We start from the raw sequence: 288,358 nt of genomic DNA on the forward strand, positions 1-288,358 counted from the left end.
GGTGATCAGCTGCTGCTTCAGCTGTAGAAATCTGAGCCTCTGTAGCTCCTGAGCAGAAAGAGGGCAGATGAGCCCCAAGGAAACTTATAAAGTCACATCAAAGGTGATAAGAGGTCAGTGTTTACGAAACAAGAGCAACTGTGTACATTTTCCATTGATATTCAATGGAAAAGTGAATCCCATCCAATATTTAATCAAAAGCTTGCAAGCAGTGGAGGGGAGCTTAGTGTGGAATACCAAGGGAGCTCCGGGGACTAACCCCTTGAGCGACTGATGTAGTGATTCTGGTGCATTATCTGCCCACCCTCTATAAACGTGCTGGGATTAAGAAAAAAAAAAACAGAAGAAAACCAAACAAACTTGGTCCTGAAAGAGTAGGAGTTAAATGTTGGGGCCAGCTCTGCAGAAGGGAATGTTCCTGATGAGTGAGTGGAATTTAAAACCAGGCTCTACCAGGTAAGGAGATGAGAGGGACAGGGAGGCTAGCGAGGACAGGCCCCAGCCTGCAGAATAGCTTTCTTTGTTGAGAGAATGTACCTGAGGCGAGCCACTTTGCTCCTCCTCCCATTCCAGTCCAATGGGAAGGGACTCAGGTTAAGTCCTTCCAGGTGCCCAGTGTAATCAAACGTCCAACATTAATTCATAGACTCCCACACGGGAATCAAAGCTTTGTCCAGGTTCTTTCACTAAGAAAAGAAAGAGATGAAATGGATGCTGCCCGCAGAGGGGCCAGACCCAGGCTACATGAACATGTTTTGATTCCTGAGACACAAAAATCATTTATTTTTTGTTCACTTCAGTATTTAAAGCAGCGCACATATAACACATTTCCATCCACATGAATAGTTCCCGATTGTTGGAGCAAATTAATCTTCTACAAGCCACTCAGCAGTGAGGTAAGAAGATAAACAGTAGGTGAAATTGTACACTTTCCCCTGTACGTGAACCTACTGTTGACAATCAGCCCCTCCATTTGAGCTCTCCACATCCAGGGACGGCCACTTTCTCTGTTCATGTGGCGGCCCCAGCTGCCCCCTGCCATCTCTGCCCTGCGAAGGTCGTTCTCTGAACAACCACCTGGGTGGGGCATGCTGCCATTTTCAGTTTGGAAGGAAAAGCCTGTAAATCTGCTTCCTGGGAAGAGAGAGACATTGCTGAATTGTCATTTGCCTCCAGAATGCAGAAAACATCAATTTCATTGTAGCTCATCAGAGTTGGAAACACCTGCCACTTCCTGTCTCAGTTGCAATTAACGTGCTGCATCTCGGCATTGATTGATTCCAAGCAGCCTAACACTGCCCAAGTCAAGGTTTAAATGAAACAGTACAACCTGATATTATTTTTCACAGTTTTAGAAACACAAGCTTATTTTTATTGCCAAAGAAGCACTACAATAGTGGTGGATGTAAACCCTTTTTTTTTTTTTTTTTTTTGAGATACATATGTGTAGACAGATTGGTGCTTATAAAAAAAAATAGTTCTTTGTATTTGGGGGTGGTAGATATTTCCTGATCTTTGTATTTATTTGGAGGTAGAGAGGGGGATTAATATTTTTTTTGTATCTTTGCATTTAGCACAGGGCTGCAGAACCCCATGGGCATTCATTCAGAGAATGTTAAATAAGTTGGTCAATAAATGAATGGTTTGGGAGTCCGAGGTGTAGCTCAGTCATAGAGCACTAGGCTAGTATGTGTCTGGCCTTGGGTTTGATTCCTAGCACCACAAAGAATTTTTAAAAATTAAAAATAAATAAATGAGTGTTTTGGAAGAGTATAACTAAAAACTGTCTTCTTGATCCAACTTACATAAAATTCTGAGCTTGTAACTATTGTAGAGTCTTTGGCTTAATTTAGAAGCTGTGGGAGATTGACTGTGAAATATATCCTAAGGCTGGGGCTTGACTGTTCAGCCCTGACATCTCCACCAGTGCTCTTTTATAGGGCAGTGAGTTCTGTGCATTTTCAAAATGACCCTGCTCATGTTACATTAAAGACACTGCCTTCACAATGTACAACACTTTACATTTTTAGGGTCTTAGAACATTCTCTTTTGTGAGTAAGGAATGGAATTACTTTAAGTAGTTCAACAGCCACAATAGTTGTGTCCTTTTGGAAATGGAATTGGAATGGAGAGAGGCAGCCTAAGTAGAAAACTGTTTGCTATGAGTTTTGTGTCTTAAACTGGGCCGGATAAGATTAAGCCATAAACCACAGAACGTGGGAGTCTGTGGAAAAAAGTGAACAACTTGCTGTTTCCATGATTGGACCAGGAACCACCTTTGCTAGCTCTCTTGGGAGAATCTTGCTTTAAGATGGAACTATAGCAAATTAAAATACTTAATTCTTTTGTATAACAACACATTTGGGTGCTCTCTGTTACATGTATGCAGGCATCAAATTGTACATTTTTATCTAACTGACAGAAAAGATGTTACTTGAGTATTTCTGCACATTCTAGAATGAAAACAGAAAGTAGACATTTTTCTTAAAATGAGTAAACATTCCTGTGCATCCATATTCTTATCTCTAAATGCCTAATGGCTGAAAATATTATTTTGATGATCTCCTCATGCCTTTAATACTATACAACTCATTGCCCCAAATATCTGGGTTATTTGTATATTAAGTAGCTTATATACTAATAGCTTAGTACTAATAGGTCTTCTCCAAATTATAACACAAGAAAACCATAATTATGAGGAAATTATATTATGTTTTAACTAAATATATAAATAAATACAATAGATAAATAGCCAGAAGTAATACAGTTTTGATAGGAATAGTATATAGAAAGATAACTCCACATATTTCCTAATAATAGAATTCAAGACACTAGAAGACCTGATTCTTAAAAAAAAAAAGAAAGAAAGAAAAGAAAAAATAGAAAAAGAAAGGAAGGAAAGAAGAAGAAAGAACTACAGCATTTGGAATTTGGTATACCATGGAAAAATTGCATTTAAATACCACCCAAAATGTTGGCTGACTCAGGAAGTCTGCACACATTTCATTTATGGTTGTCAGCTGGCCAGATTGGTGTGCACAGACAGCAACTCAGACAGAAGTGGTTCGAGGGTCAGCTTATGTTGAGAAGAATCTGGTCTCGAGACAGAGCCAACTATTGCAAAGCACCTTGCGTCTAATGACACCTTAAACACTCCAGAAGCCAGTGGCTAGAAATATAACAGTTTCTCAGTCTCTGTCTTGTCAATAGCAGTCTAAATCTTTAAAGAGTTCCACTGAGGGAAAACAACCAAATATTTCATGACACATTACCATTTTAAGCCTCCCCTTCTTTGGTTCCCATATGTACTGTCAAAATGCCCCAGGAATTCCAGCATGGTGGTGCATAAACCACCTACCAGCTTTTTGAAAATGTTTTATATATATATAAATATATATTTTTTAAAATATATATATATTTAAAAATCCATGACCCAATTTGGGATTGGATAAATGAAGTCACTGCCCTCAGTTCTACCTGGAAGTATCTGGAAGAGCTCTTGGGCAATCCCTGAGAGAATCAAAAACACTCTACTGTTTGGGCCCAAGACAGCCCCCATTGAGAAGCATGCCTATCCTGCTACCACTACTAGTGTATATTTAGTAGCAGTACCAACTTCACCAATGTTTTATCAGCAAACGGGTTCTCCTGTTTGCCATTACCAACCCTTATTTAAAAGGCACTTCAAAAATCACCCATTTCCTAAAAGTGCTTATCATTATGTCCCAGGGGCCATGAGCAGAGAGGACTGGGGGAATGAAAAGCTTTTCTAAGCCAACAGGATTTGGTGAAAACTGACCATCTTGCTGGCATGAAGTTAAAGTTCTATTTCCTTTTATAAAAAATAAAATTAAAGCTCAAATGTTCTATTAAACTCTCATTGCTTATGTATATTATATTAAGGCTTATAAATATACCTGGTAAATTAAATTCGCCCTGGATTGAATTAATACCTGCTATATGAGTTATTTGCTTTTTGTAATCAGTAATCTCAAGGTTTCTTCTCCTTCTCTGGAAACACAATTTAAATATTAACCTAATCTTTAAACTGCTGCTGCTTCTTTCTGACATTTGGAAACCAGTCATCCATGCAAAAAAGGGCAAATATGGACGTATTAATGAAGGGCAGCTTCTTAAAAGTCTTACAACATGTAACTCAATGAATTGGGAGAAAAATGATAAAAGCAGCTAGAAACTCAGGTCTTTGTGTCACTTTTTAGGGAAAACAATACTGGTCATCTGCCAAGAATACCTCCAGTCAGAGCCTGGCTGACGCTGACTGCCAGTTTCAAAAGTCTGTTTTGTTTTGTTTTCCATTATCGTCTCTGGAAAAGCCTTGGGAAGCTGTAGTTCATATGAGAGAATTTTAATTAAAAGAAAAAAAAATGTAGTAGACTTTTAACTTTGAATCCAGGATGAGAAAGTGTGGTGGTCTGGGCTGGCTTTAGGGAGAGAGGTTTGGTGCCTCACGTCCTGCTCAGCTGACAGCCCCTGGAGGAGATGAAGCTTTCAAAGTGCTGGTCTTCCGCCTTCTCTTTGACACGCTGTTCCTCTAAGGAGTCCACGAGTTTGTCCCTTTGCTCAATCACTTGCATCATCTCGGTGAGTATTTTTTGTTCCTCATTGCGATCATTCTCATCTTTCTGGCTCTCTACAGAAAAAAAGAAAACAGTCGGGCCTCAGGTAAGATTGGACTCTGGAGAGCTCTTGGCATGAACATTCTCGATTGTTATAGACTTGTTCTGCCCTTTCATTTCAATAATGGAGAAAACAAGGAAACAAATTTAATACCAAAAAACTGCCCTTAAAGCCACAGATTAGAAAGACTGGTGCTTTGTGCAAGGTAGCCAGCTCAGATTTCATCTTGAGGGTATATTCGTGGCCCAGGGAAATACCCTTTGTGAAAAAAAAGCAGTTAATGTGCCTTGCCCCATCAAGTCCCCAAACTTCCTCTCCTGCCTAAAAAAGAAACCAACAAAACAATGACAGGTCTGTTTTTCATAAACATATCTGAGCCACAGCAAGGAAATCTGTGAGAGAAGTCTCTTCATGAACAGTGTGTGTCAGTGTCTGCTGTTTCTTTCAGAGATGACAATCCTTTTGTCCTTTGCACTTTATGACAAGTTGCAGCCTTTTGAGCAGACACCACACAGAAGCCAAGTAAGATTTGACTGTCCTGACTGTCCTAGGATCAGGTTTCCAGATGGACTCTGCTTTCTCCTGCAGCCTTTCCGAGTGACAACCTTGTCCCTAATTGGCACGAAGCATCCAATCCCCAGGGGAGACAGGATTGTTAGAGAAGAGAGCAAGTTAAGAAGCAGGTGGTAATGACTTTCTGACACTCAACAGAGGATTTTAAAGCCAGATTTAAAACTTGCCAACTAGATTATTGCCACAGGAGAAGCCTTTCTAAATTCCTTCAGCCCTTCCCACTTATGCATTTAGGACGAGGAGGAGTCCCATCTCAGGTGGAGAAAGTGCCACTGTCTCTCGTGGGGCTTAGTGCTGGGTCAGGGAGCAGGCAGATGCAATGAGAGGGAAGTAGAGAAGTACTATTCCCTTGTGCCTCATGTTCTAAGGGAAGGAGAAGAGACAGAAAAGGCGGAAGGTGAGAGCTCTGTGTCCCCATCTCTCCATTCTGGGACCTGGAAGCCCCACGGGGGGCAGAGAATGTCTTTTGCTGGAACACTGGGGTGGAAGGACTCTTGTCCTGCCCCTCGGTCCACTCTGCTCAGAAGGTGCCGCTGTGGATAAACACAGGGCACAGGAAGTGTCTGAGTGTGGCTCCCAGATCTCTATCTGCTATGTGTGGTGTAAGCAGAGTGGTGGAGCAGAGAAGCAACTGCGTACCCTAAAGTGGCCCAAGATAGCCGGCCAGTGGGTCTGCCACAGGTTCCCCCAGCAGAGAGAAAAGTGACTTGACAAAGAGACTATGGGAGGCTGTCTGACCACCCTGGATGGAGGATATGCCCAGGTGAGGCCCAGTGAGCCAGGGAATTCCCCCAAATTCCAGAGCATACCCAGAGAATGGCCAGGCTGCGGGTGACAACAGCCCTACAGCTTAACTGCAAGTGCCAGCAGGAGAGCGGCACCTGATGACAGGACACAGCTCTGTGAGGACTTAGAGCACCCCACACAGATGCTTATGACACCAGGGCACAAAGCTGCCTCTCCCTTAATGACAGCACTGACCCTGCGGAGAAACCCAGGAGGAAGGGGAAGCCATCGGAAGACTTAGCATTTCATCCCAGAGAGACTGAGCATTTTCTACAAGGATCGTTTAAAGACTCCATCAGACCTAGTTTATCAGAGAGGGATAAGAGCTCTCATTTCATTTCTTTTGTGGAAAATGAGTCAGCTATGGACAAAATCAAGAGTCTACTTTTTGGGGGGTATAAGTAAATATCAGAGGAGTGAGAAAATGCCTGACTTTCACTTCTTTTTTAAAATGTTTCATTTTGAGAGAGGGTCTCACTAAGTTACTGAGGCTGTCTCAGATTTGCCATCCTCTTGCTTCTCCTCCTGAGTCGTGGGGATTATGACCTTCATTTCTTTTCTTTTTTAAATTTTTTTTTTAGTTATAGTTGGACACAATGCCTTTATTTTATTTATTTTTATGTGGTGCTGAGGATCGAACCCAGCACCTCACACATGCTAGGCGAGCGCTCTGCCACTGAGCCACAACCCCAGCCCCCTCTGACCTTCATTTCTTAGTAAGATAAATAAAAAGGCATCAAAGGTGGCTAATGAGGCTTTGGCAGTATTTGTTTTACTAGCCTGAAACAGAAAAATCAAAAAATTTTAGCAGATGTATAAATCAGATTCACTCTGGCATGTTAACTTAGTATTTCATGTGTTGATATTCCTTTTTTAAGAAACAACATAGAAAAATAAAATAATTCCTCTCAGCTGAAGCTTGTCTTGGACATATCTGAGCTCTTGTGACAAAAAAAGATAGTATATACATTTTTTTTTTTTTTTGCTGTGTATCATGTCAATTGAGTTTATTTCAACTCCCCCTCCTTCAGGGTAGAATGGTTTCCTCACGGGCAATGCCTTAGCCTGGCCCATGCTGAGGGATTGTTTCCTTTACCATTTCTAGGCCCTGGCAGGACAAGTCCCACCTTCCTCTGTGCTCCCAAAGCACCTGCTGTGGCTCCTTCTGCATTATCCTGCACAGTAGTAATGGGTCTGGACATTGGCCTCCCCAGTGAGCTCACAAACTCCTAGAGTATGGGAGTTGCTCTCACCATGTGCCAGGTCCACACGAGGTTCTCAGTACATGTTTGCTAAGTGGGTGGGTGGACATGTGAACAAAGAGGTGAATGAATGACTTTGTTCCTATAGGCATGTGGCATGGGGAAATGCCTCCTTCTCAGCCTAGCTGGATGAAGCCCAATGGGGATTTGCTCTGGGGGGTGTGGGGTGGACACAAGGTGGGGCTGGTTTTGCACTCTCCTCTGCCTCTCAGGCTGCATGGTCATGCAGGACAGGGAGAGCACTCTACTCTGGGGATTGCAGTGTTCTTGGTGTACTTGATGTCCTTCAAGGGACAAAATGTCTTTAATAAGGGCCCAAAACATATCACCATACTCACCCTCCTTGAACATTTTCTCTCTTAGTTTCTGCTCCAGTCTGCTTTGGTGATCTTCTAATTCCAGTTCTTGGGCCCTGGGTAGGTATGAAAAAAATGTTCAGGTAGTAAAGACAGGGAATTTGTGTATAAAAACTGACTAAAACACTCATTGACAACAGCTACTGCAATTAACCTTATTAAAATGGGGGTCTCTGAATATCTCTAAATTGGAATTCTGGCTGCTGCTAGGATCACCAGAGGTGTTCAGAAGGGTTTAGAGATATGCTGGACCCAAGAGACACAGGGAGTAGCTGAAAGCTGTGATAGATTCTCAGGATGCTCTTGGAAGGCCATCAGTCTACCCTGTAGGAAGGACAGGAGACAGAACAGTGAAACGGTGCCTAGAAGAGTCCAGGGGAGGAGCGGTGACTATTGGGAACTCTTTGTCTTCTTTAGGTGTAATATGTTTTCAAGAATCACCTCCAACAACTTTCAAGTCTCTGACTGTGGTCAACAAGAAAACCAAAAGAAGTAAGCAGTGAGATATTGGGTCCAGGTGGAGGAGATCAAACTTAGGCATCTAAAGAAGAGTCAGTGAGGCTTTGGAGTGGCCATGCTAGAGTGCTGGGAACTCAGTCTCTCCACTGCAACAACAGCAAAACCCAGCAGCTGACAGTGTCTTGGTGAAGCCAGTTGGGATTTTTCAGTGCCTGGGATCACCCTACTGATAGCAGAGTGGTTGTGAAGGTCCCCACATATGAGAGAGGCTGCTGCTGCTCTAGAGCTCTCAGGAGAATTGAGGACCCAGACAGATGTGGCAATGCTAACAGATCCTAGTTGAAGTCATATGATCCCTAGAGACTATAGAGAAAGAAGAGTTGAGGGTTCTCAGTTCTCTTTTAAGCTCAGCCTGTTCAGCAAACATGTGTTCTCAGTTTCTCTGAGCCTTGCAACTTTCTCAACCTTGACACTATTGACATTGTAGGATGGATAATTCTTTGTTGGTAGGGGGACGGGCTGTCTTGTGCCTTGTAGGGTGTTTAGCATCCTTGTCTTCTACTCACACGGTATCAGTAACAACCTCCAGCAGTGACAACCAAAAATGTCTCCAGACATTGTCTTTGGAGATAAATCACCCCTGGTTGAGATCCCAGGGTCAAGGATAAAAGCCTTCCCCCTAAGGAGTAAACAAGTCCACTGACTTTTGTGATCAGGTAGATAGATATGTCTAATGCTGGAGTTTGGTTAGTATAATGGGTTGAATGGGGGACCCCCCCCCCAAAGATGTATTCATATCCTGAACCCTGAAAGCTCTGAATGTGCCCTTGTTTGACACACGGTCTTTGCAGATGTACTTAAAATGAGGACCCTCTGGATTATCCCAGTGAGTCCCAAACCTAAGGACAATTCTCCCTTTAAGAGGCAGAAGAGAAGACCCAGACACACCAAGAAGGCCTTGTGAAGACAGAAACAGATAGTGTGGAGGTGCAGCCACAGGCTAGGAATGCCTGGAGCTGCAAGAGGTGAGAAAGGCAAGGAAGAGTTCTCTCCTAGAGGCTTTGGAGGGAACATGGCCCCATCAATGCCTCCATTTGGACTTGTGGCTTCCAGAACGGTGAGAGAATTAGTTTCTATTGTTGTCAGCCCTCTGCTTTGTGAGAATTTACTACTGTGGCCCTAATAAAGTTACAAACTCATCTGGGCTCTCGTGCTTAGCCACACTAGCCATTGATAGAAGGTGATATTTTGATGTTCCATCCATTGACTCTATTGTTTATTTCTCACCTGGTTCAGAACGCAGGCAGGGAAGAGTGGTAGTGCTTATTAGGCCCCCCAAGAAGTCCCCCTAGTGACCTCTCAGCGTAGAGGTAAAAATGAAACCAGATGGCACAGATGAAAGCTCCTATGCCACTTGTGGTGCTCCAGCACAGGTGTGTGACAGCTCTTTTAACTTAGGTGTGGGGGACAGGGCTGGAGTGAATGACCTCCAGCTCCTTACTGGAGGAAGAAATCTATTTCAGTCATAGGACGCCACAGGAAGAACAGACAACGGAAGATTCTTTACACTAATGCCAGCATGATATGCAAGACATAAAATATCAATTTGCCTCAATCACTACTCTTTATGCACAAAGAGAAAAAATCCCGGGACTTCCACTAAGGAGAGTGAGCCACCCCCCAGCCCTCTGCTTTTCGGACTCGCTGTTATCAATGTTGCCTTACTTACATGATCAGCAGCTCCGACTCATATCGCATTAATTTATTCTTCTCCAGAACCAGCTTAAACCATTCCTGCAAAAGCTGTGCTTCATCCTGTGTCCCTGAATCTGCTTAAGAAATCAATGGCAAATGGGTTAGATTGGCGTTTCTCTCCCCATGAGCAAACTGCTTTGGAGCCACTTTAGCGGGCCATGTTTGTAGTAAGAAGGGCTCTGCAGGTAGCAAGCTCCCTGGCACCCTGTTGATGCCTCGAGGTCATGGGCATAACAAATAAAACCCACTTGTGCAGGCTCTGGGGGGAGGTCCCCTGAACATTAGGGCATGACCACTTTAGCTTCCAAGGTCATGTCCTTGATAAGGTCTTACCACAAAGGACACTTCTCCTGCCTACTCTCCCGTCCTCCCTAAAACTGATGTATGTGTGTACATCACACCTCCACTAGAGACCCCTAGTGCCGGTTGCTGTCTGCTCTTCTCTTCTTCCCCCAAATCAACTGCCTTCTGAGTGCCCAGGTGGTGTGTGGCTCCCTTCACGAGGCAGGGAAACTCACATCACGTTTAATTGTTGAAATGGTGATTGGCATTTTGATTTTTTTTTGTCCAAAGAAAAGCTAATGATGAAAAAATATTAATTTTGATTCTTTTTTTTTTTTTTTTTTTTTTTTTTTTAAATTTTAATATTTATTTTAATTTTCGGCGGACACAACATCTTTGTTGGTATGTGGTGCTGAGGATCGAACCTGGGCCGCACGCATGCCAGGTGAGCGCGCTACCACTTGAGCCACATCCCCAGCCCTAATTTTGATTCTTATATGGAGAAAATTAGATCCATACATTCTGACCACTTAAACTATGACCTATGACCTTCCTTCAACAGAAGAATAATTAGGTCAGCATTGCTTCTTAGACTCTCAATGTTGGATACTAAATGTTGAGATATTGCAGTGTTAGAAGCTGACCAGGGTTGACAAGTAGCTTTTCAATCTTGCTCCCTGAAATGAGGACACACACTGTATGGCAAAACTCATGGCTATTCTAGGATTTATAATGGAGGGTCCCATTGGCTGAGGGGAAAACAATGCAGATGGAGGGTTTGAGCGTGTTGTTCCACATCTTGGAGCCTCTGCTTCTCCCTTAGCTAAACTGGAATAATAAGATGCATGTGTAGTTTAATAATAATGAGCTGCTATTTATCCTGTACCGAGAATGGCCACCTTACTGGCAGCATCTCATTCAACCCTCCTGATGAACTCAGCAGTGGAGACTCTCAGCATCACCATTTGGATAGCCAAAGAAACAGAGATTCAGAAGACTAAGGCAAGCTGCCCAAGTTCATAGTCAGTAGGTGACAGAGCTAGGTCTTGTACATAAATGAATCTTAACCTAAGCCCAGGCTTTTCACTGCTATGTATGTCCCTGTCTCCTTCCCCCGAAGTCATGTGCCCCTAGCACACTGCCCTGTCCACAGCAAGCAATTCATGAAAAATGGTTCCCTTTTCTCCTTGTCTTTTTGACCACTTTCTTACTGATAAGGACACTGGGGCCCCAAGAGATTTATATGCGATACTCGAAGCCTCAAATTATTCATTTTATGGACAAACTGGAACTAGGATGCAAAACTTGATTTCTGGTCTGTCCATCCATCCATCCATCCATCCACCCACCCATCCATCCATCTACACCTGTTTGTCAGGTATCTTCTATATGTCAGGTTCTGTCTTGAGGACTGGGGATTCAGTGATATGCTACGTGTCACAAGAAGTTTGGAGCCACTAAGGCATAATGCCTACCAAAAAACACTTGTTAGATAATCTTTTGGACCAGATGACCTCAAAGAACTAGAATAAAGTAGAATACTAGGAAACAGTCACAACAAAGCAATAAAAGGCATTCTGAACATATAGGCAGGGCCATCCTAGTCAGGGGATGAGCTGGGGTCTCAACTGGCATTACTTTGGGGAGGAAATAATGAGGATAGAAGACAGCATTTTCAAGAAGAGGGAACAGCGTGGGGAAAGACAAGGGGGAAAAGAAAGAAGATGGAGAAGATGTGGATCGGGGAGGGTAAGACAGTTTTATGGTGGTCTGTAGTACACCAAGGGACACTGAAGGTGGTGGAGTAAAAGAATGTTGTGTGGAGCTTTATCCAGGAAGGATTAAAGGGGAGAAAGAGAGGAGGGACGGAAATATGATGTTATTCTTTCTAAGGTATCTTGAGTGAATGAACAAAATTCGACACATAGTGAATACCAATATCTCCTGGGCATTATTTGTGGTACTTGGAGATAAGAATGAATAAATATTGGATCCAGATCTTTGGAAAATGGAGAGCTTTCAGTTCACGGAGAAAACTAACACTACATATCCAAGTCAATGTCACCTGCTCCTTGCTATGGGAACATAGGGGGAAGTGGTATCTTGTATGGAAGAAGTGAGAGAAGGCTTCAGAGAGGACATAGCCAGTAGGCTCAGTCTAAATGAGTAAAAATTTACCAGATAAAGAAGAAGATGGTGAACAGGGCATTCAAGGGTAGTGTCAATCAAAGAATGAAGTGCACAAAGCAGAGATCATATATAACCTAAAAGTAAGAGCATTTACTTTTAGACTCAGATGTGGGGTCAAACTTTTATTCTCCTACCTACCACTGTGTGGACTTGAGTAATTATTATAGCCTCCCTGAGTCTCAGTTTGTGAAGCAGCAGCAGGATTATGCACACAAAGCCCTTGACCCAGTTCTGGCATGTACAATAAGCTCAATAAATGGCAACAGAAATTATTCAATCATAAAATGCACATAGTAAAAGAACCCTCAGGTTCAGGTGGTCCAGCCAAGGAAGTAATATCTATTTCCTTCTACCCACTTCCTGGAAGGTGATCACTTCATTGTCTACTATGGTTCTCCATATGACGAGGGAGTTGCAGGCTATCCAGGGAGCTCACTGCATGACTATGTAGGTAAGTGCTGAAAGCTTCCTTCTACTGGCCTTTAATGGGTTGGCTCCTAGTTACTGATCCCAGTTTTTCCATTTGGAGAACTATACAGACACAAAACTACATATTTTACATGAAAGACCTTCAGTTATTTGAACACAGGTCTCACAATTCACTGAAGTTGGCTTTGTTTCATAGCTGGTACCTCTGGATTATTATTTTGTCATTTGAGGATAGCCCACATAATTTTCCTTCTAATTTTGTAGGATATATCTTTTAAATGTGTGTGTGTGTGTGTGTGTGTATTTTCGTTGTTGATGGACCTTCATTTTATTTATTTATTTATTTATTGGGAATACCTTCATTTTTTAAAAAATTCTACATAGAAAATGAAATGACATTTGCTTCTCATAGCTTCTCTGTAAATTACCATGGTTCCAAATAATCTCTAATTTTTTTCTAAAGCCTCACAAATTTCTTTAATAATCTTTTCTAGAATTTTGATAAGGAACAGAGTTCATTTTTTTTTTGACATGAAAAGTAGAAAATGTACTTATCTCTAGTCTTTTGGTTTTGGGATTCTCTATAAGTTTGAAAATCTTAGGCTACATCTGTAATTTATTTCCATAGCAGGAGCTAAATTTGGTTTATCCAGAAAATTCTAATTGGACAATACTACATCTAGACACTTGTCTACATGAACCATCATTTACCTGGGCTTGGGGACCCAAATTCAGAGGTCTCCGGTTTCATCATCTATCCAAATTCAATTCCTTCTTCTAGATATTTGTTTAATGTTTCTAGATTAAGAACCATTTTCTTTGACAGAGAAAACAGAAAAGCTGAGAAGTGAAAATTCTGCCTTTTCTCATCGTCTAACATGATACCATCTGCCACAATCCTGAGCCTATACTTTTCCTTGTGCTCAATCCAAAAGAAACAGCTTTAAAGGACTATTTTACCATCTTTAGAGTACTTTTTGTTGTTATTTTTCACATTCAGCCTCTTTGCGGCATTATACCCACGAGTTCTAGCCAGACTTTTTATCCTGGATTACACAGTCCCTTTTTCAATCTTATGCATCCTTCTAAAATCTGGTGCATTAGAAAGTGCCCTGTACTGCTCACCGACTTCCATTGACACTGTACTGAACAAACCCAAGTTGAATTGAATCGCTCAAATTAATTTTCCTTTATCAATAGAATAGTTTGCAATTTTATTGGCTGTACTTCATTTTTTAGCGTTTTCCTTTCTTCAGTAGTCAAAATCACTGAGAGATCTTTGGACATGGAATCCTGTGCAGGACTCCAGGGAATCTGCCTTCCCAACGCACTAGATACGGGAGGGTCTTGCTCTTAATTCCAACAAAGCACAGAGCCATCCCTCCATGATTTCCTTCAACTCATTGTCACCCATCGGGTTCCGTCCTTGTGAGTCCTGATGAAGTCTAGATAGCATTGCCTCTCGCTAGAGATACAGTAGAGTGAGGAGGCCATGGGCTTTGAGATCAGTTAGGCCTGGTCCTGCCACTTAGGAATGTGTGACATTGGGCAAAGAACCTCATACCTCTTGGCCTTGGTCTCCCCTGGTGGAAAATGAGCATGTTGATAGTACTATCTCATACTTTGGTTAGGAGTATTAAATGACGTAATATATGCAAAATGTTTAGCATAGTGCTGCTTGGCACATAGTAAACCTTCAGCCAATTGTGCCATTGTTATTACCACCTTGTTATTTCTTCCAGTTTTGTAGTTCCATAAAAATTACTTTCTGTTCACCTTTATAACTCAGCTAGAAGGCAGCCCTTTATTTGGTAATACATGGCTAAACCTTGTCTTGTGACAACTTGAGGTTAACAAAAAAAATCTTAAATAATAACCTGGGACAGTGGTGCATGCCTATAATCTCAGTGACTCAGGAGGCTGAAGCAGGAGGATTACAAATTTGAGGCAGCCTCAGCAACTCAGCAAGAACCTCAGCAACATAACGCGACCCTGTCTCAAAATAAAAAATAAAAAGGCCTGGGGATGTAGCTCAGTGGTAAAGTACCTAGGGTTAGATTTCTAGTACCAAAATAATGATGATGATGATGATGATGATGATGATGATGATAACAATGATGTTTTTGGCCTCATGTAAATGAAAAGGTCACATGACTGAGTAGACCATCAACACTGCTGGACAAGGCTTCAGTCCCCTGTGCCCATGCAGATTCCTTTCTCACCCATATTTCCAACTGGTCCCATGGCTGCTATTGTGGCATTGAGAGTCCTTTCAGAGCAGGACTATGACTCCTTCATCAAGGAATCAGGTTGCAGCTCTAACAGTGTCACCAGAAGGCAAGTGGCCTCTGGCTAAGAATAAGATGGCCCAGGGATCCAACCCTTCCTCTTGCCCTCTGATCTCCAGTGCAGGGTGCTGCTAACTGTCCACCTGCTGTTCATTTGCTCCTGGGCCCTCATGTCATGTCTCTTCCTGGACAAAATGTCAGTATTCTATTTCGTATGGCAAAATAATCAAAACTCAACACAAAACCATTTTTTATTATTAGTAGAGTCATTTAGATTGATCCACTTTTGCCCAAGAGTGCTCTCAAAAATGCAAAGCAAATCATGTCACTCCCTACTGAAAATTTTCTCCAATAACTCTCCACAATCAAGTTAAATCACCAAGCCTGGCACTTCTCAGTCCCTGCTTACGTTAGGTGATTGGCATGAATGATCAATAACTTTTTTCCTGAATGAATAATACCAGAACAGATGGGCAATCTAGTCTTTAAAGTCATGATTTTTAAAACCATTTTCTTTCATAGGTATTGCTGAGTATTTCTCTGATTGGGTGTTGGTATGTGGTTTTCCAAATTGAATCTTGTTTGCTGTCTGGTTTGTAACTCTCAAATTCTTTGGAAGTGATTTGTCTACCTCCTTAGCATCTATGAGAAGTTCTAATTCAGTGTTTACTGCAATTTTGTTATAATGCACCTGGCATTCTTACTGAAGATGGGAAGCAGGAAGTGGGAGGCAGGGTGCACTGGAGTCATAGTAGCCAGGACCCTCAGTCACCTGATCAGGGCATTTCCCTCGAGACTGGCTGGGGTTCAGCCCCTGCCTTTTGGTCAGCTCTTAGCTCATCTGAGGGCTTATTTTATTGAAATCTGCAATGGACTTCAGGACCCAGAGCTCTGGGAACATCTGCCCTGCAGGCTCCTTACATATAATGATAACCCCAGGAAGCCAGGTTGTGGGTCTGGTCTGATTTAGTCTTGACAAACCCAAGAAGCTACTACATAGCTCATGATTCCACTCTTGGGGCTTTCAGTGAAAAACAATTCTAATCCTCCCTCCTTAAACTACTTTTTAGGGTTTTTTTTTTTAAATTTTTAAACTATATTTCTTTTTTTTTATTGTTGATTGTTCAAAACATTACATAGTTCTTGATATATCATCTTTCACACTTTGCTTCAAGTGGGTTATGAACTCCCATTTTTAGCCCATATACAGATTGCAGAATCACATCAATTACACATCCATTGATTTACATATTGCCATACTAGTGACTGTCATGTTCTGCTACCTTTCCTATCCTCTACTATCCCCCCTCCCCTCCCCTCCCCACCCCTCTTCTCTCTCTACCCCCTCTACTGACCTTCATTTCTCCCCCTTGTATTATTTTTCCCTTTCCCCTCATTTCCTCTTGTATGTTCTTTTTTTTTTTAATTTTTTATTGTGGGTTGTTCAAAACATTACAAATTTCTTGACATATCATATTCCACACTTTGATTCAAGTTTGTATGTTCTTTTGTATAACCCTGAGGGTCTCCTTCCATTTCCATGCAATTTCCCTTTTCTCTCCCTTTCCCTCCCACCTCTCATCTCTGTTTAATGTTAATCTTCTTCTCATGCTCTTCGTCCCTACTCTGTTCTTAGTTACTCTCCTTATATCAAAGAAGACATTTGGCATTTGTTTTTTAGGGATTGGCTAGCTTCACTTAGCATAATCTGCTCTAGTGCCATCCATTTCCCTGCAAATTCTATGATTTTGTCATTTTTTAATGCAGAGTAATACTCCATTGTGTATAAATGCCACATTTTTTTAATCCATTCGTCTATTGAAGGGCATCTGGGTTGGTTCCACAGTCTTGCTATTGTGAATTGAGCTGCTATGAACATCGAAGTAGCAGTGTCCCTGTAGCATGCTCTTTTTAGGTCTTTAGGGAATAGACCAAGAAGGGGAATAGCTGGGTCAAATGGTGGCTCCATTCCCAGCTTTCCAAGAAATCTCCATATTGCTTTCCAAATTGGCTGCACCAATTTGCAGTCCCACCAGCAATGTACAAGTGTACCCTTTTCCCCACATCCTCGCCAGCACTTGTTGTTGTTTGACTTCATAATGGCTGCCAATCTTACTGGAGTGAGATGGTATCTTAGGGTGGTTTTGATTTGCATTTCTCTGACTGCTAGAGATGGTGAGCATTTTTTCATGTACTTGTTGATTGATTGTATGTCCTCCTCTGAGAAGTGTCTGTTCAGGTCCTTGGCCCATTTGTTGATTGGGTTGTTTGTTATCTTATTGTCTAATTTTTGGAGTTCTTTGTATACTCTGGATATTAGGGCTCTATCTGAAGTGTGAGGAGTAAAGATTTGTTCCCAGGATGTAGGCTCTCTATTTACCTCTCTTATTGTATCTTTTGCTGAGAAAAAACTTTTTAGTTTGAGTAAGTCCCATTTGTTGATTCTAGTTATTAACTTTTGTGCTATGGGTGTCCTATTGAGGAATTTGGAGCCCGACCCCACAGTATGTAGATCGTAGCCAACTTTTTCTTCTATCAGACGGCGTGTCTCTGATTTGATATCAAGCTCCTTGATCCATTTTGAATTCACTTTTGTGCATGGCGAGAGAAAGGGATTCAGTTTCATTTTGTTGCATATGGATTTCCAGTTTTCCCAGCACCGTTTGTTGAAGATGCTATCCTTCCTCCATTGCATGCTTTTAGCCCCTTTATCAAATATAAGATAGTTGTAGTTTTGTGGATTGGTTTCTGTGTCCTCTATTCTGTACCATTGGTCCACCCGCCTGTTTTGGTACCAGTACCATGCTGTTTTTGTTACTATTGCTCTGTAGTATAGTTTGAAGTCTGGTATCGCTATACCGCCTGATTCACACTTCCTGCTTAGCATTGTTTTTGCTATTCTAGGTCTTTTATTTTTCCATATGAATTTCATGATTGCTTTCTCTATTTCTACAAGAAATGCCTTTGGGATTTTGATTGGCATTGCATTAAACCTACAGAGAACTTTTGGTAATATCGCCATTTTGATGATGTTAGTTCTGCCTATCCATGGACAGGGTATATTTTTCCATCTTCTAAGATCTTCTTCTATTTCTCTCTTTAGGGTTCTGTAGTTTTCATTGTATAAGTCTTTCACCTCTTTTGTTAGGTTGATTCCCAAGTATTTTATTTTTTTTGAAGATATTGTGAATGGAGTGGTTGTCCTCATTTCCATTTCAGAGGATTTGTCGCTGATATACAGGAATGCCTTTGATTTATGCGTGTTGATTTTATATCCTGCCACTTTGCTGAATTCATTTATTAGCTCTAATAGTTTCTTTGTAGAGCCTTTTGGGTCTGCTAGGTATAGAATCATATCATCTGCAAATAGTGATAATTTAAGTTCTTCTTTTCCTATTTTTATGCCTTTAATTTCTTTCGTCTGTCTAATTGCTGTGGCCAGTGTTTCGAGAACTATTAAACTATATTTCAATTTATCATTTTAAAATGTAGTTTTTCTTGCTACTAATCATGAAATGATACCACACTATATGTAGTCTTCTCTACCTTGCCCATTTTTTTTTTCTTTTTTGGGGATGTACTAGGAATTGAACTCAGGGGCACTCAGCCACAGAGCCATATCCCCAGCCCTATTTTGTATTTTATTTAGAGACAGAGTCTCACTGAGTTGCTTAATGCCTCGCCATTGCTGAGGCTGATTTTGAACTCGCAATCCTCCTGTCTCAGCCTCACGAGCTGCTGGGATTATAGGTGTGTGCCACCACCACCACCGCTGACCAATTTGCTCATTTTAAATTCAATATTACTTTGCACAAATGTACCTATGTTGTTCATTCATTTTTACTGCTCTATGTATACTGTTCACACAATGCCACAAATGATCCATTTCCCTGTTAATAGATATGTAGGTTGCCCTTAGACTTCTGCTCCTAGGAATGATGTCACTATGAATATTTGTACATATCTTCTGGTCCATGTGGCAAGAGTTTCTCTGGAAGACGCACTTAGGAATGAAATTCTGGAATTGTAGGGTATGCACATGTTCAGCTTAACAGCACAAAGCTGACTCATCTTCCAAAATGTGACAATTTATGCTGACATTGAATAAAAGCATCTTTATGCCTCATCTTTTTCTAATTTCAATATCATCAGATTTTTTTAAGTTGGATACTTTATTAGTTTAAAATAGTTTATTGTAGACTGAATTTGTATTTTCCTAAATACTTACAATATCTGCGTCTTTTTCTTGTGTTTATTGCCCATTAACTGTTCTTCTGTTGTGAAATGTATATTTATATCATTTGTCTATTTTCATGTTGGGTTGTGTGCCTATTTCTTATTGATATGCAAGAACTTGAGAATTGGGTTAGTTAACTTTTGGTCGCTATGACCAAAATACCTGACAAGAAAAATAACTTTGAAAAGGAAAAGTTAATTTTGGCTCATGGTTTCAGAGGTCGGCTGACTCCATTGCTCTGGCCCTGAGATGGGGAAGAACATGATAGTGAAAGGGTGTGGCGGATCAAAGCTGCTCAGCTCATGGCAGCCAGAAAACAGAGAAAGAGAGAGAGAGAGAGAGAGAGAGAGAGAGAGAGAGAGAGAGAGAGAGAGAGAGACCACACAAGCACGCACACATGCAAGGAGCAGGGACAAAATATAATTCCCAAAGGCACACCCCCTCAACAGTGACCTACTTCCTTCAGCCACACCCCATCTGCCTAGAGTTACTACTCAGTGAGCCATTCAAATGATTGATCCATCAAATGGATCAACCCACTGATTGGGTTGCAGCTCTCATAATCTAATCATTTCACCTCTGAACATCACTTCATGGTCTATCATGTGAGGTTATTGGGGGATACCTCCTATCCAAACCATAACAAGAATATACTAGAATACTAATTTTTTCCCTTTGGTTTAAATATGTTTGGCTGCAAACATATTTTCTGCATTAGTGGTTTTTCTTTCATTTCCTTTATAGTGTCTATTAACTACCAGTGTGAGGTCAAGAGAGATTTTTCTTAACTTCTCAAATTTCATTTTCAAATTAAAGTTATAATCTATATGGAATTGATATGCATATATGATATAAGACCTAATTTCAATTTTTTTTCCTATATGGAAAACCAATTGTCTTAGAGTCATTTGTTTCTTGTAATGTCCAACCCCACTGCTGGTTTATATCAAGTTTTTAGATATGTGGGATTATGTTTGGTTCCTTTGGTGACTTTCAGTAAAGCATTAAAATTGGCTCCATAAAGGTGGTACACATTTTTTGTTGGATTTATTCCCAAGTACCTTATTGTTTTTGATGTTACTGTAATTGATCTCATCTTTGTTATTTCATTTTTTTTAGGTGCTTGATGAGGAGATATAGAAATGCAATTGATCTTACCAGTTTGATCTTATATCTATGGACTATGATATTGGATCTTATTATTTTTAATAATTTCTTTGGTATGCCCATTTGGGTTTTCCATGTGGGCAATCTGAAAACAATAAAAATGTGTCTCTTCCTTTCCAAACTTTATGTTGCCCCCACCCCCCACCCCTTGCCTTACTGAACTGGCTAGAAAAGCATGTACCAAGCTGAATAGAAGATGTCATGGTAGGCAACCTCATCTATTACTGATTTTGAAAAGAATGCTCCTATTCAACAATGTTGCTGCAGGGGTTTGGAAGAGACTCTTCAAATTAAGAAAGTTCTATTGCTTCTTTTGCCAAAAGTTATTTTTTTTTTGTATCCCAAATAGATGTTCAATTTTGTCATATGATTTTCCTTATTGTATTGAAAAGCTCATATAGCTTTTCTCTTTAATCTTTAAATATGGAGACTGTCAAATCACACTTAGATTGCCAGAATTTAAAATTAATGGGATTAGTGTTCATGGGATTCTTTTGTCTCTTTGAATTTTTACTGTATCTTTGGTCTAGTCTGTCCTTTTTGTTCTTTATTTCTGTCAATTATTTTTAAAAAATCAGTTTAAGAGGGTTGTCTTTGGTCTTTACAGTCAACTTTTGGCCTATAAAGAGGACACTGACTTTTTCCAGGGCCCACCCAATAGATGGATTGTGGATATTTGTCGAGCAGGGCAGTCTTCCATGGACTGTGAACATCCTTGCACGTCTTCACTGAGTGTGTCAAACTGCAAGGTCTAGCCAGCCTCTGACCTTGAGCCATTCCTGAAACTAGCCAGGTAGATAATTCTGAGAAGTAGGTAGGCACGCCCTAGGATGACCACTGCACAATGACCTGCTTCCTGGAAAAGAGCTACAGGCCCACTTAGCATTTGCTCCAGAGTTGTTGAGTTCTTCACCCGGGGATCCTTAGCTGTGGTACACACCTTGGTGTGCACAGGTGCCATCCAGGCCTATTATGTCATACCCTGGGACTTGGCACAGGCCACTTGTGCCACCATGCTGATGCTCCTGCTGTACATTGTGCTATGGATAATAAACTCCCTTCCTGTGATTCACTAAATTTCACTGGAAGGATCCAGAACCTATAAAGCTAAGGCAAACCAACTCAAATTCCTTGCTTCATTAACTCTGGATTCTTGTTACTCTTACATTCTCAATAGTTTGAGTCCTTTTTCTGACCATATCCTATTTTATTCTGGGGTGAAATATTATCTGTGGTTCCATTTTTATGCTTACCTCTATTCAAACAGTCAGACTCCTTGAACATGGAGGGTCCTCAACACTTCCCTGTTCTGCTGACCTTTACAAGCACAGTAACCGGACATGTGTATAACCTTGAGTTGACCGCCTTTGGGTACATTTAGAGAACAAATAGTTCTGGAAGGTTTCCTAAACGATATCCGGTCCCCAGATCCATTCCCAAGTGATGGCTGGCTATCAGAGAGGCAGGCTTTAGAACCACAGTGTTCTGCTCTCATTGTTGAACTGCTTTTATGGAATCAGTGGTGTTTTGTTGGGGCACAACAATGAATCTGCAATGAGATTCTCACTTGGACAAAACATGTGAACTGCATGTATTTTTTTGTATTTATAGAAACCAGCTTAAATCTCTTCTAGGGAATATAGTTATAAGTGAACAGAGTGAATAAATAAGCAAATGAACACAATTTGAGAAAACTGCATTTTCAAGTGATGGGGATATAAAAGGAAGGAGAAGGAATGAATCTTTTTGGAACACCCATTATATGCCAGGCTCCTTTTCAGATGATTTACCAACATCATATTATTTAATGTTTTCTTTTTACAACCCCAGTAGGTGGAGATTATTAGTCCCATTTTACAGAGGAGAAAATTTGTCAGAGAGGTATTTGCTTTATAATGGCAACACCAAGATTCAAACTCAGGAGCGTCTAATACCTGTTTTGTTTTTTTCCCCCCATCAGGACTCATGTTTAAATTATTTAGGAAAATATTATTCCTTCTTTTCCTCAGCTGTAGTCAAGATGAAAACCACAGAGTATAAACCAAACTACTTCCCTCTTCCTGTCTAAATCGTCCTTGAAGTTTCTCCTTATAATGTGTGCTCCTGCTGCCACCTGCTGGCAGCCTCACTCATCATACTTGTCTTTGTGAACCCCTTAATAAAGGAGAAACCATCTGAAAACCATCCAAAAAAGGCAAGAAGCCGAATGCAGACAACCAGCTGATAAAGTGAGTTAAACAATAAGGGAGGAATAAATTGTCCACTTTCCCTTCAGATAAATCCTTTCTCCTTTGAAGCTGCTCAGTTTTCCTCAGATTTCACCTCTTTCCAGATATGGAGAGAAAGCTCAGATTCAGACATCTGGGCCACTTAGGTTTGAAGGGTGGTCTCTTGATAAATGGGGGTATCCAGGGGCCCCTGTGGGCAACACTGACCACCATGTTGGCCACCAACAAACCAGTGGATAGCAAACAGTGCCTCCACCGAGAAGGGGCTTAGTGGCCGGCCGAGTCAGGGTGGCCTTCCCACCGAGGGCAGCCCCCAGGAATGAGGGCACCGCTAGTCCTGTCCACCACCTGTGCAGATAGGACCATGGGGGGATGCCATCGCCTTTGTCAAAGACAGACAGACACAGACATGTCCTGCAAATCATCATGATTTGTCATCTAGGGTGGATGGGTCAGATTTCTGTTTTTCTTTGTTTCCCTTTTCTCCACAAAATGGGGAAAAATCCATCCCGGGGGAGCGGAGGAGCTCATTTCTGATTGATGGGGAAGAAGAAAGCAGGAATTGTTGTCAGGACAATTAGGAGCTCATCAAAGCCTCATTTTGCTCATCAGCCATCATGGCCCTTGTCCTGTACCCCCGCACGGTCCTCTAATTCAACGCCCCCCTAATGAATAACTCCCAGGAACAAAAGGCCCTTTCAGGCTGCCGCACATAATTATTAGAGGAGCCTGGCCTGACTGTCGCAGGGTACTCCTGTTTTCAGGCCTGTCTCTAAATTTGGTTATTCACAACCTTTACAGCTCAATATTATTGCCTAACTGTGATCATTTTCTAATTATCCTAATAATACCTATTAAATAATTCCCATTAAATCACTTGAACCGGAGCAGCAGAGGCCAGCTCAAATACAACTTAACCTAATAAGCATTGGTCATTCATTAAGCAACAGGGCAATCTCTTAAAGGGACTGGATAGAATATTGAACTGCAAAGGAATATTATTATTACACAAATGTTATTATGAGTTACAGTGTATTAATTCTGATGGCCTGGCTTACAACTCTTCCTGTGGGTCTCCAGGAAGGCCATACTCCATGACTTGACTCTTTTTTGTCTCCACCCCCCCCCCCTTGTTGATCTGTATCTGTCACCCCCACAAGGATATTCAAGGACAAAAAGGCCCATAAACTTAACAGGGGAATTAAATTAACAAGGACATAGAGGGAATGAATGGAATCCATCTTCTGACGGGCTTGGCACGCCTTTGAAAACACTATCCACTGGCAGGATTTCTTTAGGTGAAATTCAAAATAGCTAGCTAGCTAGCTTGCTTTGCTTTTTCTTTTTCTTTCTTTCTTTTCTTTTCTTTTTTTTTTTTTTTTTACAACTGGTATGAGGGAAATTTTCAAAAGAAGCTTTAGAAATTTGGTATCTATGATTTAAATTTCAAACAGTCAAGATTAGAAAGACAGTTCTTTAAACGTATATGTGTGTGGAGACTTAATATTTTGCAAAATAAGATTAGGTAGTGTTTGTTGGATGCCAGCACTCTAGTAGACACCCTGGTAGATGTTTGCCCATCAACTTCTTAATTCTCAAAATGACTTGACAATACAGGAATTATCATCTCCATCTTTCAGATAGGAATCTGGGGCCAGAGACATTAAGCAACTTTCCCAATTCTGCCCAGCCTAATGGGAGCAGAACCATGTCACATGTTGACCTGTGTTCCTACTGGCAAACGGACACAGGCCCCAGCTCTGCTGGTGTGTCCTTTTCACTTCCCAGGCTTTTTGCTGCAACCAAGAGATTCCTACAGATAAGTACTGATGAGGAGGTTCTCTTTACAAGGAAATCCAGTGTAAATTAGTAAGAAAAGGAAAAAAAAAACTTGATTAATCATTCACTGGATGCCAGGCCCTGAGCGAGGGGTTTTGTGTGAGCTGTTTTAGCTAATCCTTGGTGCAAGCTCAAGAAGCAAGTCTGGTCATCACTCCCACTTAAGGAAACTGAGCCCTCACTGGTGAATTCCTGTTCTTCCTCCCGATTCTCATCTTGCACACCACCTTTCCCAAGGAGCCTGGCCTGATCACTCTCTCCCTCTAAGATCTTGGTTCACTGGCACGGCCCCCTCATGCTATTATAGCTCTCATACTGTACTGTGCTCCACCTGTTCACCTGTCTCTGTCTCTCAGTGGACAAATGGACTATAAACTTCTCAAGGCAGAAACGTTGTCATACCCATCACCGTAGTGTGATGGGTATGTGCCTTCATGTCCAGCACGTGGCAGGAGTTCAGGGATGGGCTCGATTTGAATGTAGGAGTCTGAAGCTCCGTGGGCCATTCCCATTTATTGCTTTTACCTAAGTCCAGGCAAGGGCTGATTCAATTCAGCATCATGTATAATTTCTTCTTTAATCATCATTTCAGTTTATAAGGCAGAAAAGCACTCGCATGTCAGTTTTCGATGAGAAAAAATGAAAGTTTATAAAGGTTTACAACGTGACTAGCCCCAGGTGATACAGAAGGAAAAGAGAGAAACCAGGACTTTAACTGAGCTTGGAATCACTTCCAAAAATTGCTCAAATTCCCAAATATTTCCCCTGCATGTATCTTAAACCCTGAATTGCAAAGGACATTTATGCTAGCCAGAATAGAGGCTGCATGTCTCAAAGAGCAGTGACAAGGTCCACCAGCTGACCAATGCCCAGAGGAACTTCATATTGAACCACCAGGTAGGTTTTTCTTCCCCCCCCGGTGCTTGCTTTCTTTTTTTAATTCTGAAATGGTCTTGCTAAGTTTCTCAGCATCTCACTAAGTTGTTGAGACTGTCCTCAAATTTGGAATCCTCCTGCCAAGTTGCTGGGATTATAGGCATGCACCTCCAAGCACAGCCACTATGGGATTTTTAAAGTGTGAAGCAGGAATGTGAACTTAGGATATAGAAAAACTAGACAAAAGGAGGGAAGTTAGTGTAAACGATATATACCTTTAGGTATTAGTAAGAGAAATAAATTTAGCCTTTTGTTTTCTATTTTCTAGTCAGGCATGCAAAGGAAAAATATTAGTGTAAAATGGGATGATTTCCAGCATACCCTAGTGACACAGCCACATGAATGTTGATAGCAGCTCAATTCACAATAGCTAAGCTATGGAACCAACCTAGGTGCCCTTCAACAGAGGAATGGACTTAAAAAATGCGGTATATACACACAATGGAATATTACTCAGCTATAGAGAAGAATGAAATTATGGCATTTAACAGTAAATGGATGGAACTGGAGATTATCATGATATGTAAAATAAACCAATCCCCCCCAAACCAAAGGTTAAATTTCTCTCTGATATTCGGATGCAAACATACAATAAGAGAAGGAGGGAAGAACAGAAGTTCATTGGCTTCAACAAAGAGAAATGAAGGGAAGGGACGGGGAATGAGTATAGGAAAGACAGTAGAATGAATCAGACATAAATTTTCCATGTTCCTATATGAATACACGACCAGTATAACTCCATACCATGTACAACCACAAGAATGGGAAGTTATACTTCATTATGTAAAAATGTCAAAATGCATTCTATTGTCATGTATACAAATAAAAATAAGTTATTTAAAAAAAAAAAAAAAGCTTAAAAAAAAGTGTGAAGCAGATGTGGACTCAGCACTACTTGTCCACGTTGACAGATCTCTGGGGGGACGGGACATGTTCTTTGTTTTGCCCCTAGGATAGGACCAGCACCATTCTCAAACCGTAGACTAAGACCCGCACCCCGTTGCTTGGGTGCCGTACCTGCTTCTCCTCGCAGTGCCTTCTCCAGCCTCACGCCCTGGATCTCGGAAGCCCTCTGCCGCTCCTCTACCTCCTCCAGCTGCCTCTGGATGGCCTGCAACACCAGGATCACACATTACGAGGGAGCACTGGACACATATCAAGGGGGCTGATTGTGCCACTGGCTCTCCAGGAGGAAGAGGCGCTGTCGCGAGTGACCTTACTGCCTTCATGTCCTGGCCAAGGGCCTCGGAATTCCCAGACCAGCAGACCTTAATGTTCCCTGTGTTTTCCATCTGCTGCCAAGTACATTATCAAAACAGTCCCCTGATAAGGTCAGGCACACTGGAGTCCTCCAGGATGGGACTGCAGGGATTGTAGGTGGTGCTCGTGGTTCCTGGGTTCCTTGGAGCCCATAGCCTCTGACTATGGCCATAGCATAATGATCCGGACTGCAGAATACGAGCTCAGAGAAGTATGTCCAGGTTCTATTTTCTCAAGGAGAGCCAGCAGACACTTCTCCAGAATATGATATGGGCAGGAGACCTGCTCAGCTTCTGGGGTTCAGGATTATCCTGCTACTGTCCTTAGCCACAAATGGCACCTACGCTTTTCTTGCACCTCAGGCTGATGCCCAGGGTTCTGTCACTGTAGAAGTGTACTGTGGCTTTGTGACAAGCAAGTTATTAAGACAAGACACATGATGTTTATTTAACACATTAAGGGACAACTCATACTCTCCTTAGACTCTCCATAGCACCTATTAAGGTTTGGGGTCACGACTGGGCTGGCATTAATACATTTATTTTCCCTGCTAGCTATTATTCCTTGAAGTCTGTTGGGAAGGAGAGCTAGGGAAAGCCTTTCCTATATAATTTTCTTTATCCTCATCAATTTTCTCTGCTACCTCACACCAGACCCATGCTGCCCAAAGGGACATCCTTTGGCAAAATGGATTTTGCACCTGTCAGAAGAGAAACGTTGAAGGAACTGTCAGCTGTCTGGGCAGGCAGGACACCTGCATTCTTTTTCTATTGGACTTCTGCACTGTCTCATTCCTTCCTCCTTAACCCACATGCTTTTCCTTCTCCCCTGGAACCACGGGCACAGTAGCCAAGGCATCATTGATCCCGTGAAGAGACCCAACCAGGGGGTGGGTTCTGAGCAGCCCCCTGGCTCTCTTGTCCCAGCTAAGAGTATTCAAGTTCAAAACATAAAGTCTGACATAGACAGAGATTCTGTCTATAATTACTTATAATTTCATGCCCTCTTCCTTTCTGTCTGTCCTTTAATGACATTATTGTACCTTTATAAATCCATCTCTTGCAAGTGTGCTGTAGAATTACTAAGAAGGGAAGCTGTTAAATGACTTTACTACTGATGCCTGTGCAGTACAGCTATATGATTGTTAGGGACTAAATTCTGTTTTCCCCAAATTCATAGTTGAGGCCCTAAGTCCCAGTGGGGCTGTATTTGGAGACAGGGTCTAGAAGGAGCCAGTAATGGTCACGTGAGGTCACAAGGATGGGGCCCTGATCTGATAGGTCTGTCCTTATAAGAAGAGGAAGAGACAACAGAGGTCTCTCTCTCCACATGTGCACTTGCAGAAGATCATGTGCGGACCCAGCCAGGGCAGCTGTCTGCCAGCCAGGAAGAGACTTCACCACTCTCCAAGCTGAATGGCACCTTGATGTTAGACTTGCAGCCTCCAGAAGGGTGGGAAGACCCATGTCTGTTGTTTAAGCCCCACCAGTCTGTGGCATTTGGTGATGGCAGCCCAAGCAGACCTACGCAGTGGTGAGTCTTTAAAAAGAAGGGTGAACTCAGAGATCAAAGAGGGCCACCACGGGTGCTAGCAGGTTAGGACTCAAAAGACCATTGTAATTCTTCTTACTGCCTGAAGTGAGAAATTGCAAGACCTGCCAATCAGTGTCATATAGACATGTCTTGCTCTTAGAAGGACAAGTGGAAACATTTTTAAGGAAACCTGTTTTAGAAGTTGAGAGCGGAAAGAGGGGAATTTATAGAGTCATTCCTGTCCAGGATGTGGAAGTGGCCCTGAGTCAGTTACTGAGAAAGATCATGGAAGCTGGTAAAAGGACTCATTCTTGGCAGGAGCTATTTAAGGATGCTGTAGTTTGGATCTGTAATGTTCCCCAAAGGCCTACATATTAAAGGCTTGGTCCCCAGCCCCCCAGCCCATGGTGCTATTTGGAGGTGGTGAAACCTCTAGGAGGTGGGGCCTACTGGAAGGAAGTTATATCATTGAGATGTGCCCTTGAAGGGGATATTGGGATTCCAGCTCCTCTTCTGTCTCTCTCTTTGCTTCCCAGCCACCATGAGGTGAGCAGGTTGCTCCAGTACACATTCCCACCATGACGGCTGTGTCACCACAGGCTCAAAGGAACAGGACCACTAATCATGAACTAGGCTCTCTGAAACTATGAACCAAAATAAACCCTTTTTCTTTTTCAGTTGATTATGTCAGGTATTTTGTTACAGTAATGGGAAGCTGACTAACACACAGGGTTACATGACTAGATAAAAGGAAAAAGGGAGGGAAGGGTACATGAATTAACATGAGTGGTCATTCTAAGTCCTTATATCCTCAAATCCAGCTATTCTTCAAGACATGGCTTGGGGTCTTCAGGAAGATGGAGGATGCCTAGATTTTCTGTTTTATTTTGCCTGTTGGCAATGACCTTGGGCAGAAATGTTTGGAGTAAACCATCAGGCCAGGAAATCTGTATTGGAGTGCTGGATACAGATGCTTTCAACAAATCCTGAAATAGAGACAGCTCCCATTAGCTGTCATCTTAGCAAAGACATTCAGGGAGTTGATGGAAGATATGTGTCCTCAGAGGACAAAGCCAAGGTCACTGTTATAAGGCAGTCAGGGTTCAGGGTGATTCCCAAGGCCATATGCAGATTCTTGTCTCAGCTTTGCTTTGCAGAACACACGTCTGCAGATGGAAAGGTGGCTGGGAGTAGGCCAGCTCAGCACCTGGCCCAAAGTCCCACTAGGGACTGGGCCAAGGCCTTTAGAAAGCCACACACCTGGTCCCTCAGAGAAGAGACGGGCCTTTCCCAGAAAGCCCACCTCCCCAACACAGCACAGACCCCGAGGGGCCTTCCCATGCAGCCCCAGGCCCACTTGCTCATCTCATGTCTATCTTCTGACCTGAGCTTTATAAAGTCTTTTCAACTCTTCTTGCTTAACCAATTGCCTTGTTGCTTTTTCCAGTTTCCTCCTTCTTCTGAGTATCTTCTCTTCCTAAGGGAAACAATAGAGAAGGAAAAATAAGACTGCTAAAAGCAGGACTGAAATTTACAAATTGTCTTCACAGTCTTCCGCCCTTCCACAGCTCCCAGCCATTGGCTTAGCTTCTAGGATGATGGCATCCTCTATCACTTCCGGCAGAGATGGAAATAAGCTGTATCCGTGCTGTATAAAATATGGCCCTCTGTGCCTATCAGACACTGGAAATGAGACGAATGTGAAGAAGAAATTGAATTTTAAATTTAATTTTAATGAATTTAAGTGGCCACACATGGCTAGTGGGTGTCAGAATGTAAGTGTGTGTGTGTGTGTGTGGGGGGGAGGATAGGTGGGAGAGGCTTTAATCAAGTACTAACTAGGTTTAGCTCAGTTGAAGAATGAAATAATAGAATAATTAGACTTATATGGGTGCTTCCACCCTGCCCAGGGATGATGGCCCCAGGCAGGCAGGCATACACACACACACACACACACACACACAATGAACACCAGTTGAAAACTTTAAACAGTACTAAAGTTGGGTCTACAATATATAAATAAACTTATAAACAGGAGAATGTATCTACATAATTCAAAGTAAAGTGTTTCTTGGTTTTGAAACATTTGGCATAAGGCTACTTCCCATCCGTACCTCACTTTGCTTGTACAAATACAGCATTATCATCATGGGTTTTGTGTATGCCTGGACTTGTTCAAAGACAGAAAGAGGGGGAAAAAAGAATATCCAGTACTGATCCATGTAAAACAGATGTCTGGCTCTCGATGGTGCCACTCCCAAGGTTTTAGATACCAAGGAAAGAAGAAGTGGTGGTGTGGCACTTCTACCAATTGGAGATTTTCCTGATCAGAGAAGCAGCAGAGCAATGGCCCCGACCTGGGCCAAGAAAAGCTGCCATCAATTCCCAGAGGAGCTGTGTGAACTTCAGAAGATTCCTCAGCTTTCTGAATGCCAGAGTCCTCTTCCAAGTGATGAGGAGGATTCAATGCCCACCTCGAAGGGATACAACAAGGGCAAAGCGAGATGATGTGGGCAAGCGCTTTGCAGAAGGCTCAGAAAAAGAGATCAGACTATAATCAATAACATGATTTTCACTACCAACATATTATTTTGTATTATAAATCAACATGACTATGTTCTACTAAAATCTATTACTTTTTGGGTGTAGGAGTATGTTTTAAACCACACACACACACACCCGGTATAGTTAAGATAAATGTTCAAATTGGGCTAGTTTTACTGTGAGTTTACCTTCTCTGAACAAACACATCAACTTTATACATATTAGAATGAGGATTATAACATGCTAGACCTTACTTTTCAATACTGGAAGAAACAAATATGGAACTTATTTTTTATATTTTAATTGACATGTAGTGACTATACATATTTATGGGGTCTAGTGAGATACTTTAATGCATTTATAAAATGTGCAATGATCATATCAGGGGAACTGGCATATCTATTATCTCAGAAAACAAATAGGGAATTTAAAAATTGCTGCAACTAGCTTCATATCCGGGCACTCAAAGACTGTGATGATTATTTTCTCATTCAATGATTGTCAATCCATAAATGGGGAATAGAGATTTAAAGACCTACTGCCAGGGCAATCTGGGTCCAAACCAGAGGTCAGAGACTATTCTTTGAAAGCACTTATGCTTCAGGGCCTTGTGGTTCTCTCTGTCACCTCCTTGGCTACGGATGGAGAAACCATCACGAGCATCCAGTTTGAAGCCTCCGGAAGCTTTGCCCATTATCAGTGGAAACATTCACTTTAAAAATGAGATTTGATTTTCTTGAATTCTCCTTAGGACCTAAATCCTGAAGCTATTCATGCTGGGAAAAAATATTTTGGCTCTCAGAACCCAATTTTTCTTATATTACATCATCTTTGTTTCTTTGGGAATCCTTCCAGATGACTATCAATCAGCCTGAAGAGGGGTTTCAGGCCTTTTGCATGGGGAACCCTTCAGTTGGTAGCTAGGATCTTTGAGGAGAGGCTGGTGCAGGGAGAGAGGTGGTAGGGATCAACAAGCTGCGATCCAGAGAAGACCAACTCAACCTGTATGGAAAATAAATTCATTGACTTAACAAGTATCTCTGGAGTGGCCATCCTACTGACCAACATGATAAATCCTAACAGGTATTGAGTGCTACATGCCATACTGAACTCATTACTTCACATGTATCATCTCATTTATTCCTCAGATTGTATTTATTCTGTAAATGTAGAAATAAAAAAATCAGAGTGGTTAAATAATTTCCCCAAACTGACACAATTAGTAATGGGGAGAGGTAGGAGTTAAGCCTAGACAGGCTGAATCCAATATCTTCATTTCCATCCAGTCTACATTGCCTTTCCTCTTGCCATAAACTGTTGGGGCACATCAAGGACCCCTGCTCTATGGTGGATCTTATAGAAATTAAGTGCCAATATTTCCCTTTAAAGGGAGACCATTAATCCAACTCCTGGGAAAGGCAGAGCAGTGGGGATGGGGGTGTGGCCTCAACAACCCCGTGTGGTCTTAGTGTTTCCCAGCAGTAAAACATCAAGCCCTGACTGCTTTATCGAGAGTCACCAAACAGAACCTGGGAGAGGAAATAGTTAGTGATTATCTCTTACCAAAAAGGTATTGAGCCAGGCTCAGTGGCGCATGCCTATAATCTCAGCGGCTCAGGAGTCTGAGGCAGGAGGATTGCGAGTTCAAAGCCAGCCTCAGCAACTTAGCAAGGCGCTAAGCAACTTGGTGAGACCCTGTCTCTAAATAAAATACAAAATTGGGATGGGGGTGTGGCTCAGTGGTTAAGCACTCCTGGGTTCAATTCTTGGTATCAAAAAAAAAAAAAAAAGATGATGTTGATGTAGAAAGGAAGTCTGCTTTAAGAACAAGCATTCCCATGGCTTTATTATATGCCAGGCTCAGTTTTTCTATTCTCAATAGAGAGACAATGCAGAGAGGCGAGGGGAGAGGCTGAGGGCTAGGGAAGGAAAGAGACAGTAGAGGAAAAGGGAGAAAGCTGGCCGAACCACATGGTTTCCTGTCTGTCTCAGATCCAGGTGTGGGTCTGGGCGGAAAGGCAAAGGTGGGGCAGGTGGGAGCAAAAGGAAGAGGCAGAGGGGACATATCCAGTCTCCAGTTTCCTGTACAGAGGGTCATTTGAGCTGCCTGGGCTTTATACCACCTGGCTGGGGACACACCGACACGGGACAGAAGAAATGAGGAAACTAGAAGACAAACACTTCCCCTTGTTCCTTCAGTGTGAGTGAGTCCTTATGAGTAAGGGATCCTGCTGCCAGTTTCCCTTCCTGTAAGAGCAGGATGCCTCAGAAGCCAGGCAAAGCAGGCATGCTTTTGCCACCCGGCCAGCATAAGTGACAACTAGCTCTGTGCTGGGCCAGCAGGAGGACAAGGAACTATTTGTAAGGCTGGCCCTTAAAAACATCATCTTGCTACTTCCATGTGTTTTGGCCACTCCAATCTTTTATTCTCCTTGAGTGTGGAAGCCGTCAAAGCTGGGATTTCTGTCTCATTTGAACACAGAATTAACTTAGGGTCCCTCAAGGGGATAATGGGGCAGAAAGGAAACTCCAGAATCACAATGCACAATCCATTGTGTTGAGCATTAAGCTAATCAGAGAAGCCGCACGTTTAAAAATGAGAAATCCATACACGCTCTCTCTCCATCTCCCCTCCCCCCCGCCCGTCTCTCTCTCTCTCTCTCTCTCTCTCTCTCTCTTGTCCCAGCCCCCTTCTGACTGTTCCAAGCTAAACCATGGGGAATTGGAACCCCCGAGTGACTTGAGGTGATGCCAAAGCTCCCAATGCCAGATATGGAAAAGTTGAGTCTCAGTAAATAAATTTGGGTCTCTCCCTCCCTCCCCAACACTGCTCCAAAAAATAAATACCACCAGAGCAGTGAACTGCTTCTCTGTCCACCCGGGAAACATTTTAGGTCCAGATATCTATCACCCCTCCCTGGTCCCAGTGGAAAGGCTCCAGCCCCAGTGGATAAAGAAAACACCAGTGGGTTTTGGTTTTGGATGCTTGTCCCTGAGTCTGTGACAGACAGAAACATCTACAGCTTTCTCTATGGGCACGAGAGTTGTTTAAAGTATTCTCTAGAAGTATTAATGTTCCCTAAATGAAGAAGACTGCTGCCTCCCCCGCAGGCACATGGCTAGCCCCTTCTGTTGTAGGATCCTCAGAGTGTCCATGTCTAGATGCATTTCATAGTTCTGATTAGAATAAACATCACATTTTCCATGCAATCTGCCTCTAGTGCTTCTTAAATGAAGTTGTGCTTCCCTCGGGGAAATATGCATCTGCTTGGTGTAATTTTTTCAATGGTTTGCTTGTTGGACCACATATTAAACCAGCTTTTAAGAGCTGCAGTTACCAAATGGTTTCAAGTAAATATGCCTCTTTTTTTCCCTTTCCCAATTAGAGTCCCTGAGAAAGGTTGTTTTTTTTTCTTTTTTTCTTTTTTATGGAGGTAGTTTTTGGGGTATTCCAAGTAAAAAGAAGGGCTGCTTCGGAGGCAAAGCACCATGGTCCTCCTAATGGATTCACTGCTGCTAAGAGCCCACACTGGGTCTGAAACCTGAGGCTGACCAACACCTTGTTTGGTTTTCCAAATGAAGTTACCTTTGACCTCCAGGAAAATGGGGAATCGTATTCTTCATCTGCTGAAGAGGAGGAGGTGGCCGAGGAAGATGGAGAGGCAGCCTCTGTCACCTGGGCTCCAACAGGGATGTGCTTGGAGCCTGAAATGGGAAGAGAAGAACTTACTGAACTGTTAGCTTCTTTTTTTTTTTTTTGCTCTGTGCACCAAAGCTGCCTCTCCCTCCTTGCACTTACCCCATGTCCTCCCTCCCTGCCTTTCCCGAGCTGCACCTGCCAGGAGCTTGGGGAAGCAGTACCTAAGGGCAACTAAAAATTTGGCCCTCTACATTAATTACATTTCTGGATCCCTGCCAAGAGTTTTGCAGCTCTCTTCTCATATTAAAAAAAAAAAGCCAAGAAAACCAAAAAGCAAGGTATTATGCAGAAATCAATTAATTCCTTAAACACCATTTATACGGTATGTTGCTTACAATGCATTCAGAGATGAGATCTATTATTAAAATGCATGTCTGAAGTTAGCTGAGTTACCTAAACACTTGTGTAAGGTTCTTTCTACAGAGTAATTGAATGCAAAAAAGTCGGAGCCAGCTCTTAAACAAATCGCCCTTCTGCGGCTCACAGCATCTGGCACCCATTTTTACTACATGACATCTGCTCAGTGTAAAAGAGCTGGCGTCAGAATGTCTGGTCACAGAAAAAAAAATCCCAAATGTAATCAGAAGCACAAGGACTCTAAGCCTAAGGTTTTATCACATAGTCTCATGCAACATAAATATTTCATTAATTATAGCTAAACAAATGCCACTTTTATTTTCCCAACTTGCAGATATTATCACATCATCGAAGTGATGATTCAAATGCCAGGAAAGGCAGTTCAAGATAGGGATGGCTCAACAACACAGGGCCCACGGACAGCCCAAGCCACGGGCCACGCCAGCCTCTGCACAAGAGGTTGGCAGCCACCATGTGCCCGTGTTAACCAGAATCTCTTTGTGACCCTGCTGGGCACCAGGTGTGATAAGGGTTTCCAGGTACAACAGGAAGCTTTCATTCTTCTCAGCAAGAACATCTGCCCCTACGTATCAACCTGGGACACAGGCATTAATATTTGGATTAACCCGCTCTGGAAACCAAACATCAGAACCAGCTAGTACTCCACGATGGGAAACTTCTCTTCACTCTGCTAATGGCAGCTTGTGTCTGAACACGACTATGTACGGGTGGGCAGAAAGGAGGAAAAGCAATTCCAAGCCAGTTAACATTCTCTCCAGCCTGCCTTCTCCTCCCCATAATTTCCAACTATTCACCCTAGTGGAATAGGCCAAGTTTTACAAAATAAGGGTAATTTTAATCTCCAGGAGCACATTTACATATGCTGTTATTCAGAGCAAAATAATGCAAAACATGTATATAATAACACAGCCTCTCTGGGGAGGGAGTTCACTGTTTTCCACTTTAATTTGCCAGATGGGAAAGCTCAGGTAAAGATAGAATCAGAGAGCAGCATGATACGAAGGAGGCATTGTTAGAGGTGAGCAGAGATTGTTTCCCAGTTCCAGCCACTAATTTACCATGGAGTAATTCAGTCACTGGGCATTTAGTTCTTAGCGTGTGAACTTGAGGAACTAACTTAACTTCCTTGAGTCTCTCAAGAGTAAAATTAATCAATGCAAAGTGCCCCAACACAGTGCCTGGTACTGACTGGAGGTGCTTAAGTTAATGTAGTCAGTATTATAAGCAGCAGCAGCTGCCCCTTCATCATCACTGATCCAAATTAACAATACTTCGGTATTTGCAAAACTGCCTAATTAATAGTCATTTATGGGAAGAGCATAAATTTAAAGTTGGAACTTTTTCTAACTTGCAAAAAATAAGTATTTCCATTAAATTCCATTTTGAAATGGAGGCAAAAATGCTTCCAAATAAAATGCATTTCTTAAACTCTAGCAAGAAAGAAGCTATAGAGTTGTCTCCGAGTCTCCCTCTTCACCCCCTCCATCCATTGTAGAAGGAGGCATTCTGGAGTTCACTTATCATTTGCAGAGTTTTAAAATCTTTGCAGCATTGTTCCACTCTGGCTGTGTTAGAGTAAGCGACTCTGGAATTGATTTCTCACCGCAAAGCACTAGAAATCAGGACAAAATACATGAAGCATCTGTTTCCAAAAATTGGACAACAAGTAGTGCAGAATTATGTTAAAGGCAAGGACAGATGCAAATGAGGAAAGTCCTGCTATCACAGCAGCTTTCTGCCTAAAGGTCCTTTCCAAATTACAGTGCAGATAGGAAGAGCCTAAACTCATACACTTAATGAGTTGAAAAGACAGAAATCAGAGTCTGGACAGATTGAGGCAGCTGGAATGTACAGGACAGAGCACTAGAGAGAGGGAGATAAGGAAAAAAAAAAGACTTCAGCAATAAGCACAGATGTCCCTTTGATCAATTGCTTAATAATGAACTATAGATGCATAGAGAGAAACTGCATGAGTTTGGGCAAATAGCTGCTAGAACTTTGTAGGCTAAGCAGTCTCTGGAGCTTTTATAGGAGAAACATGTTCAAGTTCTAACTAGCCAAGGTTGCACAGACCTTTGAGACATTTAGAGACCATAGATGTCACAATTATTAATAGAAATAAATTAGCCTAAAGTAAATGTTATTATAGACTCACTTGAGCAAAGCTTAAAAACAAGTCTTGGTGGGAAAAAAGTGATCTGCAAGTTACTTTACTGCCCACCACACATTCTTTACTCCCTATTTAATATTATTTAACTAAAAAAAATCTAGACACTCTACAAAGCAATATTCATAATGTTTAGCAGCTGGTAAACAATTACTAGGTATGTAAAAAAGCAGGGTAAATCAGATAAGAGAAAAATCAATCAATAAAAGCAGACCCAGAAATGACAGGTCTGCTGGAATCAAGAAACTATTATGATAAAATAGCTATTATGAAGGTGCTCAAGAATTTAAAAAAATAATTCTACCCCCCCAAAAGCTAATAAATCAATTTATCAAAATTGTAGGATACAAAATTTACAAATGAAAATCTATGAATTTTTAAAATATATCAACATCAAACTATCTGAAAAAGGAATTGTAGAAGCAGGGAGTAGAATGGTGAACACATACTAGAAGACAGGGAATAGGAGATATTGGTCAAAGGATTTAAATTTTCAGTTAAATTGAATAATTTTAAGAGATCTATCATCCAACACAGTGATAATAGTTAAATGTTTTATATTCTTGAAAATTGCTAAAAGAATAGATTTAAAGTATTCTCGCAAAATATTATAAGCATGTGAGATAATTCATACATTAATTAGTTCTATCAAGTCATTCCATAATGTGTGCATTGTAAAGCATCATGCTATACTGGACAAATCTATACAGATTTTGCCCATTAAAATAAACAATTAAGCTGGGCATGGTGGCACATGCCTGTAATCCCAGTGGCTCAGGAGGCTGAGGCAGGAGCATTGCGAGTTCAAAGCCAGCCTCAGAAAGAGTAAGGCGCTAAGCAACTCAGTGAGAATAAATACAAAATACCTATTTTGTATTTATTTAGAGACATGTGTATTTTGTATTTATTTAGAGACATGTGGCTCAGTGGTTGAGTACCCCTGAATTCAATCCCCAGTACTCCCTCCCCCCAAATTATAATAATCAACTAATTAATTTTTTTTAAATCTAAATGTAGCAAATGAATTCAATGAGAACAGAAGTTGAATGTATAAAAAAGAACCAAACAGAACCTATAAAATGAAAAATACAAAACTGAAATGAAAATTTCACTGGATCATTTTCACAGAAGATTAAGCATTGCAAAGAAAAAAAAATCAGTGGAATTAACAACAGCAACAAAAACTATTCAAAATGAAGCACAAGGGAGAAAATTAACAAAATGAACTAAAAAGATGACCAAGAACCTCAGTGACAAAATCGAGTAGTCTAAAATACATGTTTACAGTGCCAGGAAATGGGAGAAATGGGAACCAAAAAGGTAGTTGATGCAATATTGTTGAAAACCATCCAAACTCAATGAAAACTATGAATCTACAGTTCCAAGAAGCTCAATAAACCACAATCAGGATAAACAGAAAGAAAATCACAGTAAGGTTCATGATAATAAAATTACTGAAAATCAGAGAGAGAGAAACCCTTAAAAGCACACAAAGAAAAATGTTACATTGCACACAGAGAAACAAGGATAAGGATGTTCACGTACATCCCATCAGGACCTAAACAGGTTGAAAGACAATACAACAATATCATTAAAGAGCTGAAAGAAGAGGGCGGGGGTGCAGAACCTATCAATGAAGGCAAAGCTAAGGTTTTTAAAAAATCTTATTTCTTTTTTGAAGACAAAAGCTGGGATTTGTTGTTAGCAGATATGCATATAAAATGTGAAAAAATCTAGATGTTATATGAAATGAATAATTCCAGAAATAGTAAACATAAAGTTTTTTTTTTCTCTCTCTCTTTTTTTTTTTTTTTACTATTTCAGGTAACTTAGATGGAAATATAGATAATAAGAAAGAAAGAAAGAAAGAAAGAAGATCCTTTTTAAAACATGCATTGAAGCAAAATGTAATACAAAAATAATAAAAATGGGGCTGGGATCACAGCTCAGTGATAGAGTGCTTGCCTCGCATATGGAGAGCACTGAGTTCAATCCCTAGCACCACATAAAAATAAAATAAAAGTACTGTGTCTATCTACAACTAAAATAAAAAAAATATTTAAAAACAACAAAAATGTTGAAAGAAAAAACTATACAGTTGTCGTATACTATACCTGTAGTGGCATAGTATTATTTTAGGTAGGCTATGATAAATCAGTAATTCAAATTATAAACCATAAACTACCTACTATAAATACACATATACCTCCCTTAAGCATATATAGATATAATTAATAAGCCAGTATCAGAAGCAAAATAATATGTTAGAAATCTCGATTGAACCAAAAGAAGGAATGGAAAGGAAATAAAATTACATGACACATATAAGAACAAATAGCAAAATAGTAGATTGAAAATCAACTATATTAGATATTCACTAAATGTAGATGGTCTAAGCTTTATTATTTTAAAAGTAGAGATTATCCGATTAGATTTTAATAAAGCAAGAACTTACTATATACTACTTACAGTAAATCTATCTTAAATATAAGGAGAAGCTAAAAGACAAAAGATAGAAAAACTGTAGTATGAAAACACTAATCGTAACAAAGCTCATGTGGTTATATCAAAGTAGTTTTAGGACAAGAAATAAGAACAGAAATAATATTCCATAATAAAAATGTAAATATGTCAAAAAGATAAGATATTAAATGCAGATGCACTAAATTACAGAGCTTCAAAATATATGAAGCAAAAATTGATTGTACTGAAAGGATAAATATATAATTCCAAAATTACAGTTAGGAGTATTAACTCTCCTCTCAGTAATTGATAGCGTAAGTAACATTAGAGTACATGGCTTGGGAGCACTACTGAACAACTTAACCTACTTCATATCGTGGAACACTACACCAAACAGCAGCAGATTCTTTACAAATGTACATGAAACATTCCCTAAGACAGACCTATGTTGAGCTATCACACCATCTCGATAAAGGAAATTGAAGTCACGAAAAATTCTCTTGACCACAAAGGAATTAAATTAGAAATTAGATCATCCATGAATCCACCAATTTAATATATGAGAAATTCTTGCTGGACTGCAATTACATACTTCTTAAGAGCATCATCCGGCCTATACCAGACTTACCATGGCCTACCACAGAGGTCAAGGGAGGTTAATGGAACACTGAAAATCAAACACACGTCTGTATCAACATCGCCACCCTAACCTAACTAGAATGAGGGTGGGATTTTAAAAAGTAAAACACAGAAACAAAAGAGAAGGAACAGAGAGAAAAGGAGTGAAGACAACAGTTGATAAGATTTATTGTAAAATTTGGAAAATGGAGAGAGGATAGATATGGGTTGAGAAAAGTGGAAGTAGGGGTGCTTACAGAGTAGAATTGCCTTGAGTGGGCCATATCCCAGAAAAACTCAGGAACAGACACTTCAGCACTAAGGAATCAACAAATTAAGTGTGAGAATGAGGTATCATACTGAATATAGAGAAGAAACACAAAACCAAACCAAACAAAAAGATAGAAATAAATAATTAAAAGATACCTGGGAAAATCCCTAAGTATTTTTAAATTAGAGAACACTTTTATAATTAACTCATAGATCAAAGAAAAAAATCACAAAGAAAATTAAGAGCAATTTGAACTAAACAAAAATATCAAAATTTGTAGGATGCAGCTAAAGATGGGCTTAGAGGGAAATGTATGACTTTAAATATTTGTATTAAAAGAAAAGAAAGGCTGAAAGTCAATGACAAACTTATGTTGTAAGTGGCTCTGGAGGCTGAATCATGAGGCTGAGAGTTGAAAGCCAACCTCAGCATTGGCAAGACACTTAGCAACTCAGTGAGACCCTGTCTCTAAATAAAATACAAAAATAGGGCTGGGGATGTGCCTCAGTGGTTGAGTGCCCCTGAGTTCAATCCCCAGTACCAAAAAAAAAAAAAAAAGTTGGAAAATATGACTATGTTCCCTAAAAACCTAGTGAAAGGTCTTTAGGTAAACAGAGCATGCCCTTGAAGGGAGATAGCAGGACCTCAGTTCCTTCCTCAACTCTTTTGTTCCCTGGTCTCATGATGAGCAGTTATCTCCCTGAACTGTCACCATGATACGCTGCTGTGCTGTAGGGCCAAAAGCAATGAGATCAGTCAATCATGGACTGAAACCTTAAAAACTTGAGTCAAAATAAACCTTATCTCTTTGTAACTCAATTATCTCAGGTATTTTGTTTTACAGTAATGGAAGGCTGACTAACACAAGGATATTATTTACAAATATAGAAATAATAACTGGAAATAATAATAATAAGCTGAAGTAATTAAAAGCAAGTACCTGTAGAGGATGGTTGGGCCAGTGAGGAGAATGAGAGCAGGATCTCAGGTTTCATTATAAATCATTAGTAATATTTGATTTTTAATATTATTTAATATTTGACTTTGATAATTTGAAAATTTTAGAGCATAATTTGTTATAGCAGGTATCCTGCCCAAATTTGTAAAAGAAAATATTAATAATGAGCATGCATACAAACCTTCCATTTGTTCTCACCCCTGAAATAACCACACTGTTGTACCAGCACTTGTTTTTGCATACATTTCTCTGTATCTATTCAAATAAAAATTCACATAGAAAATATACACCTTATGTTCAAAGAAGGACAGATGATTATAAAACTGGCTTTCCATATAAACAATGGAATAATAGTATTAAATAATGAAAGATACTAACTCCCCCCCACCAAAAAAAGATACTGACTTCCAATTTGTAATCTATATTCTGAAGAAATATCCTTTAGAAATAAAGGCAAAAGTTCAGAGAAATGAAACCTAAGAGTATTTCTCTTCACACTAAAAGAAATCCTAAAAGGGGGTTCTTTTGGGTGGCAGGGCTGGGTATACAAACAGGGTCTCACTGAGTTGTTTAGTGCCTCACCATTGCCGAGGCTGGCTTTGAACTTGAGATCCTCCTGCCTAAGCCTCCCAAGCCACTGGGACTACAGGCATGCATCACTGCACCCAGCTAAAAAGGGGTTCTTTAAGAAAAGAAAATTCACTGTGTGTGTGTGTGTGTGTGTGAGAGAGAGAGAGAGAGAGAGAGAGAGAGAGAGAGAGAGAGAGAGATCTCCTTCCCAAAGAGAAAATAGGAACACTGATTGTTTAAAATTTAATTATAATCTCCATGGCCTTAAGATAGGTATAAAATTAAAATATGTGACAGCAACATCATAAAAGTTGGAAGAAGATAAATGGAGTTTAAAGTTTTCTAAAGTTCTTAGGCTATTCAGGAACAGATAAGAAAATTAATTTAACATAGATTCATTTTAGTCATCAATTAACATTATAACCTCCTGGGTAACCACCAAAATATTAATAAACAAACTATGTATAATTATATGTACTATATATTATGATTACCATAACTATTAAATAAAAAAGAAACTGCATTCAAAAATGCAAAGAAAAGCAAAAGAAGCAAGAAAATATGAGATCAAATTAATGAAAACCAAATAGTAAGCTGAGATTTAAATCCACATATATCATAATAATGCTAACTGCAAGTGGACTAAATAACAAAATAAAAGGGAAAGACTATCAAATCAGATTGTAAAAAACTCAAACTATATGCTGCTTATAAGAAACTTTCAGAACAAAGTAAGTTTACAATGAGAGAAAAAGATATCATGTAAAAAAAAATTACAAGAAAGCTAGCATAGCTACATTAAAAATCAGACAAAGACTTCAAGGCCGAAAAATATTGCAAAAATAAGAGATGATGATCCCAGTGTCAATGTAAAAGTATACTATAGCAGTCAAATATGGATGCAGCTAATAGAATAGCCTCAAAATATATAAAGCAATAATCTATTGAACTAAAACTAGAAAATAATCAAAACCTCAATCATTTTCAGATATTTTAAACATAGCTCTCTGATCAGGTGATAGAAAAATCAGACCAAAATATCAGTAAGGATATAAAGGATAGGAGCAAACACTACCATAAATTTGACCTAATTTCTAAGTACAGAGAACATCACATCCAAAAAGTAGAGAATATACATTTTTTTCCAAGCACATGCAGAACATTTACCAAGTTGACTTGATAAGCCAAATCATAAAGCAAGTATCAACAAATCTCAAAAGATTAATCCATATGTAGTATGTATTATGACAATTGTGAAATTAAGCTAGAAATCATAAAATGATGTAGAAATTAAACAATACTATTACACTAAAATTGACTGATGATAAAAGCAAGTCATAATGAAACAACTCTGATTCAGTTAAAGCAGTGACTAAAGGGAAATTCAGGGCTTTTAAGAAGGCATGTATTAAGCAGACGAAAATTTGAGACTGAATGCTCTAAGATCCATCTCAAGAAGGTAAAAAGAGCCACGAATTGAACTTCAAGATAAAAGTAAGAAAACAATTAACAGAATTAATTGTGAAAGATAAACTAATAAAGCTCCTCTAAGTGTCTTGTCCAGTAGAAATATAAGCCGTGTATGTAATTTATACATTAAAAATGTAAAAAGAAATAGATGAACATAATTTTACCCCAAATTTCAAAAATATTATCATTTCAATTTGCAATTTATGCAAAAACTATGAATAAGTTATTTTACATTACTTCTTTCATACTAAATCTTCAAGAGTCGATGAATATTTTACATCTATAGCATATCGTAGTTCAGGTGCTAAGTTTTTAATGGCTAATATGAAATACAATCCTATCAAAACTAAAGGTGTATTTAACAGAAAAACATTATACACCACTTCCATTTTTTAAAAAATTCATTAAAATTAAAAAACTTAAAAATACACTTCCTCACTCACTCTAGCCATGTCTCAATTGTGAAATAGGGATTGCTGTATTCGTTTAGTACATTTCTAGAAGGTGATGTAGAACATTAACATGACCTTGGAGTAGGGAAAGATTTCATAAACAAAAATGCAAAAATTAATAATAAAGGAAGATACTATAAATTTCACTTTATTAAAGTAGGTACTTCCAGTTTATCAAAAGATACATTTAGGGGCTGGGATTGTAGCTTAATGGCAGAGTGCTTGCCTAGCAAATGTGAAGCACTGGGTTTGATCCTCAACACAACATAAAAAAGTGAATCAAAAAATGAGAGAAGATATTTGCAATACAGATATCTGACAAAGGACTGATTAACCAGAATCAACACAGATTAGGAATCAATAAAGAAAAGACTGACAACACATAAGAATATGAGCCAAAGATTTAAAGACTTCATACAAGAGAATACTTAAATAAACCTATGAAAAATACGCAACACCATTATCAGGTAAATGCAAATCAAAGTAATGAGATGCTATCACACACCTACAAATACAGCAATATCAACAGGAAAACAAAACAAAACTGAGATTACCAAGTATGTGGAGCGAGGGGAGGTCTCCTGTCTGCTGGAGGGCCTATAGATTGTAACAACCACTTGGAGAAACTGACTATACTGCATCAATTAAATCAACTCTTCCACCTACTCCATGACCTAGCAATTCCACTGCTAGGTGGATGCTCACAAAGCTTCTCTCCTTGGCTGAACTCTGACCAGGATCCTCTGAACCCTCTTCTCCATTGGTCTTCAATCTCAGCCTATAAAAAGTTATAGACTCTCAACACAAATGATCGTTCACCCCCCCCACCCCCCCCCCCACACACATATTAAAATACTTATATACTAATGTAGTTTCTGACAGCTCAAGATCATACCCTTAGGGATGATCCTTAGGTACCTAAGAAAGCTCAGTTGCCAAAAGACTTTCCTGTTTATTTTAGCCAACACCCAATGATATCCCCTGCCCTGTTCTTAGACTACTTACTAAAAAGGGTTCCCAAATGTAAATCCTTCCTCTGTCCCTTTGAGATGTCTATGTGTCTCCTTTAACTCAAGAGCATCTTTCTCAAGGACATGAAAGCCATTCTCTTAAAGTATAATCACCACAAAGGATAGGGTCACTGTCTCCCAGTCTCTGTTGGAAGACAGATTCTTTAACTGCCAGTTAATAGACACAGCTAGCTTAATCTGTCTTTATACAGATTAGCCTTTGTAAATTTTTACTTCCTTGACTCTACTGAGCCCCTTCCACCCTGCCTCATTCTCCCTGTAAGGCACCCCATTGACTTCTATAGAAATCAAAGTTGATTTCATATCATACTGGAACTTCTTCCTACTGCAATAGTATATTACTGATTAAAATTTGTCCTTACTACTTTAGTGTCTAGCTTCATTTATCTTTGGCAACATCTAACAGAAATGAGCACATGCATGCACCAAAGGTATGTATAAGCTTGCTTGAAGCAGCATCATTCATAATAAAAACAACTGAAAACAGCCTCAATACCTAGAAACAGAATGCACAAATAAATTGTGAAATATTCATACAATGGGATGAAATACAGAAACTAAAAAGAATAAACCAATTCTGCACATAACAACATGGATAAATCCACCACCCCCATAATGTTCAGTGAAGATAGCCAGGCACAAAAGAGTACATACTTGTCTGGCTTCCTACTGCACAACCAATTACCTAGCTTTACAATTACCTAGGTTTTATTATTTAAGGCTCAGTAGGTCAGAAGTCCAGGCATAACTCCACCAATACTTTGCCCAGAGTCTTACAAGGCTGACATCAAGGTGTCAGCTGAGCTGCAGTTCTCATCTGTAGCTCAATGTCCTCTTTCAAGCTCATTCAGTCTGTTGTCAAAATTCAGTTCCTATTGGTTGTAGGGCACAGGGTCCTTTTTCTCTGTGGCTGTCAATCTTAACTCCTAAAGGCCATCTGTTCATGGCCTTCTCACAATGTGACAGTTTACTGCTTCTTCTAGGCCAGCAAAATCATGTCTTTCAGGCTTAGAATCCAGTCTCTGACCTTGGAAAGTCCTTGTTAAGGGATTGCCTGATTAAGTTAGGCCTGCCCAGGATGATCTCCCTTTTGATTAACTCCAAGTTGATTGTTTTGGGACTTAATTATGTCCTTAAAATCCCCTAACCTAATCACAGGATGGAGTGAAATGTTCCCACCATACTCTAGGGGACAAGATTGTGCATAATTCTTCCTACTACAATATCAAATTATTTTATTTTTTAAAGTGAAAAAATTAAAATGCTGCAAAAATAATCTAAGCTGATAGGAGTCAGGTGGCAATCCTTTTGTTGGGTGGGGTATACAGAGGGAGTAATGAATGAGGAGGCATCTGTGTTCGGCGAATGTTCTGTAGCTTAACCTCAGAGACAAAAACATAGTGGTGTACTTTGTAAAAACTCATCAGTTGTAGACATAATATTTAAAGACTTTAAAGGTGTTATACTGCAATAAGTTTATATAAACATAAAAAGGTTTTCAGGGGGCTTTCTTTAATTATACACAAGAATGATAGCTAGCATTAAAATTGTGTAAGATGGGCATTGGTAAGTACTTGAAATTAGTTTATGCCCCTAAGCCATTTAAATATCCAGATAAGTTTACATGTATCTTTAATTTGCTTAGAAAGTTTTCTTGTAAAAATAAGATAAATGCAGAGACAGCAGTGTCACTGTATGCATTTGCTGGAATGGACAGGAAATAGAAGACTGATGGGCCTAATCTGATGGGATTGATAAAATCTTTACATCCTTAGCATATAATCTAGGAACACCTTTAAGAAACACAAGGATCTTCTAAGAGAGAGGCCCAGGCATTATTTGCAGAGCTGGCCAGTCCAGATCTAATTCCCTTCTCTACACTCCCATTCTGTTCTAAGCCAAGGAAGTCACACAATTTCATGTTGAATATACAGGAATACATCTCTCCATAAAAATCAGGAAAATATATTACCCAACTTATTGTAATCAACACATACAGAAGTCACATAAATGTGATGTCAGTGAACTGTAGACCAATCTTAACTATATTAATGAAAAAATTAATAAAATTCAATGCTTTATTTAAGAATAAAACATTACTAAACAGACTTGGAAAGTATATTAAAATAAGAACTTAAGATTAAGTGGTTCACCAATGCAAAGATGGTTCAATAGCCCTAAATCTATTATCTAATTTATGATATCAAACTAAGGAGAAAAAAATCATACAAATATCTTAAAAGGTGCTGAAAGACATTTGATAGAATTCACCATTTATGTATGATTGAAAATATTTTTATTAGAATAGGAAGGTTTTGTCCATAAAAGGATAAGATATATCTCAGTCAACCCAGAAGCCAGTATCATGTTTAAATGGGAAAATACTAGTAGCATTTTCATTGAATTTAGGAATGTCATAAGGTTATCATTATTAATACTTTAATATTATTCTGGAGATTCTGTAACAAAAGAAACTAGGGGAACAAAATAAGAGATACATAATTTAAAAGCAGAAGGTAAAATGATTATTTGCTGATGTTGAGTGTAGATATAGAAATAACCTAGAGAAATCTTGACACAAGAAAAGAGAATGTAGTAAGATGAATGGGTATGAAATTAGTATACAGAAATCAATAACTTTTGTATAAACAAGAAGTAGGAATATAAACTGGAAAGATCTTGTTTACAGTAATAGCAAGAACAAATGTACCTAACAGTAAACTTAATAAATACTCAAGATTTATTTGATACAAAGATTAAAATGTTCCTGGAGGTCATGAAAAAGAAATGAACAGCTGAAAAGACAATTCATATCGTAAGTTTGTGATTTTTTATCAAAGTAAGTAGTTTATGAATTTAGCTCAATCGCATAAAAGCACTAACAGATTTTTTTTTGATACATAGACAAGCTGAAGTTAAATTCATAGAGACTATCAGATAAGCATGAAAAGTCAGAATATTGTAGAAAAAGAAGATCAGAATACTCTTCCTACTAATAGTAAAATATGTAAAAAATTATTAAGCACACAAATAAAGTGAGATAATTAAAATAGTGTGGTATTGATACATGAAAGAACAACTCAAGGGAATATAGTAGGATGAAAATAAATACAAGTGCAGAATCCAATATTTGATAAATAGTTGCTGAGGATGGCCTAAAACCAGCAATCTTCTTGCCTTACATAAGAGAGGAAAAGATGGATTATTCACTAAATTATTTCGGATAAGTAGGGAGACATCTAAAAAAAATAAGGTTGGAGCCATAATTGATATTTTACAGTAGTATAATTTCTTGATGTAAATATTTAAATGCAAAAAAAAAGATCAAACAAAAATACTCAATGAAACTGTAAGAAAATTCTATAAACTTTAAAGAAGCTCTTTCTTCTTCCATAAAATAAAAAGTTATAATCACTATATAAAAATAAAAATTGAATGCAACAAAACCCATCATAAACGCTGGGTGTGGTGGTGCATGCCTGTAATCCCAGCATCTAGGGAGGAGGATGGGGAGTTCAAAGCCAGATTCAGCAACAGCAAGATGCTAAGCAACTCAGTGAGACCCTGCCTCTAAATAAAATACAAAATAGGGATGGGGATGTGGCTCAGTGGTTGAGTGCCCCTGAGTTTAATTCCTAGCAATCCCTCTGCTCCGCCCCCCTCAAAAAAAAACATAAAAAAATTTAAGCACAAACAAGAAATTGGAAAAAGCATATTTGTAACAACATAAGAAATGTTCTTTCCTTTTAAATAGAGTTCCTACCTGTCATTAAGAAAATACTAACAAACCAACAAAAAACTGGACAAAGGACAGAACCAACAATACAAGGAAAAGAAACATGAACATCTCTTTAACATATGAAAAGAGGCCCAATTACTTCATTGAAATTTCAACTTTTCTGAGTTTATTGGGTTGGGAAAGGTTAAAATTAGGAAGGCAGGGAACACATTGGTTACTCCACCTTGGTTGTTGGGAATGTGATCTGCACACCAGGATGGGGAATAACCGGGCAATCAATATGAAAGTTCCCAATTTACACATCCTTTGCTCAGGCATTTCCATTTCTGGAATTTATTATCCTACAGATAAATTCATGCATATGCCAAATGGATTAAGTTCTCAGTTAATCAATGTAGCACTGCTGGTGATAACAAGATGTGAAATAACAATCCTTGCATCCTTGGGGACTGGCTGCATAAATTAAGGTACCCTGGAATACAGGGCAGCAATAAAACAAAGGAGAAAACTCTCCCCACCCCACCCCCCGGGGAACTACCACCAAACTACATCCCCAGACACTGAACTACATCCCCAGACCTTTTTATTTATTTATTTATTTTTCATTTTCAGACAAGGTCTCACTTAGTTGTGGAGGCTGGCCTCAAACCAGCGGTCTTCTTGCCTCAGCTTCCTGATTACAGGAGTGCACCAGCTTCACCTGACAGAGAAAGTTCTTTATGTACTAATATGGAATGATCTCCAAGATAAAATTAAAAGTACAAAAAGAAAAAAGAAATGTGTGTGCAGCATGCTACCATGCTACTACTTGTGTAAGAAAAAGAAAGCATATGTAAATTTTCTCTTAATGCATAAACTCTGCCTGGAAGAATGGTCAAGAAACTGATAATAATATCTATCATCAAGATAGAGTCCAGATGCCTTACCGACAAGGATGGGAGGGAGGACTTTCACCTTGTGCCTTTTGTACCCTTTGATTTTAAACCATGTGACTATATTATCTACAAAATATTTGTGACACATGAACTTTTGATAGATGATGTAAAGGATAGAGTGATACCCTAACCTGATCTATGCTTATCCCAAACTTGACTTCAAATAAAGCCTCTTGTTAATATTATAGATATTTGATTGGGAAACAAAAGAAGATAAGTAATTTTGTTTTTACTTGAAAACTAAAGTTCCAAAATAAAAATTGTATAAGAAAATAAAAAAGTAAAAAAAAGAATAAAGAAAAACAGTTGCTTGACAATAGAAATAGTAAGATCATCATTTGTTTCAAGCAATCAACCAACAACTAAATTGTTGCTAAAGGAATATACTAAATCTTTGGCAAGTACAGAAGTGATGAGATAATAAATATAGTTTTTTTTTTTTAGATATTTCCATGTTGTTTGATTATAGTCCTTGATATATTAATTTATAATTTTAAAAAATCAGATTTAAACATAAAAAGTCTACATTTCCATTGGTAACCAAATATATAGAAAAGTGTTTAACCTAGTAATTCAAAAGAAACAAAAAGCTCTATGCATAAAAATTCATTCAACACCATACATGACATATAAATATATTCATCTATAATTTATATATTCATGTATACCTATAAACAAAAGAAAATAATTCATTAAATGACAAGGTATCCACAAAACATTCTAGTCTATTCAATTACATTTATGTAAATCAGATGGTAATTGGCATAATACCTATGGCATAATGCTAATTTTTAAAAAGTTATATTTTATGTACAACTTAGTAAAAACAGTCAATGAGCAAGAAAGGGATGGAATTCTAGTTAACACTTTCAATGTCCTAATTTCAAAATTTTATTTTTTTAAAAAAATTTCAATTTCAAGTTTCTCTATTTTTGTGTTTAATTTGAGAAGCAAGTTTAGAATTTAATTTGAGAAACAAACCAGAGTGATGATGCCTGTTTGCTAACCCAAGCAAGGATAACTAACTGACCATCAGGAACTGTCGACTTCTATACGGAAAGAGCCACTTACTTGCGTCTCCTCCTGGAGAAGGAAGATGGGCCACCTGTTCCAGGGAGGTGCTTCTGAAAGGCTGTGCCAGCTTCTCCAGGGATAGGACATTGTCCCTGTGCAGCACCTTCCCATCAGGGCTGCTAAAGAGGTCCCTGATGTCCTTCCTTTGTTTAGATTCTTGAAGGAAACTTTCAAAAGATTTGTCTTTGAATTTGAGGGAGGAAAAAAGTGAGGCTCCTTTCTTTGGAACCCTAGCAGCATCTGGTAAGGTCTCTTGCAAACTCACTTTCTCCAGGAGTATGGGGACATCTTCCATCTTGCTGCAGGGTGGGGACGCTAGTGCAGGAAATCTCTTAGATGGCCGATTGGGCAAACTATGGGCGCAGAGGGCAGGGTCCGAAGGGCTAAGCCTCGAGAACTGAGCAGCCTCGGAACCCAGGGAGAAGAAAGCAGAGGCCCTGCTTGCCACATGTGTCCCACTGGACTGCTGGTCCCCCTCCTTGTTGGAACTGGTTTTCCGAAGGCTGAATGAGCGAGTACAGGTGTGTGGCTGATCGGTGGGCAAAGTTTTGGATTCTGACTTGGCCCAGGCCTTCTTTCCACCTTCGGAGTTGGGAAAGAAGTTTCCCAGGGACTTTCGGAGGGCATTGGCTATGAGCCGCAGGGGAGACTTAGGTGGGGCACCTTGCTCTGCCGGAGTCCGTACAGCTGGGGCCCGTGTCTCCTCCTGGGCCTCTCTCTGGGCTGGCAGTGTCTGTTTCCATGCCCGAGGGAGGGTCAAGGGGTGGACTGGCTTCAGCACACGGCCTGGTCTATCACCCCCAGGACTGTCCTGGGAAAGTGGTTCCTCAGCCCTGAGGTGCACAGTCTCAGGGATGGAGTCATTCCAATCCAGCAGCATGGTCTTCTGTTCCTGAGTGAGGACTAACTTCTTCAAACCCGACTTCCTCTCCTCTGCCAGCTCTGACCTGCCCTCCTGCTGCCTCCTGGGTCTGATCCTCTCCTCTCTTGGTTCTTTTCCATCCACGAGAGATTGCTCTTGATGTGTGAGGCACCTGTCCTTCTGCCCAATGGGGTATGGGTCTTTGTGGAGGCTCTTGGTACCTCCAAGAGGGGCCTCTGCTTCCTCACAGTCCTCAGAAGCCATCTCCACAGGGCTTGTGACACTGTCTCCTCCGGGGCTCACCAGGCAGTATTCTGCCCGCTCCAGCACGGCACCATGAGGCAGATAGAGGGGAGTTTCCATGGGTGTTCCTTGGGCTCTGGCTCGTCTCAGAAAGATTGGGGTAGATGGACTGGAGTGACCTCTGGAGACCTGTGAATGGGGATTGTAAGCTGCCACCTAGAGGGGATGGGCAGAAATGGCAGTTAGCTAATAATTTACAGCATTTATTTATATGGAGGAGGCAAATCCCAACCCACACTCTACTTCCTTTTTTTTCTCCAGATCTCAGATACCAAAGTCAAAAATGGTTTTGCCTCAGAGGATTTCATGGGGCTGCTCTTTGTTCTAAGAGGGTTCTTGGAACCTGTTGAGATCTACCTGGAGCCCCTAAATCCATACTGATTAAAGGCCATTCTGGGTCCTAGATTGGGTGGGTAGGAAGCCAGAAGGGAAGACCAATGTGTGTCTGCTGCCCTTGATGAGCTCCTAGGCCAGTGAGCACAGGGATGGCTGGCCCCAAGGATGGCCAGGCACATGGCAGAAGGCGAGAACCCCGTCATCTCCAAAGGAGATGCCCAAACGTGGTCCTACCGAATGGCCTCCTTTACCCAGGTATGTTCCTCTAACAATCACAAGACCAAGGTTTCTTTGTTGGAGGCTTTTGAGGTGAGAAAGTGACAGTTACCTTTCTGCTGTGGTGGCAAAAGTGTGAGCTTTAGTACCTTTCAGTGACCCTTCTAAATTTCACACCTTGTACCACGGAGAAAAGTAGCCACTTCCAGCATGGAGGAACTTGGCCCTTGGCAAAGGGAGAATATAAGTAGACTCTGCAATGAGTGGCTGTGCCTTGCAGTTCAGAGAACTGGGGCCTTCACAAGAGCATTCATTATTTCTGTCTTGTGCACTTGACTTCCTAGAACCTACAACAGGGCTGGCAGGCACAGAGGCTTGACAATTGCCTATGGAAAGAAAGAGTCCAGCCATGCTTGTCAAAAATGACATTTCCTATACAAGAAGGATGTTGCTTCCAAGGTCCTTAGATGCTAGCAAAGGCTCCCTCTGTGTCTGTTCCTTTAGTTGTGAGCTCCTTAATACCCTCTGTGAGTTCTCAAGGGCAGAGCACCCGTCCCAGCATCTCTGCATCCCATGGTGCAATGCTTGGTACAAAGTCCACCCCTCAAGAGGTTTCTGAGGGAGGGTGTCTGTGTCCTTGGAGTGGATGAGCTTTCATGAAAGGCACTTGTGAAGAAGGCCTGGAGTGGACCGTTGACAAGTTTTTCTCTGGCCCTGGCCTTGCACTAGGGGGCACTTAAGAGCACACAGCATCCAGAGTCAAGTGTGGAAGGCGGGAGGAGCTCACCTTCCTAGGCCTGTGCGGGGGGGCCCTTGGCTGTACTCACCTGAGATGGGGAGGAGTCATCTGGGGTATGCCCAGGGACACTGGCTGAAGAAGAAGACGATGGTGGGGAAGATGAAGGAGAAGACCAGGAAGAAAGAGGAAGAGGAGAAGGCTCCTTTGGAGATGACAGGGTTCTTTTGTTCATTGGCTGCAAATCTACCGAGGAAAGAACATTCTCTGTTACAGAGCTGTTGTGAAAGAGCTTGCAAAAAGACGAGGCTTGCAGTGAGGCTCCTGTTCTACAGGCAGAGCCAAGAAGAGGAAGGGTTGGAGACTGACTCAGAGGTTCCTGGTGGCCACATCTTGGGAATTGGAGGAATGGGACCCAGAAAGGCAGAGGAGCCCTGGGGACAAAGGGAACCCCAAGATGAAAAGTCAAAGGACCACCGTGTTTCAAACTCCTGAGGTTGTTCCCGAGGCAGGTGACCTAGACTTTTCAGAGTGCTTATTGGAAATAGACATCTACCCTTAAGTTTCCCTAAAGCTCTGTTGGTTAAGAGCTGGGGCTACATTAAGTCATTCATCAATAAACCATCTGAGGTTTCTGCCCACGAGGTGCTGAAGCATTAGCCGTGGCACACACGGGGTAGACATTCACGACTAATGGAAGAGCACCCAAGGGGCTCTCAGACAGGTGGCCAGGCTGTGCCATCAAGGGAACACAAGGGAGGGAGGTTACAGCCATATCAAATCATCTGAAGCACACAGAGTGAGATCTATGCCAAGCTTCTGTTGGTCAGGGAACAAACAGGAAAGCAGTGTATCTGCTCAGAGATGCGTGAGAAAGGAGCATGGCTGGGCCCGGGGAGGAGCTTAATTCCCACTGTGGACAGCTGACATCATCTGGTCTCATGAGAGCAGATGGTGACAGTTGTAGCCTAGAAGTTCTTCCACGCTCACATGTGCTTCTCTCCCCCGCTACCCCCTTGAGGATAGTAGTCTTAAATCTGAAATCTCAAGTATTTTATCTCCATATTGAACTATTTCAGACAAGCTGCACTCAAATAGTTTCTGAATGCCACGCAGTCTGCCGATGTGCCCCTCATTACTGGGTTCTTACACACCCAGCTCTCCCATGAACCGTGGGAGCACATATGGGTGTCCCCCAGACACCCCCCAGGACTGCTGCCTACTGGTCACTCCCATGTCTCGCTGCCTGCTTATGGCTGCTCAGATGACCCATGGAGATTTCCCTCTGAGGTGTCCAGGCTTTGGATTTTAGCTCCCTTCTTAGCTCAACCCAAGGCCCAGTTTCCTCAAAGCTCTGGGTGAGAAGCTCCTCCTCAGGGACCCACACAGCCCAGGTCATACCTAACCATCCCCATGAGTTCCAGCCAGTCCCATTCTTACAGCGGAAGTGGCCACGGGGCTGAACGTTCAGTAATCTGCCCTTCTTTCCTCACACGCGAACGCAAGCATGTCAGATGGCGTACCCCAGATTTGGGTTCTGAAAAGATGGCTACCCCCCACACACGGTCGACAAGCCCCCAAAGGGGAGGCTTCCAAAAAGCTTCCAAGGGAACAGGTAACCCCAGGGGAGAGAGCTGATGTGAGGGTGGGCAAGAAGGAGCTGTTGGGAGACAGGCCATGGGCTTCCAGGAGCTGGCGCAGGGCAGGCGGCTGGCCTGCCTCCCTTCACCGGCACCCCCACCTCAGCCCACAACGAGATGGTTCGAGCCTAAAAAGGCAAAAGTCGTGAGTCAGTTGTTGCCTTGCTTCCTGTCCTCAGCTTGCCAAATTCCTGCCAGATTCCTTCTCCCCCTCTCCCTCGCCCCCTCACTCTCCTCTCCCTGCCATCTTCTGAATCCAACTCCTTAATTTGTTTCAAAAGTTGTCTTGGCTCCACACACTGCCTTTTTGTTCCTCCATGGAGTCTCAGGGGACCTTATGACACACAGTCAGGGACACCTGGGGACACGAGCCCAGCAGAAAAGCCTTGGGGTTCACAAGGTCGTGACCTGGAAGCTGCTCCCCGCTCCTTTCTCTAATTCCCAGCCCACCTGGCCAGTGGGGTCTCTCTCCATTCATGGTCCTCACGCCCTGTATTAGAGGTAGAGCTTGGGGAGGGCTTGAGGAGTTGGGGAGCAGGGCTCCCGTGTAGGCCAACCCTGGTCCCTGGGCTGCCATTCAAGCCAAGCTGAGTGATGATGGGAAATGTCACCTGCTGGAGACTGGTTATGCCTTTGAGTTCACTCAGAACATGGTCAAGGGGAGCCTGGGACCTCACCCCTTCACACTCACAGCAGCTGCTGGACACTGACCCCCAGCTTCCTCAAGTCTAGCACTGCTTCAGGGGATGGTTGAGGGAATAAATGGGTCACAAAAAAGTGCCGGGCAGTATAGGACACAAATGCTTCATGTTAGCTACATATGAGTTCCATCCCTGTCCCCTTCTCTCATGCCTCAGATGGTGTCTTGTAAAGACATGGCTGAAGCCCTGGCCCTTTCCAGAGGGAGCCATGCACCCATCCCAGCCACAATTTCTCCAGCTCTTCATGTTTCCTCATTTGCCAATTCAGACCCCCCTCTCTGGTTCTTTCCTGGAATCTTGGCTCCCTTGCCCTCTGCAGATTCTTGGTCCTGGGTGCTACTGCCCCTTAGGGTCCCTTTGTGCAAAAGGGGTTGTTGAGCAAGCCAGAGCCTGAATCACAGCTTCTGATACCCTGGATCAAAAGCCACGTTACCTCCTCTTGAGCCCTCTGACCAGAGTGACCTTTTTCCGGAATCCTAGAGGACATTCTGGCATCATGGTCATTTGGAGAGAGTGTCCTATGTTTTTTTCCTATTACAAAAAAGATGGCTCTAGTGGCTTTCAGCTTGGGATTTTTTTTTTTTTTTTTTTTTTTTATGAGGACTGAGATTTCAGGGTGCAGCTTCCCAGAATTTGGAGGCTATGAATGCCTCAAATCCCTCTCAAAGTCTGGGAGCGCCCTCTAGGGGCTTCAGCCGGAAAAACCTGAAGCCCTGTGCTTTGCACTGAGTCTCACCAGCTCCATGGTTCATTCATTCATTCAGCAGGGCTGAGGGCATGGCTCAGTGGTGGGGTGCTTGCCTAGCATGTGCAAGGCCCTGGATTCCATCCCCAGAATCTTCCCCATGCAAAAAAAGCATCCATTCACTGAGAAAACAAGGAACAGGTATCTCTTCTGGGCCAGACCATATAATATATATACGCCCACCTAATAATTCCAACTCAAGTGCTTCCCTCAAACCAGCTTTTCTGTACATGAAAATCAGCACTTGATACTCTTCGGTTACTGACGATTGAGTCCCTAGGTCCATGCCAGGCACCTCGCTGCTGTGTGTCAGTCCTTTCTCTGTCCTGTGCCTCCTCCAGCACCTTGACACTGCTGTGTCTCCACCAGTCCCCTGGCTCTCACCCAGGCTAGGAACTCCCTGAGGGCACAACTGAGCCCCTCATAGTGGTGGCACTCAGAAGCATTGGAATGGACTCTACACCCATGTGGACCTGCCCAAGAGAAGGATCCCAGTGCCCTCCGAGGGGTTGGGGGCCAGGAATGAGAGGAGGACATGTGGAAGGCTTTAATTCCCTCCACCCTCTTGCTCTCACTGCCTTGGGCACTGTCAGTAATTCAAGCGTCATTTTAGATTGTCCCCAGATGAAGCAGCTTGCACAAATGTGTAGTCCTGGTCTAGCTCCAAAGGTGGCCCCTGTCCCAGTCTGACCCAGTGAGGTCTGGTGGGTCTTGGGGTTGCTGGAGAGTGACTCACTGGCTAGGAGTCAGTATTGACTCAGAAGGAAGGAGCTAGGGCTCCCTTCCAAGTACGATGTTTCATTATGTAAACCTTGCCAGACCCAAGGCCTTCCTGCACCTCCTCTCCTAGGCGAGCCTGGAGAGGGAATGTGGCACAGGGGGAGAGGAAGGCAGCAATGGAATGGATGAGTCCCAGCCTCTTGCTCAGGGCCTCTGAAGGGAGTTCCTGCTTTGTCCCTGCTGTGGCTGGGATTGTGGGCCAGCTTGCGATGCAACTGTGTGTGTGGCCACTGCGCCCCCTGGTGGGGTCCCTCGCCTTCATCCATCTCTGCTCTTCCTTGGGACCAAGATGCTCAGAAAAAGGAGTAGGGCTGTGTGTGTGTGTGTGTGTGTGTGTGTGTGTGTGTGTCTGTGTTGCTTCCTTTCTTGCTCTGCCCACAATTTGCCTGGAGTCAAAATGCTGACAACTCCCATGCACAGAATCAAATCATATAACATCCGTGGGCCTCAGTATCTCCACTAAGCCTGCTTCTGGGTGAAATTTTGGAATCTCAAGTCTCCCTGATTCTAGAGTAGGGGGCAGAGAGGGATAGGGCCAGTCCCAAATCCCTTGGAGAATTCTTCCTTTAGTCCACAGTGGAAATCAGGTCAACTTCATGTTGTTTTTTTGCCCCTCACGTCCTGGAGGCCATGGCAGAGAAGACAGGCACCATGTAAGGAAAGAGAGAGAGCCACTGCCTGGGAATCAACCCCTGCCCAGCCCAGTCCAGCCCACCCAACCCACAGAGAGCTTTCGATATGACTCACTGGACTGGAATCTTCTTCTCCAGTTCTGGTGTTTGCTTGGAGTTGGAGCCTGGAAGCTATTGGCCCGTTGCAAAGCTGTGGTGAGAAAGAAAAAGAGAGCAAGAGTCCATCAGATGTGTAGAGGGGATACTCCTCTAGCCCATTTACCCCAAATTAGCAGACAGGTGGCTCTAACTGACGGAAACTTTCCTTTCCCCACACCACACTTCCCTGCCCCCAAACCCCATTTGTCATTCATCCACTCATTACATATTCATTGAGAACCGGCTTCAGGGCAGGCACTGCCCCCTGTCAGAGAATGCCTCCAAATATGAGCCATCTTTCTGTGTCACTGATGGTTAATAAGCCCTCTTTAATGCATGTGTAGAAACATATACACAAAAACATGCCTCCCCGTGTGTGGATGAGCACACCTACATTCATTCATTTATATCAGAGCTGGCCTTTACAGCTGAGGCCTCACGTCAATGTTCCGTAGATGTAATAGGACACTGGAGCTCCTCTGCAACCAGGAAGCTGCAGAAAGTTCTAGCCCCTGCCTTCCCTTTTCTCCCAGAGCCCCCCAAGTCCAGGAAACCAGTTTTAATGGAACCTCTGGGCAAGCCATTGCCGTGACCCCTTGACCCCCTTCTTGTGGCATGGTTCCAATGGAAACACGTCTGCAGTACACGGTGTCCTTCCTACTGAAGACCTACTGCTTAGCTGGGCCTTGAGAACCAGCTGAGAAAAATGAACACTGCATGCAGAAGGAAAGGGGTCTTGGCCATTTGGGGCATGAAAGTGGGCAGAGGGGATCTAAGTGGACCCAGTTCCCACATAGGACCTCCAGATTCTGTCTCAGGTATTTCCATCACAGCCAAAGAGAAAGAATGGGCTCAATGCCCATCCAGAGACTCACAAAGCTGGTCTTTGGGCATGAGAGGAAAGGAAGGGGGTGGAAAGGATTTGGGGATGGGAAGATGGCGGCAGGGAAAGTTTGAATATAGACCTTTCTGGATCCAAGGCCCAGCCAGTATGTGGGCATGTGTGTGCTTTGCCCACAATTGCCTGGAGTCAAAAAACTGACAACTCCCATGCACAGAATCAAATCATATAACATCTGTGGGCCTCAGTTTCCTTATTCATGTTCCAACAAGCTTGGAATCCATCACTGCTAAGCCAATGATGGACAGTCATCATCTCTCCAGTCTTAGACATTCTACTCCCTACCAGTTCAGGGTTGGACCTCAGCGCTTTCTTACAAGCCAGGTTGTGGAGCACAGGTGTGAGCCACTACCTTGGGGCTTCCTTTTCTCAGGTCAAGTTCCTTGGGCTCCTTAGACCCTTGGCTCCTCTCCCTCCCTTTCCCCATTTGGAAATGCTTTGTGTCTCCTCTCTCTAGTAGGATTCCAATCCCACAGGCTTGCCCTCAAAATCAAATCCATGGATCTGAGGTGGAGCCAGTGTGGATGGATGGTGAATAACCCCCACACCCCATTACCAGATGGTACTCAAAGTGCAGCCACTTAGTTTGCCAGATTGGATGTTTTACATGAGGAGCAAGCAAGTTAAGCACAGTTGCATCCTGCAGACCCCTAACCAAGAGACCACCCAAGAAAAATATAAGACTTCTTATGTTAGCCCTTCATTGTTGTGACCAAAATGCCTGACAAGAACAGCTTAGAGGAGGAGAGATTTATTTTGGCTCATAATCAGCTGGCTGCAAGACAGAAACACAATGGCAGAAGGGCATGGTGAAGAAAGCTGTTCAGTTCATGGCAACTAGGAAGGAGAGAGAGGCCAAAGGCACACCCCCTGTGACTTACTTCCTCCAAACATACCCTATCTGCTTACAGTTCCTATCTAGCAGTCCATTCAAATTATTAAATCTTCAAGTGGATTAATCCACCAATGAGGTTAGAATCCATCATTACCTAAAGCCCCACTTGTGGACCTTGCTGCAATTCCTTCAACACATGAGCTGTTCGGGGACATTCCCAGCCACGACTTAAAAGCTCTGACTGCTTCTCTTCTACTATTAACATTGTGGAATGGAACCTATTGGAGATGACTAAAATTAGGGGATGTAGCTCAGTGGTAGAGCAATTGTCTAGCAATTGTCTTGAGTTCAATCCCTAGAACTGAATACTAAAAAGGAAAAAAAAAAGGAAAGGGATAAGATTAATGAGAGATTTCCCAACACTACTATTTATGAGACAAACATGCACATATTTTTTACCACAATGGAAACAATGAGTGTGAATGGCATTGACTAGTTCTAGTAGCTCTAAGCAGCATAAAGAACGGCTAGTTCTCTTCTTTTTAGCTTATGTTTTATGTGTGCTTAATGTTTGCATATAGTTCTTATTTTAAAGGAGCACTTTAATTTGGGGGATTTCAGTGTATGATCTGCAAAAGGAGTAAGAGGGTGAGAATTTTGCCATATGGTGCTGATGATCTCATTATTGTTACAAACTAGTGGTGTCCTCCATATGCCATTGGACCATCCTGTTATCAGATTATTGCCAGGAAAAAAAATGGATAAATACCAATTCTTCTATGCCAAAATAATTTGGGGGCAGATTGCCCTCCTAAATCAACTTGGTTTCTATCCAAAAATCCAATGCACTAGATCCATCCGTTGAGTTGCTTGGGCATGCATTTCCCAATTAATTTATCCAGGCAGGCCCCCAGGAAGCCGCTTTTCTGTGATTCCCAAAGTATGGGTCAGGCCCACCTGCATCCATGTACCTGGGTTGCTTATACCAAATGCAGATACTGTCCCATTTTAGACCCATGGAATTTGATTTTCTGATGGTGAGGATCCAGGGATATGCCTTCTAGACAAAATTTATATGAATCACTGGACTAAATTATTATAGTTTGGATTTTAAATGGCCCCCCAAAGTCCAATATGTTTAAGGCTTGGTCCCCAGGCTGTGGTGCTATTGGGAGGTGGTGGAATGTTTAGGAGATGGTGCCTAATGGAAGGAGGTCAGGTTACTGGGGGGGTGTGCCCTTGAAGGAGTTATTGGGACTGTGGCTTCTTCCTCTTTTTCATTTTGCTTCCCAGTTGCCACTAGGTGAGCATTTTCCTCTGCCATGTGCTCTCGCCATGATGTTCTGCCTTACCACAGGACCAAAAGCAACAGGGCCAAGCAACAAGTCACCTCAGAAACCATGAGCCCAAATCAATCTTTTCTCTTTTTAAGTTGTTTATCTCAGGTATTTCGTCACAGCAATGGAAATCAGATTAATACCACAGATGTTTTAGGGGAATGTTTTCTATGGTTTTCATAACACAGGGTGTATGTAAGTTGTGTTTCACGCCATCTCCTTGGGCAGGCCCTGTAAAAGAACTTGGTGGGTATGAGAGCTTCCTTGACCAGCTGAGGTGATCCTGGAAATCTCTTGTTAAATGGCGGCAAAATGTACATAACATAAAAAATACCAATTCTTAAACATTTACTAATGTGTTGTACAACTCAGGAACAACCAAATGGAAGTGATACTTCAACAAAGGGATGGGGAAGGCTTACATGCCCCCTCAGGCCCACCACTCTCCCAGGACCTCTATTTGTTCATCAATCCCAAAGCTCTTCCAAGCTGTTTTGCTGTTTAGTTAAAAAAAAAGTAGATAGCATATAATTCAGTGGCATTAAGTACATCTACATTCCGAACAACCATCACCACTATCCATTTCCAAAACTTTTCTCTCACCCCAAACAAACCCTTTTTTATGACTGGCTTATTGCACTTAGTGTATGTCCTCAGGGATTATCCATATTGTACTATATATCAGATTTTTGTTCCCTTTTCAGGTTGAATAACATTGCTTTGAATGGATGTGCTGCGTTTTGTTTATCCATTCATCTGGAGATGGCTCTTGGTTTATTTCTCTCTTTTGGCTTTGAGCATGAGTGCACAAACCAGGAATCTTTCAAAAGCAATATCCTGGTCTTGTCTGGTCTTCTCTGAATCCGACTTAAAGGCATTTATCCAGGGGAGAATCCAGGTGAGTTCAATAACATCCACTCATGATGTCAACCCTACATTATCTGGGAAAGTGTTGAGCTTCTTATATCAGCATTAAGAGTAACGTTAGAGATGCTAACCTTAACCATTGCGTCCGGCCTATCGGTGATCGAAACCATAATTGATGAAAACGAAGTCAACAAAGGATTGTCTAACATTCCTCTATCCACCCCTCTGTGTTCTTGGTATTTTATTCTAGAGTTAAGTTAGACTGTCAGAAACAAAATGCTTTGGCCAACTGCCTTAGTCTCTTAAACCAAAGTCCATGACTCACTGTCTTACCCTAACCTGCCAGCAGGGGGAACTATGAGAAACAACCTTAAGAAAACTATGGCTAAATTTTCTGAGGACTCATTAAGATATGAGCTAAAACAGTTCTTGATATCATCTATTTGACATGAGCAGAAACTTTCTATAGAGTTCAACATTAATAAAAGTTGTGTCTACTCTTGATAACTATGTAAACCAGTATATATTTTTCTCTTGGACAAGGAGAACAATTGTGTGTGTTCCCTTTTTAATACTGTCTGTTTAGAACTATGTTCTCTCTCTCTGGAAAATTTTACTTTCTAAATTGGCTTTGTTATGCTTGACTCTGAGGCTTCGTTTGTCATGTATAGAGTCATAACTTTGTATTACGTCTTTCTCATAAGTGGCCTAAAATCCCATGACTGTTGAGGAGAGAGGAGAAACAAAAGGAAAAAAAAAAAAGAAAGACAGGCAGGCTCTGGATCTGCAAGTGGGAGGCTGGAGCCCAGGGAGACGGAAGGGGTGGGGAGTTAGTGGTAACCAGAGGCAAGGCAGGACGCTCTGGGTACAGGACAGTACTCAGTTCAATGCCTGTGCTCAGCTTTTCATACTACAAATGGTACTTTAAAAATGTATTTTGGTGACAACATCCATTTTTCTTAAAAAAAAAAAAGAGATCCACATGGAAGGGGAAGTTCAAAGTTAAAAATATCTGCATCTATTCTCTTTGGCTCCAATCCTTCTTCCTGGGAAACCAGGGCTTCTGAGGACCAGGTGGAAATTTTACTCTTGGCCACCAGAGGGCGGTGCAAGTCAAGTTTGGTGTCCAGCAGAAAAGGCTATTTATTGGTCCTAAAGGAAGGAGGCAAGTTTGTTGGCCTGTTTCTTCCTTGGCTCTCCTTCCTGCAAGTCAGATGACTTGGTCACAGGTTGATGTTGACTGAACCAAAACACTCAATTCTGGGTCACCTTTATGAATTAAAACAAACTGGGTTGCTAAAGACAACTTGTTCTAAGTAGGCCAGAGTTTGGAGGGTGGTCCCCCATCACCTGTTCTCAATCCTCTGGAGAGGAGACCAGGGGAGAGCTCCTGGTCTTTTTCTACCTGAAAACTGGGCTTTATATAATTTACCTACATACAGGGCCCACCTAGGATAAAATGGGGCCATGGGTAGGAAAATTCCAGGTGCTCACTGAAGATTCACTTATTATTGTGTAGGCACAGTTTGGGTGCATTTCATGAGCCCCATGCCCCAGGAATGGCCCCTGTGGTGTCCCACAGCAGCTGGTCCCACGTCCTTTCCTTTAGGGGTTAAAGGTTGTTGGAGGAACCTCTGAGGCAATATCCACACAGGTTACAGCAGAGAAGCTGTTCCAGGTAGGAGGGAACTGGGTCCCCCTTATCTCTGCCAGCCGGTGACATCCAACAGGGGATCAGGCCCCTCTGATGTTTTCCCACTTGGGACTTCAAAGCTGGAGAAGCACGCCAGCCCTGGTGCAGACCCCCCAGCCTCACTCGAACCTCCCTCCTCAAAGCTCCCACCCTGTGAGTGCCACAGTCACCTGGCCTCCAGGAGGAAAGGCAGGCCATGAGGGTCCCACTCCCTCCCAGGGTTCCAGAGTGAAGCACGGTGCACCCTTTGCTCACCGTGTGCAGCTTGCAGCTCCTCCAGGCACTGCGGAGAGTCTGCCCTGGTCAGAGGCTCCCTCAGGGAGATGTGCCGGGTAAGGGGCTTCTGTAGAGGTGGGGATTCTGGCTGCCAGGCTCTCCCTTCACAGGGCTTCGCACTGGAGGCCTCGCTGCTGCCATAGTCAGATTCTGCATCGGAGCTGGAAGGAGGAGGGAGGGAGTGGGTGAGCTGGAAGCCCTGGAACCCACCCCCTGCACACACCCACACCGCGCCCTTCCCATCCCTGCCTCCTGCAGACCTTGCAATCAATAGGGGGTTTAGTTCATCTGTGCCCAGTCCCCAGCCTTGGACTGCACCACAGTCTGAGGTCTGAAATCCCCGATTCCTCTGTTGAATTCTTAACCTCCAGAACCTCAGAATGTGACTGCATTTAGAGACAGGGTCATTAAAGAGGTAACTAAGTTAAAATGGGGTTATTAGGTAGGCCCCCATCCTATATGACTGGTGGCCTCATAAGAACAGGGAATTTGGGCATAGAACGTGTGTGCACTAGGAAAACGCCACCATGTGATCAGGAGATGGCCATCAACGAGCCCAGGAGAGAGGCCTGGAACAGATGCGTCCCTCCAGCCCTAATTGGAGCCAACCCTGCCAGCGCCTTGATCTCAGACCTCCATCCCACAGAACTGTGAGAAGGGAAGTTTCTATTGCTTAAGTCACCTGGGCTGTGGTACTTTGTGACACAAAGCTGACTGATATAAGCTTGGATCAGAGCAGGAGAAGGCTCCCAGCAAATGGCTGACCCACAACTCACATAAAGTAGGGGGTGTCTCACCGTCTCCCAGCCCTGAGCACAGCTCCTGAGCTCTCGGGGCCAAAGGAGCTCGTCTACAGGAACTTGATCCTAAAACTTCAGACCCTGAAATGCTGCTTTCCTTCCCCCAGAATGGGGGGGTGGGGGTGGGGAGTAGAAAAGCCTCTCTGGCATTTGGGGACGTGGTATTTAACGTGGCAGGAATTTAAGTGGTAGAGAAGTGGAGGCAAAGTGTTGTGGGCAGAGGAGACAGCCAGAGCCCAAGCCTGGGGTGGGGAGGGCATGAGACATTTTAGTGAAGCTAAATATCCTTCCTGTCTATCTATCTATGGATCTATATGAATCTATTGTCCATCCATCCATCCAGCATGGTTCTTCCACTAGGTCACTGCCCATTGTCTACCTGTGTGCCTAGTGGACCCTTCCTAGTGCCCAGGCCTGCCTAGGCCTGGCACCCCATCCTGTGCACTGGTCAGTCCCAGAGGTGGGTGTATGACCTGGGTAACACCAAGTGGGGGCTTCCCTGGATCCTGTTCTGTGACATTATTTATGGATATGGGCTGAAGCCCTCTGTAGTGAGGGTTGCACAGGTGGGGACAGCCTCTCTGTGGATTGCTGCAGGGCTGACCTGTGAAGAGGCAGCAAGGGACAGCTACTGTGAGTCTCTGGCTTCAACATCACCTCCTCAAGGTGGCCTGAAGTGAGGACCACCCTTGGACTTCCTGGCCCACACCAGCCAATACGTCTGCCTTTGTTACCAAAGCTGCCTTGAACCGGGTGTCTGCCTCTTACCATGGGGATGGTCCTAGGTGAGCCTAGAGGACTAGAAGGCTGTGTGACCTTGGGCAGGTGCCTTCTCCCCTCTGGGCCCTGGTTTTCTATCTTAATGACTACTAAGGGCACTCTCGGGGAGTGGTTTTCACGCAGATGTGCACATCAGAATCAACTGTGACACTTGCTGAAGCGTGGGCAGGCCCCTTTCCAGAGTCTAAATGATCAAGACTTAATAAGTTAGATGTCCGTGACCATTGCCTCCATTTTTTTCCCTCCTGTTGTCCCCCCCACGTTCTTCAATTAGGCCTCTGCCCACTGATTCCACGGAGACCACGTTGTGGATGTTAATGAGGACTTTCCTGTTGGAAAGCCCCAAACTCCCTTCTCTGTGCTGTTGACTGGACTCCACAGCTTCCCAAGGTAGCAAACCACGCCGTCCTTCAGGGCCCGTGCTCTGCCACTGAGCCACCCTTGTCCTCAGATCCCTTTTTGAAACACTCTCTCCTCTTGCACTCCTTAACTGCCCCATCTTGGTTTCCCTCCTCTCCAGTGGGCTTTGCTCACTCTTTCCCTGCTTGCTTTCTGAATGGGCAAATGCCCTGGGGCTCTATTCCAGGCCCTGCTCCCCTTTATCAACAGGAGGATAATCTTACTCCATTCAGGACCCCTCAAGTCCTTTGGTTTAGTGGATTCTGAACTCCCCATCTTCAGTCCTGTTTCCCTGAAAGTTCAGATGTTAGACTGGCATGCTGGACTGCTAACTTGATATCTGCACAAAGATGTGGGCAACTCAAACCCTAGGGGTCCAGGATTGAACTCTTGGTTTTCCCCATGACCTATATCCCCTGAAATCCTTCTCACCTCAGGAGATGATCATACTATCCGTTCAGTGATGGAGTCAAAACCTGGGAGTTGCCCTTGAACTCTTCTTCCCTCAGGTTCAGCCAATCAGCAAACCCATCCCGCTGTTCCACCAGTCCCTGATCTCCCTGCCTTTGCTCTGCTCCACCTGACCATCCACTCCCCGCACCAGGGCCTGCCGATTTTCAAGAATTGTGACTGAGACGTCACTCTTCAACTTGAAAACTCTCTTTCAATTATCTCTGGCTTAGAATGCAACCCTTCCCAGGCTCCCTGCGCCCCACTCCTGCCTTCCTTCCAAGACCTCTCCTCCATCAGGCTCACTCCCACCCCAGGGCCTGTGCACTAGCTGTTGTCATGGCTGGACTGCCCTTCTTCCTTGACCATTCCTTCCTAACCCCTTTTCAGCTTCAATGTCACCTCCTCAAGCAGGCCATGGTAGGTGCTCTGCAAAAATGGCTGCCATCCTTCTCTTTGGAGCCACACTCCTCTGCAATAGGACTTTGCAGCTCTTCTTATAAAGGGTGAAACCTACTTCCTGGCTCCTTGAATCTGGGCTGACCATGTGACTTGCGGTAGCCAATCAGATGCCATGGGAACAGTACTGGGCAGGGCCAAACCTGGGTCTCCAGAAACCTTGTGCTGCTCTCCTTTTGAGCTAACCTCACTTGCTGGATGGAGGATGAAGACTCTGGGCACAGTCACCCTCTGTCACCACAGCTGACAGCCAACTCTACTGTAGAAGAATTCTGCTGGGCCAGGTCACCAAGGCCAGGGCTGTCCCCAGGGCCTGCTGAGCTGCTGGCCCCCACAGTCGAGGATGTAATAAACGGGGTTAAGTCACTCACTCAGGGCTGGCTTGTTACCAAGCATGATTTGGGCAGTCAGTAAGGACACAGAGGTCTTATCTGGCCGCCCAATCTAAAAGCTGACTCGTGGCTCTCTACCATGTGCTCCTACTTTGCTTCTCTACCTGGTGCATGTTTTATTTTCCCCATTAATGCTTCCTTGTTTGCTGGCTATCTGCCCAACCTGAAAAAAGAGGTGAGAGCAAGGATTTTGCATGGGGTTGGTCACTGCCCTGTGCTGGGTCTAGTAGATGACAGGCAGCCGATACTTCTTGTTGCTTGAGCTCCTGAATGATGTGGGTGTGTCTGTGGGTGTGTCTGTGGGCAAGGCCTGGAGTCTGCACTTCTCATTACCACTCTGGGTGGGGATCTGATGCAGGAGGTGAGATGACACCCTCAGAAACAGTCATCAAGTCACCAGGCTTCATTTCCCCTGCTGGCTTCCCCATCACCATGCACTGTGCTCTCAGGGTGGGAGGGCCCCAGGAGCCCCTCCCTGTGACAGGTAATGCCCATCTGCAGCCCTTGCTGCAGATCATGTGACAGTCACCTCCTGGGAGACAACTGTGATGCCAGGGCCTTTCCCTTCCCCGAGAAAATAATTGCTGACATTTTCAGGGTTTTTTACACCCTGAGCCTTGTTCCATACACTTCCACATGCTAATGTTTTGATCCTTACAACTCCTTCTGAGACAGGCGCTATGATTGTCCCCATTTGACTGATGAGGAAACTGATGCCCAGAGAAGTCCTTCTGCAAGTGAGTGGAGAGGCCAGATCCCAAATGTTGCTCCTCCTCCAACCCTGGTGTGGTCCCCATCCTGCAGCCGCCTGGGCATACCTGCTGTCCTCGCTGGTGACCAGGACACGCACGGCCAACACGTCCTGCCCAACCCCGTCCTCCCCAGGGCTGATCCTCACAGAGGTCCACTCGGAGGGCAGGGGAGAGGTGGCTCCTCCTCCTGTATCACCGGGCTCTGGCTCAGGGACACTCTTCGGCTTCTTGGGGGAGATGGGCTCATCTGCTGAGAGAACAGGCTCTAGAGAGATGGTGGCATGGTGACTCTAGAAGGGCACCCGCTCCTCAGGGGTCTGGGCGGGATTCTGGAAGGGTGCAGGCCTCGGTCTACACAGGAGCTCTGAGACCCACCTCTGAGAGCGGCTCTGCCTTTGCTGGAGCCCATCCCTCTGCCCAGCAGATGTACAGCATTTCGGGCATGGACACATTCCTCATCCCATTTAATGGTAGGGAGGGTCCTAACATGTTCAGAGGGTCCACCTCAGGCTCACCAGCCTCTGGCTGCTGGTGTCCAAATCACAAGGCCCAACCTATTGCTAAACCCAGGGGTGACGTCTCAGTTCTCATCTTATTGACCCAGCCCATCAAGCTCCCCTTCAGACACAGCCCTCCTCTCAGCCCCGGTATCTCCTTTCTGGTCTCCTTTGCTGGTCCCACCTTCTCTCCTTGGTGTCAGAATGCTGAAGGGCCACAGGGCTCAGGCTCTGAACCTCTTTGTCTACCCTCATGTCCCTGAGGATCTCATGGTTTTAAATAACCCTAGACAACAATGGCTCCCAGGCTTACTCTCCAGCCTGGCCCTCTCCCTGAATCCTGACACACATACGGCGCTTACTCGGCACTTCCACATGGACATCTAACATGCACATCAAACTCAACCTCTCCAAACTGAATGCTTCATCTCGCCCACCAACCTGCCGCACCCACAGCCATTGCCATCTTGGCAGGTGACAGCATTAGCCCCCGTTGGTCAGGTAGCTTCTCTGACTTCTTTCTTCCTCTCATCCTTCACTCAAGCCATCAGCCAGTCGTGGTGGCTGTCCCTTTAAAATCCATCAGGGATGCAGCCCTGCTTTCTATCACCTGGTCCCTGCCTCATCACCTCTGGCCTGGATGACAGAAACAGCTCAACCTGGGCTCCCAGCTCCCCCCTGCCATGTCCCACCCTCTCAGCCTTTCCCAGCAGCCAGAGTGACCCTGCGGAAGCACAAGTCAGACATCGCCATTCTCTGCTCAAATCCCATGGGCTCCTCTTTTCACAGGGAAATAAAGCTGAAGAGTCTTACCTACTGTGGCCCCCAGTGGCTCTGTATCCTTGTTCCTCTACTGCCCCCTGGTTCGCTTGGCTCTGACCTCCTTGCTGTTCCCCACCCCAGGCCCCTTGCACTGCTCTCACTTCGGCTAGAAGATGCTCTTCCTGGGGATACTTGCATGCAGGGCTGGCTCCTTCGCCACCTTCTCAGAGATCCTGCACCAGCCATCCTGTTGAACGCGCCCTGAAGTTTCACTCGCCACACATCTCAACTCCCAATCAACTATACAATTTTCTTATTTTGTTTATTGTCTCTCTCCCAGGACTAGAATCTAAGCGGTGATTTTTGCCCATGTTGTTTGTGGCTGGAGTTTACCTAACAGTGGGTGCTCAGGGGCTGCCTGTTGAGTGAGTGGACGAATCCCTCTTGGTTCCTGATCTGATGGGTAACCCTTCTCTGGTCACCGTGGAGTACTTGTCCTATTCCCTTTCCAAGGGAAAGACCTAAACTGATCTTGGCTGGATCTCACCCATTGTCCCCAAATAGGAGCCATTGTCTTTTCTTTCCCAGGCTCTTAACTTTTTTTGCCTACGGGATTTTTTTCCACTGGGATTTACATACACTGAAGGCTCCAGTTTTAGGAAACCACTTTTTAACCTCAGACCCCACCTGGCAGCCCTTTCTCTCTTCTTCCTCCTTTCTAGCCTGTCTTCTCGGAAGACTTGGCTGCACTCATGTTCTCCACTTCTTTATCAGTCCCCTTTCATCCTGCTTATGCCCCACCCCAAACTACCCCCAGCAAAGTCCCCCATAGTGGGAGCTCCACTATTGTGAAATCCAACTTACAGGGCTTTGGGGTCCTCCCTGGCTCCTCACTGCTCCAAGGGACACTTCCTCTCCCTGCCCCTCCACCTGTTCCATCTCGGCCATCCAGTATTCTAGCAGCTATTTTGAGGGGTGCTCAATATAAACCACAAATCATTTGGCACTTGAGCATTCTACATGTGCTAAACCTGTTAAGCTCACATGATCCTCTGAGCCAAGCAGTATTATTGGCCCCCATTTTTCTGAGGAGAAAACTGAAGACTACAGAGATTAAGTTGCAAGCACGTGGCCACACATTGCATCAGAGGATGGGGACCAGTCTGTGTGTCCATGAGCACAACAGATCCCCAGATAGATATCCAGGCTTGTGGCTTTTATTCTGCAAATTTGGACTCGGAATATGCCCACAGTTCTTCACTTGCTCTCTGTGACAGGGGACTGTGCGTTTATAGTCCTTCTCACCAGAGTAGGTGGGGCACCCCTGCCTGTCCCATTGATGGAGGTTTGGCCGTGAGACTTGCTTGGACCAGTGGAAACACTTGAATGTGTTGCGAGCAGAGGGTTCAGGTGGACTTGCAGGTTTGGCCTGTCACTCATGCTAGATTGCCATGAAAGGAATTATTTCAGATGGTGCTGCCCCTTCAGCCCGAGTCCCTGGTTGAGGGCACATGGAACACACCTGGAGCCAACCTATAGCCTGGAGCCCAGCCTGGCCAATCCCATGGGAGCCCAGCCCACCTTAAACCTGCAGGGCCCAGCCAACCCATAGGCTCATGAGCAAGAAAGTAGAGGCCACAGGCCACTAAGATCTGAAAGGTTTGTTATACAGAATTATTGTGGCTGAGATCCTGCTCTATACCTGACTATATCTGAGAACAGGTGTTTGTGTGCCTGTGAACCACATGCCCAATACTCATGCACCTAGCAGGTGCTACTGTACCCTCCTCTGACCAGGGCCTATGCTAGGGATTAGGAAATGTATCAGTCACCACGGTCTCTGCCTTCAATGACCTCTTTTTGTCTCAGAGAAGAAGAGACACATTCATAGATGTCTACATTATAAGGCAAACTATCTAGAGGCAGGCAGTGAACAGGTGGAAGGTGTGGGAGGTCTGACTTTCATGCAGCAGACACTAGGTCAAAGGTGCCATTTTAACTAGGCTGGAGCATGGGATGGGCAAGAGTTGACCCACGGAAGGGGAGATGGTACTTCTAGGGGCCTCTGGAGCAAGAGCAAGGTGGGAGAGAGCTGCCATATGCATGGGAGTGGAAAATAAGTCCATGTGGCTGGAGGACATGAGGGCATGTTAAAAAAAAGCCAGAAATGAGTCCTTTGACATCCAACCATGAAAGGGCTTGAGTGGCAGGTTCAGGGTGGATTTTACTACAAGCGCCTCCACTGCAGAGTTGTGAGCTGGGGACTGGGATCATCAGATTAGTGGCATAGAAAGACCACTCTGTGTCAGAGTGGAAGGTGGACTGGGGGACCCACAGAGGGGAGGAGACTCAGGGAGGTGCTGGTGACCTGGTAGCATGAGGTGGCAGCAGGTAGCTGAGTCAGGCTGTGGTGGCACCAGACCCAAACTGCAGGGATACCCAGGGTTCTGCTTTTCTTTCATCCTCCCAGAGAGTTTTGGCTTTGCCAGTGGGACTCAGGAGTAGAATAGTTGCTCCCTGGAGACCAGGAGGGGTGGAGGGCACGGCTGACCAATGGTGCCTCAGTACTGCAGAGCCAGGGCCAGTGTGTCTCATAGTGGAGCCTGGTGATTAGTGAAGGGGCCACGGGTGGGCCCTGGGATGCAGAGACTGCAGACAAGAAGATAGTGTTTCCGTTGCACCCCCACCAGCTAGCCAAGGCAAACCCCGAAGGGAGGACATGCCCCTCCTGTTTCCATCCAGCCACAGGTACTTTGGGTTCTGGGGCTCATTTCCATGCCAGAATTTTTGCTTCCAGAGACCTTGGGTTCTTGTCCTCACAAACCTAGGGGTCACGGAAGGACTGGTCGAACTGGTGTCAGTGGCGGGGGTACTATTAACCATCCTGAGGCCACACAACTCATTGTCCAGCACCCATGCTTGTTCAGCACTCTGTGTCCACTGTCTCTGACATCCCAACAGCCCTAAGAGGAGGGTACCATCATTGCACCAGTGGAAGAGTGGAGGAAAGCAGAACCCAGAGAGCACTTCACCCAGGCAGCACAGGAGTGTACAGTGTCAGACCTGCTGCAGCTGATGGCCTGCCACTCACCAGGCAGCCATGTCTGCAGCCTGCCTAGGTGAGGGGACAGGGCGCTCACCTGTGCTGCATGAGGCCAGCCCCTCACTCCCTCCCCTAAGCAGACTGCTCTTCACTTTAGACTCTGCCTGAAGTCCTCTCAGATCAGGGAGAATCCAGGACTATATAAGGGCGGGGTGTGTGGTATGGGGGGACCAGGATGGCAGGTGGGGAGTGGGTTGGGGGAGAAGGATCTGCACCTCCCAGAGTAGCAGCCAGCAGGGCCTCCTGGCGGGAAGCAGGTCAGCTCAGAACCAAGCTATCTCATGCTCCTCTCAGTACTCGGACCAGATTCCTGCTCCTGGTGACAGAGGCGACTCAGGAATTCTAGTTCTTGGGGAAGGCATTGCCATCAACATCCTGGGAATGTCTGACCTCACACACCACCCCAGCAGCAGCCAAGTCCCAAGGCCCTTTCCTGCCTGGGCCTGGCACAGGGTCCTGGGCTGCCCTGGTTCCGCAGTGGAAGGCACTCCTGTTTTCCACCCGTCTCGAGACTCTTCCAACTCACCCCAGAACCCAGGAAGATAACAGAGCAGCACACGATCCCCGTGATTGTTATTAACTCCATTTTACAGGAAAGAAAACTGAGGTTCAGAGGAGTTGTCCAGGGCCACTACAGAGCCATGGTCCTAATTGCCAGTCATTTCTGGCTCTAGGCTTGGAGGAACCTCCCCTGCTGTTGTGTCCCCTGTTCTCTTGGAAGATAAAAATTGAGAAATAAAGTGGTGTAATCAGGAAAATGGAGCTGAAACCAGGGAGTTCAACAGAGGAAAAGGTAAGGAGTCAAAAGGTGTTAGAGCAGCTGAATGGCCAGATGGGGACGGTGCAGGAACTCAGAGATGAACACAGTGGGAAGCCACCAGAGAGTGGGGTGGGGGAAGGGTGGGGGCTACCAAAGCCCAGGGACCACAGCCACAGCTGCAAGGCAGAGAGGCAGGAAGAGCACCCTGGTTTCTCCCTTGATCTTGCCCTCAGCCTCCCACCAGTGCATCCAGCAGTGACACCTAACAGGAAGTCAGCTGCAAGGAACACTGGGTGATGTACTGTGTGGAGGCCGTGCCTCTCCAATACAGAGCAGAGCAGGGGCAGGGGCTGCTACAGTGTCTCTGAGCATGAATAGGTAGATGGCTGGGACACTAGGCACAAGGTACTTGTAAGGTGGACCATGATGGCTGAGGGGACACTGAAAAGATCCCAGCAGAATGGGGAGGGTCATGAGAAGGGGTCTGAGCTGGCAGTCCCTCTGTCTACCTCAGGGGATGCCACAAGTGCTCTGGGAGGAAGATTCGTCCACAGCAGCACTAACATCCTGTGCAGTGTGGGGTCTTCTAAGATAAAGGTGCATATGTCCAAAGACAGCCACTGCCATCCTGGGGTCTTTGGAGCATGACTCCTCTGGGCATACTCAGGGAGCACCCATGGAGCTTCAGGAAAGAATCAGTTGACTGTAGTGCTGGGCCTCTGGGCCCTCCCCTGACCCTGGGACTTGGCTACTGGGCTTTGCTGTACTCTCACAAGGTGTCCCAGGTCCAACCAATGGGCCTGGTTGTTGACACACAGGCACACCCTCCACTGTCCTGAAGCCAGGGCAGGTAGTGTTACTCGGAGGGCCCCGCCTGGCCTTAGCAACGGCCTCTGTGCAGAGACCAGTACATTAGACTAATGCAAACAAGAGGAAGCCACAAAATTTGATTGGCGGAAGGGGCTGAGGCCAGGTCCTTCCCTGGAAACCCAGGGGTGACCAGCTCCTACCCGAGAACCCTCATCCTGGACACTGGGCCGAGCACTGGGGAAATGGCAGCCATAGGAGGGCCTACAATAGGCCCCAGTCTTCAGAGGAGGCTCCCCCTGAACCACCCTCCTTTGGTGCAAGTGTTGGGAGTTCGTGTGTGTCTTCCCATTGGCTCTGTAGGCTACAGAGCAGCAAGGGAGCTAGATTGTTTGGCCAACAGCAGCAGGTTTAGGGCCTCAGTTCTGGGACCCTGACTCTTCTTCCCACCCCACCCCACCCCACCCCCGCCACCACTAGGCACTAGCCTGCAGCTCAGAGGACAGCTGATCTTCTGGTGCTCTAGGGCCCCCCCCCCCCCCACGCACACACACACTTGAGGAGTTGCTACTGGACAGCAGCCTCCCTTGGCCTTGGTTACAGGTACAGGACGACTAGGCTTATAAGGTCAAAGCCAAGTTGAACCACCCACATGTCTTGATGTAGGGGCTCCAGTGGCAGCTTTCGCTCCACCCTGGTCCAGGTGCTGGTAGCATCTCCCCTTGTTTTTATCCTGTCATCTGGATTTCTGTGTCAGGACCCCAGAGCAGGGGACAGCAAGGAGGTGGGAGGACGTGTATGGCCTGGTGTCATGGGCTACCATGCCCCAAAGTGGAACACGCTATTCCAGTTGCCCCTGGAACTGCTCTCTACCGCCAACCTCTGGCCTAGCCCTGCTAGAAGCCACCCAAGCCCACCTGTCACTTTGTGACAAGAGAACTGTGTGGGGATGATTCCCCTCAGAAGGCAAAAACAAGGCTCCTGTCAAAATCAAAGGGTCTGCAGAGGCAGCAGGATGCACAATGTCCTCCTCCTCCTCCGGTCCTCCCTCCTGAGCTGTGGTGGATGCCAGCAAGAACTTCCCTGGCCCCGACAGGCTCCCAGCCTGAGGCCCAGACCAGACAGCCTATAATCCACGAGCATTTCCTGAGGGCCCCTGTGTGTTCTACCTGTTGGGGTTACGTAAGCACTCAAAAGAACCAGAGATCCCAGACTTAGGGAGCTTATGCCCTAGCACAGAGCAAAACATAAACAATACACAACTCGAATGATTGAGTTGCACGGCAGAGCTGAAGGTGATATATGTGGAAAAAAAACCCTAGTAGGTAAGGTGAGTAGGATCGCCTAGGGGTGCAGCCTACAGTGCTACAAGGACACCTCCCTGAGAGTGACAGCCTGAACAGACTTGAGCAAAGGACAGGAGCAGCCATATGGATACTGGGAAGGGTATTCTTGGCAGAGGGAACAGCCAGTGCAAAGGCTTTAAGGCAGAATGCACAGGTGTAGGAGGTCGGTGTGTCTGGAATAGTGTGTGAAGGAGATGAATAGGTCAGAGTGCAAGGCCAGGCTGGATAGAGACCCTTGAGCCAATGTTTGCCTTTGGAGTTTACAAGGTAGGAGCTGGGGAGCTGGGGGTGGGGAGGATCTCTGAGCAGGAGACCTGACTTAGAGGATCCCTCCATATGAGTGTTGAAAATAGACTGAAGGGTACAGGAGCCTCCTAGGAGGCACTGCCATAATCCAGGAAGGAACAATAGTGGATAAGGCCAGCTAGTGTGAAGGTGGCGAGGAGGCAACATATTCTGCTGCTGTTGGGATTTGCTGATGGGTTGGATGTGGGGCCAAAGTAGAATCAAGAATGCCCCCCAGCATTGGGGGATGAGCAACAGGAAGAGGGGAATCGCTGTTTGCAGCAATGGGGGCAGCCAAGGGCGGAGCCCATTTCAGGGGGAAATCAGGATTGGAGGTGGTCTGAGCTGGACGCCCTGGTAGAGCGCAGGTGTAGGGGTACGTAGGGAGGTGGTGGGTAGATGGCTGGAAACAGAGCCAGGACTGTGCTCCCTCTTATTGTGACTTGGGCACTCTCTAAAGCAAACTCAAGTCCTGTTGGCAGTGGAGGGAGGGAAGGGGGCTCTAGAACTGAGGTCTGGGGATCGGTAGGTGGGTGGCTGGGGAAGCTAGAGAACTAGAAAGAAATAAATGGGGTTGCCCAGTGAGCACTGGGCCTCTGCCTAGTCCTCAACCTGAAGATGTTCTGCCAGGTGTTCTAAGCCCCAGCTGATCTAGAGTGTCTGCAGAAAGTCTTCCTGGGCTCATTACCAAGTGCTATCCAGGACTCAGCAGAGCACTGTAGCTCAGGCTGAGTGCTCGGCTCATGGGTTTCACCTTCACAAAATGCTATGCTGAGGTTTTGTTTGGTCCCGGTTTGCAGAGGGAACTTGGCCAATGTCGCCAAATCAGAACAAAATGCCAGGAGTCAAAGCCAGGGCTTGGCCAAGTCCAGGGCCCTTATCATACACCAAGGACCCTTAGATCAGGCGCCTGGCTCTGAGCCGGGGCCCTGGTGGCCTCTCTTGAGCCTTCACAGTTGAAGAGGTCGCTATGGACTCGCCTCTGGTACCAGTGAGCTACTTTAACAGGGTCTTCTTACCATTAGCGCTGACCTCAAGGTTTTCACCAGGAGGTGAAGTGCTAATGAGCAGCTGTGTATTAAGTCCTTGGCCCAGTGCTGCACAGAGAAAATGCTCGCCATGTAATAGCTGGGCCAGTGGAGGAGGCAGAAACTTTCTTTTACTTATTTAAGGAATTGAAAACAAAAGTTATAAAAATGAATGAGTTCACAGAAATAAAGGAGAGCAGCTCCCCCACTCTGGTTGACCTACTTAACTCTACTTAGTATTCAAGCAGCACAGATTTATTCCTTCTGTTGGGTTATTTCTTTAGAATACATTCCCTGGGGTAGGATTATTGGGCTGAGAGGTCATAGCCCTTTTCTGAATCTATTTTTTTTTTGGTACTGGAGATTGAACCCAGGGGTGCTTAATCACTGAGCCACATCTCCAGCCCTTTTAAAAATATTTTATTTAGAGACAAGGTCTTGTTAAGTTGCTGAGGCTGCCCTTGAACCTGAGATCCTCCTGCCTCAGCCTCCAGAGTTGCTGGGATTACAGGTATGCACCACTGAGCCCGGCTTCTCGATCTTAATAATAATTGCCATATTGCTTTCCAGTAAAAGACTGTCCCAGAGTATGTTTAACTCAATACTAAGTTCTTATTTTCTCTTGCAATCTACTTTACTTTTTTCTTTTGCTAAGTCAGTGGTACAGCATAAGTAATTTACATTCCTTTGGAAGGCAAGAAAGAACTTTTCTGTAAATGCTTTCTTTTTTCTTCTTAGTGTTTAGCTTTTTAATCTGCTTAAGTGAAATTATTTGTTTGCAGCCTTTGTGCATTTATCTTCTGGTCATAAATAAATACGAATGGATCACTTCCACTGGGGGAGGGACCTGGGAAGGCCAGCAGTCAAGGAACTCTTTAAATACCATGGCATTTGACTTTTTAACCTTATTAATTCATATTTTTCCTCAGTTTGCCTAAAAGATTTTAAATTTTACTATTATATGCTGTTTTAAAAAATGCATAGTCAGATTTGTCTCATGTTTTGTCTACATATTTTTTTTTCTTTTACAGGTATTAAAACTTAGAGAATTGTCACTCCATGAGCTGATGTTTAATTCTATTGTATGTATACACAAACACACACACATATGTACACATACACAAATATATATATGTGTGTGAATTGAGTCTGTGGTGGTGGGAAATTATAATTTAATATTTAATTATATTATTTTACTTTTAGAATGTAAGTCTTTAATGTGGTTAAAGAATATTCTACCAAATGCTATTTCTGTAGATTGTAATATCCAAACCAAATCAACAACAAAATTTCCAAGTAAGAATGGGAAGCCAATATGAACAATTAATTTAGCTTGTTCACCAGAGGACTCCTAGGGAGACCTTTAACATGCTAATGAATCTTGTGCATCTCAAGGTTCAGAAGGACTGGCAAGATCAGTATAAAACATTTCTCAAACTTTGTGACTATGGAACTCTCTATTTGTGAAGCAACTCTTGGGGTACCACACTTGGAAGAATGTTGCTTTAATCCAACTCTAAAGAAAAATCAAAACCAAACCCTGAGCTCTACAGAGTGGAAGATTCTTGTCTGTTTCATTCCCTGCTGCATTCCCAGCACACAGTAGATGCTCAGTAATGATCAATTGAGTAAATGAACAAACACAGGTAAACAAATAAGATGAATCAGATCTAGGACAGCAGTTCTGAGACACATATCTCTAAAATGCAGGGAGATATAGGGATTTTGGGTCGTCCCCTGCTGTATCCCCAGAATCTAGAGTAATGGCTAGGATAGGTAAGTAAAGGAATGAGACACTTGCCAAACCTGCTAGCTGGCTTCCGGTCCCTCACGTCTTTCCTTGGATGGAAGGAAAGGAGTACAAGACCCTTGGTCATGACCTGAGTTGGCTCTGAAGGCAGATCCAGGCACCAGCAGGTAAGCTGGAGACCAGGGCCCCAAATCTGCTCCTTTGGAGGTGCGGAGCCCTCATGAAGTTCACAGGTGGCTTGTCATATCAGTGTCGGAAACCCCGCTACATCAGGCCTGGCGATGGCAGGCCTCTGCCCAGGGGCACTATGTAGCCTAGCAGAGTGAAGCTCCAAATCCTTCCCCTGAACACAGCCTGCAGTTGGGTGGAGCCTGCCCTGGGAGCTGGACTCAGAAGGTGCTGAATGACCGGAACTTTTGTGGGTAGGGGATGGTGAACGGCTTTCCATGTGATGAGAGCACACCTGCTGTGTTCACTGCCATCCTGACGGGTATCCCTCTTTCCTCTTTACCTTCCACCCACCACTCAGCTGGAGCAGTGTAAAATGTTCAAGACCCAACCTTTGCTCTCTAGGGGCCTAAATCCTGAAAGTTCATTGGCAAAGCTCATCAGGGCTCTGGCTTGGAAGTGTGGGGGAAATGGGTGCAGGGAGCAGTCTACAGTCTGTTCCTAAGAGCAGAAGTCACACTGACCCTCACCCACTCTGCCCAGCATTTAGAATAGCAGAGTACCATGAGTTTTCAAGGAAGAGATCCCAAAGCTTGGCCCCGGAGTGTTGGTGACATTTTCCAAATATTACCCCTGGGTAATATTTTGGAGTGTCCCAGCGCAGCCCCAGAGAATCCCATGTCACCACAAGTGCAAGTCCCACCAGCGGTTTAGGGAAGACAGACTCCCTAAACCTATCCCTGTATTTGAGTTTTTAGGAGTTTCCATGGCAAAGAAGAGAGGAAACAATGAGCTTTATAAAGAACCATATTTATTTTCATTTACAGCATCAAATACCATAAATAAAGCTAAACATTGTTTGCTGTGTGCAAAATACAGGGTTCCACGTGGCACTGTAAATGATCACCAAAGGTCACAGACATGCCTTGCAATGAGAGAGGGAGGCTAGCTAAAGAGAGGCTGAGAGGGAGGAAGGCTCTCTTTGGTAGACATTCTAGAAAGGGAGGGAGACTCTGCAAGAGAAGATAAGACAAGAGCAACGACTTCGTACTGGCCAGGCTCTACACCAATGCAGCGAGGGATGCGGCATGCAGGGCTGGGCAGAGGCTCAGAGGTCAGGGTGGTTCTGGCTCCATGCAGGACAGACACCAACTGCAGCCTGAGACTGCGAGGCCTGGCCTCAACAGCTCCACAGCACATGATATGCTGGTTCTTTGAGGAGCACTTTGATTGTCCTGCTGCTCCAGGTCAATGAGGCTGCAGGAATATGTGCTTTAAGACAAGTCACAGGAGCATTTAAACTTGGTGCTCCAGGCCTGGGGTTGACCTCGGTCATTTCTCAAAGCCATTTCTCTCCTGTGACAGTGACTACCTTGTTTAAAGCTCCTGAATTATTGGGGCTTTAGGAGCCACGGGGGATAAGAAGAGCACCCGCCAACCCCTTGAATCTATGGTGCAGGCTGCCATAGAGGAAGGATTTGCTAGAATAGTGTGATGACATGTTCACAATACACAGCAAGGGTCAAACTTGTGATGAAGCCTGAGAGCAAATATTTTTAAAAATCCCTACAAAATGAATCGCCTGTGATTTGGGTCAATGGCATTTAGTAATTATGTTAGAACCAAAATAAAAAGACACTACTGTACTGGACAGTTTTCAGAGGTTGTTAGACAAAAGCATTCTTTTCAAGGGTGACAGAGCCCTCCCTATAAGGTACTGTCTCAGGGTTAACCCTCCCAAGAAGGCAAGTGGCTTTGCAGGTGCCATTGGAAAACATGCACTCAAACTGGCCCAGGGAACAGAGGAGAGGTGGGGCATGCACTTGGTGTGGAACAGGCTGCTGGCTCCAGGGGAAGTGAAATTAGAACACGGCTTTTGAGCTGAACACCACCCCACGCTGTTAACTATCCATGCCACCAAATGAGTCCGTTAGTATGCAAGACACTCACAATTAGCACAACCAGTACTGCGGGCGGGGAGGACGGGGTACGGAAAGCAGGTTAGGGGTTAGCACCACTCTCTGAAAATTGCCAAGAAAATCAGTCACCTTAGAGCAGAAGTGTGTCAGCCAAGAAGTGGGTGTAGCACTGGAAGGCTGAAATGAACTGACGGCCACAGTGTAAGGTTGGAAAGAGAAAGACAGAAAAGAGATCTTAGCTGGGTGGCAAAGAAGAAATGAATGACAATAGGAGAAGGCACTGAAGTTGAAAGTCAGGAAACCGTTAAAAAAAAAAAAGGAAAACTTCTCCCAAGAAGTCACCTCAATTAGGAGAGATGAACCTTTCTGGTGGTGACCAGCTGCTGATTGACAGGAGTGGACACATGTGGTCTGCATATTGTCAATGCTCTGCTCTACCCGACTGAGAGACCTCCCATCTCCATATTCTCTTTGTCCCACTTTTACTCTGGTGCCTTATATTTATCCTTGAATACGTAGCAGAGGCCTCGAGGTGTCTGCCCCCATCCCAGGATCCACCCATGTGTGGGTGCTGCTCACCAGGAAGGTTCACGGTCTCAGAACATACAAATATCTCAGGCTTATGACAGGCACAACCCCCTCTATTACAGTAATTCAAACCAGTCTCCTTATGACCAGAAACCCCGGCTTCACAAAGGGGATCAGCCCACCCTGAGCTGGTGGCAATCACAGTAACACGGCTGTCCACATCGTGACCTCAAGAATTTAAATCAAACATAAAAGGAACCAACAGCTCCTCCATCATGCATAACATTGAAATCCCAGCAACACATGAGAAAAATACAATGCGAGTCAGAGGAGCCGGTTCCCACAGACTTGGCCACAGTCGGGCTGCTGTTTTCCCCCAAGGATTTCAGGGAAGTGATTGTCGAAATTTTGCAACCCCTATTTCCTCCCCCACCCCCCATAGAAACCTGTCATCTCATGCCCTCGAGAACTCTGGCTCCTCACATGCACCAGGTTCCAGCCCTGGATCTAGAGGAATCTCTAGAGGTAGTATTTACTCAGAGGCCTCGTGAGCCTAAAGACTGTGGGTACACTGAACCCCTAGAGGGTCTTTCTCTATCAGCTCCTCAGTTGCTCAACCAGATCCTGCAGCTGTGCATGTCCAGGCAGAGTCGGGGTGGGGACAGCTGAGGGCTCTGCCAGACACCCTGAGTAAAACATGCAGGTGGGCCTCATACTCATTTTTTGCTCTGACAGGACCCATTTCATTGAATTGGTCCATTCCTAGCCCTCTCTGCCGGTCAAGATGCCGCAGAGATCCCCCTGGAGTGCAAACACCCTTTTTGTTAGGGTCACATGAACCTGGACCCTAAACGTTAGGACCATGTGGCTGGGCACCTGTAGACAAGGACCACTAGGCAGGCCATGCTTCCCAAGGGCTCACAAGCACCCTCAGGCTCAGCTAACACCAAGGGAGGGGGTGACTTCTTCCTCTCCCTGAGCGGCCTTATCTTTTAGAGGCCCAAATGCCACCAACTGAAATAGCTTGTCCTCAGTATGGCATCAGCTTGATGGATCTCTGGGGTCAAGTGCCATTGGGCTTTCCCTGCAGTGCCCATTAGTGGGAAGGAAAAATGTAGGTTTGCAACAATCTGAAACCCTGTGGTTCTGCAACACTGGCTTATGATTTGGTGTGGGAAAAAGCCCTTAAGTTTCTTTTATATCAAAACAAAAGAGAAAATGGTCCTCCCTCTGGAGGACAGAGTCAACTACACATTGCTATGTGCTTTTGTAAAAACGCATTCATTCTATTATTCTTTTCTTCCAAAATCATTATGCTTTCATATTGAAAAAAAAAAACCCCAAAACAACAACAAAAAAAACATGCCCACTGTTGACAAGGGGCATCCAGTTACAAAAGTCGAAAGGCACTTGTCAGAAGATCGCACATTCACTTTTGTGTATATAAATCCCAAACTTTGCAGGTAGCGATTATTACGACTCACTAGAATGTGGAAGGGGCTTGTACAACCGATTATAAACTTCAAACCCATGTTTAGAAAAACTGACACTTTAGAAAAAAAAATGTTTTTTCTTGGCTTAGTGAAAGTTAAAAAATTGAAATGTAAACCCAGAAATATGGCTCGCTTTGGTATAAAAAACAGTACAAAGTTATAAAACACATCCTTCATGTCATCCCTGGCCCTAGCACCATGGCTAGATGTTCATCCTGTCAAGGCCAGTCATAGGTGGCCAATGTGAAACTCTTTGGCTTGGAGCTAATTGGTTATAGACACTAGACTTCCTGGCCAGAGCCTTTGCAAACTACAAACACACTGCCATCTAAACTATGGAAATGTTAAGGCACTTTGGGACAGCCAGGGGCTTCACTGGAGCTTGATGGGGATGCACCTGAGCACCCAGCTTCGAATGCTCTCGAGGGAATCCTCAGACTCCCGGTACATGGTTGCCAGGACCTCAGCGAAGGCCCAGAGAAGTGGCAGCCCAAGGCTCAGAAGCTCGTACATGTAGCAGTAGTTGTAAGCATTGTCCCTGAAATGGAGGCCGGCAGCTTGCAGGAGTCCCTGCATCCAGTTAAGCAGGCCCCAGGGGAGGTGGAGCAGGTCCCTCTGCAGCCTGAGAGGCCAGCTCAGGGCTCTCCTAAAGAAGGAGGTGGAGATACCTGGGGGGCTACCTTCTGGTGTGCCAATGGCAGCCACTGCACAAGAACTTTCCGTGGGAGTGTCTCGCTGAGGGACTTCTTGCTCCTGCCACGTCCCCTCCTTCTGAGAAAGAGACCAAAATGAGGGCATTTAGTCCATGACTCTCACAGAGGACTCCTCCAACAAAGCAGACTGAGAGGGCCAGAGAAACTCTAACTTGGCAAACTGTGGGTTCACCCCCTCAAATAGTCTCAGGCCCCACTCATGATGCTGAATATGGGCACAACTTTTGGGGGGATAAACTGACCATATAGTTCATGAGGCTTCAAAATAAATGGTTGCCCTTTGACCAGCAACCCAACTTGTAGTGATTTATACTAAGATAATATTTTGAAACACAGGTGAAGATTTGCATATAAAGACATTTATTGTAAAAAAAAAAACATTTGTAAGATAAAAATACCAAAGTGTAAGTCCAAACGTGGGGCTAGTGAAATAGGTTATTGATCATGCATAAAATAGGATCTATTATAGGCATTAAAAATTAGAATCCCAAAGAATTTTTAACATCATGGAAAACTGTTATTGATACACTGTTGATTAAAAAAAGAAAAAAGGAAAAGGAGGAAATGAAACTGTGGAGATAGATAGGATTCTAACTGGGTTAAGGTACACTCACCTAGGAAAAAAGTCTGGACGGGGTAGTTTTTTCAGAATACAGTGATTAACTTTTCTTTTTTATATGTTTTAAAATCCACCACCCCCATTTTTTTACATTGAGCCTACATTACTTGTATTATTAGAAAAAAGTTTTAGGTTGTGGGGTTTTATGGCGGTGGGTGAGTCATTAATCCAGAGAAAAGGTATTTGCTAAGAGCTGCCAGAGGGGGCGCTGCCTCATCTATAAACTCAGTGGGCTGGGCTTTACGCTGACATTGAAGGGCCTGGGGAAGGACCAGGAAGGGTAAAAAGCTGACCTTATATCAGGTGTTCCTCCTGCAAACAGCACCTTGTGGCCAGGTGGGCCCCAGGCACAGAGTGACCATGTGGCTTTTATGTGGCTGAGCAAATACTGTCCTTGGCTTCAGGAGAAGCCAGAAAACCACTTACCTGGGAACTGGCATCTGGAATGGGGCAAACCCCAGAGGCTGGCTCAACAGACCACACACAGGAACCACACACCAGGAAGTGGAGTCTCTCTTTATTATCTGAGGGTAGTTTTTGTCCACCCAGGGCCATAAAAGTTGGTCTAACATTGAGGAATGCTTGACCTTCTCCTCTTAAGGGGTTTCCCTGTCCCACCAACACTCAGGATAGAACATACCTCTCTTTGCTGCTTCAGCTCTGCCCGCCTCTTCCGTTGTTTGCTATTGGTTTTATAGTGACTGAAATGAGGCTTGCAGTAAAATTTGCCTGTAAAAAGACAAAGAGACACACATACACACACAATTTTTTTCCCCCTGTAAAACGGCCACAGTAGACATAAGCCAAGGTCCCATGGCTATCCAACTTAGAATACATCATTAATAAAAATCAGCCCAGATCCACTCAAACTTGAGAAATGGCATCTGTCACCTGCCCTAAAAATGTGGCCCTGAGATGAGACAGCTGCACTCTTTGTTGCTTTAGAGAAAGCTCCAGCAATGGGGGGGCTCCCAGGGAGCAAAATGGTAGCTCTGAGTATCAGCACTCTTGGTCCTTCTTTCCGGAATCCCTCGGGAGTAGGGAAGGCTGAGAACAAGGGAAAGCTGTGTCAGGCAAGAAAAGATGCCGACGGGGGACATGCTGGGTAACTGGCCACTGCCCAGGACCACTGGGTACCTTCCAGAAAAAGTTTTCCTGCTCTCTGCTACAATAGTAAAAACAGTGATGGCAACAAGAACAATAGTGAAGAACTTGGTGTGGGACTTCCTGCGCGTCAGGCGCTAGTCTAAACGCTTCACGTAAATAACTCACAACAATCTCCTGAGCTAAGTACTATTATCATCCTTACTTTACAGACAAGGAAACTGAGAGACCAAGAGGTTGAATCACAGGCCTAGGTTATATGGCTAGCAGGTGTAATCTGAATTTGAAGCTGGCATGTAAGTTGGAGGGTATGTCATCCCAAGCACTATGCTACACTCGACGGTGCAATGGAAAGTGCTGGAAATTACAAACCCATCACCACTGCGCTGAGCAGAGCTCCTTCCTTGATGATCTCTGGTAGGCCACTTATCAGAGGAGATATTATTATTAAAGGTCATTTTTAATAACTCATATTTTATAAATACTACCAATAGGCCATCATGTAGTACACCCTGTTATCAGGGTTGATTTTCTTGGGTACTCAGGGACCATGGAAGGTGGTGTGGCTAAATGAGAAGATTTATATAGAGCCCTCAGAACCTGGGTGCCACCAGAGCACGGCATACTGTGGTGGTGGCCATGGCTTCCCAGTCCCTCACAATACAGGTGGCCTCTGTAGCTGGAGCTCCCAGGTTCTCTAAACAGCTTTCTTGACAACTCACACTCCCCCCTGGGAAGGGTTGGGTGTCCTAGAACCTCCTCAGGGCTGGGAAGGTCACAGCTGAGGCCAGAGCCAGTGCCCTCCTGGCTGCGGGGGTTTACCTTCATCACAGTCGAAGGTGTAGGCGGCCAGGTGCAGGGTGGTGGCACAGACGCTGCAGCGGAAGCACTCGCGGTGGAAGAAGTGGCCCTCGGCGCTCAGCCGCTCCATCACGTACACTCGCTTCTTACAGAAGTAGCAGGTGTCGCTGCCACCCAGGTTCAGTGGGAACACCTTCCGTACAGACTCCTGGGGCGGAACAGAGGAGCAGTGCGTGAGGTCCAGAGAGTCTTCGGGGGCCAGGCCTGGGTGCTGAGAAACTCCAAACTGAACTACGGGGACATCTTGGACTCTGGTTTGCCGCTGGCATCTTTGCTGCAAAGATAGAGGTTCCTGATATCTGTCCCTGGGGAGAGACAGGGCTTCTTCCCCAGACTGGCTGCTCTGGCTCTGGGTGGGAGGGTCCGATGGAGCAGGTGTCATGACGCCAGCTTTCTTGACAACTCACACTTCCCCCTGGGAAGGGTTGGGTGTCTGCCCAGTGGTATTCTCTATAGGAGATAAACATCACTGGCTCCAGAGGGGGTTACTGACACGATCCTGCTGAGGATGTTCTACATGTCCTTGCTCTCTGCAGTGACTAGGTCAGACAAGCAAAGCTGGTGGCCTCAAGTCTGCTCAAGAGAGTGTCAATAAGGGAGAACTTGAGTCTGACAAACCATCACAGGCAAGGGTAGAGGGGAGACGTGGGCCAGGACAGCCCAGCTCTGGGCAGTTCCAAGACAATGTGCCAAGGGGAGACAAACTGTCAATGCACGTGGCTGGTGGTGGCAGCGAGCAGCCTCATGTGAGGAAGGAGAACGAGAGGGAAGCTCTTGTGTTCTCTCCACTACTCGGTTCCCCATCCAACACACAGGGCCATTCAGGTCGGCACCAAACACTGACAACATGGACCCTCCTTCTCCAGAGCCACAGACAGTCCCACAGAGGACCTGAGTGAAGTTCGTCTTTAAGGAAACGCGGCTTCCCTGGCGCCTCTGCTCAGGCCCAGCCCGTTTCTCTTGTTCCCAGAGAAGGGGAGCTTTCAGGGGGCTGGGCCGTCGTCCTCTCCACCGCCCATGCTCCCCCCTAGGAGGCCAGGGCCAGTGTCTGCAGGTGAAGGCTGAGAGCGCATGTCCTTACCAGGTCTGGAGAGGTGGCCTGGGTCTTACGTCTGTGATCATTCAAGTACAGATTGACCAGGACTTCAGCTGCAGCCCCTATTCCGCTGGACACTTTCCCTACCGTCAGCTAACCAATAGCAGAGTCGGAGGGGACAGAGACAAAAGAGAGGCCAGTTAGCACCCAGAAGGAAAATGCAGCAAGGCTGGAGGTGGGAGAGTGCTCCGAACCCACATGCCAACAGCACCCAATGTCCCAGAGAGGCAAGCCATCCAGGAGGAGGAGGTGAGCATCCGGAGATGGAGAGAGGAAAGAAGACACAGACACACACACACACACACACACACACACACACAGACTCCACTTCTCTGAGGTACCTGGAGTCATCAGAATCACAGAGACAGAATAGTGGTCGCCAGGGGAAACTTTTTTTTTATAATTATTTTTTAGTTGGGTTGGACTTTTATTTATTTATATGTGGTGCTGAGAATGAAACCCAGTGCCTCACACATGCCAGGCAAATGCTCCACCACTGAGCCACAACCCCAGGCCCCAGGGGAAACATTTTTTATGGGTGCAGTTTTAGTTTTATAAGATCAAAAGAGTTCTGGAGATGGAGGGTCATGAAGGTTACACAACAGTATAAGTATACTTAGTATCACTGAAGTGTACAATGAAAAATGGTTAAGATGGCTTTATGCTAAGTGTATTTTAACACAATAAAAAAATTGGAAAAAATATTAAGAAAACCTCCCCAAAACGTTGGGTGAGCCTAGTGACTGGCAGAACCACATCCATTGGGGGTGCCAGGCCTTCAGGGGTTCACTGAGCCTCTGCCCTAATTGGGCAAATGAATCTCAAGAGTAGTTTTAGTTTGCAGTTTTCTAATTACTAGAGATGTTGACCATTTATTCATGTATTTATTGACCATTCGTATTTATTCTTTTAAGATGTGTTTGTTTAGTAGTACCTTTGCCCATTTATTGATTGGGTTTGTTTGTTTGTTTGTTTGTTTAGTGTTAAGTTTTTTTGAGTTCTTTGTATAACTTGGAAATGAATGCCCTAAGTTGCAGGTGGCAAAGATTTTCTCCCATTCTGTAGACTCTCTCTTAACATTCTTTTTTTTTTTTTTTTTGTACCAGGGATTGAACCCAGGGGATTAAACTGCTGAGACACACCTCCAGCCCTTTTAAAATATTTTATTTAGAGACAGGGTGTCGCTGAATTTCTTAGGGCCTCACTAAGTTGCTGAGGCTGGCTTTGTACTGGTGATCCTCTTGCCTCAGCCTCCCCAGTTGCTGGGATCACAGGCATGCAACACTAAGCCCAGCTCCTCATATTCTTGATTATTTCCTTTGCTGTGAAGAAGCTTTTTAGTTTGATGTCATCCCATTTATTGATTTTCGATTTTACTTCTTGCGCTTTAGGAGTCTTGTTAAGAAAGTCAGTTTCTAAGCCCATATGTTGTAATATTGGGCCTAGATGTTCTCCCAGTATGTGCAAGGTTTCTGGTCTAATTCCTAGGTCTTTGATCCACTTTGAGTTGATTAAAGATGAGAGATAGGGGTTAAATATTATTCTACTACACATGGATTTCCAGTTTTCCCAGCACCATTTGTTGAAGAGGCTATCTTTTCTTATTTCATCTCACTCTAGTTAGAATGGCAATTATCAAGAATACAAGTAACAATGCATGTTGGCAAGGATGTGTGGTGGGGGAAATACACTCACGCATTGCTGGTGGGACTGCAAACTGGTGCAAACACTCTGGAAAGAATTATGGAAATACCTTGCGAAACTAGGAATGGAACCACTATTTGACCCAGCTATCCCACTCCTTGGTATATAGCCAAAGGATTTAAAATCAGCATATAATATGTGACACAGCCACATCAATGTTTATAGCAGCTCCATTTACAATAGCTAAGTTATGGAGCCAACCTAGGTGCTCGTCAACTGATGAATGGATAAAGAAAACGTCTCTCTCTCTCTCTCTCTCTCTCTCTCTCTCTCTCTCTCACACACACACACACACACACACACACACACACACACACAAAATGGAATATTAGCCATAAAAAATGACTTTATAATATTTGCCAGTAAATGGATGGATCTGGAGATGATCAGGCTAAGTGAAACAAGCTAATCCTCAAAAGCAAAAGGTTGGATATTTTCAGTGATATGTGGAAGCTAACCTATAATAAGGGTGGGGACCAGAATAGAAGTTCAGTAGATTAGACAAAGGGAAATAAAAGGAAGGAAAGGGGAATAGGAAAAGGAAAGACAGCAGAATGAACCTGACATAATTTTTCTATGAACATATATGAATACACCACAGTGAATTTCACCATTGTGTACATCAACAAGAAAGTGGTCCTAATTAGAAGAAGCTATATTCCATGCTCGAACAATTATATCAAAATGAATTCCACTGTCATGCATAACTTAAAAGACACTCAAATCAATGTGCCTTCAACATATTAATTATATTTTCCCATCTTTTGATATTGTCAAATCATCTCAAAAGGAATAATGTCAATTATTAAACAAAATGGATTCCAGAGAGGGGAAGGGATCTCCTTGAGATCATTTATCATATAAGTGCAAGATTCAGAACTATTCTCAGGACTCCTGACCCCAGCTCTGGCCGTCAAGCCTGTCTCATTAGGGGCAGGGGGAATTGAACTCTTTGGGGCTAATAATTACCCATAGGCCTGTGTTGCACCTGTGTGTGTGTGCAAAAGTCTGTGCAAAAGTTTGTAAGACAGAGAAGCCAAGCTAAGGAGAGAAGGAAACCAGGAACCACTCTCTCACAGACAGAAGGCAAATCTGCAGTCCTCCTGCTCCAGAGAGCCCATCACCTGGGAGGGCTGTGGCTGCAGCTAAGTGGCCACGGGGACAGGCAGGGCCCAATTTCACCTCTGACAGGTTCTGAGCTATTTTCTCGTTTAGTAAAATGAGGGCAGTTGCACCTGCCCCATGGATTTGTGAGAAGGACTGAGTGCATGGTGCATGGCAGGGCTGGGCCAAGATAAGCTTGATCCTCCCTCCTCCCTCCTCTGGATTCAGCCCTCCACTCTTGGGTACCTACAGAGCTGCACCCATGTCTGAGTCCCTCCCGGCAGGACCATGGAACAGTTTGCCAACAAGCAGTGGCTGGAGTGAAGGGGTGGCTGGGCTACTCTGGGCTGTTTGGAGAGCACAGTGGAGGGCTCAATGGCAGTGCCACACGGGTCCCAGAGCTGGTGCAGGGCAAAGCCAGCCCAGAGTGGGAGAGGCAGCAGCTCCACATGGGTCTGAACACCCCTCATCTGAGTGTCGTGCTCCTGAACCTACAAACGTCTGGATCCCACCAGTGTGTTGAGGAGCTGGGGAAGGGGAGAGGCTGGCAGCTGGAGCAGGACCAGGCACTATCACGCATCCAGCCCTCAGCAAACCCCAACTTGTTCTCCCTCTCCAGGAGAGAACGCAGCAGAACGCTGTCCTCTGCTTAGGGGAATCAAGCATGCAAAACCTGTGATTTGGGAAATACTCTTTCTGAGCATAAGACTCTGGAGGAAGAGGGGCTCCATATCCTGCCTAGTCTCCAAATCCAGCTTCTGGGAGGAAAGGCCAGGTCAAGCAGCACCACAGGCTGCAGGAGGACCTCCGGGCAAAGGTTGATAGCTTTGAGGACCACAAGTAACAGTGACTCAAATGTGGGTGAAATGATACTCTCCATCTAAACCCTAGTCTGCTCTTGGGAGGCCATATCTAATCCCATAATAGGAAGCCTCAAATACAAAGCATGAGGGTCTAGAATCAGAGAAGCAAAGGACAGGAATCTGCACAGCTCCCCAGTTCCTGGCTGAGGAGCCCCCTCTGCACCTCATGCTAACTCTTTGGATTCAAGCAAAAGCAGAGGTGCTCTCAGGATGAATAGGAGAGGGATGCCAAGCAGGTTGGCGAGAATGACAAGGCCCAGGAGACTTTCCTCCCGTCCTGATTAAGGGAGTCAACACTAAGAGCAACTTTGGAGCAGTCACTCCATGATGCATTTGTGCAGCTCTTGGGAACTGCCCAGAAGTGGCTGCGGGCCTGGGGGTGGAGTGGGGAGGGGTGTCTGATCCCTCAGGCTTCCGCAGATGGGGTATCATCAGACTTACAAAGCCTGCTACTTCTCAGGAGCAGCAGCTGCCAGGCCATCCCAGCCCTGCCCCCATCATGCCGGCCTGGCCTGAGGGAGATTAGGATTTTGCTCGAAGCATTGCTTTCTGCCATTTTCAGAAGGCTAAAAAATGCCAAGCTACTTGACTCCTGCTTCCAGGAAAGTTCAGGTGTGTTGGCTCAGGACAATAAGCCATTGTTGGCCTGAGGTTCGATCCCCAGATGGGGCCCCCAACTCTGCCACTCAGATAGAGGCTGAGAATACAGCCCTGATCAAAATAAAGAGGGAAGGCAGAGGGGGTCCCATTCAGCCTTGCCCACCCAGCCCCATGGGTGGCTGTCTCCACTAGCCCAGTGTGTGAACTGCTCCAGGGTACTGTCCCAGAAAGGCACCAGGCGATGCCAAGACACCCACGCACCCCGATCGCACCCTTCACCCACCATGTGGCAGAGGTTGAGACTATACTTTCTAAGGCTTTAAATGCAAATCCCTAATGAGACCTTATTAACTACTTAGCTAATAAGCACTTTGTATCACTGAGCTTCTGAGCAATCCTGACTTAGGAAGCAATTACCAAAGCATGCAGGGGGCTGGGAGGTTGCTGGGGGTGTCACCAAAATGTGCCTTTGCAATCACAGTCTGCTCAATTGTTCTATCAGCACACTGTCCAGATCACTGCCAAGGGGATCCAGAGTGAAGGCCACACCCAGTCCTTCCTTTTATTGAGGGCCAAATGGCTTCTTTCTCCCAGTGGCATCCACACACATGCACTCTGAGAGGGACATTATAAAAAGACTGGAGAGGAACGCATCCTTAGGGAAACTGGCATTGGGTCTCCCATTTGTCCTTCCTACCCTGCTGCAACCCATTCCAGAATCACCAAGATGTCGCCTAGGAGTGGTCACAAGGAAACCAGTTGTTAGAGAACTTGTCTCAAGGGATGACAGGGGATCTAGAAGCCCAACCCAAGACTACTGTGAAGGTGGACTTTGCCCCAAGGACCGAGGGCTGTCTTCTTCCTGGATGTCTTTCTTGGTTCCATGGGGGTGGGGATACAGCTCTCTGGCTTCTGCTAGCTCAATGCTCCTCAAACTATTTGTACATGCTCACCAGTTGTTTTTTTTTTTTAAATCTCTGATTCATTGTGGTTAGATCCTTCTGGTTAACATAAAAATAAATTACTAAAAGTATGATCATACATTTGCATATGTGGCAAGGCCAAGTTGCTCTATGAGTCTCTAATGGTTACTCTTACTTGATGGACTCCCTGGATCACAGACCCGTCTCTGCCTACGGACCACACTTTGAGTAGTCCTGCTCTAGTCGGCTGGGGAATTGCCAGGTTGTCTGTTTTCCGAGACATAAAGAAATGCTTAACTTGCAGAGAAACTTCTAGAGAACTCATCCTGGTGTTGACCTCAGAGTAAGAGTCACATGTTCTCAGCAAGGAGATTACCACATTGAGTGGGGAGCCACATATGTTCCCACGGAGGGCTGGTCAGGGCGAACTTAAATTTGCCTGGGAACAATTTCTAAATGTGAAATTGGGCAATCTGATGATTTAGCTAAAAAATGACCTTCTTCCAATCACTAGTTTTTTTTTTGTTGTTGTTGTTTTGTTTTTTAAGAATTAGCAATTTTAAAGTCTCATGGGACTGCTTTTGCAATTTATGAGGATTTGAATATTTTTTTGTCACTTTTTTCCCCTTTTCAATTCAATTTATTTTTCAGCTGATTAATCAGAACAATCTAGACTGATCAGGCATTTCATGCAGGCCCTCGTCTCACATTATATTAGGTTAGACTCACATATGCCATTTCCCTTCTGCAAGCCCAAACTTCCTCATATGTAAAATGGGGAGAGCACCACCAACCCCACAGGGTGGCAAAAGAGTCTGTGCTTCGCATGCTGCTGGGTGCCAGAGGCCCTTGGTGGCTCAAAGGGAGTCCAAAGCACCGCGATTGTGCAGCTTTGCATTTCTATGACCTGGGACTCCTTTCTTTTCCCTAAAAGATTCTCCTCTGCACAAACGAGAATGATGTGCCTAGCCAGGTCGAGCAAGCTGCCTTCCTTTTGAGCCAACCTGGATTAATTCATGGTGACATAACCGTGTCACATGTGCCAATGCCAGAGGCTGCAGAAGAAGGCTGGACGTCCACCTTGAGGCAATCCTGTGACCCCAGTTCAGAGCCCGCCAGTCCCTGCCTGGATGTGGGACACTTCTCACACTGTCCCAGAAGGCCCTTCTCTCCCCCAGTCTGTACTCCCTGATGTTGGCAGCGCTGCCTTGTTCATTTCTACACTCCTGGCACAGGGGAGCTACTCGGTAAGAGGGAGGAAGCAGGCTCCTGGGTCCTTTGTGTCCAAATAATGGCAACTTCCCTCCTTAGGCCAGGAACTCAGCCAAGAATACCAGGTGTCCAGGCTGCCTCCCCACAGAGTTGACTCCCTGTGGCTGTGTGGGTGTTGTGCGCACCAGGCAAGCCCACCCGGGTCAGGCAGGGATGGGGGTAGAGCTGTCAGGGCCCAGGAGCTGAGAACTTGTGGGAAGGAGAGGATTCCACAAGTAGGGCCAGAAGAGGGCTCCTGGGCCACTGGGCAAGGACATCCTCACTGAGGAGTCATTGGAAGAGAAAACATCTGAGGACAGGCTGCTGGACCTGATTCCTCTGCTATCCGACCAAGGGCAGGGGAGAGCAAGAAACCAAAACTGTTTTGTTTTTTTTAAGGGGTTTAGAAATTACAGCCTTTGGGGCCATGATCTCCCAGGGGGAGCCCCACCTCTGCCACCTTCATCCCTGGTGCCAGGCACAGTGCTGCTGGTCATATGCATTGAGCTCTCCCAGCCTTTGATGGGGAGGCAGCTGAGGCTCAGGGAGGCTAAATTACCTAAGGTGGCACTGCTCTTAAGTGGCTGGCACGGAAATGAAAACCAGAAGGTAAGTTCTCTTCCTTTAGAAAGGAGGAATTGACATGCAGTTTAGATAAATGAGCTTTCTTCTAGAAGTTTCTTCTAGAAGAGAACATTTACTTCTGGCATTTTACACGTCAGGTCACTGAAGTATTCCAAAAATCACCCTCTGGAGTAACTGTTGATGTCTCCACTTTATGGGTTTGGGAACTAAGGCTCAGAGAGGAACACTGCCTCGTCCAAAGTCACACAGTGAGTAACTGGTACTTTAAGCTCAAGCTGATTCTAAACTCATATATGTCCCTCCTGGACACATACCAGGTACTCAGCAAATTCAAATTCATCCCTCAGGCTGGGATGCACACTAAAGATCTCCAAAAGTTGCCTAGCTCTGTGCCCAGGATAGAGAGACAGTGAGGTTGAAGGCAGCTTTGATTTATCCCTGCATCCGATGCAATAATGTCAGACTGCCCAGCCAAAACTGGCTCAGCAATTCCATTTCCCTCTAGTATGCAAATCTCTAGAGTAAACTTGCAAATCCAGTTGAAAAACAAACATCCTTAAGGTAGAGAAAGCTCTTTCTGCAATGCTCATTGATCTCCTGACATAAGAGGACTGAACCACAGTTTCTAGCTCATTGAAGGGGTCCCCTGCTTAGCTGTGCAAATGCTTGGCTACTATCTTATTTTTGCAAGAGCTCAGCAGCCTTGGGCAAATGGCAGCAGCATGCAGCAGGTTAAGTCAGCACAGTCTCTTCTCTAAGAAAGAAATGAATGGTTGGTAGAGAGCGGAGACCACTAGAGGAAGCTGGTTTGATGGATGGGTGAGAAAAATGATGCTGGGGACATAAGACTGGACATGGCCCATAGCCCAAGGCTTTGAAAGTCAGGTTCTGGAAAAGGTCTGGGTCCTATATGAGAGGACCTCAGGACTCTCTGTGGCTGTTTGGGTCAGAAAACCAAAAGGACCACTCTGAGTTTTAAAGCAGAGCATCAGCTGGGAGTGCAAGTGCAGTCTGCAGGCAGACCCTGGCTGGCTCTCCTGGAGCTGGTGGCTCGAGTTCACATCCCTGGGGAACACCTGTTCCTCATGGTGGGTTTGGCCAAGTCTGCGCCCACTAATCCCAAGGAGGGATTAGTCCTGGATCCTCAGAGCTGGGGTGTGGGCTCCGAGGCAGGAACACAACATACTGCCTGCCAGGAGGTTGCCAAGGACTAAGCATCAGCTTCAAGTGCATTTTTCTTCTTTGGGCTTTCCGGAATGGAGGCAGCCTGGGGTTACTGGGCAATCACAGCAGCCCCTGGTCTCTTTGGAAGAAGCATGAAGACTCCAGGCCCTCTCCTGGGGAGAGATGCCCTGAGCTCCATCAAGATGAAATAAAGACGTTTGTCACCAAGTCATTGTCTACTTTAAGGGGCAGCCGGTTCTCTCTTCAGAGGGGGTTGGATTCTGCCACACTCAGCATGTGCAAAGCCCGGTGTTGAATCAATGGTGAAGGAGGGTTGGGAGAGGCAGAAAATAAAGTGTGGACATGGTGGTGGGGGTGCTGGCAAGACCCTTCCCGAGACTGCTTGCCACTAAAGCTTCCTACTCCATCCCTGGCTGCCTACCATGGACCTGCAGGGACCGTGAGTGTGGGCACTTGGAGAAACTAAGGCACGGAGAGATTCTGTGACTTGCCCCCCCCTAGAGGAGCCCCTTCTAAGAGTCCCTGATCACTCCCTGCCACACATGAAAGGTACATCAGCTTCTAATTAATAAGGTGGGAGCTGTTAAAACAGCCTAATTATACCATCATCTGATGGCCAAGGTTGGGTTGGGAGATAGGATAAGAAAAAAGAGGGGATAATTACTACAACCCGGGAGACATAAGAACAAAGCTGCAGAGATGGGGGCCAGAGGACCTGGGGTTGGCCGCCCCAAAGGGAGTCTCATTGGTACCCTCCCTGCCCCAGGGTAGAGGGCTTCATATGGACACAGTATGGGGCTGGTCCCTCTAACAAGGCCTCCATTCACACTTGGCCCTGTGGTTCAGAGGGATCGCAGGACTGGGTCCTGGTATCATCCCTGAACCTTTGTTATCTTCTCCTGTTCAGTCGTCACAGGCACAGGAAGACCCCTGCTGCCCACCCCATTTCAAAGTGGACCTTTCCCCCAGAGCTCCGGGCCCCTGCTACTGGCTCTCACATCACCATAGAAAGTCTTGTCTTATCTTCTGACATATTATTATAGAATTTGCTTTTATGTCATATTATTTTTGGTTGTTTACTTCCCCCTACTAGAATGAAAGCCTCATCAGGGCAGGAATTTACTCTGATTCATTAGTACCTCTCCCAAGAGCCCCAAGTCCCCAACACTATGTTGCCATTTGATAAATGGTTGTTGAATGGATAAACGTCCACTTATTGGCTTAAGGAGTGACACTGGTTTAGAGCTGTCTCCAGAGCTCCCTGTGGGAGACCTTGGCAGGGCTTGACCAGGATGTATTGGGAGAAAAGCTTATTCACAGTGAGTATCTGCTGCTCCTCTCGTTCCTAGCAGGCTGCCTCCTGCCACCACTTAGAGAAGCCAGTGCCACTGGGAACCAAGGCAGGAGCTTGAGAAGAAAGGGGGCTGCTCTTGACCAGATCTGCCATCAGCTGTGAAAGACCAAGCCAGGCCTTCCTGGGGTGGGGGGAGAAAGGCAGGGGTGAGAGTGGCCCTAGACAGTCTCTACTCAGAAGGGCCCAGGTAGCCAGAGGGACGGAGCCAGGGAGAAGTAAGGTGTGGGCTGGCGGAGCAGCTGGGAGAACAAGCCACGCCCCAGCGTGTGGCCAGGTGTCCTCACCTGTCCTATATTGTCAAGGGTGCCAATGACCTCTCCTATATTAGGAAGTATTCTCTAGGTCACACTCCTCTCCCTAGCTGGACAAAAAAGCTATCCTGAAACCTTGCTGGTGATAACAGCAAGGTTATATGTCTCCATCCATATAGCTCACCATCATGACAGTCAGGACCACTCTTATATTGAGGAGAAATGGAGGGAGACTTAGAGCCACACAGCTGACCCGGGGCTACCCTGGAACAGGCTGCTGGGCATCTTGACCATGGCTACTAAGACGTGAAGTGTTTGTGTTTCTTCTCCATGTCACCTCCTACTGTTCTCCTCGGGGGGAGGGGGTGCTTCACACTCACACTGGGGACCTTTCAGCTAGTCTAGCAAGTCACACTCTTTCCCCTTTCTTGGGGATCCTACCTTCTCTCCACAGAGGGGGGTCACTGGGGTGGAACCCCCAGCTACACATGAAGAAGTGGCCTCTCATTCTTCCTTTATGCAACAGCACAAATTGGCTTGTGCCTGACAGAACAGAAGTAAACCAGCAGTACCCCGGACAAGGGGACATTCTGTGCTGCACATTGAGCCTCTGTGGGAACTGGACAGCTTGGGTGTGTTCAGGGGAGCACAGTCCAGCTGAGGACACATCATCCCAGAGGTGAAATAGTGTCTCAGACCCAAATGTGATCGTTGCTCACAGATAATGGGTTCCATTGCATACTTAACCAAAGTCAGCTCCGTGCCTCCTGCCTTCCTCCAAGCCCACCTGTGCGTGACTACCTAAACAGAGCAGGTCCTTCCCTGGCTGACTGTAACCCAGGGGGGGAAATGAGATTCCTTAACATAGAGCATGCTCATCTTCCCCTTTGCTCCCCACAGCCCCCAAAATACTTTCAGTCCCAAATTCAGGCCACATCAAACATTCTGTCGTTCCACTTCTTGCCAGTCCTGCCTGCCCACCTTTGCACAGGCTCACTCCGCTCTAGAACACCCTAGCCCTACACTTTTCTATAGCAAAATCCTCCTGTGTGACCTTTAGCACCCAGTTTCCATAGTATGTTCTCTGTGAATCTTTCCAAGGCTTCTCTCTGTTTCCACAATCTTGCCCTTTATACCTCTTACAGAATTAATAGTAAAAGGTTTACCACTAGGAACTGTCATTTTGTTAGTTTAAACCAACCAAATATTAGCAATTGTATGTAGTGAAATGTGACTTCTGGGCTAGGGATGCAGCTCAGTGGTAGAACCCTTACCCAGCAGGCACAAGGCCCTGGGTTCAATCCCCAGCACTGCAAAAGCAGAAATAAGGGAAAAGGAAAGTAATGACTGATTTCTATGATAATGTGCTATTTTCATCCAAACTAGTCAGGGAACTAGACCTCCCCCTTTTTTGTTTTCTTAGCATCTGACATAGTGCTTGGCATCTCATGGGTCCCTGGCTAAGTCCTGGAAGAGCGAGCCCTGTTTGGCAGGTGCTCTGCACACTGACTGTACTCAGTGTTGCATGCTCTAACACAAAACCAAAACCTAATCCAGGACTCTAGCAAAACAGCCTACAAGTTTTCACGGCAGCCAAGCCAAGCTCCAGATGTTTGTCTGTGCCGGCCAAGCAGAGCATGAGAGCATGCAAGGGGGTGGGCAGCACATGGTTCAGGACAACTACCTTTCTGGCAGGAGAAGCAGAGTCAACAGTCGGTGGAGAGGAAGTAGCAGTTGGATCAGGAGACGGAAGGCAAGAGGGAGAAGACGGAGGATGAGTATGAGACAGGCCTTTAGAGAGCAGTTTGTTCTGCACAGAACAGAGATAGAGGAAACTAGGATTATCCAGGGGCGTGCACAGCCCTGCAGGCCTTGACCAGACAGCCCTATCTGTGCCTCGTGTGGGGGAGATGTTGGGCCTGTCTCTCGAGTCTCTCAAGACTAAACAGAAACCTGTCTTTGGAGCCAAGCAGGATTATGTGGCTCCTGGTTTACACTGCATTCGGCTACAACTACTCCAGCTCTTTTTTCACATTAAAATAGCTCAAGCAGATCCGTTTGGTGCCTGCCTACATCTGCTCCAGAGGCCAGCTAATTCTGATGTAAAGGAGCAGCTGCTGCAAGCTTAGGAGGGGAAACCCTGGCCCTCTCTGGGACAGATGATCACAGCGGGACCTCTGCAGCTGTGGGCAGACAACTGTGCTGGCCTCCCGGAAGCCATGGGGAACCCTAAAAATGAACTACATGTGAAGTATCTATCCCAAGTAGCAGAGGTGAGGAGACTGAGTGAAAGTGGCAGAGGAGAAACGTTCTACAGACAGGCTGATTGTCACCCATGTATCCACCACGGGCCTCATTACCCGCTCTTCCAGCTCCCTTCTTTTCCAAATAAGTAACTGGCTTGGAGGGGGCTGTGTAATCCTATGTAATGCAGGGATTTCCATTCTAGCTTGATGTTGCCCTTTGCAAAGGAGACCCCAGGTTATGGCATGTCTGTGGCCTTATCATTCAGTGCCTCCCTGATCAGGGCCCTCAAACAGAAGGAGCACCTGGTGTGCTTCCACCTTAAAGGCCACTGTGAGTCTTGCAACTGAACAGCATTCCCTTTTTGCAGTGGCCCTTAGGAAACCCACAGCCCATTTCAAAACTCTCTAGGGTGTATCAGCTTGTGTTCCTGCTTGGTAACATTTTCCTTAGACTTGGGCTTACTTTCCTGCCTTGACTTTCTCCTTGTCATGATGTACTGACTTATTTTGAATCTTTGCATTTGGGTCTTTTTTAGATGCCAGCTCAGACTCTTTAGTAGCTTGAAAAATGAATAGTCACTGTGCTACCAGAAAGAGAAAGGAGGATATCAAGCTCCAGAGTCTGGTTCATGGTCGCCTGGCTGGATGTCCAGCACCTGGGTTCCTGGGGGCTCTGCAAGCCCTGGGTTTACCTGTGAGGAATCCTCGTGTCCAAACATGGAGGCGAGGTGAGCGGCCTTCTCCTTAATGTTCTTTTTGTGAAACTCTCTGTTGGCCAAGTTCTGAGCCCTCTTCTGCAGTCAAGGTGGGAAAGGAGAGAGAAAAGAGAGAGTGACCGAGACTTTGAGGGTGGCCTCCTGGGGAGAGGTGAGGGAGGCTCTCCACACTAGGCAGGACAGGAGACAGGGAGTGATCAGGCCAGGGCGGAGGGAGGACAGGAAGTCAACAGACAGGGAGGGACACAGGCAGAAAGGAGTGATCTTTCACCTGGAGAATCTTTTCTTCCACTTGTTGTAGCCGCCTTAGCACCCCGGAAAGGGCCAGCGCTCCCTGGCAGGTAGGAGGCAGGGTGCCGAGATTTTCTGGCCCGCCCAGCTCCAGGTCAGACTTGGCCCTGGCCCTCCATGGCCTGCTAGGATATTCCCCACCAGCAGGCACTTGCTTGAGCTCTCTGAGCACCTGCCCCATCAAAAGTACAGAGAAGAACTGGGAGAGAGGGAAGATGAAATTCCCTTCCCTCCTGTGACCTTTCTACAGACCCTGGTGCAAGGAACCCCGTGAGCACCAGAGACAGGACACACCAGGCACACCCTAAGAAAGATTCCCAACTGGTCTTGGGGTGGCTCAGCTGCCACCTGCATCAGAATTACCTGATGCCCTCATGAATAAAACACATCCTGGACCTCACCCTAGACCCCGGAGCCAAACCTGGTTCTTAGCCCTAGCTGTACACTGAAATCATCTAGAGTACTTTAAAAAAATACCCAAATCTGGGGTAGGTTGGTTACTCCAGGAGGGGCATGGTCCACACCAAGACCAAGAGGCTGATTGCCTCTGATGCTAATTACCCAGTGCCCAGAGATGCCGAGTGATTGTTCTGAGTGAGCGTTGGTATTTTTTAAAAATAAAAGCTCCCCAGGTGGATCTTATGGCACAGATGTAAAATTGTAGAGTCAGATTCACACTTGCTCCACTCCAAATCTACCACCAGAAGCAACATAAAATGCCTAATGCTGACCAGATGTCTTTGGAATCTGTGGTCACTCATAGTGGTTCTGTTCTATCACTAACAGAGGTCCTGCGTGGAGAAGGGCCTCACCACGCTCCAGCCTCATGCCTTCAATGGGTGCAGCCGCATGGCCACCCAAGCCCATTCCAACCATGACTCATTGATGTGGAAATCGCCTGTTTGCTGGGTCAGGCTGAGCAGACAGCTCAGTGCCACTGGGCATCCATAAAATGCTCACATGGTGCTGTTCGTTTTCCTTTAAGCAGCAACACCAAGAGTTGGTCAGTCAATACCCTTGACTGACCGAGGAATCAACGACATCTATTTCAAGTGCTGCATTCATAGTTAATCTTATAGATAAGGGTGGTCACCTCAAGCTGTGTCGGCTTGGCCAGAGAATCTATGATCAGCCCTTGTGGGGGATGGAGGGAGCCACTGATCCCACCCCCAAAGTCTCCCTTGGCTTCAGCAAAATAGCATCTGCAGGAAGGAGCCCTACCTGCCTTTTCAGAGGAGGTGATGGGCTGCGAGGGGGCTCCTCTGGCTTGGGGCAGCGGGAGTTTACAGGCGGGTCGGAGGAAGAGCATGGGACAGGCTTACCTAGCCCTGAAACACGGCGTTCCTGGGAGGAATAAGGTGAGTCCGAAAAAACAGCCACAGGAGACATGGAGGAAAAGGTGAATCAGAATAAGACACTTGGAGGGAGAAGAGAAGGTGAGCAGGCAGGTGCAGTTTGCAAGGGCAGAGAGACAACTAGCCAGGCTCCTACAAGCCAGGCCTGGCTGGGAAACTGGAGGCCTGGCTCTCTGTCCACAGGAACACAGAGCCTAGAGTCCCCTCCTCTTGGACAATGTGTGAATCCCACAGGCCTTGCTTCTGGCTCAGACACTGGGCTCTGGTCCTGCACTGCCAGAGGCAGAGCCCGCATCAGGCCAAAGTCAGTCCAGGAGTCCTGGAGACGGGAAAGCTTCCCACCCTTTCTGGGATAGGGACACTCCAGTCCTTCTGGAGGAATCAAGCATTCATCAACACCTGGGGATTCTAGGAGGCCAAGCCCCCAGCAGGGGCGATCAAGAGCAGTTGTAGAGAATTAGAGGTCTCAGAGAAATGCCCCCTTATAATAATGTCTGTTCTTGGGAGTGTTGGTTAGTCTAGGAGTGGCATGGTCCACACCAAGGCCAAGAGGCTGATTGCTTCTAATTCTAATTAGCCAAGAGTCTGTCCTCCCAAAAGGAGCCTCATTCTGTCATGGCACAAGTATTCTCCATAGACAACTGAAGCTCCTTCCCCAAAGTTTTTGAAATGTGACAATATCCCTAGTCAAAACTGGTGGTGGGGGCGGGGGTGGGTGGTGGACTGAACCATGAGCAAAGACCTGGAGCTAGAGTCACAAGGAGGCCTGCAGTCTGACCCACAGCTTTCAACCTGCTCTCGTCGCAGACTAATCCTGGACAGATGCAGTGGCCCTGCATGGCTGGCTGGGAGAGGGAACACTTTGAGGCTGGCTCAGATCCCTGCAGGTGTCTGAGTCAGCTTCCTTTGGTTTGGACGAACTGTCTCACCATGGACTTAGACAGCGCTCTCCCACACACCAGCATCTCCAAAGTTCCCTCAAGCTATACCATCTCAAAACTGGCTGTAAATCAAGTCATGGTTTTAAAGCGACACCAAATTAGGGAATGGATTTCTTTAATGCAAAACGGGTATTGGCAAACTATGGCCCACAGGCTAAATCTGGCTGGTTGTCTGTTTTTGTAAATAAAGTTTTATTGAAACATGGTCATGCTCATTTGTTTAGGCATCCTGTGTAGTGGTTTCATGCTGCAATGGCAGAGCTGCATCACTACAATGGGATAGCATGATCTTCAAAGTGGAGAACAGTTGGCCTCATGGAAAAGTCTGTGGCCTGTTGACCGGGCAGCTCATGATTCCTTTGCACCAGGCCGGGCTGGCATAGCTCAGTCCATCCCTAGCCTGAACACTGTGGCTGGCTTCCCAGCAGGTTAATGGTTACCAGGAAGGCAGGTCTAGTGACATGACTCACCTGCTTCAGGACCGAGGGGTTCCGAGTACTCTCCTCAAACTTGGCCAGCAGCTGATTTGCCATGGACTTGACTTTGTTCTGATTTCCACCTTCCTTAGTGCTGCTGCACTCTTGATTGGAGCCCAATCTACGGCTGGAGAAGGTTGATGGCTGTAAAAATCAAAAGAGCATATTGGAGGTTGGATCCTGGAACCTTGGTATCTGTGCCTGGGGACTCAGGACAGGCCACTGGTTTCCCAAAGCAGAGCCTGCTTCATGGGTGAGGAAGCAAGGCAGAGGCAGTTGGCAAACCTCAGAGACAACTCTCATGGGAATTTCCTCTGAATGAACACATCTTCATTAAGAAGAAAGGGGGCAGCCATGCTTAGAGTTAGAAAGTTAGGGTTTGAATTCTGACTTTCCCATCCCATGACCTTGGCAATCTACTTAACTTCTCTGAAGTTTCCTCATCTATAAAATGGGAGGGATAACTCAATTCAAGCAGTTACTGCAAAAATCAGTTATAACAAAGAAGTATCACATAAGATATTTTTCAAAAATACACTATGTGGCTGAGAAGAGGTGAAGAGTAGTGGGGATGAAGGAAGCAAGAGGGGGTGTCAGTCTGGCTAAGCACAGCTTCTTTCTCCTCTCTTTTCTGTACCTGCTTCCCCACTTCAACCAGGACTGCTCAGTGTTTGCAGTCTTTAAAAAACGTTTAATTTAGAAATGATTTTAGGTTTACATAAAAGTTGCACAGACCACACAGCTTGATCCTCGGTATCCATCACCCAGCTGCCTTTAAAGCAACATCTGGAACAATCACAGTACTGTTATCAAAACTAAGAAATTAACATGGGCATGATACTGTTAATGAAACCGTAGGCGTTATTTGGATCGCATCAGTTTTTCCATTAATGTCTGTTTTTCTGTTCCAGGCTTCAGTCCAGGATCCCACGCTGCATGTGGTCATCACGTCTCCTTAGTCTCCTCCAAGCTGTGATAATTTCTCCATCTTTCCTGATCATTCATGGCCTTCATACTTTTGAAGGGTATTGGGCAGCTATTTATAGAAAGCCCCTCAATCGAGTTGGTCTGATGTTTTCTGGTGGTTAGACTGGGGCTATGGGTTTAGGGGAAGGATGCCTCTGTGGCATCCACAGGGCTGTCCTTATCCTATCCTTTTGGAGTGTATGACTCACAAATGATGATGTAGCCCTCAACTGCTTAGTTAAGCTCTTTTGTAACATAGAGTTCCATGTAAGGTCATCTCTTACCAATAAAAATTGGAAAATTACCAGCTGCTCCCCCTTCCTGAAGGATCCCCTCCCACACACCCAGGAAACATAAATGCACTGCCATGCCAGCGGGCAGTGGGTGAGCTTTCTCAAGGAGACAATGGGTCTTCCCCACAGCAGTAGCATTCTCATGAAAAATGAAGATGTGTTCATTTAGAAGAAATTCATAGGAAGAAGTAAGCTAGGCTCAATTGCTTTTTAGAAGGATCCCTAGGAGGGACAGCCTCATGGGAAACCATGTGGGCACGCCCCACTTCAAATTGCGAAATGTGACCCTGCACATCAGTATAAGTGGGAGCAGGGAAGAAGAGTGTTTACTGGGAAATCACTATTTGTAGAAGATCAAAGTCAGACAACACAGTGGACACAGGCCAGCACTTTCAGACATCAATATTCAACAAATGACCCAAGATGGACCTTCAAAAGCAGATGTGATTCCAGGTCTGGGTTGTGCCCCAGAGCCTGCCTTTCTAACCCAAGAGATGCTGCTGCTGCTGCTGGATCTTGGGACCACAATTTGAGTAGGAAGAATTTAGAGAGAATTATTGATTTGATAAAACTGACTTTAAACAAAACAGCTGCCTCTGAAAACAGACCAGAGCCGTCTCAGAGGGACAGATGCAAAGCAGGTTTCTTCCCACTCCAGAAATTTTGCTGCCAGTAGCAGAAGCAGTGTAAACAGCCCCTCAAGAGGTCAAGAGTGAAAGGCAGGAAAAGACTCCTGAAGACAAAGTGAACCTGGGAGGCTTCTGGGGAGCAGGAAAGGGCCAGCAGCACGGGCAGGAAGGTGGAGAGCCACCTGCGACCTGGGAGGAGTGCACTTTAGCCCCGTGAACAGCTCAGCTCCTCCTCCTGGTTACCTCCCTACAGGTTGGCTTCTCAGTCACACTGCAGCTGAGAGTGGGAAGCCACAGCCGGGAGAAGCCCTGGAAAGGCTTCAGACAGAGGTGATTTGAACATCTGTGGACAGATCTTTCAGATGGGAACTGAACTCCAGGCTTTTTTTGTGTGTGTGAGAAAATGAGGGGAGTAGCAGGCAGCTGCACTTCCCAGAGGTGAGCCTCCTGGCTCTATTCGTTATACAGAGCTCACTGTCCTGAGATGGGGCAAGTCACAGACATGAACAACAATGTCCTAAAAAATACAGCAACAAAAACTCTTCAACCATATAAAAAAGTCTCTCTAAGTCATATAAATCAGGAATCAATGTATTATTCAAATTATCCCCTGTGCCTCTAGCCATGGCTTTGACATTGGCCAGTAAGTAGGCTTGCTAATGGTGGCACCCTACATTTTGCTGACATTTGCATGCTTGCTTTCCTGGAATAAGAACGACCTTCTAAAAAATGAAGTCTTATAGCTCAGCTCTCTTTAAGTTGCTGCCTGAGGAGCAGGAACTGGTACTCTTCCCACTGACCCATTTTTCAGAAGCAGGTGAGAAATTAAGAGACTGTCTTTTTAAAATGGCCTGCAATTTTCCCTTTCACCAGAAGGTGGCACTAGTGGCCTCCAGGACTTTTGTATGTAAGATTAAAAGTGCAGAAAACAAAAGAAGACAAAGACTGAGAGCTAAATTAAGCCAGCTGGTGCCTCCTCCCTACTTATTCATAGTGATTGAATATTGGTTAACATATAGGTATATACATGTTCAGATCTATCTATACCTCTTATTAGTCTTTAAAAATACTGCAAAGCTTCATACATTTCAGATGTATCATCACATTTTACAGTCAGGACCCACACCCTGGGAAGTTATGTTTCTCAAGGTTATGTAGCCAGTAAGGGCAAATCGAGGAGCAGAACCCCAGCTGTTATTCCATCAAGCCAAGCCTGGAACCCAGTGGTTCATGACAAAGAAAAAATGCCAGGGCTGCTGACACAGTGGGTCAGGCCTGAGCCACTGGTTATCAGGAAACAGGCCTTTGTTTAAACTAACCCTGCACACACAAACCTCTTCCAGGTTATTGAAGCCTCTCCGCCTCCGCTTGTTCATGTCATTCTCTTCGGTTTGTCCATCTACCTGCAAAGTCCAAGAAAGCACAGTGAGCTCAGGGCTGTCAAGGGTTTGGGTTCCATTAATATCCTTGAGGCCATGTGCTGGCCTTGAACTAAAAGCACACATGAAAGCATCCCTGCCTGACAGCAGACACAGCAATAAGTGACCTTGATCCATAACAAATGCTGTCACAGAGGTATGTTCGGGCATGATGGAGGGAGCATTACCCACCCCCACTCCCACCTAAGGAAGCAGGTTTGCTCAGAAGGGCTGGGAATTACCTTCTAAAGGCTCATGATGAAACATCCTCAGGCAAACAGAATCCTTGTGACAGATAGCACAGGGACTGTTCCTATTGCAACGTGACCTTGGGGTCACAGCCCTTGGGCCTCAGTGTGCTGCCTTATGGAGACAGCCTAGGGTAATTTTCTGCTCCTTAGGAGCTTCTCCTACAAGAAGGCGACACTGGTTTGCCTTGTTGGGATTATTCTCAGGACTCGAATGAACTGTCCATGGATTTGGTAGCAAATTAAGCCTGCAATTCAGTCTCTAACATGATATTTTTAAATTTCAAATAAGCATTAGATACAGCCTGAGGATTAGAGTGGCTATGTAGCCCTGTTTTCCTGGGACCGTTGTAATTTGCTTCCCCTCTTCAGCATAATTGTTAATAGAGCCTCTTCACTCTCACAAGAATCCCTGGATTGCAAGATACAGTGCATGGTTGCCCAACTGAGAACCCCTCGCAACTGCTGCCTGAATCTAAACCTTTAAATCTGCAAAACCGTGTTTACTGACCCTGCAAGGCCACCCAAAGGCACAGCACTATCAGCTGTCTGCTGAGGGAATGAGGAGGATCACACAGGGCGAGGGCCAGCTGGGTGGAGAGGTTGAGGGCAGCACCTCCTCTGCATCTGGCTGGGAAGCCCATCTTCCACATGGGGCCTCCCGGATCTGGACCTCTCCACCCTGACTCTCCAGTCTCTGGAGCCATCTCTCAGTGGCTACCTCCCTCAGGACCACACAGCCATGCCCCAGTGACTGACTGTCCCTTTCTGCAGAAAGTCCCCTACACTTTTGCAGAATCCTTCATTGTAGGCCCAGATCACATCCTAGTCTTCCCACCATGACAGATGTAGGAGGAAGGGCTGGCTGTAGGCCACCTGCTCACCTCGAATCCAGGTACATGCCCAGCCAGCCCTAAAAGAGTAATAACTAGCACCCAGGCACTATGTACCCACTGGCTTCCAACAAACATTCCCCTCTGGCCCTCCCCTCCCCTTGTTTACATCATTTTTTTTTCTTTTAGAAAGAAAAGATCAACCACAGTTTAGTAGTTGATATTAGTTCAAAAATTTGACCCAGGCAGCATAAAATAACAGATCAAAGAGCTCTGCCTTCCCTTCAACATTTTGCTCAGCTTCTCATAAATCATTATTCTGTGAATGGAAATAATTTCAACCCAAACCTTTGGGTGAACACCAAGAGAAACAGATGACCTTATTTGCAACAGTGTTGGGTCTTAGAGGCACTGGCTGGCTGGGTCTCCAGCTCCATAGCCTGCAAAAGTCACTCTGGCCTGACATTGGAGTCCCTGAAAGTACAGAACGTTCTCCAACAAGAACCCTTTATAATCTTGAGAATTTCTGCCCCCCCCCCCCTTAAATGAAAAGCTGGCTTCCTTTATACTCAACAGCCCAGGGTGGGATTGTTCCATCTACCAGAACCTTGTGCAGATCTGATCCAACTTTGTTATCTACAGGTTCACCAAAGGCATTCCTGGAAGAGAATGCCCAGCCAGCAGCTCCAGAAAGACCCTAAATTCTTCCGGGGTTGGGGGGAAGTGGAGAGCAGCAGCCTCTACTTCTTTAGACCTATCCATCCTGATCTTGGGACAATAAAATGAGTTTACATGGAAAGCTTAGCAACACACATGCCCAAAGTGTGCCTAGTTCCATAATGGATTTATCATTGAAGTATGGATTTTCAACTAAGGCCTAAGTTAAAACATATAAAAGTTAAGAAAATAAAACCCAGAGATTTATCTAATTTTGTTCTTACCTATCTAATTTGGAAAGTCACATTCTACAAAGTACTGGAAGTACCAGGAGGAAGTGAACACTTATCATGCCAGCCAGAGAGTGTGAGAATAAACTAACAGCCTACTTTCTTTTCTTATTAATTTGTCCAGAACTCTCACTCTAAGAACATTTTCTTATCATGGTTTCCCAAGGATTCAAAAGAGTCTATATGCCAAAAGGCATTTATTAAACTAATTGCTTTCCCTCTTTAAAAAAAAAATTAAAGGCATATATTTGCCAATCTGATCATTTGTTTGATTAGCATGAGATAGCCATGTTCTCATACTGCCTGTGTGAATGTGATTTTAGCTTAAAGCAAGCAAACTATATATTTAGTTAGCTAGTGTAGGCTAAACATGGAGAAAGTTAGATCTGGATCAAAGGAACAGAGATTGGCCATTGCAGACTATGGCCTGGTGGAGTCGGACAACAGTTATGATGCTTACAAAGGTGGGCAGTAGTACTAGCAAGAGAGCTCTTTTGAGTTTTGGAACTAATTGCTTCCTGGCTGCGTGATCTTAGAAAAATCACCTAACTATAAGAACTATAAGAAGGAATCTTATAGTATCTAGCACATAAACTATTATGAGGATGAATGAGTCACAGATGTAAAATAATTCTTAAACTATACAGCTTTGGATGTAGCTCAGTGATAGAGCTCCTGCCTAGCATGTGTGAGGACCTGGGTTCTATCCCCAGTATTTCAAAACAGAACACTGGTCTTAGACTGGTGTTAGTGCAGTTTAGTTTTAGTAAAAGGATTTTCAACATCTGAATTCTAGTTCTGGCCTTGACATTTACAATCTATATGATTTATTAAAATTTATTCTCCCCCAAGTCCAAGTTTCCCCACCTACAAAATTGGGATGAGAATATAATCCCAGCTTTCCTTGAAAACTCACACGAGGGGCAAAGAAAATACATATGAAAATGCTTGTCTGCTATCAAGGGTTGCAGTACAGAACCAAGGGTTCGATCCAAACAGTTTTGTTCACCTTTTCAGAAAATAAGCATCTTTATTTAATCAGGATCCCTAAAGGAGGGGAAATGTCATCGACGGAGCCTCTTCCCTAGGCTGGACCTGCGCACGCACTTGCTCACAGCATCTTTGCAACAATGCTATGATGTCTCTATTATTACCTCACTTTGCAGATGCACATGGGAGCTTGTTGAGAGGTTGGAATACTGGCTGAGTCCTCAGAATGTCTAAATATGTGTTTGCCTGCCTGGCTTCAAATTGCATTCTCAATCTGTAAATTAGCTCAGAACCCCAGGCTGCCAGTGTGCAGAGGAAAGCAGCCTGGACACTGGTGTCCTGACATGCACAAGCTTTCAAATGTTGGAAACAAGAAGGACTAGAAACCTAGTAGGGGTTCTGGCTGCTGGGTGGGTGGGTGGGTGGACTTTGTGGGAGAATTGGGGGAAGGGGATTGATGACATTTCAAGTCCCACTAGAAGGTACTCCCTAGGGCAGGATCCTAGCTTGTCTTGTTCACTGCTCTATCTCTAGGGCAGAGAAGACAACTCAGGTGCTCTGAGATGTTAATGGGTGGACAGATGGATGAAGAGAAGAGGTACTTTCTTAAATAACATCTGTGGTTCTTTGGAAAGTGCCAGTGCAGGAGGGTCAAGAAGAGGAGGGCTGGGAAGGGCAACAGGATCACGCAGACCAGATGTGGATATATGAGAGAATCGTGCTGCATGAACTTCTCTGTACACGGGGCCAGTGCTGGAGAAAGAAGACCTGACTGAGCAGAATAAGCCCCCAGGGCTATATGCCTGGCTTCTGGGATGGGCCAACTTTTTATGTTGTCCTCCAAAGAGTGGGTTCAAAATGGTACAAGACCTAGGTACCCTGCATAGGCATTTAATATACTACATACTGACTGTAGTGGCCATAAATACATGCATCAGCCATGTGTAATTAGGTCTGAGAGCGTACCAAGTAGACAGCATGAGTGTGTGCGTATGTACATGATATTTGACCACGGGAAGGACAGAGGCCAAGGATGTATATCCAGGTGTTACCTACACACATGGTGACTATAGCCCTGAAGACCTCAGAATTGGTCCATGCTAAGTAGCCTTGAAATGCTGACCAGGATCACAGGCAGCTTTACAGAAGCAGACCAAAAGCTTTTAAAGAGAAAAAGAAACTCCCCAAGATCCTCTCCTTTTCCCAGCTGTGGCCAGCCAATCTTCAGAACCAGTCAACCCCATGGGTACCACTTGCCCTGGGATGGAGAAGTTACTCCCCTAAATGTAACAAGATCCTTAATGGAGAAAATCTCTTACTTTATGAAGTTGGTAAGTCTTGCTGGGATTTGGATGTTATCAGGAAGATAAGATTAGGGAAGAAAGAAGAATTTAATATCAACTGTGAAAATCAGGAGGGAGAGAGAGTCTTAAGACTGGCTCAGCAGGCAACAGTGAATCCTCTTCAGAATAAGACGCCACATGGTAAATAGATGTGTACACGCTGCTTAATTCCCATGTCAGGGTGTTCCTCTGCAGGGTGGTGAGAAGGACAGGGAGGGTGGCTAAACAAAGATGTACTTTTATGTACTATGGTGGGGGTGGAGGGGACTAATGGCACGGAATCACGCAGATGTGACCTATTCTACATTTCTATTCCACTAAGGCATGTGCTCTGCATGTCTAACTACACCAACAGCTTGGAGCACCGACTCACAGACACAGATGCACGTGTGGATTTCAGAGTGTGCACGTGTGCTGACATAGCTCTGCCTGTTCAGGATCATTCTGGGGTAGACTCAGCATCTTCAGGAAAATGTTAAGGCCAAAGATCACTGTAAATAGGTTCCCCTACCAGTAATGTATCCAGATACACGAAGATGACACCTGGTAGGACAGGGAGAAGGTACTTCTTCAGTGTGTGGGAAACATGTTAGGGTGTTTCAGTGGTGACCCAGGCACAGTGTGACCCTGGGAGACTTGCCCATCCACCTAGTCACCTAGTAGCAGTCCACTGATCTGAGAGGGAACAGATAAAGCCCAGGCCAGCACTTACTTCAATAGCCAAATTTCTCAAACTATCCAAAAAGTGAAGCAAGTTTCAGGCATTAAATGTGGCCGTGGGATCAGACATGTGGGGCTTGACCCTTCTCCAGCTGGGCAGCCAAAGGACACACCCTGCAGGTGGACACAGTCCACAATGAGCCGGGGCTGGGCTGGGCAGAGGCCCCAGCTTCCCCAGGGATTCCGAGCAGAGTCAGAAGGAGGTGGAATGAGGCTCCAACAGCCATCCAGGGCTTGGCTGGTCGCCTTGTGACCACCCCCAACCCCCTGAGCCAGCGCCAGGCCGGCTGTTCAATTGTGTCACTCTGCAAACAAAGGTGTGGTGACTGAAAGGTTTGAGAGGTCTCAGGAAGATCACCCTGGCTTGCTGGGAAAGTCCTTGGGCTTCCAAGGAAAATGGGCTGAGCAGATTTTCAGAGCGGGGCACTGTGCTGGCTCAGTGGGACACACGGGGGTGGGGGTGGCAGCACAGCCCTCACAGAGAGCCGTGAGTCAGGGCAGTCCAAGCAGTGGGCAGAGAGCAGCTGGTGCAGCTCACCATTTCCCCCCAGAATCCTCAATGCCTCAATCCTCCCTTCAGCAGCCCTGGCCTCGCTGGCCCGTCCTTCCCCAGAGCCAGGGAAGGGCAGAGGCATGAAGCCTCCTGCTCCTCAGGTCATCCAAAACAGTTGCTGCAGCATTCCATGGAGCAGGAGATGGGCCTCAGTGGGAAAGTGACCACTACTCACATAACAGAGAAAGAAAGGCTGGGCTGCCTCACTGTACCCTGGGCACGGGCTGGCAGGAGGAGGCAGGATGGACCTGGAGAGCAGGGAGACATGTGGAGGCCTGCAGCCTGCTGGAGAGATGGTGAGCTCTGGGCGGGGAGCTTTCAACCACCCTGCCCCCAGCACCCCTGCGACAGCCAGGGGCCTCCCTCTGGCCCATTCCCCATGGCTCATCTCCCCTCCTCTTTCCACAGCCATCCCATAAACTCCACAATCCAGTCCTAGTCCTCTGACATGTGCCTTCTGCCCCAACACGTCCAGATTCTGTCGCCTGCCCTCTGTCCTCACATTGCCTGGCTTCTCTGTCCCGACACTGTCTTCTGGGGCCTCTTTTGTAGAAACACTCTCCTCCCTGGGCTTCCTGACCCCTTTCCCAGTCCCTTAAATACTCTTGCTCCCGGAGGTTCTGACCTTGGTCTTGGACTTCTTCTGAACTCCCCAGCTGGACTCTAAGGTCAAGCGTCACATCACTTCTGCATGTCCTACCACTGGATACATGATAAATGTCTCTTAATGAATGAGCTAATGAGTGGCAAAGGACATGTGGCACAGGGGCAAAGCAATGAAGTACAGCTAAGCAGTGTGTGACCTTGGTCAGGGCATCGGACCTCCCGAGGTCCTTATTTGTATCTGTAAAATGATCACATTAAGCAAGAAAACTTGTATTCTATCTCCCATGGAGATGCTATCATTCAATTAACATGGCAACTGCCCATTAGGCCTGTGGTTCCCAGACTGTGTACCAAGGCACCTGTGACACCACAGTGAACTCACAGAGGAGCCACAGGATATTTTAAATTTTCTAGAGAAACATGATGATACCTGTCAGACCTCTTGTAAAATACTCTGATTTACCTGGACTCACCATATAAGCAGAACCATTAGAATTTCTTTTGAAAGATTAAAAACTACCCAGGGTGGTCGGCATCTAGTAGAGTTGAATATTTGTTGAATGGATGAACAAAATAAAATGAATGGAAGCGTCGTGTACCTGTAGCATCCCTGCCACACTTCTACCATCAGGTCCCTGATGGACAAAGTGAGAAATCACCTCACCCCCACCCCTAGAAGATGCCCGAGTCATTAATCTGGTTTACTTTAAAAAATATTCACCAAAGCCTGGCAGAGCAGTGCACACCTGTTATCCCAGGAACTGAGGCAGGCGGCTCACAAGTTCCAAGCCAGCCTGGGCAATTTAGGGAGACCTTGTCTCAAACTAAGAAAAAGGCTAGGGGTGTAGCTCAGTGGTAGAGCACCCCTGGGTTCCATGCCACCACTGTCCAAAGCAAACAACAAAACTCTTCACCAACATGTCCTCTCTGCTCCCCACCAACCCATTCCTGTAACTACTAAGTCCATGAAACGGATTGGCAGAGAGAACTTCCAGAAACACTCACTTATCCAACTGAGTTTTATGCACATCTTCTGTGAGTGCTTGATCTGCACAATTTGTTAGCACAAATAGACCAAGGGCTTGAAATTCTCCATCCTCTTAACCTCACCCATGTGCAATGAGAAATAAGATAAAAACCAGGCCAGAACTTACCCGTGGAGTCCTCTTCCTTGGAAACGTGAGGTTGAGATAGTTATTCGAAATGGAGCATTTGGTCAAGCTGAGGTCTGTATTTTCTCCATAGTTTTTGCGCCAAGATTCTGTTGGGAAATACAAGCAAAACTGAGATTTGGAGCCTGGGCCCAGGAGGTATTATAACCAGGGGGTGTGGTCATATCAAGGTCCTTTTAAAAGAGTTACCTTACCCTGGACTAAAGTCTGAGAAGGGGGTGGTTCCTATGGTGACCTCCCATAATGGAAATGGTGCCTATTATGCAGATTCCCTGATACATACAGGGTCCCCAAACTGAGGTCACCCTTGCTGGCCTCAGAGTCAAAGGGAAGGCAGCAGGCAGCTCCGAAGCAGAAGACAGAAGTGTTAGGAGAAGGCAGACTCGGGCTCTAGGGTAGAGGTGGCCCAAGGGGCTGGGCAACATCCTGTGCAGGTGCTTACCCATGGGCCTCAGCGGGGAGCCCTGGAAGAGCTCGAAGAACTTGGAAAGGTACATGACCATGCTCAGCTTGTCTGGCTCCTGAGCTGATGCCATCTCTTTTCCGGTGGTCACTGGAGGGATCCCAAATTCACGTTCAGCCACGTCAAATGCCAGCTGGTTGTTCTCTACAGCGTCATCTTCATTCAGAGAGTCAAAATTGCTGGAGAATCATTACAAGGTGAAGAAGCTCAGGGAGAGGTGAGAAGATGTCTAACCTGTGAGGAGCACTGTGGGCTGATGCTCTGCCAGGTTCCAGAGACCCCAGCCCGTGTCCCAGAGTCCCAACCACCACCCCAGACCTGAAGAGGCTGGCCCCACCCTTCTCAGTCTGGGAGGAACCAAATCAGACAGGCGCCATGATCATGCATTGAGCCTGAGCTGCTACCCTAAGAAAAAGGAAAATTAATAAGCTACTTATTATCATTTCCCTTCTGTTTCTACTTTTTAATTAAAAAAGCATTTAGGGTTTTTTTTTTTTAAGAAACCAAGTTATATATACCACATAAAGTAAAAAGTGGGATTCCCATTTCCTCCTCATGGCAATCTTGATTCCTAAAGGTATGGACCAATGCCATTCGGTAATTTCCATCAGCCTCTTCGGACGGATTTGCATTGGTTGTGAGGCTATTCTGCTGTCAATATAAACATGTCCTGCTTTGGATATCACAAAGTGTTTCCTCAATGTAATCTTGTCTTCCCAATGACTTTGCCATCATTCTACCCTTATCATTCTACAAGGAATCTAGAGCTCCCAGAAACAAAGTGGCTGCCCATCTACACTCAGCTAATGGATCTGGGTGTAAGCCCCTCATACTGGTTCCCAGAGTTAGGTCTTGCCCTACTTCGTCTCTTGGGGATAGAGCTCTGATTGTTCACATTGCCAGTGTCTGCTAACTGGGGTGAGGGCAGGGGGAGAAGGCAATCATTGAGCCTGAGCCAATTTTTGTCCTTATGTATTAGGGTCACAGATCAAACCCATTACCGATGAAACAGTCCGTGCAAAGGGAAAACAGCAAGTTTAAGGAAAATCTCAAATGGAAAACATGCAGAGAACTATTGATCCAGGTGTGGGGTGTCTGCATTCAGCCAAGCAACCTTGGTGTCTCTCATCTCCATGGCCCAGCATGGGCCCCAGACTCACATCAGATCTGGCCGGAATCGGTGGATGATGGCACACAGGGCCAGGCCACTGCGCCAGGATGTGGTCAGGTTGGTGACATTGACGTGCCGGTAACCCTCGGTTTGCTGCTGGCACCAGGTTAAGAGCTTGCTGGGCCGGATGTCTGACTCTGCAGGGAGGGAGCACAGGCAGTGAGACCTGGGGTGACCTCAGGAGCTTGCACCAGGGCTGAGAAGCAGGAAGAGCTGCAGAAAGGGAAGGGGCTGGACGTGGGTGCAATTCCCCGTGGGCTGCTGCTTAGGGGCCTGATCAAGAGGATAGCTGGAGGGCAAGATCCTGGGACAGGAAGTTATTCCCCAGTAGAGTCCCTAAGGCCCACTGTTGCCAGGTCCCAGACTGGCGGCTGGAATGCAGATCCTGTCAACAACACGGTCATCTTCTAGGGGAGGATGACGTGGTGCTACAATAGAGGGAGATGCATGGGGGTGTGGGAACATGTGAGGGGGTGGGCCCCGTGGTGGCCCAGCAAGGAGAACTCTGCAAAGAAAGGGTCCAGGGATATGCATTTGAGCTGGGTCCTGGAGAATGTCTAGGAATTCATCGGACAGAAGAAGTCATTCTAAGAAAACGGGACCCTGTCATGGCAAAGAACCTGGAAAACCCTGCTGTGTTTGTGGAACAGTAAAAGAGTTTATTTGAGTCAACAGTCTATTGGCAGCAGGGCGCGGGGTCTGTGGAGAGCTGGGTTTGCCTAGTGAAGGAGAGGCAGCAAGGCCTGGACAGGCAGAGGCCGCGAGTGTCTCTAGGCAGGAGGGACCTGAGGGAAGCTGGATGCTGGGGAAGTTCCTCACTGAATCACCCTTCCCCTGACATTAAGCACCCGCCCCTGCACTGTGTCAGGCCCAGGAAGATCAGAACTACGAAGCACTTGACACTTAGGGAGATAAGACCCTACTTGGAAATGAGGGAAGAAAAATAAGACCTGTGAAATGATCCCCCAGGCCATCTTCCTGTGCTAAGGGTTCCACGCCCATGAACCCTAACTCTCCAATGGTCCTGCCCCTCCTGCTCTTGGTCAACCTGATGAAGAAGCTGAAGGACAGAGAGGAGAGGTGCCTGCCCAAGGTTTCACAAGCACAGGTTGACAGAGGCACAGTTTGTCACCATAGACACTGAGCAGGTCTCCTTCTCCCCCCAAAGCCCATCCTGGTGACCTGGTCAGGGCTGCTTACCCCGCCTGGAGAGGCTGATGGACCTCCTCACTGAGTCCACTCTCTTGAGAGGGTAGCTGTCCAGCTCCTTGGTGATGTACAGATGCTTCACCTATGAGCAAAAGAGGCTGCACGCTTTCCCACCATCTCCCCCAAGTCCCCATCTCGGGGCCTCTGCGTACAGCCCAGCCCTGCTCACTTCCTGCCCATCCTTGCTTCCCTCCAATGCTGAATGGCAGGACTTTTAGCAAGGGAACCCAGGCCACCTGAGTTCTAGACAGGGACCTCAGTTATCCCCCAAATGGTGGGGGGTAGGTGAACATAGCTAATTGGCTGATTTTAAAAATCCACACCATTCTTAGTCCTATTGACTGAAGAGGTTGGGGGTTGTGTGGCTCTGAATCAATGGGGGAATAGTGGACTCCAGAATCCCGGGTGGTGAAGAAGAGAAGATATTTGGCCTGGTAAATTATTTGAGAAAATCATGATCAGTATTGCATGTGCACAGTGACAAATTAACACATGTAAATATATGCACATACATGAATAAATATGTATACACACAGTACATTTTTCCAGTTCTCTTCTGTGGGGTAGAAAAAATGCTGTCTATATCGCTCTCTTGTGTCTCCTAAGGAGAAGAACTGGTTCCACCCTTGGGCAAAGAGGCCTTACTGGCCTCAGTCCCAGGAATGTGCTAAGATTTTTATGAGACCCTCTCCTCCCTTCCCCAATCGGACCCAGACAGGGACCAGGAATGGACTTACCTGATGGGGCCTGACACAGTGGGAGTTGAGGTTTGGGTACCGCGTCCCTGGGTCCAATGTGTACTGCTCAAAGTTCTTGTTGATGTTCTCTGGGGTGGTTTGAGGTAATAGCCGGTACAGACTTTCTCTGAAGAGAGGCAGAACCCAGAGGTCAGGGATTACTCTGGCCCCCTCAGGCACTTGTCCCCACCTTCTCCCACCTCTCCCATCCCCCTATCCTAGGGCTTCCAGATGAGAATGTGTAACTCTTCCCTGAAATGCCTGGCACTCCCAGTTTTGAGATCTGCCACATAGGAGGGCCAAAGGGGCCAAGAGGAAGGGATGTGTGGGTGGCAGGAATGCTGGCCTCCTCCCTGAGAAGGCTGGGAACTCAGGGCTGGAAGCGCAGCAACCTGTGGTTTAGCTGTGACCACCACTTAGTCCTGCTGCCTGTGGTGGCCTGTTCCCCAAGGCCACAGACTTCCACACCCAAGACCATCAGCAGCCTGTCTTCCTGCCAGCTCTGCCTTCTCCCAGTTCACCAGCTGTCACAGCCACGTGGCCAGCACTGGGGTCTGGGAGGAAGCCCAATATCTCAGCCATGGGAGAGGGAGGTCAGAGAACCCCAACACTGTTCTGGAAGATGCCCTTAAATAAACCTCTCTGGGTGTTGGGTGAATGAGCAATGTCAGGGAGCCCCAAGTTTATGGTTGCCCTAGATGAAGATTTTTCTTTGGCATCCAGGGCCTAAGACCTTGGCCACCAGGAAAAGTCACTGAAGAAGGGAGATGATGATGGATAAAGTGTCCTTGGGGACCTTGATGATTAAATCAGGCCACACATGGGAAGGCAAATGAGCATGAGACGGAGTTCCTAGGTACAGCCAATCTTGCTCTGTCTCCTGCCTGATCCTCTGACCCCCTGACCCCCCCCAGCTAGGAGTTCTGCTCTAAACCTCACCTTTCTGCCAGCAGCTCCAGGGGAGGGGTGCCCTGGTCCCAGCTCTTCACCATCCATGCTGTGTCAAAGGCTGCCAGGAAGCCACGGGCGCAGCCTGTGCCCATGGGCCAAAATGGCTGCAAGAGAACACATGCAAGATTCTGGTTGATACCCATGACTGCCAGCTTCCATCCCATTGTCAGCCTGAGAAAGGCAATGGTGGGACAATGAGGGGACACAGCAGCAGCCCTGCTGACTGTACAAGGCTGCCCTAATTACAGAGGGCTGTAGCGCAAACTCAACTGCAAAGGGCGCTAGGACATGAGCCAGCAAAACTGCTCAAGGGCTAGGAGAGAAGGACACGTCATGGAAGAGTGGCCCATATGCAGGGAGTCTGATCACGGTCCCTCTGGAAACAGTGTGGACAAAACTCAGGGGCTGATGAAGGAAGAGCCCATCTGGTTTGGGTGTAGCACAGAGCACGGCAGGAAGGAAGGCTGGGAGGGACATTAGGGACAGTGGGTGTTGGATGCTCAAATATAGAGCCAAGGAGAGTGTCCACGCACAATGGTGAGTGAGGACCAGTTCAGCCAAGCTGAGCCCAGCGAATTTGTCATGAGCACCTAAAGCATGTTTTGGACTCTGACTCTGTACCTGGGATCAACACATAAACGTGGTTTGATCCGTGCTTACATGAAGATAAAATTTTATCCCTTCTGAAAACATCCATTCAAGCTAAGGATTCTGATACTGGCAGGTTTGATCAGGGAAGTCATGGCTGGGAAACCACACTGGGGCTCCCAGGCTTCTCTTGCACCCTAAAAGATCTCCACATTGAAAGGTCACAAAGGGCCACTCACATGAGTGAGGAGTCTTTGCCTGGCTCAGGGTACGCATGCTCTGAGAACAGCCCAACGGTCCAGACCAGGCTGCCTAATTTTGTACTTCAACAAAGAAGTCAGCCTAGCTGGGCTTGGTGGCGCATGCCTTTAATCCCAGCAGCTTGGGAGGCTGAGGCAGGAGGATCACGAGTTCAAGGCCAGCCTCAGCAATTTAGTGAGGCCCTAAGCAATTTAGTGAGACCCTGTCTCTAAATAAAATATAAAACAGCTGGGGATGTGGCTCTGTGGTTAGTGCCCATGGGTTCAATTCCCAGTACCAAAAAAAAAAAAAAAAAAAATCTGGAGATGGGAGAGAAAGTGCTCCCACCCACATGCAGGCAGGAGGGTTCTTTCGGATTCAGTGAAAGGGCAGGCTTGGGGCCAGGTTGGCCTTGGCAGAGTCCTGACACTGGCTGAGCCTGTCCTTCCCAGAGCTGTGTGACAGCAGATGCTGCCAGCTGGAGTTAAATGCAGGGATCTGTCTCTTTGCAGGAATGAGAGGCTCCTCCCCACACAAGCGTTACCTCGAGCAAGCTGTCACCCACGAGGGCCACCAGCAGCTGGTGCGACTGACGTTCACGCACCAGGGCTGCGTTCTCGGATGCGTACATGGAGGTGAAGTCGAACATGGCCACATCGGGCTGCCCATAGTGGTTCATGGCAAAGTCTAAGGATGGCAGCTGGTAATTGGTGGCAAAGTCTGCAGCTTCCCTGGCGTAGGAGAGCAGGTTTTCCTGGTTCACGTTCTCGGCACACAGCAGCATCTCTGTGTCGATGTAGTCCTAGGGAAGATCAGAACAGTGCAGCAGCCTGCCCCTCTGCAGGGTAGGAGTCACATCCTCTCTAGGCAAAAGGACTTGGCCTGGGCCTACACAGTGAGGCTAATCAAAACAGAAATAGACAACCAGCATCGAGGGAAGAGGGAGGAAGCCAATCAGCCAGCTGTGAGGGTTAACACGGTTGTGATTAAGCATCAAATTTGGCTTGGAGCTTCCTGGCATCCAAGGCAAAAGGGAAATGTGATATGTTACAGGGCTTTCCTTATCAGAAAGAAGGAAGCATAGCTATTCCTCGGGGGAGGTCATTTTTTCCTGGCACTAAATTCTAAAAGATCTGTCTCACGTAGGAATTTTGACAGCAAGCACCGAGAGTTGTAATGAACAGTGTACTTGATAATGGTCTTACAGCAAATAAGAAACACATTCCTCATGACTGGTTCTTGCGATAACTTCTAACACAATTAAAAGACAAAGGAGCAAGTCAGTAAGTGTGATTTAATAATGGACTCAGCTAAGCTAATGTGATCCAGATACGTTGCATTGAGTAGTCAAAAAGACGGGGGGGTGGGGTGGGGTGCTCAGCATAACACTCAAACTTTCTTTCCAGAATCAGATACTCCTTTCCTGAGAGGCTGAGGGCTGCTCATGGCTTGGCTTTGCTCTTAGGGTGTTCATTATTCTACTTCCCCGCGTGGGGTGGAGCACCCTGAGCTTAGAGGACGAGGAGGTCCAACCATCCTGGTGGTGCACCATAGGATGTGAGAGAAGGAAGAAAGCAGTGTAGACCAGACCCAGAGACTAATCTGCTCATCAGGTGGCAAACTAAAAGGCCATGTTCCAAAGATGACACAAAAAAAACATGGCAGGGCATGGTGGAACACACCTGTAATCCCAGTGGCTTGGGAGGCTGAGGCAGGAGGATTACAAGTTCAAAGCCAGCCTCAGCAACTTAGTGAGGCCCTAAGCAACTCAGTGAGACCCTCTCTCTAAGTAAAACATAAAAAAGGTCTGGAGGTATGGCTCAATAGTTAAGCGCCCCTGGGTTCAATCCTGAGTACCCGCCCCCCTCCTGCAAAAAAAAAAAAAAAAGGAAAAAGAAAAAAAAATCTCATATTGCCTCATAGAGTGAAGAACTGGCCCATAGGATGGACACAGGCTTTGCAGTCAGCAAGGGCAATGGGTCAAATTCCACCTCTGTGTTCATTAACTATATTGGGCAAGTCATTTAACTTGGTGCTGAGCCTCTGTTTTCTCATTCTAAAATGCGAGTAATGAAATCTACAACACAGAGCCACGTGAAGACTGACTGAGACTACATACGTGAAATCTCAGGCCCATGCTTGGTATGTGGGAAGAGAATGGAAATGGATGAAAATGCCTGTCCCCAGTAATTCATGGGGACATGAAAAGTGGCATGTGGTGAAATGCAACCCCTATCAGCCCAAGGTGCTGGCATGAGCTTTTGCAGGTCCTAAGAGGCTCAGCCTCACCTGCACCCACAGTGACCTCCTGTTTCGGTTTTCAGAAGAGCCATCATTCGAACACCTTGTTGGAGAACTTCTAATATTTCCACACCCATACCACCATTCCCCAATTGTTCCTAGCACTGGTCTGAGAGTCCTTTGTCGGTCCTGGTGTTGAGATGGAGTTGTAGTTAGTTGGGGTTTTTTTTTTTTTTTGACACCTATTCTTGGGTCCCATGTTCACTGGCCTCCCTGGAAGGAGTGGTGATGAGAATCAGGAGGACGGCATGGAGGGGGCGCACGCACACCTCCCCTCAGAACATGCCCGGGCCCCCTCAGGGGGACCATGAGCTACATGTGGTGCCACACTACAGTGAAGATACTGCTTGGTGCAGACCCCAGTCAGGAATGTGGGGACGTGACAGAGGGAGCAGACCTGGGCTTGGACCTGGGTCAGAGCCCCCCTGGTGCTGCTGTGGGGAGTCCTGGGCAAGGGAGTTGGAGGCAGAACCCTCAAGAGGAGGTGAGAACAAGGACAATAGGAAAATCAGGGCAGAAGGGCAGGGAACGGGGTTTTAGATGAAGTGGGCGGGCCTGGGGTGATTGTTCTAAAATACGGTAAAAGTGGGGCAGGAGGACACATTTGGGCCTGATTTTCCATGGCCTGTAGTACTGAAGGGAGACTGGATGCTAAATTAGAGAGATGGGACAGTGGGGGAGGGAAGCCACAAAAAATGAGTGAAGGGTGAGGGATCCAATAGGAAGAAGAGCTGCCCCATTGCTGAGCTGGATGGAAGAGAAGGTGGGCAAGGCCCACCCAACCCTTCACAGGAGGCAGGGCACAGTACAGAGACAGCCCAGATGGGGACCCATGCCACACTGTAGTGAGAATTGCCTGTGGTGACCACAGCCTGAGTGGGCATGGGCCAGGGAAGAGGGGCCTGGGGAGGCTCTTGCTCTTGGGGCAAGAGAAAGCTCAACACAGCTGGGAGCCCAGAGGCAGGGTTTCTAGAGGAGAAATTTTACTCTCCCTTTAAGAACCATGAAGGGAAGCCCAGGGATCAGCTGGAATAAACAGGGACTCAGGTAAGGGAGATCTCTTGTCCAGAGGGCAGTCAGTCATTCAACAGACACTTATGCAGCACCTGTGGCACCAGTAGGACGACGCTGACCTACATAGGGAGAGGATAATGAGGACGACTTGTCCTTTCTCTGGGGGCAAGAGAAGAATGCCAATGTAAGTGGCTGGGTAGATGGGCCACACATACGCTGTAGAGTTGGCCGGACACCGGAAACTCAGGCCAGAGCTCCTAATCCCAAGCAGAGTCCTGTTCTCCCATGTCTAGCCTATGGCCCTCCAATTTCTAGATATGAGTTTGTGCTGTGGCCCTTGAGGCCCTTGGCACCATCTCAGGAGGTTGAGGAGTCCTCTGGGGGAGGAGAGGCCTTGGTGAGGTCATCACAGGCCTGGGATCCACTCCCAGCTCCCCAAAGCCACTGTGCAAGCAGAGCAGATCATACTCTGGGACCTGCACCATGAAACAGAGCCCAAGATGGGAACATGGAGGGGCTGTGATGACTGCCAAGGAATCCAGCCACCTTGAGCAACATGTCATTGCCTGGACAAATGCCCTGGGATGACCTGAAGGTGACCTTAGCATCCCAGGAGTGTGGAGCACCCGGACAGTGAAACGCAAAACCCCAGTCACACTTTTCCTGGAGCCCAGGCCCTCTCCGGCAAAGGTACCTACTGCACCTGCACCCTGCACGCTGGCCCTGCCCTGCACTGCTTCTGACAGCCAGTGCCAGACTCAAGGGGCAATCAGGAGGGCCAGCAGGAAGGGGTTATGCTGCCTCCCCAGAATGACCCCTGGGCAGTGGACACCAGCTGTTGAAGCCCGGCGCTCACACCTCTGAGGGTATGCTCAGCCAGCCTCACCCAGCAGCCGCCATCTGCAGCCTCCATCCACAACCCTGGCTCTCAGCAAAGACCTGAGCCAATGTGGAGGAGACCCAGGGGAGGGCTGGGTTACAAATGCCACCCGGCCAGCTGCCAGCACAGGCTGGCGAGAAGAGAGGCACATTCTTCTCTGACAAGCAGCAATGAATAGTCACCATGCTGCTTGGGCTGTAGGCCAGCATCAGGGAGCAGGCTGACCTGGGGCTGCACGATGCTTATCTTGAGCATGCAGTGGTGGCGGTGCAGGTGAGAACAGGGGCTCTGGGAGGGCTGAAACCTGACCAGAGGAGCTACCAGTCTAGGGCCCACCACTCCATGTCCCTCTTCCCTCCAACCCTGTTACTTGAAGATGCAAAGCCACAAAGCAGAAGCCAGGAAGCCAGCAGGACAAAAGAGTGGGTGTCCAAACAAGACTGAGAAGTTATGGAGGGAATCTGCAAATCCATCACAAGCTAGGTGCTCCGTGTGTGCGTATGTATGTGTACATGTGTGTATGTATACATACTCCACTCAAGAACCCTTTCAGATAGAAATCATTCCTATTTTGTAGACAGGATGACTGAGTTTCAGAAAATAAAAAATGAACAGTTGATTATGAGTTAGTATGTGGCAAATAGTGAGCTTTCCCCCATTCTATAACAAGGGGACACAGCATGAAATTTTCAAGTGAAAGCATCTCTGTGTTCTACCAGGACAATCAGCCCCCATCTGTCTCCATGTGACCTCCCAGAGAAGGACCAGGGTAGGTGAAGACTTGGCTGATCCACACTAACACCAGCACACAGCTCTGCAGAAGCCCTCTCCAGGCCTGGGCGTGGCTCCTTTACCCAGAACTCAAGCAACACAAAGGGCGAGGAATGGGGGAAGTGGGAGGCCCCTTCTGTCTCCTCCCTGTGCTCAGTTCCTGGCAGGAGAGTGTCTTCTCCCACACCTGCTGGTGCTGCCAGCCCAGGTCACAAAGGGAAAGACAGGTGAGAAATGAGCCAAGGTACATACATTAATGATGACACCTTTGTCCAGCAGACTCTGCTTCTTGGCAGTCATGACAAAATAGTGGGTGCTGTCCTTGTAGTAAACAATGTTCTCAAGATCGATCCCTGAAAAGAGAAGTGTTCAGACCCAGGTTACTTCCCCAAAGCCGGCTGAGTGCCGGGAACTGTGTTTTGCCTCATTGCAGGTCTCATTATTATTATTATTATTATTTATGTAAACAAGAAAATTTATTTTCATACCATTCTAAGGCTATAAGTCCAAGATCCTAGACTTAAGAGATCTCAGGGTTGGTTTCTACTGACACCCATCCTTAATTTGCCATGGCCACCAAGGATGGCCTTTACCCTGTGCAGATGTATTTTTTTAATTGGTTTTATTATTTGTTTAAACACACCACACAGTGGAATGGATTACAATCCTTATTACACATATAGAGCACAATTTTTTTGTATCTGTGTATATAAAGTATGTTCACATCAACTTATGGCAGGGCTCATTATTTATCTGTAGAATCTTCATGCTAGACCAAGTTTAAGACACAAGACTGAGAAGATGAGAGAGAACCCAAAGTTACCTGAGTTTTACAGCTAGCATTTATAATCACAGAAGGACATTGTTGTTGTTGTTTTAATTCACAATGTGCACGGGGGTTGTGAGCCAGTATTTCTAGGGTGGAGCTGAGCAAGATGTTGCAGAAACTGCTGGACCTGGCCATGGAAGCTAAACAGCAACACAGCCAGGATTTGAATCTGAGCCTGTATGGCTCTGAGCACTATCCACTGTGCCCTCCATGTGGCTAGAGCTGTGGAAATTCTCCTCAGGCTACAATAAGGGATGCTCCTACCATTTCCCTCCTTGTAAGTGAAAACCCAGGTGCAGCAGTAGGAACAACTCAGATTAGAGGCCAGGAGAATATTTATTTTGCACTTTGGGTTTCTGCAAAAACCACACTGAGAAATGAGAGCTTAGTCAGTTGTTCTCAAAGTGTGGTCCCTAAAAACACAGCTTATCAGCAGCTTATCCAAGACCTACTGCATCAGAAACTCTGGGGATGGGGCCAGCACCCAGGGTTTTAACAAGCTGTCGGGGTGATTCTGATGCATACTTGAGTGGGAGAACCATTGCACTAGTTTATTTGAAGGGAGAGAAAGGAACAGACACCTGGAGACCCATCCGCACGCCACACAAGGGAGTTGGGCTGGGCAACTGCAGGGACCTTTACTACAGAGGAGTAGGGAACAGCCATGAATGCAGAGGACCCCCAAGAGAACCAGAGGAAATGTCGCTGTCTCTGTGTGAGGGCACTTTGTGAAACAACGGCCCAAGGCGACAACCTCAGCAAAGTTTAAAGGAAGCACATTGAAACATTCAATGTCCCGTCAGAATTTATTACTTGGTGGTTTAAATATCTGTTTTCTTGGCTTTGAGGGAAAGGAAGTGTTGGAGAATTTTTAAATAATCCAAAAGGATGCAAATGCTGGAAGGAAATATTAAAACTCAATAAAGTTATGCAACGGTGGGGAAACTCAAAGGGTCACTGGATGCATTTCATTGTGAACAGCGAGAGGCAGTCTGGTTCCAAAATTAATCTCATTCCTAGAAAATAAGTTTAAAGATAGATTCAACAGAAACAGTCTTATCTGCAACAGTAAATCGTGAAAGGTTTAAATCAGACGTCAGCAAATATTTTTCAAAGGGCCCGATGGTAAACATTTTTGACTATGTGATCCATATGGTCCCTGTTGTAAGAACTCATGGAACAAGCACGGTTGTGTTGTCACCAACTTTTACTTAGGGACATCAAAACTTAAATTTCATGTATCAAAAAATATTATACTTGTGATTTTTTTTCTTTAGCAACTTTCAAAATACAAGGTCATTCTTTGCTCAAAGACAATATAAAAACATGCGGCCAGCCATGGTTTGCCAATCTGGGGCTTAAAAGCAGTGGCACCTACTTGGTGAGATGTTCCACTGCCCCCAAAACTGACCATCAGGAGGACTATGTTGAAAATGTGACATCGAATGAGAAATATGGGTGGTATCTTAAATGTGACTCTGAGTGAGAAAAGCAGAAAAGCAGTGAAGGTGCTGTACCGGGGGTCAAAAAGCACATGGCTTACCTCCAGCAGAAGATAGTATTTAACATTGTTATCACACTGCCTTTTGAAGGGAAAATACACATTGTTAGTCAACTTAAAAAAAAAAGCAAGAGCTGGGGATGTGGCTCAAGCGGTAGCGTGCTTGCCTGGCATGCACGCCTGACATGCACGCGGCGCTGGGTTCGATCCTCAGCACCACATACAAACAAAGGTGTTGTGTCTGCCAAAAACTAAAGAAAATAAATAAATATTAAAAAATTCTCTCTCTCTCTCTTAAAAAAAAAAAGAAGAGAAAAGAAAGAAAGAAAGCCGGGTGTGGTAGCACACACCTGTAACCTCAGCGACTCAGGAGGCTGAGGCAGGAGGACTGCAAGTTCAAAACCAGCCTCAGCAACTTAGTGAGGCCCTAAGTAATTTAGCAAGTCCCTGTCTGAAAAAAAAAAAAAAAAAAATATATATATATATATATATATATATATATATATATATATATGACTGGGGATGTGGCTCAGTGGCTAAGCATCCCTGGGTTCAATCCCTAGTACTTACCCCCCCACCCCCCCAAAAAAAAAAAGAAAAAATCTGGAATTTATTTAATTGGGAACAGGTGGTTCATCCCTTGCTTTCCCCTCACTTTGTTTTCTCCGCCATCCTTACGGCTGCCCGACCTGTCACTTTATCTGTTTATTGATTATCTCCCTCCATAGCACGAATACAGGTCCTGGGAGGGAGGGATTTGGTCTCCTTCATTGGTCTAACTCAGGCTCCAAAGCAGTATCTGGCATGTAGCAGCCACTGAGTGAATGAATCAGCGCCTCTGTTCTCCAGGCCCGTGGCTGGATGTCAAATGCTGCCAGTGAGTGGCATCCCTGGACATCCCTTGGAGTGTGGCAGCTGGCGTGCAGCATGTGTGCTTCTTCAGGTGCCACCTGCAGGTTCCTGGCTCCCAGAGCACCCCTGAGTCTCACACTGGCCCGGGTGCAGCGCTGACCATCTTGCATTAGGGCACTTTATGTGGATCCTTGATGGTCAGGGAGCTATGTTGGGGTGGGGGAGGATCATGCCGACTTTGATCTTGCACTCCACAATACTGAGCACTGGCACACAGTAGGCCCACAGTAAATGTCGACAGAGTTAGTGCTTTGTTATCCATTTTCAGGTAAAACATCCAGAATCTTCCATCAAGAACCCCTTGAAGGAACACTGCCCACTTATTACCATAAGGAGAAATCTCCGCTTTCACCCTCTCAGTATGAGTCTTCCAGTCCCAGGAGCCCGTGAAGCCACCGTGCCCCTCTAGATACCCCAGAAAATATGGACAAGAGCTGGTTGGGACAGAGGAGAAGGTCTCACCTGTTTCTTCTTTCAGGTCCTGAAAAAATTTCTGGTTGAAGATGAAGGCCACTCCGCTGATCTCTTCCACCTTGGCCTCCGCTGTGCTGTTTCTGTTTATGAAGTTGGCTGTGATGGCAATAGCCAGCTTCCCCCGGAACTCCTTTCTCCTGAACCCTGTGGGGGAAGGAGACAGCAAAGTCAGCCTTCTGGGTTGGGCACCAACACTGAAAACCATCTCGGAGAAAGCCCTCCTCAGTGCCCACGGGCCAGCGAAACCAGACCTCTAGGCCTCTGGAGGACAGGAGAAATGACAGGTTTGCTCCCAAGAGGAAACAACATGTCATGAGAGGCTTGCAAAGTCAGTGGGACTCTGTCCTTCCCTAAACCTGATTAATTAGGCTTGGCAATGGCCCAAGTGATCTTCTCCAGCAGGTAACTAGTCCCAGAGCTCACCCTTTTACAGAGGAGCCCCCTACTCCAGTATGATTGACGTTCTCATAGACAGGGGAAAGAAGGACACACATGTGCCCAGAGGGAGACAGACCATCCTGTGAAGATAAAGATCATAACCCAAGGGACACCAAGACTGCAGCAAACACCAGCAGCCAGGAGAGGGGCAGGGGACCCATTCTTCTCACAGCCCTCAAAAGGAATTAACCCCGAGGGCAACTTGGTTGTGGACTTCCAGCCTCCATGACTAGGCCACAATAGCACTCAGTTTGTGGTACTTCCTTAGAGCGTCCCCGGGAAACTAATATAATAATTCCCAGTGACAGGCACTTAGTACACAGCCAATAAATATATTATGAACACAAATTAATTTAGCACTCTAATTCCTTATGGCTCTTCTTAAATTTTTATTTTTTGTTTAAATTGACACAAGATAATTGTGCATGCTTATGGCATACAATGTGATACTTGATACATGTATGTAATAAGCAATAATCAAATCAGGGTAATTAGCTCATCTCCTCAAACCTTCATTATTTCTTTAGGTGGAGGCCATTCAACATTCACTCTTGTAGCTCTCTTGAAATGTCTAGTACATTTGATTATGTAGGACTACATAGGACTACATCCTTAGGGATCTTGGTTCTCAATGGTTTATATGAAAACTTGTGTTGAAAGGCGGTGATGCAGGATCACAGCAGGTGGTCACAGCTCAGTGGAACCTTCTCCTCCTCTTCCTTTTCCATCTAGTTTTCCTGTGGTCCTGAATCCTCCCACTCCCACCCCAGACATGCTGCTTAGCTGCTTGATTCCAGGGCCCAGTAGCTATGGTTTGAATGTGTCCCCTGCATTCCTGTGTTGGAAGCTTAATCCCCCCATTTATATGTCATGGTAGCTGGAGAGGGGCCTTAGGGAAGCGATTGTGTCAAAAGGCTCTGCCCTCAAGATTGGATTCATTCATGCATGAATTCGTGAGTTGACAGGCCATCCTGGGGGCTCTCTTGGTCAGCTGGTTCTGTCTTGCCATGGGATGCCCCCTGTCATGTAATGATGTGGCACAAAAGCCCTTGCCAGACTCTGGTGCCAGGCTCTTGGTCTTTCAGCTGCCAGAATCATGAGCTAAATAAAGCTCTATTTTTAATAAATTTCCCAGACTCATGAATTCTATAATAGCACCAGAAAACAGACTAAGACCTGACCCAGCATCACCTTGGGAATTCCCTGCACATCCTCTCACCATGTACTCCGGCCTCATGCTGGTGCCTAATCCTCTGCCCAAAATTCCTTTGACTGAAACTTTGGGTTTCTACTTGGAACCTCTCCTTCAAGTTGTTCCTCATTAGACCTTTGTCAAAGTTACAGGAATAGTTATTCACCAAACCACCAAAACAACATAGGAAATCCAAAGAGTACCACATCCAGATTGGAAGCTAGAATTGCCTAAGATGTCCTGTCAGATATTGGGTACTGATTGTGAGGGAACAGAAGTGACGTCAGAAGGTGGCGGTGGTGGTAAAGAACACCCAGGGAAGGGCCTGAATCAGAAGGACTAGACATCCTGAAATTTTTGACAGCTATTTCAGGGCATGTGTCCTGTGCTCAGGGGGTGCCCTCCCAGTTAGACACTGGCAACTTGTGGCCCTCAAGGGGGGCAAGCTCAAAAAGCAGTGTTGTCCCTAGTCTAAGAGATGCCATTGGGGGCCGTATTCGTTACGACTTGTGGTTTTAAATCAGTACTGCTACTATAAATCAGGACACCCAGGAGCCTAATTGATTCGGGGTCTGGGATGGACGTGACTGCTGCATCTCCTACTATTAGGGTTTCTCTCTCACCCAAACTGGATCTCACCCCAGGAAAGCACACTGTGCATCCAACTCTAGGACCCAGCGAAGCATGGTTTTGTACGGTGACAGTTTGGCAGACCTTATCTAACTGCCCAGCAGTGGGTGTGCTTAAGCGTTGTGGAAAGAGGAGGGGGAGACTCTTTCTCTAACTCCTTCCGTTAGCAGAGCACTTGAATGTGAACAAACACCATTAACCGCATGAAGTGTTTGTCCCAGATGAAGTACTTATTAAAGTGCTCGGCACCCTGGCTTGCACATCAGGAGGTGCTCAATAAATGCATGTTGATTTTTCCCACAGCACTTAACCTTTATAAAGCATTTTTACATATCAGTGAGTCTGGGAATCGCAGAATAATCGCAGAATAGGTGAGTGTCTCCAATCCTCAGCAAAGTGCTCTGAATGGGTTCTGCTACCCTCAGTTTAGAGCTGGGAAAACCAAGGTCCAGAGAGCATGAAATGGTTGCCCTCTCACTCCCGGCCTCTTGGAGCCCTGCCCACCTACCTCAGGCAGGATGGGACACCTGCCCTCTGAGAAGCTCCCCCAGCTTTGGCACCTGGCATCTCACCCACTGTCTCCAATCCCTCCCACTCTCCCCACCCCCATCCCAAGAGGAAGAGCCTTCACCTTCCAGGGTGTTCCTGCGGCCATCAGCACCAATGATGACGTCAAACTCGAACTCCGACAGGGCGTGGTCTGCAGGCAGGAATTCTGCCCGCCAGCCAATTTCTGCAGGACACAAAGGGGAGATGAGCGACAGGGAGCGGTGGGAGGAAGGTGGTGACAGCTCTGTGTGTTGGCCATGAGAAATGAACAATGCTGCCCAGGCAGAGCCTTCAGGGGAAGGGACAAGGCAGTCCAAGGTCACGCTCTACTTGGCATCTCCTGGCTTTAGTGTCAGTGCAGCACGGGACAAAGTAAACCAGCAACGCAGCTCCATGCCTAGTTTCACTGGCCTTCACTGGAAGTTTATCCCAAATGATTCCCAAACTAGTCCCCCGTGCACGGTATTTTTCTCACTAGATTCTTCTGTGTTCTCTTCTCATTCCCCCACATTACTTAGTACCTTCTTAATGCTAAACGGACCCAAAAGATTGAGAACAAAAACAATTTGCATTTCTACTTCATGCTCAAAATGTTCTGTTGTGGAGTTCGCTGCCTTGGGTAAAAACCTTTTCAGGGACAGCCTGTGTGTCTAGTAGAGATGCCGGTCAGGAGCACACGTCCCTGAGTGCCAGGTAATAAATAGTGTCCTGCTAGAAAAGCCAACAAAGGGCTCCCTTAAATTCTCACAAATGCTGGGCAGAGGGAAGGTGAAACGAGGTATACCCCAAGCAGGAAACTGTGAGTTTTCCAACACCACGCTGGCTCAGAACTCTTAGCCCCTCCTGGGCAGTAGAAGATATTGACAGTAAGAAAGATGCAGAGGCTTCGTGGACAACCTCTCTGATCTCGGTGAGTCTAAGGGATCTGAACTTAAATAAGCATACTAAGCAAGAGAAATGTTACTAAATAGAGTATATCTATATGGGTGAATTTTATGGCTTATAAGTTAAACCTCAATATGATTAAAATATTACTGATGGCGGCTGGGGTGTGGCTGAGCAGTAGAATGCTTGCCTCCCATGTGTGAAGAACTGGGTTCAATCCTCAGCACCACGTAAAAGTAAATTTAAAAAAAGGTGCTGTGTCCATGTATAATTAAAAACATTGACTGAAAAATACATTGAACCTTTATCTCATAGTTGTTCTAGAAGCCTCACTTTCTGTACTAGATTTTGAAATACCTTGTGGGTCCAACAGATGCATCCACACACCTACGTGTGAGCTCTCATGCATAACTTGGAGTGCATGTGAATGAACTTCACCAACCACCAAATCTATGTCTTCTTTCCTGCTATCGACTGGACTTAATTTGTCAAAATAGCATCTCCTAAGGACAAGGCCACCAAATTATAGGTTTGATGGCTTAATAATAATCCTACCCTCCTCCTCCCTGGAGGGTAGGAGCAATAGCAATGGTCAAAAAAGGTAAACTATCCTTGGCTGGAAGTGTGCCAGACAGCTCTCAATAAAAATAACTCTCACAGAAGCACCCTCTGACAGCTGCAAGTGTAGCTTCTGGTTTGCAATATCTGACTTGGAGACAGAAAAGGAAAACTACACTGTACTTTGATTTTCCTGATCTTCAGGAGGCTCCAGAACCTTCACGAACTCCACGTTCACATGGATTTCAACTCCCAACATCAGGGCCACCTTGAATAGGATGAGCTGCAGTTGACGAATACCTGTTAGGAAGACAGAGGCAGAGAAGAACTGTCAGTAGCAACACCCGAGCACCTCCTGTATGCAGAACACCGCACAATCACTGCTCAGGGATTAGGGTGTGGCAATACGCCAACCATGACCATCCCCAGCGCTGATTTTGGCGACAGACACTCTGTGTTTTACAGCAGCCCTTTAGTACCTTCGTTATTCTCATTTTTATCTATGAGAAACTGAGGTTAAGTGACTTGCTTGAGGTCACACAGGAGCAGAACTAGAAGGTGGGCCTGGATCTGTCTGATTCAAAGTTCCTGCTCTAGCGTTGGATGACGCCCTAGGGAGGGGGGCTTCGCCTCTCCTGCCTCCTTCCTGAGCTGGGCTCTGGGCTTGGTAAGGTGAAGATGGAAAGAGGAGCACACAGAGAGTGAAGGGCAACAAGGGAAGACAGTGATCCAGTGGCTCATCGTGGGGAGGCTGTGCCTAAGCTCTTTGCCCTCCAAGGGTAAGTAAGGGTCAGGTTCTCCACTTCCTGTTTACTCTCAAAATTCTCCCAATGAGTAGAACCTCATTTCCCTATTTTGACTCCCGCCATTCTGTACAGATGGGCATCCCTCCAGGTATTTTTCCACAGAGTGAGCAGTTCTAAACTCTCCACGGGCCCCTCTGTATTTCACAGGTTTAGCTCATTTAATATTTGTTGAGCATCTACAATGTATCAGGTGCCAGGCTCGGCATGGGAGGTGGGGACACACCCTTTAATGGAGGAAATACAGGTAAAAAGAATGGAGCCGGGCATGGTGGTTGTGGGGTGGTGGTGGTGGAGAACAGGGCCTGAGCTGGGGTCCTGGAAGCTAAGAGAGGTGGAACCAAGAATATCAAATCTCACAGGAGGTCAGGGAAGTTGGGGGCAGGAGGCTTCTGCAGACTTGGGTGGTGGGGAGAGATCAGGCTGTCATGGGGGAAGGTGGGAATGAATGGTGCAAAAGCCCACACCTCCTCTTTCCAGAATGGACATTCTGAGGTAAGGATGGTCCTGGGGCACACACAGAAGACTGGACAGTCAGTGAGACATGAGGAGCAGGAAGGCCTGTGGGAGGAGCAGGTAAAAGGAGGGGAGGGAGCCAAGGCGGGGTTGCAGTCTGAGAGGAGATGTCCAGGTCTACCTCTCGACTGCAGGTGCAAGCAAGGAACAAGTGAGCAGGCAGGAGGAGGCACAGGGGCTGGAGCAGGGTGTGGCATCAGTGGCCTCTCTTCCCCAGAGTGCAGGAGGGAGACCATCTGCTAAGAGCAAGAGGCTGGGGTGAGGGTGGGAACCACCTCAGTGGGAAGTGGAGGAGGTTGCTAACACAGGACCTGCGGAGAACTGCTGAGCAAGGCCAAGCACGGGATTCAGCTGGGGCTGGAGAGAGCAGGGATGGTCCAAACAGAAGCCAGTCAGTGGGCTAGGAAGAGCCCCGGCCACCTCTGGCCACAAAACTCCTTCAGGGGAGGCCTGGCCTCTCCTCACAGGGCCAAGGTTCCTAGTCTCTCTGGTTCCAGCACACAGTAGGTGCTCAATAAATTTCCCCCACCTCTCTTCACAGGGCCAGAGCTACCCTCCACAATAATGGTTCTGAATGTTTCACTCTCATTCCCAGAGCCTTTCTGGCACTTCTTTCCAAGGTCTAGGGATGAGACAGATCCTGTGGGTGAGGGCAGGAGGGGCTCCCTGCTGGGAAGCCCAGGCCACAGCCCTGGGCCCACCAGGCCTGCTGGGCGGTGCTGCCTCCCAGGAGGGTCTGATAAGAAGCGGTGTTCAATGTCCTTGCTCTACGTGGGTAACGGACACCACACATTCTTCCAAGGGTGGGGCAGAACATCCTGACCGCTGACGCTGCAGCTTTCTGGGCAAATCCAAATTTCTTTCCACTGGACTCTCGGAATTTTCACATCCCAAAGAGGGAATAAACTCTGAGGCCACTGCTGGCGAACTCTCCTGTGTCCAAACAAATCACGCCCAGTGTGGCGGATATTTCCCTCTCCTCATTCTCACACGAACTCTCCCTTCCCCACACCCATCCCCACAGAAAGCCCTGGGTCAGGGAAGGCAGCTCTGGAGTCCCAAATCTGGGGACTGTGGCTGCCTCTTCCTCACTGTACATGTTGGACGCAAAGCATTTTCCTGAGTACCTGCTATGTGCCAGCATAGTGTTAAGGTCCAAAGCAGGCCTTCACCAAATGCACCAGTTGGAAGCAAGGAGCCTCCAGGGATTTCCCAGAGGGGACTATCTGGGCCTTCTAGATGCAGAGTCAAACCCAGGGAGGATCTCGACCTTCCTGGAGCACCACCCACAGGCTCTACTCACTGATGTGGTCGATGGAGCCGGCGCAGAACTTCCCATAGAACTTCTTGGCTCCCAGGCCCCGCAGGTCATGGATGGTGAAAGGCCAGAGGTGCAGCACATTGTTCCGGGAGAAGGTATCCCTCTTCTCCACCACGACCACTTTGGCTCCCAGGTAAGCAAGCTCGATGGCAGTGCGCAAGCCACATGGTCCTCCCCCAACGATGAGACACTGCAGAGTAGAGGAGAGATGCCAGGTGACTTCTCGCATCTCGTCAGTGGAGCAAGCCCCAACCCACCCAAGCCAGCCTGCGAGGCACGTGCACAAGGGCCAGGGCCTGCCATTCCTCCACCCAGCGCACATGACCTGTGGGCCGACAGTGCACCAGTCACTGCACAAGCCCTGTAGGGACGCAGAGGTACAGAGATTTGGGGAGAAGGCACAGCAAGAAGGGCATGAGGTTTAGAGTGAAACTGAAACCAAGTTCAAATCCCAGATCTGGCATTTGGCCCTTTGATTTCCTTATCTGTAAAGTGGGTCTGCAAAGAGTCATTTTTCCTTTCGGGGTTATCGTCAATAAGATAACTTTATTTTATTTTATTTTTTCAATTTGTTCTAATCAGTTATACATGACAGCGGAATGCTCTTTGATTCACTGTACACAAATGAAGCCCAATTTTTCACTATAAAAAAGATGACTTTTTAAGTATAAAGTACATCTTTGTGATCTTGAATTAAGCAATAGTTTATTTGATATAACACCAAGGGCACAAGCAACAGAAGAAAAAATTGATACTTTGTCAAAATTTAAAACTTTGGTGCTTCTAAGGATACTGTCAAAAAAATGAAAAGACATCCCTCCAGGTGAGAGAAACTATGTGTCAATTATATATATCTGATGAGAGACTTGTATCCAAAATATGCAAAGAATTTTTACAATTCAACAATAAAAATACAAACAGCCTAATTAAAGAGCAGACAAAGAATCTGGATAGACATTTCTCCAAAGAACACGTACAAATGGTTGGTAAGTAAGTACATGAAAAGATGCCCAATACCATTAGCCACCAGGGGAATGTGACCCAAAGCCACAACAAGATGTCACTTCATACTCCATACTAAGATGGCGATAATAAAAAAAGAGAATAAAGTATTTGTGAGGAAATGGAGAAATTTGAATCCTCATTCATCACTGAAAGGAATGCAAATGCCGATGTGAATAGTCAAATTTAGGGTGACCATGTGGGCCGGCAATTCAACCCCTATGTATGTACCCAAGAGAAATGAAAACACATGTCCACACGAAAACCAGAGCATGGATGCTCATGGCAGCATTAGTCACAAGAGCCCCCAAAGTGGAACAATGCTAATGTCCCTTAGTTGATGAATTTACAAAATGTGATGTATCCTTACAATAGAGTATTATTCAGCTTTAAAAAGGAATAGGTTTGAATGCATAATGAATCCCCAAACACTGGGCTTAAGTAAAAGAAATCTGAGGCAAATGGGTGTGTACTATATATTTCTACTTATACAAAATATCCAGAATAGGCAAATCCACGGAGACAGAGAGCAGATCTGTGGTTGCCAGGGCTGACAGCTAACGGACGCAGAGCTTCTTCTTAAAATGTCTGCACAACTTTGTGAATATAAGAAAACCACTGGCTTGTATAGTTCAATTGGGTGAAAGTTTATGTCTTGATAAAAAAAAATTGATGAGAAAAAAGCCTACGGTAGAGAGCCCGGCACACACTGATGTAAATGTTGCTATTGCTGAAATCTAGTCCCTGTATTCTAAGAAATCTCAGGCCAGAGGTAAATTCAGACTTGGAAGTAAATAACTGGAACCTCATGGGGTTAGTTCGGGGCCCAGAAAGGGAAAAGCTCATCCTGCCTAGTTTTTTTGGAAATGGCTTCATGGAGAAGGCTCTTTAAAAGCTTTTATTAATCATTGCAGCCTCCATATGTTGAATTCTTACTACGTGTCAGATATTTCAAATGCTTGAGCTTTCATCCTCATGACATCTCTAAGGACCTGTTATTGCTCACAGGAAGGAACTATTACTATGCCCATTTCACAGATGGGGAAAGCAAGGCACAACACAGCTAGGTGACTGGCCCAGGGTTCCACAGATTGAAAGGGACAGCACCAGGATTTGAACCCGGGTGGTCTCATTCCAGAGCCCATTATGCTGTCCTGCTTCCAGCTTGCCAGGAATAATAATTATAGGAACATTTCAGCCAAGGGGACAGACTGTTCTAAGGGAAAGAGAAGTTCAGGGTGGGAGGAGAGAAGGAAAGGAGATATAAAAAGAGGAGAGTTAGTCTGGAGCCAGACGCTGAAGATTTAAATCCCAAGGGAAGGAGTATGGCCTTGGTGCTGTGGGGACCGGGGCCACATGGGCAAAGATGGCAAATAGGGCTCTGTGCAAATCCCACACTAGGTCCTCGAAAGACACTGCGTGTTGAACATGACGAGGTCCTCTCCAGGGAAGAAGCCTGTTAGGACAGAAGGGAAGATATGTGATCACCTGGAGTTTATGGGGCTAAGGTCCTTCCATCCAAACCAGGTTTTATGGTACACCAGAGGTGTCTAAACCAGAGGAACATGGGACACTTCCTGAGCAAGGGGTCTTGGCGCTGGAGGCTGCCCAGAAGGGCAACTGCAAGGCCTGTACCCACCCTCACGCCTTCAGAGTTTCCCAGAGGCATCTGGAAACTTCCTCATACTTAGGAACAAACCTTATCTTAAAAAAAAAACACAATCCTCCACTCTCCAGCTATCACTCAGCTGGGCCGCCAAGGTCCCAAAGGGAAAGTGCAATCAAGCATGTCAGAAGCTCCCACACCACAATCAGTGTGGTTGACTGGTTGGAACCTTCCAGAGAGTTGTGAACATCCAACTAGAGGAAATGAAGTCACCCGATAAGATAGGACTCACCCCAGAGACTCCAGAGAAGTCAGGGAGTGAGCCGGTGTGTGGGGCACGGGTTTCCTCTCCAGTTGGAGGCACCTGGAGAGGACCCACTCCCCAAGCCCAGCTCCATCCTGATCTCACACCCCAGGCAGCTCCTCGCTGCACATAGCCAGACAATGACGGTCATTTTAAAGCATGCTCCAAACCCCACACTTATGAGGTTTGCTTTGGGGTTAAGTCTGGACCCATTGCATTTCTTTGCAGTTAGTACATCTTTTCCTGTTTGCAAGTTTGGTCACTCCAGGGCCAGGCACGTGGGGGGAGGGTGACGAAGGATGTAGGGTGAGGAAGGGCAGGAAGGGGAGGAGGCCTCCCCCAACTCCACCGCAGGCTTCCTCCCACCAGGCCTGACCCATCACTGCCCCCAGGCAGAAGACCCCTCCCCGCCAGCTGGGGCTGCTCTCTGCATTTTGTGTGCAAACAGTTACCAGTGCACTGTTTCTGCTCCACCTGGACACACCCGAAATCCCATTAGCAAAAGTCCAGCTTTCTCACAGTTCTAGGACCCGGCACACATTTGGGGCCTGAAATTTCAGAGATGCCAATCATACCGTAATCCAAAGTCAAAGCAAACACCAATGGGCCTAACTATATAAAGGGAAAAAAATTCCACCCAGATGTTATCAAGGTCAGGAAGAGAGGTTGTTGGCAGGAGCCAGGCCAGTTCCCCTTCAAACATGCTTGCTATGACCAGCCAGGGCCTTGGTATTCTGACAAGAGGCTGAACACCCGCATGCCTGGGCGGAGGAGCAGCCGAGAAGAGGGCCTCCTTGGAGTACCCGAGAAGAGGGCCTCCTTGGAATACCCTGGCTGATGGCCCAAACTGACTACAGAGGCACAGGGTGGTGCTAACTCAACCCAAAGGGCACTTCCCTTTCCCGACACCTCCAGGCCCTCAGTGCTGAGGACCGACTTCCAGGAAAGGAAAGCTTTTCATTAACTCAGAACTGATGCTTTCCTAGAGCGCCCTCTACTATCTACCCTTCCTCAACACTCCGCCAGCTCTGTTCTGACTGCTGCCCCAGAACTAAGCTCTGGGTCGTAATCACCCAAGTCTGATCCGGAGCGGGTTGGAATGCTCCTCCACTCTGTGTGTCTGCATTTCTGAACACCCAGCACCCGGCCTGGGCCTGGCGCACAGGAGGCCTCAATGCATGGCTGGTGGGTGCCTGCACTCTGCAGGCCCTCTCAGGACTCTCCATTCTTGCTCCCTCTCTCTAACTGGGATGTTCTGTGTGGGTCAGCTCAGCTGGGGTTAACGTCTGTAGATCCCCACCCAGACTGAGGGAATCGGGGTCTGCCAAGGCCACCAGCATCATGGACATCAGCATGTCTGTGTGCTCAGGCGATATAAATTATTACTCACTGGGGCTAGGGGAGGATCCAACACCAGCAGGAAATCCATTGTATAGATAAGCTCAGCAGAGTTTAGGCCTCCATGTTAGTGAAGAGGAGAGACAAACGCCAGCTCTTTGTTTATCAAGGGGTGGGATGGAGATGATGGCCATCTCGCCTAGTTAGGTCACAAGGGCTGCAGAGACCACAGCTCACACAGGACTCTTGCTCCACTTCAGAGGGGCCTGGCAAACACAAATTACTTCCTGGTGACCTGGCACACCTTCCAACTGCCCCTCTTCCCAACCCATGAGTGAGTGGGTGAACAGGGGTCAGGCCTGAATGTATAACACATTCAGTCCCAAAGAGTGGTCAGGGCTCTTTAGTTTGCAGCCTGCATTTCTGCTTCTGAATTCTGCCTCTGCTCTCCTTTGGCACTGTGTGCAGATCTACAGAGAGGTGGTGTGCAGGAAGCCAGCAAGCAGAGGTGGCCTGCAGATGGGGCTTGTCATTCACCCTTCCACTTTGCTCTGCCCTGCCCCTCATCTGAAAGGAGTGATTAGGACATCTACGCTGCATTAACAGCTTATCTGAGAGTAAAGCCTGGGCTTACAGGAGGTAGTGGGGATGAAGTGAGGGGATTTCACTCTTTCCCTCCTTGAAGCACATGGTGGCCTTCTGAATGGAGCCAGAGTTCAGACTGAGTTCATGGGGCCTCTGCATGGAAAGACAGAGTTGTGCCTGGGCTGAGCTTCCTGAGCTTCCCCACGGTGGAAGTTCACTGGCCGGATGGAGCTACAGCCTATGCAAGCTCTGAGAAGTCACACTGGCAGGTGCCACTGCAGCTGAGTTGGGCTCAGATCATGCAAATCTTCCGTGTTGAGTTGTGGCCTGGCAGCAAGCTGTGCATTGGGGTATCAGACATGGTGCTGTCTCCCTGGTAGCAGCAAACTTCCTGGCATGCTAACCCACAGGCCGGCTCCCTGGGGAAGTGCTTTGGTGCCAGGACCATGCCACTGAACTCCCTGAATGGCTCTGCAACCTCCCTGGTTCTCAGGTTGAGCTACTTTCCTAAACCCAGGCAGGAAGCCCCTGACTGTTACTGGGTTACCATGAGCAAAACAGCTTGCTCAGAATTGTAGGGTAGAGAGCTCTCAAATCCAAGTTGCAACCCACGTACCTCCAGTAGGAAGCTTATGGTGGGGCCTGGTGGAACAGCCTTACCCTGCAGGACAGTACTAAGGGGGACTCAGAGAGAGATGGCCAACTAAGACTTTGACCCAAGAGGAGTCTCTGAGAGGGGGCTGGCTAGGCAGGGATCTTCACGAACTTCTGTGCACAGGGAGCTAAATCTCATCCGATGGATATGACCCTGCCCAGGTCCCCACCCTGACCTGTATCTTGATCACATCCAGTTGTTCCTGAGTAATGGTTACACACACTTCCTAACCTCAGAAGTTTATAGACAGGAAATGGAAAAAGATATCTTATGCTCCATGCTTCCTCTCAAGAAAAAAACCTCTAATTTCTTTGAGAAATATTTCATTCCACTTCATCTCTCCCTTCTAGCCTGAGCTGGTACTCTCTGCCTCTTATGAGCAACTGCAAATTGGGACCACAGGGTCTAGATGTGGGGACAATTTCATTTGCAAACATTCTGCCCCTAGGCCTCATGAGCATGCTCATACGGGATGCCTGGTCTGGAAGTTCTGAGCACATTCCTCAAGGCCTGTACTGTCTCTGGGTGCTGTTTGCACCTCACAGCATGTCCCAATTAAAGTCTGCATTCCCAGGCAGGGTGTGAGCACTGCCCCAGCCCAGCCCCTGACAGCAAAGAGATCTCAGAGCGTCAACTCAATCCCAACTTGGCTGAAGCTTGTGTATCCCTATTGAGAAGAGCAAAAGTAATGATAGTATTGATGATAGCAAAATAAATGAGTAAATAATAAATAAAAATGGAGCTACTGCTTATTGCCTGTTTATCTCATATATCTAATACCATGGTCAAATCATTGAATCTTCCAGCACTTCAGTTTTCTCATTTTCCAGGGGCGCTCAACTACCGAATCACACCCCAGCCCTTTTGATTTTCCATTTTGAGGCAAGGTCTTGCTAAGTCACTGAGGCTGGCCTCAAACTTGCAATCCTTCTGTTTCAGCCTACTGAGTGGCTGGGGTTACAGGGGCACGCCACTGTGCGTGGATGACAGCAGTGTTTGAAACAGCACACACTCTTGACTCCTCTGGGGTGCTCAGGCAACCGCTACCTTCCTCATCCTCCTGACTCTACACAGTGGAACACTAGGGTTCAATCTTGTTCCTCTTTTCTTCTTGACCTTGACACCATCTACTCTGATGGCTTTACATACCACTTTACATGCTGATGATGCTCAAAATCACGCCTGACCCTGAAGCTCCCCTGGACCCCAGCATCCCATAACCTTACATTCCAGCTGGTCTAATAAGCATCTCATAGTAGCAGATCTGCAATCAAACTCTCGAACTGACCCCTCCCTCTGCCTCCCCCACTCTCACTGTCCTGGTAAATGCATATCTACTTTTCTAGCTGTTTAGATAAAAAATTCAATTCTCTCCTCTTTTACCTTATAGTTACCCTCCAGTAAATCCTTTTGACTCTCCCTTCAGAACAGACCCAGAATCCAGTCAGTTTTCAGTTCCTCCATACTGCCAGCTTACTAGGTCACGACATCCCTGCTCCACCTCCTGTTAGTGCTCCTTCTTGCCTCGCTGCCTCCATTCCAACCTTGGGCCTTCCAGTCTCCACACGTAGCAGCCACATCAGTGCTTCTGAAGCCCAACTCGGGACCTCAGGTGCTTTCCTGTGCACTCAGAGCTCAAGACCAGAAGACCTCCCCATGGCCTCCAGACCCCATAGGACCTTGACCCCATTTCCATCTGCCTGCAGTGCCTGCCACACCCCTTCCTCTCTGACCACAGGTGTAAAGGCTTCACTGAGCAGGCAGGACCTTTCCACCTGCTTCACCCTAGCCTGGTACGTTCTTCCTCTAAAATCAATCCATGTAATCTCTAAGATTTTTTTTTTTAAAAAAGGAATCTATTTCAGGAAAAAATGCTGGCCTAGTTTTGCTCTTCTTCATCTCAACATCCATGTACTCAAAGAGCATTTAAAATGTTTGTGAATATTTCCAGCATGTACTTTTTTATTTTCCAGACATTTTCCCCTCTTTTTGTGCTAGTAGCTTTACAATATTTTCTGCAATGTTTTATAGTAAACGTTTTTGAACACCCAGAAAAATTTCAAGAATTTTAGCAAACACTAAAAATACTTGCCCCCTAGATTCTAGAATTAGATTTTCCTCTCCTTGCTTCATCACATTTCTGTTCTTCCAGTCATCCCTCTGTCCATTAATTAGTTAATTTATTATATTTTAATACTTTTTTGGTACATTTCAACTAAATTGCAGAATTAGTACATTTCCTCCCAAATTTTTTAGGATGCATTTCATTGACTAGAGTGCAATATTTATTCAGTTTCTTTTCTTTCTTTCCTTCTTTCTTTCTAAACCATTTTATTTCTACTGATCAGATTTTTTTAAGGAAAAACTTACATAGGATGAAATTTACATATCTTAAATACATCATGCTATGATAAATTATGACATTTTGCTTCTGATAGCATAGGTTTTCTCGCCATCAATGGTTTTTCCTCCTACGAGCTCTTGGGTAGGGAGCGGCCTGGGCAGGATACTGCCTTCCCTCCTCTCAGGAGAGTAGAAGTCACGGGTTCTTCCAAGACCCTAAAATGGATGTCACAAGAATCTCACAACCTTCTGAGATGGGTTGAGTCAAAGCTAAAATATCTAGGGCCCGTTACAATCCGCATGTGGGGGGAAAAAAGAGCTAAAATACATAAACAGTCTGGCATCCAGAAATAGACCAGTTCATTTTTATCATTTTCTCCTTGTCATTTTGCTTAGTAACTCTTAAAACCCCTCAATTCTGTCATATAGGTGTTCCCATATTACACCAACCAGAGCTGAACTTGGAACCATGTTGGAGGCTCGTGTTCCATGTTCACAGTGTACGTCCATCATCAGTGTTTCACAGCTGTCGGGGCCAGGATGCACACCAAGGCATCTAACCACCATGCACAGAGACTTCCAGGGAGAGCAGGGAGAGGCAGGAGCAGACCAGGAACCAGTAACTGCTGGAACCAGGGTCCTGAATTCCTCAGGCTTCTTTATCGTCTTCATCTCTTGACCCCACCCCCATCTTGATCCCCCTCCCCAAATCACAATACTGCATTGACTATTTATCGCTACTATTTTTGTGCTGCAGTATTTCTGCTGAACACATTTGACATAGAATTATTAGGTGATTGGGTTTGTAAATATCAACATTTTAGTAAATAATGCTGAAATGCCCTCCAAAAGAGAGGGAGGGAAAAAAAGAGGAGGAGGGCAAGGACAATGACCACTAGACCATGACAAGGACAACTATAATCATAATGAAGAGGGAGAGAAGGAGAAAGGAGAAGTGCTCAGGAGGCCCTGGTGCACCAGCACCGCTGGGGACAGTCTGGCTTGGTGGCTGTGAGAGCAGCAGACCCTGGCAGGTTCCTGAAGGAAAACTCAGAAGCTCTCCTACGGAGCCAACAACATAGGTCACTTAATCCAGTGTTAAAGGCAGAACACAGGCTGAGCATCCACACCCGGCTCTTGCCCAGTCCAGAGAACTCCAGCCAGGGAAGACCAGCAGCTGTCAATCTGCCTGATGGCCCACATTTCCACTCAACAGGTGCCGCAGCCGGGGGCCACTTGAGGTCAACGCAGGCATCTCTGAGTGCGTCACTTCTCTGCGGCCAAACCTGCCTGGGTGGACTCGCTCAGTTGGTCCTTTCAGGAATCACTGTGAAAGTGGGCTCATGGTTCCCTTTTTATAAGTAAGAAACCAGGGCTCAGAGGTGAAAAGACTTTACATGGTTAGCATTTGTTGAACTCTGCTCTGTGTCAAGCAGTTCTAAGTGTCACGTGTCAATGCACTCATGCCTCACGACCCAATAAGGAAACCAAGGCATGCGATGGCCAAGCAGCAGGCCGAGATCTCATCACACAGTGGATCATGGAGGAGCTGGCATTTGGACCCAGGCAGTCCAGCTCCAAACACAACTCCCCTCCACCAAGTCGTGCTTGCCTCAGATCATGCACCTGAGGAAGGGCAGAGTGGGGAGTCACCACAATGTCCTTCTGATGCTGGCATCTGGCTCTTTCCTCTATCATGTCCTGGTTGTCACCTTTCTCCAAAGTGTTATGTCATGCTTTTCCTTGCTGGTCCCTTTCTTCTCCCTAGCAGGGACTTGAACCCTCCACTGACATCACCTCATCCCAGGACTACTTGTAACCACCAGCAAGGCTGGCCCCTCTCTGTAGACAAGGCTGGCCTCTGAAGAAGGGCCACCATGTAGCCTGCTGTTAGCTCTGCATGGGATAAGGACAGCATTCCTTCAACTGCCACCAACTCCTATTCCTCTGAGGTCAACAAAGGAGAGACTGAGGACAGCAGCTATTCATGCTGGGGCCAAGGAGAACAAGGCCAGCCCTGCCATTTCACAGCCAGATCTGGACCAGTGCTTATGTCCACAGCCAACCACCTACCAACAGCCTTAGTAGATTCCTGAGAAGGAGGCAGCAGGAAAGAACATGCTATAAGAACTTACTGGAAGAATATGCCATCTTCCCTCATGCTCCCCTTCCCTAAAGCTTCCTGCCCCAGGGGCAGGTGCTGAACAAACATGGCTCAGGGGTCTCTGCAGATATAATTCAGGCATATAGACAGGATGAGACTAACCTTCCCTGGACTGAACAGCCCCAGAAACAGCAGGCAAGGTGGAGGAGTGACATAGACAGCCCATGTGCATGGATGTCAGATTTCTGAATAAGTATCATACCTACCAACTAGGGTTCTTTTGGAGATGAAGACAAAAAACCTGCAGAATCATTCATTAAAGAGCCTGGACTAGCAATGGCAAGCAGTCAATAAATGATAGCAGAGAACTCTTCTCCTCCCTCCTTTCTTTTTTCTTTTTTTTTTTTTTAATCCAGATCCCAACCTATTAACCACTGATCTTGTTGAATTTTACCTGGAATTTTGTTAATTTTGTGTGAATGCAGATTACCCATGGCTGATTAGAAATGATAATCGGCAGTACTGTGTCTCTAGACTTTGCCAAAAAAAAAGAAAGAAAGATACTGTTATACAAACCCATTTGCTAAACAATTTGCTTCAAAGCACAGGTTTAGAAGGGAAGGAGAGAAATAAAGTTGCAAAGATGATGGATATTTTCTCACAGTTTACCAATGAAACACTTCAGCTCAGAGAGAGAAACAAGATGTCACAAAGCCAATTAAAGGTGACACAAATCCTCAAATTTCCCAAGAATAAAGTCATTTGGTCAATTACACCTTGATCCATCTTTGGGGGCTGGGATATACATCAGGTACACAACCCACAGAAGAAATGTGGACACCTGATGCTCCAGGAGATTAACCCCAATATGTCTGCAGAGGCCTGTCCCAGACAAGGAGCCAGCAGGCCTTGCAGCGGACAGGAGGAAGGCAAGGCCCCTGCAGCATCTCACATGAGCTCTACAGACCAGAGAACTTACCAGTGGAATGTAGTTTTGAACTCAACTTGCGGCCTCCACCAAAAAAAAAAAAAAAAAAAAAAAAAGTGAACAAACTTACTCAGAATTTCTTAATAATTCTAAGTGGGTCAACTTACACCATAAAATGGCTTGTAATTAAAATGTTTTAAAAACTGTGACTAGACCACAGTGTCTAGACACCAGAAGACTCCAATCCGACATCGCCCTGCCCACCCACCACTACCATGTGATAGATGCCTACAACCTGCCAAAGAACACATGATGTTCTCTTTGTCAGAGCATCTTAAAGGGCACATTTCTGGAAAGCCTCTCCTTGCAGCCTGCTGGGAGCTGCTTGGGAGCTCTTTGTGCCACTGAGAGGAAGGCATGCCTGGGCATTCAGAGCACCTGCTCTCTAGAGGCAGGCCTGGACCAGCAGAGCATGAGCCATGGCTTTGGCATCACCCTGAGACTGCTTGAGGAAGTCCACTTCCGGGAGGCGGGACTTCCGGGATCCAGGTCTATTGTGTCATCATTGTAACCCCCCAGGAAGAACAAACTGCCTCCCTGTTCAAACTCAGAGAGACAGTGGGGGTGGTGGGGGTAGTGGGGGATAAGGCAGGAAGGGCATGTTTTAGCTATGTCTGCTGAACTACTGAAGGAAAATAAGGCTTTTGGAGCTACTACCCTTAGCTCTTGCAATGCCTGGTTCATCTCCATGAGACAAGGTGGAAGGGATTGCATTCATTCATTCATTTTAAAAACATTCAGTGACTAGCTTTCTTATGGGCATCCTGTGGGGTGCTAGGGTAATAGAGATGGACACGTCACCTTTCCTGCCCACAGGTACCCACACTTGAGCAAATGATGATGCTAAAGATTCCTGAGCAGGATGGAGCACCCCTCACCCACAGGGGCACTGGGAGGGAGCAGGTGAAGGGGTCCCACTAGGTGGGACTGGAAAGGAGGGGCTGGGTGAGACATGTGGACTACAAAGATTGAGAGCTCACAACGATGGGTGAGGGGGTGGAAGGAAGAAGTAAAGCTGACTCAGAGTCTCAGAGTGGGAGGATGTTAGTACTGTGAACCAAGACTGAAAGTTGGAAGGAAGGATAAATGAAGAGAGTGGGAAGGGAGAGGAAGTGTGATATTATAAATCTGGCTTTCAATTTGTTGAGTGTCAAGGTACTCATAGAAAATCTGGGCGGCACATAGAAATCCCAACATTCTATCCAGAGAGCCAACAGAGTCCAACGCAAGTTTTCAACAATAATACAGATTTCCAACGTCTGCCTAGTGGGGTTCACTATGCATCAGGACATGTCAATCTCATTTACTCCTAATTAGAATCCTATAAAGTAGGTATCATTATGCCCATTTAATAGATGAGGAAGTGGAGGCTCAGAAATGTTCAATAACCTGCCCATGGGTACATCTGTCTGACCCTGTCCATCATGTTTTTTCTCCTGACCCCTAAGACCTCCAGAGCAGCCACTGCCAACAAAAGAATATTAGCATAGCTAGCCCTCAGGATCAGGTTTCTTGACCTTCACATTGTCAATAGTCTGGGACATGCCATTGGTTGTGGAGGGCTACCCTTTGCATTGAAGGATGTTTAGCGGCATCCCTGGTCTCCACCCGTTAGAACCCTCTCTCCCCTGGCATGATGATCAACAATATCTCCCACTATTGTGAAATGTCCCTAAAGGCAAAACTACAACTGGTCAAGAATCACTGCAGTAGAAATATACCATAAGGCAAACATGCCATTTAAAATTTGCTAGTAGCCACATTTTTTTCCTAAAAAAGTAAAAGGCAACAGGTAAAATTAATTTTAATATTTTATTTAATCCTGCATATCCAAAATGTTATCATTTCAACATGTACTTAATATAAGAGCATTAGTGATACATTTTACCAGCTTTTTTTTTTTTTCATATTGAGTATTTAAAATCCGGTCAATATTTTGCACAGAGCACAGCTCAATGCAGACCGGCCATGTTTCAAGTGCCTCATCATATAGTTAGTGGGTCCCACACCGAACAGTGAAGAGCTGGAGGGAGAAGAAGGGATTTGTGTGTCCAAGGACCACACCAACCAACAGATGTGGTTGTACCCCCATCCCATGGGGTGAACCCCCCACCCATGGGATGGGGGTACAATTAGGGGATGAAGACAGGTAGAGGGGAACTTGGGAGAGCCCTGGGGAGGGGGCCAGGGAAGCCCATCTGGACAATAAGGGGTCACTGAGGACTCTCAGGAAAGCATGCCACAGACTGCAGAGAATCAGGAGTCGGAAAGATGGAGGCGACTCATCCAGGCTGGGGAAACACCCACCAGTCCCCGGGACCAGCCCTGTGTCAGCCCAAGGACCACAGAAACAAAGCCTTCAAAACCACAGGGTCTGAGTCAGTCTCCAGCCAGTTCCAGAAGACTCAAGACCCTTGCCGGAGACCACTCCACCACACACCAGCATGTCCTCGGGGTCACTCAGTGGAAGGGTGGGGCCTTGCTGCTGCCAGGACGTGGTTTCTACATTCATGTGCAGAGGGAAGCGCAGGGCCACACCCCTAGAAGTGCCTGGGCCAGGGTGCTTCACTAGATATTTTAAGGAAAAAAAAAATTTAGCTGAAGCTCAGAATTTAAAAATGAAATAATCATGGAGATGTTTTCTTGACTATGAAATCATTTAATGAATCAATGTTTTATATAGAGAGCAAGAAACAGGAAACCTGGATAATTAAATGCCAAAGAGCTCCGTGGAATTAAAGAGAAGTGGGAAGAAGATAAAGGAATAACAAATGGGGGCAGGAAGAGGACTGAGGAGGACAAACGGAAACAGAAGGGCAGAGGCAGACCCCACTGGGGAAGAGAAGGGGGCCCAGCAGGGACAGGGCCTCCCTGGCTTGAGTCAGGCAGAAGCTGCGAGAGGGACCACCCAAGTTCTGAACGGTGGGCAGTGCTTCTCCTCAGGAGCTTGGCCTTGCTGGGGGCCTGCGCCTCCCCACCCGCCTCTGGGAGCTGGACCTCCCCACATCTGAGCGGGCTACTCCTGAAGGGAACCGCCCTCGACTGGCATCCCAAGGCCTTCAGAGGCAGCTCAGCAATGGCTTCAACACTCCACTGGTCACCCGGGCCTCAGAAGCACTCTCCCCTATACCTCTCCATCCTCCTCATTTGCAGATGGGTAAACTGAGGCCCAGCCTCCGGGTGTGCTTTCTACTCTAGTACAGGCAGATTGAGAGTCTTATGTTTTTATTTTTTAAATATAATAACCTGAAGGGGGAAATTTACATATGATACTTACATGCTCACAACGCATGTGAAAAGGGCTTTGTAAATTATAATGCCGTCCACAAACGAGAATTGTTAATAAATTTACTCTTCATACAGAGAACTCATTGTTCTCTGAACAAGCTTACTACTAAACGTGCTACTTTCATAGGGATAAAGGCCCACTAAGAAAGTTCCTTCTCCTGTTTTCAACAAAACAAAAAAGAAAAAAAAAAAAGTTCCCCAAACCACATCTAACCTCTGCTTCATCCCACGTAGGCAAGGCCTTGTTTGTTTTTTGAAACCCACTTCTTAAGCACGGGAGGGCTCTCAACCCCTTCCCAGGAGTTCCAGGAACAGTGCAGGCTCCCGCTAATCCCAGAAAGGAAATTCACTCCTGGAACTGCCTGCAGGCTTCCATCTCCGGCCTCGGTGGATGGAAGAGAAAGCCCACGGCTCCAGGGTCGGGAACCCCAGGGAGAGCAATGGACCAACCTTCTGTTCCAGGACTTCTTTGCTGAGCCCCAACTCTGTGCCTGGGAGACGTGATATATGGAGAAGAAGGTATAGAATCTCAAAGTTGGGGTTGGGGTTCACCTGGAAGCAGTTGACAGGAAGTGAAACAGAGTATAATGGTGTAAACTCAGTTCCCACTCGAGACCCCTGACGGCTTGGACATCTTTGCTGCCTGCCATGGACGGCTGAGCAAGCAGCACCGTGCGGAGAAACCCAAGAACTAGAGCTGAACAGAGAACTAAGAACTCAAAGCCGGTGGACTCCTCCAATCAGGCACCTGGTCTCCGAGGCCTCAGTCTTCTCCGTGATGTTCACGGTAGCCCCTGTCCACACCAGCGAGCTTCTAGGGGACTGGGGGCCCTGCCCCTGTCAGTCCAGCTGGTGATGGCTGGAGAAGACCGGGCTGGCCAGGGGGTGAGAAGGAAGCACCAGCGGCTTGGATCAAGAAGAAAGGAGGCAAGCAGACGATCCTCTGTGTGGGAAGGCACTCCAGAGTGGCCATGGACACTTCCTCCAGCACTGAGCCATCGTAATGGCTCTGTGTCATTCAGTCACTGAGAGCTTACTACTTTGTCACCCGTGTCTGGAACAGGGTGATGGTGACGATTCTCCTGCCTCCTTCCTTCCTTCTGTCATCCATATTTGTTGAATGGAAGTGGTTACTCTAAGTCCTTCCCCCTGATCTGCGGTGCAAACCCCTCAGGCAGATAGAACTAGAGAGACATGGGGCACCAAGAGGCTGAGCTGAGAGTTCCTTCAACAACTGTGTGCTAGGGACAACTCATCTGGGCAGTCAGAAACGGTGAGGCTAGTATGGTGAGCAGCTGCTGCTCTTCACCGCCAAGCTAAACTCACCAACCCGCCTCGCCCAGAAGACTGAAGCGATGGATCCCCCAGCTCACCTCATTGAAGCAAAAATATGCAAAGGCCCAGGGGCAGGCTTGGTTGAATACAGTGTCAAGAATCTATTTATGAAACCTCTTATAAGAGCCCAGACCATTTTATCACAAACCCGAATGTCAGACATTCTCAGGGGCAGAGGATGGCTTGGGATGCTCGGGAAGGAAGCATTCTGCAGAAAATGAGCCTGGGTCTTCCTGTTACCTCTAGTGGGCCAGAACTTCAGAGAAGCAGTCGACCTCAGCTCTGTAGCCTCCATGGGCAAGAACAGCCACATGCAGGGCCACAGTGGAGACCTCCCCTGGCACAGACACTCACTCTTAACCCCCAGGGGAATGGTCATCAGGGAGCTGCTTGCAGGGCAGGTGGGGAGAGGCAAGAAATAGAGCCCCACTGCTCATATTCCTCCTACCCCCAAACAATAACAACAAAGGTAATAAGCTTACCTTGTGCTGGGCGTCGATTCCAATGTTTTACACATATTAATTTATCTAGTCCTCAAAACCCATCTCTGAGATGGGTACTACTATTATTATTCCCATTTTATAATTAAGGAACAGAGAAGTTAAGTAACATGCCTAAAGTCACACAGTTATATGTGAGATATAAACCCAAGCTGGTCTCACCCCAAAGACCACGCTGTCTAGCAGAGTCCCATATCCACTCCACTACTTCTCTTTCTGGCATTGAGAAGTGAAAGCTTCAAGAACATTCTATTGAACGGAGCCCTTGGCCCAACTCACTCTCCTATGTCCTGGGGAGGAAGATCTCCTCTCACCTCATCAGTCCCCAGCCAGCATCCTGCCAGTGACGCTTACAACACAAGACACACCAGCAACCTCCCCTGGCTCAACCCAGTCCAGAAGCATTTGCCATTCATGCTTCCCTCTCCCGCAATCCCCCGAGGAGCAAGAAGCACAGAAGCTGGGCTCTGGGCTCGGAGCTGGAGGGAAGCCTGGGGACTAGGCTGGCCCAGGGAGGGGGACACCCACCAGGCTGAGACCTAAGTCCTCCTTTTAAGGAATGGAGCAGTGGTCAGTAGTCAGCGGGGCTTCCCTGATGGGTTGACAGACTCCGAAAATCAAGTTGAAAGAGATCAAGGTCCCAAAGGCCAGGACAGCTAAATGACCAAAAAACAAAGCCACAATACATGTCCTCTGAACCCAGTGACCACAAAGCTGTTTTGTTTTGTTGATTCGGAGTTTAATTAAGAACAATACAAAGGAGTCAGGATAGAGTTTCCTAGAGGCCGGGAGCCATCCTGCCCGCCAGCTCCCCACATCCTGGACGAGGAAAGCATTCCATCACTTTAGCACCTTTCAACGAGACAACAATGGGCTCCGTTTTCCATCAAAGGGCTGTTGGCCTGACACAGATGGAGAGGCCGCCAGCGTGGACCTGGGCTGCAGGGCCACCGAGGACAATGATGAATGGGTTTCCCAGGCGCGCTATCAGCTGGTCCAGATGCCAGGGTAGGGACTGGTGGTCTGAGAGCAGGGAGCAGCCTGTGCGTTCCCACCTCATGACATCAGGCTAGAGGTGAGCAGGAAGGCCAAGGTGGACGGGTCAGGAGAGCCTGAGAGCCTGATTCTCCTGCTGCTCTGGGGAGGAACCCCTGATTGTTCCCTGGAGGCTGCAGACTGCGGCTCCACCCAGCACCACCACACACCGTGCGGGGTCCCCAGTGAAAGAACAGACAGAACAGGCACATTTAAGAGAGGCCTCGGAGGACACGTGCCCACCCCTCTCCCAGCACACCAGAGGACGCAGAACAGAGTCGGCAGGAAGGGGACGGGAAGTCATGTCCCTCAGGACCTCCCACTGCTGGGAACGGCTGGTTACATGGTGCTGCAGCTGGTCTGATAGGTATGTTTGAACAGTGCTGCTTCACAGATGAGGAGACTGGGGTTCAGCCGAGTTGACCGATCGTCCCTGGGCCACAGAGCTGAGTGGAGAGCCAAGATTTGCCCCCAAGGCCCACATGGGCTCTTCCCCGCAGGCCTGCTGTGCACACAGTGGGGCCTCATAGAGCTCCTGCCCCTCCTCCCAGCTCTACTGCATCAGCCCAGGGCCCTTCGTCGGGATGCCAGGGACCACCACAGTAACCTAGTGAAGCTGACAGACACCTCAGAATATTCACTTTAAATGCATAAAACGTACTGTCAACACGTATCCAATAATACATTAGATCACACGATGTAGCAGCAGCTCTCACGCCTCGCATAATTTCCAGACGTAGTAAGGGTGAGCCATGGGTGGAGACCCGGACACCCACGGCAAGAGAGATGAAGACGCTGTACCCGTGATGCTCTTGGTGAACAGTTGGATGCTCCTAACAAAGCTTGGCCGCCTACTTCCATAACTGAGGAATGGGTTACATTTCAGTTAGAGGTTAGTGAAAATGAAGGTTTTTTTCTCATTCAAGTTCACAGACCCCTGAGGATTAACAATCCCTGTCCCAGACCAGCACTGCTATGTGCCCCCTGCATGGGGGACAATCGTCAGCCTTTCCCTTAAACCTGTAGGATGATATAGTGACAGCTACCATCTTCTGATTGTTACCATGCTACAGTCCCCTCCCCTGCTCAGTCAGCTCATTCCCCCCTTATTACCATTCTAGGTAATATCGTCTTCACCTTGCAGAAGAGAAAATTTTGATTTCAAATTCTTTTTTGGGGGGGTGGGGCACCAGGGATGGAACTCAAAGGCACTTGACCACTGAGCCACATCCCCAGCCCTATTTTGTATTTTATTTAGAGACAGGGCATCACTGAGAGGCTTAGCTCTTCGCTTTTGCTGAGGCTGGCTTTGAACTCACGATCCTCCTGCCTCAGCCTCTCTAGTCTCTGGAATCACAGCTGGACATCACTACCTCCACTTATTTCATATTTGTCTGAGATTCACCCTCCGTTGGAGACCAAAGCAAATGTTGATCATCTGGATACCAAAATCTGGGACTGCTGGTTTTGAACATTCTTGTGTTCCTCCATTTATCCCTGTGAAATTCTGGGCAAGTCCTTTAGCTCAATGATGCTTCAGTTCCTCGTCTGTAAAGCAGCCTGATTTACCTCCCAGAGTTATTGTGAGCATCAAACAGAGTGTTGGATGCAGAACTGCTTCGCCAATAGAAAAGTTCCTTGCTTCTGTGACATGTCATTAAACTCTAACAAGTGACAAGTCCCTTGGCATGATCAGGAGCTTCAGCAGCTCTGAGGGGCCAAAACACAGGAGGCTCCTGCAGCACCAGAGGGGTCAGGAATCCGTGTCCCCCCAACCTGTGGCTGGGTTCAGCAACACCAGATGAAGGGCCCCGGGTGCTCTTCACGGACACCCTTCTGCCAAGCAAGTAGGAGAGGCCGGTGGAGTCTGGCCCCCATGACGCTCAGGTCTGCTGTTCTTTGCAGAGGAGCACAGCCCCCTTTCCTTCCCTCCAGGACAGTGGCCCTCAGTATACACCCAGGCATCATTTTAGGGAGAAGAGGGATTCAAGGAGATGGTGGACTACCCAAAGTCCAGGGTCCAAAAGAGGTCAAGTGGACGAGGATAAATTGCAATTATGGTTTTTGTGAGCTCCAAGGGCCCAATTGACTCTGATAAAGGCCATGCTCCTGGCACGTGGGGGAATGGCATGGGTGACATGGACTGGGGGTAAAGCAGAAGTGGAGACACTTCAGATGGCTGCTTAAAGGGAAGGGGCCAGATGGACAGCAGGGAGGGGAAGGGCGGGCAGGTGCAGTGGGAGTCAGGCAGACCTCAGATGGCTGGCCTGGTTTGCGAGGTGGTCCCTGCAGTGCTCAGATGCTCAACACTAGGTCACCGGGAAGGAAGCCAACTGTGGCTCTGCGTCTTCCTCCCACAGTGGCTGAACGGTGGCAGCTGAGGGTGGGGTCCGCCTGAAGTCAGGGGCACTGAGAAGCTGCAGCACACCATGGCCAAGGCAGTCCCGGGCTCCCAGAGGGGCCAGCAGGTGAGGCCTGCAGAGCCAACAGCCGACAGGGAAGGAAGGGCCCAGAGAGAGATCTGGGTGGCAGCAGGTTTCGTGACAGTGACGCAGAAAGAGAAGCAGCAGCCCCGGGTTGTGGTTAGAGAGGAGGATGCACAAGAGGGTTGGGTGGAGCCTTTCTGGGTGGTGGCAAACTCCCAGCGGTGGCCCTGGGAGGGGGCTGTGGAGGTGGCAGTGGGCGTTAGAAGCTGCTGGAGCCATAAAGGGGGTGGATCTGTGAGGACGGGCGTTGAGCAGGTCAGACACTGGAGCTGCCACCAATGCTGGCCACGGGCGGGGTGGAGGACAGGCTGGGGCAGGAGAGGAGTGCAGCCAGATGGGCTTGGGAGAGGGAGGGGTGGGGATGAGTGGGTGAGGCCGGAGAGCTCGAGGACACAGGGCACCAGGCAGGGCGGGAGTAGGAGCTTTAACCCACAGGCACTGGGGCCACTGGATTTGAACAGAGTCACAGTCAGAGGTGGGTTAGGGAAGGTGACTCTCCAGGGGCCGTGGCTGGCTGGAGGGGGAAAGGTAGGAAGAGGGGTCAGTCCATGATCACCTAGAGGAGAGCTCAGCCCCTGAACCAGAGTAGGGCCAGCAAGCCTGGGAGCAGGGGCCCGGAGGGCATGAAACTGCAAAGGCAGCCACAGCACCAGACTGACGGGGAGGCAGACAGGGGCCGGGGGTCCACCAGCACTGCAGGGCTCACTGCAGGGCTTTGACGAAAGAGGAAGAAAAGCAGGTTTCAGAAAGAAGATGGTCAAGATGGCGGCGAGGGGAGTGCATTACCCCCGTGTGCAGCTTCACTGTGTGGGAGTATGACAAGTCAGGACGGCTAAAGGATATCTTGTTAGGAATTTCCAGCAATAGTGGGGTGCTCCGGAACCTGGAGGAAGGATTTCCATGGCACGAGGATCGGCTACGGGGACTCAAACGCGAGAGGTTTGTCGCACGGAGGGTAACACTGCTTATTCAGCAAATCGCCCCGCGGCTAGAGTCTGCAGCGCGCGCTGGGAAACGAGGAGATAGCGACGCAGGGATACAGCGCTGCAGTTTCTGCCAGCCGTGCAAGCACCGTACTCAGGGCTGAATTCTGGGTTCGAGACGGGGGAAGGAAGCGGTCCATCTCGGTTCTCCACACCGGTCAGACCACAGAGGAGGCCAGCAGCCACCATGTTGGTAAACTGACGTCACCTTCCCTGTTTTTGACTGACCGCAGCTCATTCAGCCATAGAACAGGTAATTTCAGGCTGCAATTCGCCTGCGGCTTGCAGACAGATTACTAGGGTTCAGTACCTGGGTGCTTCTTAGAATCTGATCTTATCGGAGCGAACACCGAGCGCGGGGCGGCCGAGTTCCGGCTCCCGGAACCGTCCCGGAACCGCCCTGGCTCAGGGCTGCGGAGCCTGCGGAGGCTGCTTCTTGGACTCTGCTACTATCAGAGCATACACCAAGCACTAAGCAGCCGAATTCCGGCTCCCGGAACTGAGCCCGCGGGGACTGCTTCTTGGAGCTTACACTTATAGGAGCTTACACCGAGCACGGGGCGGCCGAGTTCCGGCTCCCGGAACTTCCCTGGACCGGGGCTAGGAGACCGCGGAAACTGCGTCTCGGTCCGGGTCCTGCTGAGGGCCGGTCAGGACTCACCTGTTGCTTTGGTTGCCCGGCAAGGGGAACGAAATGCGGCCATTCGCATAGGATACCAACATGGCAGAGATCTGATGTCATCAGAAAGCGGCGGAGGAGAGAACTTCATCAATACCAGCGGTGACATAAGCAGTTGGTCTCCTGGTAAGGGGGGTGAGACACAGTCACCCGAGTCTCCTCAATTTGTCCTCGAGCCAGAGGGGAGGAGCCGGGCCGCCGCCAGCGCCCGGAGCAGGCCCAGCGGCTCGCCAGCGTGGTGACCGCGTGACCCCGCAAGGTGGGCAGACCCGCGACCCAGTGGTACAGGGGCGTGGTAGGAGGGGCAGGGCAGAGCTGCCCTTCACGCTTCCAAGGTAAACAGACCTGTGACAGCCTGGCGGGTCAGGCCCAGTGGCCTGCCAGTGTGGTACACACGTCACCCCAACTGGAGTAGGGGCAGAACAGATCCTTCTCCCACGCCCGGATCAGGCCCTGCCGGTGTGGTGGTCACGTGACCCCAATTGGAGTGGGGGCGGAGCGGAACCGCCACCTGTGCCCGCAGGGTGAGCAGACCTGTGACCAACCTGCAGATCAGGCCCAGGGGTCTGCAGGCGTGGTAGGAGGGGCAGGGCAGAGCCGCCGCCCGCGCCCGCAAGGTAGGCAGACCTGCGACAGACCGGCGGATCAGGCCCAGGAGCCTGCCGGCGTGGTACAAACACCACCCTAATTGGAGTAGTGACAGAGCAGAGTCGCCTCCCGTGCCAGGAACAGGCCCAGCGTCCTGCAGGCGGGGTAGTCACGACACCCCAATTGGAGTAGGGGCACAGCAGAGCCTCCACCCGTGCCCGAAAGGTGGGCAGATCTGCGACCGACCAGCGGGACAGGCCCAGTGGCCTGCCGGTACGACAGACACGTCACCCCATTTGGAGTTGGGGCAGAGTAGAGCTGCCACCCGCGCCCGCAGGGTAGGCAAACCTGCAACCCACCGGCGGATCAGGCCCGGTGGCCTGCCGGCGTGGTACACTCGTCACCCCAATTGGAGTAGGGGCAGAACAGAGCCGCCGCCAGCTCCCAGAACAGGCCCAGTGACCTGCCGGCGTGGTAGCCACGACACCCCAATTGGAATAAGGAGAGAGCAGAGCCGCCGCCCGCACCTGCAGGAAAGATACGCAAGCAGTATGAAAAGACAAGGAAAGAAAGGACCACAAGCAATGCAGGTCAACGCAACTTTCGAAGAGGGAACAGCTGCAGCAGATGGAATGTCAGATAAAGAATTCAGGATATACATGCTTCAGATGATCTGGAGTATCAAGGAAGACATTAAACAGCAAAATCAGACAATGAAAGATCACTTCGACAACGAATTACGCAAACAAATCCAGGAAGCAAAGGATCAACTATACAGGGAGATAGAGGTTATAAAAAACAAGCAATCAGAAATCCTAGAAATGCAGGAAGCAATAAACCAACTTAAAAACTCAATGGAGAATACTACCAGCAGAGTAGAACACTTAGAAGATAGAACATCAGACAATGAAGACAAAGTATTTCAACTGGAAAAGAACATAGACAGCTCAGCAAGACTGTTAAGAAACCATGAGCAGAACATCCAAGAAATATGGGATAACATTAAGAGACCAAACTTAAGAGTCATTGGGATACAGGAAGGTACAGAGCTCCAAACCAAAGGAATGAGCAGTCTATTCAATGAAATAATACAAGAAAACTTCCCAGACTTGAAGAATGAGACAGAATCCCAAATCCTAGAAGCCTACAGGACGCCGAATGTGCAAAATCATAAGAGATCCACACCTAGACACATTATAATGAAGATGCCCAACATACAGAATAAGGAGAGAATTTTAAAAGCTACAAGAGAAAGGAAGCAGATTACATTTAGGGGTAAGCCAATCAGGATAACAGCTGATCTTTCAACACAGACTCTGAAAGCTAGAAGATCCTGGAATAACATATTTCAAACACTGAAAGAAAATGGGTTCCAACCAAGAATTGTGTATCCAGCGAAATTAAGCTTCAGGATGGAGGATGAAATTAAAACCTTCCACGATAAACAAAAGTTTAAAGAATTCGCAGCTAGAAAACCATCTCTTCAAAACATCCTCGCCAAAGCATTATAGGAAGAGGAAATGGAAAATAACAATGAAAACCAACAGTGGGAGGTAGGACAGTAAAGGGGGGGGAAATAATCAAAGAGGAAAACAAACAATGTTTAGTAACAGAAATAAACAAATATGGCTGGAAGAACAACCCATATCTCAATAATAACCCTAAATGCTAATGGCTTAAACTCACCAATTAAGAGACACAGGCTAGTAGAATGGATCACAAAACAAGACCCAACAATATGCTGCCTACAGGAGACGCATTTGATAGGAAAAGACATACATAGGCTGAAGGTGAAAGGTTGGGAAAAATCATATCACTCATATGGACTTCGGAAACAAGCAGGCGTGTCCATACTCATATCAAATAAAATAGATTTCAAGCCAAAGTTAATCAAAAGGGATAAAGAGGGACACTACATACTGCTTAAGGGAACCATACACCAACAAGACATAACAATCATAAATATTTATGCCCCAAACAATGGTGCAGCTATGTTCGTCAAACAAACTCTTCTCAAGTTCAAGAGTCTAATAGACCACCACACCATAATCATGGGAGACTTCAACACACCTCTCTCGCCACTGGACAGATCTGCCAAACAAAAGTTGAATAAGGAAACTATAGAACTCAATAACACTATTAATAACCTAGACCTAATTGACATATATAGAGTATACCACCCAACATCAAGCAGTTACACTTTTTTCTCAGCAGCACATGGATCCTTCTCAAACATAGATCATATATTATGTCACAGGGCAACTCTTAGACAATATAAAGGAGTAGAGATAATACCATGCATCTTATCTGATCATAATGGAATGAAACTGAAAATCAACGATAAAAGAAGGAAGGAAAAAGCATACATCACTTGGAGAATGAACAATAGGTTACTGAATGATCAATGGGTTATAGAAGACATCAAGAAGGAAATTAAAAAATTCTTAGAGATAAATGAAAACACAGACACAACATATCGGAATCTATGGGACACATTGAAAGCAGTTCTAAGAGGAAAATTCATTGCTTGGAGTTCATTCCTTAAAAAAAGAAAAAACCAACAAATAAATGATCTCATACTTCATCTCAAAATCCTTGAAAAAGAAGAGCAAAACAACAGCAAAAGAAGTAGAAGGCAAGAAATAATTAAAATCAGAGCTGAAATTAATGAAATCGAAACAAAAGAAACAATTGAAAAAATTGACAAAACTAAAAGTTGGTTCTTTGAAAAAATAAACAAAATCGACAGACCCTTAGCAATGCTAGCGAAGAGAAGAAGAGAGAGAACTCAAATTACTAGCATAAGGGATGAAAAAGGCAATATCACAACAGACACTTCAGAAATACAGAAGATAATCAAAAACTATTTTGAATCCTTATACTCCAATAAATTAGAAGATAGTGAAGGCATAGATAAATTTCTCAAGTCATATGATCTGCCCAGATTGAGTCAGGAGGATATAGAAAACCTAAGCAGACCAATATCAATTGAGGAAATAGAAGAAACCATAAAAAGACTACCAACTAAGAAAAGCCCAGGTCCGGATGGGTATACAGCAGAATTTTACAAAACCTTTAAAGAAGAACTAATACCAATATTTTCAAGCTACTTCAGGAAATAGAAAAGGAGGGAGAACTTCCAAATTCATTCTATGAGGCCAACATCACCCTGATACCTAAACCAGACAAAGACACTTCAAAGAAAGAAAACTACAGACCAATATCTCTAATGAACCTAGATGCAAAAATCCTCAATAAAATTCTGGCGAATCGGATACCAAAACATATCAAAAAAATTGTACACCATGATCAAGTAGGATTCATCCCTGGGATGCAAGGCTGGTTCAATATACGGAAATCAATAAATGTTATTCACCACATCAATAGACTTAAAAATAAGAACCATATGATCATCTCGATAGATGAGGAAAAAGCATTCGACAAAGTACAGCATCCCTTTATGTTCAAAACTCTAGAAAAACTAGGGATAACAGGAACATACCTCAATATTGTAAAAGCAATCTATGCTAAGCCTCAGGCTAGCATCATTCTGAATGGAGAAAAACTGAAGGCATTCCCTCTAAAATCTGGAACAAGACAGGGATGCCCTCTCTCTCCACTTCTCTTCAACATAGTTCTCGAAACACTGGCCAGAGCAATTAGACAGACGAAAGAAATTAAAGGCATAAAAATAGGAAAAGAAGAACTTAAATTATCACTATTTGCAGATGATATGATTCTATACCTAGCAGACCCAAAAGGGTCTACAAAGAAACTATTAGAGCTAATAAATGAATTCAGCAAAGTGGCAGGATATAAAATCAACACGCATAAATCAAAGGCATTCCTGTATATCAGCGACAAATCCTCTGAAATGGAAATGAGGACAACCACTCCATTCAAAATATCTTCAAAAAAAATAAAATACTTGGGAATCAACCTAACAAAAGAGGTGAAAGACTTATACAATGAAAACTACAGAACCCTAAAGAGAGAAATAGAAGAAGATCTTAGAAGATGGAAAAATATACCCTGTTCATGGATAGGCAGAACTAACATCATCAAAATGGCGATATTACCAAAAGTTCTCTATAGGTTTAATGCAATGCCAATCAAAATCCCAACGGCATTTCTTGTAGAAATAGAGAAAGCAATCATGAAATTCATATGGAAAAATAAAAGACCCAGAATAGCAAAAACAATGCTAAGCAAGAAGTGTGAATCAGGCGGTATAGCGATACCAGACTTCAAACTATACTACAGAGCAATAGTAACAAAAACAGCATGGTACTGGTACCAAAACAGGCGGGTGGACCAATGGTTCAGAATAGAGGACACAGAAACCAATCCACAAAACTACAACTATCTTATATTTGACAAAGGGGCTAAAAGCATGCAATGGAGGAAGGATAGCATCTTCAACAAATGGTGCTGGGAAAACTGGAAATCCATATGCAACAAAATGAAACTGAATCCCTTTCTCTCGCCATGCACAAAAGTGAATTCAAAATGGATCAAGGAGCTTGATATCAAATCAGAGACGCACCGTCTGATAGAAGAAAAAGTTGGCTACGATCTACAGTCGGTGGGGTCGGGCTCCAAATTCCTCAATAGGACACCCATAGCACAAAAGTTAATAACTAGAATCAACAAATGGGACTTACTCAAACTAAAAAGTTTTTTCTCAGCAAAAGAAACAATAAGAGAGGTAAATAGGGAGCCTACACCCTGGGAACAAATCTTTACTCCTCACACTTCAGATAGAGCCCTAATATCCAGAGTATACAAAGAACTCAAAAAATTAGACAATAAGAGAACAAACAACCCAATCAACAAATGGGCCAAGGACCTGAACAGACACTTCTCAGAGGAGGACATACAGTCAATCAACAAGTACATGAAAAAATGCTCAACATCTCTAGCTGTCAGAGAAATGCAAATCAAAACCACCCTAAGATACCATCTCACTCCAGTAAGATTGGCAGCCATTATGAAGTCAAACAACAACAAGTGCTGGCGAGGATGTGGGGAAAAGGGTACACTTGTACATTGCTGGTGGGACTGCAGATTGGTGCAGCCAATTTGGAAAGCAGTATGGAGATTTCTTGGAAAGCTGGGAATGGAGCCACCATTTGACCCAGCTATTCCCCTTCTCGGTCTATTCCCTAAAGACCTAAAAAGAGCATGCTACAGGGACACTGCTATATCGATGTTCATAGCAGCACAGTTCACAATAGCAAGACTGTGGAACTAACCTAGATGCCCTTCAATAGACGAATGGATAAAAAAAATGTGGCATTTATACACAATGGAGTATTACTCTGCATTAAAAAATGACAAAATCATAGAATTTACAGGGAAATGGATGGCATTAGAGCAGATTATGCTAAGTGAAGCTAGCCAATCCCTAAAAAACAAATGCCAAATGTCTTCTTTGATATAAGGAGAGTAACTAAGAACAGAGTAGGGACGAAGAGCAGGAGAAGAAGATTAACATTTAACAGGGATGAGAGGTGGGAGGGAAAGGGAGAGAGAAGGGAAATTGCATGGAAATGGAAGGAGACCCTCAGGGTTATACAGTGGAGGAGGTAGAGAGAGAGGAGGGGAGGGGAGGGGAGAGGTGGGGAGGGGGGAGGGTGGAGGATGGGAAAGGCAGCGGAGCACAACAGACACTAGTATGGCAATTTGAAAATCAATGGATGTGTAACTGATGTGATTCTGCAATCTGTGTATGGGGTGAAGGTGGGAGTTCATAACCCACTAGAATCAAAGTTGGAATATGATATGTCAAGAAATTTGTAATGTTTTGAACAACCCACAATAAAAAATTAAAAAAAAAAAAAAGAAAGAAGATGGTGCACATGTTTTAAAAGAGCAGGAGGAAGCTGGGTGTGGGGGCACATGCCTGGAATCCCAGCCCCTCAGGAGGCGGAGGCAGGAGGATTGCAAGTTCAAAGCCAGCCTCTGCAACTGAGCAAGGCCCTAAGCGACTTAGCGAGACCCTGTCTCTAAATAAATAAAAAGGGCTGGGGATGTGGCTGAGTGGTTAGGCACCCCGGGGTTCAATCCCTAGTACCAAAAAAAAAAAAAAGGGTGCTTCCTGATAATATGCAGAATGTGCTTTGATGGCATCATGGGATTATGGTCAGGAGTGGGGAGTCATCTTCATGGAGGTGACAGGCCCGTGTGGCTGAGATTCCCCCTGAGAAAGCATGCCCAGCAGAAGCCAAGGGAGTCACAGACAAACCCCTGGAGGATGCAAAGGCTGTACTGTGACCAGGGAGAAAGCACGAAGACTTAAAAACTGGCCTAAAAAAGCAGCATCACACCTTTACCTAACACCGTGTACAAAAATTTACTCTCGATGGACCAAAGAACTAAATGCAAGAGCTGAAACTCAAGACATCTAGAAGAAAACACAGAATAAAAGCCCCACGATATTGAATTTGATCATGTTTTCTTGGACATGACTCCAAAGATCTAGGCAACAAAAGACAAAACGGACAATCAGACCACAGTGATATTTGAAACTTTTGTGCAGTCAGGCACACCATCCACCTGGCAAAAATGGAAACCCACAGAAGGAGAGAAAATATCTACAAATTACATATCTGAGGTTAGGAGGTGACTCTACAGAGCATTCTTCAAAGTCAACAACGACAACAACAAACACAAACAGATTCAAAAATAGGTAAGAGACTTGAATAGACGTTTCTCCATAGAAGACACCTGAATGGACGGCAAGCACATGAGAAGATACTCAGTGTCACCGATGATCAGGGAAATGCAGACCCAAACCGCAATCAGATGTGACCTCGCATCCATTAGGATGGCGAATACCAAACCAAAACAATAAATAAGTATCATTGAGGATGTGAAGAAATTTGAACACTTGAGCCCTCTTGGTGGGAATGTAAAGTGATATAGCCACCGTGAAAAACATTATGACAGTTCCCCCAAGTTTTTAAAATAAAATTATACATGACCCAGAAATTCCATTCCTGGATATGTACCTAAATAATCAAAATCAGGGTCTTGAAAAGATGTGAACACTGCCATATTCCTAGCCATCATTCACAAGAGCCAAATGTAGGAAGTAATCTTTGTCTATTGAAGGGTCAATGGATTAACAAAATGTGGTATGTCCATACAATGGAACATTATTTAGCCCTAAAAAGGAAGGAAATTCTGACACATGCTACAACCTAGCTGAACCTTGAGGATATTATTTGTGAAATAAGGCAGTCACAGAAAAGGACAAATGTCATATGATTCCACTCGTGTGAGGTGCTTACAGTAATCAAATTCATAGAGACAGAAAGTAGGCTGGGGGTTGCCAGGGGCTGGGGAGGAGGAATGGAGAGCTAGTGTTTAACAGGCACAGGGTTCCAGTTTTATAAGATGAAGAAGTTCTGGAGACAGCAGTGATGATGGCAGCACAAAAATATGAATGTACTCATGACACTTTCGAGTCACCAAAGCCAATAGGATAGTTTCAAGAAGAATGAGACTAACAAAAAGATTTGGGCACTTCAAATGCTTTGTGTACCTTTTCTCATATAAGATCTCTACTCTAGCTCCATGAGACAGTAACTACTACTGCTATCTCCATTTCATCAATAAAGAAACAGAGGGTCTAACTAGCACAGAGTCGAAAAGCCACGGAGCTGGCATTCAGTGAGAAATCTTATAATAAAACCTCAACTCCTGACAGAGGACTAAACAAAAGACTTTTAATGAATTGGCTCCTGCCTACCCCTCCCCACTTCACCTTGCACCCTCTCTCCTTTGCTCACCCCACTCCAGCCCCTCTTGGCTACCTTGATGCTTCCTACAACTGATCAGGAACTTTCCTGCCTCAGGGCCTTTGCACTTACTGTTCTCTCTGAACACCCAGCCCATTGCCTGGATGCTGCTGCTTCTCATCTCCCAGAAAGGACTTCCCTGACAGCTCATCCAGAATCTACTGGGAAGGACCCCACTCAGGTCCTAGGGACACAGTGATAAAATTGTCTTTTGCATCTCTGTTCTCTCCAGACTAAAAGGAAAGCTTCACGGGTACAAGGGCCCTCTCCACTGTCCCCTCCTCATCTCTGGTGCCTAATAGGGAGAACCGGCCCTTAGCAGTCAATACCTGGGAGTGAGCCTGTTCTTGGAGTGTGGTTAGTGCTGCTGTTTCCTCAGGACCTTAAATCAGAGTGTCCAGACCTGTCCCGACCTGGCAGCGAGGCCGGTTTCTTCCTGTCCCCAATCTGCTGGCACGTGGTGACTGAGCACCTCTGACAGTCCTCGGACCCAGAGAGGGCGCAGGACACAGTGCATTCTTTAGGCCTGAGATGGCCGCTACTCGCAGACAGGAGGGACCCTCGTCTACCTTCATCTCTCATCCCTGGCATCTCACAGTCAGAGCAAAACCTCCCCTGGCTTTGCCTCTCGTGCAGAGTAAAAGCCAAGCCCTTCCAGGGGTTTCAGACTGACACCCTCTGTCACCTATTCTCTCTGGGACCTCTCTGGCCTGGTTCCTCCAGCCACTGGTATCCTCACATGCAGAGGCCCTGCTTACTGGCATCTCTGCACCTGCTGCTGTCCCTCTGCCTAGAATCTCCCCTCCGAGAGCCACTTGCTCTTGACCGTGCTGCCCTCAGGACCTCCTAGACAGCTCCCCAGGACGCCCCGTGGAGAGCAGCAAGCCACACCTTCAGGGTGCCCACGCCTACAGGGTGCCCACGCCTGCCTCCCACTTTGCATACCCCCAGCACCGACCACAGCTGGCCACGCACACGCAGGTGCCCGTCAGTGTCTGCCTCTCACTGACAAGCACACAGACCCCAAGAGGACAGCGATTTTGTATATCCTCCTATCCCCAGTGCCTGGCATGCAGCAAAACCCCAAAATAATTTTTAGTGAATTAAAAACTATAACAAATTAATTCGGGGATGACAATTTTAAAAATAAGAGTTAAAGCCCGGGGTGTAGCTCAGTGGTAGAACACTTGCTTAGCACGCACGAGGCCACGGGTTCCATCTCCAGCACCACAAATGAGTACATAGTGTAAAAAGAAGAAATAACAGTAAATGTCAACAATGGGTGTTTCCTCAGAAAGTAAAAAATGGAATTACCAGAGGACGCAGTGATGCCACTCTAAGGTATATAAGCCAAAGAACTGGAAAAGAGAGTTCACACTGACACCTGTATCCCAGAGATCATGGCTGCATTATAGTCTGACAGTGGAAAAGCCAACTGCCCATCAGTGAATGGATAAACATGTGATGTTACATGCAAGAGAATATTATTTGGCCCTAAATAAGGAGACTCTGATATACACTAGGACATGGATGAACCTTAAAGACATCATGCTAAGTGAACTATGCAGTCGCAAGAGGATGCGCACTGGGAGTCCACTTGTGGGAAGTGCTGAGAGGTGTCGACCTTATTGTCAATCACAGGAAAATGGTGACAGTCAGGGGCGGGGCCTGGGGACAAGTGGGAGTTGTTTGATGATACAGAGTTTCATTTTGGCAAGATGAACAAGGTGCCAAGGATGTATGACCATAACAGTGACACAACGACGTGGATGCACTGGAGGACACCAAACCACACACTTAAGGATAAATTTCATGTCACATACATATATTATTATTATAATTTAAAGATCCCTCCTACTCAACTCGATTTCTGAAAGACTTTCAAATTGGAATAAGCTGAATATGGAAATCTACTTGTCAACAGTAACTTTTATGAGATCTAAATACAAACTAAGTATTTCTGATTAAAATTTAGCATCTGAACTGAGAAGCCCTGCAAGAGGAAAACGCACATCAGATTTTGAAGACTTTGTACCAAAAATCTAAAATAGATCATAAATAACTTTATAGTTATCACATGCTCAAATGATATTTTGTATATGTTGGGTTAAATGAAATATCTTATTAAATTTGAAAAAAAAAAAAAACAGAGTGAAGTTCTGACCCACAGTGTCCCAGAGACAAACCTTGGAGACCTTGTGCTAATTGAAATAAGTCAAACACGAAAAGACAAATATACGGTTCCACTTGTGCGGAACATCCAGAATAGGCAACTGATAGAGACAGAAAGGGCTGAGGGTGAGTTTCTATTTGGAGGAGTGGAAAATGTTAGAAATAGATAGTGGTGCTGATTGAATAATACCATGCGTGCTATTAATGTTACTGACGGCACATTTTAAGTTATATGTATTTTACCACAATTTTTAAAAATACTCTTGGGATGCAGAAAAAAAATAGTAAACACTAAAAGATCTTTTTTTAAAAGTTAACAAAGAGCTGATTGATAGGCCCTGGGTGGGTAGAAGGACAAGGACCCCTCCCCTGGGTTCGTTCTGAATATCTGGACCTGAAGGAGGTGTCCCAGGTGTGTTTCTCAGATCTAGATCACTCTTCCTTAGAGAAAAAGAGTCCTGAGAATAGAATCTTCCATGCAGAATTCTCTGGACAGGTCTTTGGTGATAGCTCGCTACCCTGTATTTACATGTCATAGGACTATGGAGAAGGGCAGGGGTTACGCCAGGTTACCTGAAACACGGTACCTGCTGTTGAGGACTCTGAGCAGGCTTGTAACATCACCTTATATATAATACATGAAAGATCACACACACACACACACACACACACACACACTACTGTGTTGCAAGCTATGTTCAGTAGGTGGGGTGTATTAAGTACATTTTCTAGGATAATTTCACATGTTAACTCTTCACAGGTTGAGCGGCCTCTGTACTATGATATTTACCTTACTTCCCTATGTACCTACTTCTAGAACTACATACATGTTACGGATGTTTGATTGGTATATGTTAACACATTATACAGAAAGCTGAGCTCACAGCTGGCCATCCTACATGAACTGAGAATCACAGGGCCTCCCACCCATATCTTTTACAAGACTCGTTTGCTAAAAGATCAAGTATGAAAGACCCAAGTGCTCAAACCTGCAGGCATCTGGTCCTCAACCTTCAATTTCTTCCTCAACCCTCATTCTGCTTCCTCCCAGTTCCTTTCACAGATGTTGACTGCTAATGAACACCTTGCACGCTAAACACCTTCTAAGCTTCTGCTTTTGAAGAACTCAGCCTGTGACAAATACCTATTAGGTGTCAGACATTATCCTAGGTGTCGATGAATCAGCAAAGAACGTATTATCATGGAGCTTATATTTGAATGGAATTTCTGGAAACACTTTTGCCTACATGATAAGACGTATGTAGCTAGAGCAGTCCCTTCTATCTTATTCCTATCTCAAAAACAAATGTGATGACTGGTGCTGCAGCAGTTACCTTGTAACCATAAAGTGACAAGCATGAGAGGAAAAGCTATGCTGTCCAATTCAATAGTAACTAGCCACATAGAGCTATTGATCACTTGAATTCTGGCTAGTCTATATTGAGATGAGCTGTAAATCACACATTATATTTCATGACTTAATATTAAAAATGTGACATACCTCAGTGATTATTTTTTATATTTGCAACATGTTGAACTTATAATATTATGGATATGTTAGGTTAAATAAAATATATGATTAAAACTTATCACATCATTTCTTTTGCATTTTTTTACATGTGACTTCTAGAAAATTTTAGATAGTTTATATGGCTCATATTATATTTCTATTAGACAGCACTGGTCTAGAGAATATAATTGCCAAATCTAGAGCCACCATCTCTCACCTGATTTCTGGTTAAAAAAAAAAAAAGGTCCCTATTTGTTTTCGGTCAAATTTTCAGTTACTTGCAGCCGAATGCAATCCTTGCTGATGCAGCAGAGGGCAACAACTTAACAGCTGGGTCTGGTGGACTGCCCAAGACCAGCCCTGCAGCAGGAAGCTGAACTCATCCAGCTGGGGAGGTGGGCAGATGTGTTCACACCAAGTGGGAGAACTCCCTGCCATAGAATAAGCTGGTCCTCAAGACATTATTTTATTGTGGAAAATCAAAAACAGCAGAGTGAGAGGCCCTAACCGTCAGGGAAGGGAAGCCAAGGTCTGCCTTCTGTGGTGAGCAGAGTGTTAAACTGCCTCATGGTTTCCTTTCGCCCTGCCCAGCGGCACACATTTATTTGGATAATCCCGGCCAGAGATTCCCAGAGGCCTTGTGCAATCCTGGGTGGGCCAGGAACTGCAAGAGGGTTTTTGTTTTTCTCCAAGAAAAAGGAAGCCTGGCTTTCCAGCCTCACAGGCCACTGGCCGACGTCCCAGCCCTCTTGAAAGTTCTACGAGCTGCCAGATGCTAGTCCAGGCCCAGACGAGACTGTGGTCACCATCCCTGCCCCTCAGGGAAGGGTGCTCAGCGAGCAACACTCAGGGCAAATTTGGGCAGATCTTATGCAAGGAATCAAGAACTGGTGGGTGCCATTTCCTGCAAGCCCACTAGCTGGCCTGGGAACAGCAGGGCTCAGCCAGGACAGCTCCAGAAGGAAGCCCTTGACTGACCAAGTTCACTCCTCTTGCACCTCGCCTGCTGGGCCACTCCCTGTGCTAGCATGGGCTAGACATGGTCCCTGTCCTCAGGCAACCCACAGTCGAGGGGAAAGAGACAGTCACAGTCATCATCCATGTGGGCACTGACCAGCTGCTAGCCACAGGGCTAAGGAGCTCGCAGGCCCACTGTGCCCCTAGACCCAGGCTGGAGATGGGACAAAAGAAGGGGGAGGAGGTGACACTCTCTGGAGCTGAGTCACAAAGAGAACAAGTGAGCCAGACCAGTCTCCTGTTCAGAACAAGTCACACACGGGCTCCGTGGCCAGGCCCTAAAAGCTCCCATTAGCTGATGGAATTTTGAAGAAGAATATAATCATATCAGTGTGACACACACACACACACACACACATATATATATATATATATACACACATAAGCACTCTCCTTCACTGATAAAGCCAACTTCTTAATGAAAGCATGCATCTCAAGTCATGTTGTGAAGCATAAAGCACTCTGCAGATCTTGGGTGGTGACAGTAGTCACCCGTTGCTGTCACGGATGTGGCAGCAACCCTTACCGGCCACTGCTGGACTGCTCTTTCCTCAGTGGCCCATTCAAGGCTACCCATACAGGCTCCAGGCCTCAGAGAGGGTCCGTTGACGCCCACTCATGAGGCCAAGGACAACACTGTGACTGATACCCTCCACTCTCTTCCCCACAGATACCAAAACTCACCCGTGCTCAAGTCCCTAATATTAGATGGCACAGTATTAGGGGCAACCTTGTGATTCCTGCCTTTTAAAGGACTCTTGGCACTCCCCTGCCCAATTGGAGAGTGTGTCTACCCAGGGAGAACCCGTCAGTGCCTGGAATTGTTAAAGCTAATACGCACCCATGCCGACTCAGAATTCCTACAAGGTGTCTGAGGAGCTTCCACGCGCAGGTGAAGAGGTGTGGTTAAGGAAACAGATATCAGCCCGTTGAGGATGGTATTATGGGAAACAGTCCAAGCAGTTAAATAAACTGTGACAGAATCACAAAACGGAAAACCATAAAAACCATGAATAAAAGGATAAGAGTGATACACACTGAAACAAGCTCCACGACATATTTTGGAGTGTAAAAAACTAATGTGCAGAACAAGCCTAGATAGGTTTTTCCCACTAAAGCCGGGCCTGGTGGGGGGATCTGTAGTCCCAGCTGCCTAGGAGACTGAGGCAGGAGGCCTGCTTGAGTCCCACAGTTCAAGACCAGCCTGGGCAACATGTGAGTCCCCATCTCAAAGCGGAAAGGGGAGACTTATAAACATACACAAACACACACACCCAGAGACCTGGAGGAAGGCTACAGGAAATGGTGCAGTAGTTGCCACGAGGGGGAGTGGGGAGTGGAGAAAGAGGCTTCTTTTCACTCTATATTTTCTTATTCTACTTGAATTACTTTTAATCCTCATTATGCATTTTGGAGGTTTTGTTTTTGTTTTTGTTTTTTTAAGTAGCGGCTATTGAACTCACTCTGGGACGCTCAACCACTGAGACACATCCCCAGCCCTATTTTGTATTTTATTTAGAGACAGGGTCTCACTGAGTTGCTTAGCGTCTCCTCATTGCTGAGGCTGGCTTTGAACTCATGATCCTCCTGCCTCAGCCTCCTGAGCTGCGGGACTGCAGGCTGTGCCACTGTGCCTGGCTTTATTTTTTATATTGAGACAGGGTCTTGATAAGTTGCTGAGGGTCTCACTAAATTGCTGAGGCTGGCCTTGAACTTGTAATCCTCTTGCCTCAGCCTCCCAAGTATCGCTGGGATTACAGGGGTGTGCCACCACACAAGGTGGCATTTCATTTTTAATTAGTTTTTTTTGTGTACAAGACAAAAAAAGTAGTCCAGTGTGGGGAGTGGTGATGCATACCTACAATCCCAGCAACTCTGGGGAGGCTGAGGTAGGAGGATGGCGAGTTTAAGGCCAGCCTCAGCAATTTAGCAACACTCTCAGCAATTTAGTAAGATTGTGTCTCAAAATTTAAAAAATAAATGTAAAAATTTTTAAAAAAGAGCTAAGGATATAGCTTAGTGATATAGCTAAGGATATAGCTTAAGAGCACTTGCATAGCAATGCCAGGTCCTGGGTTTAGTCTCTAGTAACACACACATACTTGCAGTATTCAAAAATACAGTCATTATTGTAATCCATGGGGATCTATACCCTCCTCTCTCTTCCCTACAGATACCAAAACTCATACATGCTCAAGTCCCTAATATTAGATGGCACAGTGTTTGCATATAACCTAGGCATATTTTCTGTATATTTTAATCACCTTGCAATTACTTATGATACCTTAAAAACTGTAATGCTATGCAAATAGTTGTTATACTATATTATTTATGGAATAAAGACAAGGGGGAAAGTGTGTACAGGTTTAGGAAAGATGAAATTTTTTTCAAGTACTTTTGATCCAGGGTTGGTTGTACCCATGATATAGAACCCATGGCCACAGAGGGCAGGTTGTAGATTCACAAAATGAACCACAGTGGACCTGGATGGGCTACATTCTATGAAGACAGCCAAAAATGAGAGCTTTTCACCAGAGCGCCTGCAGCGTGCCCAGGGCACTCACTTGTGTCAACCCACACACCCCACGGAGCTGCAGAGGCGGAGCAGTTGTGACTCCAGCTCTGTCAGGGGCCAGGCTTGCAAACCTGCCTGATGCAGGGGCGCAGGCCGTCCACCATGAGGTAAGTGGACGAACCCAGAGTCCATCTCCCCTTGTTCCATGAATGCAGAATTCCACACCCCAGAGACCAACCTCTGCTTTATCGGTTGGGACTACAGTGGTCCATATTAGGCAACGTGGTACTTGACCTGCCTCGACCAGCGCAGCCTCAGTGGGTGACTTCAGAGGCCAGGAATGTCAGATAGGCTTATCCAGGCCGACAGAGAGCTGCCGTCTTCTACTCCCAGCTTCACCCCTTCCACCCCAACCCCCTCTCGCCCTACCTCTCTGCCTCCTGCTTTGCTAAAAGGCGACTCAGGAGCTACGGGGCAAGTGGGGCCATGAGAACTGGCCAGAGGCCCAGCTCCACACTCGGCAGGTGCTGCAGAGGCACAGCTGGGCCAGGGTCATGCTCAGGAGTAGAAGGTGTGGACTGACCCCACAAAAGACAGACATGCTCTTCTAGAGAGACAGCACCAGAGTCTTCATTATGTCCAGGAGTCATTTCTGGGGCACTGGTCCCTAAAGATCACCTGTGATCACTGAGCAATACTGTGGGAGGTGGTAGCAAGAGCCCTGGGCTGCACAGGTGGGAGCGTCCACTCCAGGAAGGGCTAGGGCTCCTTGCTGATGGTCTCCAGGTCTTCGCTTTGACTCGGACACCTCTCCCTCCCAGCCTGGCATGCCCCTCACCCATGCATTCTGCTCTCTGGTGCCCTCTCTACACCTGCACCCCTGCTTTCCCATTGACACAAGCAATACCCTCCCTAAACTAGACCTCCTTGCTGGTGTTCCTTCAGCTCTGCAAGGCAAAATCCTACTGGTCTGTCAAGCCCCACATCACTCCTCCTCTTCCAGGAAGCATTCCCAGACTACCCCAGTCACGGTTAGTCACTTGTTTTTCTATACTCCCGCATGCCAGTGTGCACACCTCTTACAGCACGTACATCATTAATAATAATAATGGCCAGATATTTGCTGATCACTTGTTAGGTGGTAGGCAACATCCTGAGCACTTTACATAGATGACCTGATTGAATCCTTACCATAACTATAAAGCAGAAGGACCATTATTGTCTTCAGAGAATGCCACAGAGATATTAAGTAACCTGCCTGAGGCCACAGAGCTGTTAATTGGCTGTTAGATACTTAGGGCCTAACACATGTTAGCTACTTAGTGTTGAATAATTATTCATCTCGGGAATTATTAAATCAGTGAATAAATATGGAAATAAGTGCATTTCTGTTTCCATTACAGAAAGCTCATGTGGGAAGTGCTCCTTATGCGTCTTATAAACCATCCTTCCTGTCTGATCAGGAGCTAGACACACCTGCTGCTGGATGAATGAACAAAAGATCCTAAGAGCAAACCAGGCAAGAAAGTCCAAACCCCAGTGGTGCCGCTCGCTGGCTCCAGCTAAGGAGCGTTAGCTTCCTGGGACCCCCTTTTGTCACCTGTCAAATGCAGAGATTGCACATTCTCCTAAGTTCCTCCTAGCACTAAAGGTTCCTATGAAAAAATGAAGAAACCGAGATTTTTGTGACATGGCGATCCTACACCCCATGATGGATCCCAGGTTCTACTGGGTTGCTTTCTCAGGTAACAGTTCCCCGTTGGAGGTGACAGTTGACTCAAATGTGACTCAAAGGCAGAGCCAATATCTGTTCTAAACGAGTGAATCTGGCTTGATCCTTGGGTCCAACCCATTCTTATCGAGTCACACCCAAAAAACGTAAATGTGGGTTGTGAACAAGACAGTGTCTGTTTATGTGGGAAGACAGAAGCCAGGGAAAGAATTATTAAGCGCCTGCTGAAACTCTCATAAATAAAAACCAATAATGAACAATGATCTCCAGCTGCATTATGCAACTGCCACCTGCATCATTGCTCCAGAGGCCTCCTAAGTCTTTCTCTTGTCTCCTGGCCCCTCCGTCGGAGCCTTCCTGCTCCGAATAGATGTTGGTCCCCAGTCTCCCACCACCACTGTTAGCACAGGCATGTGGGTGTGAATGCCAGGGCCTGATAAATGCTTGTGAACTGCTAAAGCACAGATGCACTCCAGATGGTGGAGAGGTGTCCACATGGGTGTGGAGGTAGGGGTCTGGCTGGATTGCATTTATTTCCACAAGACCTGTGGCTAACCAGATGCTTGGCTTTATGCCCCACACCTGCCACACCTGCAATATCTGGCTTAGCATTTATGATCAGCCACTGTATGCTAATGCCCAACATTTCTTGTCTGGCTAATACTAAGCGTCCACCACTACACCAGAGGAAACCTAAATGTGGTGTATAAACCAGGCAGTGTCTGTTCATGTGAAGAGACACAGGATCCCTCTTCTAGGGTTTTGCCTCACAAAAAGGCAGATAAGCACTGGCCTTGGAGAGCTGAGCATTAATCACCCTCACATGGATCCAATATGGCCGGATTGGACCACGACAGCAGTCACTATAGAGGACGTCTGTGTCTGTTCTTCACTCCCACATTGTTTGGGACCTGTACCCCCACATCCTCAGGGACCTGCTCCTCCCTCACCTTAATCATGATTCATGAAAGTTCTGCCAATCACTGTGGCCAGTTCCCCTGGCTTTCACCATTATAAAACCAGAGGTGGGCCAATCAAAATCCTCCCTGAGATTTTTTCAACTCTGAGCTGGAAGGTAAAGATTCCAGTCTTTTTGGATCATGAACCTACAAAATATATGAAGCAGAAGCTACCAATGAGGAGGAAAATCTGTCTACCAGGGAGGAGGAAAGAAACCAACCCAGAGCACAATGTTGAGACACAGATGGAATGAGGGAGGATGGAAATGACTGTGTCTGGGCCATCCTGTCCCATGAGTTAATGATTTACCGGTGTTGTCTGCTTAGATTGAGCTGGGCTTCTGAAGTGTGCAGCTCAAGTGACCTCACACAGTCACAATCCACCCTCGAGGTGCATTTTCAAATGTATCCCCCACTCTCAGCACCCAGGGTTTTCATGAGACAGACTATCACACATTTGAAATGTCTTTGTTCTTCCTCAAAAGAAAGGCATAAAAATCCCTAGGCAAGAACCACCCTTACTCCACATCACAAACTCAAAGACTTTTTCTTTCCCTTTGTATCTCAGGTGCCAGCCACAAGAAGTGAGGACTCTGCCACTTCAAGCCCTCGAAGCCTATAAAACGGGGGCTGGCCAGACAAACCAGGCAACACCCGGCTGGTGATTTTTGAAGAGGACATCTTCATGGTGGCCAGCCTTCCACTCATCCCCCTGCTGGCTGACGCCCTGGGGGGACCCACCCTCAGATCTCCAAGGCAGTCCCACAAAGTGCTGGGTGTGTGGGGCGATGATATTTCCTAATAAAACAGGATCCTGAAAACCCCCGAGACTGCACCATGCAGCTGGGCCATTCTTTCTATGGGAGATGTTTAATTTATTTACTGGTTTGTTCAATTTTATCTTGGAGGAGGACTATATGCAAAACTTTTTTTTTTTTTAAGAAAGCTACTTTATACAATGACTGAGAAGGGTAACGCTGAATGCTACAAGTCCCCCCACCCCTTTAACCCTGAAGAGCTGCACCTGAATAGGGAACCATGAAGTTACAACTAGAGAGGGGACCCTGGGTGGAAGTTCAGCCAGGACACTGGTCCCACCTCTCCTCCCCTTCTATTTCCCTACCACTGCCATGTCTCTGCCTGAGGCTGGAGCATGGCGGGTACTGCCTGGACGGCTAATGTGCCCTGGGCTGTCTGTTTGGTGCCGCACCCTGATGGAATGCTCTTCCTATGCCCTGGACGGTCAGTGCATCCCAGGCTCAGGGGAGCTTGACAGCTGTCTCCCCAGAGCAATGGAAAGCAGCCGTATCCCACGAGGGACTCAACAGCTCCTCCGTCACCAAAACAAAAACACAACAGTGCTGATTGCCATGGAGAGTTCAATCCCCTTGTCCTGGGATTGGCACTGACTGGAATTCCAAGGGCTCTGACTGAGCTACCTCCTGAGAAGTCTAAATACAGCACATCCAATCTCAACCTAAACACAAGGCTTGGATTCATGCCCAGGGCCGAGAGCCCCCCAGGGCCAGCTGGCAAGTCTTGACTTTGAGCTGCCCGTTGGGTGGTGGGCATTTTGGAGATGCCAGAGATGTGATTTGTGGTCAGCCCTGCTTTCACGGATGCAGCCTAAAGCCAAATGATAAAGGATGCAAATATTTGTGGAGGATTAACTATGAGTGCAATCCTGAGCAGAGACATGCATACTAGAAAAGGAGGTAGAGAACTGAGAGGTGTCCGGAGGGAGGGAAAGAAGAGGGCTGAAAAGGAGGTAGGGACCACAGACCGACTTCTTAGCCAACTCATTAAAAACCAGGGGATCTTTCTAAGGGTTTGCTCCCGGGGGAACACATCTCTTTAATTAAGCCTCTGTGTGGAATTTAGGGCTTAAGCCCTGGAATCAAACAGACCCAAGTTGCCTTCTAGTTGTGTGACCTGTATAATTGGCTTCTCCATTTCCACCTCTCTAAAATGGCCCACAGAACTCCTGCAGGTGTTCAGTGTGATCATGGATATAAAGTGTCTAGCCCGCAGGAGTTGCTGGATCAATAGTGGGTATCAGAGGTAGCTGTGGGTCATGGTAACTGTGGAAGTAGGATAATAGCAAAGATTTGCTTAGCTCCCTCACCTGGCCTTTGGTTTCCTCTCCTTTGGAAAGGAGACCAGAAGGGTGGCTGAGGCCACCAGGATAATGTGGAAACTCCCAGCCAGGACAAGCTAAGCACACAGACAAAGGAAACCTTCAGCCGAGCATGACGATACAACATTCATGCCCACATCTGTTCAGAGCTTCAAAATAGCAGAAGGGCAGCTGCCTCTTAACTCCCAAATGCCAACCCACCTGTCCCAGGTCTCCCTGGCTGTCCCCCTTACCTTGGTGTTCATACACGACTTCCCCCGCTTGTACTCTTTGTGGGAGCCTCGCTTGTCCAATTTGTACCACAGGGCTTTGGCCTTCCAGGTGGTCACCTTGGACTTGAGCTTGGAGTAGAAGTTTCTGTGGTCCAGAGGGTCCAGGTCCAAGTGTTGGGTGAGGATGCTGAAGGCCTGCAGGGTCCCTTTGCATGTGGAAGCCTGGACAAAGTTCTCAAAAACCTGCCCGGCCTGGCTCTGCTTCTCGTCCTCGTTCTCCCCCATGGTTCAGGAGCCACGTGGAGCAGGGTGCGGACAGGACAGAGGGGATCACCATGAAACACCAGGAGAAGCGTCACACCTGCAAAGGTGGGTGGAGACAGAGGTGAGGTGCATGGGCAGTGAGGGGAGAGTGGAGGATGGGCACCAATAGGAAGTGATGAAATTCCTTTAAGATACTAAAACACCCATCTTCATTCATTATACTTAGTGCTAAATCTAGACCATCTCCGGAAAGTGTACATCATACCCCCTAACCCGGCAAGGATGCCTTACTGCCAGTCTTTCTCCCCAGCACCCACTCACTCCTCTCCCTGGCTGAAAAAAAAAAAAAACACACAGGTTGCGCAAAGTTATATATACCCTGACTCATGTCAACGGTACCTGGTCGATCTTGCTACAAGCCAGATGGCTCTGGAAATAGTGACTGGTGAAGGAGAAAGACAGAAAAAATGCACTAGATTTAATACCACTGAAAACCTACTGTTCTTGGTGCAGCGACTTGATTGGCTAAGATGAATGCAGCCTAGCCCCATGACATCAGTGAACGGGAAAAACCCCAGAGCACACACCTCTCCAGGCCTCATGATAGTCCTACCTGAGCTCAGACAGAAAACTTTAAAATCTTTCTTCATTAGTTACCAGAGGGCAGGTGTTTTCCCCCAGACAAGTTACCCATTGCAATTTCTCAAAACTTCCTTCTGTTTCTGGAATCTGCTGGAAGCACACCATCTACCTTAGTCAGAAACACGGGAGACAGAGACACGTGGGCCTCTTCTTTCAAATGAACAAAAGGAGTCTGTGCTCTGTAAGTCCAGGCTGAGCTGGTTGGAACAAGTGCTCAGGCTGATGGAAGGGAAAAATGCAGCGGATGTTCATTCACTTCACAAAAATAGCTCGCCAAGGTTTTGGCATGGATGCTTCTCTCTGCACTACTCCACCCTCAGGCATGCCTTAGGAAAGTCACTGAAGTTTCAAAGGAACAAAAATAAAGTAGAGCTGATTTTCCAAAATACTAGCTATTTTTCTGGAATCCAAAGCTAGTGCTAGGAGGCCAGTGTGGAGAGGCAGGGCCAAGGCTGGACAGTGGTCAACAGGTCCTGCCTTTTGTGGGGTCTGTAAACAAAAGGACTCACGAGAACTGAGCTCTCCAATAGAGATTTTCACCCCCAAGAACATTTCTGTGGGTACATTTGGATCATAGGTTGGCTTATAATTCTAAGAGTGAAGCAAAGTGTTCTCACCTTCCCTGATCTCTGACTCATTCATTCAGCAGCTGCTGGAGGCGCAGCAGGTGTGCGCCGGGCATCATGCTAGGGGATGGGGATGGAGAGATAAGCAATGCAGGCTCGGGCCTGGCCTGGCAAGAAGACAGGACCATACAGTTGATGACAAGACTACAGACAAGTGCTGTGGAATAAGGACAGAGTACTGCGGAGCCGGAGCAGCAGGTGTCTAGCAGAGCTCAAGGAGTCGAAAGGGGCTCAAGAAGCTCCAGTCCTATGAATGGGAGGATTTCACTACAAGACTCGGGAGTGACATTCCAGGCAAAGGAGAGACCCTACAGGGCACGAATCTGGAAAGAGTCGTAAAGTTGCAAAATGACAGTAAGTTCAAGGGTTCAGCAGTTCAGAGAAGGTGAGTGTGAGGGCATGTCCAGGACAGGTCAAGGCAGTGCCCAGGAGCACCAACCCGGCCCTCCCTTCCAGCCTCCCCTGGGATCTTCCAGTGTGCCTGGCCCTGTGCTTGGCTGAAGGCAGACCAGCACACGCTCCTGGCTGGCTGGCACACCTCAACCAGGCTCCAGGCCCCACCTGGGAGCCCTGGCCCATGCCACTCAACAAGTTCCACAGGCTGGAAGGGCTGGCTCTGCGGTGCTCTGCCTGGCCCAGATGAGACCTGGATTCCTTTGCGGATGCTGCCCCAGCTCCTTTAATGTCCACTGAGCTCCCTTGGCACTACTCACATAAACACTGCTACCTTTGGTGTCTTGACTTTCCCCCACGTGCCACACTTGCCACCCAGAAAGCATAAACGGAAGTAGGACTCGTTTGCTTTTCTGGGCATATTCACATTCTCAGGCTCTATCTATCTTTGGAACCACTTCTGTGCCAGCAGGAACAAAGGACGCAGTAGCTGGCTGACAACTTCAAGACCGCCTGCATTCAACTGCTCTCCTGCGGTCCTTTCAAGGATGGCCAGGTGGCTCTGGGGCCTCAGGAGCCTGAGTCCAGAGCTTGGCTTGCCCCTTTGCTGCCCACACAGCCTCACACAAGCCACTGAGACTTTCAGCCTCAGTTTCTTCTTGTACAACAGATGGATGATGATCTCCACCTCGATGGTTGCTGTGAAGAGGGAGAAAGAAATGCAGGTGTCGGCACAGCCTGGCCCTGGGAGAGGCTCAGCAGATGTGCTCATGCCTGCTGCATCCATCACGCAGGCAGATTTGTATCTGGGGGATGCAACAGTTTGAAAAAATAAGTTTTGAAAATCAAAACGCTCCCAGTTGCCAGCTCCTCCTTGTCTAAAAGCATGCGCCATTCGGCGGTATCAAGGCAGATGGGACTCCCAGACAATAATTTACAAACTGGAAGAACTCGTCTCCTCCCTCCAAAGAAAAATGCACGACTTAATCTTAGGGCTCCGGTGGAGAAAGAGCCAAAGGTGGTGCTGAGGGCTCCGGGTGGGCGTGGGAGCTCCGGAACCCGCTCTTATCTGGGGCGAGATAAGGGGAAGTGTATGGAGATGGGCCGACAGCAGGAGATAAACGCAGCTTGGACATGTACCCCACAGCCCGTACCAGGCTCAGACCTGCCTCCCTCGATTTCAAGAGTCAAATCTCAACCTTTAAAATCAGCTTGCCAGTTTAAGGCAGAGACTTTAAAGATGATGCTAACATTCACAATGGGTGACTTTCCCCATGGGAAAACAGAACATTTTGAGTCAGGCAAACCTGGGTAGGAATCTGGTCTCAAGTACATACTAGCTTTGTGACCCTAGGTGAGTTCTCTCGCCTGCCTTAGCCTCAGTTGTCTCATGTGTAAAATGGGAACAATACTATTTGCTTTCTAGGGTGGTAAGGAATAAAGGAGATTAGGTATACGATGTATTTAGCTCCTGGCTGCTATGTGACAACTTAGCACTCATTACTCTTCAAGTGGCCCAAACACCCTCAACCCAAAAGGAAGGGGAAAAGAGAACATGATTTTTGATAACTTAGCTTAGTTACCTGTGTTCAAACTTGCTTCCTCGCCCTGTAGCTCCAGGCAAGTCATTGAACTGAGTTTCAAGTTCCTCATATGTCAAGTGGGGAACCTCACTCAGGGTGGTCTTGGTGAGGAGCTGAAGACACACAGGGTGCAGGGTGGTGCCACTAAGGAACTGGAAAGGGTCGACCTAGCACTCAGGAGGAGCAGGGAATCTGAGCATCAAGTTTTCAGAGAACCAGGGTGTCCTGCCTCTAGTAGGTACCTTTCCCCTGTCCCCCCAGAAGAAGCAGGTCAAGAGTGCATTAGCTCAGAGGACTCTGGGTGGCTAGCTCTGGGTGGACAAGTCTTGTTTATCACCACCCAGCTGCTGCCTTTTCGGAGTTTGACATGTCTTAGAAATAGAAGCAATTATTTCATCCAGAAGGATGAAAGGTTCTGCATTTTCTGGGAAGAAACAAGATGTGATGCTGTAGTTTCCAAGAATAGGTTTGAAGCAGTTTGCGTTTTGCCAACTGGAGTCCCTTAGTTGTGGTTTTTCTGTTCCCCTGCCTCTGTGACATCATGAGTCACAAAGCTATTCCCCACCCCCACCTCCAGCCACTACAAATTAAGATTCATGACCTCAAACTACAGGAGACAGTACTGGTGATGGGCTCAGCCTGCAGCATCTGGAGACAAGTTCAGGGTTTTTGCAGAGTCCCTGAGCCCCTCTCAAAATGAGTGACAGGTCTCCATACCCCAGTTTTGCCTGTGCACTCACATTTAGGATCATACTTTCTGCCCACCCCCCTGCCAAGTCATCTGCCAAACAACAGCAAACAGTGTGGACAAACCTTGGGAAAATTATAGAGTTCTATAAAAACTCAAGGAGGTCTGGAGAGGGACAGACACTAGGCAGAACTTTCCCATGAGGAAAAAGCTCAATCCTCAATCCCTTGAGGTACCCAGACAAGATCTGTTTCAAGGTCAATGCAATCTAAGAGCAAAAACCTCTTGACATTTACACTGCCACGCTGCCCTAATCAAACCTGCCATCTCCCGGGTCTGCCTCACCAAATACACCATGGGAAGGCTCAGCAATGGAGGGGGTGTCCATCCTGCACTTGCAGCAGGTGGGAGCTGGGGACTGAAGATCTGGCTCTGAGCCTACATTAGCCCAACCCCTGAGAGGAGGCAGGAGCCAGTCGGGGACTTGGCGATGGCAAATGTCTCCTGCACACACTGTCACTCTGCAGACCCCTGAGTCTGATTCACAGGTGGGGCCTGAAGACCTCATCTTTCCTTCTGGCTTTCCATCTCTCACTAGGAAGCCAACTTGAACCAACAGGAGCAACTGCAGGGTTGGGAAGAGTCTGAAAGGGCCACCTTGGCCTGCCTGTGGTCTCCTTCCGGCCTTCCCTCCACCACCTCCACAGTGGGGAATGCCACTCCTAGGCCACCTGCTCTGTCGGGAAGACAGTCTTAGGAAGTCTTCTTAGTCATCCTCCAGAGAGAAGAGTTCTGTCTCCAAAGGTCTCTACTTCCTAGTCTCAGGCCTGAGATCTCCCACCAGAAGTTGAAGCCCTTTCCATACAGGCTAAACCCGTGTGTGCTGGAGCCCCTCTAGAAAGGCCAAAAAGAAGGCCAACAAGGTCCCAGACTGTAACAAGGGCCCAGACAACCCCCCTGCCGCCTGTCACCCAGTGCCCATGGCAGGAGCTCTGAAGAGACCACAAGTGCACTGCAAGCCCTGGCCTTCTATGCCTGCTCCCTCTCTATGACCCCAGTTTATTTTGCTCCTGTCCTCCCAGTTCCGGCCTCCCATACTCTTCAACAGTGAGTGAACTCCACTGGCCCGGCTTCAAGGGACCTCACACATCCCCACTTCTCTCCTCCATCCACTCCTTCTTGGAACCATTTACAGTGCCAGGCCCTGGGACAACATGAATCAGTCCCCACCCTCTAGGGTCTCGCTGCCTGGACACACCTAGATGCTGACCAGGCACAGTGCCAGAAGGAGGGAAGGCAGCATCTCAGGGCCACTGCCAGCCAGGCCCCTTTGCCTGCCTTACCCAAAGTAACAAACTTGTGGGCTGGTATGTGCCCTTTCTCTCTCAAAAGTATGGGTCTTAAAAAAAAGTAATCTCAGAACTTGCCCATCTTTCTTTTCTGTAATGTATATACATATATATACATGAATGCATTTTAAAATTTTTCCTCAAGATTTCTACCCATGCGCCACATCTCTGCCCATACTGCTAAGCCTCTCTGTAGGACCTTCTAGGAAAAGAAAGAACTCTGGCCCAGGCATAAGGTGACCTGGGCTTGAGCCCTGGCCTGACCTTCCTACTGCCCTCCTAAGGACACTGGTACGGCTACTGTCAAATAGGAAAAGAAACACATTGACCGTCCCTTTCTGAAGCCACTATGTGAATTGTATAAGTTAAGTTTCATAGCTTCTGGCGGTCTGGGCCTGGAGAGTACAAGTGTCAACTGCAGGTCACTGTCTTAAGTCATGGGGTAACCTAACAATAGAGTATTAGGCTGTCTTTCTCTGAATTTCCCAGATTTCCTACCCAGAGGATGCACAATTTTTACAGCTTGTTGCTTTAGACAGGTTTCATGTCAAGGAGTCTCCTCTCCCTGACGGTCAGTCCTAGTATTAGAAAGTAGGCCTTGTGAGCTGGGGATGTGGCTCAAGTGGTAGTACGCTCGCCTGGCGTGTGCGGGGCGCTGGGTTCGATCCTCAGCACCACATTAAAATAAAATAAAGATGTTGTGTCCACCGAAAACTAAAAAATAAATATTAAAAAATTCTCTCTCTCTCTCTCTCTTTCTCTCAAAAAACAAAAAAAGAAAGTAGGCCTTGTACAGACTTCTCGACTCACTCAGACCTGGCAGGACTGGCCTCCCAGGCCTCCTAGGCCTGCATGGTCTCCAACCCCAACCTTCTTCAGCAAGGAAAGGGGGATCCTGCCTGAAGCCCTGACACTGAGCCAACTAATAAATTGGCTTAAATTCTAACAGGTCACGGGCAAGTTCCCTCCCAGCAGCTCTTCTCTCCAGAGCCTAGGACCCTAAGGTCCAGTGTGGCAGGCTCCCTTCCAAAGAACCATACCCTCCCCATGCCAGTGTAGAATGGGGATGAAAGGACCTCCCACACAAGCCTTAGCTCTGCCTGCAGGACCCCGCCAGAGACCCCCCAAGATGGAAACCTGTTTATCTGGTTGATAAAATAGACCAGTAGACAAAATAACAAAGATTTCACTACCTATGGAAACTTGGCAGACTATTCTATGTGTGCCCTAAGCTGCCTCGAGCATGCATTGGGTGCCCAGGAAAACTGTGAACTCACACTTCTAGTTTCCAGGAAGCCCCAGGGAAGTTCTGGTACCAGCTCCTTAGACTTAGTTTCTGGGGCCCACCAAATATCGCCCCTCCTGGAAGAACACTTCTGACCCTGGCTGCTGATGGTCCCTGTACAGTGCTGCTGGCACATCACAGTCCCTGAATGCAGAAAGCACTCTTTCCTACAGAAAGCAGATTCCCCAAAAGCTCCTTGAAGACAGGTCCAGGTCGGCCCTGGTCTGCTGGACTCACTTGAATGAATGCAAACGACGGTTGTGTAATGGGACAAGCTCCATCCCTCAAAGTCAGGGCTTGGCCTATTTTTTTATTGACTCATGTCAACTTCAAGGACACTACCTATGAATGCTTTTGATACATCAGGAAAATACCACTGTCATGCAGGGAAACATTCCCATTTATAACAACAAGAGCTACCATACTCGCTGCTCTTCCACAGGGCACATGGACCTGAGCACATCTCCATCCCAGAACTCCTAATCCACCTTCCAGCCTCCTCCCCTAACCCTACCTTGCCTCCCACCGCAATCCCTCCCCAGTGTTCCCATAGCACCCTGTACTGACCTCAATCATAGCCATTCTAGCATGAAGCCCTGTCTACAGAGCACGTGCTAAAGGACTAAAGGAACAGATGATCTTGAGAAGATAACTGTGGCCATTCCGTGAGCATCTATGAAGTCTCAGGCAATGTGTTAAAGCTTTGTATGGGAAGAAACAGTTAATCATTATAACAAAGGCATTGTTAGATGTGAGGATCATCCTTATTGCTGAAAAAATTAGAGAAGTCAGCAACTTGATTCAACCACCCACAGCCAGAGTCCAGAGGGACACTCCTAACCACCATTCTTTCCTACACCGCTGCACACGGTGGATAGTGCCAAAGGTATACAAGTACTGCTTTGCACACTGAATCATGGTCTCTGGTCATCAAACTCCAAAATGCCAGAATCTGTAGTCATGAGATAACAAGTAATATGAAATGAGGACAATAACTAATGCACCAATAAACACTCTGCCGAGAAGTGACCGTCTAGTCATGGTGGGAAGCCTGGCAGAGACAGGAATAGCGACCCCAGGCGAGTTGCTCCTTCCTCCTGGGCTCTTCCTTGCAGCAGACCAACTTCTGGGTCACGGAACACAAGCAGGAGGGACTTGTGCCACTTGGAGGACTATCTTGTCAGTAGCTCCCTCGAGGCCCTTTGTGCTCTTCCCCTCCTCCAGAGCACAGTGGCTAGAAATCATGTGACAAAGATGGCAGGGCCACAGGGAGAGAGGAGCCGGGTTCCCTGGATGTCCCCTCAGTGGAGAGGCCTTTATGACCAGAACTCTGGTCTTTACATATGTGAGAAATAAACTTGAAGTCTGTGAAGCTGTGAGAATATGGGGTTTATTTAGGCAGTAAGCATCACCTTAATGAATCCAGTAGGCATTCGTGGTGGGCATGTCAAATTTGGCCTGTGTCACAAGGTATTCCCTCCAACAGGAAGGCTGGTCTCAGAATCAGCCTCTCACTTGAACACCACAGCTGTACCAACTCTGGCGACAACCTGTCCTGTCATCGTATGTCTAGCTTTCCATGAATACCTCAGGATCCTGGAGACGTTCCTGGGCCCCAGGAGTAAGCCTGCCCACCCCTCTATTTAGGCACTCCACGTACACACCTGATCTTGAACAACACATCCTTTCTCTAATTTCCCTGGAGACTGGGACAGACAAGCTAGCTCACTCCCTTGCTCTCCCCTCCGGCCTGAGCATTCTGGAAGGCTCCTGTGGTCCTGTGAGCCATGTGATGCGAGGGAAGGAACGTGGCTCTCTGAGTCACAAGGTCTCCTGAGCAAGTCATGACAGCACAGTGTTCTTGTGGAAATTAAATGGAGGTGCCTCTCACAGCTCCAGGCTCCCAGACGTGCAGGGTTAAGTGTCAGTGGCACAGGGCCCAGGAACAGCTACAGGCATACTTTCCCTCAAATCTCTGCCCAGCACTCCCAAAAAGTCATGCCCCAGGAGACCCTCAGTATTTGAGTGGTGCTACTCTTCCTGATTTGCTGAAATTAGGTGTCAGGAACTTGAATCCTCACAATTAGTCTGACTGTAGAGACGGATGCTGGGGAAGAGGAGGAGAAATCATGGCAAAGTACACTTCACACCATTTCTCACCAATGCCTGTTCATAGTGTGCACAGAACCATGTCAGGAACCTAAGGTGAGCACAGAGCTGACCCCATCCCGAGCCACTGGACACCCAGTGGTGTCTGATGATCTGTCCTCCGAAGGTCCCCCTGGTTTGCAGAACTGTGCCACCAAACTGTATTTTTCACCCCCCAAAAGGATTCATTGTCCAATATGTTCTTTGCTGTTTTCTTACTTGTGAACTAATTCAATATGAAGACACCCCCCAAACTGGGCACAGTTTCAACCACAGTGAGATCTGAATTTGTTTTTCCTGGAGGAGACAAAACCATACATCATACTTTGCTTCCTCCCCTTTGCAGCCCACTCACCCTTTAGTGGCCACAATATGGTTTCTACTCACACGCCCACTGGGCGTCATGCTCCACGTCATCACCTACCCCCATGGTAGGTGCATGCAGTCACCATTCATTTTTTTGTTCTTTTTTTAACTTTAATTTTATTTTTTAGTTGTAGATGGACACAATATCTTTACTTTTATTTTTTATGGGTGCTGAGGATCGAGCCCAGTACTTCGTGCTTGCGAGGAAAGCACTCAGCCGCTGAGCTACAACCCCAGCCCTGCATGTTTGTTCTTTTGGGACTCTCTACCTGCCCTTGAAAGTGAAGATTCTGATCTTCACCCTCCAGGACCTTAGCACCTCCATGGCTCAACCAGTGTCCTGACAACCCTGAACTGTAGCTCCAGTGCCCATCTCTCTGCTGCCTTCCACGCCAGGTGTCACCTGTCACCAGACATTGCCCTGCTTTCCCACAGAGACCTCACGTGTGGTCTATTCAACTTCACCTGCTCCTGTGCCTCCTCCAGCAGCCCAGCGCCCAGGGACAGCTCCATTGCACCAGGAGTTCCTATCTCATCCTTGGAGTCCATGCTGTTGGACCCCCTTCCCTCATCTTGCTGGGCTGGCTGGTCACTAAGTCCTGCCTCCCCAGTAGCCCTGTCTACCGGCCTCCCATGCTTCCTCAGAGGTGCAGGTCTCCCTCTGCTCCCCCTGGACCTCTCAGAGCCTGCTCACCAATGCCTTTCCTGACTCCAGATTCCCCTTCCTCCAACCCCCCAGCCTAGTGCTCAAACTGCAGCCAGAGACGTCTTTGTATCAAAACACACACTTGGACAGGCCAGTTCCTGTTACAACCCTTCGGCAGCACCCAGCAGTCGGCAGGGTGAAGTCTAAACATCTCAGCAGACCAAAACAAAAACTGCCTTCATGGTCCAGCCCCCGCCCACCCCTCCAGCCTGTCCTCCCATCCTCTCCTGGTCCTCAAGACCCACTGAATCATCCCTGGTTCCTTAGTGCACTGTGACCTGGCTTGTGCCGGTCCATGTCTAGAAAGCCCAGCCCAGCTCTGGTCACTGGTGAAACCCCAGTTATCTTTACAGCTGAAACCACCATGGCAGGGATTGTCACAGGTCCCAGTTTGGACTCTGGAGTCACGCAGACTGGCTACAAACCCTGACCTACCACTTACTAGGCGTGTGAGCCCATATGAGTTACCTAACCTCTTTGAACCTCAGTTTTCTCATCCATAAAATGGGGATAATGATAGTCCTGTCCCACTGGGTTACTTGAGGATGAAACACAGGGCCGCCTTGCTAGGCAGGGTTCTCAGTTGAATGGTGCTTCTTTGAAGCCTGACTTGTCCTCCCCAGCCCCTCTTCCCACACTGCATCTCTGGAGGTCTGTGTGGTGATTTCCCATACACCATCACATTGATCTACTTACAGGCCTGTCTGTCTCATCAAACTATGAGCTCTCTGAGGTCAGAGGCTGCACCTGTGCCTCTGGCAATGTTAGATGCTCACTAACAACTGCTTGTGGATAAATCAAATCAAGAGCATCACATGAAATTCAGGACCTATGGTGGCTTGGACTGTCACTGTTCATAAAGTCTCAGGGGTCCCTACACCCCTGAACCAGTTCAGACTCCCCTGCCTGGCTCCCTGGGGCTATCCCCCAAGTATAGTCCCCTCTTCTTAGTTAGGTTCAGTTCCCAAAGGTGCTGGGGCTCTGCCAGTGGCTGCATCTTCTGGGCCACATCAGGTCTCTGCCTTTCTTCTCCCGTCCTGCTAAGATCTCAGCATCCTCTGAAGCCAAGTCAGCCACATACTCACAGAAGACCTGCTAGGAGCTACACCGTCTATTCAGGGAATAAAAGTCCCAAATTCCCTGCAGCGGAGATGGGCACCAAGACTTGCAGACCCAGAGTGGGGAGAAACAGTAACTGAGAGCCCAAGAGTAGCTCCTGGGGAGAAGCTGGCCCACAGCTGGATCTCAAGGGTGAGCTACAGCCTTCAGGTGGGAAAGCTTCCCGCTCCTTACCTGCCACTCTTTCCCCTGCATTCTTCTAAATTCCTGCAGTCATTGCCAAGAGGCCACAAACCTGGCTGCACAGAAGAATCACCAAGAAATATCTGAACATTCATCTTCCTGGGCCCACTCCCAAACAGAACCTCTGGGCCCATCTTACTGGGCCCACTCCCAAACAGAACCTCTGCAGCCTAAAGTCTAAGAGGAAAGCCAGGTAGCCAGGCATTGTGAGGCACACCTATAATCCCAGCCACCTGGGAGGCTGAGGCAGGAGGATCACAAGTTCAGGGCCAACCTGGGCAACTTGGGAAGATCCTGTCTCAAAATAAAAAATTTTAAAAAATGGATGAGGATATAGGTCAAAGGTAGAGCATCCCTGAATTCAATCCCCAGCACCACATGCATGCACACATATGCACGCACACGCGAGTGCGAACACACACACACACACACACACACAGAGTTCTATTGACCAGTCATGTTTGGAAAACAGTAACCACATTCCATCACTTCTGTTCCTTCATCCTCTGACAACCTGCACTATACACAGAGCCTCCCCTGGTAGGCTGTGGGTACCAGGTGAACAACTGAGAACTGTGACCTGTTGGGAGAGACAACCAGTTATAATACAAGGGTCACAAGGGCATCAACTGGGCCATCAGCACTTTATTTAGCCCTGAACCCGTCATGTCTTTTGTGCATTAATCTTGTCTGGTCAACAAATATCTAAACTTCTTAAGGAAAAGTCCCAGGTCTTTAGTTTCCTTTCTAATTCCCAGAGTACTTGCCTCTCAGTTCTTGGTATTCGGTTGGTCCCCAATCAATATTTAAGATTCAAATAATTCAGCTTTGTGTGCCGCATCCTTCTTTGGCTACCGATGGGTTGCCTACTGACTCTTAGTTTTGTAACCCAGGACCAGTACTGTTCCTGCTCCTAGAAGGTGGTTGGTACCTATGTTCATTGAGTGAAAGAATGTTTGCCAAGTATAAAAAAATAATCCATCTCAGGAGGGAGGAAACTGCTTCCACTTTGAAGTTTTTTCAATTTGAATTACAGACCTTTAATCTCAGGATTGATTTCCTAATATGCAATTATATAAGCATTGTCTATGTCACCATGAATGTTATTGACAATATGAATAATACCTTCCTGGGCTCAACAGTGGGCTGGCCTTGATGTAGACACGCCGAGGCCACAGAAGGTAAGTGCTTGACTGTTCCTTCTGTTGGGCTGTCCACCTAGCCCACAGGGCAGCGGCCCATGCCCTCACCCTAGTCTCCACAGAAGGGCCTATAAATGGCATTCAGCCTTTATGAGCAGGTGTGTCCACCTGCAATGGACACATGAGTCCTGCCTGAGTCAGAAAGGACTAATGGGCTATTTAAAACCTACCGACAGGTCGACACACTTGGGAGGCCAGGATCTAGGGTTTAATGTAAGATTCCCCATGTTGTAGAGACGCAGCCTGACAAAGCAAGGACTCATGTCAGGAGGTTCCCAGGAGACGGGTCCAGGAGTGGGACCTTCAGTCAGGTGGGGGCGGGCTGGGCAAGCACAAGTAGCCAGGGGAGTGGACTCCACCCTGCTTCCACCCGGGCCAGCATTCCCAGTAACCTGAAGTTGCTATCGATGCTTGTTTGTTTTAATCCCTAAAAATAAGGTTCATAATCTTGAGGTTGATGTGGATCAAAGGTCAGCTTCCCCCCAGCCCCACCCAGGAGACAGCTTTATCAGACAACTCCCTTTGCTCCCAGGGCCACAGGGGTCTTTTCTGAAGTGCATGCTGGATCCTGCCTGGCACGCAGGCCACTCGGTAGAGACCGTTCACTTCCTCTTCACTTCTGCTGGAAGACAAGACTCGCTCGCTGCTTATCTATTCATTCGTACATTCATTGCACAGACTTGGATGACTCTGTGCCAGGAAATGTGCCTGACACAGCTTAGCGGTTCCCAGATACAACCTCAGGAGAGCAAGAGACCAGAAAGCCACAGAGACAGAGAGCTCTAACTTGCAGACATAGAGTGTCTTCTTCACTTCTCCAGACCAATGGGGGCTCTCTACCTAGGGAAAACATGCAGCTGTCAGGAGGTGTTCCAGAGGTCTGGGCAGAAGTGAGGAACAAAGACACCCACTTCCTGTACAGAGCAATTGAAGTCTCCTGGGAACTGTTTTCCCCAAAGATCAACAAAGACAATTAAGTAAATGCAGAAAGACTCTCTGATCAGATAAGGTAGCAACCATTCTCCCTAAAATACATTCCGCTGCTTAACTGAGTACCGAGGACATTATTGCCTTGACAGGCTTATCTCACCTTCCAGGACTGGTGTGCAAATATCCTGGAATATCTGCCTACTTGATGATGCTAATGAGGCTGGTGGCCAAGAGAAAGATAGACTGTGCAAAAGAGGTAGAGGTCTTAGGAGGCCAACTCTTGGGAAGTACTCTAAGACATGACCCCATGAGCTGGAGAGGCTGAGACAGATGCTCAGGACCCAGCAAGTGCTTTAACCACAGAGTGGGTCCGAATACTTTTCACTAGTCCCAAGCTCCAACATCCAGCAACCCCAGGGGACAGGACTGCAAATCGGGGAATTTTCCCTGTAGTCAGAGACAGTCTCCCCATTTCCATTATGAATTAGTGGTTGAACGAAGGTTCTGGACTCTCTGCTTGGCATTTAGGTTTGTACATGGAAACCACATTCACCAAAACAAGCAGCAACTATCCCAAGAGGATTTTCTTTTTCCTCAAAAATAAAACCCGGGGTGGGGGCTTGCCAAGTGGCCTGCTAATCCGTGATCAGGAAGCCTTTGACGGCAGATCACTCCTGAGTTTATTGGTCTATTCCCCTCCACAGAAGACAGTTCAGGCTCAAAGCTCAGTTTCTAAAACAGACCTCCTAGGGTCGATCTCAGGAAGGTGAATGGGGGCAACATGCCCAGGACAATTCGCTTCCTGGATGCTTTGTAAACATCATCCTTAAAAACAGCTATGTATTTTCACTGGTTCTTTTTTTTTTTCTTTTCTTTCTTTCTTTTTTTTTTTTTAAGTAGCTTTCTCACCCCATACCCCTGATTCCTACAGAATTATTATGTGGCCCTGTCTGGAATGCAAACCAGTCCCTGGAGCGACAGTGTGCACATGAACTCACAAGGGTGTTTGCTATCAGCTTATTTGGCAAAAGGAATCTGAGACATTTTAAATATGAACTGTCGGCAGGGCCCATCCCATCCCACTCCCCTTTTGCCCCACCAAGAATCACCTTCATGGGTGTGTGACACAAAATGTAGAAAATGGACACAAACTATCTCAAACAAGCTGGTAGCGCTTTAGAATCTGGAGAATTCACCTCTGGAGGGTCTTTGCTGTTCTCCTGATACTTTTGTGAATGAAACTCCCATAGTAGCAAGTGTTTTGCAAATGCCTTGGACAGTCTGGCTCCAAATCCCCTCCCCTTCCCTCTCCTGATCTCTCAACTGAATGTTCCATTCCTTGTACTCCGGGCTAAGAAGAAAACATGCATGCAACCTCTCCTTACTTCCAAATGCCAAATCAGGCTCTTTCTTACCTCCACATGTTTTTCTTGCAAAACCTTCTGCTTCCTTCTCTGCCTGGCAATCTCCTCTTCATCCTTAATCCCCAGGTCCTGCAGGACCTCCTAGGTGCACGCTTCCCTGTGTGCTGCTCTGTTCTCAGTGTTTCCAGAGTACAAGGGGTGTCTCTCTATGATAAAGTTTAGATAGTTGTGGCTAGAAAACATCTGTCTGGCCACCAGGCCAGGCCACAAACTCCTGGGAGTCAAGAGATTGGTTCTTACTCACTTTTGCATCCCAAGGAGCAAGCCGTGGGCCTGGCCCTGGGAAGTCCCATTATGGATGCTGGGCCATCACCGCCTTCTTCCCCAGTCTTTAATTGATCTTTACCCCCACCATATACCATAAAACAGGATGGTGCTAACTCAACACTGTCAAGGTCAAAGTACAGACTCCTTGCTGCTACACCCAAGTTTTATTGGGCCTGATAAACAGCAAGGTGTGGGCCCTGCTAACACCTTAGCCATCCTGCTCAGGGTCAGAGAGACAAGTGGAAGGCAGGGTACCTGATATCAGGAGGCAGTGTCACCTGGGGAAGGCACCATATGCTGCAATCAGACTTGGCTTCCATCTCCCTCCAGTCATAAATGGCCTGCTTTATGGGTCGGTTTAAATCACTCCTCTGAACCTCAGATGCTCAACATACAAACATGAAGATGGGACAAGGCCCTCTATCATTTCTTTCCAGATTCAGTATTCTCCAACCGTCTGTCTCAGTGATGGACCCACCTTCCCTGGCCCCTCTCCTTTCTGTGTTTAGTCGTCTGTCTCTCACTGAGCAGCCTTCTACCAATGCTCCTTCCTTTATTGCTCCGGGGTCTCTGGCCACCCCTGACCAGGCCACATGGGGCCATATTCTTAAGACTATATTCACTACCCTCTGGTCAATAGAGCCTAGGAACTTTGGGGCACTAAGAACTTGGGTATCCCAACACCCCATAATCCCATTGCCTTTTAGATCAATCCAGCTCTCCTCTTGAGGCCTCCAACACTCTTACACATTAGATGTGCTCCCATGCTGCTTGGCGGGAGTCAAGGACACCAATAGGCTGTTGTTACCTGTGCATGGTGGGGGGCTTGGTTGCAGAGCTTCACAGGCCAGGGGGACAGTGCTAACCGAAGCAAGCTCTTCAAGAAGAGAACCTGAGAGCAGGCAGTGCCAATCACAAGGACAAACTCAGAGCCCACACTAAGGACCAGAGGAGTCCAGGAGGCTCCTTTAATGTGCTACTCAGCCTCCCAGGCCTCCCTTATCTGCTTACAGAGAGATCTACGGCCACCCAGCTAAGCCGTGAACAGTGCACACTAGAACATCAATCTTTGGGTCTCCGTTCACTCTTTTTTCCACTCAACTCAGTTGACCTTAAGTGTCTAATGAGGTCAGGAGATGCCCTGAAGACTCTAAGAAACATGACCCTCATGTCACTTAGGGAAAGAGCGGGCCCAGGAGATGTTATCCTGACCGCCTCCCCAGCTGGTGCATTCCTTCCTGGCTTGACATGGTCTTTCTGTTCTCTCTCCAGACCTTGCCACAAAATCTGTGAAAGTTCAGAGGTCAGTGAGAAGGGAGAGGCGGGTCTCCCTGTCCTTAGAGCACCCTAAATAGGTGAGAGAACCCCCAGCCGCCCCTCCCTCAGACTAGAGAAAGTTGATGGGGGAAGGGTGTCAGGAGAAGATTGAACGACCCACTGGAAGTCTGACCTGTTTAGGCTGAGGTGCATCTGAGGCCATCCGAAGGTTTATGACAATTAACACAATAACATCTGCCTGTCAGGCTCGATCTGGTAAAAGACTTATGTCTGTCAGATCATCTCTGCATCAGGAGGAGGAAGTTCCTGACTCAGGAATAGTAAAAGACTCAAGGAATTAATTATTCAGTGTGCATGACCCAGTTCAAGGAGTTGAGGCTGGGTGAGAACAGAGCTCACTAGTCCTTTATCATGGAGAGAAACTCAAATACTTCACGGGGCAGTGATCTCCTTGCTGCTAAAGAAGATCCATTTATGATTAAGTGGCCCAAACAAACAACAAAAAATGTTCATTCACTCAACAAATTCTTAGTGAGCAACTCTTATGTCTCAGTCCTCCAGGGTCTTGCATATGGTTTAGTAGAGGAGAGAGACTATGGAATTTTCAAACAGGAGGCCTGAGCTCAGCCCTTGAACAGCTATATTATCTTAGGTGGGTTCCAGCCTGTCTATGACAAATTCCTCATCTAGAAAATGGGAGTATATCCACCTGCCTGATCATGAAGATGCAATGATCTTTATAAAATGTGAAGCACAGCGTAAATATGAGGTATAAACAATAATGATATAACATGACACACTTTCTCTGCCCTAGAGAAGTATATAATCTGGTCATGTTTTGGAAAACAAGCCAAGGTACCTATTTGGCAAACATTCTCTGTAATTTGGGCAGATTATATGTTTCAACTTGCCAATGGAGACAGAATCGGTGGTCAGTGCCAATCTCCAGTCCGTGTGCCCAAGACATTGCAAGAAGGGCTGGAGTGAACACGGGGACTCACCAGGCCCTGTGTCAAGTTCCACTGAATGAATGAGCCAGGTTGAGATCCAAGGGGGGAAGACAACAACCGGTCACGTGGTCAATCAGAAACACAACCCAGAATTCATCTGCACACAATAGAAGTGAGCCAGCCAGAATCGCACACACGTCCTCCCCACGCACATTTCAGACAACACTGGAATTCACTGTTCACTGCTCGCCTCCTCTGTGGACGCCCCTGGCATGCTGCTTCTGCAGGGAAGGGGAGGGATTCTCAGGCTGCTGCAGACTGGCCAATCTGGGCCTCTTTGCCTGGGTCTTTCCCAGGCACTAAGAATCAGAACTGAGCAGCTTTCCCTGGGTCCAGTCAACCCCTTTTCATCCTGTCCTCCGGTAGGTTCTTGGCATCCACCAGCCAGCTCTGACTGCACAGACATGCTCCCAGCTGACCTCAGGACCCTAGCCTTAGATTGGGCCCTCAGGTCTTCCCCCCTCCTCCTGCACCAAACAACTCTTGCCCCAGGCTCACAGTGGGGGGACCTCCTGGGGCAAGGGCCAATTGTCTTCATCTCTATGTCCCCTCCAGCTCAGAATGTTCTTTAAGCACTTTGCCCTACATGTAGAAATGCCCTCGAATGGCTGCATACAGGAGGCAGGCAGAAGAGGAGTGAGGAGGGTGCTGGAAGCCCAGGGCCTGTATTCTGACACTCCACTTGACACCAGATAGCTCTGCAACCTTGAGAAAGTCTGTTTAGGCAAAGCCTCAGTTTCCCTATTTGATAATGAGGGGTTTGCTCTAAATAACCTCTCTAATAAAGTTTTGCATTATAGAAACCAGACTAGCCCAGTACACGGAGGACACGAGACCTGGTCCACAATAGCCTACAATCTGGGGCAAGTTGTCAGGCCTCTCAATGCTCATTCTACACGTCAATCAAATAAGGGAGGCTAAGGCCACCACCTCTCCCAGGGTTCAAGGCTCTGTCAAGACAGTTACTGTGATAGAGCTTCATCTATGCTCTATTCAGAGCTGGCTGGTGGTTGCCAAAAGTTAGGTCGGGCTGAAAGTCCTGAACTAACTCAGGGTTCAGACTCCTTGGATCAACAGAATAGCTATTGCATGTGCTGGGGTCTGTGCCTGTGGGGAGGGGCTCCTGCCTCAGATAGGAAGGTTGAGGATGGCTTCCTGCCCAGAGGCCCCTTCAGCTAGCGGGTAAGACTGAGAGTAAAGGTTCCTTAATTCAGTGGTATATCTGAGGGACAAAGCACTCTGGCAGTGCTGAGGAGGAGGCTCCAACCTGGCCTAGGGAGGGAGGGAAGCTTCTCAGAGGAACAGCACGTCCCAGACATGGCAAGCTATTCCAGGATGGTGGGGCTGGATCCAGGACAGAGAGGAGAGGCAGAAAAGGAGGCAGAACAGTGAGCCTGAGGTCCAGCTGGCGGGGCCACAGGAGAGATGGTCAGATGTGTCTCTGAGAGCGTCTCTGGCTGAACTACAGAGTGCAGCACAGAGGGAAGAGCACGTGGAGCCGGGAGGGCAGCAGGAAGGCCCTTCCAGACACCAGAAGCCATAGAAATCTATAAACAGGTCTGTTCTCAGAGTGGAGCTCATGTGGATAAAGATGCTGTGAATGTGGACTTGTGCTCCAGGATGCTCGGAGTCATTCCCTAGAGGCCACCTGGCCAATGCCTCTCTTGCCCAGACCTGAGCAGATAAGCCCCCTCAGAGAGCTTGCCTGGGGTCTGAAGGGCCGCACTGCTGGCGTTGGTTCCGGGAGGCCCAGCCACACATTGCCCAGTTAGATGGGTCTCTCACCTCCTGGAACGAATGTCAGCCTCAGCCTGCTCCCTCTGACAGCTGGGGAGGATGTGCAGCCCTGGAGTCTTGGACCAGGACAAAGGGCTGAGGAGGTATCCAAGGTTTCACCACGCTTCTTCAGTGGGTCACATGACTTGAAGAGAATTTGAGAGCTCCCATACTTCCCTAAGCCTGAAACTAGATCCCCCAGGAGCTACTCAATGTGTAAGAGAGACCCCACTGTGACTTACTTGGTTCTCAGGCATCACAAGGGCTAAAGACTTCTCCTCTGGGGGCAAGCCCCATACAGGTTGCCATGTTCCTTTAAAAAAAAAAAAAGAACCCAACAATTAATGTCAGCCTCGTGATCTGACATCGTAGCCTCCTATCTTCTCCCCTTCAAGAGTTTGCACAAGGCTCTGATCATAGCTGAGTTTCCTAATAAATTATTATTTTGTGCATTTTTTTTCTCTTAGCAACACTTTAGCCAGCAAGAGGAAATGGACAGATAACCTCTGTCTGTGCCCCAGGTTTGGCATGTGAAGAAAGACTGCGAAGCAGGTCCTACCATCTGCCTGTTGGCTGTGCACCCTAAGGCCTTACCCTATGTCTAAACAAAGACTCTGCTTAAATAAAAACAGAGAGTGCCAGGATTTCTAAGGTTGAGACAGAATGGAAGTAAATAAAACTGGTGCAAAACTTGATCACAGGTCACCAATGTGAAAAGTGTCACATTGCCTCTAGTGGAAAGGTCCAACATGCTCAAAACCTAGGAAGCTACAGAAGTGGGCCATCTGATCATGACTGTATTCTTTTGGCTTATAGGGGCTACCCACGTTACTTGGTTACCGCCTACTGCTGTTGCAAAAAATGTCTCTACACCTATTTGGAAAAGGGGGCCCAGAGTTACAAAATATTTCTAATGATTTACATTCACATTAAAAAAATAATAAAATCCTAATGTCTAAGAGGAAGACTCAAGAGAACAAAACCTAATACAGATGTGAAATTTGAGCTTTAAAAGGGGCAATATCCACACTCTGGGGAAGCACACACACTTTGCTCAGAGAGCAGCTGGGCTGCTTATCCACTACACACACACACACACACACACACACTCTCTCTCTCTCTCTCTCTCTCTCTCTCTCTCTCTCTCTCTCACACACACACACACACACACACACACAGCCATGTGAGAGTCCCAAACCTCCAGACCTTTAATGGGACAGAACCCACTATTTGCTGAGCACTGGTCATGCATGGAATCCGCACCACTAGGCCTAGACGTGCATTATCTCAGTGGTTCCTCACAGACAAGGAACAGAGGCCTAAGGAGTGATGGTCCTTGCCAAGGTCACCCAGCATGGCAGGATTTGCACCCAGGCCTGACTGACACAGGGCTCAGGGTTCTTGCCCCCATACTGAGGTGTCCTGGCTGTGAATGCCTAGTGCTACGGTGAGCTCCCAGAGCAGTCACCCGGGCAGGAGCTACAGTTCTGCCCACCATCATCACCATTACCAAGCCCACACCCCTCGGGGCCTGTGCCGGCGGACGAACAGGCTGGCCTGCCTTGGCCACATTCTATCAGCATGAGCTATAGGCTCCGTGCTGTTGTCTCAAGCCACAAGTCAGAGCGGCTGGAGGCCTTAACTTATCTGTCCCTGCTTCTCACAGAAGACTCCAGGAGCTGTGAGTGGCAGAGCTGGACACCGTGATACAGAATTCAAGAAACTAGTGATGGCCTCCTGCTCCCTAGATCTCAGGGACAGAGTTCCTGAGTACTCTGTGATATTATTGAGGCCAGTTGGGAGACAAGAAGCTCTCTAAGGTTGGGTTGTCTTCCTGATGGAATGAAAGTGGGCACATCCGGGCCAGGTCACAGGGCTGACCATTGGTTGGATTCCTACAAAGGCCTGAACACACTGATCCAGACATTAAGGGGCCAACTAACACACACCCTCTATGGACCAATAGCCCAACATGCTTTGCACCCCCTGAAACTGCACTAAACCAGACAGTCCCAGCACCCGGCACTTCCTAGGGCCTATTTCTTTATCTATGAGTAGCTAGACATAATTGGTGATTTCCTCACCAAGGACCCCTTTCAGCTGTCCCATTCCATGGATCCATGGATCCTGACTTCTAGAGATACCTACAGAACTACCTAGTGGTTAAAGGCTGTGGGGGAGTCACCTGTGCTGGCTTTGACCTTGCACTGCCTCAGCGAATCCTCCCAGCAACCCTGGCAGGAGGTAGGGTAGTATTCCAGAAGAGGACACTGAGGCGTGGCCCACAGTCCTCACTAGCACCGGCCACAGCAGCCCTGGGACTTGGGGTAGAGCTCTCCTGAGCCCACCCCATGCTTGTTCCTGACCCAAAGCCTCCTTCCGTCATCAATGAGAATGGAGAAAACCTGTCTCCCGTGGCTTGCTATCATGCCAGGTCTAAGCCAGGAGGCATGAGGTCTCCAGTCCCTTGTGGGCCTGTTTTGATCCTGAAAAGACTTCCCGTGAATCTAAGTGTCCTCAAGGTCCCAAGGAACATGAGAATCCCAAGGAAGGGAAGCTCAGGGAATCCTTTGTCTCTGACATTCTCCCCACCTAACTGCATAGAGGCAGGGGCTTCCCTGAGGCACTCCAAGCACTTAGGCAGGGCCTGGCACACCCTGGGAAGTCAATGAATCTTTTTTGAATAAAGAAATGAATGAATCCTGAGATTTGATGCACTGAAGACTTATTCAAGAATCATTTGGTGTAGTTCATGAGAGACACACCAAGAGCAGCACAATCCAGCTTCCCCAATGGAAGACAAAGGCTTGGTGGCAGTTAAGTGGCCCTGAGCAATTCACATAACCTCTGTAAACCTCAGGTTCTTATCTAAAACTGGAAATGATGTTGGTACCTACTTCATGGAGATATTCTAAAGATTAAATGAGATAATGCTGTAAAGGACTTAGCCCAGCTCATGTTCACAGCAAGTATTGAGAGGTGACATCAGTTCTTACTGTCTACATCAGAGTGCGTGGTTTAGAGCACACCTGTGTTGGGCATAGTAGTGAACACCTGTAATCCCAGTGACTCAAGAGGCTAAAGCAGGAGGATCACAAGTTTGAGGCCAGCCTTCACAACTTAACAAGACTCTGCCTCAAAAAATTAAAAGGGCTGGGGATGTAGCTCAATGCTAATGCACCCCTGGGTTCCATCTCCAGTACCACAAAATGAACAAACAAACAAAAAGAGCACATTTGGAGCCCTCTGCCTCGGTTCAATCCCAGCCCTCCTCCTCGTTAAGTCACCTTGGGTAAACTGCTTCACCTCTCTGTGCCTCAGTCTCCTGGTGTGTAAAATGGGGGCAACTATGAAGATCAAATGAGTTTTCCAGGTAAAGAGGTTAGAATAATGGCTGGCAGAAAGTAATTTCTCTATAAAAGCGAGTTTGTATTTTTGTTCTTTTCTTCTATTGATACAATCCCCCGCATCTCCCACTCAGCAAAAAAGATGGATCCAGGACTCAAAGTAGGTCCTGAGAGTATCCTTTCTCCTTGGTAGGGCCCTGATACAAAGGGTGTATGTGTGCTCCAATCTGAAGAGTCCTGGGTTTGCCTGGTCCTCTTGAGCCGGGTGGGGGGCTGTGTGGGGTCAGCGGGGAGTTGCCTATGGCTGTGCACCACCCAGCAGGGTCTCTGTCGGGGAGGCTGAGATCATCTGTTCTCTTCTTGGGGCTGGACTCTTCAGTGTGCTCTTGACTCTTCGAGCTCCCCTGAAGCCTTCTAACTTTTACATAAAATCATTTACTCTTGGCTCCTGTCCCTTGAAGCCAGGAATCCCGACTAACAACAGCACGGCTATGTCACCACCAAATCCCACCAAGGGGAAAAGCCAGCTGTCCACCCCCAGAGAGACCCAGTCAGCCAGGGCCGAGCAAACATGGACAGTGAGGTGGCTGCAAACTGGAGCAGGGGAGGCTGCTGCCAGCCCCTGGACCCTGCCCTCCCTGCGGGCACCTCATGCTGAAACCAGAAAGCAGCAGCCTGGTGCTGTGGTCCCTGGTGGGGACCTGGGCTCCTTTGCCATGAATGCTAGCAAAGAAGAAGAGGAAAAAGAAGAAAGCTGGAGCTGATTTTCATTGACTTCAAAGTGGTGCAGAAAAGTTATTGAATACAACTCTCTCTAAAGGAAGATTACGGGAGAAAAGATGGAGGAAGGGGAAGGGAGAGCAACTGCTCTTAGGAGGGCTTCAGTGTCCCAGGTGCGGGGGATCAGGCTCTTTGTATGATCTCATCCAGCCTCAGCACAACGTGCAGACCTGGGTGATCATTCGGCCCATTCTCAGTTGAAGAAATTGAGGCTCAGAGAAATAGATAACTAATTGGCAACATCACACTGCTAATGCCTCACGCCCCTTCTTCCCAAAGCACTGGCTTCACTTTGTCCCCAGACAGAGCCTGGGGTCTCCTCCTCATGTGGTCATTTCTGCTGTCATGGGGGATGGTGATGTCCTGCTGCTCCCTCACCCCTGACCGCCCATCAGAGGAAGGGGCTGCCTGAGGGCAGACAGGACAGGAACATCCCTGGGCAGTTTTCCTCCTCTGGACCTCATTCTGTTTAATCTCACAGAGCTCCATTGTGACATTAATGAGAAGGCATCTGTTGGTGAGTTTTAGCCAGGATGTGCCCATTGGAATCCCATGGGGAGTTTGGATTTTCTGTCACCTGACCCAAGAGACACTGACCTCACAGGTAGGACTGCAGTCTTTGTCACATCACACTGTGCTGAACACGGTTCTCTCTGCTTGATCTCATTGCCTTGCCACCGTCTAGGTCAGGGCCACAGGTAACCTATTTCTGAATACCCAAGCCTTCTAATGTTTGTTAGAAGACAGGAAAAGAAATCCCACCTTCAGATGTATTTTTAAAAGGCTTTAGAAAAAAATAGAATCCTGGCCTGGTAGCAAAAACTAAGAAGCCGATCCCACTGACCCCCCACCCTGCTGTAGCATCCACCTCGAGGTGAGCGCACACAGCCTCTCCCAGGCCCCACACAGCCCTGTACCACCGTCTGCACCAGTAACCCAGGCAACCTGTGAGCAAGGCCTCCCAGACAGGCTTCAGCTGGCTCAAAAGGGGACACTGCCAGCTTCCAGCATCTGCAGGAGAACTAAACTGGAGGCCATGATCTGGAATGATGTAGAAATCCTCCTGACCACAACAGTGTCAAGAGGAGCAGCTCTTGGCAGGGCTGGGTTGTGCCTGTTGGTGTGGGGATTGTCAGAAAGCATTTCGAGAGGGCCTTGTCTGCTGCCCCCACAGGACACACCCCAGCCAGCACCCCCTGGCAGCTGAGAGCCTTTCTTTGCTTTCTACCAGCTCCTTACAGGGAGTAGTGGCCACAGGGATTATATAGGCAGGTGTTTCCCCTTTCCACCTTCCCTCCCTCCCTCCCTCCCTCCCTTTCTCTTTTTTGGTAGCTTTATTCTCTGATACTTAAAAAATAAAGGGAACTGGCAGGCTTTCCCATTGGAGTGTGGCCCTGTTGGCTCCCACTGGCTAGGTGTGAGGTGGCACCCAGGGTGGTGCTTCCTGGGGTTAGAATAGCACACTGCAGGGATCCACAGGCAACTGGACCAGCCGGAAACCTTAAAGGGAATGAAAAGCTCCTGGGGTCCCCTCTCCTGCCCCCACCCAATCTGCTTTTCCTTGAACTATCCAGAAAAGATTATTCAATAATAATTTGCTCTGTGCCTGGCAGAGACTATGGGGAATGCTAAAAAGCATGGGAAACAGGGACCACAGACTCAGGACACAGAGGCAGAAGGACGATGGCTAACCTGGACTCAGCACCTGAACTGTGCGCCTGCCATCGTGAGACCTGGGGCAAGTCACTTCCACTCTGAGCTCATTTGCATCCCTTTGGGGATGTCTGCTTAGAAGCTAGGGTGATCATTCAATAAGATCCTACACATCCAAGAACAGTCAAAACTGTCATATGTAGCCATTTACCGTGAGCCTAGAACTGTGTGCAAAGCAATTTTTCCAATTCCCTTGTGAGGGAGACATAGCCTCGATAGCCTCGATATGGAAACAGACTGAGGAAATTAAAGCACCTGCCCAAAGCTGCACAGCTCCTAAAGTAGCAGAGCTACAACATGTACCTGGGCCAGGTGGGCTCCAATGTCCCAGCCTTGACCCTGCTGCCTAGTACACTGTAGGAAGCAAAGAGGGTGCAGGAAGCTGGGACATGTGAACCGGGGGCTGTTGGCTCTGCACCCAGGAGGCAGATGGAGAAAGCAGAGTGAGCTTTGGCAGAGAGAGTTGAGGAAGCCTTTGTGAAGTAGGTAGAGCTGGCTCCAAGCGGAGAAGGAGGAGGAGAAGGAAGAGGAGGAGGAGGAGAAAAAGGAGAGGAGGAGGAGGAGAGGAGGAGGAGGAGAGGAAGAGGAGGAGGAGGAGAGGAAAGGAGGAGGAGAAGAGGGGAGGAGGGAGGGAAAACGCAGCTGAGTCAAGCGCAGAGCTGGGGCAGGGATGAGCCCCCTGGTCGGGCAGAGGACAACAGAGAGAATGGCCAGGTTGGAGGGTGAGTGAGGAAAGGGCTGCCTGAGCTGTTCTTTTAGAGCCTTGCACCTGCACTCCAGAGGCCCCTGAGCCTGCTCCTTCAGTCCCACACAATCCTGGCAACACTAAGAAGCATATGCATGTAAAGTCTCAATAATCTCTCTTCCCACTACAGCCTGAGAATTCAACTCCATCAGCAGGGGTAATGGCCAAGTCCTGGTCTGCGAGGCCCTGTTGACCTGTCAGGCCTAAATTCTAGCTCTTGCTTTGGGTCCCAGACACCTAAGATGCTGCCACACCACGTGCATGTAAACAGCACCCCACCCTGGGCATCCAGGGTTTCCAGGAGGGCCAAGGGGCAAAATAACAAGGCTGTAGGGCCTGACTGCCTCCTGACAGGTCCCCGCAGGGCTGTGTAGACACTCCCTCAATAGGCTTTTGTTGAACTGAACTAAATAGAAGATTCTTCTGCCTAGGATTCCTGAGGATTTCCATATGTCCATGGAGAAGTCTGGATTAAAGGCTGTCCTTGAGCCCTGTTTGCTTCCAGGGAAGAAGTGCCTCCTCTACTCCAGTAGTCTCTGCGATAGCACCCCCAGCATTCCCTGCACCCTAGATGTGGTTCTGGATCCCGTGAGTTTCAGCACCTGACTCTCCTCCTGGGTGAAGCTGTGGGTTCCCACCTGCCCCCTCCACCTCCAATTATACGGTCCCTCAGGGCATAAGCTCTTTACTGCTGCAAATGCTTAAAGCTACAAAGCTGTCTCCACTCCCCATCCAGCCCTGAATATCAAGTCCCAGCCCAGACCCCAGACCTATAGAGAAGAGGAAATGGGATTGGAGATGATTTGAGAAGCTCTGAGGATCTGCTCAGTCCAAACCCACCACTATGTGCTTGCTCTAGAAGCAGCAGCCCGGAGGGCAGAGGAGCTGAAAGCAAAACTGCATTGACATCTGTCAGTCTCAGAGCCCCCTCCCAACCCTCTTTAGGGAAAGGGCTAAAGGGGAGAAGATGAGATGGCTTTGGGGTGTGGCCAGTCTGAGACTCTAGAACAAAGCTTCCTGGGATGAGCACCTGATTTATCACCTTGCACCAGCTGAGTCTTTTGAGTAAATGACCTCACTGCAGGGTTGATAAGCAAGGATGATAACAATAATACACAGACGATCATGAAGGACAAATGAAACACAAATATGAACATGCTTGGCAAATGGTACAGTGCTCTTAGGATTATCAGACATTTTCCATAGTCCTAGGAGGTGGGGTCTTCAGGTCAGATGTGGTTGGAGAGAAAAGAACAGGGAATCCACTTTTTAAATTTTTTTTATGTTGGAGGTGGACACAAAACCTTTATTTTATTTGTTTTTATGTGGCCCTGAGAATCAAAATCAGTGTCTCACACATGCTAGGCAAGTGCTCTACCACTGAGCTACAACCCCAGCCCAGAAATCCACTTCTTTTGGCCAACACCTTCAACACCTTCTATACAAAGCTGAAGTCTCCACAGATGCAAAAGTCAACATGCTGATGGGACCCCTGGGCAGTCTATGATCCTACAGTTGCATCAGAAGGCAAAACAAGATGTGCCATCGGAGCGATCCTGCAGAGGACAGGCATGTTATTTTGGCCTTAGAAGTCCCAAGAGGCTATTACAGTAATATAATAATAATTAGCATAATAACTCCTCCTGGCTGCGGGCCAGGCACCGTTCCGAGTGTTTATACATCTCACTGAACTCACAGCAGCTCTACAGAGCAGCCTCACAGCTGGCAAAACTGAGGCACAAGCAAATTGACTCCCATCCTGGTAAGTGGTGGAGACAGGATTTGAACCCATCAGCTCAACTCCATCAGCCCATGAAGGGATGAGTCAACCAAGATAAACTCTCTATGTGGCTGAAGCTCTGATAAGGCCTGCAGGACTGAGTCACCGAGGGAAGGCACTAGCTCATCCACAGCCTCTCTGCCTCTCCCACCCATAGGCAGCTCCCGCCTCCATGCCCAGGGCCTCTCCACCTCTCAACATTGCCTTGGTCTGTCCTGAAAATTGGCCCCACCCTGCCTTCTCTGAGGCTCCCTGTGGACAGGTATGACCAAGGGAGACTGGTGTAAGAACCCGTGCTGATGTCTACATTTTTCTCAACAGAACACTCATGGGATTATCCCAGCTCTGCCACATGCTGGGATGACCCCCGTATCGCGTGACCTTGGCAAGTTTTCGCCTCTGAGCCTCAGCTTCCTCATCTGTAAGATGTGGTTCACAAGAGCAGAAGGGAGATTAATAGAACAGAAGAAGGGGAGCAGGAGGCAAGGGAGGAGAGAGGGAAGTCCCGGGGAGCAAAACGGATCAAATCATGATATAGGTGTGGACCCATGGGCCTCAGTGAGGCCCGTCATTTGGTATAATGAATATGCACAAAAAAGGATTCAGTTCATGCTGATTATTCAGCTGATGTTACGAGATGAAATCATGTTCAGTGCAGCACCTGGTGCTCCACAGGCTCCATAAACAATGGCCAAATCAGAAGACTTTACAAAGCGTTCCAATTTCAGAAGCATCTTCTCTACAATTATCTCCAGTGGGGAGAGCAGCACTTTGGTTTGCAGTCACCTGGTGTTCATCCACCACGTTGTTGGATCCATTACATGAGTTACCTCATTTAATCCTTAAAAATATCTTTATTGGACTTAGCATTAGGATGTCTAGAAAGGGTATGTCCAACATGTGACTTTTACTCATGCATATATATGGAGAGAGAGGAAAGTCAGTGAAGCAATCTGATATCTACCAGGCACTTAACCCATACCAACTACTGTTATCAGTGTTTGACACTTAGTAATCCATTTTGTCCTCCCAAAAGTGTTCCTATAAGGTAAGGACTGCTTTATGTCCATTGCACAAACGAGGAGCTTGAATTACTGAGAGAGAAGTGTCAAAGGAGCAGACTTTCTCATCTCCTCCTGGGACGTCAGCCCTCAGTCTCCACCTCCTGTACTGCATCCTTCACAAAGTCACAATGGTCATTTTCCCATGCATGGGGGAAAAAAAATTTCCTCTGCCCAAGAACACTCAAATGCTCCCTACTTCCTAGAACCCAATGGGTTGAAGATAAAATGGGGCCTCAAAATTCCTGCAGGATGTGGCCTTGCCTCTGTTCCCATGACCCCAGACATTTCGCTTGCTGGTTTACAAGCCCCAGTGACAGGGCAAATCAGCAGGCCTTCCCTGACCACTATGGGAGATGAGCATCCTCCACGCCCACACAGCCCGTCCTCACCTGCTTTAGTTCTGTCTGCCACAGCTCTCATCCCCTGGCCTCCCCCACATATTCTAGGAGGGGGAACAATAAACAAATAAGCTCTACCGCCTCCTTCCTAGAATATGAGTTCCAGGTGGCAAGGATGTCACCCTGTTTTGTTTTGTTTTGTTTCCCTGCTAGAAACCCAGCAAAGAACAGTGCCCGGCAGAGAGGGAGAGCCGATGGACATCTGCTCAATGAACACAGAGCAGACATTACCAGGATCCAAGAAAATGTCCAATGGAGCAATGGTGAGAGTGTGGCCGGCCTGCCTCCCCCTCCTCCCGAGGACAGGCTGGAGATGCCCGGATGGAAATGTCTGGAAGCCAAATCCTCTTTTGCCCATCCTTCCCGGATTACAAGTACTCCCTGTGGGTCCCCAGGCCTTCATGGCCCATCCTGTTCTGGATTTACACAATCTGTCTGTCTCTCACTGAAGGCTGTACCACACGGCTCACCTGCCACCTCCACTTCCCGTACCCACCTTTGCCTGGGCCCTGATGCATAAAAGAGATACCTCGTCTTCCCTCCACCTCTCTATCCTGATTTTACCTACCCTTCAAGACCTAGATCAAATACTGATGCCACCAGAGCCAATGCCACCACCATTGCCACTGCTGCCGCCTCCTCCAGGAACTTTCTAGACCTTCCCCAGCCCATCGAAAACAATCCCCACACCCACTGCTGTCTCCTCCACTCATATGGTCATTAGTCATGAACTACCTTGTGACTGGCCTTCTATGACTGAGTTGAACTGTTACCAAAGTCTCTTGCTACTTAATTTTTCAACACCGCGTGTCTTGTTTTCCCAAGCACACAGTGAATGCTTCAGGAGAAGAGGCTGAGCTTTATCCATCTTGTCATCTCCACAGCACAGTACCTAGTGCACACAGTCGGTGTTTAATAAATGCTTCTCACCTTCCCAAGGTAAACAAATCAGCTTCCCAATCGGGTCACTCCTTTAATTATCAGTACCTGGATGAGCTTCTCCCAACCTCTGCATTTTCTCTTTAGAGCCTGCTCTGAACCCAGTTCCTGCAAACTGAGCGACAGGAGCACTAGCATGACAGAGGCCAGCACGCCTCCTGGCTTTTCAGTTCGAACCTCGTCCCCTGGGCAGGGCAGACCAGATGGTTTATAAAGCACTCCAGGTCTGGGAAAGGAAGTTTGTGGCCTCCTAAGCAAACCCAGAGGTTCAGCAAGTTCCCATTTCCTCAGACACTGAAGTCTACCAGAGGGAAAAGCCACAGCTTAAGTTTTAGGCAATTCATAGCAGGAAACCAACTCTGGAGGCTCAAGCATGCCACCGGGCACTGGCTCTCAGGAAACTGAGATTATAACCAATGGCGGTCAAATCTCCAGTTACCTCTGAGCTCAGGAGGCAGGGAGGAGGGCAGCTTCCTACAGACCCTCCTGTGTTGGCCCAGTGCCAAGCTCTGCCTGCACCACACCTGGGGAGCCAGGCCCAGGTGAGCCGGAAGTGTCATGGCCCTGATTCAGGCTGGTGAGTCACACTCTTTCCACAGGGCCTCGCCAGCTCTAAATTGCCTGTTGGGACTCCCAGATTATCTGTGATTTTCTTTAAATTTTGAATAGGAAATAGATTCACTGGGTTTCCAAATCCAAAAGCCCAGGAGCCCACAGGAAGCTTCCCACCTCTCCAGGCCACTCCCCCAGTGTGACCCACTCTTAAACCAGTCACCTGGTTCCTAGTAGCCTGCCTCCTTCCAGACAGTGTTCTGCCTCTACGTGCAAATATAAATGTGTGCGTTTTCTTTGCATAACTGATAGCAGACTACACACACTGCCAGTGGCCTCTTTTATCTTTTAAAGAAATAGACTTGGACGAGGGTAGGCATAGAAGAGTATCTCGTGACAAAAATAACATACATCCCTGTGGAACACGCAGGAAAAAAGAGAACAGTCCTGGACAATGTGTGGGTGACTTAGGCATGAAGCTACCATGGAACCCAAGCCCCTGGGCTACCAATGGCATGGATCCATCCAGCTAAGAGCAAAGCTGGGTGAGACTGACCCCCAACTCTGCTGAAAGCCCCCGTGACTAAAAGCGCAGCCTGGCTTCACTGAGAATTCCATCTTCCAGAAGAGGAAGGAAGTGTCCATGGACACAGGGACTAACCTCATTCCCTAGTTCCCACAGCAGTGGTGGAATGAGCCAGTGACCAGGAGGACACAAGAGCGACAGAGGAAAACCAATCATTTCCTGTGAGATTTGGGAGACCCAGAAGGGGAAGTTGGTGCCAGAGACTCTAAGACAACAGACTGAGATTGGGGAAGTAAATGACTCAGTCTCTGAAATGCACTTGCAGCCATGTGCATGGAGGGAAGGCTGAGGAGAGTGAGGAGCCTACGTAGAGAGAGAGAGAGAGAGAGAGAGAGAGATCGCGCATGTGAGACAGGACTTGTTTTGGTGTAGTTTTTAATGGATATCTGGATACTTTCAATAACCCCAAGTCTTCTGAGGAAGAACGGGTATATCCCAGAGCACAGAGTTTTCATAGGAGACACTAAATCCATTGCGATTGGTGCAACTGATTTCATGGGACATCCCAGGAACACCTGGAAATGGTCCTGGAGCCCTGCGGGAACTTGGGTCACTCAGAAGACAGCTGTGTCCTTTTTTAATTTTTTCTGATGAGCTATGCAATGATAGATGGAGAGCTGCAACAGACATGCCATCTCGGGCTTCCAGGAGGCATCTAGTCACAGGTCAGAAGCAAAGGACCGAGACTAGGTAAGAGGCAGCTGGAACCAGGGTTCCCCAAGTGAGCTGGTTAAAGTGTGCTGTCTCTGAAGGGAGATCTCTATCAATGTGGCAGAGAGCTCCTCTTGGTAAGACGTAGAGACCTGGTAATGCGACAGAACACACACACACACACATCCTGAAAGAGCACAGCGGAACAGGTACACGCCAAATTCAGGTTGAGATTTAGCCAGAATGATTATTCTGAATCAGGTGGGGACAAAACAGGAGGCTGTGTTTAAATTCTAAAGCCACACAAGTTGAAGACAGGGGAGAAGTAGCTTGGTGACAGCAAATGTTAAAAATACCTGGTCGGTGGTAGCATCAGTGAGTCAGTTATGTGTGGTAGCTGCAGAAAAGCTGATTCAGACTTGGGCTGCGTAAAGGAGAGCAGATGTCATGAACCAGGGAGGTCATCGCTCCCTTCCTATCCTGTAGTCATAGCATGAATATGATATACAACTCTGGGTACTGTCTTCACTGAATAAAAAGATAAGGGCACATTGCAGCATGTTCAGAGGAGACTCATAGGGAAGACAAAAAAAAAAAAAAAAATCTGACCCCGTCTCTCGGGTCATTAATCTAGGAGAAGACCCAAGAGTGGTCAAGGGAGCTATCAATACCGGTTCTCGTTTATTAGAAGATGCACTTGTTTCCAATTACTTCAATTATAAAATGTCTGACAGCAGAATGTTTCTTACAATTCCCAGCATCTAACAATTGTCTCGGGAGCCAGCCGTAGCAGTTGTCATTGCCTCACGGACAGGAATCTGGCTGTTATTCCTGCTGGCATAGCCGCATATCTGCAACTTCCATATTTCAGGAGCTGAAACACTGAAGGGCCATTTAAGTCCTGGTTGTTGACACAAAACTTTCATCGACACTTTCTGGTAAAATCAAGAAAACAACATCAAAACTTAGAGAATGGGTGTTGGCAGCTGGGAAAACTCCAAAGACAACAGAGGTGAAGAAATACATTCCCACCTGACCAGAAGGTAATAACATGTCAGAAAGACATCAACATGGATGTCCTGGAGTGAAACAACAAAAACAATAGTTGGATTCTGAAAGTGAAGAAGTTTAGAAATGCCTAACCAATTTTGTTTTCTTTATATATATATGAAAGAGTGGTATAAAAAATGTCTAAAGTCTTAAAAATGTTTTTCAGTAAATATTAAAAAAAATAAAGCGTAAGTGATAGCAAGATAGTGTGTCCACATTTCATTGGCAGGACTTTCTCTTTCTTGATGGTACACAAAATAATGGTCCATCTTATGACTGATCAATGGTGTCTAATTTGTTCCTTACAGAAACATAATATCTGAAGAGGTGTCATGTGGTGGAGCCACTGTGGCTTCCTGGAGGAAGAAATGAGATGAAATGCCAGAAGCTATAGGGAGCCCTTCCGAGGAGCCGTCTAAAGGTGAAAGGGGTTACTTCCAGCATACAACCTCAGGCTAGACCATCCCAGTGGAGAAACCAAGCACCCGATGGGGTTGATAAGGCTCTCCCAGCCTTGGAGTTCCAAGTTTGATGAGAAGAACTTCTTACTACAAACAGAGAGGTGTCCCAATTTCCTCATGGCAATGAAGGCTCTTTGATAGTCTTTTTTTTTTTTTTTTGGTGGGGATGGGGGGGAGTGAACCCACCGAGCTACATCCCCAGACCTTTTTATTTTGAGACAGTGTCTCCTTAAATCGCTGAGGCTGGCTTTGAACTTGTGATCCTCCTGCCTTGGCCACCTTGTTTGCTGGGATTGCAGGCATGTACCACACTCAGCTCTGAGTCACTTTTAAAAAATCACTACTTATGGGTAAAACCCAAAACCCACTTAGCAAACTGTAAGAACATGAGGCCTCAGGTAAAAAGGAACCCTGCCTACGTCTGTGTTCCAAGACCCCTGTGGTCCAGTTCACAAATGGGCCAGAAGGAAGAGGCCACCTGTGTGCTCACTGTGTGGCAGGCAATGTGGCAGATATGCTGTGCCCAATGCCCCTTTTAATCCCACAAGCACCCTGTGACATAAGTCACAGCAGAGAACCCTGACTCTGAAAACCCATGGTCTGTCTGTGACAACATGCTTTCCAAAGTCTTAATTGGCAGAATGAATGCATCCAGTGATCAATTGATCAATCAACTGATAGGAAAAAATAAATAAAAGAAACAGAGACAATTTCAAACAGAATCCCCATCAATAGCTACATGAGTATTAAACTTATTCGACTTGCTGCTTGCAGGAGCAAATTATCCCAACACATAAAGCAAGGGTGTCCTTGAGACATATATGTCAGACAACAGGTGCAAATAGTCCTGCTCAAATATCAAGGTTGTAAACACACGAGGTTGCCATGACTCCCACAGGCCAGGTCAACACTGGAGCAGGTGGAGGACCAGCCCAATCTTCACCCACCTCCACATGGCCAGGGTCCACCTAAAGTGAGGCCTCAGGGGACAGTGAGGTCACAGGAGAGAATGGCATCCTTTCAGGTGATGGTGCACCGTCATTCTTACACAGGCTGTTCCTGCCCCATCCCAGCTTTACTGCCTCACCATGGGGAAGCAGGGAACTCTTGCTCCTGACCCATGGGTACCCACCCCCAAGGGTGCATACCCTTCATTCCCTATTCACTACCCTGAAACTGACCCTGAGGGAGGGGAATGACCAGTGGACAAGGTGTGCAGCAGCCAGGAGAAGAAAGTGAACAGTTACTATTTCCCCAGAGTGATGAGCTGCCAAAGCACAGACAGGCAAACATGGTGGCACAGCCGCAGAAAGGGACAGCCATGTGGTAACCAGGCAGTTCCAAAATGGGCTGCAGTCCTCAGAAACAGAAAGGCCTATGCACACAAAGAGTATGACAAAATCAAGATCAAGCCTAACTTGGTCCCTGGCCTTAAGCCACCCGCTCCCCCATTTCCCTTCTCTGTCCAGACAAATGACCATCTGCTCAGTGTGCACTTCCAATGCCTGGAAGGCACACAGGCCTCCTAAGCTCCTCCCACTAAGCCCATCTGCCTGAAGGATTAGCTCCCGCCATACTCTTCTATGGCCCTGCCACTCCACTCCCAGCCTCAGCATCACCCCCCCACCACACTTTTCCACATCTCCCAGTGCTCTTACTCAGCCCACCTCTGCCTGTGGAAATCCCACCCATCTTCCAACAAGTCCTGCCTCCTCCAGGAAGTCCCTGCTGGCCCTTGATCAGTGGCTCCTCAGGCATTTTATACACTATCTCTTGTGCAGCCATCAGCCAGCTTGCTGAATGCACCCACCTCTAGGCATCAGAAGGGTGCTCAGCTCTTGGTCCTCCAGTGCAACAGCTGCACATTACCACTAACTAGCCCTGGCCTATGGTTCCCGATGCCCCCCACCAGGTACTCTATTTACATTCCTTTCTGGATTCCCTCCTCCTCCTCCTCCCAGCTGACTCATCCCACACCCCATTTTCTCTCAAGGTTCAGCAGGCAGTTAATTAGAGATAAAAAGGGCAATCTCCATCAACATGGTGTCCTTCCCTGTTAAATTCAGCATTTTTGACAAAGATCCTCTGCAGACAAGGGCTGAAAATAAAGGTAAGAATTTGAAACTCCAAGACTCCAAGGAAGGTGTTTTGATAAGGGAAGATCTTGAGAGCAAAGCTAACCAGTGTTACAAGGGTACACATCTTAAATTCAAAGTCAGCAGAATTGTTAGAAAGGGGATAGGGTAGGTGATACTGTCCTTCATTAAGGAAGGGTGACTGCAAAAACAACAGCCATAGACTGACCAAGGATCACCCCAGTGGGAAACGCTGGGTGAGAAGAGACACTGACCTGGCCGTGTGACCTTGAACAAGGAACACACCTCTCTGGCCTCTGCTCAGCATCAAGAAGCTTCTGAGCCTCAGTTTCTCCAAGGCTAAGTGAGTAGGCAAGAGTGAGAGGCAGATAATCTTTGATGACACTTTCAACCTAACATCCCAAGGTTCTGTGACCTACTGTCTGCCCTCCTCTTTCCAGGGAGGTCAGTGAAGCAACCCCCTCCCTCCTCCACCCCCTCCTCCCCTCAAGCCCCACCTGAGTCCAAAGGGAAATGTAGTGCTAAAGATCTCCCTGCCAGTCCTCAGACACACATGAGAGCAGACCTCAACCCTGCAGGTGGCAGGATGGAGCACGGGTGGAGGAAGGTGATGGTTGCTATGGACACAGAAATGATCCTCTCATTCATACCATCTGTCTGAAATGGGGGGAGGAAAGACAGTTAGTCGGTGGCCTTCTCTCCCTGGCCTAGCTTTTTAAGAGATTACAACTGCCAGCTAAATTTAAGTGCTGCTCTGAAATCAGGACATATAAGGCCTCTCAGCCTGGATCTGAAGGGTTTCATCATGGTAGAGCTGGAGAGCAATGAAGAATTAAACTTGGAGGCCAGCTAAGTGGTATTATGTGACCATGCCAATGAAAGGTCTTTAAAAATAGCCTCTCACTTCTCTCGAGCTGAAGATAAAGATGAAGTCTCAGCAATAAACAGACATCTGCTAGAAGCTTCTAAAGAAATACCACATAAACAGCCTGCAGCCCTCTCCAGGCAGCATCCAGCTGCCAGGGGGAGGAGGAGGGATCCAGAGGTGAGGATTGTGGAGGAGTGTGGCAGGGTGGAGGGCCAGGAGGAGGTGGGGTTGCGAGGCTGAGTGGGGTGGAGATGGACTCCCTACGGTAGGGCCAACTGGGCAGAGGAAGTTCAGCTTGTTAGTAAAGGGAGAACTGGCTGCCTGTGAGGGAAACCAAGGCTCACCACCCACCCACAGGACTTTCAGAATGTCATACGGAGAACTCCACACCCGTCTTTCACTTTGGAAATGGGTCACTCTTTAGAAGTGGGGGGGGGGGAATGACATTCTGAATGTGTACCTAGGCAAGGCACTTCACAAATATTTTAATTTCATCTTTACATCAATCCCTTGAGATAGATGTAATTACCTCCTTTTTTATAAACTAAATACTAGGGCTCAAGAACTCGCCTGAGGCCACGTGGCTAGGATTGGAACCCAGGTCTGTCTAAACTCGTTTTTGTTTGTTTTGCTCTATTACCTGCATTCAGAATATGCCCCTGAGGTCTATTCTCAGTGCCCAGTTTCTTCACATCCCCACATCTAACACAAGGGATCCCTAAAGGGGAGAGGTGACAAAATAGAGTGGAGGGGGCAATAGTTAGGCTTCAGTTAACTTCAGTAGCTGCCCGAGTTTCCACAGCCCTCTGGGCCCTGTGTCTTCATCTATTGGTCACTTCCCAGCAGGTCCGAGGGAAAGCCACGGTTGAAACAGGTTCAAGGATATATCTAAACTATATCTGGGAGGATCTACCAGAGACTGGGGACAACTGCCAATGAGAAGAGAACAGAGGGCTGAAGGGCGAGGGAAGCACCTACTTATTAATTATGTTCCCTTTGTATGAATATTAACCAAGCATCTGTGTGCATGTGGGGGCAAGTACCACTGATGTATGTGGGGGGTAGTGAGAACCTTGTATCCATGTACGTGTATAGGGGAGTACCAAGTATTTATGTAAGTGTTGTTGGGGGAAGGAGCAGTAAACTGCTCTTAAGAGTGCCCAAGATACCAAATACAAAATAATACCCAAGCTGGAGAAGGACACCTGGGTCATGAAGAACTCCTAGGTCCCCTGGTTGAGGTGCACCTAGACTCCAGAAGCAGGCTGAGATTTTATCCAGTGCTTCCTCCCTCCTTCCAAACACTGATGCCTGGGCAGATGGCCAGGAAGCTCTGCCAGCATGGGATCCAGAGTCCCCAAGACCCCACGGGACATTTCCTAAGGAAAAGAGACTGAACCCTGTCTTTGGGAGTACGGAAAGAGGCCTCCCTAGTGCCCCTGCTTATGCTTCTCTTCCATTCGCCCTTTCAACTGGCTATCAGACACCTCCTTCCTCCAAGCAGGAGCTCCTGGTTTTCTGGTTTTATCTGTGCATCAGATCGTGCAAATCCCAGCTGTTCTGATGCGTGGAGCTGACAACAGCCTGACTTTATGGCAGCCGAGGACATGCACGCAGCACCTCCACCTCGCATTCTGCTCCCCAGGGATGAACAGTTGTCCAACAGGGGTCTGAAGACTGACCTCCCCATAAACCCTGGGTTCACTCTGCTCCAGGAGCAGCTCTCCTTAGTGACCCAAAGGTCTAACTGACTCTTTCTCCAGCCATTTCTTCATCTTCCCATATACCTCATTTTCCCAACTCTCAGCAATATTCTGAGATCTCACAAATCATCGCCAAATACAGTTAGCACCCTGATAAGTGGCCAATGTTGGCCATTCAGGGACCTGAGAGGCACCTCAGCATATGGACACTATGGTGGCAAGGTCAGCACGGGGCATTCTCAGACCCATGCTAGGCTTCTGGACAGGGTGCATCAGGAGCACGGGCTGTGAACGTCCCACAAACCTGCTGTTGCAGCAGCTCAGGGACCAGCAGCCCCTGTCCAACTCCTTGCTGCCTTCCTCTTGCTGCCATCACAAAGGGCATTTGCAATGGATGTCCCCCATTGCCCAGGGAAGGAGAGAAACCTGAGTTTTAAACCATCAGGAAACAGTTACTGTTTGGGGGCTGCCCTTACCTCTGTTCCCCCAAAAGAATTCCGAGCGAGGCTTGGAAAGAATACAGGTGCTGCAAGGTATCCAGACAGCTGCAGGGAAGTGGAGATTTGGGGGTAGAGGAAAGCAGGGAAATGACCTTGACCTTCAGGGGAGAGAAACATTAGTCCTTTTTTTTTTTTTTTTTTTTTTTTTTTTTTAAGGGTTTTTAGTTCTAGCCCTAAAAACACAACACTATCCAATACCCACAGCTGCCTGCCAGGCCCCACTGAGACAGGAGTAACTTTTCCCATGATAACTATGGTCATATTTGGATGCACGGGCAGGTGCAGAGCAAGCACATGAAGAAACCAGGCCACACATGGCCACCACAAAAGACTATATTTGGGATGCAGGGATGGATATTCCTGGACAGCTGACAGAGAAGGAAGAAGCTCAGAATCAGACCCACAGTGGGCTCAACCCTTCAGTGAGGCTTTGTTTGTGACTAGAGGGCCCATGTCACCTATCACACTGACCAGCACTGAATTCTGAGACCAGATGATCCATGCTTTAGAAGGAGGCACCTTATCAGCCCCGAACAGCCATGCTCTCCAGGTTGGGGGAGGGTGCAGGGAGAAAACAGAAGCTGGAGGGGGGAGGGTCAGGGCACCCAAGTGAGCTGAGCAGAGTGTTGGGGCATCAGGCATTTTCCCAAGAGAACAAGACGGTCCCCTGGAGCCAGCAGCTCAGCCCTGTCTGCTTTGTGCTAACACACTGTATCACTTTATTTTGGCTGATGGCTCAAACTCCTTGAATACGAAAATCAAAATGGAGAGCCTAACATTAGAAAGATCTCATTTGGGGAACAGTAAAACAGTATTCTCAGGAAGGAAAGGGAGGAAGCGCAATGGGGAGGAGGGCAAGATTTCATGGTTGTCTTATATTTTTCTCTTTCCTAAGCCCCGGTTTTCTTTATTTCCTAACTTGTAACAAGACCAGGATGTTCTTTAAAATAATGACCCTAGGAAATAGCAAAATTCCAGTAGCCCTGTGGTTTTACATATATAGCTACACCAAATATACGGATAATTATGTCTACTCATTCCAAATCAGTTGGAGTCCTCTTTTATAAGAGAAAAAATTTTTTTTTAATATTTGAATTTTTCATTATAAAAATAAAATATTTCTACTCTGAAAATTTTGGAAAAAATACTAAGTAGTGAACAATAAAAGGAAAAAAATCAACTCTGGTACTGCCATTCAGAGAGAGACTTGAAATTTTGTTCTCTCTCTTCCTAGTGGAAAAGACTGTGTTTAAGAAAGAAAGAAAGAAACAAAGAAAGAAAGAAAGAAAGAAAGAAAGAAAGAAAGAAGCCAACAGAAAACATAATAAAACAAAAATTCAGCTCTTCATTTTGAGGGCTCTTTCAGAGAAGGGGCTTCTACAGGGTGGAGGTGGGATAAGGAGACATGTCCCAAAATGCCAGCACCCAGAAGGAGATGGGGCAGGAGATGCCTGTCTGAAAGGCATTGTCAAGAAGGGCAGGTGCATCCTTTCCCTCCCTCCCGAGCCTCTGGTCTCCTGCAAGATGCCAGTGGTGACACTTAACTCTACAGAAAAAATTCAGAGAACAAACAGGTCATACATGTTCATTTTCTTACATGCCCTGTCCCCTCCACATTTGCAGATGAATGGTGTTTGGAGAAACACTCCATCACTCACCCAAGTGTGAAGCAGGTTCAAGAAAGCTCTAGAAGGCAAGAAAAACACTGCTCAGAGAAAGAGGGAAAAGTTGTGTGGCATTCTCCACCAAGCCCAGCACCAAAGACCTGGATCATAGCATAGTCATGACTGTGGCAGAGTTCAAAGCTTGAGCAAAAACGACCTCAGTCCCCATCAGCCCACGTGGGATCTTCAGAGGCCAGTTGCTATCAGGGCACTGATGTGGCCCTCTGGGCTCCCTACCATAAATCAGTCAGTGAGGGCCAGCTCTGCTTCAGGATGTCCATAGACTGATGCTTGCTGGGGAAACAGCCACATGTGAGCAAGTCTTTTTTTTTTTTTTTTTTTTTGGAAACCTCTTTTGCAAACACGTGCATGGCAGTACACAACCCCCAACAGGGTTCAGTCCATTCCAAACACATTTCTTGATTGGCCATAACACTGGACAGATGCTCACTGAGTCTCTGCCAGGTCCTCCACACACGACTTTACTCTGTGTATCTTGCATGGCATAGAAGAGAACTCTAGGGTTTGCCGTGCTCTGGGAGGGTAGAGACAGGCACTTAAAACAGAGGGTAATTGCTGAGTGAGAGGAGGGGAGCTTCTCTCAATTGAAACAGGCATGAAAGGACCAACGGACAAGTGCCGCACGCACATTGCTCCTGACTCCAATAAACCACTGTAAAGATCATTTCTGGCAACGAAGCATATCCAAATACAGACAGGTGATACCAAAGAAATACTGTCCATTCTGTTCTGTGCAGTGATGACAGTGTGGCTTTGCAAGAAAAGATTCTTTTTTTAAAAAGATCAATACTGGATTATATAGGTAAAAAATGACATGACGTCGGAGGTTTGCTTTAAAATACTTCAGGAAGAGAGAACAGAGGGAAAGGAAAAAGACATAATCTGACAGTCTTGGTGGCTAATAAAGCTGGGTAAGGAGTATATGGGTCTCATTAGACTATTCTAGTTTTAAGTGTTTGAAAATGTTCATAATATTTTTTTAATAATGGGCAGTAACACATCATGGTGGATGTCCTTAGCGAAAGGCTAAGGAAATACAGAGCAAGAAGGACTTAAGAGAACCAGAAAATAAATCTGCTAAGTTTATGAGTGTTTTTTTAAAATATTTTTTAATTGCCAGTGGTCCTTTACTTTAGTTATTTATACGTGGTGCTGAGAATCAAACCCAGTGTCTCACACATGGTAGGCAAGTGCTCTACCACTGAGCCACAATCCCAGCCCATTTATGAGTGTTTTAAAGCCATTTTATGGTGGGGTGAGAAGACATGTTCACACTTAATTACAATATAGAGTAGGGAGTAGTCATTCCAGCAGAGGAACTCTCCCCACCAAGCTCTAGAGTTCAGAGAACAGCCACAAGGTTTTCCTGCTTCCCTTAATGTTTTATCCCTCCCCCTCAACAGACCAAGGCTGGAATCCAATCTTATCTCACTAACTTTCTAATGGGGGCAAGTTACAACATTTCTGAGTCTCAGTTTCCTGGTCCATAAAATGGGAACAGCCCCATCTACATCTTCAGAGGGCTAATGCAGGGCTCTCATACAAAGAATGAAATGTCCCAGCATGGTGAACAGTATTCTCTTCCCTGGCTCTTTAAATAACAGAGACTGTTAGTCCTCTGAGGACTAACAATATTCAGCCCAAATCTTTGGCCAAGCCTCTGCACCAAGAAGGCAAGACCTCTACTCTTCATTAGTGGGGAGAGAAGGGAGTAGGTGCATGGCTGGAAAGCAAACCCAGACAGAGTATGAGCATGGCAGAGAGAATAAAAATACACCCCAATCATAAGCAAAAAGGAATGGGGATTACCTGGATGCTCCTTGTAGCTCCTGGGAATGGAACTTCACAGCCACAACCAGCCATAGTCCTTAAGCTAATTTATACTAAAGTGTAATTGATTGGTATATAGCTGAGATTTTCTTTTGGAAGAAGGGACGAGCAGAAAGTCAAAGCCCTAGGCCCAAAGAAGAAAGTGGACAGAGATAAAAAGTGATGTCATTTTTATAAAGGTATGTCAAACTGTATTTCAATCAGACCACAAACACAACTAGCATACCTCAGCACCTGCCTTCTCCCTCCAAAGAAGAAAAAAAAAAAAAGAAGGAAGAAAGGAAGGAGATAGAAAGAAGGAAAGAAAAAGAAAAGTCATAAAACTGGAATCTGTTTTAAGGTCAAGGTTATTTCACCTAAAATAGTCTTTTCAGACTAATGGAAAAGTCAGCTCTCAAAGATGAGGCCAAGTCAATGGTGGAAAGAGCACCCCCTCCCCCCCCCCAAAAAAAAAAAAACAGTGCCCCCAAACCAGCAGTCAATCCCTCCCTGTCATATCATGGCCAGCACTATCCATCACCCTTGACCAGAGGACAGTGTAAGCAACGAGTCTGCAGGTTGAATAACATAGGCTAACCTGGGTCAGTTCATGTGTTTTGCTAAAGAAACATCTCCTGAAATCCTGGTGGACAGAATCCTCCAGAGGCCAGAAGGCTTCAGTCAACCTACAGGGAAGCCACAGTTCCATGCATAGCATTCCACTTTCCACAGCCTTAGGGTAGCAGAAGAGGCTCTGGACTTAGCATGGACAGAGCCAAGACCTGGCTCAGACACTTTCTCTTTCCCCATCTCTAAAATGGAATGAGGAGAGTGGGGCAAAAACTCAGTCATTTTGGAGAGTAACCAGTGAAATCAGTTGCAAAAATGCCCCAGGACCAGAACTGGTGCCCAAGAGGTGCTTAATAAATCCATCTTCCCTCTGCCTGAAGAAGGCCAGTTCTTACTGCAATTAAAGTCTCCAGATCATCACTTGGGGCTGTCCTGGGGACTCAAAGCCCATTTGTTGGGTCCTCTGCCCCTACCGAAGGGACTGGCACAGAGAGGGCACTAGTGCCAGGGAACCCAGGCAGGCAAATGTGGAGGGCAACTGACTGTTGGCTTTTTCCACGTAGGACCTGTCCACAAGGGGGCTGGTTAGTGACTTCATCCTTCACCCAAACCACTGAAGACCAGACCAGACTGTCAGCAAGAGCGCCAGCACGCGAAGCACACCCACAGGTCCTATGGCTTACAAATGAAAGCTCTTTCCGCTTTAAGAACCCAGGATCCAGAATAAACAATGTGGAAGGAGACACACGTTTACTCTGGTTTCAACACGCCTCTTCCCTATCCAGTAAAGGCCGTTCCCAGCTCTGACAGATGAGGCTGGCCCGGATAAAGTTAACCCCACTTGCTCCGCGGGTCAGCCGCGGCAGGGACTGCGGGCAAGACCCCACCTTTCCCAACCGGCAGTCAGACAACCACAGGGAGGGCGCCGGGGACGCCGGGTCCCGGGTGCTCCTGGGCCTGCGGTGAAAGCCCACTGCTGGGGCATGCGATGCCGAGAGGACAGTGCTGCGGCCCCGGCCCCAGCCCGGGTCCCAGCCCACAGCCGGCCTAGCCACTGACATTTGGCCCAACTTAACTTCCTGTTATTAAGGAGGGAGAAGAATGGGGAGGGGGGGGGGCGCCCAGTGAAGAGCCAAAGGACATAAAGGGCGCGGAACCCAAATCCTGTGAAGCTAAGTTCGGGAAGGACCCGCTGGATGACAGGCGGCACTGCTGGCGCGTTGCGCCCACCTCGCTCTAACGTTTGGGATTTTCTAGGATTAGAATCGCAGGGTTTGGGTGTTTGAGAGAGGAGTAAGAGATAGCTCGGGTTATCAGCAGGAGGTTTTCGTTACGTTCTAATTGGTTCGGAGGCTTGACCTGGGGCGCCGTGGGCTCCATCGACTATAACACCTGCTCGCAGCGCGCTCCGCCGGGTGGGTTTGAGACGTGGGATGCCATGGCCGCACCTGACCCTCCCGGGCGCAGGGCAGGGCTCAGAGTCCAGACACAGCTGGCACAGTTCCCACCCGCGCCCGCCCGCCCGAAGCTCACGCCGCCTCCGCCTTACCGAGAGACTCCTGGGCAGCCTGGCCTCGGATCAGCGCCTGCTCCGCCTCAAGCTGTGGGCTCAGCGGTCGAGACCCGGCGGCCGCCTGCGGAGCTGAGAGATAGCGAGGCGGCCCAGCGCAGGCTTAGCCGGCCGGGCGCCTGCAGTTCTGCGCTGTGCGGCGGTCCGGACTGGGAAACGCCCTCATTGGCGGCGCGGCCAATGACAGGGCATCCGGGGGGCGAGGCCCCGCCTCCAAACCCAGGAGCACGGCCAATGGCAGTGCGGCGCGGGGTCCACCCCCGCGCTCTCCCCGCCCTCATGGGGCCGGCTGTCACCACTGCTGCCTCTGGCGCACGTGGGCCGAAGCCCGGCCCTGAGCGCAGGGAGCGGCCGGGCTCTCCCACCCCAAACAGCGCAGGTCGGAGACCAAAACGAAGGCTGACGGGAGCAGGGCGTGGTGATGCTGCGAGATGAAAACCCAGGTGTTGGTATTTTAGTGTCAAGGGAGAGGCAAGGGCTGAGCCTCAAGGTTCTTGGCCTAGGCAGCTGGAAAGCGACTCACTGTCCCCTTTTGGACATGAGGGAGCAGTATAGCACTTCCTGTACTGTGTACACCCTGTCAGTCTCTTTCCTTGGTTTGGTTGGTGACCATCCTGAGCATCAGCAAACTGCTCTGCTAGCTAATAGGCCCTCACTTGAACTGGCCTTACTTTGGATAGAACTTGAAGGGAAAGGGGTGGTGGTGTGGACCATCTGTGTTGATTTGGTCAAATTACCTAAATACCTTCTTTCTTGGGTGTCGCCTTAGTTTCTGCTCTGCCCACCTTTCCCTGTTGCCCAGAGTCACCACAGCTCCAAAGAAAAACCTTGACAGAAAACAGTGTGAGTGAGGTAGAGCCTAGAAGAAATATGAAGCACTTTAAAGAGTGTAAGTCATGCAAGACACCTGGGACACACTGCTGTAGCAGTGATCATGAACTGAGCAGACTCGTGGGCAGATACAATGGCTGACTCACCTCTGGGGCCCAGCTCCATCATGGGGCTTTACCCAAGGTAAGCATCAATAAATGTTCCTGGAACAGATGATCCAGAGGGAGGAAAACAGGCAGGTTTGGGCAATGAGCAAACAGTACTATGGCTCCAAGCTGCTGGAATTCCCCAGCACAAGACCACCTTCAGGAAAGACCACTTTCCGTTGCCAGGAAAGTACAAACAGAACAGTTTGTCCCCAAAACCTGGGGTCTATTTTTTCTCTTATTCTTTACTACCCCTGGCCTTTTGGATTTTCCCAGGTGTTGTCCCACCTGACAGATCTCTTAGCATCTTCAGAATTTAATCAACTTCATACAGATGAGTTTTTCCCAAAAGCTGTCCCTGCTCAGTTTACACAGCTCAATCAGCACCAACTCAGAGGAGCAATATTCCATTCTGATGGAACTAGGCCTGTGACATCAGTTGATAGATGGTCCTCAACACATGATCTCATTTGAGCCTGGATCTACAGGGATACATTTCTATTATCACCCTGTTTCCCAGATGTGGAAACTGAAAACTATGAGTAAAGCATCTTGTCATATGGTTAGTAAGTGTGGATTTGACCCAGATCTATCTGATTCCAGAATTGGCATAACCACTGGTGGCCTAACCACAGTGTCTGGAACCTCTAATATCCATGACTCTGGGACACTAGACAGGTCAGGTCTGTTGGTGAAAGAACTGTTCCAGCCTGACCCACCGCTAGTCCATTCACGCATTCTGTAGAGCTCAAGTCTGTTGTAAGAAAGAGGAGACACTGCTGACCTGACCCTGTCTTCTTTGCAGAATGATATAGCAGACTCAAGACAGTGAGGAGCTTTAGGAAACCCCTTTATCTCTGTCTCCAGCTTGATTTCACTGGACAAGACCTGTTGCTATTGGCCCGGGCCTGAGACCCCCAAGTTGTGGATGGGGATGTAGGCAGAGTCATTTATTCATTTAACAAACCCTATCAAGATCTAGATGTGCTTCCTGTACTCATGTAACTAATAAGGCAGCAGATAAATCATCAGAAACACATGATGCTATGGGAGCTGTATTATTTATTGTTCATTTTTTTTTATAATTCCCATTGCCTTATCTATAGCACAGTGTTTTCCCTTCAGATTAAAGCAAATTTGTCATTATTTCAGGAACACTGTGGGCCAATGAAGTTTTGAACAGAGATAGCATTGCTCAGTACAGAAGTTCTAGCAGCTCAAAAATGAGAAGTTGCCATTGCATTCCTAGAACTCTGCCTCCTCTCCTCCACTCCCAATCCTTATCTCAGGGAGCTCAACTGAGAAAGACCCTTGCTAGCTTAGCCTGGGGCCTGTGTTTTTCCTTGGATATAGGACAAGCTGGGAATTGATGGGAGCTACCTGGATAGAGGGAGACACACCTTGGGACTTCTTGGGTCAGAGCCTCTTGTCACCTCATACAAGCCAACCTTGCTGACCATCTCCCCCAGAAAGAGGAGAAGAGTGGGTTCAGGATGTCATACGGCAAAATGATCACCAGGGAATGTCCTGCTGGAATTTTCTGGAAGTTTATACAACTCAGCTCTTTCAAAGGGAAGATCACACAATGTTAAGAGTGGACCTTAGAAGAAATATTATCTAGCCCCTTGTCAGATTAAATGAATGAATGGAGGCGCAGATGTAAGGAGGCCCTTGTGAGGGTCCCAGAGGAAGTGAGTGGGTTCCGAGTCTCCCACAGCCTTTTCTCGCTCTTGGTACACCAGGCAAATTCAACCTCCTGATGGAGCCGCTCTATGTTCTATATATAATCACAGCCACTTCCCTAGCCTGCTTTTCTAGAATGCTGCCTGTGGAGGTTGTCTGGGAGATGCAGATGGCTACTTAGCATCAGAAGGAGGGAGAGAAGGAAGGCCCGGATTCATCCCTAAAAATATCTTCATCTCCGACTGAAGCAACGAGCCTCCGCAGCCCCACACATGCCCGCCTCTGAGGGCACTCCAGCTGGCAGTCCTTGTCATCATCAGCATCCACCTGACCGTGTTCTGAGAGGGCTGCGGGGCCTATGGTCTGGCTTCCCTTTATTTCCAACCTAGCACTGTGCTTGAAGAAAGGTCAGCGTGGAACAGGGTGAATTCCCCAGCAGGAGATTTTCCGTAGAGAGGCCAGGATGCCTCTGAAGGCATTTGAGTGGCAGAGCAGAGTTTTACAAGTATTCCTGGCCATCATCTTGTCCTCCTTTCCATACATTCTGGCAAGGGGTTAAAGAGTGAGTGTGGCACTCACTAGCTTCCTCCCAAGCTACTATCAGAGGGCTTTGGTCTTTCAAGAGGAGGAAAAGGAAGCCTGCTATCTATTGAGTCCACTGACCTGGTCAAAAAATGAGCTAGAGGCCACTTAGCCCCAGGCTACCTTGGGAGCCATCTTTGGAAAGAATTTTCTAAGCCAGGAAGTAGAAACATTGGTACCTCCCTCCAACAGACTCAGGGGTGCGTGAGAAGCAAGATTACCAGGGCCTTGTTCGAGCCCCTTATCATCCTGATAGGCCTCAGAAGGCACCCGTTGTTTATGGATACGACAGAGAGAAGTTTTTAAGGCCACTAGAAACTTGTCAGGTCTACCCCACTTCCACTGGATTGTCCAGAGGCAGTTTGGGGAAGAAATGGCCCTTCTCTTGGGACCTGCCCAAATTGGTAATGTCCTCGGAGATGTCACAGCACTTTGGGGAATGTGCACACATTGCCAGCAATTGGGAGGAAGTCGGGGGCTGGAGAGCCAAGAGCAGCGGCTACAGGCAGGAGGTGACGTCCCAACCAGACACCCTGACCAGAGCAAATAGAGACAAAGTGGCATAGAGAGGAGAGGGGAAGAAACAGGGTCAGGAAGGTAGTCCAGCCCAGCCCTAAACAGACTGGGGAGATACGTATTTTCAGAGTCAACTGTGAAATCCAATGGCATAAAACAGGGACTCACTCATATATCCCACAAACGTGTACAGTTGGTTAGGCCAACAGGACTCATAGCCAAGCAGTTAATAGCACAGATCTGAAGCCAAGATGCTTGGGTTTGAATCCCAGTTCTTCAGATTATTACCCTGTGTGCTCTTGGGCAAGTAACTTAACCTCTCTATGCAGCAGTTTTCTCACCTGTAATAGGGTAATAGTAATGGGGAGATACATGCATAGACCAGTGCCCTGCACATAGTAAATGCTATATGAGGGGTTTCTGACTCTGTAAGGGGCTTGGATTCTGTATTCAACTCCAGGTCAGAAACCTGGCGGTTCTCAGCATCAAATCTGTGCTCATGTTATGTCTCTCAGCCACATTTTGAGGCAGGTACCATTATCAACTGTACCTCAGAAATGAGAGAACAGCCCCTTGGAGAAACAGAGTGCCTGGCCCAGCCTCCAACATACTGCAGAGTGGGTCTGACCAGCTGACTTCCAAACCTGAACCTCTGTGGGGTGCTGGGGGACAGCAAGGAGAGAGTGGCCTGTTCTCTGGAGACTGAAGGAGCGAGTGGCTGAGCCGTGAGAGATGACTGAGCTGCGAGGGATGGATGGCAGGCTGTGCGAGCATTCGGGGTGGGAACCAATGGGAACGATCAGAGTTGGGGTGCAGAGCCAGGAACTGCAAGGGCTTCCTCCACCCACTCACGGAGTAGGTGCTTACCGAGTGCCTGCCATGCTTTCTGCACTGTGGAGGCTGGGTGGGCTCAAGGTAAAGCTAGAGGGGAGGGCAAGAACCATCTAGGGACTGGTGTAGCTGAGGTTTGTGTGAAGAGAGGGATTTGGCTAGCTCCTCCATTTCCCCTTATTCCAGTACCATCTCCTGCCCTTCTGACACGGGACTAGGCACAGCTCCCAGGCCTACTTAGTCACAGAGCCTCAGAGATGGTCACTCCAACGGTCCAAGCATATGGTCCAAGCAGAATTCTTCTTTAGGATCAGCGTCTCGATGCAGTGAGAGGAGTTCTCTCCTTGCATGGATGTTAGGGCTACAAGTAAACATGCTCCTCTTGTCACCGTGGAGACTCTGTCAGTGCGGAGTCCGGAGGTAAAACTCCTGCTACCTTTCTTTGCAGCCTTCCAGACTCTGCCCTCCTCTGGGTCTGTCTGGCTTCTTCTTCAGGCTGGTTTTCCTCACAGTGGCAAGTGCCAACAGTTTTCAGTGCCACCAGCCTCCTTATCCGGAAGAGACCCTTTCTGACCTGGCATTCCAAGCAGGAGTCCTGACAGCCCCTCTGCTTGGATTGGGTTACGGGCCCACTTGAACCTGTGCCATGGCCAGAGGAATGGAATGTGCAGATTGTCCATGCAGTCAGGGGCCCTTCCTAGGGCTGGATGGGCTGAGCTTCCCCTGCCAGGCACAGTCTGCATGGGAGGAAGGGGGGAGGCACCTGGGTGAAAGTCAAGAGTAGCTAGGAAGAGATAGAGAGAAATAAGTGTCTATCAGATGTAAAGCAGATGCTGTTGGTTTCCATATTTGCCTTGGCCTTCTAATGCAAACACTTGTGGCTCTGCCTGGGGGCTTCCTCTAGCCTCTGCAGCAGGCACGGTCAGTGCACCTGGCTGACCCAAAGTACTGGAGATGAGCAGCCTCCAACCAAGTGTGGTCAACGGTGGGGGGACATATACCCCAAATTTCTCACCCCTCAGGGAGGATATCTTGGAGATGTGTTCTGAGCTTCTATCTCTGTCCCAGCAAGACAAGGCTATAGGTGCCTACAGCAGTACCCTGCGCATCTGCACAGCCTAAAGTGACTTCCTTCAGGTCACTCCCCTGCCACCCTTGCCTAGCCCTCACTGGTGCTCCCTGGGATTACTTCCAATAAACTGCTCACATTCAATTTCTTACCTCAGGATCTCCTTTTGGGGCAACCCACCCCAAGCTCATCACAGCCCCCTTCATCAAGCCCTTGAGAGGAGCCATGGTGAGGTAGCCAATGTCACGACCTCAATGCACATTGCTGAAACAGCACCTGGCATGTGGGAAGTGACAGTAAAATTTACTGAAGGATTAAGACAGAAGCTATTCAAAAGAAACAAACAAACAAAAAATACCTGCTAAACCAGGTGTTTGTACCATCCAACTACTGCTTCTCTAACAGGCCTGGACCCCTAGACCTGCACTCCCCCTCCCTACCCCTGCCACCTCTAGATTCCTGGAATTTGTGCTTCTTACCTCTCAGAAATTCATGTCATCCTGATGTGCCCCTTGATGTCCACTCAGCGTGCCTTCCCTCCACCCTCGCCAAACTTTGTTCTAAATTGGGTGCATTTTGTAGTGGATACATACATTTTAATTATAGTTACATTCCTGCTGCCTTCCTGCTTTTCTCTGAAAATCTTTTTGCTGTGTGCAGCAGACTATCTGAGACAGCCCCAACTCTGGGGGGTTCAGGAGGAGCTGTCCTAGCTCTTGTCAGATCAGTGACCCACAGGGGCATTCCTAGTGTTACACTGATAGAGCTGAATAGAAAAGCCTTAACTTGGGGCTAGGGATGTAGCTCAGTGGTAGAGCATTTGCCTAGCATGTTGAGGACTTGGGGCCGGGGCGGGGGTGGGGGGGAGCCCAAGCCAGCTGCATAAGTAACTTTCTGGAAGAAAGAGCTCAGACTATGGTGACCTAGGTTCCAAACTCTGCATTTGCTGGGGTGTGACTCAGATCAATCTAGTAAACGGGGATAATGTGCCCTTCCTTGTGTGATCGGAGCATAGGTCAAACCAGAAGACGTTCCGGCTCTCAATAAATGCCAACCACTTTTCACTGTGGTGGTTTGGTATAGTAGCAACTACTAAGCTAGAACTTCTCAGGATTATTCCCTTTCCAGAATGGTTCTGGGTTAGGACTGACCACAGGGACATTTGTGTGAGACTGGGAAACTGCCTTTGCACAGACATTCAGCACAACATCTCTGGCACCACTGCAGCTCATGCATGTCGGTGGCATGGGGTGGCAGCCTGCCTTCCAGCTCCTCAACTCCCGCAGATTCTCCTCCTTCAGCTCCCCTGAGGCTGGGCCAGGGAACATGCTCTAATTTGCTGCTTCTAAGGGTCACCAGGCTGTCAAAGTTAGAGGTGGTGAGAATTCTGCCGTGGTCTCAAGGATTCAGTTTGTCTGAATTCCAGTTTGCTTTTGATTGGCTCCACTTCACATCTGGGTTTCTGCCCATCTGCCAAGCCTGTGGATCTACAGCAACTTCAGAGCCCCCAGGAGACATCTTGACAGTAGCCTCTGATAGACCTCTTGGCCAGCTCCCACAATTGTGTGAACTCTAGGACCTATAATAATCCACATCATATTGATGATCCTGCCTCCTGAAAACCCTAACTGATTAAATAGGTGAATACACACTGCCCCTTCTTGAAGGCCTCCCATGGACCCTTATCTTCATGACACCCACATAGCAAGTCAGGAATGTTAACCTCATTTTACATGGAGGGAAACCATAGACCAAGGAGGCTCAAGACCTAGCAGAACTAGAATGCAAAGCTATTTGTCTCTCTCCTGAACCTAAGAAGTGGTCACTTTGCCCCTCTAAAACTGATGACCAGCACAATATCTTATTAAATATAAAAGTACTATAACTATGATATGTGCTTATTGGAAATAGGAAAGACCCTTGGACATATTGGTTTGTCAAAGAAATGGCAAAACTACAACATCAATAATAGAGTAGGCCATTCCCTAAAAGAGGGTAAACACGGGTAAGAGGGAATGAATGGGAGACCTGCCAGTCCACAGGAAAGTGGCTCATTAGGCAAACTGGTTTGGGCAATGCCTCAAATAAAGGGGGTTGATCCCTTGGCACACAGGCAAGGAGGAGAGGATAGCAATATCATTTCTCTGCACAGTTTACCACTCCATACCCTCCCACTGGCCAACAATTCCGGACAGTTCAACTGGGAGGAAATCAAAGAAGCAATTGAAAAAGGGCTCTGGGTGTGTGCCCAAGAGTCACAGGATCCCAGAACAAAGCAGGAAGGCACTAGCTCCAGCAGCTTCTAGGATGCTGAGAGGTCTGCCCTCGAGGTTTTCTGCTTCTTTGAGAACCAAGGGAAGCATCTGAGAATGAGGCTGTGGCTGCCCTTTGGAGAGAATGGAGCAAAGCAAATTCATTTTGTATGGTTGTTTCTGGGCAGAGAAGAAGGAATGAGTCCTGGAAGAGGAGCAGAGAGAGATGGCATGGAGCATACCCACTGGGTGCAGCCTCTGTCTATTTCTCTCCACCCCCTCCCCAGGCTCCAGGAGGGTACTATAGTTCCCCCTCCCAGGAGCCCTCCCTCCTCACTTCCACCCAGTGACAAGCATCACTCCCTTTCAGATTGTCCTAGAGGTTGCCACCTTGAGAAGTCTTCCTTATAAAACAGTCTTTCTGTTCTTGCTCCCTCCATACTCTGCACGCAGACTCACCCATGTCCCTGTGTGGTTCCATATCCCCTCCAGTTGCTTCTTACATGCCTATAACATTTCCTTTGGAGAAACATCCTACCTCTAAATCTTGTTCCTCCTTGCATTAAAATTAAGCTTTATCATTTTTCAAATCAATGCTGTCCCCAATCAAAAAGAAAAAATATCTCAAAACACAGATATCCTCATCACCCAGATATTTAGACCATTAACACTTTGGGTGCTATAGTTTGGATCCAGAATACTCTGAAAGGCCCACATGATAAACACTTGGTTCCCAGCTTGGACCTATTAGGAAATGGTGGGACCTTTAAGAGGCGGAGCCTAATGGGAGGTCCTAGGTCATTGGGGGTGGGACCTCAAAGGAAACAGTGGGAATCCCTCCCCTTCTTCTCTCTCTCTTTGCTTTCTGGCTGCCAAGAAGTGAGACGTTTCTTCTGCCACACACTCCCACCATAATGGACTGCTCTACTACAGGTCCAGAAGCAATGGTGTGCCAACCATGACCTGAAAGCATTGGTGTGCCTACCATGGCCTGAAATCTCCAAAACTATGAGACAAAAAAAACCCTTTCCTCTTTTTAAGTTGATTGTCTCAGATATTTCATTACAGTAATACAAAGCTAACTAACACATTGGTATATGCGAATCAATTCACATTATCTGTACATGTACCTAAGAAATCTTTTCATGATGGGGGCAGTATGATAAAATGGTTAAGTTTGGGCTTTGTAGTTAAATTAGTTTGGGTTAGAATTATCCATCTAGTTGTATCCAATCTAGTTGGATAAAACAGTCTTTCAGAAACTTAGCTTTCTCTTACTTAAAATGGGAGTAGTAAAGTTGTTATAAAATTATAATTTTATAACAACAAAACCCACTAAGCACAGCATATGCTAAGATTATTTTTTTTGTGTGTGTGCGCACGGTAAGACACACATGCAAACAGAAATTCACCGTTTTAAAGTGTAAAATTCAGTGGCATTTAGTGAATTCACAAGGTTGTGCAACCATCACCATTATCGAGTTCCACAACATTTTTATCTTCCCCAAAGGAAACTCCACCCCCGTTGAGCAGTTCGCTCCCTTTCCCCCTTCCTCTGGGTCTCTAGCAACAGCTGATTTGCTTTCTGTCTATATGGAAAGTCACTTCTTTTATCTTCAACTTTTCTCTTTCTTTTAATTTTTCCTGGTAGCTATTATCATGGTCCAGTTTCTCTCCTTAAACAAATCAAACTAAACTTTAAAAAGGAAATAAATAATAACAAAAGCTACAAAGCAAGCATATAAAAATTATCTGACACACCTTGAAGCACTGCCCCCACCTCTTACCATCAGGTTCTTGAGTGACCCATCCATATTTCCCCTGCATCTTTGTTCTCACCCTCCCCAAACCCTGTACCCGGGCTCTCGTTGGGGTGGTAGGACCTCCTAGTGGTCAAAGCCATAGTCTATTTTCAGCTTCTTTCCTCCTTCATGGCCTTACCCCATAGGATGTTTCTGACCATCCCTTCCTGAAACTCTCCTTCCTTTGTTCCAAACACCACCTGTCCACCTCTGCCCTCTTCCTACTCCTTCTTCTCCATCTCTCCATGGGGGATCATACCCACCACCCCAGCTTCTGCTGTCAGAATGACCTCAGGGTCTTCCTGCTCTCCCCAGATTCTTCTGTTTATCTGTGTCCTGGACATTTGCCATGTTTCGAATATCTCCGAAAAGTCGATGTGTTGGAAATTGAAACCCTAATGCACCAGTGTTGAGAGGTAGGCCCCCCAGAGGTGAGTAGGTCCTAGGGCTCTGCCCTCATGAATGGATTGATGTCACTGCCACAGCAGTGGGTTTGTTGTCCTCAGAGCGGGTTGCTGCTGCTTTTGCTCTTGCTCTTGCTCACCCTCTCACCTTCTCCCATAGGATGAAGGCCAGAAGGCTCCACCAGATGCTGGCACCTTGATATTGGATTTCCCAGCCTCCAGAACTGTGGGAAATCAATTCTTTATCTTTATAAATTACTCAGTTTGTGATGTTATGACAATACAAAATGGACCAAGATGACATCTCAAAGTCAGTGTCTCCAGGTTGAATCATCCAAAACCAGACTGATGATTGACGCTCCTAATTCCACTAATGGTACCATCGTCCACCCAATTTTCCAAGTGTGAATTTTCAGTTACCTGTGGTTCCTCTCTTTCTCTAAACCTTCTTCATCAACTGGATAACAAATCCTATTAATTATAATTCAGAAACATCTTTTCCCTCCTGTCCACCTCTGGGGACAGTGTCTTAATTTAGATACCTAATATCTCTTCTAGGCATGACTACAACCTCCTTTTCTTTTTATTCATAGATATTCTTTCCTTAACTTTCAGAATTATATCTTAAAATATAAAAGTGGTCATGTCATTCTGCTATTTAAATACCTCTACCTTCTAGAAAACATAGTTAAACTCCTCCATCTGGCCCTGCCCACCTCCTTTCCCTCATCTCCTAGAGCAAACAGGCCCTGTCACAAATGTTCCACTCTCCACAGGGGCTTCCAGGTGAAGCAGCCCCCATCCTGACCCCATAAGTGGACCCAGGACCCCCAGTGAGCCAATCGGCTGTCTCCACCTCTCAGCCCTAGGAATTGGTCCAGGACTAAGTCAGAGGCAACTGACTCTTGGGCTTGGTTTGAGCTTTGAAGACATCAGACCTCTTCTTTGCACTGGATGTAAAGAAAGGAAGCACAGAGGTTGAACTTCTGTTTCTTGCAAATGAGGGGAACCCAAGATTAGAGCCACCATGAGGGAAAGAGGAAAACTTATCCCAGTGACAACTTTGGAGATCTGTATCAAACCCTACCCAGAGTGATATACTCTTGGTCTATGTTTTTAATAAACCCAAGACATGGCACTCCCCGGCCCTGGTTTTTTGTTTTTGGTTTTATTCTTAAGCTCATTAGAGTTCCGCTTTGTGTCACTTGTAAACCAAACTCCCTCTGCATCACCCTTTCAGCTGGGGTTTCCCAAATTTTGCTGAACTTTAAACTCACCTGGGGAGTTTTAAAAACTTCCAGTGCCAACTACATCCTAACATCTGGGGATGAGAACAGGTGTCAGTAGTTTTTAAACATCAGGATGATTCCAATGCACAGCAAGACCACTGCTACAAACAATGTAAGCAACTCCCCCTGGACTTCGCTAACTCCCTGCTCCCGATTTACCAGTTCTCTGTTCATTCCTTAGTGCTGCTCCGCTCCCCTTTTGAACTCTGAGCATCTTAGTGACAGATTCATGTCTTTCTCTTTTTGCCTCATACCTGGGAGAACCTCAGAAAGAGTAAAAATAATAAACAAATGAATAAATAAATAATAAGACACTCATTTGAATTTTAAGTCACCGTGGTTCCTCTCTTTTGCTAAATGTGCAATGAATGCATATTTTTCCCCTTCAAGATGGGTGGGTCCTGGATGCAGGTAGAAGAAAGGGGAAAAGAGCTGGGGTTGTGGCTCAGCGGTAGAGCACTTGCCTAGCATGTGCAAGGCCCTGAGTTCAATCCTCAGCACCAAATAAAAATAAATAAATAAACTAAAGGTATTATGTCCGACTACAACTAAAAAATAAATATTAAAAATTTTTTTTTAAAAAAGAAAGGGGAAAACATAAAGATAAGAGCGCGGTCTCTGGTGCCTGCTGCCTTTGCTCAAATCCTGATGGCCCAGAGCAAATACTCACCTGCTCTCTGCCTCCCTTCCCCCCCCCCAATGAAATGTAAATAACAACAGCTCTTACCTGGCAGTGATGTCGTCAGGACAACATCAATTAATACAAATAATATTCTTACAACATCTCTTGGTTCTCGGAAAGCACGCACTAAGTGTCAGCCTCTAACTCCCTTCCTTCATTCATACAGAGATGGATATGAAGCCTGGACTTGGGAGTTGGTGAACTGGATCTGAGACAGTCAGGATAGGTGGCTCTCCGCAGAATCCCACATGATTGGAAGGGGACACTAAGTGTGGGAGGAAGCCGAAGAGAGGGTGGCTTCTGGTATTTTCATTTTTAGGCCTTGAGCATGTTCAGATGCTGGAAGAGAGTCAGGTGAGGGGGAGAAGAGAAGCAGAGTCGAGGACAGATGGAGCCGGATCCTGCAGGGGATGGGAGGAGACAGGGTCTGGAGCCTCGGCGGGAAGAGGAAACTTGGACTGGAGGGGCAGGCGGCTGTCAGTCTCCAGTAGATGAGAAGAATGGCAGAGGGATGGATGCCCCTATGTTCACACCTGAGTGCGCTTTAGAGGTGTTCTGCTTTGTGTGCAGTTTGTTAATTTTGTTCAGGTGGCTGGAAGTTGACTCTGCTGGGGTGGAGACTCATTTACTGCTTGGTGGCAGAACAAAAGACTTGTAAAGTCTTCAGGTACTGCTGGCCTTGCCCTGCCCTCAGAGCCAACAGCGCACAATCAGGTGCCTTTAGATTCACCTGAATAGAGTCTGTTCATTGGAGAGAGGCCAGGTGAAGGGCTTATTGTTTTGTATTATTCATCATGGAGAATTCAGTCTCTTTTAAAGGAACACTTTTTTTTTTCCTGCCTTCAGGGAACAGAAAGTACTTCCTTATAGAGAACACAACTTCAACAGAATTTATTCAGGGTACTAGACTATACCTGTAGTCTCTGCATCAAAAGTGCATGGGCTTATAAACTTGTCAGCAGAATAGTTAGAGGTTTCAGAGTAACAGCAATCTTCCAGCTAAGGATGTCCTGGAAAACATAACTCCCTCTCTCTAGCTGTTTCCTTATCTGGAAAAGAAGGGGGTAGGCCTCGGGCCTGCTGGCTTCCTTCCTGCCTCCCTCCCCTCTATCAACATCATATATACCAAGCTCCTATCACAGGCAGGGAGCTCCTGTGGGTGCTGTGGGAAGATAAACAAAACTGGATTAAACAAACCCCAATACAGATAAAACTTGATTCAGCCATTGTCCTTCCCTTCATTGATTTGCAATTTTGCAGGAAAACTACAGTCGTCTCTAAGGACTGATTCTAGGACATCCATAGATACCCAAATCTAACGATGCTCAGGTCTCTTATATAAAATGGTTACCATTGCATATAACCTCTGCACATCCTCCGGTATACTTTAAATCATCTCTAGAATTCTTATAATACCTGATGTAAAGTCAGTGCTATGCAAATCATGGTTATGCTGTATTGTTTAGGAAATCATGAAAAAAAAATTGCATATATTCAGTATAGGCACATTTTTTTTTCTTATAATTTCATCTGAGGTTGGTTGAAACCTGTTACAGAGTAGAGGCCTACCACAAAGCTGAGGCAGCCACAGAGGTCCCTTCTTCACCCAGATTCTTGTGATCATGCCAGAAAGATTTCAGGCATGTTGCTCAGAGTAACAGGCATGAGCTTATTATAAGGGATAGGAAAAGGGGACACTCTCGAGAGAGAGTGAATCCTCTCAGAGAGGAGAACAGTGGGGTACCTCTTCTCCCTCCAGTTTCAGTAGAGTCCCCGGGACCAGAGAAGTTTCCAGAGTCCTGCCCAGGTCTACTTCTTGACTTTTGACTGGCAGCAGAATGACATCAGACTTTCAAGTCCCCATGGCACATAACAACTCTAGGTCACGTTGGCCCATGCTGATCCCTTCTAATTGGAAGCTGTTCTTACAGATTTTATGGTTGAGGGAATTATCCTTATCTCCTTGAGTTCTGGGATCTGGTCTGGGTCACAAAAGTTCCCCCACTTGAAGGTAACCTGTGTTCTTTTTATTGGCATTTCAGGCCTGCATTTCTTCTTGCAGATAACAGGTAGTTTGCTGAGGAATGTAGCATATCCTGTCGACTTAAGCCAGGCAGAGCTGCAGGTAAATTGCTTTAAAAAGGAAACCATGTGGGGATCAGCCCAGTGGGCCAAGTTTATAGAATTATGCTTTTAGCCTCATGTTCTCACTGTTCTCGCCTGTTCTCTATCAAATTCACAGATACAGAGGACCACCGTATAACCCAAATCACTCGATTGCAGTTAAGGTTTCCAACACCTCTCATTTAAACACTTTCAGGGGCCTCCTAATGTCTCCTTGCCTTAAATCATTTTTCCTGCCCTGAACAACTGCCAGAAGTTTCCCCATGAAGCACATGGCCCCCTGCAAGCTGCCCTCCAGCCCTGCAACATGACAGGCACCTCCATGCTTTCTCCCGCTCACTGAGCTCTAATCTCTTCATCTCTAGGTCTTGCAAACTCCTACTTCTGATTTCTGGCCCAAGTCCATGCTTCCCCTGCACCCACACCTTTGGCAGAATGAATGGCTGCCTCCTTCTGTGCTCTGAGCCTGCCCTGCTCCACAAGCAGAGGGTAGGCGCTTAAGACACATGATTTCCTCCTATTTGAAACATTGCTTCCTGGGTGGGAGGGGGATGGGGTTTTAGGCAAACCTGTTAGCAGAATAGACTGGAGAAGGGCTTTGCTGCAGGATCAAGGTTTGACTTGACCCTGCATCCTGACACTCTGAAGCACACCTCAGTTTTAGCACATACCACAATATGATCATTTACCCATCTCCTTCGTTGGGGAAAGGACAGACCTTAATTATTTTTGTTTCCTCAATGCCCAACACTTTACTGGTGCTGAATTAATGATCATGACATCATTAAATATCACATGTGAGAAATATGCAAAATCATCTCTGCCTTTGGTTCCCAGGCCTTAACTATATTTTGGGGGAATCCCTGAGACCAAGATTGTGGGAATTTTTTCCTTTATTAGTTCAAACAAACACAGGGCAACAAAGTCTGAAACAGCAAACACTCATGTACCCACTGTCCAGCTTTGACAAATCTTACTATTTACCATATTTACTTCTGTCATTTTTTTCTCTCTGTCTTTTTATTTTTATTTTTAAAAAATATTTACCATATCCTTTTTTTATTTTGTCACCCATAAGTTCTTTTTTTTTTTTTTAAGAGAGAGAGAGAGAGAATTTTTTAATATTTATTTTTTTAGTTTTCGGCGGACACAACATCTTTGTTTGTATGTGGTGCTGAGGATCGAACCCGGGCTGCACGCATGCCAGGCAAGCGCGCTACCGCTTGAGCCACATCCCCAGCCCTCTTTGTCTTTTTAAAGATATAAACATTATAGTTAATGCTTTTAACCCAAAGGAATATGTTCCTTCTCCTTCTGAATTTTTATTATTCAAATGAATGTTTTAATTATTACTATAAAAGCACATATTCTAAACAATATTTCGTACTGTTTTTCATGTTTTTGAACATATTAACTTTGTATATATGCATACTACATGTATGTGTGCATTTGTGTGTGAGTGGGTGGGTATATACACATATATAATGAAATTACAATTTCTTTTTTCTCTCAACATTATGTGAATGCATGTGGGCCTATTTCTGGGCTCTCTGTTCTATTCCATTGTCTATTGTCTGTTCCTGCACTAATTCTTTAATGTCAGTGTCTTTATAATAGGTCTTAGTAGCTGGCAGGGTAAGTCTCTCCTCCTTATTCTTCTCCAAAATCATTTAAGTTATTCTTTGTACTTCTCTCTTCCATGTGGTGGTTAAGATCAGCTTGTAAAGATTTAGGAAATTCCTTAAATTTTTACAGTAATTTGAGGGAAGTCCTATCTTTACGGTTCCGAGTCTTGCCACCCATGAGCCAGGTTCAGCCCTCCAACTGCTCAGGTCTCCTAGGTAGGCCTCGGTAATGACCCAGAGCAGCGCTCCCAGAGGAGTCCCAGTGGAGGAAAGAGCACTGAGAGCTGTTGGGGCAGAGCAGAGCAGTGGCGGGGCTGGAAGACATGCTGCTCAAACAGGCAGCCAAGGTTGGCTGTCCCAGAAATGATGAATGTACTGACCTCCCCACTGCTGTGACCTAATCATTCCACTGGGGCAGGTATTGCTATCCACCATAGTACTCTCTTCCTCCAGCCCTGGGGCTTTCAACTTCCTTCCCAAGCTATCTCTACAGGCAGCTCCCCAAATCAGTCAGAGCTGGCACACCAACGAAGACCACTGAAGCACCCAGCCTGAATCTAAGCAGATAGGGACCCTATGACAAGCCAACATGGCTGGCTTCAAGGGGTCACACAGGCCTGCGCAGGGCTCTGAGCCTGCCCTGCTCCCCAGGCAGAAGGTAGGTGCTTGAGACACATGATTTCCTCCTATTTGAAACATTGCTTCCCGGGTGGGAGGGGCATGGGGTTTTAGGCAAACCTGTTAGCAGAATCGACAGGAGAAGGGCTTGGCTGCAGGATCAAGGTTTGGGTTTTCCTCCCCGCCACCAGGCGACTCTGTGTTTAAGTGTTCAGAAGCCTTTAAAACCCAGTCCCCGAGTGCTTAGCAGGGGAGCTATTTATATCTCCTTCCACTGCTTCTGGAAACAAATAATTACCATATACTCCAGCAGAGACTCCAGCAGAGGTTTGTTCAAGGCTCTCTGCCTCACCCTCCTCTGTGCCTTTTGCACCCAGCACACAGTGGACCCTTATCACATCCCAGCGGGGATTCGAGCCAGTGAACACTCACCCAGGAGCTATCACCTGTGGCCCTGGTTGAGTGCTTAAAAGATTAGAATCCCCTCGTCCTCACCACAGTGGCAGGTGGGGTCCTCTCCATTTTGCACAGGAGAAAGGATGGCTCAGGAAGATGAAGTGACTCATCTGGTCAGGGCCATCCAGCGCGTCAAGGAAGGAATGATGTGTCAACCATTGACTGTGGAATCTGAGTCCAGCAGTGTGCCCATTGGAACCTATATGGAGGGGAGGAAAAGAGAGGGAGAGAGGAGAGAGAGGGTCAAGGAGAAACCATGGAAGGAAGAAACGGGAAGGAGGAAGGTGAGGGGGGAGAGAGAGAGGATAGGAAGAGAGGAGGGTGGTGGCAACTGAGGTTGCAGGCTTGTCCTGGAAAGGGGGACCTCCTGTCCCAGGGTCTGCATCCTGGGACCTGTGAGCACCCATTCAAGAGTGATCTGATCTTTCCAGGGAGACCTTGTGAGTCCTTTGAAGGAGAAAGGAGAGGAGAAGAAGGTGGGCAGATTTTCACAATTAAGGATCCTCTCTGAGGGCAGTTATTTGAAGCCTGGTGCATATAGGAGAAAATATTTTTTTTAATTTTTTATTTTTTTATTTGTTTTAATTAGTTACACATGACGGTATTAGGAGAGAATCTTGAAACCCATTCCAAAGGGACCCTTGCCCTTATGTGATGGGGACAGAGAAGCCACAGCAGCCCTATGATCCCTGTAGCCTGGCAGAGGGACTCAACTCAGGACCAAAGGAAGCACCAGAGAGATGATCTGAAGTGTGTAATTTGGTTAAGCTTAAATAAAAAAAAAATCAAAACTTCCCTAGAAAACATATACCACTTCTCTCTGGGGTGGAACTCTGGACAATTTCCTCTGTTCAAGTATTTTCAGACCTGCATGTGTCCCATGCACTGATTTGAAGGAAATTGTTCAGAGGTCTTCCTCAGTATCGGTGGATGGATAGGAAGGAGAATAGGCATGCCCAGGGTGGAGCTGTGGGCTTGGGGAGGCCACTTTGGGGAGGGACTGCCACTCCTGAGCCTGGACACTCAGGTGAGCAACCGATTATAGAAGGCAGATTGCTGCGGTATTACCTCGGCCAGGAAGGAGCCATTGTGGACTTTTGACTTTATTTTCCCCTCCCTCTCTCCTATCCCCGGCTCTCTGGGCCACCTCCCTTTTCTGATAGCTACTGAAGGAATTCTATGAAGCCAACATGCGCCCTAAGCTCTCAGGGGTATGGGCTTAATTAAAAACCAGTCTAGTTTGCCCCTCCATAGGAAACAGGGCAGACAGGATGTTGGTGCCAAAGCAAGCCAAAAACCAACTCAGTATGGGAGGCATCCGCCAGCTTCCTGTCGAAACCCTCTGGGCTCAGCTACAAGGCTGTCAGGACAGGAGTATTAAGTCCTGAGGCCCACATGGGAGCTAACAGGCTGGCTTCAGGCCTGGCAGGGGCTCTTGGGTAGATGGGCAGGGCTTGAGAGTCTTTGGCGTTTGCCAAGGATACTTGTCCTCAGGTGGGCACCAGCACGGATCTTCTGAGGGGACTTCTAGCTTGATACAGAAAGTGGCTTTGGATTCAGGAACAAGGTCTGGCCTTTAAGGGGAAAAGAGAAGGGAAGTTAGCAAGACCTTGGGATTTCAGTCAAATGGGGACCATGAGATTCCCTGCTCACTGGGAAACCTGTGAGAACTGAAGTGGAAGCTCAGTCACCAGCCTGGGCTGGGGAAAGGCTGGAGCTGAGAAGACACGTGGGGGCCCAAGGAGGGAAGCTTTGTCAGGAAAGCTAGGGCGATGAACCAAGAGCTGTCTCTCTCACCGCCCAGACGGGGTTTCCACTGCAGGAGCAGGTCGGGTTCACGGGCTCATGGGCCTCGGGGAAGCTAAACACAGTTTCAGGATCTCCAACCCTTAAAGATGGGCCTGGCTGGGGCAAGCAGAGATGGATGCCTTCCTTCCCACTGTACGGGTCAAAGGTGCAAATCTTAACTTGAACCTGCAGATAGTCTGATGTTTCCCTTTACAAAGGTATTGACAAAGCACTTGGCTGGTGTTGACTGCTGTCAGTTCACTTTTGAAATTAAACAGTTGCATTTCCTCATACCCATACTGAAGAGCCCTTAGAAAAATGAAAAAGAGGAAACCAAGAGGTAAAGAGGACAAATTAATACACTCCAGAGGCCACCTCCTCCCTGCGGCAGGCAGTTGTCACTGTTCAGTCACCTCATTTTACCCTTTGGGCCCAGAGCAGCTGACAGTGCTCAGCAAGGCCCTGCACATCTTCATCTCCAAAATGCTCAGCATTTGCTACTCCCTGTGGGATTGAGTAAGGAGCCAGAGATCTTATTTCTTAAAGATGGTCCCAATATCTCTCAACCTGTAAGTGCTTTCTCAATGTAACCTTACCGTGTCCCTATCAAGAGGTGACATCTGCTTCTTTACCCCCTTACAGGGTAGGATGCAATGGATGCTTGACCTATGGAATGTGGGGGAAGTGTAGCTGTGCCAAGCTGCCACCACCCCTCCCTGGCTGGCAGTTCCTTGCCTGCCTCTTGGAACCCAGATGTCCTGCTGTGAGAAGCTCATGCCACAGGGAGAAGTCATGTGCAGGTAGCAGCCCAGCTGAGCCATGACAACAGCCAACATCAAGCACAGGGCATGGGAGTGAGCCATCTCAGACCCTTAGCCCAGTTGAAACCTCAGTGGTCATGTGCTATAATCACATGGAAAAGCCTAAGTGGGCATCACCCAGCTGAGACTGGTGGATGCACAGGACCATGGGAAACCCATAAGAAGTGAGTACGTAGTAAGTCATTTTAAGCCACTAGGTGTTGGGTTGGGTTGAAACTCAGCAATAGATAGCTGGAGGAGAAATAAAATAGACTCCCCAAGGCATAAACCTTAGAACAGCCACCATTTATGACTTCTCATCTAGTTGCTCGTTCATCTTCAGCAGCTGACAGGCTGCCTGGTCTGGTTTGGCCTCCAACAGGACAACTCTATTCTCTGCTCTGAATGTTCCCTCATTCTCCTGCAGGCCAACCCAGAACTGCTGTCTTGGCAGAAGCAGGGGTCTGAAAGTAGCGGGTACCTAAACTCTTAAGACCTAAACTTGAGCTGACATACTGTCATTCAACATTGTTCAAAGCAAATCTCAAGACCAACCTGTATTCAAAGGTTAGGAAAATGCATTCTATTTCTTGATGGAAGTGCTACAAAATCACATGGCAGAGCTGTGCATCCCGGAAGAGAGGGAGTATTGTGTCCATTTTTGTAATTAGCCTATCACAATAGTAAATATGGACATTAACAGGTTTGCAGGCAAGTCATGAGATATAAATCCCTTGTGTTCCTCAAACAATACTTTGTGAGGGCCTCGAGCGCTGAGGAGGCTTCTCAGGGAGGCAGGGAAGAGGGTGTGCTTAAGCCTGAGGAACTCTGGGTCCTCACCATAACAAGCGTAGCACTGTTCTTTCTTCAAACTTCCTTTGGAAAAATAAAGACTTGAAATCTACCAGACCAGAGTAACATCTCAATCTTCTAGGGAAGGAATGTTAGAAGTGACTCAACAGTTGGGCAACCTGGCTGGTATTAGAACTCCATCTGATGACCCACCATTCTATCCCCCTCCCTCACTGGGTTCAGGATGGCCAAGGATCGCTGTAGCTGGTGGATAGAGGGAAACTGAGGCAGTCAGAAGGGATATTCCTGACACTTGTCCGCCTCTATTCTCCACTTCCCTACCAAGCAAGGCCCATCATAGCCTTGCACCCTGAGCCTCAGTAAACTCCCATCTCATGCATACACACACCCACACAATGGGCCCTATAAGGCTTGATCCCAGAACCGCAGACAGTTCAGGATGTCATATTGGCACAGGCTGGACTGCCTGGTCAACTCAGGGAAAAGCAGGACATACCAGGTGCAGCTGATCCTACAAGGGCAGATGGACTCCATCTGGAGAGTTCATTTCCCAGGAGAAGGCCTAGACTTGCTTGAAGGCTGTGTTCTCCTTGTTCTCCTCCCAATGTGTTAATTCCATTTCTTCCCAAGTACATTTTTTTTTAGGACATGAGCTATTTATAGATCTTCCTAAGCCCTTTTCAGGCTGTTTCCTGTTCAAGTACTGCATTAGTCACCAGCAAGCATCTTAGGCAACCTCCCGTCCCTGCCTGATCCCAGCCACAAGGAACACAGGGATGCTGGTCAGAGTCTGGCAGAGCCCAGAGGGGAAGTAGGAAGGGGAGGCAAGAGGCTGACTAGGGAGGCAGATGGGAAAGCCTCTCATCCCCATCCTCAGTTGCATGAAGCGGTGAGCCCCATGGCTTCCTGGAGTTTGCTTATCCCTTGGAGACACAGAAACTGCAGAGGCACCTCTGTCTGGCTGCATACTTTTGCCATTACTTGATGACCTATTTGCATGCAGCTCCTTGCAGAAAATTTCCTCCCAAGCCATATACGGTGATTTCATTGCACCACAAACTGAATCTTCCATCTGCCGTCAGTGACCAAGGTCCCTTCCTGCCTTCCTCCTTCCAGCTCTGTACATCCTTCCCTTTATCTCGGTTGCCTAAGCTGCTCTGAGCTCCCTTCAAGCCCACTTCTCTCTACACGTGGTTGGTCCTAGAAATTTACCAGCTCCATCTGATGGAAGGGACCAGGAGATCTGAGCTGAGTTCTTGTACTCACAGGTCCACAGAGAAGGGAGCTCTGCAGCTGAGGGAAGAAAGAGGGGACTTCAGGCCAGGGGATGGCCAACCAGGCAGCAACCAGCCCTCTGTGCCCTTTCAGCTTCCTGCACCTTTGCTTACATGGTTTTCTGACCTGAAATGGATACATATTCTGGACCACAGCAAATGCATCATGGGATCCATTGTTGGAAATCTCTAGCAGGCCACCAGCGACTACTTGGCAACCCCTGGCCACCTTGATCACTCTGAACAACCTCGACAAATCCCTAGAGAAGGACTTGGGGGGGGCATGTTTGCTAACCCTGAACTTCCTGGAGACAAAAGAGAGAAAAGTGGAGGGGAGTCCGAAGTTCTATTTGCACAGTTTGTCACCAGGTGGCCCATATCCCAGAGACCGAGATGAGGACCTCAAACTAGCCTCACCATTCCCCAGGCTCCAAAACAGGGGACATCTGTTCTTTGAACAGAGTTTCGGATGGTCTGAGAGATAACTCATTCTGGGTTCTTCTTGGGGGCAGTGGCCTCAATTCCTACCGAAGAGTCACCCAACTCAGAGCAGGGAGAGATCAGCTACTACCAGCTGGTCAGAGAGCATGGCTCCATGACAGGATGTCTGGCAGGTGCTACGGGAACAAATGCTCAGAAACGGCCTTGTTGAGAAGGTGCACAAGCTAATGCCACCTTCCTATCCTGCTAAGAAAGTTGGCATGCACACCAGCATTCTGAGCAGAGGATGTGAAGAATATGGAGCATGAGGTGTGTGTGCCAGGTACTAGCACAGGCCCAGGCATCCCAGCTACTCCTGAGCTGTGAGGAACACCAACAATCTGCCCAACTATTTTTATTTCCATTTGGTTTCCATTCTAGGAAATTCATTACAGACTGTCTTCCCGCAGAGCAAACTCAATTACATCCTTGGGAGGGCACAGGCCCAGAAGACGCCATCAGGGATGGCTGAGTCATGCTTAGTCAAAGATGAGCTTGCTTCTGTCAGTGCTAGAGGCTTTGAGACTGATTTCTAGGTGATGGGTGATCCAGGAGCAGGGTGGGATGTGAGCATCAAGCAGGGACTGCACCTCTTTGGAACCAAGATTTTTAAACCAAGAGCATCTGAGTGTGACACCCTTATCCAGGCTCCTCTTTGAATGAGATCCTCTCCTACTTCCAATTTTAATTTTAAAAATCAGCTTGGCATGGTGATGCATCCCATGCCTGTAATCCCAGCCACTCTGGAGGCTGAGGCAGGAGGATCACAAGTTCAAAGCCAGCCTCAGCGACTCAACTTGCCCTAAGCAAGTTATCGAGACCCTGTCTCAAAATAAAAAATGGTGGTTGAACACCCCTGAATTCAATCCCTGGTACAAAAAAAAAAATCAACACATATATATAAAAGTGCATAGAGCAATAAATAAAGCAAACACCTAGGGGCTCATCACATCAGGAAAGGAAAGCCTGCCAGCAGTTCACGCACCTTGCACACATCTATCTGCTCACACTCCTTTCCCTACCTCTTATACGTCTATGGAATCAGCTTCCTTTTCCTTTACTTTTATCACCTGACTTTGCATCCGGAGAGAAAAATTGTTTACTTTTACCTGTTTTGAGCTTTATATAAATAGAATCACATTGTGGGATTTCTCCGTATCTTGGTTCTTTTGCTCAGTTATATTTATGAGATTCACCCATGTTGTTGTATATAGCCTCAAGACATTCATTTCATTTTTATGGCTATATTAGTATTTCACTGGATAAATATGCCAGATTTATTTATTTGGGTGTTCCTAGGTTATTTTTAACACTGCCACAACAGGCATGTTTGGTATGTATATCTTGGTACAAATATGCAAGCATTTCTCTAGGGTTCAGGCCTAAGAGTATAGTTGCCAGACCATCTAGATGACAACAAGTGGCTTGCCACAGGGTTGCACCACCTTTTGCTTTCTGCTGGACCTGAAGAAGCTATCCTGGGAGAGGCAGACCCCAGGTCTGGGATGGCCGATCCCACAGTGATGCTTCGGAAGGGCACACTCCCGTGGCCAAGTCAATCTGTGTGTGCCTTTGCTCCTTCTCTGTCTCACTAATGGGACTGTCAGCCCCTGCCTATTGTTCAGCCTCTTCTGTGGCAACTCCCCAGGGAAGAGCCCAGAGTTCTCCTATCTCAGGCTCAGTTCACTGTGGATCCTAGACACATATGGTCAAGGACATGGTGGACAGTTTTGATCTGAAGGTTAGTCCAAAGGTAGTGGGAACCCAGACATCACACAGGAAGTCTGAGATTACTCAGAGGTGGGGGCTTGAGCAGGGCAGCTGCAGGGTGACACTGCCAAGTCTGGGACATGGGGCATGATGTTTCCTCATGGCAGCCTGGGTCAAGCAGCGGGAGGAGATAGTAGGACTATTCCTTGTCCCAGAGAACTGGAAGACTCTAAATGGACTTTAGCATAGCCCACTCCTACGGATCTTTATATTACAACCCTAAACCCATCGCAAATAGATTAAACAAAAAAGGAGAACTGCCTTTAGGGGAAGCTTTATCCAGAAGCTCAAATAATATCATCAGACTCAGGTTCATGGACTATGTGGCCTCTGCTTTAGGAGAGTCAGCAGTTGCTAAGAAGGAGTCAGATGAAACTACATAGAAAAGATGAGACTCTAGAACAGAAATGGAAATCTGTAATACAGGCTGAGGCCAGGCATCAGCAGGATCTATAACTAGGGACAACTCAGAGAGAAATCCTCCAGGTCTGAACACAGTGGGGGACCCCTGAGGGTTCCTAGTGCCTGGTGAACCACACTTGCAGGCTTGGGAATTGAAAGACTCATCCTAAAAGGCATGTTTACATCCTCAGATTCCTAAAAAAAATATTGGTCTATTATTATTCTGAGCATCTAGGAGGGTCTCCTAGAGAGCAAAGGGGGAAATGAATGTTTTTCCTAGACAAGAAAAACTTGAGTATGTTTTCTATACTAGAAATTGGGAGCTGAAGTCTGATTGAAGATTTGGCACCATTTCTAGTAAGGTGCTATTGGAATCACTGGGACATTTCTGTGGTGCATGAGGCCAAACAGAACATGTGAACTCATGACTGTTTTGGAAAATCCTAGAGGTATAGTAGCTGCATTGATTTTTAATAATATCTGTTAAGGTTTTTGTGTGTTTTGGTGCTGTGAGGATTGAACCCAGGACCTCACACATAGCATGCTAAGCAAGTGCCCTGCTATTGAGCTAAACCCCTTCCCCCTAAGTTTTTGGTCTTATGTACTTTCCAGAAAATCATTCTTTAATAGCCACGCCCTGAGCAGAGGAGGATTGGGGAATTACTGTTTTGGCTGTGGCACCTGAATGAGCCAGGCCAGTGAATGGATGAAAGCCATCCAGGCCTCCCTGCCCTGGCTCCCGCTGAGACCTCCAAGTGGGCGTGGGCCCCCTACCACTCACCAGGCACCAACTCCTGAAGAGGCCCACAGCAGGGGAACATTTGTTGAGCAAGAATGGCCTGAAGGAAGGATTTTCCCACTGATTATCCATCTGGTGCCTTAGAACATCTCCACTCTATTTTTTCCAACAGTGATTCATGCAGGAATCATGAAAGACAGCCCGCCGGGGACGATGCTGGGGCTCCCTTCCTAGCTTTGATCACGGTTATATAACCTGTGCTGGTTTGTGCTCAGAAGCCTTGCTTTCCCTTTGCTGCTGGTCCCCAGAGTGTAGGAAAGAAAACTGGATAGTGCCTGAGGGTTACATTAGCCTTACAAGCTTTTCCTTAAGCATCCAGTGACATGTGCATAAACATGTCTTTGCATGACATCAGACCTGGAAGAAAAGTGCAAGGCTCTCAAACATCCTCATTCATCATAGATCTACTCATCATCATCATCCATACAGATTTACTAAGAATTTACCAATCCCCAGGCACTGTACTAAGTCATCAGCACCTGTGTGAGGCCTTAAAATACAGCCACGTTTTCCTGGTGCTGAGAAAGGAAGAGAGGTAGTGCAGACACAGGAACAGTGGGCAGGTGTACAAGTGTCTGAAAGCAAAAGCAAATAACTCCTGATGATTCGATTCTAGAGTCCAGGCCATGGCAAGCACGAGGGCAGAAAGATGCTGTGGGGCTGGACAATGAAGGACCTCAGATCCTGCAGTCCTCAATTTGGACTTTACCTTTATGTCAATGGGAGTTTTGAGTAGGAGAACTGAATCACTCGGGACTCCCAGCACAAACACATGGCCACTCAGCTGGGGTAACTGGTGGACTGTTCAACAAGGGACCAAGGTTTGAGTAGTGTGCAGTAAAACTGCTAGGTAGAATAGCACCTGCAGAATAAGCAACTTCAGGAAGAAGAAGCATTGCTGAGAGAGTCATGTGAAGGTCACCTTGAGAGGAGCAATGGCATTGGGGGAGCGGTGTTTCCACAGTGAGGGGTCCAGGGCTTAAATACACCTGCCCCTGACCTTCTGCTGGTACTACCCATTGGCCAAACCCAGCCAGAGGCCAGAAGCCAAAGGGGACTATTGCCATAGCCCACGTGGGCCAGCCTCCCAGACAAAGAGTTGAGAGCTAGCTAAGGGTAGAGCTATGTCCTGTGCAAAAGAGGTGTGATTAGATGAGAGATTCAGCAAGCAAGACCTTTTTGGCAGTGTGGAGGATGAAGGAGGCTCAGGGAGGGGGACAGAAAGAAGGCAGGTGGGTCAAGGAGGGTTGGAAGGAAAGAGATGGGGAAGAAGAGAAAGACTCATGACCTGCTGACAGGTGTGAGGGACAGGGAGGGTGGGTGGTGACACCATTAACTAGGAGAGGGAGAGGGAGCAAACCTAAGAGAAGGAGCTGCTACTGGACAAAAAGAAGTGCCTCTTTTGCAGCAGGCAAATCTAACTATGGGGGGAGGACAGATGGCTCCCTGTGTCCCTGCTCTGGGCAGAAGTGTAGAGGTTCCTGGAGTTGTTCTCCTCCCACGTCTGTGCCCTTTTCTCTACCAGTTACCCTCTCAAACACCCACTTTGGTGTGTGTTGCATCCTCAAAGTACCCAGGCTGCAAAACGATTTCTGTGTCTCCAGAGAAATAAAAATATATATATTAAAAAAAACCTGTCCTCAAAAATCACAATAAAAAGTGAAGGTCCACTAGTTATCTGTGGAGATAACTGCCTATTTTTAGAGGATCCACACTGAGGTTCATCTCTAAGAGATTAGGAGGGGGAGATCTCTATTTTTAACTCTGGAACTTCTCAGGGGGCACTCTGAAACCCCACTCCACCACGTTTCTCCACTTCCTCCAAAGCACTCAGGTGAGCAGTTCCGCTCCTGCTCTGAAGTGCGGCCACCTCTGATCTGGCTTCACCTATTTATTCAGGACTTCGAATGGTGGGTGCAAATTTCAAGTTTAGCTACTCAGTGCTCAGTACATTCAGCAATGAAGAAAATATAAACAGATGCTAAAACGAGAAGGCAACCCCAGGAAGCTTTGAGAGCAGGGCCTCCAGGAGTGCCCTCTTTCTCCCCAGTGAACTCCCACGTTCCACCCACAGCAGCTGCCTTAAAGGGAAGCCAGTGCCTGAAGGCCCCACACAGCAGAAGGGAGAGGGAAGGTGGGAGAGGGAGGCGGTGTTGCTAGGTAGCTGCTGCTGTCCGGCGGTTGCTGTGGTGACGATGGTTTGTGGTATGAGTTGCTCACTTGCCAGGCATCCACGGAAGCAGGCTGCACTTATCCTCATGATGCATTCCTTGAAGCCACATCAAATCTTGTATCGTCAAAATTTCCTGGAGGAGCAGCGTTTGTTCTCTGTTCCTGACCAAAGAGGCAGCTGGAGATAAGTCATAACTGTGATCAACAATGTCATAAACTGAAGGCATGAGTGCCCAAAGATCCTCAGAGTTTCAGGGTTAAAATTATGTTCCAGCCTCAAAGCTAGCCCTGGACTCCATGGGAGGCCCCTGTGCCCTGTTCTTTCATTCACTTACACACTCATTTGCCTCTGGGCAGCAGGGTCACTGTGGCTCGCTCCAATGTCCCCTCAGATGATGAGTCTTCTGAGCAGGTGTCATGGGCTGTATTGTGTTCACCTGAAAGATATGTCAGCATCCTAACTTGTGGTACTTTGGAATGTAATCTTATTTGGAAATAAGGAGTTTTTGTTTTGTTTTGTTTCACAAAAGTAATCAAGTTGAAATGAAGTCATGAAGGTGGGACTTAGTTTGACTGGTATCCTTATAAAAAGAGGGAATTTGGACATAGGCATGCACTCAGGGGAGATTATGTGAAGACACAGGAGGAGGATGGCATTTGGAGATGGAGAATTGGATAATGCATCTATAAGCCAAGGAATGCCCAGGATGCCCAGAAAACCACTGGAAGCTAAGAAGAGGCGGGGAATAATCCCCTACAGGTTGCAGAAGGAATGTGGACTGCAACACCTTCATTTTGGACTTGCAGCCTGCTGAAGTATGGGAAAAACATTGGTTTCCTTAAGCCTCCCAGGTCTGAATCCTGAAAAAGGGTTTCCACTTTTTCCTCTACGGTTGTCTAGATGGACTCTGGGGTTTGCTGCAGTCATCTTTTAAGGGTCTAAAGGCAAAGTTCTCACCCAGGAGGACAGAAAATGAATGGAAAGAATCTGGTCACAGGTGACCTTGTGAGCTGCCCTGTCAGTCAAGCTAGAGCTTGCCCCTCCTCTGAACTTTGTTATGCAAAATCCAGAAGTTGGAGCAAAACCCTCTGATTGGCACATGTGTGGACCAAGTGCCACACATGCTCAGCATTTCTCCCTCTCATGCTTCTCCAGCCCCTCCCAACTGCTATCCTTTATCTCTGTTATTGATTCTATTAGATTATCTGCAAAGACAGCTGTAGTTATTCCTCCTATCTCTAAACATTTTGCAATGTAACTTTGCCATTTCTCCTATGAAAAAGTAGAATTTCTTTCTCCATTCCTTGAATCCAGGCTTGGCCATGTGACTTGCTCTGGGGCTGTGGTTTGAATGTCTTCCCAGAGTTCATGTATTGAAAACTTAATCCCCAATGCAACAGAGTTGAGAGATGGTTAGGTCAAAGGGTTCTCCTCCCATGAATAGCCTCATACTATTATCCTCACAGACTCATTATTGTTAGAATAAGTTCTTTACAAAAGCCAAGTCTGGCCCCTTTGCTCACTCTCTCTTGCTTAGTGATACCTCTTGCCATGTTATGATGCTGCAAGAAGGCTCTCACCAGATGTGGCTTCTCAGTCTTGAACTGTTCATTATAAACCACCCCGTCTTTGGTATTCTGCTGTAGCAGTTCAAAAGTGACTAAGATACATGGCCAACGGAAATGTGCTAATGACACATAAGCTCATTAGGACTTCCTTTTTTTTTTTTTTTTGAGAGAGAGAGAGAGAGAATTTTAATATTTATTTTTTAGTTTTCGGTGGACACAACATCTTTGTTTGTATGTGGTGCTGAGGATCGAACCCGGGCCGCACAGATGCCAGGCGAGCGCGCTACCGCTTGAGCCACATCCCCAGCCCCATTAGGACTTCCTTTTTTGGCTGCCCTTGGAACTCTTGAGACCATGGTGCACATGGGCCTGAGCTAGCCAGCTAAAAAGGCCACATGGAGGGAACCGAGGCTCTCCAACTTTTTGATGTGTAAGTAAAGTCACATGAATGATCCCAGGTGAGACCAGTAGCAGACTCACAGAACCATGGGCAAATAAGATGAATATCGTTTTAAGTCACTACATTTTGCTGTGGTTGTTACATGGCAATAGATAATCAAATGAACCTCTTGGATTCATACATATGCTGAAACTGTATGAGGCACTGTGGATGCAACTAGGGAAAGAGCAGACGTCAGTCTCTGCTGTCTCAGGAACACTTAGGATATCATCATGCACCAGAGGCTGGGCCAAAGGCTTCCAATGCATTAACATCACACCCACTATCTGCCTGATGAAGAAACTGAATCTCAGAGAAAGTAAAGAATTGCCAGACGTAGCACATTGTATTTTCCAAAGACGGCTGCAACAATATTGCTGTCTGATAATGCTTTGCCAGGAGGCAGAATCCAATTTCCTTCTTAAGTCTGGTGGGTTTTGATGATGAACTAACAGAATAGAGCATAAGTGACACAGGGGACTTCTGAGGTAAGCTGCACAGGAAGCCACAGGCTCCACTGTATGAACCTGGGTATTTGCCTGTGAAAACCCAACTTTCACATAAGATGTTGGACTACGGAGGTCGCCATGCGGTGAGGAGTCCTAGGACCCATGAGAAGCCACATATGAATGTTCTCTATAAACTCTGGTGAAGGGCCCAGTTGACAGCCCACAAGGAATTCCAGATGCTTCTAGACCCAGCTGTGGAGTCACCCCAGACTTCAAAGCTCCCCACTGAGGCCCAGATAATACAGATCAGAGGAAAGCTCTCCTGGCCAACCCCTGCCCACCCCACAGAATGTCTGAGCATAACAAAATGCTGTTTTCCACTCATTTGGGGGTGGTTAATTACACCTAAGTTTACACAGCTGGATACAGGAGGTGGGGCAAGTTAGTTTGAACCCTGGCAGTTTGACTCCAGACTCTGAGCTCCTGACCACGTCCCCTTTCTTCTCACGTCCTCATCAGAAACCAAATGTGGATCCACTGACATCACCCCATCTTTAGAAAACACTCCATTCCCCACAGGCTGGGCTCCAAGAGCCAGGAGGAAAGGAACCACATGCTTCTAACTCTGCTCCTTCCAGGCCACCAGCCTCCATGACTCCTCCTTTCCCCAAGTTCGGTCACCACCCTGGTATTATTAGGAGATATAAATATTTTGGTTTTCATTCACAGTTCCTAGCTTATAACTCCCATAACTTATAACTCCCTTGTTGTTCCCTAAATGCCTGGAATATAAGCATATCTTTTGTTTAAATATTTGGCCTTTTGTCCTTGATTCCTGAAGCATCTGCAGATTAAATTCAGAACCATAAAGGTGAAAGGCCCAGAAGAATCTGAACAAACAGGCCTTTTAGGGTCCCCACTCAGTCTAGGAGCATTAAATTTGTCATGCTTATGCAGTGAAGTCTCCATAAGACCCTGAAAGGACAAGGTTCTAGAACTTCTAGAACTTCTGGACTGGAGGCTTACAAGAGGGTGGGCAAGAGCTCATCCCCTGCTGGGAAGGTGGCACCCACCAGCTCTGCAGCAGTGGAAGACCCCAGGCTCAGGACCTTTCAGACCTCACCTAGGTATCGCTTTAACCGGATATTTATTTTTATACTTCAAATATCCTTTATAACAAACCAATAAATATAAATGTTTTTCCCTGAGATCTGTGAGCCTCTCTAGCAAATTTACCGAGCTGAAAGATGAGGTTGTGGGAACCTTAACTTCTAGCCTCTAGAAGTTTCAGAGACCTGGAATGCCAACTGCCATCTGGACTGGGGAGCAGTCCTGAGTTCTCCACATGCAGGATCTGATGCTACCTCCAGATAGAGAGTGCCAGAGTTGAACCCAATGACACAACACCCAGTTGGCATTCACAGAATGAGTTGCTTTCTTGCAGTTGGGGAGAACCCCCACACATTTGGGAATCACAGAACTGATCTGTTGTGTCTAACAGGAAAACCTGAGTTTGTTTTTCTTCTGTACCAACAGACTTCCTTATCTTAGCTTTATGACATCCTCTCCCGTCACTTAACATGGCCCATATTCCTTCAATGGCTTCAGTTCCTGCTTCACAGGGGCGCTTGCTCCCCATTGAAGACTAAGTGGAAAATGAAAACCTCTCACGGTCAGGCACACAGTAGGGATGCAAGATAGAACCAGGCCTTGATCAGTTTTCTATTGCTGCTGCAACAAACTCTCACAAGTGCAGTAGCTTCAAACACAGATTTATTGTCTTACAGTCCAGGGGTCCAAATATAGGGCTTCCTGGGCTAGAATCAAGGTGCCAGCAGGGTTGCATTCCTCTGCTCACCTTTTCCAGCCCAGCAGATGCCTGCATTCCTTGCCTCAAGGCCCCGCCTCTGTCTCCAATGCCACTCACAGAGCATCTTCAAGTCTCTCTGACTCTCCTGAGTTCTTCATCCACATATGAGGACCCTTTTGATTGGTGGATCACTGAGATCATCCAGGAAAATCTCATCCTAAGCTTCTTTGTCTCATTTGAAAAGTCCCTTCTGCCCATAAGGTCACATAGTCTCAGGTTCTGGGATTAGGACGTGCACATCTCTGGGGGTTCCATTATTCCACCTGCCACAAGTTCTCTGATGGCATTCACACTTGGGCGAGGTTACATACTGACAGCAGAAACTGCTGCCCCTCTCCACTATCCATCTGCTCTTTTCCTCTGGGCACACACTTTCTTGTGGTCAAGTGTGACAAGCATCAATCAAGTTTTTGTCAATAGGGTGGGGACAGAAGTGATGAGCACCACCAAGGGGCCTGGCCCACACAAACACCCTCCCATGGGCTCCTCAAGCTGCTCATCAGTGCGCTAAGTGAAGAGGACTCCAAGGACTTGGAGGAAGTTGGACCATAGGGTGGAGGAGGTCAGGGTCCCTGAATGACTCAGAAGCTGTCACTTTGCCACATTATATTCTGATGTGAAATTTAAATTAAGAATTGAAATTTAAAGGTTACCGGTGACAGGTTAATCTATACTACCAATCCACAACTACAAAAGTGGACTTTAAAAGAACTCGTATAAAAGTATTTCACAAGTTTTACATTTTATGAGTAAGTACAGCATTTCCTATGACACCACCCGAGCTGAACACAGGTACCTCATGCTCAACAACCGAGATCTGGGATGCTGCTTGCCATTGCTGGTCCTCTGTATTCGATTTGTGCCTGTTTTTTTTTTTTTAATTGACTGGTTACTTAATATTGAGGAAGTTCCTGGTGAAAACAAGTAAGTAACTGCAAATGGTATATTTTAACTCATCGTAAACTCTAGAAACTCTTCAATTGGCAGATGTCCCCATAAAAACTTTGGTTCCGAGATCAACAGAGAAACTACATAACTGGGCAACAAATGTTTGTGTTTTGAAGAACTTCTATGTAAATGTCTTTACTCATTGTTAACTTTCAGAAAGATCAAAGACTATTTACCCCAAAACCTGCAAGAAAAATGAAACCAAACCAGGCAAACAAGAACAACAAGGTATGAGCCCAGCGGTCAAGCAACTAGAGTGAGGAATTTCATGAGCCAGAAAATAAGGGAGAGTGGGAGAGAGAGAGAGAGAGAGAGAGAGAGAGAGAGAGAGAGAGAGAGAAATCCCACACCATGTGTGTGTGTGTGTGTGTGTGTGTGTGTGTGTGGTGGGGAGCTTGGGAGATGTTTTAGTCAGCTCTTTTCTTGCTGTTACTAAAAGACTTGCCAAGAACAATTTTAGAGGAGGAAAAGTTTATTTAGAGGCTCACAGTTTCAGAGTTCTCAGTCCATAGACAGCCAGCTCCATCTCTCAGGGCTTGAGGTAAGGCAGATCATCATGGCGGAAGAGTATGGTGGAGGGAAGCAGCCTACATGATGATCCAGAAGGAGAGAGAGACAGAGAGAGAGAGAGAGAGAGAAACTCTACTCACCAAAGACACGTCCTGGATGACCCACCTCCTCCAGCCACACCCTACGTGCCTTCACAGTTACCACTCAGTTAATCCCATCGTGGACGTCAGGAAAATTAATCCACTGATTGTGTTAAGGCTCTCATAACCCAATCATTTCTCCTCTAAACCTTTTTCAATTATCTCACACATGCGCTTTTGGGAGACACTTCATATCTAACTGTAATGGGAGAGGACAGGCAGAAAGATCCTGTGGTCTTGGAAACTTTGACCTATTCTCCAAAATAATCCTTGTAAACAAATGATGAACTGGTCCCAGGTCCAGATGAGTATGTGCCTGGCCAGAATAGAACAGACTAAAACCACCAGTACTGGTGTATGTGAGCATTGGAAGAGAGGCTGGGAAAACTAGGACCCATGTGCAGTAACTTCTAGAAGGAGATTTGTACATTGTACAGGGATTCAGTAGAAGGGGAGTCCTAAAGATAAGCAGGGCAAGGCAAGTCTAAGAAGGGGTCCCACTGCGCACTCCAGGGCTGCGGAAGAAGCAGCTTCTCTCAGACTGGCCAGGGCAGCACCCTGCCCCCTTACCCGTCTTCTGCCAGTCTGCCAGGAGGGAACCTAGTGGAAGTGCAAGGGTCAAGCCCTGGACTGTGTCCTTGGCACACAACTCCACTGTGTCACCTTCTGTGTGTGGCAGTAACTTTAATCTCCCATTTAGAGGTGGGGGGCTGAGTCTTAACAACATTAGGAAAGTTAGCCAGAAGAGCAAGCAGCCATTCATGGCAGAGCTGGGATGCAAGCCCATGCTGCCCAGAGCCAACATTTATGTGCTCAGACACCTGTTCAGAGGGCTCCCTCTGCACCCTTCAGGCTGCGCACACACCAAGGCAGTCAGATCATCCCCTCTTGACTCGGCTCAGACTGAAATAGACCAGAGGCACCATGGTGCTCAGTACCACAATTAAAGTTATAATGTTACCGGGTGAAGCTGCCGACTTTAGCTGAGAGCAAGCACATCGCCTCAGGGAGCCGCAAAGCCAAGGTACAGGGCGTGCGCACCAAGTGGCAGGGGACAAGGTGCTCTGTCTTCTTCAGCCCTTTGGTCCTCAGATTTCACGGGCCCAATGACACAGAGAGCCCTCAGGACACTCTGATCCTCTCATTGTTTACACAACAGTGGCTGCTATGAGCCTCCCACACTCAGTCCTGGTGCAACCACGCATATTAGAAAGGGGAAACTGAGGCACCAAGAAGTTTGCACTGTGGCTGGGATTCACAGCCTGGTGAGGGCTGGTAGGCCCATGCCTTGTGGATTCCAAGTGTGTCCATTTAGTGTCTGATGTTCTAATTGTGAGATTAAATTAATTAATAGTGGTCATAGTAGTAGTATCTCTAAATAAAACATTGACTTCACCTCCATGTGGACCGGATGAGCAGAGTGGATGGTGTGGTCAGTGTCCTGGACACCAGGAGTTGATGGTGACAGAAGCAGCTCTCATTTACTCCTAAAGCTGGTGGCTTTCCTGCCAAAACAGGCGCTTGAAGAGCTGCCCATTCACGCCTGTGGAACAGGGCTCCTCTCCTCCTTTGGATGACAGATCCAACCCTTTGTAAACCCCTGAACTTCCTGCCTTTTTAAGTTTGTATTATTTGTTTTGTGACAGTGTATTGTTTTAAGTCGCCTTTCCTAAGTGACATGGACAATTATCTGAATCCCAGCTGCCCACTAGGGTTCCATGGGATGATGAAACTCATTTTGTTTTTCTTTTTTTCTTTACTGGAAAAAAAAAAAGATGGGGGAGGAGTTGTCACCCAAACGCCTCAACTCTTCATTAAAAATATTCCAAGCTATGATTATTTTCAGAATGAAACTAAAGTGCACCTACTTGCAATGAGAAAAGTCTTGGGAGCAGTTTATTAGACTGGAAATTGATAGAGATGTGAACATTTCTACACAACTAATTTTTTTACCTTAAAAGTTTGTCATGGAAGCTAGGGTTGTGGCTGAGTGATAGTGTGCTTGCCTAGCATGTGTGAGCCCCAGCGCCATATAAAAAACTAAATAAACAAAATAAAGGTATTGTGTCCATCTACAGTTAATTTTTTTTAAAAAGTTTGTCATGAAGATGAAAGAGCATTCCATTTTAACAGCCTTTAAGCAACACTTAAGATTGGATTTTCTTGGGCATTTAGTTTATCATGTTTGAACATTTAAAAAATATCCACAAATTCCTTAGCATGGGGAGATAAGGCTTTTGGAAAGGGAAAGATGGAGAAGAAACCCACGAGGACCTGGCCACAGCGGGCACAGAGCAACTGGATGCTTGAATGGTCGTCAGGCAGGGCATCAGTGTCAACACATCAAGCTGGGCCTTGGGTGGTGAGGATTAATAATGGTCATAGTAGTAGTATCTATATGAACCAAGAGTAGTCACAGCCAGTATCCCAACCTTTATACACTTGTGTCCCACGTTTTCTCTCCCCACCATGCAAAAAAACCCCAAATGCATTGAATCTGTAGGTTATGAGAACAAGAATATTACATACCCACTTTCAAACAGCATATGCCCTTTATTGCAGACCCTTCTGGCATGCCCTAGAGCTCCGAGACCCCCACTTCCTCCTCCTCTGCCAAGTGAGCACTGCCCTTGCTAAGAGAAAGGCCAGTTCCCTCACCTCTGTAGAGTGGGACCCTGAAAGGCACTCTGCCTTCACTCCCACACCCTTCATCCTGGCCCTCCAAGGTATGAGGGGACGTGGTCTATAGGGCCATTTAGCCTCCAAGATCCAGGGCTCCTTCTTTTGACTGCTGTTTACTGGAAAATTTGGGCAAAGAAGCAGAGTGAGAATGGGTTTTAAATGTTGCTTCTCAGTTAAATCCACTGGCTCTTTTTCTAGTCAAAAACTCCGTGTGTGAAAATGTGACCTAAATGTTCATTGCATGCTGCCAAGAATCCCCGAGAGGCTCCAAGCGTCACCAACTTATTGAGGGACAGTGACGAGGGTGGCTATTTCACAGAAGAGACAGCCAACAGACATGGGGACACTCATCCTGAAAAGCATGTGGCTCTATTTTCAAGTCCCTGAAGGGTACAATAGAGAGGAGGAGGGGGTTTGGGCAGAGTGACTTCAGGTGAGGACAATGGAAGAAGCCACATGGTGGTAATGGCAGCACAATCCAAGGAAGACCATCCAGATGAGCTGGGCTGGCCTGTAAAGTCCTGAGCTCCCCACCTCTGGAAGCATGCACATAGCCATTTATTCATTGGATTATATATCAAGCTGGATGTCAGCATGGTGAGGCCACCAGAAAAATTAGGAGACCTGAGGAGGCACAGAGGGTGAACGGTCCACTCCATGAATGAATAGATGTTTGGATCCTTCCAAACCTAGGGAGCTCAGGCCAGCCCAGCCTGTGTGTGGATGTGAACCAGTGCTGTGCATAGTTCCTGATTTCAGGGAATTTAAATTCTAGTGGAGGAGACAGACTAGACTGGAAAAAAAAAATCTAAAGCACACACACACACAAATGCATATATGTATGCAAAACAGTTATGGGATTATGGAAAAGGTGTACTTGCACCTCCTTTGGAGTGGGTGGAAGGGAGAATATCGGGCCCACGTAGAGGGCCCCTTAGTGAGGGAGGGAAAGAGCCACCTTTGAGACCCATCCATTCTGAGTCCACCATGTCGCATGTTGCAACTTGCCCACTGGCTCACTAATCACTGCAGGTGACCTCTCCCAGAGGTGGACATGGATGAAGGCATCCACCCACAGTGGGTGTTTGGATAGGGCAGAGTTCCCAGGCACAGTGGGATGGTGGCTTCCCTTCCTTCCACCTGTCACCCCCTCAGGTTCCGCCAGCCTCACAGGCTGGATTGCATAACAGCTTGGCCTGAATATAGAGCCCAGCTCAGCACAGAGCTTGTAAATCTTCTCTCACATCATGAAATGCCAGCAATTTCACAGCCAGGGATTCCTGTTCTCATAAAGTCCCCACACCAGCAGACTTGCATCTAAAAGTGGCCTCTGGACTGACAGCTTGATGTCAGAGCTGCTCTGGAGCAAGCACCAGGCAGGCAGCCCCCAGGTTCCCTCAAAGGAAAGGCCTGTGCAGTCCCCAAGAGGAAGGACATGAGAGCCAGGCCTCTTTACTGGGGCTCTGCCTGCTTGGGACCCTTAAACATGGCTCCCTGAAGAATACAAGGCAAAAATGGTATCCCCCACCCTGGGAACGAGGAGCTGGAACATATTGGTGCTAAACACTGTTTGGGGGGTGGGGAGTAAGCATGCTGCTAAGCCATCTGTGCAGTTGTCATTCATAAGGAGCAGTTACCTATTGTAACTCTTAACCCGCTCCCACTAGAAAGGCCTAGAGTTTCTAGAAGGTAGGTATACGGAGGGCTGCAGTTCTCACCTGCAAAGATCCTGACCCAGCAGAATCTAGAATCCAAAAAGGGGCCCTGCATTGGCAGAAAGTAATGATGCACAGGTAACGACTTAATACCTAATTGACAAGAAAAACAATGACCAACAGGAAGGACACTGTGTGAAAGTGGACTGGACCTCTGGACCAACTCCTACAAATACAATAGAGCACAAACTGAAAGAACATCACCTCTGAGACTAGGTGACATGGCTTCTCTTGCTCGCTTTCAGGGAAACCTGGAATGTCCTGTAGAGACACCAACAGGACAAGGAATTGATACACTCAGCCAACAGCCCCATGAGTGAACCTGGGGACACATTCTCTCCCGGTCAGGCCTTGAGATGCCTGCTGCCTCAGCTAATACCTTGACCACAACCTTGTGAGTGTTCCTGAGCCAAGGCCATACAGAAAAGCAGGCCCAGTTTTTTGACCACAGAAACTCTGAGATAATATATGAGTGCTGTTTTAGCCGTTATATTTGGAGGATAATTTGTTATGCAGTACAAGGTAATCAATATTGGCAAACATTAATAGTGACTGATATTCCTATTAAAATCCTAGTAACATTCTTCATAGAACTAGAAAAAGATGTCATGAAATTCATTTGGAAAACTAAGACACACAGACTATCCATCCAAAGCAATCCTTAGCAAGAAGAGTGAAGCAGGAGGCATCATAATACCAGACCTTAAACTATACTACAGAGCCATACTAACAAAAACAACATAGTATTGGTACCAAAACAGACATGTAGACCAGTGGTACAGAATAGAAGATACAGAGACAAACCCACATAAATACAGTTACCTCATACTAGGGAGATACCTTTGGCAAAGGCACCAGAAACATTCACTGGAGAAAAGATGGCCTATTTGACAAATGATGCTTGGAAAGCTACATGTAACAAAATAAACTTAAACCCCTATCTCTCACTGTGCACGATCTACTCAATGTGGATCAAAGACTTAGGCACTAGAACAGAGACTCTGTGCCTAATAGAAGAAAAAGTAGGCCCAAACCTTCACCACGCTGGCTTAGGAACTGCCTTCCTTAGTAAGACTCCTAAAGCACAAGGAGTAGAATCAAGAATCAATAAATGGGATGGATTCAAACTAAAAAGCTTCTTCTCACCAACGGAAACAATCAATAATGTGAACAAAGAACCTACAGAATGGGAGAAAAATCTTTACCACATGCACCTCAGAGCAATAATCTCCAGGGTACATAAAGAACTCAAAAAATTTAACACCCAAAAAACAAATAACCCGGGCTGGGGATGTGGCTCAAGCGGTAGCGCGCTCGCCTGGCATGCGTGTGGCCCGGGTTCGATCCTCAGCACCACATACAAACAAAGATGTTGTGTCCGCTGAAAACTAAAAAATAAACATTAAAAAAATTCTCTCTAAAAAAAAAAAAACTAAAAAAAAAAACAAATAACCCAATCAATAAATGGACTAAGGAATTGGACAGACACTTCACAGAAGAAACACAACTGGTCAACAAATATATGAAAAAAAAATGTTCACCATCACTAGCAATTAGAGGAATGCAGATCAAAACTAAGATTGCAGGGCTAGGGTTGTGGCTCAGCAGTAGAACACTCGCCTAGCACATGCGAGACCCTGTGTTCAATCCTCAGCACCACATAAAAATAAATAAGTAAAATAAAGGTATCATGTCCAACTACAACTGAAAATTAAATATTTTTTAAAAGCTAAGATTTCATCTCACTCCAGTCAGAATGGCAATTATCAAGGATACAAGTAACAATAAATGTTGGCGAGAATGTGGGGAAAAAGGTACATTCATGCATTGCTGGTGGGACTGCATTTGGTGCAACCATTATGGAAAGCAGTATGGAGATTCCTCAGAAAACTGGGAATGGAACCACCATTTGACCCAGCTATCCCACTCCTTGGTTTATACCCAAAGGATTTAAAATCAGCATGCTATAGTAATGCAGCCACATTGATGTTTATAGCACCTCAATTCACAATAGCTAAACTATGGAACCAAACTAGGTATCCTTCAACAGATGAATGGATAAAGAAAATGTAGTATATATACACGATGGAATATTATTCAGTCTTAAAGAAGAATGAAATTATGGCATTTGGTGGCATATGGATGGAGCTGGAGAATATCATGCTAAGTGAAATAAGTCAATCCGGAAAAACCAAAGGCTGAATGTTTTCTCTGATACGCAGATGCTAATTCACAATGGGGGATGGGGTGGGGGTGAGGCTAGGGAAGAATAAAGTTACTTTGGATTAGGTAGTGGGTAGTGAAGGAAGAAGAGAGGGGATATGGGGGTAGGAAGGAGAGTAGAATGAATCGATCATTAATATCAGATTATACAACCAGTGTGATTCTACATTACATACAACCAGAAGACTGAGAAATTATACTCCATTTATGTATGATGTGACATAGTGCATTCTACTAATTAGAACAAATAAAAAATAATGGCTTATCTCTGGATAATGAGTTATAAGGGATCTATATTTTCTTCCTTTTGCTCATCTATAGTTTCTACTTTTTTATCATGCCATAGATTATTTTCAAAATGGAAAAGGGAACACAATGATTTTCAAGTTAAGTTTTAAAAAACAATTTTAGGAACATACAATAGAAATGTCTGTGACTTCCTGTTAGGTAAAACTTTCATGGACAAGTCACCAAAAAGGATAATTAAATTTTTTTGACTTTATCAAAATTACAAACTTTAGCTCTTCAAAAAGCACCATGAAAAATATGAAGATACCTGGGCAAGTGGGACACACCTGTAATCCCAGTGACTCAGGAGGCAGAGGAAGGAGGATCGCAAGTTCAAAACCAGCCTCAGCAATTTAGCAAGGCCCTAAGCAACTTAGTGAGACCCTGTCTCTCAATAAAATATATTTTGAAAGGACTGGGGATGTGGCTCAGTAGTTAAGTGCTCCAGGATTCAATCCCTGATTAAAAAAAAAAAATTAAGACGCTGAGCACACCGGCATGCACCTGTAGCCCCAGCTATTTGGGAGACTGAAGTAAAAGGATTGCTTGAGCCCAGGAATTTGAGGCCAGCCTGAGCAACATAGGGAGACCCCATCTCAAAAATAAAATGAAAACACATGTATAAAGAGATTACCCACAGACCCAGATAAAAGATTTGCTAATCAAATGCCTGATCAGAAACTTGTTTGCAAAACAAAAACTCTTGCAATCATGACACAGACAACCAACCCAATTTAAAAATGAGCAAAAGATGTCTAAAGACGTTTCTCCAAAGAAGATCCATGAATGGTCAACAAGCACCTGAAAAGATATTCACCGTTACTAGGTATTAGGAAAAAAATGTGAATTCAAGCCACAAGAGAGGCTGATGTATATTTTATTAGAATGAGCAAAATCAAAGTGACAAGTGTTGACTCTGGTGGAAAAATAAAGTGGAGCAGCCACTTTGGAAACCAGTGGGATCATTTCTTAAAACGTCACATGTAGGCTCCTCATTGCACCCACTCCCAGGTGTCTAACAAGATGGGTGGAAACGTGTGTGCTCACCAGGGCTCACGTGTAGGCAGCACAGCGGCCTCCCTCTCCACAGCTGGAAACAATCAGAACGTCCCTCACAGGTGAATAAAACAATTGTGGTACTGTATGGGCAATGAGGTGGCCCTGGTGATAAAGGAACACAGGAACCATCCATGCTACGACACCTGGGCCACAAAGCCAGCATGCTGAGGTCACATGTGCAGAATACGTATCGTATGCTTCTGTGTATACAAAATGCTCTCCAAAAGAAAAACTGTAGAGACAGAAAGTAGGTTCGTGGTTGCCTGGGGTTAGTGTGGTGTGAATTTGACTACAAATGAGCACAAAGAAACATTCAGGGATGATTTTTTTTTTAATTCTAAAACTGAATTGAGGAATGGCTGCATAGTTGTGTAGACTTTTCAAAAATCATCAAATTGTAGGCTTACCATGTGTGATTTTTATGTGATGTGAACTATCCTTCAAAGTTCTAGGGGGAAGGAAGATGGCGGCGAGGGGAGTGCATTGCCCCCGTGTGCTGCTTCACTGTGTGGGAGTATGACAAGTCAGGACGGCTAAAGGCTATCTTGTTAGGAATTTCCAGCAATAGTGGGGTGCGCCGGAACCTGGAGGAAGGATTTCCATCGCACGAGGATCGGCTACGGGGACTCAAACGCGAGAGGTTTGTCGCACGGAGGGTAACACTGCTTATTCAGCAAATCGCCCCGCGGCTAGAATCTGCAACGCGCGCTGGGATAGAGACGCAGGGTTACAGCGCTGCAGTTTCTGCCAGCCGCGCAAGCACCGCACTCAGGGCTGAATTCTGGGTTCGAGACGGGGGAAGGAAGCGGTCCATCTCGGTTCTCCACACTGGTCAGACCACAGAGGAGGCCAGCAGCCACCATGTTGGTAAACTGACGTCACCATACCTGTTTTTGACTGACCGCAGCTCATTCAGCCATAGAACAGGTAATTTCAGGCTGCAATTCGCCTGCGGCTTGCAGACAGATTGCTAGGGTTCAGCGCCTGGGTGCTTCTTAAAATCTGATCTTATCGGAGTGAACACCGAGCGCGGGGCGGCCGAGTTCCAGCTCCCGGAACCGTCCCGGAACCGCCCTGGCTCAGGGCTGCGGAGCCTGCGGAGGCTGCTTCTTGGACCCTGCTACTATCAGAGCAAACACCATGCACTAAGAAGCCGAATTCCGGCTCCCGGAACTGAGCCCGCGGGGACTGCTTCTTGGAGCTTACACTTATAGGAGCTTACACCGAGCACGGAGCGGCTGAGTTCCGGCTCCCGGAACTTCCCTGGACCGGGGCTAGGAGCCCGCGGAAACTGCGTCTCGGTCCGGGTCCTGCTGAGGGCCGGTCAGGACTCACCCGTTGCTTGGGTTGCCGGGCAAGGGGAACGAAACGCTGCCATTCGCATAGGATACCAACATGGCAGAGATCTGATGTCAGCAGAAAGCGGTGGAGGAGAGATCTTCATCAATACCAGCGGTGACATAAGCAGTTGGTCTCCTGGTAAGGGGGGTGAGGCTCAGTCACCCGAGTCTCCTCAATTTGTCCTCGAGCCAGAGGGAAGGAGCCGGGCCGCCGCCAGCCCCCGGAGCAGGCCCAGCGGCTCGCCAGCGTGGTGACCGCGTGACCCCAATTGGAGAGGGGGCGGAGCGGAGCCGCCACCCACACCTGCCAGGTGGGCAGACCCACGACCCAGTAGTACATGGGCGTGGTAGGAGGGGCAGGGCAGAGCCGCCCTTCGCGCTTGCAAGGTAAACAGACCTGTGACAGCCTGGCGGGTCAGGCCCAGTGGCCTGTCAGTGTGGTACACACGTCACCCCAACTGGAGTAGGGGCAGAGCAGATCCTTCTCCCACGCCCGGATCAGGCCCTGCCGGTGTGGTGGTCACGTGACCCCAATTGGAGTGGGGGCGGAGCGGAACCGCCACCCGTGCCCGCAGGGTGAGCAGACCAGTGATCAACCTGCAGATCAGGCCCAGGGGTCAGCAGGCGTGGTAGGAGGGGCAGGGCAGATGCGTCGCCCGCGCCTTCAAGGTAGGCAGACCTACAACAGACCGGCGGATCAGGCCCGGTGGCCTGCCGGTGTGGTACACTCGTCACCCCAATTGGAGTAGGGGCAGAACAGAGCCGCCACCAGCTCCCAGAACAGGCCCAGTGACCTGCTGGCGTGGTAGCCACGACACCCCAATTGGAATAAGGAGAGAGCAGAGCCGCCGCCCGCACCTGCAGGAAAGATACGCAAGCAGTATGAAAAGACAAGGAAAGAAAGGACCACAAGCAATGCAGGTCAACGCAACTTTCGAAGAGGGAACAGCTGCAGCAGATGGAATGTCAGATAAAGAATTCAGGATATACATGCTTCAGATGATCTGGAGTATCAAGGAAGACATTAAACAGCAAAATCAGACAATGAAAGATCACTTCGACAACGAATTACGCAAACAAATCCAGGAAGCAAAGGATCAACTATACAGGGAGATAGAGGTTATAAAAAACAAGCAATCAGAAATCCTAGAAATGCAGGAAGCAATAAACCAACTTAAAAACTCAATGGAGAATACTACCAGCAGAGTAGAACACTTAGAAGATAGAACATCAGACAATGAAGACAAAGTATTTCAACTGGAAAAGAACATAGACAGCTCAGCAAGACTGTTAAGAAACCATGAGCAGAACATCCAAGAAATATGGGATAACATTAAGAGACCAAACTTAAGAGTCATTGGGATACAGGAAGGTACAGAGCTCCAAACCAAAGGAATGAGCAGTCTATTCAATGAAATAATACAAGAAAACTTCCCAGACTTGAAGAATGAGACAGAATCCCAAATCCTAGAAGCCTACAGGACGCCGAATGTGCAAAATCATAAGAGATCCACACCTAGACACATTATAATGAAGATGCCCAACATACAGAATAAGGAGAGAATTTTAAAAGCTACAAGAGAAAGGAAGCAGATTACATTTAGGGGTAAGCCAATCAGGATAACAGCTGATCTTTCAACACAGACTCTGAAAGCTAGAAGATCCTGGAATAACATATTTCAAACACTGAAAGAAAATGGGTTCCAACCAAGAATTGTGTATCCAGCGAAATTAAGCTTCAGGATGGAGGATGAAATTAAAACCTTCCACGATAAACAAAAGTTTAAAGAATTCGCAGCTAGAAAACCATCTCTTCAAAACATCCTCGCCAAAGCATTACAGGAAGAGGAAATGGAAAATAACAATGAAAACCAACAGTGGGAGGTAGGACAGTAAAGGGGGGGTGGGGAAATAATCAAAGAGGAAAACAAACAATGTTTAGTAACAGAAATAAACAAATATGGCTGGAAGAACAACCCATATCTCAATAATAACCCTAAATGTTAATGGCTTAAACTCACCAATTAAGAGACACAGGCTAGTAGAATGGATCACAAAACAAGACCCAACAATATGCTGCCTACAGGAGACGCATTTGATAGGAAAAGACATACATAGGCTGAAGGTGAAAGGTTGGGAAAAATCATATCACTCATATGGACTTCGGAAACAAGCAGGCGTGTCCATACTCATATCAAATAAAATAGATTTCAAGCCAAAGTTAATCAAAAGGGATAAAGAGGGACACTACATACTGCTTAAGGGAACCATACACCAACAAGACATAACAATCATAAATATTTATGCCCCAAACAATGGTGCAGCTATGTTCGTCAAACAAACTCTTCTCAAGTTCAAGAGTCTAATAGACCACCACACCATAATCATGGGAGACTTCAACACACCTCTCTCGCCACTGGACAGATCTGCCAAACAAAAGTTGAATAAGGAAACTATAGAACTCAATAACACTATTAATAACCTAGACCTAATTGACATATATATAGTATACCACCCAACATCAAGCAGTTACACTTTTTTCTCAGCAGCACATGGATCCTTCTCAAAAATAGATCATATATTATGTCACAGGGCAACTCTTAGACAATATAAAGGAGTAGAGATAATACCATGCATCTTATCTGATCATAATGGAATGAAACTGAAAATCAACGATAAAAGAAGGAAGGAAAAAGCATACATCACTTGGAGAATGAACAATAGGTTACTGAATGATCAATGGGTTATAGAAGACATCAAGGAGGAAATTAAAAAATTCTTAGAAATAAATGAAAACACAGACACAACATATCGGAATCTATGGGACACATTGAAAGCAGTTCTAAGAGGAAAATTCATTGCTTGGAGTTCATTCCTTAAAAAAAGAAAAAACCAACAAATAAATGATCTCATACTTCATCTCAAAATCCTTGAAAAAGAAGAGCAAAACAACAGCAAAAGAAGTAGAAGGCAAGAAATAATTAAAATCAGAGCTGAAATTAATGAAATCGAAACAAAAAAAACAATTGAAAAAATTGACAAAACTAAAAGTTGGTTCTTTGAAAAAATAAACAAAATCGACAGACCCTTAGCGATGCTAGCGAAGAGAAGAAGAGAGAGAACTCAAATTACTAGCATACGGGATGAAAGAGGCAATATCACAACAGACACTTCAGAAATACAGAAGATAATCAAAAACTATTTTGAATCCTTATACTCCAATAAATTAGAAGATAGTGAAGGCATAGATAAATTTCTTAAGTCATATGATCTGCCCAGATTGAGTCAGGAGGATATAGAAAACCTAAACAGACCAATATCAATTGAGGAAATAGAAGAAACCATAAAAAGACTACCAACTAAGAAAAGCCCAGGTCCGGATGGGTATACAGCAGAATTTTACAAAACCTTTAAAGAAGAACTAATACCAATACTTTTCAAGCTACTTCAGGAAATAGAAAAGGAGGGAGAACTTCCAAATTCATTCTATGAGGCCAACATCACCCTGATACCTAAACCAGACAAAGACACTTCAAAGAAAGAAAACTACAGACCAATATCTCTAATGAACCTAGATGCAAAAATCCTCAATAAAATTCTGGCGAATCGGATACCAAAACATATCAAAAAAATTGTACACCATGATCAAGTAGGATTCATCCCTGGGATGCAAGGCTGGTTCAATATACGGAAATCAATAAATGTTGTTCACCACATCAGTAGACTTAAAAATAAGAACCATATGATCATCTCGATAGATGCGGAAAAAGCATTCGACAAAGTACAGCATCCCTTTATGTTCAAAACTCTAGAAAAACTAGGGATAACAGGAACATACCTCAATATTGTAAAAGCAATCTATGCTAAGCCTCAGGCTAGCATCATTCTGAATGGAGAAAAACTGAAGGCATTCCCTCTAAAATCTGGAACAAGACAGGGATGCCCTCTCTCTCCACTTCTCTTCAACATAGTTCTCGAAACACTGGCCAGAGCAATTAGACAGACGAAAGAAATTAAAGGCATAAAAATAGGAAAAGAAGAAATTAAATTATCACTATTTGCAGATGATATGATTCTATATCTAGCAGACCCAAAAGGCTCTACAAAGAAACTATTAGAGCTAATAAATGAATTCAGCAAAGTGGCATGATTTAAAATCAACACGCATAAATCAAAGGCATTCCTGTATATCAGCGACAAATCCTCTGAAATGGAAATGAGGACAACCACTCCATTCAAAATATCTTCAAAAAAAGTAAAATACTTGGGAATCAACCTAACAAAAGAGGTGAAAGACTTATACAATGAAAACTACAGAACCCTAAAGAGAGAAATAGAAGAAGATCTTAGAAGATGGAAAAATATACCCTGTTCATGGATAGGCAGAACTAACATCATCAAAATGGCAATATTACCAAAAGTTCTCTATAGGTTTAATGCAATGCCAATCAAAATCCCAACGGCATTTCTTGTAGAAATAGAGAAAGCAATCATGAAATTCATATGGAAAAATAAAAGACCCAGAATAGCAAAAACAATGCTAAGCAGGAAGTGTGAATCAGGCGGTATAGCGATACCAGACTTCAAACTATACTACAGAGCAATAGTAACAAAAACAGCATGGTACTGGTACCAAAACAGGCGGGTGGACCAATGGTACAGAATAGAGGACACAGAAACCAATCCACAAACTACAACTATCTTATGTTTGATAAAGGGGCTAAAAGCATGCAATGGAGGAAGGATAGCATCTTCAACAAATGGTGCTGGGAAAACTGGAAATCCATATGCAACAAAATGAAACTGAATCCCTTTCTCTCGCCATGCACAAAAGTGAATTCAAAATGGATCAAGGAGCTTGATATCAAATCAGAGACGCGCCGTCTGATAGAAGAAAAAGTTGGCTACGATCTACATACTGTGGGGTCGGGCTCCAAATTCCTCAATAGGACACCCATAGCACAAAAGTTAATAACTAGAATCAACAAATGGGACTTACTCAAACTAAAAAGTTTTTTCTCAGCAAAAGAAACAATAAGAGAGGTAAATAGGGAGCCTACATCCTGGGAACAAATCTTTACTCCTCACACTTCAGATAGAGCCCTAATATCCAGAGTATACAAAGAACTCAAAAAATTAGACAATAAGAGAACAAACAACCCAATCAACAAATGGGCCCAGGACCTGAACAGACACTTCTCAGAGGAGGACATACAGTCAATCAACAAGTACATGAAAAAATGCTCACCATCTCTAGCTGTCAGAGAAATGCAAATCAAAACCACCCTAAGATACCATCTCACTCCAGTAAGATTGGCAGCCATTAGGAAGTCAAACAACAACAAGTGCTGGCGAGGATGTGGGGAAAAGGGTACACTTGTACATTGCTGGTGGGACTGCAGATTGGTGCAGCCAATTTGGAAAGCAGTATGGAGATTTCTTGGAAAGCTGGGAATGGAGCCACCATTTGACCCAGCTATTCCCCTTCTTGGTCTATTCCCTAAAGACCTAAAAAGAGCATGCTACAGGGACACTGCTACATCGATGTTCATAGCAGCACAGTTCACAATAGCAAGACTGTGGAACCAACCTAGATGCCCTTCAATAGACGAATGGATAAAAAAATGTGGCATTTATACACAATGGAGTATTACTCTGCATTAAAAAATGACAGAATCATAGAATTTACAGGGAAATGGATGGCATTAGAGCAGATTATGCTAAGTGAAGCTAGCCAATCCCTAAAAAACAAATGCCAAATGTCTTCTTTCATATAAGGAAAGTAACTAAGAACAGAGTAGGGACGAAGAACAGGAGAAGAAGATTAACATTTAACAGGGATGAGAGGTGGGAGGGAAAGGGAGAGAGAAGGGAAATTGCACGGTAATGGAAGGAGACCCTCAGGGTTATACAGTGGAGGGGGTAGAGAGAGAGGAGGGGAGGGGAGGGGAGAGGTGGGGAGGGGGGAGGGTGGATGATGGGAAAGGCAGCGGAGCACAACAGACACTAGTATGGCAATTTGTAAATCAATGGATGTGTAACTGATGTGAATCTGCAATCTGTGTATGGGGTGAAGGTGGGAGTTCATAACCCACTTGAATCAAAGTGTGGAATACGATATGTCAAGAAATTTGTAATGTTTTGAACAACCCACAATAAAAAATTTAAAAAAAAAACAAAAAAAAAAACTTTTTTTAGTTTTATATGCAGTGCTGTCAAACATGTAATAAACATTAACTTGCTGGAACACAAAAAAAAAAAAAAAGTTCTAAAAAAATTGTCTTTGTAGACTTGAACCCGATAATTCATGTCAAGGACATCATCAAAAATGATTATATCATTTTCAAAGTGGTAATGAAAAACTAGAAATTACCTGAATGCTTAGTAATAGAAAAAATAAATGATTAAGGAATGATAAGCCACTTGATAAAATAGTATACATTCATGAAAGGGATATTTACAAAGAAATTTATAAAGACCTTGATAGTGCTTAGAAATTAATATACAAAATTATTCTTAGAGCCAGATTTCTCCAAGAGTAAAATGAGTTTCTATATAAATATTTATTTTTAAATATATCTCAATATGTGCTATGAATGGATGAATCCTATATATATGATATAACCAGAAGCATTTGAATGCATCTGGTTTTTTCCCTTCTGTGCAAATATAAATAGCAAACTGCTATCAGCTATATAAATTCTGGGGTTTTTTTTCTTTGCCCTTCATTATCTTTTCTAATTTTTTATTTCAAAAAGTATGGTTTCATTTTAAAACCAGAAACAAAGAATCTAAAGAAAGGAAAGTGATGGTAGGTGGTCCTCTCCTGGCCAGAGGAGAGGCTGTGGCTCCCCTGTGAGGGACACACCCTGGCTCAGTGAAGTGACACAGTGGCTTATCAGCAGCTGCAGACGTAATGGCAGAAAACGCACCTGGACCCAGCTGCCCAGTCCCATTCATCCCAGCTTGCATTTACGTGCTATTAGGGATGGGGGTCAGGGCAGGGTCTGATGCAGGGCAGGTCCAAGAGGAAGAGAGCTCCTGCCATGGAGAGGCCCTAGGGACTGGCTTCTTTGTCACTGCAGGCTGCCAGACAGGATAAGGAGAATTGACTTTGGAAACAGTGCATGAGGCCTGACAGAAATTGCTGGAAACCTGGGGCTATAGGATGCAGCTGTGGCCTCCTGGAGAGGGTTCAGACACTGGGGACAGAGGGATCTGGGTTTTGAGTTCTACTCTGCTGTGGAGCCCAGGTAAGAATCTCAGTTTCCCCATCTTTATAGTGAATAAGGCAATAAAATGTGGTGCCTATCCCTGGATATTGATTCAAGGAATGAAGGGCTGTATTAGCTCCTCATAGCTGCTGTAACAAACCACCACAGTCTGAACAGCTCAAGACCACAGAAACCTAGGGTTTCCATTCTGGAGGCCAGACATCCAAAGGCAAGGTGTCAGCAGGGCAAAACCTGCCAGTAAGACACCTTCTGAACTTCCTCTTATTCTAGGACTCTTCCCCCATCAGACAGCAGCTGGACTGAGCTGGGGCCATTGACTCAGGAAAGGATGATGTAAGAGAAAAATAGGTGACCGACAAGCTTTGGGGTAGAGGACAGTCTACTCCTCCTCCGTGGTGGAGACAGATGAAAGATGACCACAGACTATGCCACTGCTGCACTGAGAGGTGGGGTCTGTGCTCCCTGGTGCTTGAGCAATAGAATAAGGCAGAAGCCATAGGGGCCATGTTGCCAAGGCCCAGGCTGAAGAGAAGGGCTGCTGCCACTTCCTGTTCCCAAAGGCAATTTCCCAAACCACCAGGGAGGAAGGCCAATTACCATGAGGCTGCCATGCTGAGAGAACCTAGAGGATGTCACTTCAGGTGCCATGCAAAGCCAAGGATCACCAAGCACCAAACAGGCATCTTGGAAGTGGATTTTTCAGCCCTTGCCAGACCCTTTCCCAATTCCTCACGAGGGTTGCTGCATTCGACAATAAAACAATAGAAAGTCTAGTTAAATTTGAATTTTAGATCCACCATGATTTTTTTTTAGTCCCAGTATGTCCCAAATATTGCATGGGATATATTTAGACTATGAAAACTCAAATTTCCATCTGTATTGTGTTAAAGAAAAGCTTAAATGTTTTCATCTGAAGATATAATAGTATTTACAGGTAAATATCTGCAGTGTTTTATCTAGCAACCCCAGACCAAAATAAAATGCATGTGTTATACCACTAAGTCTCAGGGTATAGTTTGTCATGCCATAAGAGATAGCCAGAACATTGGGGACAGAAAGGAATTTGGGATGCACCATACACCAGATTTGGAGGTATATAGTCACTAAACAGCTTTTTCTCACCATTGAAAGCAAAAACCAAAGGACTTCCCTGATGAGGGCAGAGGAAGAGTGAGGCTTGGACCGGAGACCACATGCTCTTGGTGTATGGTTCCACCTTGTCCCCCCACCCCCACCCCAGAAGGAGTCTTGCATGTGGACTGAAGCACCTCAAGTCCTTTTATATTGGGCATTAAGCCACCGGTGACGCAGGAGCCCTGGTGACCAGTTCCACTTCCCATTAGACCCTGCCCCCAACACCATTGCATTGGGATTGAGTTTCCCACATAAACTTTGAAAACATAGCCCTGGACCTTGGCTTTCAGCATGGCCAGGGATGTTAGGGTGATGTTCTTACACTCTGAGAGCTCTGGGAACTCGGCAGAGCCTGTGGGCCCACAGAGGACATGTGGCCAGGATGAGGGAGATGGTGTGGCCAGGCAACACAGCAATGGGTGTGAAGGAAGCCCTCAGAGTGGACCCCCTCCCCCACCTCACCTCCTCTCCCCGACCTCAGCCTCTGGCACTGAACACCCCTCTCAGCCCTGGGGAGAAGGTCAAGGCCTGAAGTCCCCTCATTCAGACAGGTGTGCCTTGAGAACTCATTTCAGGTCAGAGAAAATATGAAAGGTTTCTAGCCAAGTTCACAGATTAAAACGTGTATTTGCTCCAACACTGACCTCTTCATACTGTACTATTGTTGACATACTCAAATTTGAAAAATTGACATTGTTGTACATTATTATAGGACACCCCTAAACTCTCTTTCATTTGCCATGTTCAAGCTTTCAGTCAGTGGAGAGACCATGTTGAATAGTCTTGCGGCCTCTGAGGGGAGGGCAGGCTGATTAAAAACAGAAACTGGCTGGACAGTGGCACTCACTTGTCATAGCAGAGACTTGGGAGGCTGAGGTGGGAGGATCCAAAGTTCAAGGCCAGCCTGGACAACTTAGTGAGAACCTGTTGCAAAATAAAATACAAAGGGTTGGTAGTGTTCTCTCAAAGGTACAGTGCTTGCCTAGCATGCATGAGACCCTGGATTCGACACTCAGGATTACTTACGCACACACACACACACACACACACACACACACACACCACACACACACAAAGCCCATAAGCTCTGGAGTTAGACTTCAGGTTATACCACCTAATGTCTGTGTGTTCTTAAGTTAATCACTTAACCTCCCTGGGCCTCCATTTCTTTAATTGTAAAATAGCAAGGAGAGTAACAATATGTATCCCATGGCATTGCTTCTAGGATAAAGTAAGCCTGGCCCATCTCAGCATTCCTAAGTGTTAGCTATTATTGTTTTTTTCCAAGCTCTGACATAGAAAGGTCATTTGGTTCCTGCTGTTTATAAAAAGTAGCAGTAATAGAAATGTAAAAATGCTGATACCTGGAGATAATTACATTGTGACAAAGACAGAAAATTCTGCCCACCAGAGGCTAGGAACCTTCACTCTCAAATCATTACCCTCTTTTTTGGGTGGGTGGGTGGGTACTGGAGATTAAACTCAGGCACATTCAGCCACTGAGCCATGTCCCCAGCCCTATTTTGTATTTTATTTAGAGACAGGGTCTCACCCAGTTGCTTAGCACCTCTGGATTTGTCTGACACCTGTAGGTTCAGTGTTTGGGAAAAGAATAAGATTAAAGAAAAAACAGGCGGGTAGACCAATGGTGCAGAATAGAGGACACAGAGACTAACCCACATAATTACAGTTATCTTATATTAGACAAAGGTGCCAAAAACATGCATTGGAGAAAAGATAGTATCTTCAACAAATGGTGCTGGGAAAACTGGAAATCCATATGCAACAAAATGAAATTAAACCCCATCTCTCACCATGCACAAAACTCAAAGTGGATCAAGGACCTAAGAATTAAACCAGAGACTTTGCGTCTAATAGAAGAAAAAGTAGGCCCTAATCTTAATCATGTGGGATTAGGTCCCAACTTCCTTAATAAGACTCCTATAGCTCAAGAATTAAAACCAATGGGATGGAATCAAACTAAAAAGTTTCTTCTCAGCAAAAGAAACTATCTGTGAGGTGAACAGAGAGCCTACATCCTAGAAGCAAATTTTTACCCCTCACACATCAGATAGAGCACTAATTTCTAGCGTACATAAAGAACTCAAAAAGCTAAGCACAAAAAAAAAAAAAACAGTCAATAAATGGGCCAAAGACCTGAACAGATATTTCTCAGAAGAGGATATATAATCAATCAACAAATATATGAAAAAATGTTCATCATCTCTAGCAATTAGAGAAATGCAAATCAAAACTACTCTAAGATTCCATCTCACTCCAGTCAGAATGGCAGCTATTATGAAGACAAACAACAAGTGTTGGCGAGGATGGGGGGATAAAAGTACACTCATACATTGCTGGTGGGACTGCAAATAGATGCAGCCAATATGGAAAGCAGTATGGAGATTTCTTGGAAATCTGGGAATGGAACCACCATTTGACTCAGCTGTCCCTCTCCTTGGTCTATACCCAAAGGACTTAAAAACACCCTACTACAGGGACACAGGCACATCAATGTTTATAGCAGCACAATTCACAATAGCTAAATGTGGAACCAACCTAGATGCCCTTCAGTAGATGAATGAATAAAGAAAATGTGGCATATATACACAATGGAATTTTACTCAGCATTAAAAGAGAATAAAATCATGGCATTTGCAGGTAAATGGATGGCATTGGAGAAAATAATGCTAAGTGAAGTTAGCCAACCCCCCCCCAAAACAAATGCCAAATGTTTTCTCTGATATAAGGAGGCTGTTCATAGTGGGGTAGGGAGGGGGAGCATGGGAGGAACAGAGGAACTCTAGATAGGGCAGAGGGGTGGAAGGGAAAAGGAGGGGGCAGGGGATTAACAAGGATGGTGGAATGTGATGGACATCATTATCCAAAGTACATGTATGAAGACACAAATTAGTGTGAATATACTTTGCATATAACCAGAGATATGAAAAATTGTGCTGTATATGTGTAATAAGAATTGTAATGCATTCCACTGTCATTTATTTCTTTAAAAATCAATTTACAAAAAAAAAGAAGGAAAGCAAAACCACACAATCTGGAGGCACGCCGTGACCTACACTATCAGTGCCCTGCCCTCTCACCCCAACACACACAGCATCCCTGCTGGGTCCTGGCTGCTGGGTGCATGGCCCCTGGTGAAACACACCCCCTTTAAAACGAAAAGCTCCAACTTGTTTTAACTTCTGAACTTCCTCCCACTGAAAATTTTAAAAACCTCCTCTGGGTACCAAGGAAATGAGGTCTGACATGCTCTCTGGCTAGCTAAATCTACATGTGTGAATTTCCCCCCTTTTGTTCCCCCAGGCCTACTTTTCTCTTGTAAAAGCTCTCTACACCCCTGAGTCCCCCAAAGATGGAGCTTTGAGACAGAAAGTTCTCCTCTATCTTCCTCAAAGCCAAACTTTGAATACACACTTTCCTAGCCAACCTGCCCCCTGAGTGTTTGTGGATCACAGAGGGTTTATAAAGCTTTCCCCTCAGGATCACGCTGGGGACGCTGTCAAGTCTTCTCCTGGGCAGGGAGTCTGCTAAGCAGGACAGGAAGTGCTGGGACATCGGGCCCCTTAGGAACAGTCCACCTCCATGAGTGATGGGAGGTGGTAGATAGATACCCAGCTCCCTCCCCACAGGCATGTATCTGCGCTATTTCCCAGAGTTCCCGGGGGAGTGCAGCTCCACTGCCCGCAGTGGCAATGTGCTTGATAAGCCATTTTTCACTAGCTTGGCTTTCTTTCCTCCTTTCCCTACTCCATCTCCACTATCTCCTATCTGTATTTCTTTCCTTTTCTTTTCTTTTACTGGAAGCTGAACACCAGGGCCGCTTTACCACTGAGCTACATCCCAGTCCTTTATATTTTTTAATTTGAGACACCGTCTCATTAAGTTGCTAAGGGTCTAAATTGCTGAAGCTGACCTCAAATTTGCAATCCTCCTGCCTTAGCCTCCTGAGCTGCTGGGATTATAGACATTTGACACTGCACCCAGTCCCTATCAGAATTTTGGGTGGGATCACCTCAAGCATAAACTACGTGCATTCAAATGTTTGCATCAAGGGTTACTTTTGAGCAAACCAAGACACATATTGTTAAAGACTGTATATAAAAGGTTGGGCATAGTTAGTAATTTCATTCATTCATTAGAGATGAACAGTTAGTGATTTTACCCTGTCATCTGCAAAATGTAAATGAACCTTGAGGACATTATGCCAAATGAACCGTGCCAGGTACAGGAAAACAGGCACAGCATGATCTCATTTATACGTGGAATATAAAAAAGTCAAAAAACTAGAACAATAGTTGCCAGGGGTTGGGAGTGGAGGAATGGGGCGATAACAAAGGGTTCAAAGTTTCTGTTTTCGGGATGAAGAAGTTCTGGAGAGCTACTTAGAACATGGCGATTATACTTAACAGTACGATATTCATTCCTTGAATTTTTTCAGGGAGATCTTACACATTCTCACCAGGAACACACAAAGACACTATGTGACCAGCTGATGGAGGTGTGCATTAGCTTCACCGTGGTGACATTCCACAATGTAGATGTCCATGGAAAAATGGTGCATCCACCTCAGATATAGACAATTTTTATTTGTCAATTATATCTCAAAAGAAAAACCCTGGGAAAAAGTCAATCGGTGATTTAATCATGTTTGTATATTTGTAGGCAAGATATAAACATCTCTCATAACCTTAAAAGCTCTCATCAGTTTTTAAAAATAAACTACTGTCCAATTTTCAAACATCTGACTTTGGGATAGATTTCTAGGAACACCCCATGACAGACAGCAGAGGGCTGCTGGAGTCAGCTGTCTCTCCACTTCACGGACATGGGGTTGACTTTACTGTCGTGCACGTGACCAGCACTGCCACACACATCCTTCCTGCAAAATCTGTGCATGGATCCTCTTAAGAACAAATTCCCCAGGGAGGTCACTGTGTCCGAGGATGTGCGTTTGCACTCCAAGCTACTCCCCGGAAAGGCCTACCTGCTCTTCCAGCCTCCCCAGGCCTGCTATCAGAGAGGACTTCCTCAGCTCGCTCCTCCCCTGCCTGGCCCTGGTGGAGGACACTGAAGGGTAGCGGGCTCCAGGTAGCTCGCTAGTTCATTGTGGGCACTGGGCAGTGGCACGGGTCTGGGCTCAGCCCTGGGGTAAGAGTCAGAGATGAACAGAAGTCAGGTCCAGCTGACCCTGGGAGCAGGACTCTAGCTATTGGAGAATGGAAACTTTACTAAGGGAAACCAAGGGTCAGGTCTCTCCACACAAATGGCCTTTCTGCAAATTAGGAAAAGATGTTCCTGCCTCAAGTTAAAAAGTCTAGGTCAAGTTAGTGTAAACAGCCCTGACTCCACAGAATGCACACCATGATGCACACTCACGGCCAGAAGCACACTCACTCCCAGTGCCAGCGTGGGCAGGTGATAGGTTCAAAGTCTTGCAGTCCTGGGAATCAAGCCTTAAAGAGCCTCTGAAGTGCAGGGGTCAGGGTGCACACACGCACAGCCCTGTGGGCCATTGTGAATTTAGGTCAAAGGGAAATCTGCCAAATCACCTGCCTGGAAGCCCAGAGTGCCTGCCATCCAGTGTGCCCTCACCTACATTAATTCGTCTGCCTTTAGGATAACACCCTTTAGATGTAGTGCCCTTAAGCAGTGCACAGCCTGAGTTCCTAAACATGGGCCAAAAGGCACCATCCTTGTAAGATCCCTGAACTCCACCTTGAGTAGCAGACCCCACCTGCTGATAAACTGAGCTGCTCAAGACCTCTGGCCCAGTTCAGGGATGGAGCAGAGACTTCAGTGACTTGGACAGGGAGGGGCCGAGGAGGCACCATCTAACTCAGGCCTCAACCCTCTCCTGAGGTGGCTCCCTGGGCTCAGACCTGCCAATTAAAGGCCTAGAAGATGAAAGAAGAAGGCTTCTCTAAGCAGCCCAGCAGCCTGGCAAGATGAGAGCCAAGCCCAATGTTGTGTTCCAAGGCTGAATGGGCGAAGTCAAGGTTTTCCTGATCATGTGCAATCAAGAGCTTGTAATTACAGAAACCTGGGGAGACTCTCGCAGAGGCAGCCTGCTCACCTCGGCCTTCTCTCTTGGCTTTGACAAATCACAACTTCTCTTCTCCCCACCAGCAGGTATCCGGGAACCAGCTCATTGCAGCAGCCATACCCACACCTGGGCCAGGCGTGGCACACCAGCCCCCTCCCCAGCCCAAGAACCTGTGAACCTTAGCTGTGTCCTTCCTGCCAGAGCCCAGAAGCTCCTGGACAGAGTAGGGCCACCCTTCAGCCCTGTGTGAGCAGAGGGCCATGGGGCATGGAGATGGCTGTGGCTAGAGGGGTGGCAGACCAACAAGGTCTAGCCAGGCTGACCCCTGTGTCCCGCCCTTCAAACCCATGAAGAATGGACACTCCTCATGGAGGGTTTATATTACTTTCCTATGACTGCTATGACAAATTGCCACAAACTTAGTGGCTTAAAGCAACACAGATTTGTCATCTTACGGTTCTGAAGTTCTCACCAGGCTAAGATGAAAGGCAGGGCTGTTTTCTTTCTAAAGCTGCAGGGGACAATTTTTCCTGGCCCTTTCCCAGCTCCAAGACCACCTCAGACCATGGCTCAGGGTCCCTTCCATCCTCAAAGCCACCGTCCTGACACTTAGACCTCTCCCCTGGCTCCTCTGCTTTGTGATCACACTGGCCATACCTGGATGAGCTCGAACACACCTCTCCATCTCTGGCCAGGTGACAGGCAACTTTAATTCCACCTGCAACCTCAGCTCTCCCAGCCATGTACATAACACACACAGTGACTCCAGGGATGGAGACGTCAGCCTGAGGGGGTCACCATCCTACCTACCACAGGGTTCTTGTTCACTGCTGCATCCCCAGTGCCTGGCACATAATAAACTCTAAATAAAGACACATGGAATGCTTGAGTGATTTAATGGCTTGATTCTATCACTGAGGTAATATTTAACATCATGACTGAGTATTCCCATGCTTACTCAGCACAAGCACTGGTCAAAGCGCTTGGTGTGTATTAACTCATTTAATCCACACTTTTTGTTATTATCTGTTTTGTTCTATAACCGAGGAGATCAGGCATGCCCTAATTACTCAGTTAGTCAGTGGCAAAGCTGGGATTTGATCTCAAGTTTATTGAGCGTATTAGACGCCCAGCCCCCGGTGGGGCACTTGACATTTCTGATCTCATTTCATCCTCACGAAAGGCCATGAAGGAAGACAATTACAAACCCTGATCTGAACGGGCACAGCGTTCAGTTGGAGGTTCAGCTAGGGGATTCCGGGACGCTGTGGCTCAGTGGGGAAAGACATTGAGTATGCTTCCCTGAGTCTCCTTGGCTGCAGCTCTGCTGGGGAGTGCTGCCTGGGGAGGCGGCACCATCCCCTCTCACTTGCATCCTAATCTTCGCAGTCAAAGCCAAGAGCAGTGAGACTCACTTGTGCCTGCCAACACAGTGGGGCATAGCATTTTCTGTTCCTGCCAGCACATTTTTCTAGGTCAATGTCAGATCAGGGAAATCCAATACTGCATGTCCTAATGTTTTATTTGAAAACAGAGAAGTTGCTTTCCAAAATAAATCATGTTTACAAGCAAAGTCTGGAGAAGGCTGCATCAGAAATGGACGCAGGACAGGACACTTTCTGGCTTGATTTCTGCAAACCCAAAGCCAACCCCAGCTCGAGGCCTCGGAAGGGCGGCTGGAGGGAGAACATGTACATGCACGCATGTGTCCTGACCTGTACCCGTAATGCAGGTGCATTTGCACGAGAGTTGTGTGAGCATCCGTAAAGGTCTCCGGAGCTGGTTGACATGAGTATGTAAGTTGGACAGATTATATTTGTGTACTTTTATGTGTTTATTTGCACAGATGTGCATATAAGTGTGAATGGAATTTGACACCCAGCCCTGTTTCACGCACGTTCAGTCCTCTCCATAGACACCCCCTCCTTTCCTCCTGCGTCCTCAGTCGCAATTCTCATCCTGTCCTTAGTCTTAACCGATTGAGGGGCTGGGGCTCAGATGTTGATAAATTATGACATGCATGCCCTTTGCCCATTTCCTCTCTGTGCCCAGCCCCAGCACCTCCCAATTCCATGTGGACTCTTGCACAGGACAATTAAGTCAGTTTCTGGTTAGTGTGTTCAGACCAGCAATTCGGGCTCAAGGTGACAGCAGCTCTCTGGGTGGTGTTGTGTGCGGCCCTGGAAGCCCCTGGTGCTGTTGTCACTGTCAGAGATTCCCCCAGGAGCCTTCCTGCATGTGCTGTCAGCACCATCTTCTGCTTCTTTCCCAGCTCCAGTTCCCATCTGCCTGAAGACCACCTGCCTCATCCAACTCGAGCAACACGGCCTGGCTTCTTAGGCCTGAGAGCTTTCCTTAAACACATTTTCCTCTCAGTTCCTCCCCTCCTTGAGAGCTCAGCTGTTCTGCCCTTCACTGTGCATTAGCTCAGCCCTCCCTCCCAACCCAGGAACACGCCGTTCCCCCGCCCAACACTGTTCCCCACTGCTACTTCCCCCATTATCTCTGCTGATCCAAACCCTCTACTGCCTTCACGACCAGTTCTGCTCTCACCTCCTCCTCTGTGAGGCCTGCTCAGATGAATCCCTTAGAAACAAAGTGCTCCCCCGGGGACCTGCAGCCCTGGATGCCCAGATGCCCCCTGCACTGCCTAGGAGTGGCTTCATGCTGCACTTATCTCACCTTCCCACCTCCACTGCAGTCTCCCCCAGGCACAAATCAAAGCTTCTGCTCCCTTGGCATGAGCTGCAGAACCTGGCGCAGGTGTGGATAGAGATAGACTGGTGACAAGAACTTGAACACATGCAGGATGACAAGCTAGGTGGGGGTGGTAGGACCATAAGACCAGACCACCACTGCATTTAGAAACGCATCTGCCCTGCCACACTAAATGATAACCACGGGAGCTGGTATCCTCCTCAGTTCATAGATGAGGAATGGAGATGGAACAAGTTTAAATGACTTCTTCGAGGCCACAATGATAGGGCAAAGTCAGGGCTGAATCCTAAGGACCAATTTCAATTCCCAGCCTTGCGCTAACTACCCATGGAAGGTAGTGTGCTTAGAGGGTCAAAAACTCTCTGAAATTCCAAAGCATACCCTCTCCAGAAGAGATCTGAGTAAGCTCTAGATTCTTGCTGTCCAGTAGAGCTTTCAGTGACAGAAATGTGTCTGATATGGTAGCCACTAGCCACCTGTGGTCATTGAATGCATGAAATGTGACTAATGGAAATAAAGAACCGGATTTTAAATTTAATTTTATTAATTAATTTAAATTCAAATTGTTGAAGGCAGCTAGTGGCCACCATATTGGACAGGGCTTCCCAACCTTGTTCGTGTTAAGCCAACATGACAAATAATAGTAATTGCATAACATGGAGGCTGCTTGCTGCCAGAGGCAACTGGCTCAAGGGTCCTGTCTTCCTGGCTTCACCCAGCCTACCCAAGAGGAAGAGGATTCAAAGTCTCAAAAGACTTGTAACCCACGTGGGCATGCCAGCTCTTAACGATGGCCAGATTTCCTTGTTGGCTTCCAGCCTTTGAGCCTAGAACACCAAAGTCAAGGTGATCATGAGAATCCAGCATGGGAAGTGCACAGGCAGCTTCTGCACGTATCCTTTCCCAACTCCCCACAAAGTCAGTGTCTAGTCCTGGGCAGATCCGAAGGCTGACCAAGGCTGAGGGCTGCTAGTCACAAAGCAGCCTTCCTGACCTTCACCTCCAAGGAGCCTGCTGCCTAACCATTGTTGGAGAGCAGGATGCTCATCATGGCAGGAGGCAGGAGAACAAATGGAAGACCAAAACCCATCTGGCTCTGCCATACCCACCCTGCCCTGGGCCTCCACCTGGAGCCCCCTCCACCCAGGGCATTGATCTGACTGTACCAGGGACACCGTTCTCGTTGGCAGCACTTTGGCGCCACCTCCTGGTCACCTTGCAGAGCTCTGGTGAGTACAAATCAGCCAGGAAGCCTTGAGGACCTGCCACTGCTGACTGCCTAGAGGGGCTGCCAAGCCCCCTGCCCCAGCCCAGCTGGGGTTCAGAGCAGGGTCAACTCCCTTCTCTACAAGGAAAAGGCGCTTTTCCAGGAATTCTGAGGAAGGGCAAGGGGAGGCAGCCCAAGCACTGGGTGAGTCTGGATGGGAACGTTCCTGATTCCAGGTCCTCTAGCCCCCACCCCTCATTTCCCACCTGCAAACTGTGCCAGGTTCTGCATTTACAGCGAGAAGCCAGACATGGTTCTAGATAGTGGCTGTTTACAGAGGTGGCGGTGAGAACAGAGGAAGGAAGCAAACTTCAGGCTGATCTCTGAGGGCAGGGAGGGTGGGCTGTGTTGGGGAGAAGGTATTTACCATGTGTGCGGAGGACAGACCTCCTTCCTGCAGGCAGAACCCTGGAGGTGATCAGGAGGATGGTCCGCTGCCCAGTGAAGTGGCTCACAGTGGCCAGAAAGTGGAGGAAGGGGTGGGGGGAGTGAAGCAGCCCAGACAAGTGGAGAGAGGTGCAGGGGCTGTCTTTCCAGGGTCTTGCTTTAAGCAGCAGACCCCTAGGGTCAAGTCTACAGGGCTTCTGAGTTCCTGGCTGCCTGTATAGAGAAGGCATGGGCCACATGGTCTGGTGGGGCACAGGGAGGACAGAGACCCAGGATGGGAAATGAGAGAGTTGCTTTGTGATCCGGCAATGTTCCTTCCATTTGGGGGCCTAAGTTTCCCCATTGGTTAAGTGGTGGAGTGATGGTCTCCATCAATTCTGACTTGACCAGTTTGGGGCCTCATGAACAAGAAGATGTGGAGGCATTTGGCAAATGTTCCCCCGCCCAGAGGTACGTGGGTAAAGACTGTCCCACCAGGCTCCAGTGACAAGCACATGTTAAATGGGTTTCTTCTGCTGACAGAGTCTGGGGTTTTCAGTCAGAGAACAGGTGGTGCAGGGCCCCATAGAGGGTTAGATGTGTGGCTAGACCGGAGGCTTATGGGGGGTGGGGGAGACTCTGAATCAGACTTCAGCCCCACACCATTTCTCTACAGCACAAAGGAATGCTGTGTGCCAACAGAACTATTTATGCACAGTGAAATCTGAATATCCTACAATTTTCATGTGTCAAGAAATATTATTCTTTTGATTTTTTAACGATTTTAAAATATGAAAACTATTCTTAGCTCATAGATTGTGCAGATATTGAGCACTTAGCTATCGAGCACTTGAAATGTAGGAAGTCCAAATAAAAATGTGTCATAAGTATAAAATACACACGGAATTTCAAAGAAAAAAAAAAAATATATATATATATAAATATATATATATATATATATATATATATATATATATATATATATATATATATAAAGAACACTGGGTAAAATATCTAATTACTGAATTTTATTTTAATTATATGTTAACATGCCAAGATATTAGATATATTGGGTGAAATAAAATATATTGTTAAAATTAATTTCATCTTATTTTTTTTACTTCTTTGAAAGTGGACACTAGAAAATTAAAAATCATGTGAGTGACTCATATCCACAGCACACATGATTTTTTTAATACTTATTTTTTAGTTGCAGTTGGACACAACAGCTTTATTATATTTTTATGTGGTGCTGAGGATCGAAAGCAGGGCTCCGCATGTGCTGGGCAAGCGCTCTACCACTGAGCCACAACCCCAGCCTCCCGCTGCCACTTGATCTTGGTACTGGACACAGCTGCACGGGGTGGAGGGGAGGGGCTGTGAGTTCAACAGTGTCAAACCAACAGAGTAGACAAAGTAGGGGAGGGGACAGACACAGAAGCCTCTGAGGATTTCTGGGTGCCAAGCTCAATGCTTAGTCTCTAACATCTTACCTTCTGCGTGAACCTGTGTGGGTGGGAGAGGACCCGACGGCTCTCAGCAGGAAGGTTTACGATGCGCCCTCAGGTTAGAGTAAGGGCGGGGGGGGGGGGGGTCTTCTCTTCCTTGCATGTACCCTGGTAGAGACCTGCCATCGTAGGGCCCTCTCTCTACGGACTTCCTGGTTCACCATCTTTCTAACCTGGCCTCAGCACGTGCCTGCTATGAAGTTTGTCCAGTCTCCTCCTCGGCTTTGCACTCTCCTTCCCCATCCAGACACGGTCCCAGGAGCACAGCCATCTAGGAACCCTCCCTTAGCTCCGAGCCCGCTGGGCGCTGCTCTGGAACGTGATCACAGAAGCCACAAGGGGGCGCTGTTCCCATAGCCCTCCACCCTCCCCAACACACCCTGACCCCACTCCCAGACACATTTAATCTGCTGCCAACAAAAATATTCCAGTCTTAGGAAGAAGAGGTTTTCCCCCCTGGACTGGTTGGTGAATTTTTTTTCTTAGCCTTCAGTGGCCAAAGGTTGTTCAGATTCAGGAATTCTGCTATGAAAATTGGGCATCCGAGTGCACACAGTCAAGCAGGCTGCAGACTCTGCCAACCCCCCTTCAAAGGAATTCTGCACCTAGAGGCCCTGTGCATGCCGGACACACACAGGCAAAGAGCACACACACACGGAGCCCATGCACACGGGTCCTCAGTGTGTCAACACAGAGAACAGAGCAAGACGGCCTGACAGGTTATTCACAGTGTCTGGCTTTTGGTTTTGTTTTAGTTGCAGTGTATATATACTTTTTAAATTAATCTAATGAAAGGGGTAAATATTATAGCTGCTCTGCTTGTAGAGGTGGGGTAGAAAGAATCTCTTCCCCAGGCAGTTTTCTGGAGTGTGATTTGAAAATCACTGACCTAGTCCTTTGGCTTGCTTCATAGGAGAATAAAGTGAGACTCAGAGACAAGGGATGTCTTGTCTACAGTCACATCCTGCTCTGAAATATTTTGATTTTTAAAAGTCCCCCCAAAGCAGGTGCTCCCCAAAACAGTTTCTATTTCATTTTCTGTGACATATGTGCAGATTCTCTTTAGATTATAGTGATTGATTACAGGTAGAACGGCAGAGCACCCGCTCTTCTACCCAGCTCCATTCACGTTCACTCCATGTTCTTTCAACACCTTCTGTCACATGACCCTCAGTGCCTCTGAGAGTTTGGGGGACAAGTCAGTACCCCACATACCTGAAGAGAAACCAAAGCCCAGAGAGAACCACACTCACATTGGAGCGCACAGTGTGTGCGTCCATAAAAACAACATTAAAACAGAAGACAAGCACACGTATCTCCTGTGACAGTTTTTTGTTTTTGTTTTTATTTTTGGTTCCAGGGATTGAACTCAGGGACACTTGACCACTGAGCCACATCCCCAGCCCTGTTTTGTATTTTATTTAGAGATGAAGTGGCACCCCCCTTTCTCCACAGAAAAAAACTGGGCTTCTCCAGAAATCTTCACCATGGCTGATTTTAAAACTGTCAACAAAAGAGTCTCTGCAAAAGAGTTCAATGTGGATAAACCTCCTATTTTCATGTTGCCCTGTTTTACTTGGCCACTGGACAGGAAGCTACCAGCACTCCAGGTGCTGGACACCCTCTTACTAGTTTTTCACAAACATCCAGTATAGTAGTTTGTAGAAATGTGCAAACAAGGCTCTGCCCTTGAGCTGGGCTTCACAGAAATGTCTACATTTCTAAGATAAGAGAAGTTACCAACTGGGCTCCATGGTAATAGCTGGCAGGGGAAGGAAAGAAAGGGGAGAAGAAGCTCTCCCCTTCTCAGGTGCTGTCCTTGAAGGATTAACTTGCCCAAAACAGTGAAAGAAAAAGCTGCTTTTATGTAAACCTCTGCAGACTGTGAACTTATGAGCCCCTCCCCTTACATGCTGGGAATGAAACTCTGAAACTACCTGAACTTGAGGTTCAAGGGATTAATTGATGACAGCAAAAGCTTTGCCCTCTGAACCTGGCTGCAGCCAAATAAAACTGTTTCCTGCTGTCTTCGGTGCCTTGCCTTGTCTGTCCCTACAACAGATACAGGGTCCCACTGAGTTGCTTAGAGCCTCGACTTTGCTGAGGCTGGATTTGAACTCATGATCCTCCTGTCTCAGCCTCCCGAGCCACTAGGATTACAGGCATGCACTGCTGCACCTGGATTCCTGTGACAGTTCTATCCAATGATCTGGAGTTGAGTTCTGCTACACATTTTTTGTTCATGGAAAACATGTTTTGAAAAAAGATAATGTACCAACAAAAAATATAAGGAAAAAAACTTTATGAACGAGGGGGGAAAAAGAGGACGCTGTCAGGTACCAGTGTGCAAGTGACAGAGACCAAGAGCAGAGGTGCTCCCTCCTTGCAGCCAGGACCCTGTCTTCATTTTTCTATCTCCGGGGGAGAGCTGGTCCTGGCAGGCTGCTGAACCTTCGTCGAATGACAGAGATACATAAAGAAGTACATTTGGTTCCAGAGACATGTAATTGAAATTCTGCCCAAGTTAATACCATTTCCATCACCCACACAGACATGCTTGATGGGTGGTTCCAAGGCATAGGGATTTGTTGGTCTCTCCTGTCTTTCTGAACTGCGACCCTGCGGGAAAAGGCAGACTTCCAACAGTGCTGGGCTCCTGCAGCAATTTTGTTTTTCAAACCTTTCATTTAGCTGATATTTTCTTTCCACCTCCTAAGGATTGCTGGGCATTAGGTCTGGAGTGTATAATAGACCAGTCAGAGCACATTTGATGGTACCATATTTAAAGACAGACTTAAAAGGAGAACATTTAAAAGTGTATGCTTGGAGCAGGCACTAGCTGGTGTAGGTGGGCAAGGTAGAGGAAGCCATGGTTGGCAATTCAATGGCAGGATTTACTGCACCCCAGGGTGCTCAAGAACAAGTGCTGGGCAAGTGGGTGCTGTGGTGTGGATACGGGTTGAGAGTGTCCCCCAGGGACACATTGCTCTGGAAGCTGGAGCCCCAGTGTGGCAGTGTTGCTGTGGCGGATCTTTTTAGAGGTGAGGACTACTGGAAAATACTTAGGTCATGGGGGCACCACCTTGGAAGGGACTGATGCTGATCTTCTGGTGTGAAATGCTCTAGTGGGGACAGATTGTTATAGAGTAAGGCAATTTAATGTGCTTAGCCCCCTCTGCACCTGGCCTGTTCCCTTTTCATTTCTCTACCATTTGTGACACCACCAAGGGAGCCCTTGTCAAGGTGCCGATGCCATGCTATTTGGACCCTCCAGCCATCAGAATTGCAGGCCAAATAAACCTCTACTTTATAAAGTGCCCAGCCTCGGGTATTTAGTTATTGCAACACAAAATAGACTAAAACAGTGGGGAAATGAAAACAAATAAGACCAACCAAAGATCTTGACAGATATATGATAAAAATAAGCTCATAAATAAGTGAAAGACAAGGTAACTTACAATTAAAAAGAAGTATTGCTAGCTTGCTCTTTCAGAATCATCACCAGTTTGCCACACATCTGATCTTTTACTTAAGCTTACATAATCCAACACATTCTCTTTATAGGTACCTCTTTTTCTCCCTATAGAAATGTAATCATGTTATACTCATTTTCTAGACTCTTTCCATATTAATTCACAGTGAACAGCTTCATTCATTATAAAGACTTTCTATGCCATCTATCCTTCAAATACTACCCGAGTGCCTACCCTGTACTGAACCTGATGCTAAGTATCATGTAATAAGAAATAAAACACGATCCCTGGTCTCAGGTAGCTTAAACTGTATGAATGTACCATAAGTCAATAAATCATTTTCCTATTCCTGGGCCTGTCAGTTGAAATATTTTCTCCACTGGTTACAATAATGATAGCTGAGATTTAATTAGCATCTATTATGAGCCAGGAACAATAAAAAGCATTTTATGTAGATTATTTCATTTAATCTTTATAAATAGCCCACTGTTATGGGCTATCATAGATGAGGAAATGGAGGGTAATGGTTTACTAATTCATTCAGGTCTTGCAGCTCCTAAAGTGGCAGAGGCAGAATTCACAATCAAGGCATTTGGCTTCAGCATCTGGACTCTTCCAGTGGTAGCAGCAAGGATACAATGAATATAGTTGTGCATGTGCTTTTTGACATTTATGCAAATATTTCTGAAGAATGGATTCTTGGGCTGGGGATGTAGCTCAGTGGCAGAGAGCTTGCCTATCATGTGTGAGGCACTGGGTTCGATTCTCAGCACCACATAAAAATAAACAAATAAAATAAAGGCATTCTGTCTATCTATCAAAAAAAATTTTTTTGAGGAAAAAAAAGAATGGATTCTTGGAATTCATGCGCCAAAGGGTATGTAAATATTTTAAAAATATTTTAAGAGAAAAATGAAAAGATTTATTTTGCCATGTTGAACCATTGTTTGGGTGACTGAGTAGGCCTGTGCAGTCCAGAACAGCAACCACCAGCCACATGTGGCTCCTGAATACTTGAAATGTGATAAGCCCAAATTAGGATATGGTATAAGTGTAAATCACACATTTGATTTTGAAGAGTTAGTATGAAAAAAAGGGAGTGAGGAACCAGGGGAGCCTAGACTCCAGACTGTAGACTTCATTGCAACAGAATTTCTGGGTGTTAAGGCCAGACACAAATAGTTTAAACCTTTCCAGAAAATTCTAATGTGCACCTAGGGTTGATAAATTGATCTCAACAATTATGGCCACTTCATACATATCACCAGAATTTTGAACTAAACCTCCTTAACTGTGCTAGTCAGCTTTGCATCTCTGTAACCAAAAGAGCCAACAAGAACAACTTAGAGGATGGAGAGTGTGTTTGGGCTCACAGTTCCAGAAATGTAGTCCATGGTGGGCAGAGTCTATTGCTCTGGGCCCAAGGTGAGGCAGAACATCATGGTGGAAGGGTGTGATGGAGGAGGCTGCTCCATTCCTGGCAGCTGGAAATCAGAGAGAGAGGGGAAGGGAGGGGCCAAGGGGAAGATGAACCTATCCCCCACAGCCCAGTCCATTCCCTGAGCTCCAGATAGCACCGGAAGCAGTGAAGGACTGTACCTGCCAACTCAGTGACAGACTTTGACTTCCACAAGTAGCAGACTGCACGCTACAGAGCAATAAAATCAGGAAAGCTGTTAAAGAGGCTTTATTCACACTTTGAATGAGACAGTGGAAAGATAATCGCCTATACCTAAGACTATTATTTGATTTGGGAAAAGGATTAGGAGTTATTATAGAAAAGAAAAATGATGCACTACCCTTTTTAAACAACAGAAAGGCAAACCTTATTCTGGAAAACTTTTGCAATAGGTGCAGGGACATTGTAACGGGATCTTACAGTGGGGGACAGAAAGTGGACATGACTTTGAAGTGGGCATGGTCCAGTGGGATTTAGAGCCAAGGAGCAGAATAAAGATTATAGATGGAAAATTACTACCTCAAGAGTGAGGGGATTCTGGCTAAAATGACCTATAGATCTCTTGCTGAAGGCAGGCCAATGTGACCAGACATCACCCAGGATGCTGGAGAACATCTCACTCACTTCTCCCACCCAAGTCACCTCTTGGCAGTCCATCTGGGAATGTCTTATCCCATGACTACAGAGGAGGGAACATTGTGGGGAGGAGGGACGTGTGACAGAGCCAGACTGCAGAAGGCAGTTTGTTTTGCCTGAG

The 288,358-nt window shown here is 46.6% G+C and overlaps 1 protein-coding gene and 1 long non-coding RNA gene across 12 annotated transcripts; one reads left to right on the forward strand and one right to left on the reverse strand.

Moving 5' to 3' along the window:
• Positions 1–1,479: 1,479 nt before the first annotated feature.
• On the reverse strand, positions 1,480–220,072 carry Mical2 (microtubule associated monooxygenase, calponin and LIM domain containing 2). 9 transcript variants are annotated; one of them, XM_058576957.1, is made up of 36 exons: positions 219,917–220,072; positions 195,313–195,383; positions 175,853–176,192; positions 133,936–134,143; positions 131,497–131,613; positions 129,953–130,054; positions 127,050–127,205; positions 123,598–123,698; positions 118,924–119,181; positions 117,540–117,655; positions 116,601–116,727; positions 115,855–115,945; positions 114,644–114,791; positions 113,463–113,662; positions 113,003–113,109; positions 105,525–105,593; positions 102,297–102,446; positions 100,752–100,874; positions 99,511–99,702; positions 99,216–99,317; positions 97,962–98,087; positions 86,443–86,550; positions 85,323–85,509; positions 84,037–84,125; positions 82,733–82,835; positions 67,685–67,865; positions 63,566–63,747; positions 57,655–57,729; positions 53,133–53,287; positions 50,586–51,909; positions 34,349–34,467; positions 29,603–29,695; positions 26,443–26,536; positions 9,804–9,906; positions 7,598–7,671; positions 1,480–4,651 (listed from the first exon to the last, which is right to left on the reverse strand). In XM_058576957.1, the coding sequence occupies exons 3-36, from the start codon at positions 176,114–176,116 to the stop codon at positions 4,467–4,469; spliced, it is 5,829 nt and encodes a 1,942-aa protein (XP_058432940.1). In that variant the 5' UTR covers positions 176,117–176,192; positions 195,313–195,383; positions 219,917–220,072; the 3' UTR covers positions 1,480–4,466. The 9 variants fall into 9 exon arrangements, 8 of the variants coding, with proteins under 8 accessions (XP_058432940.1, XP_058432941.1, XP_058432942.1 ...); XM_058576958.1 differs by lacking the exons at positions 97,962–98,087; positions 99,216–99,317; positions 99,511–99,702; positions 100,752–100,874; XM_058576959.1 differs by lacking the exons at positions 86,443–86,550; positions 97,962–98,087; positions 99,511–99,702; positions 100,752–100,874.
• Positions 4,465–31,799, forward strand: LOC124088438 (uncharacterized). 3 transcript variants are annotated; one of them, XR_009226130.1, is made up of 5 exons: positions 4,465–4,602; positions 7,623–7,675; positions 8,997–9,099; positions 12,669–12,752; positions 20,375–31,799. It is a non-coding gene; the product is annotated as an uncharacterized LOC124088438 (long non-coding RNA). The 3 variants fall into 3 exon arrangements; XR_009226131.1 differs by lacking the exon at positions 8,997–9,099 and having other exon boundaries at positions 20,375–28,218; positions 28,755–31,799; XR_006850355.2 differs by lacking the exon at positions 8,997–9,099.
• Positions 220,073–288,358: the final 68,286 nt, after the last annotated feature.

Source organism: Marmota monax, unplaced genomic scaffold (assembly GCF_021218885.2).
Source record: "Marmota monax isolate L192 unplaced genomic scaffold, Marmota_monax_Labrador192_F-V1.1 WCK01_AAM20220418_F8-fsc00061, whole genome shotgun sequence".
Classification (NCBI taxonomy): Eukaryota; Metazoa; Chordata; class Mammalia; order Rodentia; family Sciuridae; genus Marmota; species Marmota monax.

Coding starts and splice junctions, on each gene's coding strand:
- Mical2 (XM_058576957.1), bottom strand. CDS start 176,116: ATGGGGGAGAACGAGGACGAGAAGCAGAGCCAGGCCGGGCAGGTTTTT. Junction 131,614..133,935: donor CGGCTCCATCGACCACATCA/GTGAGTAGAGCC, acceptor TCTTCCTAACAG/GTATTCGTCAACTGCAGCTC. Junction 86,551..97,961: donor CTGCTTCTCCTGCCAGAAAG/GTAGTTGTCCTG, acceptor GCTATTGGTTAG/CTGACGGTAGGGAAAGTGTC.